This window comes from Cryptomeria japonica, chromosome 11, assembly GCF_030272615.1.
Source record: "Cryptomeria japonica chromosome 11, Sugi_1.0, whole genome shotgun sequence".
Taxonomy (NCBI): domain Eukaryota; kingdom Viridiplantae; phylum Streptophyta; class Pinopsida; order Cupressales; family Cupressaceae; genus Cryptomeria; species Cryptomeria japonica.
In genome coordinates, this window is record NC_081415.1 from 251,126,893 (window position 1) to 251,415,250 (window position 288,358).

At 35.4% G+C, this 288,358-nt stretch overlaps 2 protein-coding genes and 1 long non-coding RNA gene across 4 annotated transcripts; 1 reads left to right on the top strand and 2 right to left on the bottom strand.

Moving 5' to 3' along the window:
* Positions 1-7,330: 7,330 nt before the first annotated feature.
* On the bottom strand, positions 7,331-131,991 carry LOC131069670 (uncharacterized). Its single transcript, XM_058005176.2, has 6 exons — positions 129,533-131,991; positions 82,550-82,784; positions 80,353-80,359; positions 32,130-33,247; positions 24,556-24,568; positions 7,331-9,711 (listed from the first exon to the last, which is right to left on the bottom strand). Exons 1-6 carry the CDS (start codon positions 131,683-131,685, stop codon positions 8,063-8,065), a joined length of 5,175 nt encoding a protein of 1,724 aa, XP_057861159.2. The 5' UTR covers positions 131,686-131,991; the 3' UTR covers positions 7,331-8,062.
* LOC131069671 (pentatricopeptide repeat-containing protein At2g13600) lies at positions 91,139-116,129 on the top strand. 2 transcript variants are annotated; one of them, XM_058005178.2, is made up of 3 exons: positions 91,139-91,513; positions 91,680-93,741; positions 115,244-116,129. In XM_058005178.2, exon 2 carries the CDS (start codon positions 91,732-91,734, stop codon positions 93,172-93,174), a length of 1,443 nt encoding a protein of 480 aa, XP_057861161.2. In that variant the 5' UTR covers positions 91,139-91,513; positions 91,680-91,731; the 3' UTR covers positions 93,175-93,741; positions 115,244-116,129. The 2 variants fall into 2 exon arrangements, with proteins under 2 accessions (XP_057861161.2, XP_057861160.2); XM_058005177.2 differs by having other exon boundaries at positions 91,139-93,741.
* Positions 131,992-208,400: 76,409 nt separating the features above from the next.
* On the bottom strand, positions 208,401-209,159 carry LOC131859764 (uncharacterized). The gene is made up of 3 exons (XR_009359344.1): positions 209,086-209,159; positions 208,900-208,994; positions 208,401-208,654 (listed from the first exon to the last, which is right to left on the bottom strand). It is a non-coding gene; the product is annotated as an uncharacterized LOC131859764 (long non-coding RNA).
* Between the last annotated feature and the right edge of the window lie 79,199 nt (positions 209,160-288,358).

Here is a 288,358-nt window from a genome sequence, read left to right on the forward strand (position 1 = left end):
CACCTTCTCGTGGTGCACTCTAAACTTCTTCTCTTCAATTCGCAATGTGAGAAATGAAGTGAAATAGTCACCTTATATCCATTGTAGACCTAAATTTCCATTGTAATAAATGCATGTTTCCCTAACTATCCCAGATATCCTCTATCTAATAGGAATTCTTCTCTGAATCTTTAGATCGGCTCAAATATTTTGGAGATTCATCAAAAGTATCTGTAACCAACATATACACCTCTGCAACCTACTAGAAACAGGCATAGATCACCAATTAGGGGGTTTGAAAGATTTGTAATATTACTCCCCCAAGATTCGATGCCTAGGTTTAGTTATTGGATGAAGTTCCAGCACCGGAATCAGGTGCGGACCCACTTCCTCTTCTAAATCAGTCTTCTTAACCCATGTCTTCTTCATCTGATCTCAAATCTCTTCAACTTTAGCTTTACCCTTCTCATCTAACTTCACATTCTTGTTCTTGTCTTCGGGACCTCTTCTATTCATGTTTCTTCTTCTACAATACTTAGCAATGTGATTGGATTTGTTGCATGCATGGAAAACAACATTTCCTTGCATAGGCCTTAAAATCATCTGATTTCTTCTCATTATGAATAGGTTAGCAATATGTCCAAACATACCACATGCATAGCATCTGATATTTCTCTTATTCTGAAAGTTGTTCATTGCACTTCTACATTCATTTGGCTTAAGACTATATTTGTTGCATTTGAAACATTGACCGGTAAAAGTAGGGCCATTATTGATCATCCTATTTCTGCATTGACTAGCCATATGACCAAATTTATTGCAAAGCGGTTATTGAATTTGTGAGAATTAGGTTGCCTTACTGGAGGCCTTCTTGAGTTGTTCTTCTATTGGGCTGATTTGGAACTTTCACTTTTCTCAAATCCAAGACCTTGTGTGTTATTAGGATTCTTCTTACTTGTAAGCATCTCATCTAGCCTGGCTGAACTAATTCGAAACTTCTCCTTATACTCATTTGTAGCATCAAGATCAAATTTAAGAAGTAGGACTTGTTTTCCAAGATCTTCCTTATGTTCTCTAACATCTTGTAAATCATTCTTCAACTATCCAATTTCATCCTCAAGTATACAACATTCATCAAATTTGTCTTTCAAGGACTAAGCAAGCTTTTCTTCATTTTTCTTCCTTTCTTCAATTTCCTTTGTCAATCTCATCACAATATCTTCCATCTCATTCTTCTAGGCTATGTTAGGTATGGTGAGTCTCTTACATTCATCAGTCTTTTGTTTCAAGGCTTCTTCATCAATGCTTTGACTTTCTTTATCTTCTATCTTATCAACAAGTTCTTTCTCTTATCCCCTGATTTGTTCAACTGATCTTTCAACTATTCAATGTATTCCTCTACATCTTTAAGATTTGTTTTCACCTGCTGATTCTCATCTTGTGCATGATCAAGATCCCCAAGAGATACAACTAGTTGTTGTCTCATAGTAAGTCCATTGATTCGCCTTCCCGGATCAACCTCAAGTTGTTAGACTTGTTTCAAGGAACTAGGCTCTAATACTAATTGTTGGAATCAATGAACATTGAGAGGGGGGTGAATCAGTATTCTGCAGTTTTTAACCTTAACAACCAGATCTTTGATCCATTTAATGCCTATGAAAGAAAGTAAAGAGCAGAAACACAAAGCAAAGATCAGCAACACCATAACACCAAGATTTTTACATGAAAACCTGGTTAAGGGAAAAACCACGATGGGATTCAAATCCACAATATCATTATACTCTATTAGAAGTATAAAAATATTACATGAGGCTAATGCACATGCATTCAAGCACACTACCTAGAGCTTACTGCTCAAATTACAAATAAGGGTAACAACCCTGAAAGGCTCACTGCCTTACAATGTGATTGTAAGAGATTACAATAGAGTTTAAACTATGAAATAGCATCAGCAAATGCTTGGATATAGTTCAGGTTAGAGTCAAAACACATATCTTACTCAATTTTGTAACTCTACTCTGTTTTAATATTCAACATTGTACTAGAGCACCAATCTTCACCATGTGCACGTGAAACTACACATAATCGCTCATACACACTTCACACATATCCACTAACTATATCAAATGATCAAAACAAATGGCCTTATATATCTACATCACCAAATTAGGTCTCCATCAAGTCAGCTTCAAGAACAATATTCAAAAGATGAAACGTGCTAATAAGTCGGCTCAAATCTATCTCCAATGCATATGTGAACCAAAATAAAATGTCCATACACTTCCCACATGTCGTCTCATCATCCTTGAACACGTAATCAATCCACAAGATTCGCTAAGCAAATCACCACACGTTACAACTAATATACTGTCCTTACCAAAAACATGATTACCGAATCTTCTAACTGACACCAAACTTAATACCGGAGGCCACGATCTAGGAATTAGACATATTACATGACCACAAACCTTCTCTAAAATCCGCATAGAAAAATATACAACCAAAATAATCCATCAACTAAAACTGTACACTACCAAATTTCCTATTCTGCTTACCGAACCTTACCGGATTCAAACAGTCTCAACTCAATCTTCTAGAATGATGAGAACATGAAGTGTGGATACCAAATCTGATATAAGTTGCCATCAATGACAACATCTCATCATAAATGCAGTGTCTCTTTCCAAGAAGCACAAGGAAAAATCTCAATGCTATGAGCAACCAAAGGCTTCTAACAATCACCCACCTAGCGATGGAGGTCTAGGAGGAAAGGCCAAAACCCCCCAAATCTGCACACCAGCACACAACGTTGGTAGAAACCAATATATCCACAACATCTTGTCTACAAACCACCACAGGGGAGGACTTGACACAGGGAAGAGGATGAATCCCTCCAACTACCAAAGGGAGGGGGTCTGTAAGGGACCTTAGAACCCACAACAGGGACACCATCCACAGCAATGAAGGAAAGAGTACCATCACCAACCATAGTATCCACAGAATCACCCATATGTGGGGCATTCACAGGAAGAGAACCTAGCCCATCAACTATAACAACAATAGCCCCAAAGGTGACACCACCCACAATGACACCCATGGGAGGGAAAGGGGGGTTTGAACCAGCAGATGCAAAAGGAAGCAAGTCATTAGGGGCAAGCACCCTGTTGGAAGCGGCAATTAAATTTCTTCGGGCAAGAACCATCCTAACACCAATTTTCAATTTTTTTCCCATATTGATTACTCCCACAATATTTACATTTACAACCTCTATAAATGATTCTGTCTTCAAGATAATCTCTAAAGTGGTACAAAAACAAATACCCTTAATACATATAGAAATCCGATTTGAATATTTTTTCCAAAAAGGAACCCAAAAGGACCTAAGATTCTTGATGAAGATTCTACATAAAAGGACCAAAGATCTGTGTATAGAATTGAACCAACTTTCTGATGTCATAAGAATCATATAAGAATGGAGTCCAAATGTGAAAGTTAGGTCCTCCAAGCATTAATAGCTAGATCTAACTTTTGATCCTTATAGAATTCACCATAAGAAAAATTTATAGAAAATTCTAGTACCATTGGATTGGGCTCAGTACCATCTTTTCGATGGTATAATATGTTTGAGAATTAGACACTGTATGCAAAAGTTATGGCAAAAAGGAAAACAAGCTAAATTTAGTGAGCTAAAAACCTACAAACACAACCCTTATGATTTGATCTCTACAAAATTTGCTAATTAGATATGAAATTTAACAAATACCAAAATGGTTTTGGCTATGAACAAAACCTAGAAATATTTTTCTCAAAATAACTTGAGAAAAAGTTGTGGCCAAAACTTGGTTTTTTTTCTTTTTTGTGTTAGTTTTAGCTTTGTTTTTGTTTTTTTTATTTTCTTGTAAAATTTGATGAATTTTTAAAAAATTAAGAGCAAAACAAGAATTATTTTTCTCTAGCATGAGCTCGATTTTTTCTTCTCAAGGCTAGATATCTTGAAAAGGATAAGAATTTAGCAGATGTGGAGCTTAGATACTAGGTTAGTTTATTTTTTCAACCCCACAAGCCCATGAATCACCTACAAGAAAAACATTTATAACATCCGGAGAGAAGAAGTCATGATTAATGCTATGCAACCTTGAGAGAGATTGATCCAAATAGGAATCTTATAAGTAGATTAACCAAATTAGAGTTCCGCAAATTAGAAAGACACATAATGATCATTAATTTTTTCAATATGTGGAGAACAAAAATTGATTACACATCTATTTCAACCCCCTTTTCCATGTAACAAACCAAATCGTTTTTGTTTTTTTATTTTCTTGTAAAATTTGATGAATTTGCAAAACAAGAATTATTTTTCTCCAGCAAGAGCTCGATTTTTTCTTCTCAAGGCTAGATATCTTGAAAAGGATAAGAATTTAGCAAATGTGGAGCTCAGATACTAGGTTGGGTTACTTTTTCAACCCCACAAGCCCATGAATCACCTACAAGAAATACATTTATAACATCCGAAGAGAAGTAATGATTAATGTTATGCAACCTTGAGAGAGATTGATCCAAATAGGAATCTTATATGTAGATTAACCAAAATAGAGTTACGCAAATTAGAAAGACACATAATGATCATTAATTTTTTCAATATGTGGAGAACAAAAATTGATTACACATCTATTTCAACCCCCTTTTCCATGTAACAAATCAAATCGGCACATTCCTTGGTTGTTGTTCTTCTTTGTGTTTCTTCTCCTACTCAACACCTTCCTATAGTCACTTTTGATCTCTTTTCCCTCTATAGTTGGTTCCTGAATGAATCGCTTTTGTCTTACCTTCGATAGGAAACCCAAACTCACATTTTAGAGGACCCAAAAACTCATATAATTGGTCCCTCAATCTCCCGCCAGTCAATCTTTGATTGGTTTCTTTTTCTCCTATTTTCAACCACAATGCACCTTTTCTTCTGTAGACTATTTCCCCAACGTACATAACTACCCCCTAAAACTGAAAAATTGACTCCAAACAACCTAGCCAAGCCAAAATGAAACAAAAATGACAAAAACAAAATGGGTAACTAAGAAAACTGAAAAAGGTCTAATGTTGTTGCATCAAGCTACCCCATAGACAAATAAAAATCATGTGCTCTAACACATGAAGTTATCAATGAAATGATTACCACAATATTTTTTCAATCAAGAGATTCTCTCTCATTGACCCCCTAGGTATGCACAATCCATTGCTAAGATGCTCCCTTATCAATTATGTCCCAAGCAATTCTTCAACCTCTAACTCTAGAATCTCAACTTCTCTATTTGTTGCAACCTCTTCGACCATTATAATCTCATTCTTTACTTCTTCTTTTTCAAACACTATTGCAGATATCTCCTCATCATTATTTTGTGCCTTCCATGAGACATGTCCCTGTTGCAAATTTCTTATCTTCAACTTCTTGTTGAGTTCATGCAATCACAACATCATTAGGAAAATACTTCCTTTACAAAGCATCCATTCTACTTGTAATCATTTTCAATTTCTCACAAAGTTTTCTTTTCTCCACTTCGTCCCTATACATTTCCAAAATGGGATTACAATGGGCCTTCACATGACCCATCTCATCATTCCTTTCAAATTCATCTTCTTCTCTCACAATCACAAGCAATCTTTGATGCCTCCTTCTCAACCCTCTACAGTTATAGGCCTTCTCTAACCTTCTCTAACCTGCAACAAATTCTTCTAGGGTTCAAACCCTTTGTAGTTACAAACACTTCTTCTATAACAAATTCCTTCCAGGGTATATACTTGAGACACTTCCAAGATTCTCCACTCCTTATAGGTCATAGTGGATCCTTTCCACTCTCAGGATCTTGTGGCTCTAATATCAAATGATGATGGACGACTTCCAAACAAAAACAAATGCAGACTAATTATACTTTCAAAGGTGACAAGAACTCATAATGACACCATTAACCTTATACACGACAAGAACTAAAAGAAATTCAGAGAGTAATGTAGCGCGGAAGTTCTTACTCAAACTGGAAACAAATTCATAAACCAGATAATTACAATAAAAAAAAACCTCCATTAAATGACAAAATGATTACAAATCATCGACACAATCTTTATCCAAACAAACCAAATAAAAGTTCCAAAATTAGACAGACGCGGAATAATCATTAATTTTTGCAATATGTGAACAAAAACTTATTATACCATATCTATTTCAACACCCTTTTTCACATAACAAAGAAGGTCAACATATTTTCTGGTTGTTCTACTTCGTGTTTCTTCTATTACTCAACACCTTCCTTCAATCACTTCTGATCTCTTTTCCCTCTATGGTTGGTTCCTCAATGAATCAGTTATATCTCACCTTCAATACGAAACCTAGACTCACGCATTTCAGAGAACCGGAAAACTCACATAACCAATCCCTCGGTCTCTCCCCTCCCTCCCAATCGATCTCTGATTGTTTCTTTTTATCCTGTATCCAACCACAATGCACTGTTTCTTCTATAGACTATTTCCCCAATGCACATAACTGACCCTCAAAATTGAAAAGTTGACTCCAAATAACCCAGCCAAGTCAAAATGAAACAAAAATGACAAAAACAAAATTGGTAACCAAGAAAACCGAAAAAGGTCTGATGCTCCTACATCAAAGGATCCCCTTGACAGAAACCCCTAGAAACCCCAAATAGCTCAGATAGCTTGCTATTGATAATGACTAAGAAAGAGGAAAAAATTAACACAGCTCATAGTCCAATTCACCCATTCAGTGCTAAATTCAAAGGCTATAAGAATTTTATGCAAGAAATGTAACTTAACCCTATCATAGGCCTTAAGTATATGAACATGACCTTTTCCTTAGACACTGCCACAAAGTGAATAGCCTCAACAACAATCACCACCACATCTAGAATTTGTCTTCCAACAAATCTCCCCTACTCTTCTAAGATCAAAGAATTAAGCCGAGGCTTGAGCCGCTCTACAATTAATTTACTAAAAATGTGAAGCAATATGAAGACTCATATCTAAAATAATTCACCAAATAATCAAGTACATTATCATATCTCTTCCACATCCTGCCAAAAAATGGATTGTGGTTCCTCAAAATTTGTGGGCCTACTGAAATGAAGATTAAGGTTTAGATTTTTTTGAATAGATCCTCTGCAATTTGAGTTGAAATGTTTGGAAATTAATTATGCTAAAACTGGACCTGCAGAACCATAAACAGGCATTAGTATGACTTGGATGCAAAGAAATGTTCAAGCAACACTAAATCATAACCATATTTAGATAAAAATCGAGAATTAAAACATCATCAGGAACTTTACATTCCAATATTTTGAAGACTAAATCAAAATTAAATTTAATTTTTTTGTATTTAGCTCGAAGGATGGAGGATGGTTAACACTGATGAGATTCAAAAAGTCGGGGAGAGTTTTTGAACCCAGACTTTTTGAATAGAATGAGTAGGACAGACTTCTTAGATAAAAATCAAAGATAGAAGCAAATTTTGGTGCAGAAAGACAAACTTGAATTTTACAGAAAACCACAGAAATCATATAAACCTGACCAGGAAATTTTCTTAAGTTTGGATAATCGCCCTGTATGAGAATCCGGGACCACGTCCACCATTCTCTCAACATTGTCACAATAAATAAGATACACATAAACTTCCATCGTTCTGTTACATGAATTCAAGGAATCATATGGCTTAACATGTACCGCATGCAGGCCATGCTTTGATTCATATAACCACCTAGAGTGTAGTATAAGGATATGCCATGGTGATTACGTGCAAGTGCAGGATAACTCGAATAGAAATGGAAAATCGTATTGAGAAAATCTCTTAACAGCTCCATACTCTATCCAGATTCAAGCATTGCCTTGGATAAGAATCAGAGTCCAAGTTCATCATTCTCCCAACACTATCATTCATGGAAGCAAATTCTTGGTTAAATAGTAATCTATTGCAATAAATTGTTTCTCGGTATGCTCGGCAATTATGTTTTTTCAAAATCTCGTGGTTTTGTCAGAATAAATCACCATTTTCGATTAAAAAAATCAATTTCTCATATAGTTAGCATCACCAGTAATCTCCACAAGAACATAATCCATCCTTAAAATGATGAAAACGATTTATATCCCTTACGATGATCTCTCTTCTAACTATCTTGGAGATGAATTTGGTGGCAGTGTGGCAGTCTCCACAAACACGGAGATTTTTGGTTATCTGGATAGCTGTCCCAGGAGCTGTGTTCAAAATCCCAAAAGCAATTGCCAATCTTTCACTATGAGTAGAAAGGGCAAATTCTTTCTCTTCCTCTGCTACATCATGGAGTGCAATACTGGTATCAGGTACATACCCAGCCTTCTTCATTTCCTTGCTCAAGTTCCCCAACAACTTATAGATTTCCTCTGATTGCGCATGTGACCTGTCTCCTCCGATGAAAGCATGGACCTTTTTACTTAATTCAATCCAGCTACATCCAGGACTCTTTTTCAAACCCCTTTCTTTTAGCATTATTCTCATCTTTGTAACATCATCCCATCTTCCAGCTTCAGCATAAATGTTTGAAAGCAATACATAATTTCCTATATTATTAGGTTCTATTTCTAAAAGGCGTTCTGCAACATGTTCTCCTAACCTAATGTTGCCATGAATTCTACAGCCACCAAGAAAAGCTCCTAATACACTAGGTGAAGGTTCAAAAGGCATGCTCTCAATAAGATCCCGGGCTTCATTTAGATGCCCTGCACGACTAAGAAGGTCAACCATGCAAGCATAGTGCTCCAGTTTAGGTTCTAAGCAATACTCTTGACTCATACAATTAAAGTATTTCGAGCCCTTTTCCACCAGGCCCGCATGACTACATGCAGACAAAACACCAATAAATGTAACATCATCTGGTTTTACTCTAGCTTGTTGCATTTGGACAAATAGAACATCAGCTTCCTCTCCAAGTCCATGCATTCCATACCCTGCAATCATTGCATTCCATGCAATTGCATCTTTTCTTGGCATTTTGTCAAACAACCCACGAGCAACATTTATTCTTCCACACTTGGCATACATATTAATCAGAGCAGTAACCACAGAAGCATCAGCCTGTAGTCCGCTCCTAGTTGCATAATCATGGATTTCTTTTCCTTTCTGCAGAGCTGCTAAATGAGCACATGCAGGTAGTACGCTCACCAGGGTAACCCTGTTAGGTTTCATATCTGTCTCTTGCATTTGATCAAAGAGTATTAATGCCTCATGAAAGAGTCCATTTTGCACATATCCCGCAATCATTGTAGTCCATGAAATCACGTTCCTTTCAGGAATTTTGTCAAACAAGTGGCGTGCTACCTGTATTCTTCCAGATTTCAAATAACCAGAAATTAACACATTCCATGAGACAACATCTCTTGTAGGCATTTTGTCAAACACCTGGCGTGCATCATCTAAACTCCCACATTTTGCATACATATCTATCAGAGCTGCCGCAACATAAATATCAGATTCAAGTCCAATTCTCCTAATTTGATGGTGAATTTCCTTACCTTCTTCCAGAGCTAACAGGCTAGCACATGCTTTGAGTACGACAGGAAACGTATAATTGTCTGGAGTTACTCCTTCCTGTTGCATTTGATAATAGAGCTGAATGGCTTCATTATACGGTCCATCCCGGGCATACCCTCTAATCATAGCATTCCATGTGAGGTTATTTCGCTGAGGCATTTTGTCAAATACTTGGCGTGCATTAACCATACATCCATTTGCAGCGTACATACCAATAAGGTGAGTTCCCAAAAATGAGTATTTATAAAATCCATTTCTGATAAGCTGGGCATGTAGCTGCTTGCCCTGTGAAACTGCTTTGAAGATTTGACAGCCATTCAAAAGATATGAAAAGGTTTGAGGATTATGTGCAATACCTTGTTGGGCTTTATTATTACTATTATCGCGCAATAAGCTTTGCAATGCTTCTTTGAATTGGGTTTCCTTGCATACTATGCTGCGATGGAGTGATGTCCCAGTAGCAAAACAGCGGATGAATCTTCGATCAATATGAAGATAAATCATGTTAAAATTCCATCCACACGCAATAACTCTGGTCTGAATGCATTTATTGGACTCTATGCTTACGAATATCTTCTTTAGTTAGCATGTAGCTTAGCACTAATTTGATGCACACTATCATTTGTGCTCTAGACGGTTACTGAGCTTATTACTGGTGAGAACCCCAGTTTTGCTGAGCTATGGCTCAGAGGATCTAACTTACAACAGGACTACTGACACATTTCTCAATATACATGTTACACTTTTCTTTTTCATTTTTTGGTGTTAACCTCTTCAAATTGTAGGAAAATATTTTTTTGGTTGGAAAGGTTTTTATTATGTCGTTATGTCAAGAGGCATCTACAATGACATACAAATATCCCTAAACAAAAAATTGATTTTGAATAAATTTGAATAAAATAGAATCATTGCCACTTGTCTCTAAGTAAATGAAATTGTTACATCTTTAATGAGAGTGAAAAAGTGCAACATTATTCAACGCCATGTCCTTCTTGACAACTAATAAACGTACAAGACAATTATGTGATATCTCTCGGCATTATTTTACATATATTTTTTTTAGAATATAAGTATATTAGTTATATAATTTAAACATATTTTTTCTTCTATATTTAGAAGGTTTACAATAGAAAGCGGGTTTGTAGACATATGTAGTCCATCAAAATATGAGTAACTAAATATTAGTTTTGTGTGTATATTATAATATTAAAGAAAATAGGCAATAGTTTTCAAGAAAGTGTGAAAAGATAAGCACGTCTTAGAATCATTTGATCTATTCATCTTGTGGAACTCTATTGTGCTTCAAATTGTTCCTTTTGATTCTAAAGGGTCCACATTGAAAGCTTAATCTTGAGGAAATGTCAAGTTAAATGATTTAGTGAGCTTTGGACCGAACAATAGAAATAGGTACAATCTTCTCTACATTTCAATCTCTACAAGGATGGAGGGTAGTCTTTTAAGATCTTTCAAGATAATTTGTTAAAATGATAAAAGAAAATAGGAAACAAAGCTCAACCTAAATGATATAGATTTCTTGTTTGTTACTAACTTCCTTTTATGTTGGTTAATGTGATTTTGTTGCTGAAGATTTAAAAACTAATTTTAATTTATAATATGCAAGTGATTCAATAAAGTTTTTAAAAATGTGTCTCTTATCAAGTTCTCTTTACCCTTATGACCATTATGTAGGATAGGAAACTATAATTGCAATGGAGAAGATATTCATTAAAATGGTCTTTAGTTAGTATGTTAACCTTAAAAGGATATCCCTTGACAAGGTAAAATTTGAGGTCTCAAAGGTCCACTTGCAAGAACAAATGTAATAAAGAGGAAACATTAGCATAACAATTATCTATTACATTGTTTAATAATTAACCATCAGTAGTTATATAGTTATGATGTGGTATCTCAATTGTTTTTCATCTGTATACGTTGTTCAAGCTCATCAATAATACCAACAAGCATATTTCCCTCTTCAACTTCAACTATGATTAGTGGCCAAGATGAATTTAACCTCTTCAATAGATTTATAGATCAACAAAGTATTAGTCATGTTTTGTTGTGTTTCTCAACTTTCTTAGGGAATCCATAGTTCATATTAATTGTCATTCAATCTACTGTTGCACAAAAATTAATCAAATAACATGATGTAGCATTAGGCTCTACTACTAAAAAATATCACTTAACTCCACCACATGAACTTCCTAAAGAAAACTCGCTACACCATTGGCTCAACAAGAAACACATCATCATCCCTTGCCAAAAAAAAAAATGATGGATGTACCATGTGCTAATGTCACAGACTTTGTGGTAGATCTAAGGATATATACTTTACTAGTTATTCTTGGTCTAACAGTCTACATGTAATAACCCACCATAATTGTTACAACAAAAATTGAGTATTCTTTTTTTTTGTTTAACGCAATCATTATGCTTTATTCAATTGCATACTCTGGGCATCCATCCATTTAGGAATAGGCATTCATCCATCCAGGATGAGCATCTAACCATACGGGTTAGGCAATTGTCCATACGGGACATAAGATTCCATCTATCCAATACGGGATAGGCATCTATCCAAACGGGATAGGAGATGCTCTAGCCAGAGACTTAGACTCATCGGGACCATTCGGGTCCTGAGCCATTCACTAAGTACTACACTCTTCTAACAAAAGTGCACCGAGGTCGTCGTCCTTAGGAGTAATTAAAATAATACAAGCTTGAATTCCGCCTCAGAATTTGGCTTAAAGCCTCGGGAAGTCAAGCGAATCCATACGGGATTCCTTCCGAGTATGCATTGAATTTCTTTTTCAATTTAATTATCTTATCTTTCAATTAGGATTCTTACTCAACCAAGCCTAGACCCCACCCACGAACGCTTGAGTACGAGGGACAACTTCGTCTCAAGACTGCCTACATATCTGCTTCGGCACGAGATCAAGGCATAAAGTATGTAGTTCTATTTTCTATTCTATGGTTTGATGTAAACTGATTTTCAATCTAAAACTTACAGAGATATACTTATATGTTGTTTCCCCATAGAGATTTATTCACAGAAATAGAAAGAATAATCATACTTTTTTAAATATTACAGGGAGAATAATCGTAGTAAAATCTCAAACCAGACACAGAGGAAATAATCACAGCGAAATCTCTTTAAAGGATGAGATTCAGATAAACAATAACCAGAGAGATGATTCTAGAGAAAGGAAATAAAGATAGTTCTGATTTAGTTCTTCAGCAAGAATCAATCTAAAACTTAATAAGAGATTTTAAACAAATTCCTATCAAGAATTTGAAATATATGGATCTAAGTTAAAAAAAAATTGAAACTAATGGATCTAAATGAACAAATGAAACTAATTCTTATCGACAAAATTTGAAACAAATGATTTCTAATTTCTTAACAAATTAATCTACTTCTTATCAAAAATTTGAAACTAATGGATCTAATTAATCTAATCTGATTTGCAACAAAGATGAGATGCATGAAAAATTATATGGGAAGAACCTGGATGCTTGAAAATGGTGTAGAATCCCCTATGAATCTCCCTTGATCCTTCAACTTGATAGAAGTCCTCCAAAGCAAAAATCTTAGCTGAAAAATGAAATATAACTACAAAAGAAGAATTTACTTGAAGAAAATCTTTATGGAATTACCAACTCCTTTTTTGAAAACTTGTACATCTTTTATAAGAAAATTCTCCAAATTCCACTACCTATTTTTTTAATTGAAAAATAGAGATTCTCTCCCAATTTGGCCTTCATGCAAATTGATTAGACTTAGTGGGAGGAGTTACATGCAAGGTGGTGGAGAATCCTCCAGAAGCTTCTTATTCTTCCTACAACATGTGCCATTATTTGGGTGAGGAAATTTAAATAAACAATTAAGAAGAAAAAAAAAAAAAAGTATATTTTCCATGTGTGTGTGTGGTTTATTATTTTTATTCCTTTATAATATTCATTCAATAGTTTAGCCAAAAGAAATATAATAGAGTTTGTATTTTAATCCAAAGGTGATAAAGGAGGGTTGTGACATCCTCCCCCCCTTAATTTGTGCATCATCCCGATGCACTTATTAAATGCATTCAAAAGAGTTTATAGTTCTGTAGCGTCCTAAAATTGCGACACTTGCAATTTCGACCGCATTTGGGTCTTCACGATGGCGACGCAACACTGAACTTGAATGGAGACCCCGAAACTTGTTCATGACATCAAAAACTGCATTTTTCAGCACCCTGGCCTGATCCTCCTTGCACGCTGTTGTCCCTGGAGGTGGGACCATGGCGCCCAGCGCCCTGGTCCCTGGCCCTATTTTGGGCCCGGTCTCTTATGGGGCTTCGGGTCTTTTTGTTTGCAAATTGGAAAATAATGTTTCCTGGTTGGCCCAAGGTCGGAAAAATCAGTCTATCAACCCTAATTGGCAAGTATATAAACTACATTTCCTCTCCCATTTTGGTAAGATGAAAAAAAAGGCGGAAGCGATATTCAAACATTCAAGCATTCAAGCATTCAAGCATTCCTTCAAGCAATTGATCATTCTAAGTCTCCATTCAAGGCTAAGTGTTGCATTCAAGACAAGGATTCAACCATTGAAGAGGAGATCACATACCACATACAACATACAACATACAACAACAATTACACCTTCGCATGTAAGAATACAAACATTCTTACAACAAGGTTGCAGGTACGCGGTTGTAATTGAAGATCTGGAATCCTTGTGCAGAGACGAACAGATCCCCCTTCGTTTCGCAGATTTTTTGGAGGACCGTGTGCACGCCGAGCGCCATCGTCCCGTCAACTTTCGCTCAAATTTGCAGGACAGCGTCATCTTGACATTTTACTGCTAATTCCAGGTCTGCAGCTTCATCCTATATTCCTATCTCTGTTTATAAGTGAATCTTTCTCACTTTTCATGCATTCCTAGCTCAATCCTTCTATCTACATTCTTTACAAAAGAGGGTAGCCTTGCTGTCTTAACCCTTGAAACTCATTTAGAATCCAATCTTCCATTGTGTGGGATTGGATCTTGTGGGTTTCAACCCCTCTTTTGAATGTAAAGTCTCTCCTAAGTGAAAACCGTCAACCCTAGTGACCTCCTTTCTTTCTCCTCGAAGTGGGGGAGAACACTTAGGGTTCGATCGTGATTTTCCGCTTTACATTTTGGTGAACCTGACGTGAACATCCTTTCTGATTATTCATGGTTAGATCTGAAAAATTTGGACGCCTTGATTACATTTCCATGTTTGATCTTTTGCAAATTTTAGAGGTGAATGCATAAAAACCCTAAATTTTCTTTTTAGTAATTAAGCTTGTGAAATGTTTAATGGTTAATGCTTGTTTCAGATCTACCCTTCTATTACAAATTGTCAATTCATATTTGTGCTTTAATTTTGAAAATTAAGTGGTTAAGTGTTAAAACCCTAATTTTTAAAACCTTCTTGATTCAACTTTTGACCGACAATTTCACTGATCAAAACATCTCCAAATCGGCTGTAACTTTGGATTCCGCAACAAAATCATAATAACTTTCATCCCTGAAAATTTGGAAAAAAGTTGCGAGGACCGTGTGCACCCCGAGCGCCATCGTCCCCGACATTTTTTCCGAAATTTCGAGAGGTAGATCTTGCTGTATTTTTCTGCTAAAATCCAAAATTTTGGCTGATTTTATCAATTCTAACACTTTCAAAATTAAAGTCAAAGTTGGTCTAGTGATTGCTTGGATTAAGGCTTCTAATCATTCAAAAATTGTTGAAATTGAAATTTTGTGTCAAAATTGTGCTTCTTACTGTCCTAAATCTGAAAAGTGTGTTGGCATTCATTCAAAATTTCAGTGCTTTATTCAAATTTTTTGCAATTTGTGACTTTTGAAATTAAGTGTTTAATTACAACAACTTTGATTTCCGCTTTCAAAATTGAATTTTGCATGAAATTGAGTCAACTTTTAAAATTCAAAACTTGCATTGCTTTTGGTATCCCCTCTAAAATCATAAAATTCAAAATTTCAGTTTCCCTCTCTTTTTCAAAATTCAAATTTTGCATTTTTCAACAATCTTGGTAGGGTTCAATTTTGAGATTGCAACTTTAACTTGGCCTATCTACAGATCGTGAAATCACTCAATTTTTTCAGATTAGCTTTAAAATCATCATAACTTTCATCCCTGAAAATTTCGAAAAAAGTTGCGAGGACCGTGTGCACCCCGAGCGCCACGGTCCCTGACATTTTTTCCGAAATTTCGGGAGATTGTCGTGATTGCATTTAACAACTTAAATCTAGGAGATTGGCTGATTTTATTGAAATTTGCTACCTCTAAATTTGAAAATAAATTCAAAATCTTCTCTCTCTCTCTAGTGCATGAGTTTTACAACAATAAGCCCTACTTACACTATTCCCGTTAGACGAAGCCTTAGAATTAAGTCTTTCCGAGGTTTAATTACCGAGGAGATGGAACCTAATTTGAATGGCCTTTTTAACGAGGACATGGGTAATTCCTCTAATCCTCCTAATGATGAAGAAGCTCTCCATGAGGTTTCTATAGAACAACTTTTGAAATTGGATAACCAATTTGATGATTTTCAGCAATGGATGTCTCAAGAGTATCCCGATAGTCAAGCTCTTTCATTAATTGAGGGTCTAAAACGTATGGTTCAAAGTGATAAGAATGGAATTGATATTTTGCATGGTATTGCACACATTGTGGATTCGAATGTGATGCCTATGAAGAGTTGTGCTGAAACTTTAGGTTATACACAACCTCCTACTCAAGTCAATCATTCTATTCCTTTGACAACTTCTATTGCTAGCATACCTACCTTTACATCAAACATAATGACTACTTCTATACAAGACATTCCCCCTATGATCACTAGTCATGGGGGCAATCCTTCTTCTTCAATTAACCCTCTTCCTTCATTCAATCCAACTTCTTCATTCATTCCTTCAATGAGTGTCCCTATTACATCTCCACAAATGAACATGACGCAAGGGGGCAATTCATTTAACCATTCCATTCCTCCTTGTAGTGCTCCTCTTTTCCAATCATCTCCTATGACTAACTATCATAGTGTCCCGCCACCTTACTCTCAATCAATACCTTCTTTCAATAACATAATACCTCCATCGCAATCTAACACGTCTAATATGAACTCTTCGACTGAAGCGACCATTAACAATCTTGCACAAACTATCTCTTCTTTACAGCAACAAATTGCCTCTATGAATCAATCTAAGTTTAGTGTGCCCACATTTGATGTTGCGAGCCCACTTTCTCTTGACATTGTTCGAGCTATCCCTCCTAAACATGTTGAAATCCTGCATTTGGAGCTTTATAATGGTAAAGGTGATCCTCTAACACATGTTAAGACTTTTCAAACAATATGTACCGATTTTGCTTATGACCAAAGGTTGCTTGCAAAACTGTTTACTAGGACATTAAGAGATAAAGCCCTACAATGGTATTGCTCGTTGCCTTCTTATTCTATTACTTCTTTCGAACAACTTGCAAATGCTTTTATTCAACAATTTCAAAATAATATAAGTCCTAAGGTTACTTTGATTGATTTAATGCATTGTAAACAAGGTGTTAAAGAAAAAGTGACTGATTTCATTGGTAGATATAAGCATTTGTATGCTCAAATCTCTTTTCCAGTGCCTGACAATGATATTCAAAGAATCTTTATTTCTAATTTACAAAAAGATATTCGAGACAAACTTTTGTTTTCTGAGTTTACTTCTTTCCAACAGTTGTGTGCAACTCTTCACAATTATCAACTGACTGTGAGTCAAATGGAACAAGCAAATCCTATGGCTCCGAGTGATAAGGCTCCGAGTGATAAGGGTGATAGTAGTCAACAACCATTTGGAAAGTTTAAACCGAACAGAGAGTCCATTAAGTTCAATGAAAACATCATCAACAACAATGTGAATGCAGCATCAGGTGTGCCTCCTATTTCTAAGTTTTTCAAGAAAGAAAGAAAGTTTACTCCTTTGAATGAATCATTGCATAGTATTATGAATAAGTTATTGGAACAAAATGTGCTTACTCTCCCTCCTATAAAGCAAATCGATCCTACAAAGATTAATTCACCCTATTTTGATAACAAATCTTTTTGTCAATTTCATCGTCAATCTGGGCATGATACTGAAAAATGTTTTGCTTTAAAGGGTAAAATTCAAGATTTGATTGATAATAATACTATCTCTGTTTCAGGAGTGAATGATAAAGGCAACACATCTGTAGCTCCTCCTAACCAAAATCTTAAGATTTTTACTGATCCATTACCTTCTCATACCTCTAATGTGATTGAGACTAATGATTCCTCTTTCTCATCTGATGGTCTTGTGTCTATGGCTCCGAATGTGATTAACTTTGTAGAGCAGCAAGAAAACCCTAAAGAACCTTCCATCACATTTGATTCTAGTGAAACTATCAAGGCACCTGATGGTCCTTTATACATAGTTGCAAAAGTCAAGAATACACCTTGCCGTGGAGTGCTTATTGATTCTTCTTGCATGGTTAATGTTATTACTGAAGAATTTCTCTTTACTTTACAATTGAATCAAGTGATCTATGACAAAACAGATGTGATTGTGAAATTATTTGATGCATTTTCTTCTCCTGCAATTGGTTCTATTACATTACCTATTGAGGTCCATAACAAATCCCTTGATGTGAGCTTTGCTATTATTCCATCTTTCGAACAATTTCGTGTGAAGCTAGGCTATCCTTGGCTATCTTCCATGAAAGCTATTGCTTCTCCTATTCACAAGTGTTTGAAATTTCCCCATAATGGTGAAGTTGTTACTGTCAATCATAGTCTCTTTAAACCAGCTGAAAGAACTTCTAGCATTCCTATTGATTATTTTTGGCCTAAACAATTCCAATCTCTTCCTCCACGAAGTGATCATCTTTTCAAATCTTATCAAAAGTGGAAAACAGATATGATCCTATCTCTAAGTGAACCTAGAACACCCAAACTTGATATTCCTATCGTTCTTGAGAATGAAGTTCTTCCTTTAAAAGATAAAACTAATGTCTTTCCTCAAGAAGATTCCCAACCCATTCCTATGGATGTGACTATGTCTATGCCTAATAAACTTTCTAAAAGCAGACCTATACCTCCTCGTCATGATGGACTTGGTCTCCTTCCTAAACCAAATATTCCTCCTTCATATGGAGCAGTTCCTCCTCCTTCCTTTTATAAAGAGAAGAGACCTTCCTCTTCTCCTATTATCCAACCTAAGAGACCACAACCTAAACACCCAAGTGATAAGGATGAGAACATTCCTCCTCCTCAATCTCCTCAACTTCCTACTAAGACTAGACGAAATCATTCTGCACATGAACGTCGACGAAAGCGTCGTCTTAGAGCTCAGACAGTCGCTTCTCAAACTTTGCAATCCCCAAAAACACCTTCAACAAACATTATTCCATTTTCTCCTCAGCTGGAAATTGAGCCAAAATCTCCTAAACATAAGATGCATGATGGTTTTGATCCTGTGCGAGTTAAAGATCCTATTTTTATAAATCTTGATGATGATATAGATGAAAATGTTATTCATGATGAAAATGTTACTTCTCTTCATTCTGATAGTGAATATGAATATGTTGATGTTGATAACCATTTATCTAACGAATTTTCTAAAGCACTTATCCTAGCTCCTAGACAAGAACAACGTGGCTTGGAACATGAACATAGCCCTTGTTTGGATCTTGTGATAGCTCCATCTGTTGTGTTGGATGTTCCTCCTCTAGCGTGTTTCCTGCCTTCCCGAAATATTGATCAGCAAGATCGGGGGGTAGATGACGTGCTAGACTAGTTTCATTAGCATAGCAGACTCTCTCCTCCTCTCTTTTGTTACTTCTTCTATGTGTTACTCTCATTCTTCTATTTGTTGTCCTTAGTGTTGTCTACTTGAGGATGATGCAAAGCATTGAGATCTCTTTTGGTCTCTCTCATGTTGACTCAAAAGACACATGTGTTCCCTTCTTCTAGGTGACCTTCCTTGATTGGGGAATGAAGAACAATTATGCATACATACATATGATATACATAAATTATCATACAGCATACTGACCCCGAGGAAAGCGAAGTCACCTTTGTGCTTTGTGTTTTGTGTCTATTATCCTTGGGTTTATCTCACACTTGGGGGCTAAATCTTTGTGATAACGTGCTCCTTTTCCTTCTCATTTCCTATGTGTATCACTACCTTAAAGCAATCACCCCCGTTGAGGCGTGTGCGATCGCTTTAACGTAGGGGGGCATACACCCCGTCTATCCCTTCAGGATACTTGAAAATTTCTTGGCGAACTTAGCTTTGCCTTGAAAATTTTTGGTATTTCTCTTGCATGACTCATAGTGAGGGAACCTTACTACTGACAGTCATGGTTCTCCCTCGTGATCTTCCCTTTTACTTTGTCAATCGAAGTCATAAGATCCTTAGTCCACTGGGGGCTTGGTGTGTCTTGCCTCCTTGACGTGGTGAAAGTCTTTCAATGTTGTTTCCTTGTACTTTACCGGAAGTATGAGTGTACGCTTATACTCCCGCTAAAGTGGGGGCTAAATGTAGTGTCCTAAAATTGTGACACTTGCAATTTCGACCGCATTTGGGTCTTCACGATGGCAACGCAACACTGAACCTGAATGGAGACCCCGAAACTTGTTCATGACATCAAAAACTGCATTTTTTAGCACCTTGGCCTGATCCTCCTTGCACCCTGTTGTCCCTGGAGGTGGGACCATGGCGCCCAGTGCCCTGGTCCTTCAGGACTAGGGCGCCCAGCGCCCTGGTCCTTGGCCCTATTTTGGGCCCGGTCTCTTATGGGGCTTCGGGTCTTTTTGTTTGCAAATTGGAAAATAATGTTTCCTGGTCGACCCAAGGTCGGAAAAATCAGTCTATCAACCCTAATTGGCAAGTATATAAACTACATTTCCTCTCCCATTTTGGTAAGATGAAAAAAAAGGCAGAAGCGATATTCAAACATTCAAGCATTCAAGCATTCAAGCATTCCTTCAAGCAATTGATCATTCTAAGTCTCCATTCAAGGCTAAGTGTTGCATTCAAGACAAGGATTCAACCATTGAAGAGGAGATCACATACCACATACAACATACAACATACAACATACAACAACAATTACACCTTCGCATGTAAGAATACAAACATTCTTACAACAAGGTTGCAGGTACGCGGCTGTAATTGAAGATCTGGAATCCTTGTGCAGGGACGAACAGATCCCCCTTCGTTTCACGGATTTTTCGGAGGACCGTGTGCACGCCGGGCGCCATCGTCCCATCAACTTTCGCTCAAATTTGCAGGATAGCGTCGTCTCGACATTTTACTACTAATTCCAGGTCCGCAGCTTCATCCTATATTCCTATCTCTGTTTATAAGTGAATCTTTCTCACTTTTCATGCATTCCTAGCTCAATCCTTCTATCTACGTTCTTTACAAAAGAGGGTAGCCTTGCTGTCTTAACCCTTGAAACTCATTTAGAATCCAATCTTGCATTGTGTGGGATTGGATCTTGTGGGTTTCAACCCCTCTTTTGAATGTAAAGTCTCTCCTAAGTGAAAACCGTCAACCCTAGGGACCTCCTTTCTTTCTCCTCGGAGTGGGGGAGAACACTTAGGGTTCGATCGCGATTTTCCGCTTTACAAGTTCATGTTTAAAACAAAAAAGGAAACAACTGCTGCATCTCCTTAGTGTCTTCCCACGTGGCATTCTTTTCATCATACTGGTCCCATTGCACTTTGCACTGATCAACCTCTCTGTTGCGCAACTGGCACTGGCGCCTCTCCAAGATTCTGAATGGCTTTATCATTATTCCTCCCATTTCTTGGACCTGTAAAGCATCCCAATTCAAAATGTGTTTCTCATCAGGTACATACTTTTTAAGAAGAGATACATGGAAGACATCATAGATTTGGCTCAATTGGGGAGGTAAGGCCAACCGGTATGCAACTGGATTAATCCTTCCCAATATTTCAAAAGGTCCAACATAACGAGGTGCAAGCTTAGTCTTTTTCCCAAATCTTATGGAACTCTTGTGTGGCCTAACCCTTAGGAAGACTTTCTCTCCTACCTCAAACTCCCTTGGTGTCCTGCTTTTGTCTGCATAACTTTTCTGCCTATCTGAGGCTTCCTTCAATCTTTGCCTAATTTCCTTAGTTTTCCTTTCCATTTCTTTCAACATATTTGGCCCAATAATCACTCTATCTTCAAGACTATCCCAACTCAAAGGTGTTCGACATGGTCTACCATACAAAGCTTCAAAAGGTGCCATTCCCAAAGATGTTTGATATGTATTATTGTAAGCAAACTCTACCAAAGGTAGGTACTCTTCCCATTTCCTCTGTTGGTCCATGCAGTACATGCGAAGCAGGTCTTTCATAATCTGACTTGTCCTTTTTGTCTGACCGTTAGTTTTAGGATGGTATGCGGTGCTAAAATTTAGTTGAGTTCCTAGAGCTGATTGAAGAGTGGTCCAAAACCTTGAAATGAATCTAGCATCTCTATCTGATATGATTTTCTCTGGTATTCCATGCAACCTAAATATTTCCTTAACAAAGCGCCTAGCCAAGGTAGGTGCATCATCCGTTAGATTCCCTGGTATAAAGTGTGCCACCTTAGTGAGTTTGTCAATTACCACCATTATTGCATCATGCCTAGAAGGTGACATGGGTAGCCCTTGCACAAAATCCATGCTAATAACTTGCCACTTGTGTTGAGGTACATCGTGCAATTGCAACAATCCGGCTGGGTGTCTATGTTCTGCCTTTACTCTTTGGCACTCCAAACATTTAGCTACATACTTGACAATATCATTCTTCAACCCTTGCCAAAAGTATAACTTCTTTAGATCTGCATAAAGTTTGTTAACTCCTGGGTGCCCTGAATAAGGGGCATTGTGAGCCTTCGACAAGACTACTTCCCTAAGTTCCCTGAATTAGGAATATAGATTCTATTATTGTATCTGAGCAACCCATCTTCATCTAATGTATACCCTTCGACTTTACGATCGGTTGGGTTGTGTTCTAAAGTCAATTTGACTTGCTCATACCATGGGTCATGTCCTTTCTCATCCATTACTTGCCTTTTGAAAGAGGTTTTGAATGTTGCTATAGTCATCAAGTGTCTCCTCCTACTTAAGGCATCTGCCACCTTATTTTCTTTCCCCTTAATATATTCAATTTCAAAATCATATTCACTTAGAAACTCTAACCACCTTCTTTGTCTGGCATTTAAGTGAGGTTGGGTAAAGATGTATTTTAGTCCTTGGTTATCCGACTTTAGCTCAAAGGGCTTCCCTAGTAAGAAGTGTCTCCATTTTTGTAGGGCATGCACAATTGCTACCAATTCTAAGTCGTGGGGTGCATAATTGACTTCATGAGTCTTTAGCTTTCTGGATTCGTAAGCTACTACCCCTTCATCTTGGACAAGTACTCCTCCTAACCCTTCAATAGAAGCATCAGTTACGACTGTGAAGTGTCCATTCGAATCTGGTACCCTTAGAATGGGTGTTGAAGTTAGTTTTCCCTTCAAGATTTGGAATGCCTTATCACTTTGCTCGGTCCACACAAACCTTTTGCCCTTCCTTTGCAACGAGGTGATGGGATTTGCTATCTTAGAGAATCCTTCCACAAACCTCCTATAGTAACCTGCTAGCCCCATAAAGCTTCTTAGCTCTGAAACATTCTTAGGGATTGGCCATTCTACTATTGCCTTTATTTTATCTGGGTTGACTGCTATTCCTTCCTTTGATATTATATGCCCAAGGTAGTGAATCTTTTCCTCAAAGAAGGCACATTTGGACAATTTCCCATATAACTTATGTTCTCTCAACCTTTGCAAAACAACTTGGAGGTGCACTAAATGTTCCTCTTCATTTCTAGAGTAAATCAATATGTCATCTAGAAATACCAAGACAAATTTATCCAAGTAGTCATGGAGTACACTATTCATTAGGTTCATAAATGTAGCTGGGGCGTTAATTACACCAAAAGGAACTACTGTGAATTCATATTGTCCATATCTAGTCCTAAAGGCTATTTTCGGAATGTCTTCCTCCTTAATTCTGAATTGATGGTAACCTGACCGGAGGTCTATCTTTGAGAAAACTGCCGCTCCTTTCATTTGGTTAAAAATATCCTCTATGCGAGGTAAGGGATACCTATTCTTTTATTGTGAATTTATTCAACATCCTATAGTCGATGCATAGCCTTAAGGTTCCATCCTTCTTCTTAACAAATAAAACTGGCGCTCCCCATGGTGATACACTTGGCCTTATTAATCCCTTAGCTAAGAGTTCCTCTAATTGCATTTTGAGCTCTTGTAATTCAGTTGTGTTCATCCGGTAAGGTGCCCTTGATACTGGTTCAGCTCCTGGGAGTACTTCGATAGAAAAGTCAAACTTCCTCGTAGGGGGTAAACCGGGTAATTCTTCTGGAAAAACATCCTTAAATTCCTTCAAGAAAGGGGTATTTTCAAATGTTGGTGTAATTTCCTCCTTTCCTTCATCAATTTCAACCATATAGATTTGACCTCCTCTTCTCCTTTCCTTCTTTAATTGCATTACTGAGATGGTTTCTATATTAATGGGTTTAAACTTTCCTTGGATTTTGACCCTTTTCCCCCCATCATCCAAACATTCAACAACTTTGTTATAGCAATCTACATTAGCCTGATGGTCTGTTAACCAACTCATTCCCATAATTACATCATATAATCCTAGGGGTGCCACATAGAGATCTACCCTTGTTTCGAACTCAGGGAATTGTACCCTTGCCCTCGGTAAACACCTAGTTACTTCCCTAGTTGCCTTATCCCCATATTGAACCGTCCATGATGACTCCATTTGATTAACTTTTAATGCATATTTGTTTACTAATTTAGGTGAGATGAAACATTCAGATGATCCAGTGTCAATTAGAATTGATATTGGTTGTTCAAATAGTGTACCTGTAGTTTCCACGGGAACATTCTGGTATCTTCCTCTTTGGTTCCTAACCGCTGCATGAATCCTTTGTTGGGGCCCTTGTTGGGGTTGATTGGCCCTAATTTGTCCTTGCATCCTGGGGCACTCTCTAGAAAAATGGTTTTCCCTGCACATAAAGCATCCGCCTGGAGGACCCCTCCTACCTTGATTTCTAGGGGGATCATTCCTTGTTTCATTGGCCCTGGGTGGATAAGTTATCCTATTTTGCTGGTCATTCCTGTTATAGTTGCCCCTGTTATTATTACCCATGTTATTATCATTTCCATTCCTCTGATATTGATTAGGCGGTGGCCTTCTTTTGGAAGAATGATTCCTCTGACCCTTGTTGAAATTAGTGTTTCCATTGAATTCTTGCTTCCTTTTAAATGAGTGGTTCCCATTATAGTTCCGCCCTGCTAGTGTTTGAATCTTCCTCTCTTGCCTTAGGGACTTTTCGAGCACTTCATTCATATTTCTGGGTCCATGCATGTCAACCTCTGCCCCTATGTTGGTATTTAACCCCAAAATGAACTTCCTTGCTTGGCCTTCTTCATCCTTTTGGTACATAGGCACATATTTAAGCAACTTGGCGAACTTATCCCAATATTGTTGAACGGATAGGGACCCTTGACGTAGATTATGGAATTCTGTCACTTTCTCATCAAAGAACAATTGAGGGAGCCACCTGTCTTGGAAGTGGTGAACAAATTGATCCCATGTGACCGTATCCCTGTTATACACATTTTGTTCCTTGGTGTTGGTCCACCAACTGGCTACCTCCCCTGTGAGTTGATAAGAACCCCATAAAGCCTTGGTTGTTTCGCTAAAATCTCTTAGCTCAAAATATTTTTCCATTTCATTTAGCCAATTCTCAGCCCCTTCACCAATCTGCCTCCCATTGAACTTAGGAGGGGTGATTTTCTTTAAGTCCTTGGAGAGTTCCAATATGTTATTTTCCTTTCTATTACCCATCACATTCCCTTGATCGCTACCAGGGTTTCCATTTTCGGTACCACTTCTATTTTCATAGTCATTCTGCCTTTCCCTAAGGTCCTGCAGTGATTGTTCCAAGAAATTGATTTTATCTCTTTGTTTGGTTAGAAGGTCGATTATAGCTTAGACCCCATCTCCGTTATTCCCTGGGTTGTGTCGATCCTCTTCATGGTCTTCCTCATGGTTTTCTTCATGGTTTTCCTCATGGTTTTCCTCATGGTTTTCTTCTCTTTGACTCCTAGTACGTCTTCCATTACCCCTTCCTCTTCCTCTTCCTCTCTTCCTCTTCCTCTTGCCATTCTAGGTTTTACTTGAAAGTTAAATTATGTAGTTAGTTTTTGATTTAGGATTTTAAAAAAAAAAATTAATTTCTACTATTGTAAAACATTCCCTTAGTTGAATAAATTGAAGTGAGCACAAGGCCTAGATTTGAACCTTTGCTCTGATACCACATGTAATAACCCACCATAATTGTTACAACAAAAATTGAGTATTCTTTTTTTTTTTGTTTAATGTAATCATTATGTTTTATTCAATTTTATACTCTGGGCATCCATCCATTTAGGATTAGGCATTCATCCATCCGGGATGAGCATCTAACCATACGGGTTAGGCAATTGTCAATACGGGACATAACATTCCATCTATCCAATACGGGATAGGCATCTATCCAAACGGGGTAGGCATCTACCCATACGGGGTAGGCATCTATCCAAACGGGATAGGAGATGCTCTGGCCAGAGACTTAGACTCATCGGGACCATTCGGGTCCTGAGCCACTCACTAAGTACTACACTCTTCTAACAAAAGTGCACCAAGGTCACCGTCCTCAGGAGTAATTAAAATAATACAAGCTTGAATTCCGCCTCGGAATTTGGCTTAAAGCCTCGGGAAGTCAAGCGAATCCATACAGGATTCCTTCCGAGTATGCATTGAATTTCTTTTTCAATTTAATTATCTTATCTTTCAATTAGGATTCTTACTCAACCAAGCCTAGACCCTACCCACGAATGCCTGAGTACGAGGGACAACTTCGTCCCAAGACTGCCTACATACCCGCTTCGACACGGGATCAAGGCGTAAAGTATGTAGTTCTATTTTCTATTCTATGGTTTGATGTAAACTGATTTTCAATCTAAAACTTACAGAGATATACTTATATGTTGTTTCCCCACAAAGATTTATTCACAGAAACAGAAAGAATAATCATACAGATTTAAATATTACAGGGAGAATAATCGTAGTAAAATCTCAAACCAGACATAGAGGAAATAATCACAACGAAATCTCTTTAAAGGATGAGATTCGGATAAACAATAACCAGAGAGATGATTCTAGAGAAAGGAAATAAAGATGGTTCTGATTTAGTTCTTCAGCAAGAATCAATCTAAAACTTAATAAGAGATTTTAAACAAATTCCTTTCAAGAATTTGAAATATATGGATCTAAGTTAAAAAAAAATTGAAACTAATGGATCTAAATGAACAAATGAAACTAATTCTTATCAACAAAATTTGAAACAAATGATTTCTAATTTCTTAACAAATTAATCTACTTCTTCTGAAAAATTTGAAACTAATGGATCTAATTAATCTAATCTGATTTGCAGCAAAGATGAGATGCATGAAAAATTAAATGGGAAGAACCCGGATGCTTGAAAATGGTGTAGAATCCCCTATGAATCTCCCTTGATCCTTCAACTTGAAAGAAGTCCTCCAAAGCAAAAATCTTAGCTGAAAAATGAAATATGACTACAAAAGAAGAATTTACTTGAAGAAAATCTTTATGGAATTACCAACTCCTTTTTTGAAAACTTGTACATCTTTTATAAAAAAAATCTCCAAATTCCACTACCTAATTTTTTAATTGAAAAATAGAGATTCTCTCCCAATTTGGCCTTCATGCAAATTGATTAGACTTAGTGGGAGGAGTTACATGCAAGGTGGTGGAGAAGCCTCTAGAAGCTTCTTATTCTTCCTACAACATGTGCCATTATTTGGGTGAGGAAATTTAAATAAACAATTAAGAAGAAAAAAAAAAAAAAGTATATTTTCCATGTGTGTGTGTGGTTTATTATTTTTATTCCTTTATAATATTCATTCAATAGTTTAGCCAAAAGAAATATAATAGAGTTTGCATTTTAATCCAAAGGTGATAAAGGAGGGTTGTGACACTACAAATGCTATGGACCAAACAATCAATAAAAAGAAATAAAACACTTAAGAAAAAAGTGATAACTAATAATACGTCAATGGAAAAACATAACATAAATGCATGGACAAAGGGGGATTTTCTTAACCATACCTAGACTTTGACAAACTTGGCCCAACCATGAGTGCACAACAAAGAACTTGACCATTATGAAAAAAATACAAAGACTCACACAAGGCAAAGAAAAAAATAATGAACCAAGACATAAATGTCATCACAAACATATCACAAAGCCATAATAAATGTATCTCATATTAGTTGTCGATAACAACTCTAATTGAGACACATGACCTTGGTGGGCATGGTGAATGTAGAGAGTACCCTAGGAGTACAAACCAAAGAAGGAGAAATATCATAGACAAGAGTGCACAAAGAATAAAAACATAAAAGTAAGGGAAACATAAAAATATTTCTATGAATATACATACAGCCATAATTGCAAAATTAAAATAAGATTTAGAATGTATGCTTGATCAAGAGAAACAATATTTTCGATGTTGCACATGAATTAGTAACTCTAAGAATTCACCATTTAAAGTTAACAAGTACAAATTTTCCTATACATAACAATTTTTGATGATGTAAGGACCTAGCTAGAGGACATCAAACTTCCATTATGTCATTTATCTTTTGATTTGACATTCCATAGTAGCAATATGTCACCAAACAAAAAATTTCTTGGTTTTTCCCTTCTCTTGGATCCTCTTTACTCTTTTCATTGAGTTTTCTTCTTGTTTCAAGATCTACTAATTGGTTGATACTTTAAACGATTGAACTATATTGAACCTCATCAATTTGTTACAAGAGTTTAAAAAGAGGTAGTTTCAAATTTATGGATAAGATAGAAATTACCCCACATACTGGATGAAAAGGTTTTTCTTAGTAATTATCTTAGGAGTAATCATGTCTAGGCATAATATAATTTCAGGCTTTCTCTCACATTTTTTATTGTTTCTAGTAGATAGAATATTTTTTGTGATTCTCATTTAGTTTTTGTTAATAGACACAATTTATCCATTGTCTTGACGATGGTATGAAAAAGAGTTTGTAACATTAATTCCATATCTATTAGACAACTTTGTAAATTCATATGCTCTAAAGCATAGAGAATTATCTATAGTAATTCTCTATGACACCTCAAATCCACTAGTATGTTAGTTAATAAGAAATGCATGGTGATGGCATTATTTATTGTGATTATAGTCTCAACCTGCTTACCAAAATATCTATATGGTTACTAGGATCCACTTTAAACCATTATTATATTTCTCTATTATATCCCCTATAAACTCAATTTCCTATTTTTGAAATGGAACTTCTAGTACCATTTTTCTAATTGGTAAAAGATCCAATGGATTTTAGTCATTCAAAAAGACTTTGGCATTCATCACATTTTACAGTCATTTTGGCCACATCCTAACCAAGGATGGCCACCAACATCCCACTCTAAAACTCTTGTGAGTAATAGTCTTTGCTATAGAGTGGACTACCATGTCCCCCCTAATGACATTCACATACAATCCTTTCAAATGCTATTAGGTTGACACTTGACAAAAACTCCTTTAGGATTCTTCCACGGTGATTCTCCTTTTACCAAAATGTACTTTTTGGGTAGCAAGCTTTAGAGTTCTTTGTTTTTATATCTAAATGGTAGGCAAGTCATATTCATCAAGTAAAATATGACTTTAGAGTACCAAGTGTCCACTTTGAAAGAACTTGGAAACGATGCACATTCATAACTCGCAATGCTAACATGTATGCCTCTAGTTTTGTTTATGTAGTCAATTTTATCAAGTCCTTGGCATTTGACGAGCTTTATAATTTTGATTTTAAAATCAAATTATTAGATCTCATTGATACATTGACACGTCCTAAAAAAGCATCTTGTTGAGTGAAAATGTCCTTAACTATTGAGTGGCAAACATAAGCCACTATCCTAGTTCTAACATGACATGATCTAAAATTATTTATAGCTTAGACTAGGGCACAAGCTTTCTTCTCCATGATGGAATACTTAACCTTTATATTTTGAAGAGAGTTGTGGAAGAAAGATGTGATTTGTTTAAAACCATATTATTTTATTTTAGGGGAATTATTTTCATTCTATGAAAAAGATATTAAAAAACAACTAAAAAGACCTAAAATGATTAGGACCAACCAACACAAGTGCTTACTTCAATACTTCTTGAATTCTTGAGAAAGATTTTTTTGCTTCTCCTCATTATATAACTTGCCTCTTCTTAAGCATTTAATAAATGATCTTTTCTTTTTGAGTAAAGTTGGATATAAGCCTTTTTATAAAATTGATTTTCTCAAAGAAGGATTTGACCACTTCACAATTTTAGGCTAAAAAATTTAAACAATTACTTTTACCTTTTGTAAATCAATTCTAACTCCTTTTAGTACATTGTTCCCTAGTAATCTCCCTCCTACCCTAGATATGTATTTTGGGATTAAGTGACATTTCATGCTCAAAAAATCCTCCTTCACAATTTTAAGCTAAAGAATTTAAACAATTACTTTTACCTTTTGTAGATCAATTCTAACTCCCTTTAGTACATTGTTCCCTAGTAATCTCCCTCCTACCCTAGATATGTATTTTGGGATTAAGTGGCATTCCATGCTCAAAGACATTTTTTGAAAATAATTTCTAGGTGTTTATTGTAATTATTCTTGTCCTTTAAAAATATAGTGAGATTATATACAGTCATGATTTTTATTAATTAGCTTTACAAATTTACATCCATTGCTACATAAAAAGTTAATCCAACATTTGTTAGTCCAAATGACATTTTTACATACACGTTTCCTAAGAAGTAGTCAAGATCCTTTTGTGTTGTTTTAATTCTAGATGTTTATAGAAATTATTCTTGTACTTTATAAATGTAGTCGAATTATCTTTATATACAGCCATGATTTTACTAATTAGCATTATAAATCTACATCCATTGCTACATGAAAAATTAACCCAACATGTGTTAGTCCAAATGATATTCTTACAAATACATAGGCTCTCCAAAAGAAATAACAAAAGTTATTTTATGTTGTTTTAATTCTTTGACTACTACTCAATTATACCTTAAAAAACCATCCATCATAAATATGAACTCAAACAAAATCATCTTGTGCACAAAAGTTTCCTATTTTGAACAATCTTTAAATGAGGGTATGTTCACTTTCGAGGATCTCTCACTACTAGAATTATTTCTTCAACATCAGCATCAATTTTTTTTAATTATTCATCTTGTGCACAAAAGTTTCCTATTTTGAACAATCTTTGAACAATCTTTAAATGAGGGTATGTTCACTTTTGAGGATCACTACTAGAATTATTTCTTCAACATCAGCATCAATTTTTTTTAATTATTTCGTCAAATCTAGTTCTAATGCAACCAAACCAAGTTCATCATTCTCCCAACACAGTCATTCATGGAAACAAAAACCTTTATTGAATTGTGATCTATTGCAATAAATTGTTCCACTCTGCTCTGCAAAAAAAAAAATTCAAAAAACCTGTGTTTTTTCAGACAATCGTTGAAACCAATGTTTTGACCAAAAATTTCAGTTAAATTGCAATTTTGGGTTAATATAATCAATTTCTCAAATAATTAGCATCTCCAGTAATCTCCACCAGAATAGTCCACCCTTAAAACGATGAAAACAATTTACATACCCTAAAATAATCTCTCTTCTATCTATCTTGGAGATGAATTTGGTGGCAATGTGGCAGTCACCACAAACATGAAGATTTTTAATTATTTGGATAGCTGTCCCAGGAGCTGTGTTCCTTTCAAAATCCTAAAAGCAATTGTCAATCTTTCACGCTGAGTCGAAATGCCAAATTCTTTCTCTTCTTCTGCTACATCATGAAGTGCAATACTAGTATCAGGTACATACCCAGCCTAAGACCACCTTCATTTCCTTGCTAAAGTTCCCCAACAATCTACAGATTTCCTCTGATCGCGCATGTGAACTTAATAAGGTTCAATTTCCAGAAGGGGTTCTGCAACATCTTCTAACTTAATGTTACCATGAAAAGCTGCTAATACAATAGGTGGAGGTTCAAAAGGCATGCTCTCAATAAGATCCCGGGCTTCATTTAGATGCCCAGCACGACTAAGAAGGTCAACCATGCAAGCATAGTGCTCCGGTTTAGGTTCTAAGCAATACTCTTGACTCATACTATTGAAGTATTTCCGGCCCTTTTCCACCAGACCCGCACGACTACATACAGACAAAACACAAATAAATGTAACATCATTTGGTTTTATTCCAGCTTCTTGCATTTGAACAAAAAGAGCATCAGCTTCCTCTCTATGTCCCTGCACTCCATACCCTGCAATCATTACATTCCATGTAATTGCATCTTTTCTTGGCATTTTGTCAAACAACTCACGAGCAACATTTATTCTTCCACACTTGGCATACATATTAATCAGAGCAGTAACCACAGAAGCATCAGCCTCTAGTCCGCTCTTAGTTGCATAATCATGGATTTCTTTTCCTTTCTGCAGAGCTGCTAAATGAGCACATGCAGTTATTACCCTCAGTACCGTAACCCTGTTAGGTTTCATATCTGTCTCTTGCATTTGATCAAAGAGGGTTAATACCTCATGATAGAGTCCATTATGCACATATCCCGCAATCATTGTAGTCCATGAAATCACATTCTTTTCAGGAATTTTGTCAAACAAGTCGCGTGCTACCTGTACTCTTCCACATTTCAAATAACCAAAAATCAAAACATTCCATGAAACCACATCTCTTGTAGGCATTTTGTCAAACACCTGGCGTGCATCATCTAAACTCTCACATTTTGCATACATATCTATCAGAGCCGCCGCAACAAAAATATCAGATTCAAGTCTAAGTCTCCTAATTTGCTGGTGGATTTTCTTACCTTCTTCCAGAGCTAACAGGCTAGCACATGCTTTGAGTACGATAGGAAACGTATAATTGTCTGGAGTTACTCCTTCCTGTTGCATTTCATAATAGAGCTGAATGGCTTCAGTATACGGTCCAGCCCAGGCATACCCTCTAATCATAGCATTCCATGAGAGCTTATTTCGTTGAGGCATTTTGTCAAACAGTTGGCGTGCATCAACCATGCGTCCATTTGCAGCATACATGGCAATAAGGCGAGTTCCCAAAAATGAGTCTTTGTAAAATCCATTTCTGATAAGTTGGGTATGTAGCTGCTTTCCCTGTGAAAGTGCTTTGAAGATTTGACAGCCATTCAACAGAAATGAAAAGGTTCGAGGATCATGTGCAATACCTTGTTCGGCTTTATTATTACTATTATCGCGCCATAAGCTTTGCAATGCTTCTTTGAATTGGGTTTCCTTGCATACTAGGTTGCGATGCAGTGGTGTCCCAGTAGAAAAACTGCGGATAAACCTTAGATCAATATGAAGATAGACCATGTTGAAATTCTCTCCACACGCGATAACTCTGGTTTGAAAGCATTTAATGGAATTTATGCTTTCGAATTTCATTTCTTTGGTTACTATGTAGCTTTGCACTTATAATTTTTGCTTTAGACGGTTTGCCTGAGCTTATTACAGCTGGGAACCCCAGTTTTGCTGAGCTACGGCTCAGAGGTTCTGACTTACAGGACTACATATTTCTTCATACACTTGTTGAACATTTTTAAATGGTCAGCCTAATTGCAGTAAACTATCTAATTTTTTATTGGAAATGTTTTTTTTTATATTCATGAGGGATAGAATATCCACTCTTAGTCCAAGAGCATGAATCAAAGAAACGGGACTCGGACTCGGACTCGGCTCGGACTCGGCAAGGCCAACTCGGACTCGGACTCGGGACTCGGCGTCAGACTCGGCTCCAGACTCGGCTGGACTCGGGATAGTGAAAAACTCAAGAAATTTAGAGATTTTTAAATATTTAAAACTTGTTTCAGACACCCTTTATCGAATACACCTTAAAGACACAATAACATCATCAAACTCGGCTCATTTGATTACATACACAAGTATACATCAATCACATAAGCATAAACGCAAATTGTAGCTGAAGAAAATAACAAACATAGATATATAAATATTGTCAAATGTATACAATATTACAAAACTCATGGAATAAAAAATCCATGTCATCATATGATCATCATCAAATGTTTCATACAAATACCAAAGGTAAATACAACTACAAGTCTATGGCTCAGAGGAGCCTGCACTCTCCGGCCCCAGCCCCCTGCGAAGGCGTCTAAGGTAGGTCCTGGATGATTCGACTGCCATAGCCGCTCCCCGTGACACCATGCCATGCTCACCAACATCAGGAACATCCGTGTCACTATCTGCCTCTGAATCTCCTGTCTGTGCTCGTGCTCTCCGCTCCTCCTCTGCCATGGCTACAGTCTCAACCTCTATATCTACCTGGTCGATCCAATCAATGTCAGACTCGGAGGTTAAATTTTCTCTACTTCTATCGACGCAGTTTCCCCCATATTTTTCGACGGGGGTTTGGGGGCAGCGCCCCCAAGGTGGGGTCAAGGGGCAGCGCCCCTTGCGCACTCCCTGTCGCGATACAGGGCGAGGTCGAGGGGCAGCGCCCCACGAGGCCAAAAATGCTTATTACAAGTCTGAATTAGGGTTTCTTTGAGAGTCTTCCTTAGGGCCTGGTTTTGCTCTTGTTGCTAATTGGGTCTTGCTTGGTGAGTGAGTATCATTCTTGAAGGTCCAAGCTAGGTCAAGTTGGTGAGTGATAAAGTCTGGAATGTCATCCTGATCTTCAAATGCCCTGAAATTTGGCTAAGTCTGGAATGTCCTGATCCTGAAATTTGACTAAGTCTGGAAAACTGAAGAATCCTCCAAAAACTAGATTTTGCAATATAACTCCTGGAGGCCCGAAACCACTCTCAAACATCCTGACAGTATATATGGAATATAACTTAAAGTATAAGAAACATACTTAAATGTTATATTCCATAAAATAATCCTGACGGAGAGACCAAAATGTCAAATTTCGCCCTTCCAAAAAAACTTTTTAAAATGTTTTTTTTTTTGTCATTTTATTAACCTAGCCAGTAGCCGAGTCTGGGGCTCAGGACTAGCCGAGTTTGGCGATTTTGAGCCAAAATCGCCAACTTGGCGAGTCTGGCGAGTTTACTCTCCAGACTCGGTCGAGTCCGAGTCCGAGCCCCTGGGACTCGTTTGGCCTGACTCGGACTCGGACTCGCCGAGTTTGGGCGATTTCGGGCGAGTCTCGTTTCTCTGGCATGAATAATCCTTCATCCAAAAAATCATGTAATTTAAGTATATAAAGGTGTATAATTAAATGAAGGTTTCCTGACATATACAGTCCATCAAAATATGAATAATTAAAATATTTGGGTAAATGTGTATATCATAAATAAGATGATTAAGTATACATTGGGAAAAGATTATCATACTTTATAACCATTAAATGAGAGGGCTCATTAGGCGGACGATCAAGGATTGTCTATCTATTTTGTGGATTTCTATTGGTGTTTTAAATTGTTTCTTTTGATTTTAAAGGATGGACATTGAAAGCTTAATGCTACGAAAATATAAATTAAATGAGCAAGTGGTTTTTATAATCAATTCATAAGTAATTTGGACCAAATGATAGGTGTAGGTACAATCATACCTACACTTCAATCTCTACAAGACTTGGAGGGTGTTCCTTTAAGATCTTTCAAGATAATTTTTTTAAATGATAAAAATACAAAGAAAACAAAGCTAAACTTAAATGGCATAGAACAATATCCCTTATTTGAGAGTTACTTCCTTTTATGTTGGTTAGTGTGATTTTATTGTTAAAGATTTATAAAACTAGATTTAAATTATAATATACAAGTGTATTCAATAAAGTTTTTTAAAATGTCTCTTATATCAGTTTTCTATATGTAGGATAAGAAACTATAATTGTAGTGGAGAAGATATTCATTGAGAATATCTTTAATTGGTTACACTTGAACACCTTTGTGTTCATCCTTAGATGATAGAATCATTCTAGAGTTATGCAAAACAAAAATATAAACTCTAATAACTGAAACGCCTTGACGTAAATCATTATTTTACATAAGAGCTTATTATTTTGAAATGAAACAACTAGTACTTTGCATATAGATTCTTTAGCAATCTATTGTTGATCAACATCTCATATATTGTGCTAAAAGATTTACATCTATTACAACATGAACTCAAAGATGCGCCAAATTTCTAATCTTTACTATGTCAATAATGGAGAATAATATGTAAAATAAATTATTTTTAGATTGAATCAAAGAAAAGAATTATTGCAAGGAGAAAGAAGCAAACAAGCTACCAAGAGGTAAATCAAAAAACATTGAAATAGTCCAAGACACAATAGTTTGATCATGCATTTACCTCAAATAGTCATCATGCATTCTTAGTTCTCCTAGCTTGTTCTTGTTGGCACCCAAAAGGAGCAAAACAAAATCAGATTCAAGAAATTTATAACTTTTAATGAACTTTCAAAATGATTTTTTATGTATTAAATTTCAAAGAAATTTATATATTTTATTGAACAAAGCTCAAGAACAAGACATGCAAAAATGACACCCTAGTGTTGGTGTTTCAAGTTGTTTCCCCAAAATTTCTTAATGATTAACTACTTTCTTATACTTAAGAATTATGGGAAGTTGGCCAAGGAACACAGAATTAAATCCTTCTACACTTTAGGCTCTTCAAACCTAGGTGGATATCCTTTCTATCAATGTCATAGATAATGGCAATTTCAACACAATATTAATTTAGTAGATATGTTCTCATTCAATTAGACAAGGATTAATAAGATAAACGTTAGACCAAATTTCTTTTGAATTCTTATGTACAAGCATGAGAACACCAAATAATTAATAAAAAAATTAAGTATTTATTGAGATTTATCATTTTTAAGGAATGTTTTGGATACTAGACAATGCTATTCACTTAGATTAGTTCCTTAAACATGAGCTACCTTGTCATACGAATTCATAAACATTTCCTAATAATGCAATTGAAAATAATTTCGAAAGATAATATATTTTATTGACTTACAATAATATACCCTACGAATGGCATTAATTGCAATTCTACTTAACAATCCTTGAGTAATACAACAATCTCAACATCCCATTAAAAGCAAATTAAATAGTCTATCAAAATATGAGTAGTTAAAAAATTAGGTAAATGTGTCTATCATAAGTAAGAAAATTAAGTATACGTTGGGAAAGGATCAAGGCTTAGAACCATTAAATGAGAGAGCTCATTAGGTGGAGGATCAAGGATCATCTACCCATATTGTGGATTTCTATTAGTGATTTAAATTATTATATTTTTTTACTCTAAAGGATGGATATTGAAAGCTTAACCTTGAGGAAAATCAAGTGGAATTTGTATTCAATTCATAAGTAATTTGAACCAAATGATAGGAGTAGGTACAATCTTATCTACACTTCAATCTCTACAAGACTTGGAGGGTGTTCCTTTAAGTTCTTTCAAGATAATTTATTAAAATGGTAAAAGAACATAGAAAACAAAGCTAAGCCTAAATGGTATAGAGAAAATATCTTATTTGTCACTAACATCCTTTTATGTTGGTTAATCTGATTTTGTTGCTAAAGATTTTTAAAACTAGTTTTAAATTACAATATGCAAGTGCATTCAATAAATTAAAAAATGTCTCTCTTAAATCAATTCTCTATACCCTTAAGAACATTATGTAGGATAAGAAACTATAATTGTAGTGGAGAAGATATTCATTGAAATGATCTATAGTTAGTTACTCCTTAAGGCCTGTCATAGATTCATTCTAAGTTATGCAAAACAAAAAGGGTATGTGTAGGATCACGAGGGGCCAAAAAGTGGCGATATGGAAAAAAATGCCTTTTTCCATTTGCCCAAAAATGCAAAAAATCCATGTTTGACTTTTTGCTTGGTTTGGATGTCAGTACATGTAGTATGACAAAAGCCAAAGCATAACGAATATCCGAAAATATTGGATATCGGACTTAATTTTATATATATATATATATATATATATATATATATATATATATATATATATATATATATATATATATATATATATATATATATATATATATATATATATATGTATGTATGTATGTATATGTGTGTATGTATGTTTATATATCTTATTAATACACAATGGAAAACATGAAAAATGTATTGGATGTTCAATACCTATGGGTATTTTAAATACTCAGATTGTGGCCACTTGTGGGTCATTTTTACCCATGGTTTTGGCATTTTAGAGAGATCTGATATCCGATTCCTCAAGAAAATTTTCATCAAATCCAAGCATCAGGTATGATTTTTTTTCAATTTCCTTGTCTTTTTATCATTCATTTGCATTTTTTGATTTTTTAGTTATAAATTAGGTTTTTACTTCAAATACACTATATTGTTTGAAATATGTTAATTAAATCTAAATTGTCAACTTCAAACAAGTAAAATGGTTGATAACAATGAGAATCCACAATCACCACAACCACCCAATGGCTAATAACAATGAGAATACACAACCAGACAACTATTACAACCACCAAACCCTCTGCTACCAAACCCCCCCTCAATTCATGAGTTAATTGGTCAAATTTTGGACCAATTGAGGGGCATTGTTTATATTTATAGTACAATCCTTCGTCTATTCCCCATGTTAGCTACATTAAAGGTAATAATCTCCAATGTAGAAACTATCACAATTGAGCACAATGTCGTTCTTTTGTGGCGAGAGGCCATGAGGAAACAATATGTGAATGAATTGTCCTATGAGGAGATGAAGAACCTCGAGATATCTCTAGTTGAAAATTTCTCCCTATTTGTTGATCCTCGCATTGGACAACCCGTAGATGTAAAAAAACTAAAACAACTAATATTTTGTATATAGATTATTTAGCAATCTATTACTGACCAACGTATTATATATTATGCTAAAATATTTACATCTACTACAACATGTACTCAAAGATGTGCCAAATTTCTTAAAATTACTATGCCAATAATGAAAAAACATATGTAAAATAAAAAAAAAAAAATTATATTGAATCTATGCAAATAATTATTATAAAGAAAAAGTAGCCAACAAGTTGCCAAGAGATAAATAAAAAATATTACAATAGTCTAACAAAACATAACAAAAAAAAGGACCAACAACCCAAAGGAGAAAAAAAATTAAATTTTTTATAAATTTTAGTGAACTTTCAAAATAAATTATTATGTTTTAACTTTAAAAAAATCTTTAATAAACAAAACTCAAGAACAATACATGCAAAAAATGACACACTAGAATATGTGCTAGACATAACATCAAGAAACTTAAGTTAGCAATAAGTACAAATCTATAAGAGAGACAATCTCCTTAAATAACAAGAGAGTGAAACTTGTCAAATGGTTTTTTTTCAGCATAATAAGAGTTTAAAACATATATTTTGGGACTACCTCATAGCAAGTGTAAAATGGAATATCATGCTTAGATGCTTTCCTATCATTTTTAATCATTCATTGAGCTGGAAAGATGCTTTCCTATCATTTTTAATCATTCATTGAGCTGGAAAAAGGCATTGATGGGTGTTGGTCTTAGTAATAATGTGATAGCTAATTCCTTGAGATAGTTTGTTCCTCTTGATATTTGGAAATGCAGGTGTTTGTCAATATTTTCAAATCAGCCATTTCAACAGGGACTCAAATTTTAATGTTTTACTCTAACACACAGTTTCAAATTGTCTCACTTTGTTGTCAACTTTAGGGTATCTCCAAGAACTACAACACACTTCGTTATCATTTGGACTACATCAAGCTTCGGATTCTTTACTATCAAGTGTTTACTTGCTCCAGACATCTTAAAAAAAATTTAAAATTTATTATATAGCTACAAATTTATGCTTATGTGAGGCTTGTAATTTTGTTGGCCTTAGTATGGTTGTTGTACTGTTCTTTGTGTGGTGGCTATAATTGATCTTTAAACTTGGTAGTCTTTGTACCGCCCATCTTCTTTGTAATTCTTTTTCAACATTATTTCAATATAAGAAAAGAGAGTGAAACTCTTTTCAATAACATGATTAACATTGCCCAACTTATAGTACATATCGATCTTCTTGTTAAAAAATTTGTTGCAACAAACTATTAAAAAAAAAAAAAAAACCTCAAATCCTTTCTTCGAAGTGAACTTTCAATGAAAACAATCTCTTATTCAAATAATAAATTATGTTGGGATGACACTTGCTTTGACTCAGCGTCCCAACAATCGATTTAAATATTCCTTGTTTTAGTGAATTTCTTATACATCTAAGAGACTTTTGAAAGTTGATAATTATAGGTGTGCACTATTTTTTGTAAGAGTTGTTTTTAAATCAAGAGTCAAGGAAAATTTTAAGAAATTCCATTTGAAAATGATCTAAATCTTGACATATCTTTTATTATTCATAGAAAAAATATTAATTGTTTTAGTACGTTTTTATTTATATTTTAATATTAATTTTATTGAGGATTTTTTTAAAATTGCTTGAAATTTGTAGAGAATCTTGGCAAATATTCCTCTTCCTTAAACAAATAAAATAATATTGTTGGTGAATTATTTTTGTATTGAAAATGAAAGAATTGTTTTTGTTAGCAAATTATGCTTGTATTAAAACAAAAAAAAATGTTTATTGGTGAATTATATCAATATCTAAAACCATAAATTTTATTAGTTGTCTAATGTATTTTTAAGTGTTTAAATTTTTTTAATGTGAGTGATGAATTATCAAATGCTAAATGATAATAATTAAGTTACCTGTAAAATTTATAGCTTTAAATAGATTACATATACATCATTTGATGATCACATAATGATGACATGGGTTCTATTCCAGGCCAAAGTTCTCACAAAGACCAATTTGTACATAAAGTCTCTAGAACTGAAACAAGTATCAATAGCTTTATTGGCCATGTCAAGTAAATTCTAAGTCATAGGGATGACTTGTAATGCCTCACGTGTTTGTATTTTGACTTTTATATTTTGATATCTAATCCATATAGTGATACTTATATATGATTATTTAGGATTTTGGGTACCGCCATTATTTTTGCAATGGCATCTATATGGTGCACTTTACAAGACACATAGTATTATTATAGCGTGCTTATTACTATGACACCTCGTTTTAGGACATTGTAAATATTTTTAACTTTCATATTAATTTCTAAGTAAATATGCACGTGAGAATGAATTTGCATCAGATAGATGTTTTGAAATGAGCATAATGTGATTTGAATTATTTTCATTAATTCTTATAGAAATATGATTATCACATTTTGTTAAAATGTTCTTATTATTATGAAAGTGATGGCTAACTACCATCGCAATGAACTTGCCATACATGGAGGAGAGAAAAAGCTCGAAACAAAATAAGTCAAAGTTTTGAAACCCTAGATAGAGCCATGAGGGAGAATGATGTTTTTGGTTGCAGTGCATAGCATCTTGTAGCAGCTAGACCAAAAAATTGGAGTTGGAAACTAGTGGCATTAGGGTTTTGCTCCAACACATGGATCCCCTTTCTTGTGTCTACCCTCGCACAAGAGACAGAGAAGATAGTGGATTCTAAGAACATGTCGGTGGAAGGAAAGGGTTTTCAACCCACAATGTCGCTTAAATATGAGGCCAGGATAAAAAAAAAACTGATGGAGGAATCATCTCAAGACGTGGCAAAAATGGATGATTACTTTAATCCAGAAGGAGTGAATAAAAAGACAACAACAAAGGAGAGTAGGTACCCACATCCCCAATGATGAGATTGTAGAATGCATTGCTGAAAACCAATCCAAAATTGTTATTCTATTTTTCTTGAGAGGAATTCCTACTAAAGCTGATTTTTATAAATGGGCTAAAATGAATTTAGCTAAAATGAATTGGAAAAATAGAGGGTAGGAAATTGAAACAATAAGGGGATTGGGTAAAGGTTATGTACCTTGCATGTTTAGATTTGCACAACATGCCCAAGCAGTATTATAGTATGGTACATGGGTTATAAGTGGCCAGGTTTATTATTTGCAAGTTTGGACTTTTGACTTCCATCTTGAAGCGCCTTCTCAAACCCATTACCCTATGTGGTTGGAATTGCCCTTTTTGAATCTAGAATTTAAACCTTATCTTAAAAATAGTGTAGCTCAACTTGGTAAAGTCATATGGTGTAAACAGAGTTCTGATAAATTTTCTAGCCTAAGATTCCATCCAAGAGTGTGTGTGAAAGCTGATTTGAACAAACCCCTGCCAAAGAATATTAAACTATCTGGCCATAGATTTGAACTAGACCAACCAATAGAATATTTGAATAAGTTGAATGCTTGCTTCTTTTACTGATAAGAAGGCCACTTGATTCAAGATTGTCCTACTAAAAACAAAAAGTCCCTGTCTTCTCACTTGCCCTCTATGCCAGTTAACCATACAACTAAATATATTCGTAACCTCCTTCTAACTATTCAAGTTCATCTTTGTTTCACACTCAATCTAACACTCCATATTCTTCTACTAAAGCCTTGTCTTCTAAGAATTCTTTTTTGGGATAACCATCTTTTAAAGATGTCATTATGAATGATGGATGGAGAATTGTTAGGAAGAGGAAGGAACCCTCTTCCTCTTCTTTTATTCACACCACCATTAGAGAGCATGTCAAGCCCATCAACACTCACTCTTTAGTTGTGGAGAAATCTACTGGCAAGTCCATTTCTCCTCCTCCTAAACTTAGACAAAGATCAAGGTCTCCACCAACAATTTCAACTGTTAGAGACAATAACGAATATCTCAAGCTACCAATCCGAGACCTAGATAAGGGTATTTGCTTGCAGCTAATAATGATAGACAAAATGATGAACATGTTTGTGCCCCTTGTTAATAGATTCAGAGTCTTGCCACAAGAGGATGAGGTTACCTTGGTTGGTTCCTCATGAATTGCAAAATTTTATCATGGAATGTCAGAGGGTTATCCCACCCTCATGGAAAGTTTAAAGTCAAAGATACTTTGAAACCAGATGTGTTATTCCCACAAGAGGTTAAAATCAGTAGGGAACGTCTAGATGCAAGTCTATTCAATCTTTGGAAAGAGGTTTTTTTGTGCATACATCTCATGATGCTAGAAGTGGTGGATTTGTTCTTGCTCTATCCCCTTGGATCTCTAAGCATGCCATTGATAAATGAGAGGATCCTACTCACAAATCTGTCTAGATTCTCTCTTTTATTAATGGACAAACCTATTGGTAAATTTGTTCTATTTATGCTCCTAACAACTCAAAAAAGATCAACTCCTTGGGTCTGGATGTCTATGAGCCTCCCTAATGTTGATTGGATGTTGGGAGGGGATTTCAATATGGTTGAATGTCATGGCAACTGCAACTGGTTTAATTATTTCAAACTCAACCATGATGAATTTAAAAGAAGGATATATTGTTGGAACTTAATGGGAGTTTGATCCAATTCATAACTAATTTTCCAGCCATGCTGATAATTTTTGTTTGAGCTTGGATCAACTATAGAGAAGGAAATGATAGGAAATTGAGTAGGTTGGATCGATTTTATATTTCTCATAACATATAGGTGGCAAAGTCTCCATCTGGTTGTTACTCTACTACAGTATCTGATCACTTTCCTATTAGTTGTTCTTTTCTTTTGTCTCAACCAATAATTTCTCCTAATCGACTCTCTTTCAAGCTAAATATCTTTCATCTTAAGAATAATGATTGTGTTGTTGCTCTAGTGGGAATTTGAAATTCTTCCCTAAACCTCAAGAAGGTGAATTGTGGATAGCATGGAGGGGTTCAACCTTATCTCTATGTGTTGAATTCCTTCAGTCTTTTGGTAAGAGAATGGCTTGGAGGTGTAAATGCAAAGAAAATCACTTCAAGGACAACTAGAATATGCAATAAAACAACTCGCTATGGATCCTTATAATGTTAAGGTTCAAAGTTATATTGTTGTTATTGAAACTCAATTGAGAAAATTAGATCACTACAAAGAACAAGGGGCCAAAATTAGATCCAGACTTCATTGGATTAAAGAAGGAAATAAAGGATCTAAGTTCTTTAATTATATCTCAATTACAAAAACAAAAAAGAGAGAATCAACTCTATAGTAGATGATAATGGTTATCATACAGATCCTATTGAAATTATTATCCTATTTCGAGATTTTTATGAAAAGTTGTTCAAAGAAGAAGGTAGCTTGCCAAATATTCCACAAATTCTGGAAGAAGGCACTAAAGATTGCATTCCTAATAGAATTCATCAAGGTTACAACAGATATTTAGATCATATTCTCTCTTTGGAAGAACTTGAATGTGCTCTTTTCTCTATGAAATCTTATAAAAGTCTTGGCTTTGATGGTCTTCTAGCTAGATTCTATCAAATTATGTGGAATCATATTAAATATGACTTCTATATGATGTATTTAGAAGTCTTTCAAAGTGGCCCCTTAGGTTCAAACATCAATAGAGGCATAATAAAGATTATCCCTAAGGGGAAAAATGAGGATACGATTGCTGGTTGGTGGACAATTACTTTGTTAAACACTTCCTCTAAAATTATTTCTAAGGCTTTAGCAATCAGAATCAAAAAAATTGTTCAGAACATAGTAAGGGTTGAAAAACAAGATTTATTAAAGGAAGATGCATACTTGTAACAATATAATGTTGGCTTGGGAAACTATTGAATGTGCCTAACAATCAAGCCAAAATACATTGGTGATTAAGTTAGATTTTGACAAAGCATATGACATAATTCACTCGAGTTTCATTTTTAAAATGGTACAATAGATGGGGTTCGGAAAAAAACAAAACTCAAAATCACATTTGCATGTTGTTCAAAGATAATGCCCACATCATTGCTAATAAGACTATGTCTGACTCCTTTGAGCTTCAATGTTCTATAAGGAAAGGATGCCCTTTGTCTCCATTCCTATATGTGCTTACAACCGATGCATTAGGATACCTTTTCTAAAGAGATAATAAGATGAATCTTATCAAAGGCATTTCTATTCCTCTAAAAAAAGTGGTTATAAATTCCCACTTTGTTGATGACAACATGTCCTTTTTGCAAAATTATAAAGAAGAATTGAATAACACCTTAGAATTTTGAATCTATTCTGATATTCCCAAGTTTCGTATAACAAGACTAAATTTTTAATGTCTCAACATGGCCTTATCCCTCAGTGGATTCCCAAAGAATGGAAGATAATCAAACATGGGGAGATAACCATATCTATCTTGGTATCCCTTTTCGAATTGGAGTCTCAATTTATGATATGTGGGATTGGTTCTTGGACAGATTAAAAAAGGAATTATTCAATTTTTGTAATAAATTTCTATCTTTAGCTAGCAAAATTTAGGTGGCTAACAAAATCCTCATTGCTAGCATGTATACTATTCTTTGTGTTGGATCAATCCAATCATGGATATGGAGTTAAACAAAATAATTCATAGATTTTTGTGGTCTAAATGGGATGGTAGTGTCGTTTCATAGCTTCCTCATGGACTCATTGCATTCAGCCAAGAGCCAAAGGTGGTCTTGGGATTATAGACCCCAAAACACAAGGAACATGTCTAGTTGCTAAATAGATTACTAGAGTTGCTAATGAAGATGAACCTTGGAAAATTTTAATTTGACACCGCATTATTGAGGCTTTAGTAAAGAACAAGTGGAAATATGTCAATTGGTTAGATGAATTAATTTTATTTTCCTTCTTTAAAATCAGGGCCTCATTTCCTTTATAGTCAACATGGCTAGCTTGGCAAAAAGTTTGTAAGTTTTTAGATTGGAATGGTTCTTCTTTATAGAATGGGTTTAGTTTCATGGAAACTTTTATATGGTAGAGCAAACTCATCACTTGTCATAATCAACCCCTTTATATTAGTTTTCCAAAATATGCTTTTTATTTGTACAAGAAAGGAGTTCAAAAATTTAAAGATACAACGGATTTTAATTCTTTCAACTGGGCGGCTTCATGGGAGGTTATCAAAGTAAATTTTGAGTTGAACAAAAATTATAAACATTTTGTAATTTTTATCCAGTCTTTAGTCCCTATTGAATTGTCTATGAAGCTATGCACTCCAAAGGATTGTAATTTTTGTAAGGATTGGCAATGGTTGTCTTATAGCCATTTCAATCACATTCCTTTGAAGAAGGTGTATACTCTTATGTTTCCAAGTTGGTCTCCCACTCCTCGACTGAATTGCAAATGGAAATACAAATTTAATTCCAAGTTCTGGAATAAGTTGAGTGCTCAAGTTTGGAAAACTACAATTGATTTCAATACTCAAGTGCTAGCCTATAAGATAATACATTGCAAGCTACCTATGGGGGATAGGTTGAAATGCATTATGGTTTAACCAGCCAAGGTACTAAAAGTATGAAACACATATTTTGGGTTGTTTATATGCTAAAAAACAATAGTTTACTATGTTTAAGAAATTTTTTGCAATTTTTTATCATGATCTAAATTGGAAAGAAGCCATGTTGTGTTTTGGAATGCATAATATCTTGATTGCTAATTCTATTAGACAAATAGTTCTTAAGTGTATTTTGCACAATAGATGTAATGCTATGTTTTCTATCAATTATCACCAAGAAATTGATAGTCTAAGACTTTAATGTACTCTTTCAGGTGGTTTTTCTTTTTTCGTAGTGCCATATGCTTTATAAGAAGAATCTTAAGATCTTGGAGCAGCTTCAACAAATCAAGTGGCATGTTTAGCAAGTTTCAACATGAGCATAATTCTATTCCTTGTAAATTTTTATTTTCTTGTACTGGTGATTATGATCTCGTGAGTAAAAGATTAAGCATTACCTTTCTTCAAACCGTTTTCATTTGATATACAATGTTAAGGTGATTATGATTGGATGCAGAGAGATAGTAAGTGGCAACAAGATCTTATATATGCAAACTATATTTCATCTTTTGGCACGATGGAAAGAGGTTCTTATTATCTTTTCGTGCGAGTGGAATCTTCATTTTTTTATCTTAAAATCATAAGAAACCGTTTTTGCTTATCTTAGAAGATATAAATCAATTTGAAAATCTGGTCAAACCAAGGACATAGGAGAAGATGTTTTGCTAGAACATTAAGCCTTCTATCTTGGCGAGTCGTTATGATACTCATTAAGTCACAAGTATATTGGTAAAGATTCATTGCTTAAAAAAACATTAAAATAGGTCATCAAAGAAATTTGGGTTCACTAATAATGTGATGAAAATATAGGTTTCTAATATAGTTTACTTAGAACAATTGGTTAAAAAATATAGACCTAGGGTTTAGGAGTAGATGTTGGCAATTAAAATAAATACTACAATCAACATGAAATTAAATATATCCAAATATTACAATACTTAGCTAGATTTTAAAGGTAAGAAATGTGGAGTTGAAAATATTTGAACAATTCATCTTAACAATAGATATGTAGGGTTATCTAAGTTGATCACCTCATAATCTATAAACTTATTATGACCTAATTTCATTCATATTTGTACATTTGGACTTGATCTTTGTACATATGCATCTAAATTAGCATACAAACCTATGTCTATAATTATGCGTTGCGAAAGAAAATAGACTATTAAAAATTTGCTTACCTTGTTCTTCCAATATTTGAATATGTGTAAAGACTTCAGTGTTTAGGAACACATTTGAGTGTTTTTTTTAATTAAAGGGGTCATTTTCTCTTGAATTATGCCCTTAACAAATCAACTTTTAAAATTTTAAATAAAATATTCAATGATAACAAGAAAACATGCAACAAACATGTGATGATGTACACTAATTTAATGCTTTGATAAATGCTACTACGATGTTCTTATAATGTTCTATGGTAATTTGTCGATAACCCTTGATATCTCTTAGATAGTCTTTTAACATTTCAAAATTAATAAATGACATAACCAAGCACACAAATCAAGACAAATATGTTCTAGAGTTGCTCACAATGACTAGTAGAAGGAAGTCAATGAGATTTATTTTAAATTTTAATTATAAGAGTTTATGATTCGATCTACATTTGTAAAATGGTCTAGGTCAAGTGTACATCTAATTCAAGATTACAAATGAGATATATAGAGATCAAAACTAAATCTCTAAAAGGAAGTAATAATAAAATCATAATATAATAATACTATGAATCCAATTCTTAATAAGCATACTCCACTTATTGTTACATTTGAAACACCGAAATAAAAATAAGTTCAAAACATAAAAATAAATTAAATAAATAATTTTAAATATATACATATATGACTTGATAACTAATAGTAACTAGTTAGAATGGGACTAACTTATTAACCTTGCATATTTCAAAAACATTACAACAATTTGAGAAACAAAACCTAAAATAAAAAAATAAAATAATTACGTGGAGAGGTATATTACACTCGCATAATGGATTGAAGAATGTTTGTTAATAAAAACTCCCTATGATTAAAATTGACACCCATCCATGTAATTTTTTTATTCCATTGATTTTTGGAATGTTTATTGTAGTTTCCATTTTCCATCATGCTTAACACATGTAAGCTAACTGAAAAATTTTCGTATATTTTTATAATATTAGTAAAAATTATAATATTACATTAATTATTATAATAGTTCATTAATTATCATTATTATGTTGAAAAATAAAAAAGATTAAGACTATTGCTTTCTTTAGATAACAATTTTAATTTTATTTTATTTTTTAAAATAGAAGCTACTTAAACAAAAACACCTTCTGTTTTAAAAATCAATTTCTTGTACTTATGAATAACCTATGGAAACCAATGCGGAGAGGATGCGGAGAGGAATTTTGAATTTTGATCTAGGCGAGAAACCTTGTGCAGGCCTTGCAATCCAGGATGCAAGCGGTAAGGAAGGTTCACGAGATGCTCCTAAGACTGCAGATCCTCAAGCAGATGGCAAGGATCCAATCATCGGGGACCCACAGGGGGGCGACAAACCTTTGGATTCGGGTGGAGGGGGAACAACACATGCTAGAGAAATCTCAAGACAGGGACCTAATCGGGTGGACACGTCTCACTCCTAGTCCTCTTTGTTTGGCGTTAAACCATGCGAGAAGTCTTCTCTCCCTGGGGTACATAATATTTCTGACCTTGAGAAAGGGAGATTTACAATTGAAGTCCCGGATCCGGTGATTGAGCACAATACCACTTTGATGGCCTTGACTCTGGTTGGTAAATTCCTGGGTCCTAGACCTAATATTGATGTTGTTAGGGAGTATGCTAGAAAAAAGTGGGTTCTTAAGGGACAAGTTGAAATTACTGCTATGTCGAAAGGGGCTCTTTCCCTCAACTTTTATTGTGAAAAAGATATGACTAAGATTCTTTGTGGTGGTCCTTGGGTGATTGGGAAGACTGTGTTGGCACTTTAGAAGTAGTCACCATTGTTGGATCTTAAGGCTCCCTTCTTTTCTCAGGCCCCTATTTGGGTAAGACTCCTGGGGTTTACCCCTGGAATTATGGGTTGAAGATGTCTTTAATAGTCTGGCCAGTTCCTTTGGTGAACTCCTTTATATTGATCCAACAGCTGCAACTAGAAGATGACTCACCTTTGCAAGAATTTTTTGTGGGTGTTTCACAAGGAACAGATATGCCTCTCTCAATTGAGATTAAATCTAGGCTTAGAAAATGGATCCAACCACTAGAATATGAGAGTGTTCCTTTTGTGTGTTACCATTGTAAAAGAGTTGGACATATGTGTTAGACAGTTCAAATAACCTAAAGACAATTGAGAGGGGGGGGGGTGTGAATTAGTTGTCACAGATTACCAGAACACAAAACAATAATACCAGAATAGCAGTTAATCCAATTAAGTATAAATAATAATCACATAATAAAAGCCATTCACACAGCACAAAGATTTGTACATGGAAAACCCGATAAAGGGAAAAACCACAGTGGGAAGCCTACCCACAGTCAGATAATACTTTTGTAGTAAGTATGCAAATTATAATGAAGGGGCCTACACTTGAAGGAAGGCCAACAACCTAGAGCACACTTCTCTTCAGAAAAAGAGCCTCACTGACTACATATAAATCTAGACTACAATCTAGAGAAGTGTTGAACTATAAAAGATAGCATCTCCTATGCCTGAGTATAGTTCCGGTTAAGCTCAATACTGGAGGATTAAATCCTCAAACCCAATTCGATCTCCAATGATCGACCAACTCCTCTACTTGAATGATATTACATTATTCGCACATTACATTCCTTGACCATGACCTCTTACAATAACCATGATGACTACAATGATATCTTACATCTATTTATACAAACCCTCGACCATAAACAGTTAGGTCGACCACCAAGCAATAAACCAATTACATAATTACAAACCATGTTGGTCTTAGACCAAATAAGTAATTAACAACACATAAGACATCCTAGAAATACATCAATAGGTCATATCCACACGTTACATTAATGTCAGTCCATAACCTAGATCAATTGGGACCAAGTATAGGTCCACATGCTTCAGCAATGATCTCCAAACGCCAAGTCTCGAACATGATCACCAACAACATCCTGAAACTCCATCAGAAGCTGCACCAACACCACTTATACAATTTATCAAATATCTCCAGCAAAAGCTCTGTCGGTGAAACCCTCACCAGAACTAGAAACCAACCTTTTAAGCAAGCAGGATAGCACCCAATCACTAGACCAAAACCAATTGACCAAATATGAGTATTAGTATCATGAATAAGCCAATTCCATCACCAGATTGTACTGGAGCCTACCGGATCATGTCGAATCCAAGTTAACCAGAAACCACTCATCCTACCGGGACCAGAAGGGTGGCGGTAAAGCATCCAAGCATATAGTGTTGACATCAATGCAACACATAATCAGTTACACCAAATGGCCAACAATCTCCCCCTTTGGCATTGATGGCAACACTAGATGTGAAAAACATCTAAGTACCAAGAAATGCCAAACAAGTCTCCCCCTATGGAAGACAACCAACAATCTCCTGCATATAGCTCTGAATATCAATAGCTCTCCCCCTTTGAATAATATCTCTCCCTTTGACATTTTTACTTTTTCACATCACTATCTCTCCCCCTTTGACATCAATGCCAGAAATCTGACAGAAATATCAAAGCAAAAACATAAGCCTTTGAATCTCAAAGCTGACTAGTCCCCCTGAGCAGTAGCATCCCACATTAGTGTCAGAATGAATAGTATCTCTGATAATGCATGTTGGACTGATTCCAAACTGCATCAATCAAGTCTCTACCAGAGGGGCAAAAACCCCCAATCTGTCTCTTAGGTACTCAAATGATTCCTTGGATAAAGGTTTAGTGAAAATATCAACAATCTATTCTTTAGTATTCACATAAACCAATCTAACTTCATTTTCTTCCACCTTCTCCTTCAAAAAGTTATACTTGATAGATATGTGCTTTGTCTTAGAATGAATTATTGGATTCTTTGATATATTAATAGCAACAGAGTTATCACAGTGAATAACTACCGGTGCATCACAATCCACCTTTATATCCTTCAACATTTGCTTCATCCATAAAACTTGTTACAGTTAGTAGCAACAACAACATACTCAGCTTCAGTAGTAGATAGAGAAGTACATGACTGTTTCTTGTTGATCCATGAAACCAACTTCTTTCCAAGAAAGAAAGCTCCAGCGGAAGTACTTTTTCGATCACCAACATCTCTAGTCCAATCAGCATCTATATATGCACATAAAGTAAAGTTATCATCCTTAGGGTACCATAAGCCATATTCTAATGTACCTTGCAAGTACCTAAAAATCCTTTTCACTGCCATCTCATGATTTTCTCTAGGATCACTTTGAAATCTTAAAAAAATACAAACAACATTCATAATGCCAGGCCTAGTCAGAGTCAAATACAGTAGACCTCCAATCATAGATTTATATCTTGTAGGATTTACAGGTGCAAAAACATCTTTTCTTGACAAATTTTCACTTGTAACCATAGGTTTACTTACTGGTTTAGAATCTCCCATACCAAATTTCTTCAACAATTCCCCAGCATATTTAATTTGACAGATAAAAATACCTTTGTCAGTCTGAGTAATCTGCAAACCTAAGAAAAATTTCGTCTCATCAATCATAGACATCTCAAATTCTTTCTCCATATTCTTAGAAAATTCTATGCATAAATGATCTTCACCTCCAAAAATAATGTCATCAACAAATACTTCAACAATTAGTATATCATCTTCAGTGATTCTATAATATAAATTATTGTCAGCACTGCCCTTAGTAAAACCAAGCTTCAAAAGATATTTATTCAACCTTGCATACCAAGCTCTAGGTGCTTGTTTCAATCCATATATAAAGCTTCCCTTAACCTGCAAACCATATCAATATCATCTGATAGTGAAAAACCATCAAGTTGCTCAATATAAACTTCCTCATCAAGATACCCATTCAAGAATGCACATTTAACATTCATCTGATAAACCTTGTAGCTTTTATAAGAAGCATAGGCAAGAAATAATCTTATAGCTTCAATCCTAGCTACAGGTGTAAAAGTCTCTCCATAATCAATTCCTTCCTTCTGAGAATATCCTGTACAAACCAATCTAGCTTTATTCCTTATAACTTGACCATCCTCATTCAATTTATTCCTAAAAACCCATTTAGTTCCAATGACATTTTTTATTTTTAGGCCAGGGAACCAAAGTCCATGTGTTATTTTTCTCAATCTGATCTAATTCTTCTTCCATAGCTTTTAACCAAAATTCATCTTTACATGCCTCAATTAGTGATACCGGTTCAACTTGTGAAATTAAACATACCTCACTAGTTGTCAATCTTCTTCTTGTCATCACTCCATTGTTCTTATCCCCAATGATTTGATCTTCAAAATGATTCAATCTCACATACCTAGAAGTCTTCTAACTCTCTGTTCCTCTTCCTTGTTCTTCAGTTACTGTAGAATTCTCTGATGTTGTCGGAGTAACTAGTCCAACTCTCTGTTTCGATAAAGGTGCTACCAGTTCAGATATAATCATTTCCACTGTCGGTTCCTTTTCATAAACTATGATTTGACTTTTGCTCATCTCATCTACTTTGACAATAACACTCTCCATAATTCTCTGCAATCTCTTGTTATAAAATTTATATGTTTTTCTTTCATTAGAATAACCAAGAAATATGCCTTCATCACATCGAGGATCAAATTTACCAATAGTATCATCTCTCCTAATATAACATTTACTACCAAAAATTCTGAAATACTTAATTGTAGGTGTATTGCCAAACCATAATTCATAAGGTGTCTTACCGTTTTCTCCTTTGATATGTACTCTGTTGAATTTATATAAATCATTGTACTCACTACTTCTCTCCAGTAGATATGAGGTAGATTTGCTTCCATCATCATTGTTCTAGCAACATCCAAGATAGTTTTGTTTTTCCTTTCCACAACTCTATTCTGCTAAGGTGTCTAGGGAGCAAAAAATTATCTTCTAATACCATGCTTGTCACAAAAGTTATTAAACTCACCGGATGTGAATTCTCCACCATGATCTGATCTCAAACATTTAATCTTCAATCTTGTCTCAGTTTCCACCTTAGCCTTAAAGATTTCAAACTTTTCAAATGCTTCAATTTTTTCTCTCCAAAAAGTAACCCAAATCATTCTAGAATAATCATCAATGATTAGCATGAAATATCTATCACCATGAAAACTTTTAATTCTAGCAGGTCCACACAAATCAGTATGAATAAGATCAAAAATATCATTTGATTTATCTTTTATACTCCTAAAAGAGGTTCTAATCTGTTTACCCATTTGACATTCTTTACATACCGGATTATAGGGCTTCATAATCTTAGGTATATCTCTAACAGCCTCAATTGAACTGATCTTCACAATGCAATCAAAATTCACATGACACGGCCTTTTATGTCATAGCCAACTCTCATCAATCTGTGTCATCAAACATGTCTTCTCATTGGAGTTCAAATGAAATATATTACCTTTTGTCTGTGTACCAGTTGCAATCTCCAAGCCAGATCTGTTATGATTTTGCATTTTCCATCCTTGAACTGTAATTGAAATCCCTTATCTACCAATTTTCCTACACTCAAAAGATTATGCTTCAATCCTTCAACATAATAAACATTGTCAATATTGTTCTTACCATCCAATTATATAGTTCCTTTTCCCTTGATCATACATGCCTTGTCATCTACAAATCTAACTAGTCCACCATCAAATTCTTGCAAAGACAGAAACTTCCCTTTATCTCCAGTCATATGATGTGAACAACCACTATCAATTACCCATTCATCCTTGTCCTCAATTTTAGCAGCAAGTGCCTTCTCCTTAGGTACATTCTCTTCCAATGTCGGATCATCTTCCTTGATATCCAGGAACACCAACACCCATTCCTTCCCATTGCCGAATCCACTAGCAGAGTCTTCTGCCGATTCATCATCTGAATCAGTAATGCCTTCCTCATCTGCTATGTAGCATGGTTTCTCTATGTTCTTCTTGAATCTATACTTGTTTTGATATCTAGGGTTAGGCTTAAATAATCTTTTAACTCTTTCTTCAAATCTTGAATTCTTTTCAGGACATCTAGATGCAAAAATGACCAATCTTATTGCATGCAAAACAATTAAAAGGTGTTTTTCCTTCATACTTACTTCCTACCGGTCCTTTCGGTACTCTTCTAGCAAATATTGCTTCAAGTTGCTCAAACTCATCATCTTCTCTCTTCATATCTTCTAATTCTTTTGTATTGGTGTAAATAAATATTCATTATGGATATTATTACACTTTACTTAAGTTAACTTAGGATAATGCATTTCTTCATAGTTTGGATTTGAGACACTTAGGGAAGTGTGCACATAGGGATAGAGCTTGTAGGAGAAATTCTACCTTTTGTGGTCTTGTTTTGTTGTTACACTCCACATTCGATGGGTCATCCACCTCTTGTGGAATATTATATTATTTCTCCTACCTACCCCTAGTATTTCTTACCTACCCTTATTTCTCATTGAGCCACATGTCATGATTGTGTGCTCGTACATCCATATGGCCTTGCCTATATAAGCAAGCCTATATTCATTGTATTGGTGAATCCAGTTGATCATTTTCATATTGATGAGAATACAGTTTGTTCTTGTCATTCTTTTGTCTCTATTTTAATACTTTTCATTGTGCACTTGATCTTGGCAAAATCTCACATGGTATCAGAGCCATTGGGGCTTCATTGATTTGTTTTTGGAGACATCGTGGAAGGCTTCTATTTTCGGATCTGAGGAACTGCACTTTTTGGAGGCATCTTGGAGCGTTTTCGACCTCACCATTGCATCCGAGAGGTCGTTTCCATAAAAATCGAGTATAAATTCGACCTATTTTGGCGAAAATTGATTTCTGGGTGTGGAGGAAATTTTCTGCCCAATTCGGGCGGTACAGTATAGAATTTTCGGATTTTTTTTTTAAAAAAAAAATTATTTCCCAATTTGAAAATTTTTTTTTGAAAAAAATAAAAATAAAAAAAAATTTGAAAATTATTTTTGGGATCCGTACCTTCTGCCCAGTCAGCAGCGCACAGTCAGTGCCCAGTCAGCATTTTTTTTGGAAATTTTTAGACCCCTCTCCGTTGAGCAATTTGGATTTTTGGGTCAACTTTGGAGGCCCATAACTTGCTCAATTTTGCTCCTTTTTGGGTCCAATTTTTTTTGATTTGGGCTAATTTTTTGTGCTCTTCATAGTGGTGTGGTTATTTTCTAGTTTTTATGCACATATTTTTCAGAATTTTCAGATTCTCTCAATTGTACCTATCCAATCCTCAATTCTACAACTTCAAAGGCCTCGTTTGAGCTCATATGACCTCCTTTTCAGGTGCCATTTTTTTGAAAGTGCATGGTTTTTCATCTAATTTCATAATCTATGACTAGATTTCAGAGATTTTAAATAAAAATTGTACTTTTAGATATCGGTCTTATTTGACCTATTTGGTACTTGTAAATTGCTTGGATCTTAGTTTAGATCTCTTGCATTATTAGTTTGAGTCTCTTTTGGCCTTATTGAGGTAGTTGTAAAATTGAAATCAAAAGTCCACTTTGCCATTTTTTGCAAGTGGCCCATTGTACATGCACTAAGTATAAAGTGTCAAATCATCACTTTTGGGGGGGTTCTTTGATTGAGTGAATTTGGGGGGGTGTCTTGTGTGATTGTGCCTATCTTTCCTTGTGCTCTTTCATTTTTGTTGCAATGAGTCCTCATAAATTTCCACCTTTAACTCCACATAATTATGTATCATGGAAAATTAAAGTATGGAGCAAATTAATGGAAAAAGGTCTCATGCATTGCATAGATGGAACAATAGCAGTACCACCTGATCCTAAGGCTAATCCTAATGCTCAATTAGAATGGCTCACTAAGAATTACATGGCTCTTGGAACTTTGGGCAAGTATGTATCAGATGACCTCATCTTTCATATTGAAAAGTGTACTACAATCAAAGATGCTTGGGATATGTTTCAGAAATTGTATGGTCAAGTTGATGAAATCAGAGGTTATAAGATTGACAATGAGCTCGCCAACTTGGATCCCAAGAGTTTTGATACAATCCAAGATTATGTCACCAAAGCAAATGAGCTAAGAGCAAAGCTTAAGGATTGTGGAATTGATAAAAAGGATGCTCAGTTGATATTCAACTTGTTGGACAAGCTTGCACCAGAATATGCAGCATTTGTGTCTAGCTTCCAAACTCATCGTTTGACAATGGGGAGTTCCTATGTTATGCCTTCATTTGATGCTTTCACAGAAATGTTGATATTGGAACAATCTAAGTTGTTGAACATGGGGTTTCTCAAGTCTTCAAAGTCCAAGGCTTTGGTGGCTAATCAAGGGAATCAAGGAAGTCAAGGCAAAGATTCCAACAAGAAGAAGAAGCAATCTAATTCACAACCACAATAGGAAAAAGGACAATCATCCTCTCCATCACAAAGCGATTTTACATCCTCTTCCAAGAAGGGGACACCACCTAAGAAGGATAAGCCAACTTGTGCATATTGCAAGAAGTATGGTCATGATGAGCATCGATGCCACACAAAGCAAGTTGATGAGTTAACTAATCTTCTTAAGAAAAACAACATCAACTTGCCATCTGCCTACACAAAGAAGGATTCATCTCCTTCCTCTTCCTCACAGTCTAAGGGAAAAGGGCAAGCATTTGTGGCTACAACAAGTTCTTCACAGTAGTGGATACTTGACTCAGGTGCCTCATATCACATGGGTTCTACAAAGGAGCAGTTTTCTTCATTGGAGCCATCTAAGGTACCTCACATTTACATAGGTGATGATACACAAGTAGAGGTTGAAGGGAAAGGTTCATTTGACATGGATGATGGAACATTTGAGAATGTTCTCTATGTCCCTAACTTGTCTACCAACCTTCTCTCTATCTACCAAATCACTCACTATGGGAATGGGAAAAAGGTTGAGTTTACACTAGATTCAGTTGTGGTAAAGGAACTTGATGATGATGCCTTGGTAGTAGTGGGCCAAGTCAATGACAACTCAAGGCTTTATTCCTTCTCCCACTTTGTGCCAAGTTCACCTTCTAGGGCCTTGCTTACTCATTCAAATTCTGAAAGTAAGCTATGGCATGAGTGGTTTGGTCACCTCAACTACCGCTATCTTCAGCAGCTCAGCACTAAAGACATGGTCACAGGTCTACCTCAAATTAGTTTTTCAGAGGGTGTATGTTCAGGTTGTTCCATGGGCAAGCATCCCAAGGAAAAGTTTGATAAGGGGAAAGCTTGGAGAGCTTTGGAAGTTCTTCAACTTGTTCACAATGATGTAGCAGGTCCATTTCCAACACCTTCATTTAGTAAGGCCAGCCATGTCCTCACCTTCATTGATGACTACTCCCACTTCACTTGGGTCTACTTTCTTATTCATAAGAGTGAAGTATTTGACATATTTCAGGACTTCAAGACTCGTGGAGAAGCAATCCAGGAAAGTGGTGAAGATTCTTCGCACGGATAATGGAAGGGAATATGTGAACAAAAGACTTGAGGATTTTTGTACATTTGAGGGGATTGATCTTCAGCATTCTGTCGCATACACTCCACAGCAGAACGGAGTTGCAGAACGCAAGAATAGAACTCTCAAAGAAATGGCTAGCTGTATGATGCATGCACGTTCTATTGATCCCACCTTTTGGGCCAAGGCTATCAGTTGTGCCACACACATCCAGAATCAGGTTCCTCACAAAGCTTTGCAAGGTATTACTCCTTTTGAGGCTTGGGCTGGTAGGAAACCGATTGTGAGACATTTCATAGTCTTTGGGTGCCCAGCATGGGCTCACATACCTCTGCAGAAATGCAAGGCATTGGAACCACAAAGTCGACCTTGCATATTTGTTGGATATCCTGAGGGTGTTAAGGCATATAGATTGATGGATCCTGAGACACATGAGGTGTTCATTGAAAGGAGTGTTCACTTTGAGGAAAGCTCTCCTAGCTTAGCCTCTCTACCTCCTCCACCTTACTCCATTTTGGATAGTGATGTTAGTGATTCAGATGATGAGACTCCTTCAACTCCAACTCGCAGGGTTACACCTCCGCAGGGACCACTTGCAGTTGAGGAGCCTTGTTCTCCACCTCCACCTAGACCTCATTGGGCTCGACAGACACTTGAGTCCATAGGTTCTCTTGTTGGGGATCCTTCAGATACATGGAGGACTCGATCATAGCATCAAGATCTTCCACATGCATTCATTGCTATAGCTTCCGATCCACAGACATTTAGGGAATCATCAGGGGTTCCTGAGTGGGACCAAGCTATGGAGGAAGAGTATAGCTCCTTGATGAGGAACAACACATGGGATTCAGTCCATCTCCCTAAGGGGAGAAAGATGGTTCGATGTAAGTGGATCTATCGGACCAAGTTTGCAGCAGATGGTAGTGTGGATAAGTACAAGGCTCGACTTGTTGCGAAAGGTTTCTCCCAAGTAGCAGGTGTTGACTATACTGAGACCTTTGTGCCCGTAGCCAAGATGAACTCCATTCGCTTGACACTTGCTATTGCTGTAGCTCATGGTTGGGTTGTACATCAGATGGATGTGAAGAGTGCTTTTCTTCATGGTGATCTTGATGAGGAGATTTATATGGAGCAGCCACAAGGTTTCATCCAGGATACTTCCTTGGTTTTTAGACTAAGGAAATCTCTCTATGGCCTTAAGCAAGCCCCTAGGGCTTGGTACGCCAAGATGGATTCCTTTCTTCTATCGGCAAGGTTCACCAGGTGTCATTCTGATCTGAATGTCTACATTTTGCAATAGGATGACTCTCACTTGATACTTGTGCTCTATGTAGATGACTTGATCATTACAGGGAGTACCACATCCATCATTAGCAGGGTCAAATCTGCTTTGCATGACAGATTTGCTATGATTGACTTGGGTCTTTTGCACTACTTTCTTGGGATAGAGATTTCACAGTCACCTTCTAGGATTACACTATCGCAGCCCAAGTATGCTCTTGATCTACTTACATGCTTTCATATGGCTGATTGTAAGCCTGCACCGACTCCCTTTCTTTCAGGAGTCAAGCTTGAGGCTCAGTGTTCTTCTCCACCAGTTGATGCCACTTTGTATCGTCAGCTTGTGGGTAGTCTCATCTACTTGACCCATACAGCCCTGATATTTCATTTGTAGTTGGCATGGTTTCCCGCTTCATGCAGGAACCACATGAGCTTCATTAGAAAGCCGCCAAACTCATCCTTCATTACATCCAGGGTACACATCACTATGGGATTCACTATGCAGTAGGCACAGGACTTCGCTTGGTTGGTTACATAGACTCCAATTGGGTTGGTGATCTTGATGATTGCAAGTCTACTTCTAGTTACAGTTTTCACCTTGGTTCAGGCCCCATTTGTTGGCAGAGCAAGAAGCAACATGCTATTTCTCTCTCTTCGACTGAGGCTGAGTATCGAGGTGTTGTTAACATAGCGACTAAGACCATTTGGCTTCAATAGATTCTCACAGAGTTTGGGTTCACCACTCCACGCCGACAGTTCTACATTGAGACAATCAGAGTGCTATTGCAATCTCGAAGAACCTGGTCCAGCACCAGCGGACCAAACACATCGAGATTCATATGCACTATATCCGAGAGCTCATTCAGGAGAAGGTCATTGATTTGCAGTATTGTCCTACAACGGAGTAGGTTGCAGACATATTCACTAAACCTTTCACTGAGAGTAAGTTCCAGCAGTTGCGAGCTCTCTTGGGGGTGCTGGATGTGTCATTAGGGGGGGTCAGCTGACTTCTCCTTCCTCTCTTATGGGGGGGACTTTTTCCTCTTTGAGGTTTTGTCCTTCTTCTTTGAGAGTCTTTTGTACTTTCATCTCTCTTTTGGGGGGGAGTTTTTTCCCACTGGGTTTTCTCCCTTTCTCCGTTTGTGAGAGATTGCATTGCATGGTTTTGCTTGCATTTGCATATTGTACATGGGTACCTATCATGGCCTAGTAGCCGGGACCCATCTTGCATTGTTGACTTAAGTCTTCATTCCCCTAAGTTGCACTTAAGGGGGGGTGTTGGTGTAAATAAATATTCATTATGGATATTATTACACTTTACTTAAGTTAACTTAGGATAATGCATTTCTTCGTAGTTTGGATTTGAGACACTTAGGGAAGTGTGCACATAGAGATAGAGCTTGTAGGAGAAATTCCATCTTTTGTGGTCTTGTTTTGTTGTTACACTCCACATTCAGTGGGTCATCCACCTCTTGTGGAATATTATATTATTTCTCCTACCTACCCCTAGTATTTCTTACCTACCCTTATTTCTCATTGAACCACATGTCATGATTGTGTGCTCGTACATCCATATGGCCTTGCCTATATAAGCAGGCCTATATTCATTATATTGGTGAATCCAGTTGATCATTTTCATATTGATGAGAATATAGTTTGTTCTTCTCATTCTTTTGTCTCTATTTTAATACTTTTCATTGTGCCCTTGATCTTGGCAAAATCTCACATTTTGCATATAAATCTTCCTAGTCTTTCTTACCGGTTGTAGATGTAGATGCATGAAAATCAAGTTCAGTCTTCACAACTCTAGAAGGTCCAAATTCCTCAAGCTCAAAAGCAGATAGTTTCCCAACCAAAGTATCTTTGTTGACAGATGTATTAGCCATTATTCTCAAGTCATTGATAGCAGTAGCCTTCATTTTGTAAGCTGGTGGTAGGGCTCTCAGGACTTTAGAAACAATTTCATCTTCACTCAGAGTTCCACCATAACATTGAATTCACATAACAATCTCATTTACTCTTTCCATGAATGCAACAATCCTTTCATCTTCTTCCATCTTCAAGTTTTCATATCTCACCCGGTAACCATCAATTTTAGCAATCTTCACTGTAGGGTCACCTTCATTAAGAGTTTGTAACTTATCCCATATAGCCTTTCCAGATGATTTGTCTGTTAACCCCATTATTTACTGATTAGAAAGTGCACACAAGAGGGCTTCTCTTGCTCTACAATCATTCTCAAGCTCCTTGTTGAGGTTTGCCGGAGGAGGATTTCCAGATCCCGGATTATAGGGTGTGACACCATTCTGTGTGATCTCCCAAATCTCCTTTCCAAGACATCTCAGATGAGTCTCCATCTGAATCTTCCATAATGTGTAATTTGTTCCTTCGAGCCTTGGTATATCCCTTCAAAAGATAGCTCCAAAAGAACTGGATGAACTTGAACTGTTAGTCGCCATAGGATCTTCCTCAAGCCATTAAGATTTCTACAGAGAGGACCAAAGCTCTGATACCAATTGTTAAACAATTCAGATAACCAGAAGACAACTAAGAGGGGGTGGGGGTGAATCAATTGTCATAGATTACTGGAAGCATTAAAAATTTAAACTTTAATACCAAAACCCAAAACAATAATACCAGAATAGCAGTTAATCCAATTAAGCATAAACAATAATCACAGAATAAAAGCCATTCACACGACATCAAGATTTGTACGTGGAAAAATTGGTAAAGAGAAAAACCACGGTGGGAAGCCTACCCACAATCAGATAATACTTCTGCAGTAAGTATGTGAATTACAATGAAGGGGCCTACACTTGCAGGAAGGCCAATAGCCTAGAGCACACTTCTCATCACAAAAGGAGCCTCACTGACTACATATAAATTCAAACTACAATCTACAGAAGTGTTGAACTATAAAAGATAGCATCTTCTATGCCTGAGTACAGTTCCAATTAAGCTCAATACCGGAGGACTAAATCCTCAAACCCAATTTGATCTCCAATGATCAACCAACTCCTCTTCCTGAATGATATTACATTATTCACATATCACATTCCTTGACCATGACCTCTTACAATAACCATGATGATCTACAATGGGATCTTACATCTATTTATACAAACCCTCGACAATAAATAATCAGGTCAGCCACCAGACAATAAACTAATTACATAATTACAAACCATGTCGGGCTTGGACCAAACAAGTAATTAGCAACACATAAGACATCCCAGAAATACATCAATAGGTCCTATCCACACATTACATTAATGTCGGTCCATAACCTAGATCAACTAGGACCAAGTATAGGTCCACATGCTTCAACGATGATCTCCAAATGCCAAGTCTCGAACATGATCACCAACAACATCCTGAAACTCCATCAGAAGCTGCACCAACACCACTTATGCAATTTATCAAAGATCTCCACCAAAAGCTCTGTTGGTGAAACCCTCACCAGAACCAGAAACCAAGCTTCTAAGCAAGCCGGATAGCATCTAATCACCAGACTAAAACCAATTGACCAAATATAAGTATTAGTATCATGAATAAGCCAATTTCATCACCAGATTATATCGGATCATGTCGAATCCAAGTTAACCATAAACCACTCATCCTACCGGGACCAAAAGGGTGCTAGTAAATCATCCAAGTAGATAGTGTTGACATCAATGACAAAACATCAATTTAACACATAATCAATTCCACCAAATAGACAACAATATCACTAAAAAATGCCCTCTGCAAGATGAAAAGGATAAAGCCAAAAAAGAAAGGAGGTTGCAGTTGAAAGCAAAAAACACCAATAAGAAGGCAGAAGAAGAGATTCAGAATGTTATCATTCTTGATACCTTTGAACAAAAGGAAAATGATAATATGGTATGTACTAAGGAATCAAAGAAGGAAGATAAAGAAGGAGACCAGACTAGATCTGATGAAGGAGAAAATCCCAGCCCCAATTGTGATGAGCAAAAGGAAGAAGATCTAGAGGAAGGGGAGATCCATGTTGTTCTGCAAGCAAATAATGTGGAGGGGGATTTGAACTCTGTTACTAAAGATTCAAATAGTGGGGATTCTTATCCCAGCTTTGAAGATGCCCAACAATGCAATATCCTTGGAGTAACATCCTCTTCTGAGTCCCAGAAGTCCATTGAGTACATAAAATCCATCTTTTCATCATCACCAACAACTTTTGTTCTCAATATAAGCTCTGAATGGGCAGTTGAAGAAGGAAAAATTGATGTTTTGCAAAAATCTATTGTCCAGAACCCTATGGATAATGATATTCAGATCAATGATGTCACAGAGAGAAAGCAGGGAGGGAAAAAGGGTCCTAAATATACACCCCAAACTACTCATGTGAAAACCAGTGGGAGGGCCAAAGTTGATGTGGGTTCAAACCCAACAATACTAGGAAGGAGATAAGCTACTCAAATGAGGGAGCTAAAAGCCAACAAGAATATAGAGGATGGTACCCAGTTGACCATCTTTGAAATATTCTCTTTTAAATGAATGTGAAGATTATTTCATGGAACATTCGCAGACAGAATGGTTTGCATAAATAGGAGATTCTCAGGAACCTAGTTAGGGATCACAAACCTGATATTGTTTTGATTCAAGAGACTAAAATGCCTAAGGATAAAGTAGAAAAAATCAAAGTGTTTAAGAATTGTGGGGCTTTAGGGGGTAGCTCGGATGGTGCCTCTAGAGGCATTGCCCTCTTTTGGAACCTTCAGCATGTCCAGGAGAATCTTCTTTGGCTTGACAATAATATGATGTTTGTTAGATTTCATCATATTAAAGACGGGACTACTTGTCTTTTATCTAATATCTATGCCCTGAATTCAAAACTAGGGAGAAGTAGATTCTAGAATAAGTTAGATCCTATCAGAGATCAATTCAAGATTGATGGATGGTTGGTGATGGGAGACTTTAACATGCCTCTCAAGGAGAATGAAAAATTTGGGGGGATTCCTTCTCAACTTGAGAGTAGAATGGATTTGATGAACTTCATTGATAATCAGGTGCTCCATGATGTGGATCTTCAGGGTTCTAATTATACTTGGACTAATAGAAGAATTGGCTCCGATCTTATATAGGTGAGACTTGATGGGGCCCTCATCTCTAATGATTGGTTCAATCATTACATTTGTTCCTTGAATGCTTCTACCTCGAATTGGTTCGGATCACTATTCGATCTCTTTTGTGGCAGACCCTATCTCCAGGATGAGAGATTTCCCCTTTAGATTTGAGAAAATATGGATGATCCACCCCAAGCTCAAGGAGGCTATTAAAGATTGGTGGAATATCTCAATGGAGGGTTTTGCCATGTTCCATGTGGCTAAAAAGTTAAGGCATGTGAAGGACAAGGTGAAGAAATGGAATAAGGAAGTCTTTGGTGATATTTTTGCCTCTAAATTTGCGATCTAGCTTGATCTCAAGGATATTCAAGCCAAAATCCAAGTTAATGGGTACGATGAGGTCTCTATTACCTCTGAGAATGATATTTCATCTAAATAACATTATATCATTAAAAAATAAAATATATTCTAGAAGCAACGCTCTCGTTCTCTATGGCTTAAGGAGGGAGATAAGAATACTAGATTCTTTCATTTGACTGCAATGAAACACAAGGTGGCCAATAGAATCTCAAAAATGTCTATAGGGGGACCTTGTCCTTTGAGGAAGAGGAAATAAGAAAGGAAGCTAGATCTTATTTCTCATCTCTATTGTCGGCTAACTGTAATCTAGATAAAAGCGCTCAAGATTTATTCCTTGCTGCTATCCCAAATATGATCGGGAGAGACTAGAATCAATTTTTCTTTGCTATTTCTTTTGAAGCTGAGATGAAGATGGTAGTCTTTTACTTTGAAGGTAATAAAGCCCCTGTTTCGGATGGATTCTTAATGTTCTTCTTTTAGTCGTATTGACACATTATTAGTCAGGGCATTGTCAAGGGTCTTAAAAAAATTTTTGGATCAAAGTTTATTTTTAAAGAGATCAATGCCACTTTTATGGTCCTTATCCGTAAGATTCTAGGTGTCGATGCTATGGAGCTTTTCAGACCAATTAGTCTTTGTAACTCCTTTTATAAGATTATATCTAAGGTTCTCACCTTAAGATTGCTTTCTATTCTTCCTGATATGATTTCTCCCCAACAAACCGAGTTCATTCTTGGAAGGTAGATTCTGGACTCCATCATCACAATCCATGAGAATATTCACTCTCTAGATGTCTCCAAAAATCAAGGCTTCTTGATGAAACTTGATTTCTCGAAGGCTTATGATCGAGTGGATAGGTATTTTCTTTTTAGAATCCTTAAATCTTTTGGATTTGGTGAGAGGGTGGTTCAACTAATTTCCCAATTGATTTCTACTCCCTCACTGTCGATCATTGTCAATGGTTCCCCTACCCCCTTCTTCAAGTCTTCTAGGGGCCTCAGACAAGGGGATCCAATATCTCCTATTTTGTTCATTATCTTGGCTAAAAGTTTGGGCAGATATATCAACAAACTTGTTTTTGAAGGTCATCTAAAAGTTGTCAGACCTTCGTCGGCTGAGAGGGTTTTCTCTCATCAACAATTTTTTGATGACATGGTGTTGTTGGGTGCTTCTACTATCAAGGAAGCCATGACCCTAAAATCAGCTCTAAATAACAATTGCCAAGCCTCAAGACAACTGATTAACTAGATGAAAATCTCCCTCTTTTTCCTCAACACACCTGAAGATGGGCAAGGGAGAATTGCTAGAATATTGGAATGTCAAATCAATTTGCTCCCCTCTATCTACCTAGGTCTCCCTCTGTGTAAAAATCCTCCTGAGACATTTTGGAGTAGCTTGGTGGATAGATTCCACAAAAAAATAGCAGGCTAGAAAGGTACCCTTTTGATTCAAGTGGGGAAGATCCAATTATTAAAATCCTCCCTCCAAATCTTACCTGTGTATGCTTTAAGTCTGTTTAGAATCCCGACCAAGTTTGTTGATGCTAATGAAAAGATTCAAAAGTCCTTCCTTTGGGCAAGGGCTGAGGAGGGGAAAAGGATTCCTCTGATCGCTTGGGATAAAGTTTGTAGACCTAAAAAATGGGTGGCCTTGCTCTAAGAAACATTAAAACCATTAATAAAGCCCTTCTTTCCAAACAAATCTGGAGATCGTTTGGGAAAACTAGTGAATGGAATTCAATTTGGAAAGTGAAATACATGCAGCCTCAAACATCTCTCATAGAGTTCTTTAACTCCTTTGAAGCCCCTTTTGCATCTGCAATTTGGAATAATGTTTCTCAATCTAAAATTGTTGCTGGAGTAGGTAAAAGATGGACTATTGGTAATGGCAGAAAATTCAATTTCCAAGAAGATGTTTGGTTGTTGGTGTAGACACCCAAAATTGTCCAGTCTAATTAAATAAATATTTTATTTATTTAATTATCTAAGCCTAATTCTTCTATTAATTAAATAAATCTTTATTTATTTAATTAATTCATTTATCCTCTTCTAGCCTTATTTCTCATTTAAATAAATACATTTATTTATTTAAATTATCCCTTTCCTAAATTAAATAAATATTTGATTTATTTAATTATCCTACTTCTTCTATTAATTAAATAAATCTTTATTTATTTAATTAATTCATTAGCTTTTTCTACACATGACACATGTCATTCATCTCTTAATTCCTAAACTACCTACCTCTTTCATTATTTTATTATTTCTTCTACCTAGCCTCTAATCCTAGCTGACCTCCTTTTTACACCTCTCAATCTTATCCCTCCATTTCTTATTGTGTCTTCTATTTAAGAAGATGCCTTCTTCATTATCAAAGCCTAATGACTAATCTTGAAGACTTGGCTACATTACGATCCTACTTGCAACCACATTCCGTTCTTTGTTGAGCTCTTGTGCACCTAAAAATCTGAGAGCAAATATATCAAGCAAGATCAATGGAGATAGGAAGAATGGAGATCAAAACCCTATTGGACATGTGATGGTATAATCTTTGTGATTTTGTTTTATTTGCATTGTCTTAGGTAATCTTCATATGTTATGGTGGATCTTTGTTGTTGTTAGGCTAGGGTTTTTGTGGTTGAATTCATTTAGCCTTTCAATCTTGTTATTATTGTATCCATTTTCACCATAAACATTTTGGCACACCCAGTGGGACTCTTGTCCCTTTGCATTTAACCTCCTTGTTGCAGATTTTGCATTTTTGAAGTTGCATATCGGATATTTTTCGACAGCATTTTAGGTTTTTCCGCGTCTGTGAACTTTCGGATCGTGTCATTGATTTTCTAGCGCGTCTGCGGAATCTGGAATCGCGTCTGTGTTTTCGACAAATTTTATTTTTGCAGGTTTCAGACAGGAGTGTCTGTGTTCCAAAGGCGCGTCTGTGTTATTTCTGCCAGCGTCTGTGTCGGAAAGGAGCGTCTGTGATTTTTAGGCACGTCTATGCATCACAGAACCGCGTCTGTGTTATCCAGACGTGTTTGTGTCAAGGGTAACAGCGTTTGTTTATGTACTGCTTCGGAATTTTGAAATTTTCATTGATTCAATTTTCGGATTTCGCACTTAGGGTTTCAGATCTGGTTTATTTTTGGACTAACACTTTCAGATCTAGCTAACTAAGTTGGTGCAACTTGTCTTGGAAGCAAAAACGTTTTTGTTGAAGGCCCCTATGTCACAAAGTCTTTTGGGTTTTTAAAAATGTACCTAACTTGTGTGTTTGCAAGAAGGGGTAATTATGTCAAACAACCCAAACTACTAACAATGTTTTTGCAGGTCCTTGGCTAGGGTTTTGAATTTTTGTTGTGTGCCTTGTTTTCATAGATTAGCAAACACTTCCATTGGTGCACTAAAATTGAATCATTGTCTTTTGTGTCTTGAGCAATAGGCTCTTTTTGTTTAATCTTTAGAGGGCCTATCTTCCCGTGTGGTCATTAGGACTACTAGTGAGAAGAGAACGACCCAAGTGGTAGTGAGGAAAACCCACCTCTTCCGAACCACTATAATCAAATGTATTCATGGTGAAAAATATGAATAACATGTGCTGATTAGTTCATACCGACACTATGTCTCCCCATAAACCCGTTTGATCAAATTTATTTGACCATTTGTAGGGCGTAACCCCTATCGGCTGGGAGCCTTCTGTATTTACAGAGCTGAAAGTGCCACATGTATGGCCACACGAGCGGATGCCCTTACTAGCACCTTTTTGTTTTAGAAGCCCAAATCCTTCTAGTTGTTGGGGCAGGAGGTCGGACCTCTGGTAGCGGCCCACACACATACGGTTCTTAGTAGAGATACAAAGTTCGCCATGGGGAGTTTTCATGGGAACTGATGCTTGGCTGACCCGAGAAGTGAGTGTCGAGGGTGGAGCCAGTGAGGTCAAGCATCTAAGTATCCGCTCTGAATAGCGTAGCCTCGGGGGTAAAACCCTATGTGGGATCAACAAGTATTGTCTTGGCCAGCCATAAGAATTGTGCTTGTCTTATGTTAAACATTCAAACAATCAAGACCCAAACAACAAAACATTGTGTCTTTTGTGTCTTCAAGTGTATGCAAAACATTTTACATCAAACAACACACTTTTGGAGTCTAAACACTTGCAAACATTGAGTCCTCATCAACATTGTGTCCTCTTGTCACGAAAAATAGTCAAACAGTCAGATTTGGTCACAACAAAACGACTTCACATATTGGAAAAAATCGCACAAAATTTATAGAAACGCGTCTGTGTCTATTTTAACCGCGTTTGGGTCATCTAAACGCGTCTGTGAAGGGCATAATAGCGTCTGTGTGTATAGAAGTGTCTGTGTCGAACAGAGACACGTATGTGTATGGGAATCGCGTCTATGAAGTATACAGAAGCGTCTGTGTCCAAAATTGAATAAATTTCACAGTCCAGCAAACAAAAGAAATCAGTTTCGGAATACTTGAGCTTCCTAGGTTGTTTCTTTAGGTTTCATCTAGCATTCAACCTGTCTTTGGGTCTCACATAGTCCATCATTGCTTCACATCTTGCTTTACATTCACACTTGTCTAAACTTGAGTCAAAAGGTCACTTGCTTGTCCTCATCATACTTTGTCAAACACACTACATACAACAACACTTTGCTAAGTGGTCCCTCATCAAGGTTTCTTACCTTTGGGTCTCATTTGGTCTTACTTAGAGTCAAGGTCAACTTACCTCATCAAGAGAAACTATCCTCTCTTTGGAAGTCACACCTACTCTACTACATACATACTTGGTCTTACACTTTGGACATTGCAAGTACACCTCAGATTCATTTACACTCCATACAACTCTTGGTCTTCCATACTCTTTCCATTTTTCATCTAGTCTCTCACATCTTGGTCAATACCTAGTTCATGGTTGAAACCTGTCTTCAAAAATCTAGGAGAAAAGCTAAAGAGGCTCAAGAGTCCGCAAACATGAGTTCTTATGAGTATGACAATGATTTATTTTTCAATCCTGAGCACACTACATTGCCTGACATGGATGTTTATAGAAACATTCCAAATGTGGAAAACGCAGACACTACAAACAACAATGCTACACACAATGACAATGTGGACAACTTTTCAATACATTCAACAGATGTAGAAGAATCCATTATGAATCCCCATTTCAATAGATTGGTTGAAGAAATAATGAGGAGGGATAGACAATACTTTTTACACATGATGGCACAAAGTGGAGCCAAGATACCTCATGATTTTGACATGTCTCAACTTATGGAAAACCGACCTTTGCAACAAACTCATTCCAACATGGATCAAAGGAGACCTAATAGTGGAGGAAATAGAGGACCACATATGGTACCTGAATCACCATCAGCTTTGCTTCAAAAACCAGAAGTCCCGCATACACATGCTCAAACGTATGATACTTACCTTCGTAGACCATTGTGGAAGCCTTATGCAGATAGATATGCTCAAGCTATGGATCAACCAAAACAATTGGATATTCAGAGGCATGCTCAAAATTTGGACACAAGGAAACCCCGTGTCAAATTTGGGGGCAACACAATAGAACATGACATGCCTGTAGAATATGGTATATATGCACAAAATAGATATGGGGTTCCTCAACATGAAGCTGTACCAAGTGCTCCCTATATGCCGCATCAATATAGACCTCCTCCATATGAACATGTGTATGATCAATATCATCCATACATGCAATATGCTCCTCCTACAATTGGTGCTTCAAACATGGGGTATGCTTCAAGAAGTCGATCTCCACCTAAGAACAATTTGGAACAACAAATCAGAGATTTACCAAAGAAAATGGAGGACATAAATACGCCAAAACCAACATACACAATGAGAGACATATGTCCTTATCCATTTGACAAGAGCATTCCAATGCCTCCATTTCCTGCACACTTTGTGACGCCTAAATTTGACAAGTATAGAGGAAAAGGGGACCCCAAGGCACACATAAGACAATTTTTCACAGCTTGCATTGAGGTAGCGGCAGAAGAAACATATTTGATGAGATTGTTCCCACAAAGCTTAGGTGATCAAGCTATGGAATGGTTCTCTCAACTACCACCTGGTATTAAGTCATGGGGTGACTTAGCAGAGGCATTTATTCAACATTTCTCCTACAATATAGAGACAGATATCTCAATCACTACTTTGTGCAATACTAAGCAAAAAGAAGGAGAATCTTTTGCATCATTTTTGCAAAGATGGAGAAATCTAGCTAGCAGATGCTCTTGTGAAATTCCATAGAAACAAATGGTAGAAATGTTCACTCAAAATGTTAACAAGGACATTGGCTATGATCTAAGGAAAGCTTGTTTGTCCACCTTCAAGGATGTCATTGAAAAAGGCTTAGCAACAGAAAAGGTCCTAATTGAGCAAGGAGTCATTAAGATATTCAAGGAAAACAAAGACGACTTTAAAGGAAAAGACAAGCCAAGATTTTGGAATAAAAACAAGAACACAGTCAATGATGGTGTTGTTGATGCCAATACAGTGCGACCCAAATTCATCTTTTCGGGATCAAGTTCTACAAACAATCAAGTAAATACTCAAACAACTTCTAGACCATGAAGGAAGTACACCCCATTGGGAGAACCACTTGAATCAGTCTTCAAAAAGCTTGTGGCAAACAAGGTAATTACAGTTCCAGATTTTCCTCCATATGAACCAAAGGTCAAACCAAATTGGTGGAATGATGATGAGTATTGTGAATTTCATAAAAGCAAGGGTCATAAGATAGGAAATTGCCATCGACTGAAGAACATTGTGCAAGATCTCATTGATAGAGGTGATATTGAGATTGAAGGACACTCATCCAATCAAGAACATGAGATGTTTAAGGAACCATTCCCAAAGCATGACAAGGGAAAAGCCAAAGTCACAGATGATCAGGCCAACTATACTAGAGCACCCTACAACTATGATTCAACTATCAATCATATCTCGATGGACAATCATATCTCTACTATTACCATCAAGAACAAAAACCCTGAGAATCCTCCTCAGAGACCCAAGATTGTCCTAAGAGGTGTTGGATCTTCTTTCGAACCTACCTCTGAATGTCATGTTACAACTCGTCGAGGTAAAATTACGTTGCCAGGTGCCTCCACTAAAAATACCACTTCTTCATCAACCAAGCCTGAGTATGACCTTGTAGAATAGTTAGGGAAGACACCCACGCTCATTTCCATCCTTGAGCTCTTACGTATATCCCCCGCTCATAAAGCTATTCTTGACAAAATCTTGAGAGACACTGTTGTTCCTACTGATCTGAACGTGGACCAGTTTCAAGCCATGGTGGGATACCTTTCCATTCCACACTCCCTTACATTCACAGAAGCCGATGACGCCTCCGTAAGTCAGCCACATAATGCACCACTACATGTTGAAGCCTTCATACACAAACATCGAATAAAGCGAGTCCTGATAGATGGAGGAGCAGGTCTAAACATTTGTACATTGAGCACCATTAAACAATTGGGATATTCTGATAAAGCTGTGAATTCAACAAATCAAATCACCATCAAGGCATATGACGATGAAGAACGCTCATCCAAGGGCACAATCACCTTACCTTTAAGAATTGGGCCAGTCACAAAGGATGTGGTTTGTCAGGTCCTAGATCTAGATCTCACTTATAATATATTGCTAGGACGTCCTTGGATTCATGAAATGAGGGCAGTCCCATCGACATATCATCAATGCATTAAGTTTCCTCATAACGGAGTCGAGGTAACAGTTAACGGTGATCCTAATCCGTTCATATATTGCAACAACCTGAGATCACATACTGAGACCATCATTCCTAGTAATCGTGAAGCTATTCCTTCTTCGGCATACATTGACCCTGAGTCATTGAAACCTTCGACATCAAAACAAGGTGAACTTAAAGGCAAATTTCAGGACAAAGGCATGGGAGAATACACTTTAAATCAGACCATGTATTTACGACAAGTCATGAGCTCTCCAAAAGAATATGGAAGGCCACATCCTAACAAGCAAATATCCATCATGGTATTCAAATGGGATCCTACTACCTTTCAAATATGGGGCGAGCTAGAAGAGGAAGGTTTATACAAAATGCTCTACAAAGACATTGAAGATGACACACAAAATCAGATCAATATACCCTGTGAGAAATATGGCAAAGGCTTCAAGATTCTACAAAAATTCGGGTATGATGGAAAAAGCCCTCTTGGGTTACGCAAAGAAGGCGTTATGGAGCCCTTACAACCTGAATTGATTGCAAAAAGGGAACACTCGAAGGGACTTGGTTTTCTGACTTCCAAGATCCATACTAAAAGGACAGAAAAGACATCACAAATCAAAATTGCCAAAGTTCAACAATAGGATCGCTATTCCACTGATTCCAACGAATGGGAATGGGGTTCAGACAAATCCTCCAGTGACTATGAGCTCACCAAGACATTCAGAGAGCTAGATGAACCCACAGAAGAAGAGGAATTTTATAAAAAGTTCAGAGTTGGTCAAGAAACAAACCATAAGGATTCCGCACAGTCTTCCTCTCAAGGTTCTAGGTCGAAATCACATAGGATGAGAACACCTGTCCCAGAATGTGCTACTAGTGACGACAATTTGGATTCGCTCATGATCGAAACTGATGAGGAGAGTGCCATCGATGACCTCGACGATTGCCTTGATATACCTGAATATAACCACATCTTCACTCTTAGCCCTGCAAACTCTGAAAACATCAAAGGCCTTCCCCTTGTTCACCACCAACTCATTGACTGGGATTATGAAGGACCAGCATAATTTGACACATTTCAAAATGACGAAGCTATTATTGACTACCTTGGCATACGAGATGATCTTCCCCCTGGGGACCACAAAGCAGGATACACCATAGAACTCAACAACATGGCATATTTTGGTGAGGGTGTCGGACCTTCTAGTCGCAAAAATGTGAAAATAAGAACAAATCAAGGGTCTTACGGCGAAAACCACACTGTGGCGCTATCTGATCCCAAAAAAGTAAAAAGAAAGGACGTATCTGAGGGCGAAAACCTCTCTGAGGCACTCAAAGATGGAAGGCTCAACATTCTCCCAGCCTCGTATGAGGAAAAGTCATCCATGTTGGTAGAGGATACTATCAAAACAAACATTGGTACAGAAGAGGTTCCACACAACATATTCCTGGCTCAATCATTGACAGAGTCCGAAAGGTCAAAATTCATAAGCTTCTTCAAGGAACGACAAATCAACTTTGCATGGTCATACGCTGATATGCCTGGACTAGATCCGGATTTGGTAATGCATCATTTGACAGTCAAACCGGGGGCAAAGCCAGTGAAACAGAAATTAAGAAAAATGCACCCACAAGTGGCATTACTAGTCAAAGCAGAGCTGGAGAAGTTATTGGATGTCGGATTCATACACCCAATTGATTATCCTGAATGGATCTCCAACTTAGTACCTGTTAGTAAACCAGATCGCAACATCAGAATATGTACAGATTTCAGAGACATCAACAAAGCTTGTCCAAAAGATGACTTCCTATTACCAAATATTGACTTGATCGTTGATCTCACAGCAGGTCATGAAATGTTATCATTAATGGATGGATTTTCTAGTTATAATCAAATAAGGATTGCACCCGAGGATCAACACAAAACATCATTCACTTGTCCATGGGGAACTTTCTGTTGGAATGTCATGCCCTTTGGGCTAAAAAATGCAGGTGCTACATATCAAAGAGCAATGACTACTATCTTTCATGATCTCATGCACATAACTGTGGAAGATTATGTTGACGATCTCTTGGGTAAATCAATAGACAGAGATACACATTTGGACATACTTTCAGTTGTCTTTGATCGGTTGGAAAAATACAAAGTAAGATTAAACCCCAAGAAATGTGTCTTTGGAGTAACCTTCGGGAAGCTCCTAGGATTCATTGTATCCAAAAGAGGAATCGAAGCCGATCCAGCAAAAGTCAAGGCTATCTTGGACATGCCGCCACCCAGAAATATCAGTCAACTTAGATCCTTACAAGGGAGACTCCAGTCTATATGAAGATTCATAGCCCAACTTGCAGATAAGTGTAATCCTTTTCAGCACCTGCTACATAAAAATATCAAGTTCAAATGGGATGATAACTGTCAACAAGCTTTTCAGATGCTCAAAGATTATCTCTTGAATCCGCCAGTTCTAATGCCACCAGTTCCAGATCAGCCTTTGCTACTATACATATCAGCTACTCCAACAGCACTAGGGGCACTCCTAGCACAACAAATTGCTGACGGCAAGGAAAAAGCAGTATACTATATCAGTCGCACATTGGTGGGATATGAGCTAAACTACACACCAATCGAGCGTGCATGTCTCACTGTGGTCTTTGCTTCATAGAAATTACGCCATTACATGCTCACTCATAAGACTAAGTTGATTGCAAGAATTGATCCCTTAAAATATCTTCTTAATAAAGCAACACTTACTGGGCGACTAGCCAAATGGGTAATGATCCTTAGTGAATTCGACATCGAGTATGTGGACAGAAAAGCAATAAAAGGACAAGCCATCGTGGATCAATTAGCAGATGCCCCCATGATTGATGATGTTCCTCTAAATTCAGAATTTCCAGATGAATCCATTTTAACAATATCACATGCAAGGCCATGGCAACTATACTTTGACGGCTCATACACACAGCATGGGGCAGGCGCTGGTATTCTCTTCATAACTCCTCAAGGAGATTCTATACCAAAATCATACCGCTTATCATTTCCTTGCACTAACAATATAGCGGAATATGAGGCATTAACAACTGGATTACGAATTGCAGTTCAGTGGAAGATCCAGGAACTTCATGTTTTTGGGGATTCTCAACTTGTCATCCATCAAGCAACTGATGATTACCAAACAAAAGATAAAAAATTAATGCCTTACAAGCAACTGGTGGATGATTTGAAACAACGCTTCATAAAGATAGATTTTGAGCAGATACCAAGAGAACAGAATCGTGTTGCAGATGCCATGGCTACAATTGCTTCACTGATTGATCTACCTCAAAATGAAACCTGCTATGAGTTCTTAGTGGACAACCTGTTGATTCCTTCATATGAGATCACTCCTATTGAAATGATATGCATTGTTGGTCCCGAATCCCAGTTATATGGTTCCATATTCACATATCTTCGTGACAATACCTTACCTCCTGATCTATCAAACAACCAACGTCGCACTTTCATTCGCCAATCCTCTCGCTATGTCATTTTAGCTGATATCCTATACCGACGAGGTCTAGATGGCACTCTTCTTAGATGTTTAGAAAGCGACAAAGCTCAGATTGCGTTACGTGAAGTGCATGAAGGGATATGTGGTCCACATGCTAGTGGTCCTACCTTGGCCAAGAAACTCATCAGGACTGGATATTACTGGCCCAATATGGAAAAAGACTCATATCAGTTTGTCAAGAAATGTAAGCAATGTCAAATTCATGGAGACCTCATACATGCACTAGCACAAGAACTACAACTCTGTATCAGTTCATCTTATCTTCTTTGAAACAACGCGACAAGCCGCATTGTCTCAAAGAGGGGCAAAATGTAGACATCCAAAATTGTCCAGTCTAATTAAATAAATATTTTATTTATTTAATTATCTAAGCCTAATTCTTCTATTAATTAAATAAATCTTTATTTATTTAAGTAATTCATTTATCCTCTTCTAGCCTTATTTCTCATTTAAATAAATACATTTATTTATTTAAATTATCCCTTTCCTAAATTAAATAAATATTTAATTTATTTAATTATCCTACTTCTTCTATTAATTAAATAAATCTTTATTTATTTAATTAATTCATTAGCTTTTTCTACACATGACACATGTCATTCATCTCTTAATTCCTACACTACCTACCTCTTTCATTATTTTATTATTTCTTCTACCTACCCTCTAATCCTAGCCGACCTCCTTTTTACACCTCTCAATCTTATCCCTCCATTTCTTATTGTGTCTTCTATTTAAGAAGATGCCTTCTTCATTATCAAAGCCTAATGACTAATCTTGAAGACTTGGCTACATTACGATCCTACTTGCAACCACATTCCGTTCTTTGTTGAGCTCTTGTGCACCTAAAAATCTGAGAGCAAATATATCAAGCAAGATCAATGGAGATAGGAAGAATGGAGATCAAAACCCTATTGGACATGTGATGGTATAATCTTTGTGATTTTGTTTTATTTGCATTGTCTTAGGTAATCTTCATATGTTATGGTGGATCTTTGTTGTTGTTAGGCTAGGGTTTTTGTGGTTGAATTCATTTAGCCTTTCAATCTTGTTATTATTGTATCCATTTTCACCATAAACAGTTGGAGACCCCCCTTTCCAGTAAGGATTGTTTTTCTCCCTTTATCTCTATGTGCAAGGCCATATTTGGTACTAAGGTGGCTGATTACTAGAGGGATAATCACTAGGTGAATCTGAATTCCATAGATCCATTTCTTAACCCTGTCATGGTTTTGCTTAATTATGTTTTGGTAGACCCATTGCTTGAGGATAGAATCATTTGGGTTGGTACTTCTTCTAGTGGTTACTCAGTGGCTTCTGCTATTCTTTTGTTGTCCCATTCTCTTGATCCATCCCCTTGCTGGTCTAAAGCTTGGATTCGTGGTCTATTTTTTTTTATCCTTCCACAAAATAAAATCCTTACCACTGATAATCTCTGCAAAAGAGGCTTCCATCTACCCAATAGGTGCTACCTTTTCCTTAATGAGGATGAAAATGTTAACCATATCGCTATCCAATATCCCTTCTCTTATGCTATTTGGTTGTAGATTTTGCAGCTATGGAATTTGAATTGGGTCTTTCCTGCTTCTATTCAAGAGTGTTTCATTGGTTGTACATAAATTTCCTTAAACAACTCCATCAAACATCTATGAGACCTCATTTTGCCTCATGTGGCATGGTGAATTTGGAAAGAAAGGAACAACAAAATATTAAGAGACTCCTTTTCCTCTCCTGAAGTGGTGTTTACTAAAATTAAGCGGGCCATTGTGGAAAATCTGAAAGTTGATGGAAAGCCTCTTCTTTTTAGGAGCAAGGTTGAATTGGATCTATTCAATAATTGGAATGTTTTTGCATCTATAGACAAAGGTGATAAGAAGGATAAGAGAAAAAGTAGTAAGTGGTCTTTTCCTCCGACTGGTTGGATCAAAGCTAATTTTGATGGGGCAGCCAAGGGAAACCTAGGGCCGACTGGGTGTGGGGGAGTGATAAGAAATGAAGCAGGCTATTGTATTGTAGTGGTGGCGCTCTCCATGGGATCCTAGAACAACCCCTTAGCTGAAGCCATGGCAGCTTATCAAGCCCTTTCCCTTTCTAAATCTTTGGGGTTTAATAAAGTTTGGTTTGAGGGAGATTATAATAACATTGTTAAATGCCTAAATTGTCTATCATCCTCGTCATGGACCATTAAAAATATTATATCTCAATCCAAGGAGATTATTAAGTCCTTTGAGCAGTGTGTTATCTCTCATAGTTATAGAGAGACCAATACTATGGTTGATTGGGCCGCCAACATGGTTGTCTATGCTGATCACATGATTTGCTGGAAAGGTGAGCTGGATCTTCCTCACGAGGCCTGCGCCATCCTTATTTATGACATAGTGCATGGAAAAGAGGGAGTGATAAGTGATGATTACAACGTACTTATCAATGAAAGTTGCCATAATGAGTCAGAAAGAGTGGCACTCAAAGATTGAGCTAGCGTTCAATGTAGACAAGACTTTGCACACTTTTTGGGTGCCCATTTCTATTTTGAGGGCTTCCCTACTATGCACTTTGATCTTTGTTTCTTCCCTATTCTACTTTGTGAAGGGAGGGAGAAATTCTATCGTTGACTCTATGGGAGGTAACAGGAAAAGGATAGAGCCACTTTCTTGTGAGGAATGGAAGACGAAGAAGAAGCCAAAAGCGTGGGCTATTTTGAAGACTATTAAAATGACAGGGTATATGGAGCGAATTCTTGGTAAAAACCCTACCGTTACCAGAATATTCCAGAAGAATTGGAAGGAGGGAAAAATTACCATAGGTGAAAGAAAGGTAGAAATTGTTGAAGGGATGATTGCGTAAGTCAATGGGATGCTAGTGGAAGGAATTTTTTTTTACAGAGACAGAAAGCTCATAGAGGTTGTCATTAACTGATTCTCGAAGGAAGAATCTAAGAAAGCCAAGCTGGTGAAATCCAGTAAGACCTACTACTCGCCGAAGATGATTAAAAAGGTATGGAGATGGGTTTTGTTTGTTGAGATGCAATATGTTACTCTAGGTGGTAGATATTCTTGTGTCTATGGTTATCCTTTTGTGCTCTTGAATCACTTCCTTCATAAAGATTTGGTGTCTATTCCCTTCTACTTGTTTATCTCCTTAAACACTAGCATAAAGGATTTTAGGGCTAATCCAGATAGCAACCCTCCCATGCATGAAGGGTTAATGTTGCTCCTATACAACCATGTCAAGACCTCCTCTATGCAACATTATATCACTAATCTTGCAGACTTAGAAGATGAGTCTGAAAACTCAAATGATAGTGAAGATGAGGGGTTTGATATTGAGTTGGAAGATGATTTTGATAGGGTTACCTTTGCTAAAGGTACTGGTAAGGAGAAGGATAAAGATATGGCTTCTAGGTCAGGAAAAAAGATAGTTGGAAAAGAGGTTAAAAGAAATAGGATTAAGGTACAAGAGGAGGATAGTTGGTTTGAAGAAGATGATGAGGATGATGAGGGGATGGAGACTGAAAGTGATTATGTTACCCCACCGCCTAAGAAGAAAAATAAGTGGAGTTCTCTCATTACTGATATCAGCCCGGAGAAGGAGGAAGGTACCTATAAAGTCCAATCTACTCCTCTGGACCCTAATAAACAAATTTGTGATGAAGAGAAAGAAGGGAAGATGGTGATGGAAGGTGAGACTCTGCCTCCCAATGATAAAGCTATTGTTGCTGATGTTGAGACCCTGGATAATACTATTGCCTTTCCAGAGTTCAACAAAGGCAGCAACAATTCTCCTATTACCATGTTGCATACCATGAAGAGTGGGATGATGGAGTTTTACAAGGTTATTGAATGGGTCTATTCGGAGATGGATAGTTTGAAGAATAAGCAGGCGAAATATTTCAGTAAAGTGGATACTTTAGAAGCTGTTGGGACAAGTAATCTCAGTACCCTACCTAATTACCTGAATGAATTGACAAAAGCCATCAGCGATACGAAGGCTATCATTGGAGCGTATGGCTCTCAATTAAAGGTTGTGGAGGGTAGGTTCAATGAATTGGAGAAGAGGGTTCTTAGTCATGAGAATACCCTAAAGAAAATTGGAGAACAAAGCCAAAAAATTCTGAAAGCCTCTTTCAATAGCTTCGGTGTGATAACTAGCAAATTGGAACAGATCCACCAAGATAAGAACACAATATATATTGTTGAGGATAAGGTTTCGACCCTTGAGGGTGGGGCTACTAGACATGGTGAAAGAACCCGGGCACGTACGAGGAAGATGACACATTAAGCCAAGGAGCTGGAGGATCTAAAGAGTGTTGCTGCCTCAATGGTCCAACTAGAGCAAGAAGTTGTGGAGCTTCTCAACAATAATTCTTAGGTCTGTTCATCGTGGTTGTCCCTTAGGTGCTTCTGTGTTGTCCTTCTATTTCTTTTGGTGCTCTTACTGACTTTTTGTCTCTGCCTGCTGTCTCTTTTTCATGTTTTGTTCTATCTAGGTGGACTTTAAATGTTTTATGTATTTTATAACTTGTTGTAAAGGGTTTCAGGGACCCTTCAAAACCTGCTTTTCACTTAATCAAAAACAAAAAGTACCTACTTATATCCTGCATCAATAAGAAAAATGGAAGTTATTTAAACAAAAACACCACCTTATATCCTACATCAATCTTCTATATTTTATGAAGTCATTCATGAATTTTCATCACAAATTCATCTTTCACAGACATGGAAAGTCTTCATGTGTGACTAGCACCAATTTATGCTCACATAATATTTGTTTTTTTTGGTTCTCACAGCTCTAGGCATCTATGAGTTGGAGAGATGAAACTCTATATGGTTTTGTTGAGTCTTTGGTAGCATAGCTTTATTTATGGTAGATGACTTCCAAATCTCTTATTTAGCCTAGATAGGAATGGTTGTATCATTAGTCACAATTTTGATATTGGCATTTGCCAATTGCATTTGCTTAAAATTTTCTAAGGCCTTTACAATTAATATAGTTTATGATGCAACTTGTAACACTACAATATTCTTTTGTAAGCATTCATTTGACATATTTGATTGTAATGGTGTAGTCCAATAGAGTTTTGACAAGTGAGGGAGGATCCAAAGCATAAAGAGGAATTTGCGGATCAACAAACACGATGTGTGTAAGATTCTTTCATGATGGTCAAGGTTTCATGTCCATGCAAATCACACCAACATTATTACATGTTAAATTCTATGATATTGATGGGAATGCCATTCATCATTTGAAGTTACTAAAAGACCAATACATTTCTTATTGGCATTTTAGTTCAATTATTTCAACCCAAATTGAATAGGTAATACTATTGGACTTGGTATGAAAACTATCAATTGATGATTTTTTATCAGGATCACATATTAATTCAATTATAATCATTTCTACCAAAGTAATTTCAAATTTGCATCATGATGATAAATAAAGGTTAGTATAAATATTCCCTCCACATTATATTTGAGATTTCTAGAGACATGTTTGATAAAGATCAAACAATAAAAATATTTTTTTAGACACTAATGTTATATTATTAAAATCAATGCTACAATCTCAAAACACTAATGTTATATAATTAAAATCAATGTTACAATCTCAAAGCCTCTTGCACTAGAAGCGAAAGGCTTTAAAAATTGCATAAAGTGGTAAATACGAATTTAAAAAATATATTTTTTAGAGAATGACATCGAAAAAACACCAAAAAAATAAAGATAAAAAGGATAGAAATATCTAATTTCCATTTAATGTAAAAATAAAGGATCCAAATATATCTAGAAAGAAAATGGGGCATTTTGTTTTTAGAAATTATTTACATAATTTCCTCTTAAAACGTTGAGAACCTGCGTTTTAAAATGAGACTTTTGAAGGCATAAAAAAGAAAGCAAAAAGAGATATAAATATATGATTTCTTTTTAATCTAAAAAATAAAATGGGATGTTTGTGTTTTAAAAAATTATTTACATGACCTTTTAAAATACATTTTAAAGTGTAAGAACTTGTATTTTAAAAGAGATTTTTTTAGTGAAGAAATGTACACCAAAAATTTTTCTTGATTTTTTTTTTCTTTCTAAATTAAAAACTGTTTAGATTTTAAGAATGATTTCTTTTGGATATTATTTTCCTTTTTTAAGTGGTGGAAGGATAGGGTGATCACATAGATTTAATAAGAAAAAATATGTAATATATTATTATAATATAATAATAATATTATTATAATATAATAATAATATTATTATAATATAATAATAATATTATTATAATTATATATAATAATATAATAATAATTTTATTTTTTTTGTTTGATAATAATCAAATTTATATTGATATCTAAAAGAAAAATTTCATATATAAAGTCCATCCTTCAACCCAATTATTTGATCCTACAAAAAAGGCAATTCTGCCAATAGCACATCATACTACAAAAAACCTACTCGACTTTCCTTTTGTAAATGCCCAAAAAGAAACCATCTGCTTGCATCACAAGCCCCCAAATTAACATAGTCTATATAGATAAATCAAAAGGAGACATGACATCACAATGAAACAGAAAAAACTACCACTCACTAGACTTTCCTCCGACACCTACACCTCAACACCCCTATATCTTGGTTTTCCACCACCTTTGGCTTTCGAGGGCGCAATACTCGTCTCGATTTTCCCTTGGCTTCTGCCTTGGCATGTGCAATGAGCTCATCCAACTCCTTTATTTCCACCACCATCTTTAGTGTGTCCCAACCATGCCTAGCTTCCTCTTTGCGATTAAATTTGCACATACCTCTCGCCCACCTAAAAAATGGAAACCAACATTTCCACCGTTTGCATCTGTCTCCAATCCCTCCCGTGCATCAAAACCCACACCCAACTCTGCCCATTGTAAAAGGGAGTCCATCCCTACCAAAAAGTCATCATGCCCTATTGTCTGCATTACTCTTCTCACCGTTGCAGTGGTTTCTTCCAACTCCAAACCCCACGCCATGATGAGCGAGAAAACATCCATCTTCATTTTATACCTGGACTTGAGCATATTAAAAGCTGTTGGTGTAAATAATTATTCATCATGGATATTATTACACCTTACTTAAGTTTACTTAGGAAATGCATTTTATAGTAGTTTGGGTATGAGACACTTGGGTGTTTGTGCCACATTGGGATAGTGTGTGTAGGAGAATTTCCATATTTTATGGTGTGATCTTGTTACTACTTTATCATATCCACTTATTGTGGAGTGATAATTCCACCTTCAGTGGGTGATCCACCTCATGTGGAGTATTTTATTGTTTCTCCTACCTACCACACCTATTTCCTACCTACCCTTGTTTCTTATTGAGCCACATGTCATGTTTGTGTTCTCACATATCCATATAGCCTTGCCTATATATGCAAGCTCATATTCATTGTATGTAACAACGACTATTGAACTATTGATCATTTATCTATTGATGAGAATACAGTTTATTCTTGTCCTATATTTTGTCTCTCTATTTTGTACTTTTCATTGAGCTCTTGATCTTGGCAAAATCTCAGATGGTATCAGAGCAATTAGAGCATCATTGATTCATCCTTGAGAGGCATTATTGCGAAGTCAAGAGGCATATCTGAGGAGTAGCATCTTTTGGAGGCATCCTAGACCAGATCCGACCTTGCCATTGCATCTGGGTAGTCATTTCCATGAATTTTGAGTATAAATTTGGCCTATTTTGGTGAAAGTCAAATTTTGCTCAATTTGAATGGTATGGTATAGATTTTTCGGAAATTTAAAAAAAAAAAAAATTCTACAAAAATCCCATTTTATTATTCGCAGAAAAAAAATCTTTTTTTGCAGGGGGGGTATGTTGACCCCACTCTCGCATTGGTCGTACCTTGTAGATTTTTCATCGTGTTGTCCCGCCTATTCCATGCCGACCGTTCCCTACGCCGTCATTTGTAGAATATCCCGGTGATCATGATAACTCCTGCTCTGGTGGCCACGATCACTCCTGCTCCGACAACATCTCCCGACTTTCCGGCATCGCTTCCCGATGACCTCCCGACTGTTTTTTGCCTTCTCGTCGGGTGCCTCCCGACAACGGCTCCCTCTGGCAACTGGCTTGCTTCAGCAACTGGCCCCGTCAACTAGCCTCGACAACTGCCGCCCCGCTGCCACACATCTCTACAGTGCCATGCATCCACCATCAATCGCTGATTGGACACCTCTGCTAGCTCGATAGCCACATGGGCCACCCTGCCACACAGTCTCCTGTCATATCTCAAACACCACATAAACCAATTTGTACAATTAGCAGCCTAGTTGGTTGCCACATCAGCATGCCACGTTAGCACCACTTCACCAGTTTCGTACCCCACGCCACTCGACCATACTGCCACGTCAACCTTTTTCAATGAATCATATTTCGACACGTGTCAGTCCGTACGGTACAGACGCCCGGTCAACAGGGAGGTGAAGTTTTCACGACGACTAGATGACCATCAAATTTAACCTCGTGTTTTGCTGATGTCGTCATTTTTTGAAAATTTTGTAGACCCCCTCCATTGAGCTTTTTGATTTTGTAGTTCAACTTCAAATGGCCATAGCTTGCTCATTTTTGCTCCTTTTTGGGTGCAATGTTTTTTGAAATGGGCTATAATTTTGTGTACTTTCTCTTGGTGGCATTATTTTCTGATTTTGATGGACAAATTTTTTCATAAATCTCAACTTTTGGTGACTGTACCTGTCCAATCCCCATCTTTGCAACTTCCAGGACTCTGTTTGGGCTCATACAAACTCCTTTTCAGGTGCCATTTTTTTTTGAAAGTGCATAATTTTTTGTCTACTCTCATAATATTCTATTAGTTTGCAGCAATTTTGGGTAGAAAATGTACTTTCAACATATGGTCTTTTTTGGCCAGTTTGGCACTTGTATTGCATATATCTATCTTGCTGGTCTTTTGCATTGTAGTTCTCAACCTATTGGGGTAGTTGTAAAACAAAATCAGAAGTCCACCTTGCCATTGTTTGCAAGTGGCCTATTGTACACGCACTACATATAAAGTGCCAAAATCATCATTTTGGGGGGGTACTTTGATTGATTGCATTTGGGGGGGTGTCTCTTGTGCTTTTGTGCTCTTGTTTTCCTTCCTTTTTCTGTTGTGGGTTCTCCTAAATTTCCTCTCTTAACTCCTCATAATTATGCTACTTGGAAAATTGATGCATGGAGTAAACTTATGGAAAAAGGACTAACTCATTATATTGATGGAACTATTGTTGCTCCCACTGATCCTAAGGCCGATCCCATTGGTCACTTGGATTGGACCACTAAAAATATCATGGCAATTGGTACCTTAAGAAAGTATGTATCAAAGGATCTCATTTCTCATATTGAGAAATGTACTCTAATCAAGGATGCTTGACAAAAGTTTCAAGGCTTATATGGTCAATTTGATGAGATTAGGGGATATCAAATTGATAGTGATCTCACCATGTTAGATCCCAAGAACTTTGATACTATATAAGATTATGTCACTAAGGCAAAAGAGTTGAGGGAACAACTCAAGGAATGTGGCATTGATAAGAAGGATACTCAATTGATCTTCAATTTGATGGACAAACTTCCACAAGAATATGCAACATTTGTTTCTAGTTTCCAAACCCATAGGGTGACAATGGGTTCAAGCTACACAATGCCTACATTTGATGCTTTCGCCAAAATTTTGATGATGGAGCAAACTAAGTTGATAAGCATGGGAATTCTTAAGACTTCTAAGTCTCAAGCATTAGTGGCAAATCAAGGGAATAAATGAAATCAAGGAAAGGACAACTCCAACAAGAAGAAATGGCAATCAAAGCCTAAGGACAAAGCACCACCTTCTCCACAACAAGGAGATTCATCCTCTTCCAAGAGGGACAATTCACCAAAGAGGGAGAGACCTACTTGTGCTTATTGTAAAAAGGTTGGTCATGAGGAGTGTCGTTTCCATTCTAAGAAGATTGATGAGCTCACACATATCCTCAAAAAGCACAACATTGAATTGCCTAATGTCTACAAGAAAGATGATTCATCAACTTCTACTTCCTCTCATTTAAAAGGGAAAAGGAAAGCCTCCATGGCTTCTACAAGTGGGAAGACTCACTCTTTTGGGACAAGAAAAGGAAAAGCCCTTTATGCTACTACAAGTCATGATTCAGGGCTTCTAGATCCAGGGGCTTCTCATCATATGACATCTTTGCAGTCTATGTTCTCTACATTTGAGCCTTGCACCATGCCACAGGTTTTGATGGGGAATCGTACATATATGGATGTGATTGGGAAAGGATCTATTGCCATTGGGGATAACTCCTTCAATGATGTGTTGTGTGTACCACATTTGACAAACAATCTCCTTTCTATCTATCAAATCACACATGGCGCAACTAAGAGAATTGTGGAGTTCACACCTGAGTCAGTTTTCATTAGAGAATTGGACACTAGAGCTATCATTGCGACTGGGGTGGTTGATCATGCATCTTGGTTATACTCCTTTTCAGATTTTGTTGATGAGGATGATTTCACATATGATGATTCTTCACATGATGATCACACTTCTTATGATGATTCAAATTTTGAGGAGAACTTTGGGTACTTGAACTTGGGGATTCTCACATGTGACCCTGTTCTTGAGACTTGTGTTTCATCTCCTCCTATTGATATCAGATCACCTAGTGCACCTAATGATACAAATAGTGCGACATTTTTGCCTTCATGTGATTCAGTGCAACATGATATACCTTTTCTTCCAGCTTCAGTTTCTTGGGATGAGTACTTGACAGATATTATAGGTTTGTTTGTGGAATACTGCATTGCATATTTGAGAGACATCATTGATGATATTCATCTTCTCTTTGATGAAGATGATCCTTCTTCTATTGTTGCAAGGGCGCACTCTAACCCTCTTGTTCATTCTTTACATGATCATTCTTTTGAGGTTGACATGATTGTGGATACTTATGTACAACAGTTGGAGGAGGTCTCTTTATCCTTAGAGGAGACATGTGAGTCTTTGGATATTGTTCTTCATTCATCTCCACTAGATCTTGGAGTGCCTTTTTCAGCAGTGTGGAGCAGTTCACCACCTTTGGAGGGGGTATCTTTCAACATCGACATGGGGACACTTGAGTAGTTTTCAGAGACTTCATTCATCCTGAGTTTTTTTCATACATCTTCCCTTCATGATTGGGGAGACTTCATGGATACACCTTTGGTTTTGTTTCTTCCTAAGGGGAGGAATGTTGTTCGACATTCATGGAGCAATTTCTTCATTCATTCTTGAGCTTCTACCATTGGTGCAGATTCTACATTGAGGGGGGGCTTCCTAGCTTCTCTTCTTCTCTCATATGGGGGGACTTTTTCCTCACATGGGGTTTTGTTCCTCACACTCTTCTATGCAAGTTCTCTTGTATTCTTTTCATCTCTCTTTTGGGGGAGGGTTTTTTCCCATTGGGTTTTTCTCTCTTTCCCCGCTTTATGAGAGATTTCATTGCATTGGTTTGCATGCATTTGCATTTGTACATGGGTACCTAACATGGCCTCGTATTCGGGACCCATCTTGCATTGCTTAGTTACATTGTAGACTTAAGTGCATTCCCCTAAGTTGCACTTAAGGGGGCGTGTTGGTGTAAATAATTATTCATCATGAATATTATTACACCTTACTTAATTTTACTTAGGAAATGTATTTCATAGTAGTTTGGGTATGAGACACTTGGGTGTTTGTGCTACATTGTGATAGTGTGTGTAGGAGAATTTCCACCTTTTATGGTGTGATATTGTTACTACTTTATCATATCCACTTATTGTGGAGTGATAATTCCACCTTCGATGGGTGATCCACCTCATGTGGAATATTGTATTGTTTCTCCTACCTACCACACCTATTTCCTACCTACCCTTGTTTCTTATTGAGCCACATGTCATGTTTGTGTGCTCACATATCCATATAGCCTTGCCTATATATGCAGACTCATATTCATTGTATGTAACAATAACTATTGCACTATTGATCATTTATCTATTGATGAGAATACAATTTATTCTTGTTCTATATTTTGTCTCTCTATTTTGTACTTTTCATTGAGCTCTTGATCTTGGTAAAATCTCACAAAAGCACCTCCCACCACAATTGTAGCACTTTGAGCCAATATTTTATCTGAGAATTTAAACATCCTCTGTAGTTGCCCAATGGTGATTTCCCCATAGAAAGCATAAATCTTCTTCCTACTTCGGAACAAAAAATTGGCTTCCATAATCCTCGCTCATGCCTCTGCACAACTTCTCAACTCCGATTTGGTATTCTTCCAAGAAACCTTGCAATGATTTTGGCTTCCTTCTCAAGGAAGCCTCAAGATAAATAAGGACAATGTTAAATGCAAACTTGAGTTATTTGAAAGCTATCATTAATGTCCTTCATTGCATAACACAATCCCCGCCCTTTGCTAACACTCCTCTTTCAGTTGTACTGAAAACAACTGGAATGACATTAATGCCCACTTCCCATGTTGCCCTCAAAAAACACATTCTGAAAGTCCTCCATTATAAATTTGCTAACTGCTTCAAAAGTAAGAGCCCATTTGGAAAGTATATTAGCTTCTACATTCTCTGAACGCCTCACATGACTTAATTGAAAATCCTCAAAAAAATTTAGTTCTTCAATTATATTGTAAATCCAACCTTGTAGATGCCATGCCTCAATCCCCTCCTTCATTAATGCCTGAATAATAATTAAAGAATCACCCTTTAAATGCAGTTTCTGAGCACCTAATCGTTTACACATCCTAAATGCTAACAAAGTCGTTGAAGCTTCAACCAAGTTATTTGTGCCTTCTTCCAATTTCTGAGCTCCTAACGCTAGGAACTCACCCTTCCAATCCCTCACTATGACTCCTACCCCTGATGGTCCTAGATTGCCTTTCAAGGCTCCATCAAAGTTCACTTTCCACCATCTCTCCATGGGTCTCTCCCACTCAACATTTGAACATCCTTTGTTGGTTTGAACCCAACTCAGCCCCTTAACGGGCCATTATACAATATTATTATTATTAAATATTAATTATAATATGGTCTATATGAGGAAGGGGACATTCAAGTAGACAATGTACTAGTGGATGAGATAGAGGCAACAACAACAATGCTGAAGGAAAATGTAGTAGCGACATTGCAAATGGTAATCAAAATCATAATAAATTACAAGTATAGTAATATTGTAAACTATTTGGTCACTATGAACATTATTACTAGTCAAAATATAAGTAATGCACATTTATTCTAAATAAATAATATGCATTTTTTTTTTAATGTAATAGTGCAAAAGAAATACTTAAAGTATATGAATTTTGGATAGTCGTGCAATATTCAAATGATAGGTAGTAAAAAATATCTTTATATAGATGGATGAATCTATCAAAATACAAGTATGATTGGGATATAATAAAGAAATTGAGGTTATCTTAAAATATAGCATTGCAATCAAAACAAAACAAGGTGAGACAAATTTTATTTTCTATATTTTATATGTCTCTAGATTAGCTCATAATTTGCTAACCATAGGATAACTTATTAATAGTTGATATTTTTTAATTTTTGAAATCAATTAATTTTAATAAAATGATATCAATTAGATTGTAGCAAAAATTAGTATGCCACAAAACATAATGTTCCCTTTAGACTTGCATATGAAGAAAAGTTCTAAATGTTATCCTTAATGTTGAATCTTGGTTGTGGCACATAAGATACAAAAACTTAAACTTTTGAGGGTTAAAACCACATTAGGTGAAAGGATTAAAATCTATCAAATAAGATGATCAAAGATTGTGAAGTTGTATTATTGGTAACAAATATCAAAATTTTATTCCAATAGAAAAAACTTGGAGAGAAAAAGTGTCACTTGAACTAATACACGTTAATGTCTATGGTCTAATGCAAAACCTTTCACTCAACAAGAATGAGTATTTTCTTATTTTGTTGATGACAATAGTAGAATTTGGGTATATTTTATTGACTTCGAAAATTAAAAAAAATTAGGACAGTTTTACAATCTAAAGCTAATGTAAAAAAGAATGTATTGTCCCTTGAAGACATTGCATACACATAATGAAGAAAAAATCACTTCAGAAAATTTTTAAATTATTTTTTTCAAAAAAGTGATATGCAAAGGCATACGATTGCATGTTATACTACTCAACAAAATGAAGTAACTAAATATAGGTACTATACAATCATATAAATGGCTATAATCATCCTCAAGTCCAAAGGATATTCCAAATAATTTTGAGTTAAAGTAGTTGCCATGCATCTTTGGTGATGCCTTGGCTATATTTTGTTATGAATGATCACAATTATGGGTGATTTTGGACACTTATGATTGGGTGATTTCATTGATAGTATGAGGTATATGATCTAAAGCCTATTGTTAGGCATATTACCATATCTAGGTTGGCCGAGTAAGTATGTACCGAGGACGTGAATGTGGGGTTGCTACATGGGCTTAGGCATTCATTTTCGTGATATGGTGTTTTTTGGGGATGCAAAAAGATATTAAGTCTATTTTAGTAAAACACTTAATTTGGTGTGAGTATAGCAACCTTGTGTGAAGGCAAATATGTTTTGGGAAGTGATTTCCACTTCATTTTGAATGGCTAAAAGAGTAGTGTGGCAGTTGCAATATTGTTAGGCCAATATGTGCCTATGGGATAGATGCCAATCACTAAATAGGATTAACAATCAAGTGAAGAAGTTAACAAAATTTAAATTCATTTGGGAGTATTATAGAGCTATCTAGGTAGCTTCGAAATATGTGTTTGCTACTCACTAAATTAGATTGGAATTGATAATTTTTTGCCTTTGTAAATTGTTTAGAACATTAATAGATAATTTAACGGAATATCTTAATCATTAGATATTTTATTGTGTAGTTGTTTGTTGTGAATGTTAGTTAAATCTATTCATGCAAAATCATTATAAATGTGAAAATTACTCATTATAAACAAAAATAAAATAAAGCAAGTTTAACATAAATGTTGGTTTTGGTGTATGATTTTTTTTTATAAATGACATCTAAATGAATTATTGAATTATGAAGGATAAAATAATATATCAAATAATTTTAGTAGCAATAAAATACATTATTTTTGGTAGCAATTTGTTTAACTTCCGCAGAACTTGATACTCTTTAACAAAACTAATTTTTAATAGCAACATGAATTTATTTTAACAATATTATATCTTTAGCAACAATTGAGATGGCTGACAAAGAACAATATAGCTTAAGAATTTAAATTGAAAAATGAAATATTTTCAATATGGATATCTTAGAAGTATTTTACATAAGTTTTTTAAAAATATAGTTATGTTACTTATTTTATGTGTCATATAAGAAGGAAAATCATTTGTGGCTTCTTCCTGAGGTAGTCTTCAACCATTATTACCTGCGCAAACTTAACATCTGTACAGTATGATTTTTCCAGCTACCAGGCATTGAGAATTTGTAAACTCATTTTAGGCAGCATAGACCAGCGATAGCATGATCAGCTCTATAATCCACTTTCGCAGATTAACAGTATACCAAATTCTCATGCCAAAATGCTATTCACCATTCAACAAACATATTATCACCGTCTCTAAAGACATCAACACTTCCACGGAGGTTCTGCACGATTTAACCCAAAAGTGCATTCCTCTTGACTCTGATACACATGCGCTGCGTCTACAGGACACAAAGACTCTCTCACAAGGTAAGAAACTCCACGCCCAAATACTCATTTCTGGATATTATCAAGACACCTTCTTAGCAACCAAACTAGTAAACATGTATGCCATGTTCGGTGTTTGTTATAATGCCCGCCTTGTATTTGATAATATAAAGAAACGCAATGTTTTTTTGTGGAATGCCATGATCAGAGGTTATGCCAGCAATGGGGAATCTGAACAAGCTCTTGTACTTTTTTATAAAATGCGGAATTCAGGGGTATACCCAGATAATTTTACCTATACATTTGCACTAAAGGCATGTGCTGGGCTATTGGATATACAAGGGGGAAAGGAGATTCATTATTGGATTGATAGAAATGGAATTGAGTTGGATGTTTTTGTGGGTTCCGCTCTTGTAGACATGTATGCTAAATGTGGATGTATGGATGAAGCACAGCATGTATTTGACAAAATGTCTCATAGAAATGTGGTCTCATGGACTGCAATGATTTCAGGTTACTGGCAGAATGGACTTGCTAGTGAAGCTATCAGGCTTTTTAATGAGATGAGAATAGCAGGCGTTATCCTTGATTCAGTCACGCTGATGAATGTCCTTCCAGCGTGTGCCCATTTGGCAGCTCTGCAACAAGGCAAGGTGGTGCATGGTTGTATAATTAAAAATAATTTTAGTGGGAATGTTTCTGTGGGAACTTCCCTTCTAGATATGTATGCTAAATGCAGAAGTTTTGAAGATGCACAGCAATTGTTTGACAAAATGTCCGAGAGAGATGTCATTTTGTGGAATGCTATGATTGTAGGATGTGCTCAAAATGGTGACACGGACAAGGCCTTGAGGCTTTTTCATCAGATGCAGTTGGAAAATGTAACACCGAACTTAGTTACGATTGTGAGTGTGCTGCCAGCATGTGCTCATTTGGCAGCTCTGCAGCAGGGAAAGTGGATGCATGCCTACATAATTAGAAGTGGATTTGAGTCAGATGTTTCTGTGGGTAATTGCCTTATAGATATGTATATTAAGTGTGGGAGTGTAGAGGTTGCCGGGCAATTGTTTGAGAGAATGTCTCAAAGAAGTGTTGTGTCGTGGACTGTTATGATTTTGGGGTATGGAATGCATGGCCAAGTAGAGGATGCTCTCAATTTATTTTCACAAATGCAACAGACAGGCATGAAACCAGATCATGTCACATTTACAGCAGTTTTATCTGCTTGTAGACATGCAGGATTGCTGGACAAGGGTAGGCAGTATTTTGATAGCATGAATCAAGATTATTGTGTTCCACCAAGGATGGAACACTATGCTTGCATGGTTGATCTTTTGGGCCGAGCCGGGCATTTTGATGAGGCACAAGACCTTATGAAAAAAATGCCATTACAGCCTGATAATAATGTTTTGGGAGCCTTGCTTGGTGGCTGCAGAATTCACCACAATGTTGAACTGGCGGAGCATGTTTCAAGACAGCTTTTTGAGATAGACCCTAAAAATGCAGGAAACTATGTGTTACTTTCAAATATTTATGCTGCAGCTGGACAATGGCACGGTGTAGCTAAAATTAGAACGTTGCTAAAAGAAAGGGGTCTGAAAAAGATCCCAGGTAGCAGTTGGATTGAGATCAGGAACAGTGTTCATGCATTTCTTGGAGGAGAGCTGGACTGGGCAGATGAAGCGAGTGGAGTATATGCCTAAGACAAACATTGTTATGCACAATGTCTGGGAGTATAAGAGAGACATGCTTTGCAACCACAGTGAAAAGCTGGCATTATGGACTTATTAACAAAAGTTCTTCAACTCCAATCAAAATAACAAATAATCTTACATTTTTGGTGACTGCCATATTGCGACCTAGCTCATTTCCAGATTGTTAAGGAAGAATGCACTTCAACTTCATTCTGAACAACAATTAATCTTACATTTATTATGACTGCCATATTGCAACCAAGCTCATTTCCAGATTGTTAAGGAAGAATTTCTCGAGATACAAATTGGTTTCATGAACATCATTTTAAGAACGTGCTTTACTGCTAATGTCAGCAGGAAACAAATTAGTTCTATAAACAAAAAATCAAGTTTGTAATTTGAATTAGCAGACATCAAATTTTGTAGCAAGTTTTGATAATTGAAAGAGGCAAATTGGAGGCTATTGTTTGATGATCGGATTTGTGTTCGTTGAGACTACTGGTTATTGAAGAAAGCCCAGACAGGAGAAGCAAAAGGTGTACCAGCAATTTTCCAGGCCTACAAAAACCATCAGAGGTAAATAAGGATTGTCTCAGACTTCAGTCTCTACTTTTTAGTTTTCTGGAGGAGAGTTTGAAAGCATGGCAAAGTAAAGAGATTAATCCTTTTAACTTTTAAGATATCGTTTTCCTGATAAGGTTTTTACCATTTTAGTTCTCCTTTTCCTGATAGGTTAATAGGACTTTGTAAATGTAAGAACACCGCTCCTATTAGTCATTTGAAGACACTTTTTAGGGTTTCTTTTTATTATTTTAAAAAAATATTAGAGATGTGGATACATTCTTCAATAGTATACTAACACTGTTTTCCATTTATGTTTTTTGCTCACTCACAGTCATTTTTTATGAAACTTCAGTATCTTATCTCTTGTTTGAGAGCTTTATCTGGACAAGTTTTAAAACCTAGTTTATTTCATGTATATTGAAGGGTTAGAAGTTGATGCAAGAGCATCATGGTGCCGTGGCAATCTTGCATCACCAAAAAGTTGTTTAATTTTCTTTATTTGTGTCTTAAGTGGAATAAGGTGTCACAGGTGGATTTTTGTATTTAATAAGCCAAATATTTTAGAAAATATTTTGGCATTTGTTTGTAATAAATGTAAATGGTGTCCAAATTGCATTTAGGGAAGTTTAGTGAAAATTTGAGTGAATTTGATGCATTTGGCTATAGGATTCTTTTGGTAGCCCACATACACCTCAAATGGGCACAAGATGCACATTTGGCATGTTTTTAGAGGCAACAAATATGACAGGATTCTCCATGACCAAGGTGGGGGCTCAAGAGGAAGGTTGACTAGTTCTATTGTAGGTGCAAGCCATAGAAAGGAATGGACAAATGGCAAATTCTTTGTGAAATAGTAAGAGCATCTTCATGCATGTTTGAGGAGCTTTAAGGCATGGAAGAGAGGGGGGTATGCTTTTTGGTGTAGCATTTCTGGGAGGCCAAATTCATTGAAATGAAATGTAATTTCATAATTGGTTGGCGCATAGAAAAGTGTAGAATTTCATTTGCATAGTTTAGTTTTCGAAGTTGGAATTTGGAGGAGAGTTTGGTGAAGGCTTCTAGAAGCCATATGCTACTGTAGTTCACCATTCTTGCAGGTCTATATCAGACATCAAATCGGGAAGGCGTATTGTGAAGCCAACAGGCTCACCTAGTTGTATTGCAAAATTTCTTGAAGTTTCAATAAGAAATTCTTAAGTTTTGTTGCTTCAATTTTCTGTTCATTTCCATCTATTTCGCTGACATATATCAGATTTGTATTTGTGTTTAGAGTGTTTTTTTGAGGCAGGTTTGAAGGGATCAACATCTCTTTACATCAGTGATATCAGAGCTAGAAGATTGAGTGTGTGAACAGACCGTTGAAGGAGGCAGTTTACACCAGGATTGTAATTGTGGGTTGTAAGAAAAATGCATGCAAGAGGAGCCCCATGAGGTTGGGGTAGAGGTAGAATTAGAAGAGGAGCTGGAAGTCATCTTGATGTCGTCCATGGTGGCAATTTCAGAGCCTTGAGAAGGCAAGTTGAAGCTTTACAAGAGAAAATTAGAAGAGGTTTTGCTCAAAGGAGAGAACCTAAGAAGAAATGCTAATGATAAAAGTGGTGAAGAAGGTGAAGTGGCAGTAGCAATTGTGAATGATCCTTTGTTGAAGGCAATGTCAAGATTAGGAAAAAGGCCAAAAATTGATGTTCCTATATTTAGTGGGAATTTGAATCCTGAAGAGCTAGTGGATTGGATCAATTACGTGGAAGAATATTTTGAATTTGAAGAGGTTGAAGACCCTGATAGAGTGAGATTTGCAAAAACTAGATTGAAGGGACATACTTCAATTTGGTGGAGATAGGTTCAATTGGAAAGAGGAAGGAGAGGCAAGGATAAAATTACCAAGTGGGATAGAGTGGTGGAGAAGATGAAAAGACAGTTCATCCCAATGGATTATAAAATAAATTTTCTCAAGAAAAAGCAAGGTTTAAAACAAGGAACTAAAATAGTAAAAGAGTATATAGAGGAGTTTCATAGGATTTTGATTAGAAAAGGAATGTTGAAGCTACTAAGGAGAAGGTTGCAAGATACGTCAATGGTTTGCGGCCGAGCATGTAAAAGTTATTGCAATTTCCAATTTAATGAACAAGTTATATTCTAGATGGTATATTTAAGATTTTGGTATTATTATTATTATGACAATAATATTATCGTCTTTCTTTTCTGCAGGTATGAAGGATGAACATGTATTGATTTCAATGTCATTCCTTTTCTTTTGAATGATATATATATAGTAAGGCAATCACGATCAAGTGGCACCTTGATCGGACATGTCTTTTAGACATGTCCGACCAAGATGTCACTTGGTCGTGACTGTCTACCAATTCACTCGGTGTTTATGATAACTTAATCGGTGCCATTTGCAAATGATAACAGATCGATATAAACACACGCGATAATGAATTGGTGTCAAAGCAAACAGTAACAAATCGATATAAACACACCCGATAATGAATCAGTGTCAAAGCAAACAATAACAGATCGATATAAACACACTCGATAATGAATCGGTGTCAAAGCAAACAAGCCCGATAACTAATAGCATTTAGATTGACGCTTAACTATGTTAAGCAGGTCATCGATCTAATCCATCTTTATCCAATATCAATATCATAATCAAGATCAAAGTTACATTCTGATAAACATCGATAAGTTCTGAAAGCATAAATCAAATAATCTAATAGCATAGATGAGTAAACAAAATAGAATAGAGGAGATTAACGAGTTAGGAAAATCTTATCTTGCAGAAGCTACTAATGCATTAACACTCCCTCTTAGCTTTGGAAGATAGATAAAGTAACCTGCATCACATTTCTTTTTCCATAATGCCAGTCTCCAAGAATATATATCATCTATACATATAATATGAAGTATCATCAGGACATAATATACAAATATAAAACATCACTCTAAGCATGTGACATAGAGTATCACCTAACCATGTGATATAAAAGATTCATCATTTTCTTTATGACAAGATATCACCTAAACACGTGATATCAGTATTGCCTAAACACGCAATACTAAGGATAGACATATGAGGATGGTTAGATTCTCATCTTATCCAGGCTGTGATATGTGCACAAACATTTTATACAAATGTTTTATCACAACACCATCATGGCACATCCATGACGTACCAGAGATCCAACATGATAACTGGTTTATAGAATCATAAGATCGTCACCTTATGATGTCTACATACAAGTGTTCATAATCTGAGAGATCGCCACCTCTTAGATATGAACATAGGGGGTGAAACCCAGAATGTCTCAACATGACAAAAGAAGTTTACACATTAAACATCTTATTTACAAAGCAGATTACCTTTCTATCATACCTAAACCTTTTCTGAAGTGATCAACCTTCACTCTGGAAAGTGGTTTGGTCAAAATATCTGCAATCTGATCTCCTGTACTAACATATTCCAATTTGATCACATTTTTGTCTACCGTGTCTTGTACATAATGGTATGGAATCTCAATATGCTTAGATCTGTCATGACATATTGGATTTATAGAAAGCTTTATGCAGCTCTGGTTGTCACAGTGAATGACAGTGGGTTTCATGGTTTCACTAAATAGTCCCACAAGCAACTTCCTAAGCCATACTGCCTCTCAAGCAGCCATGGAAGCTGCAATGTACTCGGCCTCGGTGGAACTCTGTGCTACAGAAGACTGTTTTCTGCCTATCCAAGAAATCATAGCTGATCCTAGACTGAAGCAACACCCTGAAGTGCTTTTCCTGTCAGTCACACTCCCAGCCCAATCTGAGTCTGTAAATCCGTGTAGGTCTAGATCGACTTTCTCATATTTGAGACCAAGGTTTAGAGTACCTTGTAAGTATCTCATAATATGTTTCACTGCAATCAAGTGGATTTCCTTAGGCTCACACATAAACTGACTTAAGGCATTGACTGCATAACAGATATCTGGCCTTGTATTCACCAGATACATGAGAGACCCAATCATCTATCTGTAGAGAGTAGGGGCAGTGGATTGTGACTCTGCTGATGCTTCCTTAAGTTTATGTAAATTTGTTTCCATGGGAGAGGTCATAGGTCTGCAGTTATGCATTCCAAATCTCTTCAAAATGTTCAAGGTATACTTTCCCTGGTTTAGTATAATATTTTCAGAATTTTGCCATATTTCCAAACCTAGGAAGTAATGAAGGAGTCCCAAGTCCTTCATATCAAATTCTTTAGATAAATCTTTCTTACTTTGATTTATGAGGTGATCTTCTCCTGCGATTAGTAAGTCATCAACATATAGAATCAATATTAACATATCACCTTTATTTTGTTTGTAGTAGAGATTCGGATCTGCATCATTTTTAGAGAAGCCTAGTTTAGAGAGATAGGTGTCAATTCTTTCATACCAGGCCCTGGGAGCCTGTTTAAGCCCATAGAGAGCTTTCTTGAGTCTGCACACATGAGACTCTACACCCTGAATTTCAAATCCTTCAGGTTGTTCTAGGTAGACTTCTTCTGAGATCTCACCATTAAGAAATGCTGTTTTAACATCCATCTGGTTCACTTTCCACCCCTTTGTTGCTGCAATGGCTAGTACTGTTCTTACTGAGGTATATTTGGCCATAGGTGCAAAGGTTTCTTCATAGTCTATTCCTTCCCTTTGAGAGAACCCTCTAGCTACAAATCTGGCCTTGTGTTTTTCAATACTGCCATCTGCAGCATGTTTGATTTTAAACAGCCATTTTGATGAAACAACTAATTTCTTAGTAGGCCTAGGAACGATCTCCCAAATATCATTCTTCATAATGGACTGATACTCTTCAGACATGGCATCCTTCCATACTTGCTGTTTAAGTGCATCTGATACATTGTTTGGTTCAGCTTTAGAGAGATCATTCATAAGAGCAACATAGCTAGTGAATTTATTAGGTCTTTTGCTTTCCCTGAAGGTTCCTGAAGGAGCAGCAAACTTCTGAGCTTCTGCTACAGTCTTGGTGGCACATAGAGGTCTTTTCTTGAGGTTTTCTCTAGGTAGGATTGGAGTTTCACCTATAGTTTCCTCAAGATTCTCCCTCTGAAGCTCAGGAGTAGGATCTTCTTCTATGTTAGGAGTGGGGATATAGTTTTCAGGCTCTATTGTACTTAGGGCTCTTTTGAAAGCTAAATCTTCTTCAAAGATTACATCCCTACTAAGTTCAATATTTCTCTGACCATGTATATATATTCTAGAGGCCTTGGATGTTTCACTATATCCTACAAGTATTCCTCTTTTTCCAGAAGGTTCTAGTTTTAGTCTTTTCTCTTTAGGTACATGTATATAGACAGGACACCCAAATATCCTAAGGTGGCTGATATCTGGCTTTAGTTTGGTAAATACTTCTTCAGGAGTTTTATATTCAAGATGTGAGTGAGGACATCTGTTTTGTATATACACAGCAGTGTTAGTTGCTTTTGCCCAAAGATTGATATTTAGATTCTGATCAAGAATCATGGCTTTGGTAGCTTCTACAATTGTCCTATTTTTCCTCTCAGCTACCCCATTTTGTTGAGGATTATAAAGTATTGTTAGCTCCCTCTTAATCCCTGAGTTTTTACTAAAATCTCTAAATAATTCTGATGTGTATTCCCCCCCATTATCAGTCCTTAGGATTTTAATTTTATTTCCTGAGTGGTTCTCCGTCAGTGATTTAAACTCTTTAAACCTACTAAGGATCTCTTCTGATTCTTTACACTTCAGAAAGTAGATCCAAGTTTTCCTAGAGTAGTCATCAACAAATATTACATAATACAAACATCCTCCTAGAGAGGGAACGGACATTGGTCCACATACATCAGAATGAACTAACTCTAAAACTTTGCTTGTCTTCCTAGTACTATTATGGAAGGCACCCTTGATATTTTTACCTAGGGCACATCCCTTGCATGCCTTTGAATGATATTGCTGCAACTTAGGTAAACCCGTGACAAGGTTTCCCATAGATGATAAAGCTCTATAATTCAGGTGGCCTAGTCTTCTATGCCATACCTCATTTGCATTTGTTGCTTCATGAATTAGGGCTAGGTTGGGCTCTGTGCACAACTCATACAAATAGCCTTGTCTTTGACCAATGACTTTAGCTTTCTTGATGGAAGAATTTCTTGGCCAAGCCAACACCTTGTTCTCCATGAAGGTTACTCTGTATCCGTTATCGTCTAGGGCTGATATGGAGATTAGATTTCTCTTGATGCCGATGACATATATTACTCCTTTGAGTTGCAATGATATGCCTGTCTTCAGTTTGATGGTGCAGGAACCAATTCCTCTCACTGGATGTGAGGAATCATCTCCGATGGTTACTTCCTCATCATTATCCTCTGTCATGGAGTCTAGCACTTCTCTAAATCCTGTAATGTGTTTGGATGAGCCACTGTCGATCACCCAGGAGTTATATTTATTTGATGCATGGCTTGTAAGTGCTGAGTAGAGGACATAGTTCTGGGAGTCATTTTCTCTTTTAGATTTTCTTGCTCTGGCAAATGTGGCTTGTTTGGCTCTCTCTGGACATTTTGCAACAAAGTGTCCAAACTTATCGCACCTATAGCATTGAATATGTGATAGGTCTCTCTTTGAAGTGTTCTTGCCTTGATGACCCTTCCTCTTCCTAAATTGCTTCTTCTTGGTTGTCTTATTTGTGTTAGTATTTAGAACTTGAAGGTCTTTGTCTATGTTCTTTTGTTTTATTCCCATCTTGTTCAATCTTGATTCTTCTTGGAGACAGTTGTCCCTTAATCTTTCAAACTTAGGATACTTGGACCTTGCACTGATGCCTTGGACGAATGTACTCCATCCACTAGGCAACCCATCTAGAGCAATGAGTGTTAACTCTTTGCTTTGGATCTCGTAATCCAGAGTTGCTAGTTCGTCTCTTAGAATTGATATCCGCATAAAGTAGGCATTGATTGTCTCCCCCTTGTTCATGCTGATATGATTTATTTCTCTTTTTAATGCCAGAGTTCGACTTGCATTTGATATCTCAAATGTGCTTTCAAGTGCTTTGAACATTTTATAGGCTGTCTGATGTTTTCTTATGATGGGCATTTTGTTGTTTCTCACCCCATCAACTATTATTTTTATGGCTTTTTCATTTCCCTCAATCCATGCAGTTTGTCAGGTTCATTTTCAGGTTGGTCATTTTTAGTTTGAACAAATGAATCTACTTTGTTCTCTTTTAAGATCATCTGGATTCTAAACTTCTAGGCTGAAAAATCATCGCCACCTCCGAGTCTGTCTTCGAATCTGATAGCGCTGGCCATTGGAGAAATGTGATGTAGTATATAACCTTGTTCTTAAATTATTCACAAAATTGAATAGCCTCAAGTTCGATCAACATGGCTCTGATACCATGTAAAAGTTATTGCAATTTCCAATTTAATGAACAAGTTATATTCTAGATGGTATATTTAAGATTTTGGTATTATTATTATGACTATAATATTATCGTCTTTCTTTTCTGTAGGTATGAAGGATGAACATGTATCAATTTCAATGTCATTCCTTTTCTTTTGAATGATATATATATAGTAAGGCAATCACGATCAAGTGGCACCTTGATCGGACATGTCTTTTAGACATGTCTGACCAAGATGTCACTTGGTCGTGACTGTCTACTGATTCACTCGGTGTTTATGATAACTTAATCGGTGCTATTTGCAAATGATAACAGATCGATATAAACACACCCGATAATGAATCGGTGTCAAAGCAAACAGTAACAGATCGATATAAACACACCCGATAATGAATTGGTGTCAAAGCAAACAATAACAGATCGATATAAACACACCCGATAATGAATCGGTGTCAAAGCAAACAAGCCCAATAACTAATAGCATTTAGATCGACGCTTAACTATGTTAAGTAGGTCGTCGATCTAATCCATCTTTATCCAATATCAATATCATAATCAAGATCAAAGTTATAGTCTGATAAACATCGATAAGTTCAAAAAGCATAAATCAGATAATCTAATAGCATAGATGAGTAAACCAAAACAGAATGGAGGAGATTAACGAGTTAGGAAAATCTTATCTTGCAGAAGCTACTAATGCATTAACAGAGCATACAAGAAGAGATGGCTTTGGTGAGAGTTTACACAATGAAAGATGCATATCAATTTGCCTTAAAAGTTGAGGAAAGAATGAACAAAAGTTATGAAAGTAAGCAAAGAGGAAGAGGTCCTAGTGGAAGGATTTGAGGAAGATCTTACAAGAATGATGATAGCAATCAGAAAAATGAAGATCAAGGCAAGAACAAAAATCAGAGATATGATGATTTATATGGTCTTAGAGGTCAAAATCTAAGAGTTAAAGGAAGATTAGGTAGATTTTTGGAAGAGGAACTTTCAAAGTAACCTATTTTAAGTGTGGAGAAGAGGGTCACAAAGCATATGACTGCTCTCACGAGGAGGAAAGAGAAAGGAGATAAAAAAATTAGAATAGAGCAGCAAACATCAATGAAGACGCACACTCATCACATTCTAAAGAGGCGAAAGGAGGTGAAGCCCTGATGACAAGAAGAGTATTATTGAATTAAGACAATGGATGAGCGCAAAGGAAGAGATTTTTCAAGACAAGATGCAAGTGTGAAGGGAAGATTTGCAAACTCATCATAGATAATGAAAGTAGGAACAACCTTGTATTTGAAGAAATGGTGAAAATCTTGAAGTTAGAGAAGAGGAGGCACCCGAATCCATATAGGATAACATGAGTACAAGATGATCGAAAAGTTTTGATCAGTGAACAATGCTTGATAAAATTTAAGATAGGAAGTTATTTGTTGAAATCTTATGTGATATTATTCCTATGGATGTATTGTCATATTTTGTTATGAAGGCCTTGGCAATATGATAGGAAAACAATGCACAATGGTTATGCTAATACATACACATTAACTAAGGGAGTAAGATGTAAATTAAAGTCTTGAAAGAGGATTTGGCTCAAGTTTGTGGTAATGTAAGAGGTTGTTTAGTTGATGCAAGGAAGTTCTTAGAAGGTATGAAGCATGGGAAAGCTTGTTTTGTGTTGATTCTTAAGACTGATTGTGAAAATGTGGAGGATGTCCCTATGGAGATTGCAGATTTGTTGCAAGAGTTTATGGATATTGTTTCAGATAATGTGCCAGAAGGACTCCCACTAGTGAGAAAGATAAGCCATCAAATTGATTTGATACCAGGTGCAGGTTTATCGAACAAGGTAGCCCATAGAATGTCTCTGACAGAGAGCAAAGAGCTCAATAGACAAGTTGCAAAGTTGTTGGAGAAATGTTTGATAAGAGAGTTTGAGTCCTTGTGCAATACCTATAGTGTTATAACCAAAGAAGAATGAAGAATGGAGAATGGAGAATGTGCATAGATTCAAGAACTATAAACAAGATTACCATCAAATACAAATTTTCATTGCCCAGAATGGATGATATCTTGGGTTTCTTGAGTGGAGCTAAGTACTTCACCAAAATTGATTTGAATTGTGGTTACCATCAAATTCAAATCAGAGGAGGAGATGAATGGAAGGTAGCTTTCAAGACTAAGGAAGGTTGGTAGGAGTGGCTGGTCATGCCATTTGGGCTAATCAATGTGCCTAGTACATTTATGAGATTGATGAATGAGGTATTGGAAGAGTTTTTTGGCAGAATTGTAATTGTTTATCTTGATAATATTTTGATCTTTAATAAGACACTAGAAGAACATTTGTTGCATGTTAGGCTTGTATTTTAGAAGCTTAGAGGTGAAAAGTTGTTGATTAACCTCAAGAAGTGCAGCTTTGTGAAGAGGAATTGATATATTTGGGGTTTGTTGTATTAGGTGGCATCAAGATGGACCTAGAGAAGGTGAACGCTATCTTAGAATGGCCAACACCTAGAAGTGTAACAGATGTGAGATTATTTCATGGATTAGCAAGTTTTTATATAAAGTTCATTAAAAGTTTTAGTAGTATATGTACACCACTAATTGAGACTATGAGAGGAGATAGGGAGTTCGAATGGACTACAAGGGCAACAAAGAGTTTTGATTTGTTCAAAGACAAAGTGACATAATAACCTATGTTAGCACTCCTAGATTTTAACAAGGAATTTCAAGTTGATTGTGATGCATGTGGTAATGCTAGCGGGGATATTTTAAGCCAAGAAGGTAAACCCATGGTTTACTTTAGTGAGAAGTTAAATGATGCTAATAAAAAGTATTTAGTTTATGATCAAGATTTTTATGCTATTGTTCAAACACTTAAGAATGGAAAAATGACAGAAGCACAGTTAAGCATTCTAGAATCTACTTCAAAGAAGAAAGCAATAAAGGCAGTTTTGGATAGCAGGGTAAGAGTACAAGAAACAAGTAGTATTTTGAGTACTTGGTAAAATGGTTTGGAAGGCCTATGGAGCACTCATCATGGCTATCAAAAGTTGAGTTAAGAGGCTTGGTTATCCCCTTGAGAAGTGGTCACTTTTTCTTTCTACAAACTCCTTAGGCAAGAAATAGTGTCTCCATTTCTTAAGTGCTTGAACAATAGCATAAAACTCTTGATCATAAACTGAATACTTTTTCTTAGCATTATTTAACATTTCACTAAAATAAGCAAGGAGTTTACCTTCTTGGCGTAAAACAACTCCAATAGCATTACCACTTGCATCACAACCAACAAGAAATACCTTGCTGAAATTTGGGAGTACTAACACAAGTTGTTTTGTCACTTTGGCCTTCAACAAATCAAAACTCTCCATTGCCCTTGTAGTCCACTTGAACTCCATATCTCCTCCCATAGTCTTAGTTAGTGGTGCACATATACTATTGAGACCTTTAATGAATTTTCTATAAAAACTAGCTAATCGATGAAATGATCTCATCTTTGTTACACTTCTAGGTGCTGGCCATTCTAAGATAGCTTTCATGTTTTTTGGGTCCATCTTGATTCCATCTACTAATACAACAAAGCCCAAATGTAACAATTCCCTCTTCACAAAGCTGCACTTTTTGAGGTTAACCAACAACTTTCCATCTTTGAGATTCTCAAAAACAAGTCTAACATGCATTAGATGTTCTTCTAGTGTTTTACTAAAGATCAAAATATCAAGATAAACAATTACAAATCTGCCCAAAAACTCTTTGAATACCTCATTCATCAATCTCATAAATGTACGAGGTGCATTGGTTAGCCTGAATGACATGACCAACCACTCATACAAACCTTCCTTAGTCTTGAAAACTGTCTTCCATTCATCTCCTTCTCGGATTCAAATTTGATGGTAACTGTTGTCATTTTATGACACCCTTGGTCCATCAGTTGATCAAGGAGAAAAGCAATGGAATTATGAAGTGTGAGTGTTGTCTTGTCAGAAGCAAGTTCCTAAGTCTTCCCAACTACGGTGACTCCGGTCTCTGAAGTTACCCCGGAACTCCGGAACCCCCAGGTTCCCAAGTTCCTTGTCCCTCAACCCTGGAACTCTGGAACCCCCAGGTTCCCAAGTTCCTTGTCCCTCAACCCCAGAACTCCGGAACCCCTAGGTTCCCAAGTTCCTTGTCCTTCTACCCCGGAACTCCGGAACCCCCAGGTTCCCAAGTTCCTTGTCCCTCAACCCCGGAACTTCGAAACCCCCAGGTTCCCAAGTTCCTTGTCCCTCAATCTCGAAACTCCAGAATCCCCAGGTTCCCAAGTTCCTTGTCCAACTATGGTGAATCTGGTCTCCGAAGTTCTCCAACCACGGTGACTCCGGTCTCCGAAGTTCCCCAACTATGGTGACCTCGGTCCCCGAAGTTCTCCAACTACGGTGACCCTGGTCCCCGAAGTTCTTCAGCTACGGTGACCCCGGTCCCCGAAGTCTTCTAAACTTGCTTCTGGCTTGCAACACTTCCGGATGGCATGATCGACACTCAAGGCTTTAAATGCTCCGACAGTTTTGGTGACTTATGCACTTTTTTGTGGAGCCACAGGGGTGCATTTAATGTTTTTGGCAGGATTTCCATCAAGGGAGGTACGGGGCCATGCTGGGTGACTTATGTCATGTTTGACTTTGGAAGGTCAGTCAATCTATCTTCCTCAGAATTGCCTTTGGAGGTATGGCTAGGTTGCTTGCATGTACAAGTCAAGTGCATGCACTTCCTTGCACTTCCAGACTGACATGCAGGGGTCATGATCACCATTGTAACCCATTTTCCTATATAATGGCTTTTAAGCCTCATTGTAAAGGGTTCTCTCCCTGCTGCCTAGAGCTTTCTTATGCTCTCCTCTTCTCTTGAAGACTTGTAATCTTTGCATTTCTACAACTGTAAGATTGGCGTTTGGCCTTATGATTAATTGAAGAACACTATTCTTGCCTTCATTCAACCTATGTATGTTGTGTATGCTTTCTTACCTTCATCATAGGTGCATGTTGTGGCTCTTTCTCTTCATATATGTTGTGTTAATTGGTTTTCTGAGTGTGACTTGTGGGAATCCTTCTCCCCTCTTGGCATTAAGTGGATTCTAACCTTCATCTATGCATTGGGGTTACTCATATAACTAAAAGTTGTGCATCTTCAGGGTGTTTTAGTTAATTACTTGTGTCATTTAGGTAGGGAGAGGAACTATCTCTTCTTGGTGCATCACCTCCCTTGTTTCAAGCAATTTCTCTCCTCTTTTCCTCTGCAAGTTGTTAGGGTAGGCTTAGGAGTTAGTTTTAAAGTGTTGAGTTGGTTCAACACCTGCACCTTGGATCGAGAAGGAAGCCGGCCTTCTCCGGAGATTCAACCCCCTTGCGCAAGATCCCACACTTCGGGGTTGTTTCCATGTTTCACAAGGTTGCTGAGTTGATAGCTCAGCAAGGGTGAAAGCTTTTGTGATAACAATCTCCACTCTTAAATCAATTTTGGTGAAGTACTTAGCTCCACTCAAGCAATCCATGATATCATCCATTCTAGGCAATGGAAATCTGTATTTGATTGTAATCTTATTTATAGCTCTTGAATCTGTACACATTCTCCTTTCTTCTTTGGTGATAGTACTGCACAAGGACTCAAAATCTTTGATTAATCCTTTCTCCAACAAATCTACAACTTGTCTATTGAGCTCTTCATTCTTTGTAGGAGACATTCTATGGGCTTCCTTGTTTGGCAAACTTGCTCTTGCTATCAAATCAATTTGATGGCTTATCTTTCTCATTGGTGGGTGTCCTTTTAGCACATTATCTAAAACAATATCATTGAACTCTTGCAACAAATCTGCAATCTCCATATGAACATCTTCCACATTTTCATAGTTAGTCTTAGGAATCAAAGAAAAACAAACTTTCTAATGATTCATAACTTCTCAGAAATTCCTTGCATCAACTAAACAAACTCTTGCATTACCACAGACTTGAATCAAATCCTCTTTCAAAGGCTTTAATTTATGTCTTACTTCATCCTTAGTCAATGTGTATGTATTAGCATAACCATTATGTATTGTTTTCCTTTCATGGTGCCAAGGCCTTCCTAACAAAATATGACATGCATCCATAGGAATAATATAACATAAGATTTCATCAAAATAACCTCCTATCTTAAATTTTGCCAAGCAAAATTTGTTGATCAAAAGTTTTTGATCATCTTGTACCCATACAATCCTATATGGATTCAGGTGTCTCCTCTTCTCTAATTTCAACTTTCTCACCATTTCTTTTGATATAAGGTCATATGTGCTTCCACAATCTATGATGACATTACAAACTTTCCCTTCACATTTGCATCTTGTCTTGAATCATCTCTTCTTTTGAGTTGGTCTATTGCCGTCATTTATCAGTGCTCTTCTTGTCATCAGGACTTCATCTTCTTCTACCTCATTTGAATGTGATGAGTGTGCATCTTTTTCATTGATGTTTGCTGCTTTGTTCTGATTTTCTGATCTCCTTCTTGGTCTTTCTTCCTCATGAGGGCAGTCATATGCTTTGTGACCCTCTTCCCCATGCTTAAAACAGGTTCCTCTTCCAAACCCTCTACTTGAATTTCCTCTACCTCTTCAGTTTTGATCTTTAGGACCATATGAATCATTATATCTCTGATTTTTGCTGCCGCCTTGGTCTTCATTTTTCTGATTTTTTTGATTGCCATCATCAATTAAGATCTTCCTCCAGTCCTTCCACCACATCCTCTTCCTTTTTGCTTACTTTCATATATTTTGTTCATTCTTTCCTCAAATTTTAAGGCAATTTAATATGCATTGTCCATTGTGTAAACTCTCACCAATGCCATCTCTTCATGTATGCTTGGTCGCAAACCATTGATTTATCTTGCAACCTTCTCCTTAGTAGCTTCAACATGTCCTGTTCTAATCAAGATCCTATGAAACTCCTCTGTATACTCCATTGTTTTGGTTCCTTGTTTTAAACCTTGCATTTTCTTGAACAAATCTAATTCATAATCCACTGGGATGAATTGGCTTTTCATCTTCTTGATCATTCTATCCTACTTAGCAATTTTCTCCTTACCTCTCCTTTCCAATTGAACCTGTTTTCACCAAATACAAGCATGTCCCTTCAATCTAGTTTTTGTAAATCTCACTCTATTAGGGTCTTCAACCTCTTCAAATTCAAAATATTCTTCCATGTCATTGATCCAATCAACTAGCTCTTTAGGATTCAAATTCCCACTAAATGTAGGAACATCAATTTTTGGTCTCTTTCCTATTCTTGACAATGCCTTCTGTTGATGTGTTTTTCATGTACATGTGAACACAAAATAAAATACCCAAAAGTATCTTATCCTCTCTTGAACAAAGTTACTCAAATGCTAAAGATTCACTTAAGGATCACTTGAGACAACTCCAAGGTTCTTGTATGTCGGGTCACGAGGTGTGGATAAGCTCAATGGTTTGATGTGATTATGCTGGAATCATGAGGGGACTTACGTTAAATTGTTGAATGCTTGAATCGCTAGAACTTGATCATTTGATGTTTCAATCTTGTGATGTTGTTTATCCTAAACTAGCTTGAGTTGAAAAAAGGGCAAAAGATGAAGGGTTGAGGAAAGCTATTCTAATCCTAAGAATGCAAGAAAATGGGTGAATGATTAGATGGAATCCTACTGGGCAAGGTCATCCTACTGGGCAAGGTCTCACCATCAACTTGAACAATTTGACACAAGATTAGTGCAAAATTTTAGGGGATGATTCAAAGATGTTCAAATCATTATCATCAAACATTGATTACGATCCAAGTTATGCATAAACAATAGACATATAACAACTTGAAGTTAAGTTCATATCATTCCAGTTGACCATGCAAGGCACACTTACAATCAGCAAGAGGCTAGTGGTATGGACTAAACGAATTCCACACAAATGCATTCAACAAATTCTTCCATTCAACCTAATCAACATGAAAGCAAATGAGAAGTAGAAACCATGAGACCTGTTGAAATAATACATTTCACCATAACTTCAATGAAAAGAGTATCTCATCTACAAGTCTTTAACAACAATTTCTTCTCCTCCTAATCTATTCAAAATTCTATTCTATTTTCAATTCTATTCTTCTCCTACTACTATTAACCTTTACAAATGAAGAGCTTGAGCCTTTTATGATGCTCTCAATACAATTCAATGGCTCAGATCAATTTGAGATCAATGGCCAAGATTTTACAATGAAAACCCTAATTAGGGTTTGTTACAACAAACTCAATTCTGGCCAATGAAATAATTGCAATATTTGGACACATGTCCTCTTTGGAATATTCGACCAATGGATAACGGGGGTAGGTGCATCGAAATTTGTGCCATCATGGAGGAGTCAAGTTCATTGCATCTAGATGTGTTGATGTGGAACTTCTTTAATTGGTGGAGGTAGTGACTGGGATGCCACCTCTCTTGTAGACATGATTCATCATCATGAAGGGATGTTGAGAGATATCTCTTGATACTCATCATTTCAAGTTTACTCAAAGTAGTGGTGATGGGAAGCATTGATGTAGTTGAGTCATTCCTCCATCCTCGTCTGCTTGCCTTAGGGCGATTGTATGACTTCACCCTTCACACTCCTTTGATCTCTTCATCATGATATAATGAGAACTTAGAAGGTATCCTACTCCATTTGTTGTTGTGCTTGCTTCATGTTGCAGCTGTTAAAATGTTTGAAGTCCTAGCATTTTGAGTCTTCTTCCATGCCTTTAAAATTCTCTTGATGCTGCTTCCAGTCCGCTTCTCCATCCTTTTCATTAGTTATTCCTGCAAAATAAACAAAAGAAGGTATCAAATACTCATGACATATAGCTTTTACATTCCTTAATATAATCTCTGATTTTTCATGTGTTGCAGGTCTGATAGGTGTATCTAGGGGAGATCACTCCTTTTGATGACTAAATTTACTATCTTTATAATGAAATTCGCTCAATATGCTTCCTTGCTGAGTTAATTCGCCCTCTTCTTGATGAATTTTGTTGCCAATGCTTGATTGAAATCACTGCCCTGCTGATCAGATTCACTGGCAAGGGGAATGAATTGCTTTGAGATGATGTTCAAATGAATGCTTGGAGTATCTTTATATAGGTGTCTCCTTTGAGCAAATAAAATTGAATTTTCTCCCTAATGAAGGCCGACTCACCACTTATTAAAAATATTTTCCCTTTTGAATTTGAACTGGTTTTTGATGCTAAATGTGTTTAATTAGTCTTTGAAAGTGCATTGAAATATAAAGGATTTCACTCTCATGAAGGTTTTCATGAAGTTCGCTCCTAAACCCTTCCACATGAAGCTCGCTCCTCTTGGCTTGCACATGAGGGTCGCTCCCCTTGTCTTGCACATGAAGTTCGCTCCCCTTGGCTTGCACATGAAGTCCGCTCCTCTTGGCTTGCACATGAAGTTTGCTTTCAACTCAAAATCACTCTTTCTAAAGATCAAATCGGCTCAATGTAAATACTCTCACATCATTTCTTGAGCAAATGAAGGAAATTTGCTCTCATTTAGGAGTACATGAAGTAAAATTCGCTCCATTACCTTTGCATATGAAGTTCGCTCTCCATCCTTAGCACATGAAGTTCACTCTCCTTGGTTTGGACATGAAGTTCGCTCTCCTTCCTCAGCACATGAAGTTTGCTCTCCTTGTTTTGGACATAAAGTTTGCTCTCCTTCCTCAGCACATGAAGTTCGCTCTCCTTGGTTTGGACATGAAGTTCGCTCTCCTTGGTTTGGACATGAAGTTCGCTCTCCTTCCTCAGCACATTAAATTCGCTCTCCATCCTTAGCACATGAAATTCACTCTCCATCCTTAGCACATGAAATTCGCTCTCCTTGGTTTGGACATGAAGTTCACTCTCCTTCCTCAGCACATGAAGTTCGCTCTTCAAGGAAAGCACATGAAGTGAATTTCAAACCAAAATTAACTTTCCTTCTATGACCTCATTGTTTCATCAACTCAATCCATAGGTTTTTCAAGTCTTAATCTACAAAAACATGTCAAACTTACCTCATCGAGGCCTAAAATAAAAAAAATTCTCTCCTATTAATGAATACATGAAGTAAAATTTGCTCTAAAGGAGTAATTGAGGTGATGTCAAATCAAAATCATACTCACTATCCTCATTCATACACTATAATTCACACTCAAACAAAGCTCCTGGGGGAAATTCGCTCCAAAAGTGATGGTCATGAAGTTTGCTCCTAAGGCTAAGCACATGAAGTGAATTTCAAATTGGAACTCCGACTTACCTTTGCTCACTTTCCTTGACTCTCTCAACTCTAATGTGTGATGCCATGCTCACTATGAAGTCCTAGAAAGAGTCTCGCTCCACAAGAGGTACATATGAAGTTTGCTCCGAATGCTATTCACATGAAGTTCGCTCCAAGATGGGTGCACATGAAGCGGATTGAAATTCAACACTTAGTGCTTACTTGCTCACCTTGCTTCACTCTATCCATTCAAACTTGCAAGATAAGGCTCATGGAACAACTTTGCTCTCAACTAAGGGCGTTCGAAGTGAATTTCGCTCTTGAAGAGGAGCACTTGAAATTTTCACCCTCAACTTCGAGCACTTGAAGTATCACTAACTAGCAGCCTTTCACACTCTTTGGTTGAACTCATGATAGACTTGACTCTCATGTGATCTAGATGTTACTGGAGGCTAACAAACTCACTCATTTCACACCTCACACAAGGCTATCCACCTAACTCCTGGCCTCTTAAACAACTATACCCCTCTAATGCAAGGTTAATAGCTAAGGACTCTAACACTATCCTAGAAAGCAGAAAAGAGTGGGGGTCCCCATTTGCGATGGGGCGATGTGTGAATACCTCACAACACCTTCAACAAAAGATCATTCACAACTACTACTGTTGCTTCATCTTCTTCACCACTTGTACCATTAGCATTTTCTGTAGCTTTATCCTCTTCACACTTAGGTTCTCTCCTTTGAGCAAAACCTAATCTAATTTCCTCTTGTAAAGCTTCAACTTGCCTTCTCAAGGCTCTAAAATCTCCACTATGGATAGCATCAAGAGGATTTCCACCTCCACTTCTAACTCCACCTCTACCCCAATCTCATACAGCTCCTCTTGCAAACATTTGTCTTACAACCCACACTCACAATCCTGGTGCAAACTGCCTCCTTCAGCGGTTTGTTCACACACGCAAAATCTTCTAGCTCTGATACCATTGATGTAAAGGGATCTTAATCCCTTGAAACCTGCCTCAAACAAACACTCTAAACACACATACAAATCTGATATATGACAGCAAATTAGATGAAAATTAATAGCAAATTGATGCAACAAATCTTAAGAATTTCTTATTGAAATTTCAAGTAGTTTTGCAATACAACTAGGTGAGCCTATTGGCTTCACAATACACCTTCTCAATCTGATATAAGTCTGATATAGACCTACTACAATGATTAATTACAGAAGCATATGGCTTCTACAGACCTTCACCAAACTCTTATCCAAATTCCAACTTCAAAAACTAAACCATGCAAATGAAATTCTACACTTTTCTATGCATCAACCAAATGAAATTACATTTCATTTCAATGAATTTGGCTTCCTAGAAATGCTTCGCCAAAAACCATAACCCCCTCTCTTATATGACTTGATGCTTCTTAAACATGCACGAAGATGCTCTTACCATTTCATAAAGAATTTGCCACTTGTCCATTTCTTTCTATGGCTGGCACCTAGAATAGAACTGGTCAACCTTTGTCGTGGGCGCCCACCTTGGTCATGGAGATTCCTGTCATACCTGTAGCCTCTAAAAACATGCCAAATGTACATCCTGGGCCCATTTGAGGTGTATTGGGGCTGCCAAAAGAATCCTATGTCCAAATGCATCAAATACACTCAAATTTACACTAAACTTCCCTAAATGCAATCTGGACACCATTTGCATTTATTACAAACAAATGCCAAAATATTTTCTAAAATATTTGGCTTATCAAACACAAAAGTCCACCAATGACACCTTATTCCACCTAATACACACAAATAAAGAAAATTAAACAACTTTTTGGTGATGCAAGATTGCCACTACACCAGGATGCTCCTGCATCAGAAGTGTTTTTTATCAAGTGTTTCTTGAGAATGTATCACACATCATCCAAAGAGTATGTAACAAGTTATGGCTGGGGAAAGGTATAAAAGTTTCTTGGAGATGTGTACTCTGAGAATGCATAGAGAGGAATACTCCAATCTAGCAAATCTTGGTCTAACATAAACTTGGAAGAAATTGAAATGAAAGATATCCATTTTTCAAAAACAGAAAAAGCTTCTCTGCAGTGAAAGTTTCAATGTGATACACAAGCAATGGAAAAGTCTAGTATTGACATCAGTAAAATTGTGGATTGCAATTTGGTTTGTCGTCGGCTGTGATGTCAGTTTTTTGATCTAGTATCCCAAATCAGGTCTGAGGTATTTGGTCATGAAAATATTTCAGCATAGTAAGGATTGTTAGAATCTAATTCTGGACATTCCTCAAGATGCCATTGAGAGACAAATCACCGTTTGACATTTCAGGTTGTTGGATATAATTTTATAAAGCAACAGACTTATCTAAAAAAATCTACTGTTTCCTTAAGAGAAAATCCATTTTTATTGAAAGTTTAATGATGACTGTTGTGTGGAATAATATATATCTTTGTAGCCTTGAAAGGCAAATCAATTGGTAACAACAACCGCACAATCTTATTTTTTTGAGAGAATAACAATGAAATTTGTTTAAAAAAAACAAGTGGGTTTTTTTGTTATGAACTTACTGCAGATTCCAGCTTAGTATGGTTATTTTATAGCCTTTGACGTTCAGATTCTCCTGCACCTGCTGTCTGCATTATATCTTCAACTTACTGCCCAGTTAACCTTAAACTTCAAGACTTTATATTCAATGTGATTCTACAAGCTCTCTTTGATAGGATTGTTGTATTTCTGAAGTTGAAATACGCCTTTGCAGATTTGTGTATGGAATTGGTGTATATGCATCTCTGACAGTAAATTTGTCTTATGAATAACTGCTTCTGTTTGTTAGTTGCTCAATATTTATTTGTTTTCCTAACACATTAGTTGTTCACATAACAAGAAGTTTTGCTTTCTTTTTTCTCATGGTACTCCGTCACTTGCTGGCTGACTCCTTTAAATTTTGATGGAAGCCAATATTTATGAGCGTGGAACTCAGCATACCTTTTCTCTATATGACATATTTTGAGGGTTATAGGTTGAAAGTCAAGCTATGGTTTGTACCTCACAAAATACATTGCCATTATTGGAATTAGTTAAAGATTGATCTGCATTGCAAATTTAATTTAATGGGATTTTTGCTTTATAAATTCATAGCTGAGAAGTTTAACTTTACTCATTTAACTAGAGGTGCACCCATTTTTTCTTCAGGAACTTGTTTCTTTGTAGGGGGAGCATTATAGCTGTTGTATTAGAAGGATAGGGTGTCTTACAGGAATGAGGTATATCATTTCCGACATGAGCTTGTTTAAACTATAAAAGGCAAAAGTGTGGGGTCTATTAATTGATGCATGATTGTCTGGCTCGAATGGTACTAGGTAGGAATATTGGCGCACAGTAGCCATAGGTGCAGCTATCAAAAAGACCTCTATGTTATGTAACAGGCAATGTTGGTGTTATAAATCTATAGTTATAGCATTTAGATTCCATAGCAATGCTTGACAGAAAGGGCATACATTTTATAAAGTATCTCTTTGTCCACTAGTGAGTCGTGCTTTTACCTAAAATTCTTAGAAGGGGACAGTGACTTCTGGCTATATTGATTTCCATATTAGGAGAAAATTTTCAAGAATTTTCACTATAGAATTTTCAATGGGTTTTCTCTCTTTCGAGTTCTTTTAGATTGAAAAAATATTATGTATAGTTTTCTATCTTCATTTGGGTATTCTTTGTCTTACATAAAGTTATTAGACTAGAATGTTGTGAAGTCCAAGTCAAATTTTCAAAGGTTTGGTCGTATAATCATTTTTGGAAATGATTGCAGAGTATTTCATGTAATTAGAATTTCTGATTTTGTGAAATTTCTTTCACAGGGCGATGGAGCAAACAAATGTTGCACAGGGAAGAGAGGAAATGAGATGCATTGCTCAAGAGACTTGGAAGCAGGTGAATGAGATTGGAATGGAGTTCAAAGAATGACTTGGCAAATCAAGTGCATCATCTCCCTAGGTTGTTGAACAAGAAGCAAGAAAAAATTGTCTTAAAAAAATTGTAGGGAAGAATGAATAGGAGAATAATAAGAATAAGAAACAATCAATCAAGGAGGTTAGAAATATCATGAGTTGATATGTAAAACAAATTGCCAAAATAACACGTGAGAGAATGGAGGGCCAAAATTAGAGACTTAAAAGACTATGCAATCCATAATGGAAATCGAAAAACAAAAAATGTAAGATTATGTATGGGATGATATATAGACTCAAATAGTTAATGGCATATTCATCATCTTTGTACCATTCATAACTCTGGGTTGTGCGCTTGAGTTTTTTCTTTTAAAACCCCTAATTCCTAAATTCATAGGGACCATGGCCAATTATGGAGAACCTTAACATTGGATAGGAGAAAAATGGTATCTATATGGATCTTTGGAATAAGGTTTCTCCTAAGTTACATTCCAAAAATAGCAGACTACAAAGGTGAATTCTCTATAGGAGAACTTAATATACAAATGCGTTGGGTTGCACATCAATTATTGGTTGCCCTTTTCAATCAGAAAGAAGAGATGATAAAAGAGGTGTTCCTATGGATAAGGCTACACAAAAGTCTACCTGATTTGGGAAAATAGCATATTCTTTCAAACGATGATCCAAATTGGTATATGTATATGCCTATCTAAATCTGCAGATGTAAATAACTATCTTCTTATTTCAAAAAGAGAAATTACTGTGTAATGATTTATTTGTCTAAGCTAATTCCAAGAGTCCCTAACATATGTTCTTCATATAGCTTTTGACCTCAAAATTCGGATGATTAATGCTTAACTTTTAGATATTTCAATTCGCGGCAGTGTTGGCGGTATTCAAAAGAGCTATCCACACGCAAAGGAAATTCAATCAAGGTTGCATATGAATTATCAAATTAAAATTGTAGAGTAGAAGGATTAGAAAAATGTGCAAAGTTTAGATACCAAAGAATACTTAATAGAGACAAAAGGTCTTTCTTAAATGGAGAAATCATAATCAATTTCTATAAAAAAGCTACAGCTATGATATAGGCCCCCATGTGGAAAGAGAAAGCATAGACTATAGAGTGTAGTCTTTAGAAAGGGTTGTGCCAATAGGATATAGAGGAGTTATTAGATCCAAGAATGGGGACATAAATGGAATAGATCTATAAACAAATTGGAAGAGAATGAAGAGTTGGGGAATATCTATTGGGCTTAGAAAATCTCAGATTTGAGTAGGTTGTGGAAGAAGGGAATGAGATCAATAGATTTAAAATGGATATTTTTTCTAACTATTATATATCAAAATGAATAATTAGAAGAATTAGAAGAATTAGAAGTAGCTAAAACCTAAAACAAAACTTGCATGTACACTTCTTAAATAAGGGGATTTCTAGCAATAGATTCTTAATTAACATTAATTTAAACAAGCATAAGGAAAAGGATATTCAAAAGAATTGATCTTATTTCTAGTGAGAATGGAAAATCATTGGTCAAGACAATATAAAACTTCATAGTTGGGATGTTAAGAGCTTGATTGCCTCAAAAGGTGTTGCCTTATAAAGCAATTAGTAGAAAAACAAAACCATGGTATGACAATGACTTACTAAATGTAAGTGAAGAATATTTCTGGAACATGGGAAATGTGATCATTGACTAACATAGGCCATTCCTTATCCCATATAATATTGGAAATGTGAGTGGGCTTGCTTGTTGTCCACAAGGAGGACTCAAGTTGTCTTGGACCCACAACTCTGTTAATTGCATGTGATAGAGATTAGGTGAGTGTGTGCAATGAATTAGGGTAAAGAAGACTCAATTGAACAAGCTTGACAAAATATTGAAAATGCATAAGAGAAGAAAATGTGATGCAGAGAATTCTGTAGGACAAAGGCATTGGGCACTAGTGTCTAAGGACTTGAAATGCATATGTTGAGGTTAAAAATTGGTTCAATGGGTTTTTGGGCAACCACTATTGAAAATTGAGCCACCACTAAAAGGACACTAGAACTGGTTGCTATGGTCCTAGGATTTTGGTGTGAAATTGGAGTGACGATCTCTATCTCATTATACTTTGTCTGTCTATACCTTCTGATTTTCGTCAATTTCCAAATTTGCACATACATACATGAGATAGGGGAAAATATTTTGTATAGGGGTTGCCTTAGTCAAACCTCATGTTGGTGTTCCCACCTCCATAATAACATTGATGATAATAATAATTGTAGGCTCTCAAGGGAGCAGAGCCAAAACAAATAATATAAATATTGAAATGACAATGATACCTTGGATGTGAAGGTGTTCCCACCTCCATAATAACATTGATGATAATAATAATTGTAGGCTCTCAAGGGAGCAAAGCCAAAACAAATAATATAAATATTGAAATGACAATGATACCTTGGATGTGAATCTCTTGTGTGGATCTAAACAAGGTGATAATGAATTCCTACAAGTGTTAGTAAATAACATGATAACAACAATATATAAAAAAATAAAATCACTTGATTGCAGATGATAGTATGCTTGATAATAGCCTCAAACTACTTAGCTTGATTGATCATAAATTCTAGAGAGAGAGAGAGAGATCCTTAGAAAGAGTGTAAATGAAGAAGGGAAATATTTTTATATGCAATTAACATCTTTTCACAATCAATTATCTAGAAGTCAACAACATGGTTACAATTGTCGAGCTAAAGTTGACATTTGAGATTTTAAATTGGAGCTAAATTGGGATGACACTAGCGCTATGCACTAGTGTCTAGCCCTTTTTGGCTACACAAAGGGTTAGGCACAAGTAGGTGTGACCAATATTGCCACTCTAGTCCTGACACAAGTACATTTCCTCATGATCAATAAAATACACTAAAATGTGTGCTAAACATAGCATGAAATTGTGAGGGGTAACAATTTACTATGGTGTAATTTCAACATCTCAAGTAGCATTTGGAAGAATAGCGAGAATGGCTATAAAAGTAGATGGATCACTAAGAAGACTAACAATTCTATGGAATCCATCAAACTTGTTAGGTAATTTGATAACCAAATATGAGTAGTACATAAATATATTTTCAAAGGATTTGAAGGATATGCAACATATAAGATCCAATGTGTATAAACCAAAAGATGTGCAAAGGGAAAAAAATGTTAGATGGATGAAGACTTCAAAAATTAGAAATAAAAAATTGATTAGATTTTAGGTGTTTATTTTAATGCAACTCAAGTATCAAAAAATAAATTGGTTTAGTACAAATCTTACATTCAATTGTATGTTTTTGTGAATCCTGTCAAAAATAATATTAATTGATATTAAGTTCGAGGGGTTACAATCCACTTGAAATAAATGCAACATCAAGGGTGCCACTTGATACTAGAAAGATTACATCATTTTATAATAAACTCTAATAAATTGAGCCAAAGAAAATTAATGATTCATTAAATCTTACATTTTCTATTATAAGTAACCAAAAAGCTAATAAATTCAATTTTAATTCAAGTTTATATAGACAATTGAAAAGAACCTATTAAATCGGCGGATCATAAATTATCAACATTCTAAAACACAAATATTTAGAAATGAATTTAAATACAATGAAAGGTAGTGTGAATGAATATGGTAGAAATAAATTTGACAATATCTTTTAAAGGAAAAAGGCCATCAACATAGAACTTTAATGCTTATAGGAAACTCTTGACCAAGGTGAGTGAGAGTTAGCAAACATAGATAAAGTCTCATGATTGAACTATTGATGATACTAGAATGGTGCGTCAAGGGATTTATTGTAGTAAATAGTGATTGAATACATATTGTAATGGTGTGCTTCATTATCACTAGGAGAGATTTTAGAAAGCTCTACGTCTAACCAACAATAATATATTTTATTATGTTTAAAAATAATAATTTACAATTAACATCCAAATCAAACTATTGTTTTAGATTTTCAATTGAAATAAGAAAACAACATTTAAAACTTTACAATTCCCACATGTACCATATGATACAAAACAAAAATAAAACCCCTTATCTAAAATCAATCCAAACCTTTAATGTGAACATAATAATCTTAAAAGGGTACACAAACTACAAAACATTTTTTTATGAATTCTAAGATGTAGAAGAAGGACAATTGGATAAAACAAATATAGGATAAAGCATAGATGGAGACTAAAAAGGTGGGACAAAAATAGGCAAAGACAGAGAAAAAGTAAATACAACACAACCATATAGATTAGGAGAAAGTTTTTATAAGAAAAAATAAATAATGATCTAAAGTTTCTCGATGATCTCAACACAATAAAGAGGATCATTTTTGTTCACTTGAAGCAAGTTATGGTATTTACAAGAGAATCAAAAGATCTTCTAATAAATTTAATTAATCTATCAAAGAACCTTGTTTTGAATTCCTTATAATTGTTAGTAGGCATAAAGATGCAACGTATAAATGTCTTTCAATAAGCACTCCACTAAACATATCACATAACCATGAAGCATAACACATTAATGAAGCACATATTTAAAATGTCAATATCTTGATTTAAGGTTAATAGCCCCATTTAATCAAGGAAGTAGTGGTTGGTCAAATCATATCGAAACGAATACGATTAACTTCACTTATTACTAAATCTTTAAGGATTCAAGATGCAAATATAAAGTTGCATGAGGAAAAGGAGAAAGTGCTCAATCTAGAGATATCTTAGTTTTAATAGTCTAAATATAAAAAATAAAAAATAAAAAATAAAAAGTTTTTAAAAAAATGAAAAAGATATTGGATGTTGACCTAATTATACATTTAGAATCATGTGAGAATGAATATGACTGGCCTCACTATTCACTAAAATCTCATAGAGAACTAGAATGCAAAGATGAAGTTACATGAACAAAATGCTCAATCTTAAAGATTGAAGTATGAAAATAAGATGAGAAGATGGAGAATTTTTGTTTCAGTGAACCCAAGTACGAAAAGAAAAAGTTTGAAGAAAAGTAAAAGATGTTGTATGCTATGAAGAAGATCCAATTAACCATTTGGAGAGATTCCAATACTATAACCAAGTAGCAATCCATTAGGAAGCGAAAAGAGGGCCAAGAAGCTATGTTCAATGCATCAAGAACAGAATGAGAAGCCGCACAAAATGAATTTGTGTGCTTAAACATGAAGAAACTTAGAGAAGCTGCATGGATTGAAGGATGGGATTCAAGTACCAAAGTTTGAGAAATTATAGGGGACTAACTAAACTAAAGGATCAACTGTATGCATATTTCAATATCATTTATGATACCTTGGAAAAGCTGGGTATGTGTTGGTATAGTTTGTACCCCTGTTAAAGGTTATAGGCTCAATTGGCTTTATTTTCCTGCATCTTTGATTTGTGAGGCACTGCTTAGTCTTGCTAGTGTTATTGCCTTGCATCACCTTCATTATGTTTCCCTGGGTTGGCCCTTTGCTCATGGTTGCAGTCAAGCGAACTGGTCTTATTGCATCCCTATTTCGCCCCAATGTCAAAGTTTGTACTTCAAAATTCCATTTTTTCTGGTTTGCTTTGGGTTTTCTTATGCCTTAATCATTCTCTGATCCATTGCCAACACTATTACGTCTCAGAGTATGGTTGTTGATTTTCATGTGTCTACATCTAGAGGACTTCATTCAATTTCTTTAGTGGTGCATGTATTCCAGTTGTTTTCTTTGCTTGAATTTGAACGCTCCAGTGGGTTGAATTGGATTGGGTCTTTGCATCCTGTTGATTTTCACACCAGTGTTTGTTAGCAATGGAGAAGAACTGGACCCAATTTTATTTGGTACAAAAACTGGGTTGGTTTTACACTTGGTTTTGGGTGCTTTTTGTTGTCCATTGTTCAATTTTATGTATTCAAGATTTAAATTTGACTGTTGCAAGGTTATATTAAGATATTTTTGTCATGAAATATAATCAAAGTATTAAGAATTTTGTATTATAATGACATTTAGATCCTTATAGGAGGGTACTGGAAGTTATAGTCGAAAAGTTAAGAATATCAAACTTCAAAGTCAGGGAGAACTCATAGTTGATGATTGTGATTGAAGCATGAAACTTTGGAGTTGATTGGAAAGTCGTGTCAAATGGGATGTGAACTGGGGTAAGTCTAAACAGGGAACCATGATAACAATATAAAATCATTCAAGGTGCCAAGAACAAGGTATCAGGATGATCTAGAATTGGTACCAAAATAAAGAATGAACAAAAGTTTGACTTCCAAAGAATACAAGAAGCGATCAATGGAGTTTCAAGCTTTTAGTGTGATAATAAATGAGTATCAAGTTAAGGGTTGACCAAAAATTTAATTCCAAAAGGCTTTTAGAATGGAGTAATAGAGTTTTGGGGAAGTATGGAACCTAGTATTAGGGAAATGGAGATAGTTACCCAAAATAAATGAGCTTCAATGTAAGAATAAAATAAAAGATACCCAATATAAGAGAATAACTCTATTCTATCAAATGGTGTAAATATACAATTTATGAATACTTTACTATGAGAAACTCCTACATATATATAAACAAGGATGAAACATAGGACAACATAAAATGATAGCATGTGTCTTAATCTTATGACTTGAGATACAAAAATTGAATTCCCTACATAAACTTAAGTAACAAGGTAGGAAAAAGATCTTAAAAGGAAACCAATCAATTAATATACAATATTTCACACCAACATTTCTTAGTTTTGATTTGAGAAATGATATTGCATCCAAAAGAGTCTTCATCAAACCCAAAATTATTATTGGAAATAAATATCTAAGTTTAAATTATTAAATTACGATATCATAATATTTAGCTTAATCTTAATTTATTGAATAACTTCATAAGTGAATCATCTTCAAAAATATGGTCAAGGAAGTTCTAAAACTCAATCATTGTTGTGAATCAAGTAGATTGTTCCACCAACTTCGGCTTATATAAAATTTATTTAATTTTTTCTCTATTATTGTTTGCCTTTTTACCAAAAATTGATCAAGTACATCACCTTTACCTAAAAATTGTGGCGTATTTGAAAAATTCATGTTGCTTTGGTTCCAATAATTAAGACACAACATTGACATTGTTTCCAAAATTTTATTATACAATATTTTCAACTTTTGAACAAATGGAAATTGACTCACAATTTTAATTTCAAATTCATTTTATGGGTCGTGAAGGGAATACTAGTCATGTATGATGAACATAATGTCCACATGCAATAAGCAATAAGCTCATTATTATGACCTTGCACGATTGAAGTTCTATTTGTATGACCACACACCAACTTCCTTTCAATTGGAGAATTATCCAAGCCTTCAATCTTCTTCGAGTTATTTTTGACAAGTTCTAAAAGAGTATGTGAGGTTATAATTTTTTTTAATTTTATAAACTAGAAGTAGATGAGGTTTAAGGGCATGATTCTCAACTACACAAGCTTACATGCATACCCTTGAATTTGTAGTTTCCACTTCATCTAAAGACTTCTAAGAATGTCTTGTATTTAATTCTCTTGGATATCTTGCTTGTCTACCTAAGTGAGACACTAAACCCATTCCCAATCATAAGAATTTAAAACATTTGGCACTCCAAGAAAAGATTTTAAACTCCTCTATTCCTAACAATCCATTTATGAATAGCTTCTATTTGTTATAAGAAAAATAACTTCAAGTTGTATAGTTTTGGATAACCTACTTCAATTACCTTTCTAAACAAAGAACACATAGAATCTCTAATTTAGAAGAGCACGTTACCTAACATTGCATGCATTTATAATAATCTATTGCATTATGAGCATGAGCATGGAATCGCTAATTTCAACACTTCATTTACATTTATTTTTAATAGACTTCATTTAAAGGTTTGTGATATCTAATTTGAGATGTAAGAACTTGTCTTCTTTTATATTTTTTTAAGCTACAAATCTTGCATCAACATAGTTTTTCTTTTCCCACACCATCTTCATTATCAATAGATTCTATGAATGGATACTTTGAAATCCACTCGAGCAAGAAATTCTATGGCATGCCCCAAAATACAACTTTGATTTCTTTGACATACTTTTGTTGTTGTTGTAAGCATCAACACTAGTAATAGCATGTCAATTATTAGCTTGTGCGAAAGTGGTGTTGATGCATTCACTAAAATTTGCATAATTTAAAGTTTATAAATAGATTATCTCCTTCATAAATCTCATTAGAGTCACATTGATAGTGAATTTTTTTGAACTCGAAGTTGTTAGATACACCTTTCTAATCATTTAGTCTCAATGGACTAGTCCCTTCATCTCCTTGATGTCTATCAAAATGAGACATTCTAGTGGGCTTGCCTTTCTTTGTTGGGTCTATATTTATGTTTGCATCATTTGGAGGCCATTTTATTAACTATTAGACATTCGCATGTATGAGCATAATGGAAATCAATTGTATCTAGTGTTACACAATGACATGCAACACTAAAAACTAAATAGGGTTACATAATGCTTGACCACCTTCTACAATAATACGGCAATGTCATAGAATCTTTATGTGCTCCAACAAAGTATTAAGCAATTTTCTTGTGTTACATAATGCCCAATGACATTAAGCAGTACAACACGATATTGCACAATGCCTCAATTTTTCTATGAAGTGATGTGCAATGCTACAAAGTGGTAAGTAGTTATTGTAATTGCCTTACAACTTGTGTTTGTCACCTTACACAACAAAACATAATGCTAAATATGTTACATGGTGTTAAGAAATGTCACATTGTCTTTCATAGTGTTACATAGTGATATGTGATGTTAAAACTATACAACAATGTTACACAATGACACAACATTACACAATGCTACACAACATTTCATAGCCTTGCACAATGTTACATAGTGTTATGCAATGTTTCAAACTATAAAGTAGTGTTATGTAATGACTCATGGAATTACACAATGTTGCACAATGTTTTTTTATTATAGAAGTAGCAAAAACAAGGGTGTTGACCCTTAATGCAACAACCCAAAGGTAGTAAGAAAACAATACCCAAAACAACAAAGCCTACCAAGAAAATAAGTTCTTGTCAAAGCAGAAACAACCCTAAACCCAACTCAAGAAAGAGGGTTTTGGGGGGTGAAAGGAAACTTGCCTTTACGTCTATGACTGACCATAGTCCAAGCAATGCTATCATTAGGCTCAATAAAAGGAGAGTTCGGCAAGGAGGGATCTATTGGGAGCAGTTCCATAACAGCGGCAGGGGAAGAGACAACAATAAGATGCTGCAGAAGAGAGGCATTGTGAACATAAATGATCAGAGGAGAACAACGTTGCACATCCGAAGGAGTCATAGGGACAAAGGATTCAATGGCCAATGTTACACAACAAAATGTTACATAACACCTAATGTTACACAATGACATACAATGCTACAACCAATGAAGCAATGTTACACAATACCTCATGACATTACACAATGATGCAAAGTTAGAATTTGAATCAATTTTGCCTAAATTTTTACATGATGTCTCGTGACAGAGATTGCACAATGTTACATAGCACCTAATGTTACACAATGATATACAATGCGACAACCAATGAAGCAATGTTACACGATGCCTCATGACATTACACACTGATGCAAAGTTAGAATTTGAATCAATTTTGCCTAAATTTTTATTTGAGTGATAAATAGAGACAATTTAAAGTAAAAAAAACATCAACTATGGTGAATCACTTTAATTGGGTTCCATATATTAATAAAAGAATGGGTAATATAAAATGGACTGTAAATGAACAATTAAGTTGACCAAATGTTCAAGATTAAGTCAATTGGTAATCTTGTACTTTATCTTGAATCTTCATAAGCGTATATGATTATATTCAACAAAGTTCCTACCCATTTGTGTCTCCTCAAGCCAAAAGCTACCATTGCACCGCATGTAGAATGGTATTACCAAATGCCAGATATGGATGAATCAAGTGCAAATTTGTAGATTGAGAAACAAGTGAAACGAATTATTTGTATATTGCTCAAACTAAATAGAAAACTTTGTACCATTGGTCCTAGGGCCTCTACTTGTCCTATTCAAATTCTAAATGCTTATATTTGTGAGAAAATAAATCAACTCTAAGTACATAAGGAATGCCATAATTATAAATATAGCATGATTCCAACTAAATTTTTGATTTTTGACTTTTTGACTTAAAGAGGAAGGTGATTGCACCATGATTTTCATAAATTGCATATAATTGTGGCGACAATAACATTAAATTGCTGAATATTTCATATAAAATGTCATACAATCACAAAAAAAATGATAAATTTTCTTGTCATAATATGAAAAATCAAAACATTAATTTTTACAAACAAAAATCAAACATCAAACATCAAATACCAAACAATTCAAACCCAAATTTACAATTGAAGTGATGGGTTCAAACTAAATTAAGCATCCTAAATATCTATTTTAAGTAATTAAAATATCTAGGCTAGGGAGGATTCATGTAAGTGTGAAATGCGTACATAGCATCAATTATAAGAAGCCAAAATGCTAAAAATCACGAATTGGTTACATATCACCACCAAATTAATGTATGCATGCATGTGATTAGTAGCTAAATTAAGTTTGGAAAAAGATTTCTATTGATGAGAAACCATATATCTTACTTAAATATTGGAAGGACAACGTGAATTGTAAAACCATATTCCTGATATAATTGTGTCCACTAGTGTAAATAGATGGTGGAAGCGTGTAGTTGTTGGCATGAGCGCCACTCAAAAAAAAAATGCTAGCATGTATGCAGTATACAAGGTCATGTAGGAAGGACCAAAATAGGGATAGAGGCGTACAGGGGTGGAAGGTGGTAGGACATGGTTAGGGGAGTGGTTAGGAAGTGACTATAAGTAATGTGAGGGACAAGATCAAGTGAAGTGGGGTATGCTAAAAGAAAATAAGCAATTATCTCACTTAATATAGCTCTTATAATTTTTTTTGGATTTTTGTAAATTTTTGCAGTTTGACAATGCTTAGAGCATGATTAAAAGAGAAAAGAACAATTGCAACACAATGTGACATCAATTGTACTCTAGAAAAATTTGTGGAAGGGAGCGTCCAAATCATTGTATATAATGTATTAATCAACAACAAAGGTTACAATACAATATCAACATCTTTGTACTTCAACGAGGTCTACAATATGAATCGAAAGAAATTCTGACAACATAATCTTACATCAAACATGACATACAATTTTCATTTCAAACCTCATATATATATAGATTAAAACGACCCAAGAAACCAAAAAGGTTTTTCCAAAACCATGCAGCATTAACAAGTAAAGATAGTCCACATTCAACCCATGTGCCTCACCTCCAAGGCCTACTCCTCCCAACATGGAATGTAACTCCTGATTGATCAGTTTTATGACCAAGATGTCCACAAATGTAACTCTCAAATGCTTCAACATAAGATAATAATTGCACATATGCTTCTTACATATGACTATAAATAATTGATCAAATATGATAGTCAAAGCCTACCTAATAACCCTATATTTAATGACATTTTATAAACATCATAAGAATAAGAATAGAAAATATCAACAATAAAATCTCATAATTCAATTTAAATGAGCCACCATTTTTCATATGACTATTATTTACAATATCACAAATATTAAATTATTGCTCTTAGACCTAAGACTTTGCAAGATATGCAACACCCCTCAATTCTCTTGTCCTGGCATATACAACAAACATCATGGAGGAGGGATAGTGTTTGGAAGTCAAAAGTCAGAGTGAGGGATGGGAGGCAAGGGTGAGTAAGTGGAAAAGCTGACAAATGTGGGAATTAGTGGAGGAGGAATAAGGAGAAGGAAGGGTGAAAATAACAAAAGAATAGAAAAAGAAAAATAATAGTAGTAATCCACCAAGCGACTAAGCATTACTACAATGAAAACCCAGGTTACACTCTCCCTGGATCATGTTGCATAAATACAATCAAAAGTGCATACTATATAAGTTCGGGACCAGTCCCATGGGCTAGAGAGCTAATAAACTCTCATTGACCAATCAATAACGTAAGAGTACCGGTAGTAATCTGCTAAATCCTCATTGATCAATCAGAAAACAATTGAGTCTTGACCAATCAAAAAATGTTAGCATGATAAACCCTAGTTGATCAATCAAAACAATAATATAGTTGTAGCATCAGTAGCAGCAGCAACAGTATCAGCATAAGTAAAAGTAGCAGCTGCAGCAGTACTTGACCAATCAAAAAATTAATAGTAGCAGAGCACTGCTAGCAATAGCAACAGGGAAACATCTATGCAGCATACATGATATCTTATTTTTGACTGTTTAAATTAATTAATAAAAAATTAAAATTCTTTTAATTAATTAATAAAAACGTAAAAGGTACATCTTGTATGCTGCATAGACAAAAGTTAGCGACTGTGATAGTGGCAGCATCAATTTACCAATCAAAATATAGTAGTGGTAGCAGCAGTTCCATAAAATCAACAATTGTTAACCAATCAAAAAAGTAGCAGCAGCAGTTACCAATCGAAAAATAATAATAGCAGTAGTAGCTACAGCAATAGCAAGTATCTTCCTATGGTGTGAAGGGCTTGGCATATAAATGTCCACATAATTAAAACTTTCGTAGTTAGTTAGAAAGCGATCATGTCATTGCTTGTTAAAACATATATTTGAGTTATTACGACAAAGATTAAGCCCATCCAAATGAAAACATTTATGAGTTGATTATTTCGTGTGCAAAAACATTTTATACATTATCATTTTCAGATATTTTTGGAAGAAAATATAATAGAATGGTCAATGGGCTCTTGGTCTACTGGTGAAGTTGAATGGTTCTTATTGACCCCACTAGGGATCAAGTCTTGCTGAGTGCAAGACTCTGACATCATAAGGGATAAGGCTGGGATCGTGCCTTAGCGAATTTGGTGGAATGAACACCTCAGTCCTTGTTTCTTAGCCGAAGAGGTTTCAACCTAAGGCTCCTGCGTGCTCCCATATCATATTTAATTAGATCTCAACTCTTGTTTTCCTAAAAATCTTAACTTTATTTTCAACTAGTAAGAGATAACAAAGCTTCAGTATAGCCATTAATGTGGCGTCAATTGATTCAATATTCTTTTAGCCCTTATTGCAGTGTCAACTTCCTCTGATGCTCCCACACATAGCGGCTTAGAACCCCAAGGTCCAACAGCAAAGGAGTATATGTTTTATTTTACCAGATCCATTAGTGCAATGATTTTCTTCTCAGCTGGTGACACTCAAGGCTCCAATTTAACTTTCAAGTCTGCTTCTCAAGCACTTCAAGGCATCTTAATCCAATAAAATGTATGCTGGATGGTTCTAGGCTAAATGATATCTCAGGCACAGCTTCATACAACCTATTGTTCTTTGAAATTTTAGCGTTTCCAGAACCGTGTATAACCATGCAACTACTCCAGTCAAGTAATTTATTCCTATTTCTGACCAGTGGGATCAAGGACACTTCCCACAAAAGCCAGATTGAGAGCTTCGTGCACAACCTGAGAAAAATTTCAGATCATCAGAAGATTGACCAGGAACTTGTAGGAAATTCTCAATTTATTATTAGCTTGTTACAACTTGGGATAGTTACAATGAACAATAGAGATAGAATAGTTACCGGTTGGTTATGACATTCCATATCTTCAAAAATATATGAGGAACACTGAACCTTTTTCTACATGGTCTGCCTTGACAAGAAGCAACATGCGCAGGTTGAAACTTTGCAATTTGAAGTACTTTCTTCTTTCGATTGCTGTTGATAACTATAAAGTTCCGTTTGTTACTTGTTTTATGTAGCGTTACTTTATAAGCAAGGGGTTGTAAAATGCATTCGTCTCAAGCTCAACAAAGATCCATATCAGTAAGATTTGTTGCTTATTTTACGCTTTCTTTTGAACTGGTGAAGCTCAGGGCTTCATCTCGCCAACATGCCTTTTCATTAGTCCGGGTTGGGTTGTCACTAAAGATATAATCATCTAACAGCTATCTCAAGTTCAGCCAATGTCCATTTCCAAGCGAAGCCAATATGGTAGGAAAATGCCAGTATGCAATATCCAATGCAATTTGCACAGCATGCTTTAGGGTTAGTTGAGATATACAGGAAAAATGTCAAGGGGGAATGGAAATTAGATTACCAATAATCTCCACAAGAACAATATCCATCCCTGAAATGATGGAAACGGTTTGGATCCCTCACAATAATTTCTCGACTGACAATTTTAGATACATGCTTTATGGCATTGTGGCAATCACCGCACACTCGGAGGTTCTTAGTGACCTGGATTCTTACTCCAGGGTCTGTATTAATAATACCAAAAGCAACTGCCAGCTTTTCACTGTGACTCCCAACGATGGATTCTTTATCATCGTCCTCCACATCATGCAGCACAAAACTTTTGTCAGCAACATAACCAGCCTTTTTCATCTGCTCAAGCAAGCTTTCCCACATGGCGTAGATTTCTGCTGATTGTGGGTGTGATTGGTCTCCAACAAGGAATGTATGTAGTTTATTGCCAAGCTCAATCCAGCTGCATCCTGGACTTTTTGTCAACCCAGTTTCTTTCATCATAGCTCTTACCTTTGCTACACCATCCCACATTCCAGCTGCAGCATAAATATTTGACAGCAGAATATAATTTACAGCCTTTTTAGGTTCTAAATAAAAGAGGTGTTCAGAAGCCCATTCAGCCAATTCAATATGGCAGTGAACTCTGCAAGCACCAAGCAGTGTTCCCCATATCCCAGCATCGGGCTCTAATGGCATATTACTAATGAAACTTTTTGCCTCATCCAACTTCCCGCAGCGGCCAAGAAGGTTGACCATACAAGCGTAGTGTTCCAATGTGGGCGTGATACCATACATTTGAGACATGCAATGGAAGTATCGCCAGCCTTCCTCAACAAGTCCGGCATGACCGCAGGCATTCAAAATACCAATGAAAGTTATTTCATCTGGTTTCATACCTGTTTCTTGCAGTTGAGAGAAAAGTGCAACAGCATCATTAGCATGTCCATGCATTCCATATCCCCCAATCATTGCATTCCATAAAACCAAGTCTCTTTCGGACGTTCTGTCAAACAACTGCCGTGCAATCTCTATGCTACCGCATTTGACATACATATCTATGAGAGCAGTCACCAAAGATACATCTAACTCAAACCCATTTCTGACGGCATAGTCATGAATCCACTTACCCTGTTGCAGAGCCGCTAAATGACCGCATGCAGGTAACACACCCAACAAAGTAATCAAATTGATTTCCACTTCTGCCACTACTTGCATATGATCAAATAATGCCAAGGCCTCATTGGCATCTCCATTTTGAGCATAGCCTACAATCATAGCATTCCAGGAAGCCACATCTCTTTTAAGCATTCCGTCAAACACATTGCGTGCTTTCTCCATCCTCCCACATTTAGCATACATATCTATAAGCGAAGTCCCCACGTTAACATAAGCATCGAAACCATTTCGAAGTACATAGCCATGGATTTCATTGCCTTGTTTCAGAATTTCTAAGCGTGCACACGCAGGCAACAGACTGACTACTGTGACTGAATCCGGCTTCACACCATCTTTCTGCATTTGCCTAAATATCTCCAACGTCTCAACAGGACGCCCATTTTGAGCAGACCCAGCAACTATGGCATTCCATGAAACCACGTTTTTTTGAGACATTTTGTCAAACACTTGCCGTGCTTCATCTAAACAAACACATTTAGCGTACATATCAACAAGCGCAGTGCCAATAAAAACATCCAATTCAATCCCACTTCTAACAATCTGATAATGAATCTCCCTGCCCTGTTGCAGAGCCGATAAAGCAGCGCAAGCCTTTAATACAAAGGGGTAAGTATAACCATCTGGGTACGTGCCTTGCTCTTGCATTTGGTAATAAAGCTTAATGGCTTCTTCATAGGGACCATTCCAAGCGTATCCTCTGATCATGGCATTCCATAAGAAAATATTCTTTTTTGTTATTGAATCAAACACCATGCGGGCATTTTCTCTGAGGCCACATGACGCGTATAAATGCACCAATTTGGTGGCTAAGAAGACGTCCTGAATGAAGCCTCTGGTGAGCAAGTTGGTATGGAGTTGTTGGGTATGTGGAAGGGATTTAGAGGCCTGCAGGAGAGAGCCCAAGACATCAGAGTCCAGAGGAACGTTTTGGCGGATGATGAGATGAAGCGTAGGCAATGCATCAATCATTCTGCCTTCGCTGCAGAGGGCACAGATGTATGATTTGGTTTGTGATATCCAGTTGGCTTTTTGAACACAGGCCATGGAATTTACACAAGCTTTAATGCCTCTGAACAGTCAATCCGGCATAACAATGATTCCATTCTTTATAGTTCGGTCACCAAATGGTTTCCCTTTCTTTGTTCTGGTTTCAGCCTGTATCGGTTCACTAGTTGAAAGAGCTAGTTTTATCACTATCCACAAAACCCATATTATTGTAAACACACATATATTGCAGAGCAGCCCGTTGAATATGAACCCGATCTCATAGAAGTTAGTAACTCGTTGGCAAAATTTGATATAACCAGTGACTCGAATTACCCATTAAATACATGCAATTCAGAGTTTAACACCATATAGAATCCCATGCCAACCAATGACTCAAATTCATGCATCAAATATGGGAAAGTTATAAGTTGAGAGCCTAACATCTCCATAGAATTTCATGCCATAATTAGTGAGAGAAAAAAATGTATTGCTTTAAAGTTAATTTTTTATTAATGTTGTGGTTTGGAAATGGTAGTGAGGGTTCTTTTGTTTAATGTGACATTGATGCTTTGAGGTTTGGTGTTATTGGCACCACCTCCTCTTTTGAGAGGGCTCCTATCTTCATGGCTTTGAGTTCTTTCTAGGAGGTTATTTCTAATTCTAATAAGTTGTTCTAATTTATATAATAGTAAAATCATTTTAAATATTGTAAAAATTTATAATCACGTTAAAAGATAGGTTGGGGAATAATGTGTAAGGTCAAAATTTCTAATGTCTTTATTTTTTTTTAAAGTTTGAATTTCATGAATTGTCATAACTGAGTAAGTTTAATGATGTCTGATCTTTTGCTAAAGCTCTACATTAATGAGTAGAAAAAGAATGGTGATCTAAGATCCTTGATAGCATTGAGATAGCCATGTGTAGTGAGGGTTTCTTTGTGGCCACCTTCTCAAACAAATTAGACAAAGATCTAATTTTTAGAAGTGGTCCCTTGTTCTTAGGTACATGTGGTCTATAAAAAATCTGGAAAAATAATAAGTTCAAGTCCTAACACCTCCATAGAATATCATGCCAACTATTGACTCACTCAAATTTATCCATTGAAAAATGTAAAATAATTTCAAGGCCTAACATCTCCATGGAATGTCATGCCATAATAATGAATCTTGTTGTAGTAATACTGAAGATTATATTGCCTTAAAATTGTTGTCCTTTTTTAATTTTAATAATTGAACTTTATAAATGGTAGCATGGGTTCCTATGTTTTTCATGACAATTGGAACTTAAAGGTTTGTTGTTGTTGTTTTTCCCATTACGGTATCCTTTTGAAAGGGAACTTGCACTTATATCCCTACATTCCTTGAATAAGGTTGTATGTAGTCCTAACTTCCTAAGTAGATGTTTTAAGATGCAACAATGAAATAAGCATCTCAGACATTGTAGCAAACTAGAAGCATTACAAGGATAGGGTGGACCTTCATATAATGCAAAGGTAGGACAATTTTCTCATGGTTGAAATACCACACTCTCCCATTAAAAATTGGTCATCCTCTTTGTGCTAACATTAGTGGTTAAGTTCATCGATGTCATGTTTTCCACCAAAATGCTAGAATAATAGGTAGACAAAGAATGGACATCTCATATCTTTGGTAGAATTGAAATAGCCATGTGCACTAGGAGTTTCTTTTGTTTCCACCTTCTAAAATAAGAATTATATCATGGTTCTTGGATTGATGTGATCACTAATTACATAACTAGAGTCCAAGCTTTGATCACATTAGAGGAGATACCTTCCTAATTACTTATGTGGTCAAGGCTCCCTTTCCTCACCATGTAAATTTAGCATGAAGAAGCCTTGTAGGCTATTGCAAATATAATGTGAGTATATAAAATGTGGGTTGAACCCTTAGAAGAAAAATTATGTTACACACACACACACAAAGGAGTGGATTCGGTTAAACACATTCCCAACACTAGTAACATAAAACTGAATGACCTCATACATACCTAAAATCTAGATTATGAGCATAATCCTTTTAAATGCAACTTCATATATGAATACAAACATTTCTTCAAAAAATATTAAAGAAAATATAAACTAGAAAAGGATAAAATGTTGGTTTACAAAAAGGTTGACACAATAAATTCACTTGGCTAAGGATCCTTCTCTTCTCACCCTAGAGCATGATAAAAATGGCCTAGAGAATAGTTGGTTAATGATATTAATAGTAAAGTAACACTTAAATAAGGTTTAGAGAAAGATATTTTAGATCAAATCCCTGAAACTCAATTAGAAAAAAAGAAGCTTCCATATTTCAACTAATAGCAAGAATAAGAAAAAACAAAACTCCCATCCTTTCATAAAAAAGATGTTGTCCCATAAAGGTAGGAAGAAAAATGTAGAAGTGTGTTTAAATGAGACAATAGAAAACATTACACCAAGCAAGAAAGTGAATATAGATTTGTCCTTAAAAAATGAAAAAGGGGACATTAAAAAACATTACAAGAAGAAAAGAAAGAAAATATAGATTCATGCTTAAAAATTGAGTGTAGACTAGGTAAGAAGAAGAAAACAAGAAAATTTAGATTCATGGTTAAAAATTGAGTGTAGACTAGGTAAGAAGAAGCAAGCAAGAAAATATAGTTTCATGGTTAAAAATTGAGTGTAGACTAGGTACAAAATGGAAAGCATTTCCTAAAATATAAGAGTTCTATAGGACAATACAAATAAACATGTCTAAATAACCTCTTGCAAAACAAAATAAAATTGATATTTTGTTAATCCAAGAAATAAATTTTGGTAGTGGAGTAGAAAAATATTTAACAAATAAAGTTTGCTACATAGTGAGTGACTAGCTATCTCCTAAAAATGAGATTTGAGGAGCATAAATTCTAAGTGGTATTTTAATTTTTCTGATAAGTAAGTCTTATAATCTTATTAAACACTATCTTGATTACAACATCATTGAAAAGAAAGAACATAAATTGTTTGCCTCCTATATTATATTAAATGTCAATTTCATGTCCCTCTTTTCAAAAGTAGCGCTTACTAAAAATAATAAGTTCACATTGTCCAAAAATAGTAAGTTAGAGTTAATAAGACACATTGATAAATATATAATATATTTAACATTTATATTGTCCCAATAAAATTACATGCTTTGGGAAAACAGATATTAAATTAATTATATTTTAGTGGTGCAACATTATGAGAGATGTTGGAACCTTAGGAGCATCTTTGGATTATATTATATGATAGAAGGCATTAATGACTATGATGAAGTTATGATAGTTGTAATAGACTATTCTAGGCAACCATTTTGGAGAATATCTCATGTACTTGGCATACAATTGAAAAAAATTGAACACCCAAGTGTGGTAAATGAGAGTTATAAATAATTATGATAGCTATAAGGATGATTCCTTCCATACAAGTTGTCATAGAGGAAGTTATAATCTATTTTTAGCCAAGAATCCAAAGATAGCTATTACAGCTCTTTATGGGATCTATTTTGAGACTAAATTATTGAAAAATGTTTTTATCGAATATTTATTAAATAGGAAGCTATTACAATAGTAGTTTATGCTAATTTTCTCTCTCAGAATTGTCATGCTTTGTTTCTTCAATGATTGGTAAACCATTGGAGCCCTAGGATTTTGGACAAGGAGGTAAACCATGATAGGTGTAAGGATGATTCCTTTCATGCAAGTTGTCATAAAGGGACTTATAATCTATTTTTAGCCAAGAATACAAAGATTGCCATGACAACTCTTTATGGGATCTATTTTGAGACTAAAATATTAAAAGTTGTCATGCTTTTTTTCTTCAATGATTGGGAAGTCATTGGAACCCGAGGATTTTGGATAGGATGTTCATAGGTTTCAAGTTATTTGAGGATGGAAAATTTTGGGTTGTAGCATATAATCTCATTCAAAGGTTACCCACATACTCAAAGAATTTGAAACGTGAGCAATTTTTAGTGTTTTGGTTTGTAGGTGATATTTCAAGTAGTTTTTAGTGTTTTTGTCACCTTTTTATTTGTAGAATTTCTTGTTGGATATGTAGACACAAGTTCTTTGTTATTAGCTATCCATATCTCTTTTTAGGTGTTGGGATTGAACCGTGCAAGTTTAATGGGGTTTTAGTGAGTTTCTTTGCAATTTTGAGTGATTAGCACTAAGTGTGCACATCTTGTTTGTGTGTGGCTTGCAGTGGAAGTTTGGGATTTTTTGTATAAGTTTATTTGGCTTATAATATTTTGTGTGGCTTGTCCTTAGATGGTACCATATTTTTTGACAAGGGTGCCTAAGGTGCCATTATCTAAGGACAAGGGAGCCTGGGGTACCATTGTCCAAGTACAAGGGTGCTTGGGGTGTCCTAGTCCAATCTATTAGGGCTAAACTCAAGACCACTGAGCCAAGTGATATAAAGAGATTGAATTTTGAAGTTGGTGCGAGCAGAATCCAACATGGTCAAAACACAAAAGGGTGAAATGCTAAAGTGAGGCCTAAGTGAGGATATCATTGAAAAATTTCATCAAATTGTCTCAGATTTTTTTAGTTTCTCAATAAAGTAAATAATAGCATTGAAAAAATTTCATCAAGCTATTAAAGAGGCAAGACACACCAAGCCCCTAGGTACTTAGGATCTTATTAATCTAATACTATGATAAAAATAACAACACATGAAGAGAAGAGAGAGAATGGTTATGCTGGACTAGTAAGGCTATGCTTACTACAAATCATGTTGAGAAAGAAAAAAATTATTTGAACAACTGATGCAAAAGATTACAAAGCAAAAGGCTTGAAATTTTTTAAGAAATCTGAATAATGAATTGACATGTTATGGTGTGTAATCAAAGTGTACAAACCAAATATCTTGGTGTATGCATAAAGTGTAACAAAGAGTAGAGTGTATACCCCCATATTAAAGTAATTGCACGCGCTTTACCAAGATAAATCGCTTTAAGGTCTATCATACATGCATCCAAAGGACAAGCATGTTGCCACAATCATATGCCCCCAAGAAAGGACAAATCAAGAGAAATAGAGCACAAGATAAAAAGAGAGCACATAAGGGATCCACTAGAACTATATTTGATAAATCATGTACATCAAGTATGATTATATTGAATTGAACTTATCCCCCAAAGGTAGTGGAACTACAAACACAATGGAAGAAGAGCACATAAGATGATTAAAAAGAGTCTTTTTGGGTCAACATGGAAGAAATGAAAACAAGAGATCTCAATGCTTTTCATCATCCCCAAGTAGACAACACAAGGACACATTTACAACAATAGCACATTTATGACATAACATTAATACGACATAGAGAACAATCGAGATACAAATAGAAGAATTTCATAAAAAAATTGTCCTCTTCATTACCTTGCACCAATGGAGCAAAAAGGGTCATCCAAAGAGAGCCTAGCATAACACAAATACATATAAAAAAATACATCATGGGGGAAGCATATTACATGTAAGAAAACACATAAAAGAGAATCCATTGTACAAGTGAGGCTAGTCTAGAAAATCACCTGCCTCCTAATCTTGCTCAACACCATATAGAGATGGTGGACAAGATGCAAGAGGAACCACAACAAGCATGGTATATGGAGCTACAAAAATTTCCAAACAAGGACCATGCTCTAATGATGAGTCACTTTCTTTTTCATTGGGAGCTAGGATTAATGCTTTTAAAAATATTGAAGATAGTTTATGATTAATTTCAATAATCTCATACATATCATCAAAAAAATTAGTATCCATATTGTTAGCATCAACATGTTATTATCATCAATATTATCATCATCATCATCCAAATTAACCATAATAGGACCTTTAATGTACACATGAAATGAAATATCATTTTACATAGACAATTTTAACTTTTTAGTTGGTTGATTAAGATGAACTTCCTCCCTTGGGATACTCAAAGGTTGGGCAAATGGGATCAAGTAAATAATTGGTGCCTTAGGGGAGGAAATGGTTTGGGAAGCAAGCTCATGAGCCTTGACATGACATCTTTGTTGGCATTCTCTCACACTATGATTTCTCTTTGTTTGACTTGAAACTTGCAAAGTGTGGGGATCAATCAACATACGCTTCTTTTCTTCCCTTATAGGGGGAGGAATTAAAAAACCCTCACTAGGTTGAGAGAGGCAGGATGTTGATTTATTTCCTCTATAGGATGTAGGGGTAGGCCCACAACATATATGGGAGGAATAGGAGTAGTAGGAAGAAGTCTAGGTCTAGGATGAGGAGAATAAATATCTATGGGTGAAGGTTTCTTAGGTTTATTGAAGGCCAATATCCTTTCATATTTGAATTTTTATAAGATAAGAAAAGGATATCTTCTTAGGGTTTCAAAGGTTTAGGTTTTTTAGGCCAAAAGAAACCTAGGGTAAAGTTTCCACACCTTGCTAAGGGCTTATAAAGACTATAGTTGATCATGATAATATGCCCATGATGAAGAAAATTCAAACATTTATGGATGGTAGAAGGGATAGATTTTATCGAATGAACCCAAGAATGCCCCAACTTCACATGAATTTGGTCTAAAGTAGGGAAATAGAAAAGGTAACATCCAAGCACTTAGTGCCAACCTCAATGAGAAGGGTGATGGAACCTATAGTGGAAAAAATAAAGCCATCATGCAACTTAATCATAACATCAAGTTTGTCATAAGTATCTTGATAAAGCTATTGAGTATAAGTATGTTCTTCAGTAATAACATTCATATACATACAGGATTGATGAGCACTTCTTGTGAGAGATTTCCTTAATTTTTATAATAATACATAATGGTCTATAAGGTGCATTAATAGTCTCTCTTAAGTCAAAGTTAATGTAAGGTTTAGGTTTAGGCTTGGATTGCTCAATAAGGTTCACAACATTTGTCACCTCTACACACATCTTGGTAGGAACTATATCATTTGAAGGTTTAGGCTCAATGAGATTGGTAGAATGAGAAGGCAAAGGACTAGTAAATATTTACCAGTTTTGATTAGTAGGTGCTATGGATTTATTTTATTTATCATTCATACCTTCTATAAATGTAATGGAAACAATAAGGTCTTGAATCATATGCTTCAACCTATAGCACTTCTCAGTATCGTGGCTAGGTTGACGATGGTATTGACAAAAGACTTTAGATCAAAGGCGGCTAATAAAGGCTTAGAGGTATCTAAGGGTTTGATAGGAGTAAGCTTCATCACATTAGAATTAATTAATCTAAGCATGATACTATGCATTGATCCATTAAAAACTAGTGCTTTAATAGGGACAGTCTGAAAGTTTCATAGGCACATGACTTGATTGTGATCTGTAAAAAAACCTTATGGATTTTAAAAGCCAACTCTTCATTTCTTAGAGGGGGGTGGAAAAGGGAAAGGAGGATAACTTGAAAAACAAATAAAACTAAGGCAAAATACTAATGCAAATATTTTACAACCCTTTAAACTCCCCTTATCAAAATCATAAGGAAATGTTAGTTACTGAAATTGAGCACACCACACCACAAACCATTCATGGTTGAGAAAAGAATAGAATACACAAAGTTATATAGACATGGGGTGTATAACATTCAAATCCTCCTTGGGAAGCACTTGCCAAGTCTCAATAGAAACATATAGATCCTTATGAATTTTCACAATCATTATCTATTGTCCAATTTAATTTATCAAAAGCATAGTCTAATTCCTAACCTAAAAAAAATAGACAAGTTAAATATCTCACATGTTCCATAATTCACATATGTAGTAATTGCTTCCATATTAAAATGACATAGAGCATCTCTACCTACATAAAACAAGAAAAATACAAAACAAAGGCACAATTCCATGCCTTGTCTATGAACAAACATGTTAAGGTTTGATCATGACTGCAAATTACTAAACTCTATAAATATTATTTTCATTTTCTATTAGAAGCAAAATTCAAATTGTTAAACAAAAAATGTTGAACCCCTATTACAAAAATCTCATAGGCTTAAATAAAATTCCTTTTCCTATCTGGGAAGGATTTTTGCAACCGATATCATGCCTGCATATCTGTCACATATCTACTTCATCATGGTGACCATTGTAACTGCCTCTGTGCTGGAGGTCCCAAATCATAGCCTTTTCCCATGCACATGGCATGAATTCCACTTGGACTTCCCACGATTTTCTTTGAGATGATCTGGGTGCCAAGTTTCCTTTTTTAGTGTTCTTTCCTAACCTGAGTTATGTCATGTGTCTACATTTATTGCTCTTTTTCTTGACCAATGATGTGCTTATACTTCTTAATGGGCCCAAGAATCCCTAGAATTCTACCTTGGTGACAAATGGCCTGATTATACAAAATTTATTAGCTTGCAACATAATCCACCCATGCCTTGGATGTGTCATGTATTGGCAGGGATTTTTGATGATTCCCTTTTGTTCATGCCCCAATCTTCTAAGAGGCCCCCACATGGAGCATTACTCCATGAGCCTTGTTTGAGATGAGAATTTTTTTAGAAAGGGTACAAGAATCTTACGTGATGAGCAGGTGGGTCCTTGTGCAAGTGTTAAGGTCATCAATGTGAGGGAAAATGAGAACCTGCCACATGGTGGAATTTGAGAGGGATCCTTTTGCACTTCAAAGATCATAGATTCTGCACTTGGAGTGAAGTGGAGTAAGAAGCCATGAGGATATTACTATTTTAAATTAGAGATCAATCAAATGAAGCTATGGATAGAATCTACAACTTTTGGTGACTCATAGGGGATCTTCGCCTACAGAGGTTGAACCTAGAAACTTTGGTTCTGCAGTTGCACCTTTGGATTGCTGCTACTGACTCATTGCAGATTTCTCAAATTGATTTTCGATTATGACTCAAGGAAAGACTTAAAAATTGGTTTGAACCATTAGCCTATTGGTAGATGACCCATTCTGCCTTTTACTCCCACCTCAAGTAGATCTTACAGGCAAAAGTTTCAAAAATAAGGGTATTTATCATTTAAATTGAGGAGTCCAACAAACTCAATTATTATGTTGTGTCCTAAAGCACAACCAAAACATGAAGACACAAATTGTTGACATAAGTGAAAATACATAAAAGGCGAGGAAGCCAGGGAAAAATTTCCTTGGGGAATATCATCATGTTCTTAAGAACATGTGTAGGATGACAGATGAGAGGCACGTGAAAACAAAGGGAAATAAGCCGTAGAAAAATGGTAAACAGTTCAAGTAGGTAAGAATGCACATGGCAATTTTTTTTATAATTCTTAGTAGGGGATATGATGATGTTCCAATTCTAGCAAAAATGGCATGAAGCTCATTAAGGACCAAAATAAAGGACTATTTCCTTTAAGATAAAAATAAGAAATTAATGTGTTAAGGTCTCTAATATACAACAAAATATTTGTAACAACTTACCAAAGATAAAGATATTCCATACTAAAAATTCATGTACAATAGAGAGTAAGGGTACACATGTGAGAATCCAATCATTCAAGTGTGTGAATTGTGTTTAATTATTTATCCTTTCCACTAGGTGAAATAGAACAAAACACATATTTTTGTTAAGCTACATAGCAGGGTTTATCCTTCATAGCCAACTAGATAGAGCCTTGTTTCCAGATAGGTGTCCATAGCCTCAATTAGGATATTGCTTTGATTTCTAATGAACATAGCTCTACTGCCAACCGAGCGTCCATAGCATCAATAGAGTTATTTGCATCACCTAGGTATAGAATGATATAACCTGTACTTTTATCCTCAAAACCTTTTGTCATTTAGATTTTCACTTTTTAATTCTATTGATATCAAAATCAAGTTGCCAAGTTGGAAACCAAAGTGGTAGCGAGGTTAACCTTTATATTTTTCACTTAAAGAGGACACATGCTTTTATAATACTTCATCTCGAAGAATTATTAAATGTGTCATTATTAATTAATTTTATGGACGTCGTCAAAAACCAATGACATGATAGACTATGGTATGTGAATTTCTAACAAGACAACCAAAATCTTTAGTAAACTTGAGCCAAATCTTATGTTATAAATTGGAGAAAAAAATGCATTAATCTTTTACTTGAAAAGGAAAGTTACTTCTATATGATTTCTGCTATATACAAAAATGCATCAATATTAAATACAAATTGAATATGAAATGCATTGCGTGTGTTGTCCTACTACCTGAAAACTTGTTCTATAGAATGATCACTTACCTCAAATTGCAGGCACATATCTTGCTTGTACGTATGCAAAGGGCCATAATGTCTATAAAAGGAATTACCCTTTTTATCACACTATTCCAAACATAGAGATTAAGCTTAGTGTTATAGAGAGCACTGGCATAGTTGTGCAAGCTTAGTTAGAGATGGACACCCCCATTAGGCTAACTACCAACAAGGCTTAAAGAGCATTCCTAGGTGTAATTACAAATCCTCATTTAGAACACCTAATCAATACTGATAATGACTTAGTGCTTGCTACTATAAAGTGGATTCTAGGAGAATATTTTCTAGTTAATAAGGATTAATATAGTGTCTCTCTTTCTGGGATCCCTACTACTGGTTTGTTTCAAAATGAGTATACTAGTGGGTTGGATGAGGTTTTGGCAATGACCCAGTATGGGGTTGGCATCCCAACTGCAATTGATCTGAAAGCATATGTAGAGAGGGATGCAATGATTCCATGGTTTCCCTTTGCTGCAATTTCAGGACCACCTCCATAGGGGAGCATCAAGATCACTCCACTCTTGTCTATCTATTCCTCAGGAAGGTGACCAAAGAAGAACCTAGTTTTGGCTCAGGTTGGTTGGAGGAATTTTGGGTCTTAGTGTATGACTAGGAGCTAGACACTGATGACAATGTGATAAGTAAAATATCCATGCTTGAGACTAATGAAGGCATCGAGGATGAGAAAGATGAAGGTGACAACCCCTTGATGTGATGAATTCTATTTTCTTTTTTACTTCTACTTGAATTAAGATCTTCCTTTTTGACAAATATTAAGGTGATTTTTCGAAAGACCCATTTTGAAATTTTACAATTGTAATGCTAAGTGTCTGAAGTATATATATGTATACTTGTATAAATTTTGTATATACATGAATATACATATATAAATTACAATATTTCAAATCTTTTGCAATAATTTGACTGTATCTATGCATGAATGTTAATGGTGTTTATTACTTTTCTTTTTACAAAATTTTATTTCTGTATGTTTGAAAAAGGGCTTAAAATTAACCAGAATTTATAATGGCGAACTTTACTTGCTAAGGCCTATACATGAATGAAAAACACTAATATATGTAAGAAAACTACCCTTTAATTTGAAATGTAGAATTTAACATTCATGTTTTACCATGCATTACTTAAGCCAGGGTTTTTTGTAACACCCCGACAAGGAACACCAGAGGACAACAACTAACTAAGCAATTGAACATAGCAATAATTTAAAAAATTAATAAATTACATAACATTAAAAACTCAACATGAAATTAAATATAACATTTTCACATATAGAAGATAGTAATTCTCCTAACTACATCCTCATATGGGCTCCCTAACATTGCTATGTAAGCAACAACATAAATAACTCAAACCATAATAATCATCATGACATGACATTTAAATGAGTACACATATCTAACATTAGATTCATTTTAATCACCAATTTAAGTATTAATGTGATAAACTTTACAAAGATATAATGATACATCCAATCACACAAGAGTCATCGGTACCAACACCGAACCACTTAACACTATTCTAGAATTACATTCTTTTGATTACTACATATTGTATTACATTACATCAAATTGCATCATTCTCACTAAGGGAGTGTCCAAATTACAATGATAAAGAAACAATTAAAATGATACAATGATAATTATAATTAAATACATAGCATCTACTAATACATCACTGAATCATCTGCATCAACCATTGAGAGAAAACTAGAACGAAGATATAAGATCCACCCAATGCACATACATGTCCACCAATCCCTATTGGAGGCAAGCAACAACCACTCGACCATGTGGAACCCTTAGGTTCACCCCATTCTGCTCAAGAGATAAACATGAGGCCTCACATAACACAAGAAAACTAGGTTGATAAAGCAACATCAAAGAAGACATAAGGATATATATGAGAAAACATGACTTATTACCAGGTTTCACTAGAGGCTTCTACAACACCACATAGGATAGGGTATCAAGCTACAACTAGGGAAGAGTGTCATCAAATGACATCAACATGGGTGATCTTGGCTATCTAACCCTCTCTAAACTCTAGACCTCAGTGCCCAATGGACTGCACATGTGGAACCAAACAAACCTTCCATGAAGGCAAGGAAGTTCGATCTGCAATACAGGCCTTCCTAATCTCATCCCAAGTCTAAACGAGCAGTCCAGGCCATGTGTGGAGAACCAACTAATATCTTATTAATGTGTGTTATACCCACCCCTTAATTAATTTAATTTACTGTTATCATTTAGTTAATCCAACTCTCAATGAGAGATCCTAACAACCACTTTAGGGCCCTGACACCCACTTGAGAGACACTCCGCCATAACTTGCACCTAGACACTATTAACCTAGGGTTTCATCTTAAGGTATGATAAAAATAAATAGCATATATATCTCAAATGAATCTTACATGAATTCATAATCAAGAATCAAAATCATAGATCATACACAGAGCCTCTCTAAGCCTTACCATCAAGATACATCAATGAGTTCACTTCCAAATGCCATAACCACAAGATATTTTACATCCAAGAATAGTAACACATAAAAAGACAAGAATTAATATCAAATCAGGTATTAATAACCCCCATACATTGATAAGATAGAGAACAACCTCATGACAAGCCTCTAGAATCCACTTGGACACTCGGACTGATGAACAAAGTCAAACAACAAGTATGAGACTCAAACTGCATTGTCCCCAATAGTGATGAGGATTTATTTTAGATCCTATTATTCCCTCAACAATATATTAATAATTAATTCCAAATCTGAAAATGGACTCACAATCTATCTTGCCAAATCAATCAAAAACAACAAAATTGATCAACTAGATTTGCACAAAGAAACACCAAATTGAATGTAATCTTGTAGGACACCATGAAAATGTATTTTCTGATATTTAACAACAAAATATAAGGTATGAAATCTGATTTAACATAGTAGAAAATTATTTATACTATTTCCAAAATCTCCACCAAACCCACAAAATCGTGATAAAACTACACTACCCAATTTACCCAAAACATCACAAACTGATTATGTTTGAATAACAAATGGAAATAACAACTATAATGGTAAAAAAATAGGGTTTCCACCATAAGAGGAAGAAACTGCTAATTTGTGACTTAGGAACCATTACATTAAAGAGGGAGGTAAACCCAATGGCTTTAGCCACAAACCAACAAAGATAAGGGCTGATAATTCTATTGGATTTACCTTATTTGGATTGGATTGCCCTCTTTTGAGTTGAATTGTAAAAATGTTGAAATTAGGGTAAATGTGTTGGAATGATGTAAAAATGAATGAATAGAAAGCTACAGTCATTGGATCAAGCCACAAACATGGATCTGATAAATGTAAATATATTCAAATCTATTCCCAGAAGGAGTTTCTAATTTGTCGAGACTGAGATGGTGGTTGCTCTGGTCCTTCACACTTTTCACACTCCAATGGGGGGATTGATTCGTCATTGTAAATAAAGCTTATTTTGAAGTTCACAGATCCATACCTACTCTTGCGCATAGTAGAGAAGGGAAATAGGAGTTTGCCTTATGTCAAACCCTAGTTTTGGAATTAACCATGAAATAGAGATGAAATATGATTGAATTGCAGTAATGGAAATGTTCTCCTTTTGAGGGAGATGTTAAATAATGTCTGAAACAAAAATGTTATACCTCCTTCTGATGTTTTGCTTTCTCCACATAAAATTAGGGTTTCATGAAGTCTTCAACTATAACATAGAACATGAATGTCAACTCCAATGCTTGAATCTTAACCTTATCTCTGCTCTAATTCTTGAAAGAGGACTAATTGCTTGCTCACTTGAACTTGAATTCTTGATTGCTTGATGTTAAATTAAATTTCATTTGTGTGGATGATCAAATGAGAGGGGTGGACATCCTTTTATACTTTCTCATCGAAAAAAACTTAATTTTTTGACATGAGCTGACATGGAGCCAGATTTCCTGCTCAAATCACATGACTGTTATGGGTCCTAAAATTGGCTCCTAATTGGGAGGACTAGGGCATTGGGCGCTCTAGTTTTGAGGGGACCAGCGTGCTACACCCTAGTCCTACCTAATCAAAGACCACAATTCAAGGGAAGGATGAGGTGTGAAGTGAAAATGGTGATAAATTTGCATAGTATGAGCAAAATTAGGTCCCATTTAGGCCTTGGGGCACAAATGGCAAGCTGAGGGCCCAAATGTGATCAAAATTATAAGGAAGTACAATTTAGGATTCTACAACAACATATAACTAAGATTAGAAACATAATAATATCAAAATAATTCTAAAGCATATCAACAAAATCCTACACAACAAGAAATCCATACAACTATACATGAACATCCTTGAAAATAATACAAAGATTTCTTAAAAGATCAACCCCTAAAACTCAAGGAAATGAGAATGCATTCAAAGCCCTCTTCTCCCATACTTTCCCAACAAATAAAATAAACTCAAATAATAGAAAAAAATAAATCAAAACAACATTCTTTTCTTTTCAAAACAAGAATGTAATCATTCTCCTACATTTGGGTCTCAAAACCCTACCTCAAGTCTTGCAGAGACAACACAAACTGAAGGAGATTTGATGAGAGAAGAAGCTTGGATGAAGGCCATGCTCAATCAGATCCATTCAACCACCAAAAAGCCACAACACAACATCCAAGAACCAAAAATATCTCCTTCAACAATCTCAAGCAATCTCCCACAAAAACCTCTTTCAATTGCACAAGAAAAAAGGAAAGAAAACTCCAACCAATCTCTCTCTTTTCACACCAAAATCCAAGCCTCTCAATTTCCAGCAAAACCACCATTCATGAACAACCAATATCTCCCAAAAACCTTACATAAAAATACATTAATTTTCCCTCACAAAGATGTTTACAAGAAACTCAACCAACTCTCACAATTAAAAATTAAAATAAAACTAATAAACCAAAGTTAACTTGAATAATAAAACTCATCTCACCACCAATCAAAATGCAATAAAATAATGATTAAAACCATAGAATATAACCATCTCACTCAACATGGATGTGCAATTAAAAAGTATAATTAAATATTATTTTATTTACTATTTATTATGCCTCATTAGATAAAATACACATAAAATAATCTCTTGAATTGCATGTGGGAATAATAATTCAATATTAATATAAGTCAAATGCACACACACACATACATATAATAATTAAATAATACTAATGATTATAAATACTCTCACTTAAATTAAAATGATCAACTCATAAATAACTAGTAGTTGCACCTTTTTTTATTGCGTGCAACGGAAAGCCGATAGGATGGCTATGTGAAACCTATCGAGATAAAATATAGATGAGATTGTAACACATGACAAAAGCAGGAAAGCCAATACCAACACCATGTAACTATTATTTCGAGCTGATAAAAACAAGATATATAAAGTCAAGTGATTTGGAACATACAACAAGACAAATTTGATATAGAAGAAGTTAATATGGTGTTGTTTTTTTTCTGCAATGTGAAGTGTACAATCATACATGGTGAAATTGTAAAAGAGTTTTTATTGTTCATAATAAAAGAGAGATATAGTCAAAATTAAGCCTAATTTTTTTTAGCAATGTAAGAGAAGGAAACTTTGAGGTATGTTAATTGGTGCATCGGACCTTTGGCAACCTGAAAGAAGATAGATAATATGTAATTAGTACAAAATTCAACAAATATGAAAATGCAATAAAAAAGAACATGAAGTGAACACATACATATGGTTTACAAGCAGTATGGCTGCATAGACAAGTATAAAGGAATTCAATCGGTGATATTGTAGATGGTATTCTGGTTGGAGCAAAAGGTAAAATAGCCACCTTGATTGTCAAGGGGGAATTTGGAGTGCACGCAATGGGCAAGTCCGTTGGCATCTTGAGCATGTAATCGTGTTAGTTTGGTTGAACTGTCAAAGAGTATGGACATTAGAAGACACTGTGTAAAATCTAAATTAGGTAAAAACATGGAGCCCTAACAAATATTAAATGCATGGACTAGATGACGGAAAGCCAAAAAAATAGTAAAGTGAAACCTTGGAAAATTTATAGGATGAACTCTAGAAACAATAGTCATTATTGTCACTGCAAAGACTAACTAAGCATACAAACAAGGGCATGGTGCTCAGAAAGGCAGCTAGCAAGCAACTGCATTCCAAAAATAATTTTAAGTTAAACAATAATAATTTTAATTTTAATTTTAATATTTTGGCTCTATCAAATGATAATCTATTTAGTCTGTCTCACGATTCCATTTTTTGTTTTTCCTAACATTGTTTTTTCTGATGAGGTTTTAGTTTGTAATGTTATGTTAACCAATGTGATTTAGGATTATAAACAGGTCACCTATTTTATAGTACATCAGTATTTGGGGAATTATCCATTTTGTATTTGACAATTTTGAGGTCAGGCTTGTAAATCATGTAAATATGACAAGATTTCTTAAACAAGATTAATATGGAATCCAAAAGCATATATTCTTGCAGAAGATAATCTGACGTATTTCAAATACTCTGCTTTATGTGATGGCTGACTATATAGAGAGAGATGGTAAGGAGGATGTTGATTTGAATGTAACACTGTCAAATGGCTATATAAATAAATAAGGAATAAATCTGTCTGGAAATATCAATACATTTCAACTACCACTTAAAGAAGAATAAATTAGGAATAAGTCTATCTGAAAATATCTATGCATTTCAACCACCAATTAAAGAAGAATAGAACAATTTATGAATCTACCCACTTGAAGAAATATGTATATTAGATGGTTTCAATTGAACTTAGCTATGCCATAAATGACATGCTTAGGTATATTAGATGATTTCAATTGAACAAAGTTATGTCATAAATGACATACAAGATGATTAAAAGTACACAAAAGACTAACAAATCCAAATGCCACATGGCATGTTATTGTATGTTATGGCTACAACAAGTACAAATGGATAACATCTAGATGGAATTTATATTCTAATATACATTACATCTATTAGTTTTGACATTCCAGAACTCAATTTTAGGCTCGCTCATTAAATCCCTATATATTATATTCAAAAAATATAAGCATACAGTGAATTGGAATCATAAGCGGAAGACACCCAAGTGATGGTATCAATGGAAGAAGTTGATTCAAAATCCCTTAAATCCCTTAAATCGGGTGGTCTTAACCGGCTTGATTCAAAATCCCTTAAATCGGGTGGTCTTAACTGGCTTGATTCAAATCCCTTAACCGGGTAACTCGAGGCTAATGAGTTTTGAGAAGCTGGAGAGCTTAGGAGATCCTTTCAACTATTGAGTTCTTGAAATCCTCCAACAAGGTGACCCTACCGGGTTTTAACCCTTAACCGGGTGATCCCTAACAGGATCAGTTCCTACCAGAACCTATTGTAATGTCCTTAACCGGACAAGGCTCCTAACAGAGTGGACTTCTAAAGAGTTTAAAAAGCAGCTTGTGGGTATTCATCCCCACCGTGGTTTTTCCCAGTTGGGTTTCCACGTGAAAAATATGTGTGTTATGTGTGATGCTTTTATCTTGTGATGCTTTGTTTTACTTGTTAAGCATATGAAGGTTTTATGTTTTACGCCTGTATATAAAACATATTGAACTCACTATTGTGAAGATCTGATGGTTAAGTTTACCTGTTTATGCATGAGAATATAATGATACATTAGTATTGAATTAAGAGGGTAGCTTATTGAGTGACCGATTCATGACTGAGTGAGCTGTACTGGATGTTACCGGTTGCACTCTATTTTATCGGTATCCCTGTTTGTCAGTCATTTGGGGTATTTGTTGTCAAACCGGTTTTGGACTGTATTTGTGTTTGTACTGATTCACCCCCCCCCCCCCCCCCCCCTCCCCTCTCAGTACCGGTTTGGTACTCATGGTTCATCATTGAGTTATTAGATTAAACCACATACTTCTGTAAAACGTCGCAAAAGAAGGTAAGGTTGAACAAAGTCAATTTGACACATGGTCTTGTAAAATAAAATATTAATCAAAAACCAAAATACACATAAATTTGAGATTAATTTGAAAAAAAAAAATCTAATAAGTAAATATACCACAGTCATGGTGGAGGATGACTATTTCCATTGCCTCAAAAGACAACTATGATGCTGGATCAAACAAAAGACCTTTTTTATCAAAAATTGTATCTTACATGATAGAAGGAAATTTGAGTAGATCCCACTATTAAGACTCCCAAAAGAAAGTGTTTTGCTTGAAAAAATAATATTTTTTGACCAACGACTGAAAAAAACAACATCATTAAGCTTCTATTTCTTTTTCACTAAATCTTGCGCATACCTAGTCTGGGTAAGTGTTGCACGTTCACTTATTTCAAAGGCAAGAGAATTGACCCAAAATTCATTGAATCCTCTTACCATGACTCTAGCATTTACCAAAATGAAACTCAAACTCACCCACAATTGTGGAACAATAAAAAATAAATTTACATTTCTTTTACATAAAGTTGTCAAATCATATGTTCCTATAGAAAGGATCGACATTATCTTTTAAACAATAAAAATTGATATAATAAATTTAGTATGAATTGAGGTTGGCCCATATGGCTTTGTGGACATATAAAAAGATCGACATTGCCTTTTAAACAATAAAAAATGGTGTAATAAATTAAGGTTGGCCCATATGGCTTTCTAGACATATGCATTAACGAGTGAATATTAGATAATTATTGACTGAAGTAATGCTCCAATAATAGAGACATGTGTCAAAAGATAGGTATTTTGAATAAATTGGATAGGATTGCAAAACACATGTCTTCAATACTCACTAGGTTAAGAGACAAGATTATAGCAAAGTGCTCATCTACAAACCACGCTAAATGAACCATTATGTAAATTCCATTTAGATATATCAGAGCCCAAGTAGATGTTTTCTAGTCCACGATCACAAAAACTCAGAAAATAAAGAGCATGATGAAACACTCTCAATGATCTCCGTAGTTGTATTTTACAGTAGCATTAGACTGTGTTTTAAGTGTGAAAGTTTTCTCTTGAAAAGTTTCGGACATATAACCTGTGTTACTTGTTATTTTGTTATTGAATATTTTTTTTTATGTTAATTTGAATGTGCATCTAATCTTATAGCTGTAAAGTTTTAATTTTTTTTGGCACTATCTCTTCTACTTATACTTCGTTTACAACCAAAAATGATAGGCATATGCAAATGTTTTGAAGATTAATACAACCACTTGGTATGATTTGGCACAACCAAATGCAATTTTTTTGAAGAGGTGTGATTTATCTCTATCCAATGTAGGACGGGAAAACTATGTCAGAGACCTAAACTAAACTTGAATTAGTGTAAGTATATCTTGGCCTTCATGGAAAATAGTGAATTTTTCCCAAGATTAATTTTGCCATAAATTTTGTTTTTTAATTTCATCTTAGAACTAAAGACAAATAGCTTACAAAATTAAACCCTAGCTGTGATGCATTTCAAATCTTCAACTCTTCCTTTTGAATGCTATTTTTTTTATTAACAAACTATAAATAGGATTCACCATTTTCAGGCATGAGAGAGATTTCCATATACCATTTATGCTTACTACAAATAAGATAGATGCATATAACACCACAAAGAGATACAAGATTCAAGATACACAACAAAGCCATGGATTTAAAATTTTATTTCATATAATAATTTCTTACACATACCAAACATAATTAAGCATTAACCAATCCACTCATATATTTTTAACTTTTGCATCATAAGTTCCATTTCATTTATGAATACAAGATTATTCAAAGATATTGAAATTATAATAAGAAAAAGTCTATCATGGACTGCTAATCCTTACAACTACTAAATATTGAAATAAGTTAATAAAATGAGCACAGATTAATCCTAAATGCGATTTCCAAGAAATACAAACATTTAAAATAGCATTTAAACCAATGAGGCTAACAATGAATAAGTGTGGATGTTACTGAAATTGAAACAGTTATTCAAAAAACATGTTAATAAATTACATCTGATACACGTGCACACAAATGTGTGTGTGTCTCTCCACTTTGCATAGTTTAGAAGTAATATTATTTACACAAAAATTCTTTCACTTTTATTTTCCCAACACAACCTTGAAAGTGTGTCCTTGATTGATATCTGAATCCCTTGAATATTGTGTTATAGAAAGTTACATTCTTAATATTGTGTTTCTGCCACCTCTGTTATTTATCCCACTTAATTAATGTTGAATTCAGTTCCACTATCCTACTACTAAATTTCTTGTTGCAATTTGACATTTTTAAAACAATGGTTTATATCTAATGTTTTGTAGGGGTGTGCCATGGCTTTATTCTTCATTAGTCAATGTCAACTCACATTTCCTGTTGAGTATATGATTGATTTTTTAATTCAAATAAGTAAAGTGCAACCAACTAAGAGATTAGTATAAGAATACAAAAAAGGTGGGTGTACATCAGCACCACATCCTATCCAGGAACCATTTATTTACAAAAAGCATAAGAAAAGGATTCACAAGTTACATAACAAAATTGATGCATAACTCGTTTGTAAAACTCGGGAAACAATAGTCATTATTGTAAATGTCGCATACAATTTCAATTCTACGAATTCCAAATGTTGAATAAATAAGAAATGAGACAATAAATTGATTGTTTCACATTAAATATTTAAATATTAAATTTTTCTTGTTAGAAAAACATTTATTTGCTAAGGTGAAAATTTATATTCAAAATTGCGCTCAACCTCACTTACTGATCAACAATACATACCAACATACATTGAGATGAGGTATTGTTGTTTTGTCTAGTGATATTACTAACCAACAGAATGAAATAGAATGCTATCCATAGGCAGAACCATCTGAAAATACTTGAGAACCTATAACTACACAAACTTCTGGCAAGCTTCTTGATCTTAGATTCAATAAGTACAAGCAATGACTAAAAGGAAAAGTTAAAAGAGGGATTACTAATTTATTTATTTTTATTGAACAAAATCAGTTCAATCTCCCTTACCTTGTCTAAAATGACATCATTTTGTAGTCAAAATCTGCTAATCCTTCAACTCTTGAATTTCAATCCCATCAAGATCTGGATCCTAATTTTTAAAAGAAACAACTACTAGCTATTCAAATCCCATCAAGATTTGGATCCCTATTTTTAAAAGAAACAACTACTTGCTATTCAAGAAGTATCATGGAAATGATTTAGGGGAAAGAGGAGATATAGCAATTGAGTATGCTATTTTTGCATTTTTTAAATTTATAAGTGATAATCTTGAAACATTTTAATTTTTTATAGTAGTTTATTTGGTAAGGTCCATGCTCATAATTAAGGTTTCAGGTTCATATCATCTAATATGATACCACATCAGCATACTTTTTATTCAGGTGTTCAAAAAGACCCCCCAAAAGGTAGACCAATAATTGTACATTAACTTTCATGCAAAATAGCTGATAGGTGTATTGATCATGAGCTTAACTTTCATATTTATGATTGCATAATGTACCTTAAGAATGGATTTATTCTTCATTAATCAATGTCAATTCACATTTTCCGTTGAGTATATGATTATTTTAATATTTTTCAATCCAAATAAGCAAAAGTGCAATCAAGTAAGAGATTAGCAGAAGAATACAAAAAGGTGGGTGTACATCAATAGGGTATCCTGTCTGAACCATTTATTTACAAAAAGCTTAAGAAAATGATTCACAAGTTACATAACAAAACTAATGCATAACTCATTTGTAAAACTTTGGAAACAATAGTCATTATTGTTGCTGCAAAGACTACCTGGGCATACAAACAAGGACATGGTGCTCAGAAAGGCAGCTCACAAGGAACTACATTTCAAAATAAATTTAATTTAAATGAGTGTACCTCAAATGCATATCCAAGGGTTGAACCAACTACAGGTTTGATATAGGATCCAATCAGACAATATCTTTGGACAGACTCACAAAATTTCAAGAGACATTCTCGGTTTCCCAACCAGACTGCCTGATTCATACACTAAGATTGAGATAAATAACACAAGGATTTGTTGTCAATCTCTTCAGTCCAAAGGGCAAAATTTTGGATCCAATGTGGTACGTGTATGATATCATGTCGAGGCACCTAAGGAAGAGGCCACACTTTATAACCTTATGCTGCCATAACTCCAGCAACAAGAAGACTTCCCTAATGACACCAAAAAGAGATTAATTGCTTGTGCCTATCTAAGTATATTCCCTAATCATCAAATAGATAAAATTGAAATGGGAGAGTTTTTAATAGTTCTCATATTCAGATGCTAGTTGCTAGAATCTACCTTAATTGGCTCCCCAACTATTTGAGAGGATAAAAATAAACCATGGAAGAGCAAGCGCATGATGCCTCTTGGGGTTGCCCCTGAGTCTATACCTATGCATGGAGCTGAAAGATCACTTGTTGCTCTTTTGACCCATTTTTCTTTCCTAGCTACATAGCCTCCACAAGGTGCTATGGTACCTCCAGGATTCTTAATTAGGCTTTCTGCAATGACATTTGCACCCTGCCGCAGACAAGAACAACTTGTTTGTACAACCATCTTATTTCTTACAAACAAAACTCAATCAACAGAGAAAAAAAATCTACCAAAAGCAATTCCTCGAAAAGTACATTTACAACTTAACAAGGTTTTCATGATTTTATAGTAGCATTAGATATGTATTAGAAAAAACATAAATTACCCACCACAACAGTTGGCTCCATGCTCTCGACAAATTCTCCATAGCAGTTGTCCACAAAGACCACACATTCTAGAGTTTGCTTCTCAATAAAATGTGTTGATTAAAGTTGATACAATAGTAAGAGACTTAATTTCATAAATACTCGGGCAAACCATTTCTTGAAGACAAACCTTGATACTCTTTATAGCTTTCCTGATATCAACATCCATTCAATTACCAGTTTTATTGACTGGATCATTGCTTCGAAAATATAATTTCAACATAGTTGTTCATAGTTTTTTTATGATGAAGTTAATACCCACCCTAACACTTAAAGTTTGTTCACAAATTTCCCGTAAAAAATGTCCATTTGAATAATATAAACCACCCAAATGGCATCACGACCATATACAGGGCTCGACATATCAAAATCACAACAAAAAACTAAATATGAGCTACCCAAAAATTCTTGCAATTTATCCGCAACATACAAACTTAAGATCGAATAAAAACTAATCCAATGGACCATAGTCTAGCCATTATGCAAAGCAATTGACATGATTATAATGAGGTTTTAGCATGACTGTTATGTTGATCATCACATATGCATATTGTCATAATATAATCACTTGAAACGTGACTTCTAAGTCAAATGACAAGAATTTGATACTATATAAGCAAGAAGCACATTTACTATGGAAAACAAGTTAAAAAGGGCATGCCAAGTTTTTTTAGTACCATTTAGGCACACAACAATGAATGTCAAACCTGTAATTTAATTATAAAAATTCCATTCAAAATAAAAAAATGAATTCTACACACACGTAGATAAAGAACAAAGAAGGGAAGATATTTGTTTTTGGTTAAACTGTTTTGCGCAGTTTAAAATTGGGGTTTTCAAAAGATAGAAACATAATCATACAAAACAAAATAGCTTGAACACCTTAATGTTGCCCAAAATATACCATCTACACCTTGTTGGAACCCTAAAAGTTTTGAGAAAGAAATGCATTATTTTGATGGAAAATCAATTCAGATGCATCCAACACAGAGGAAGCAAGAACACCACAAAAACCTAAACATGCCTCACAATCTGCAGGAGTGCCCCTGAGGGTTTGTATTCATGGAAATGTTGTCTTCATGGTGGTGCATGAATTCCCCAAAAACAACCACAACACCCAAAATATGGGGGAACATATTTAGGGTTCCAAATTCCTGTGTCTCAATTGCTTATGTATGCTTATCGTTAGAAAAATTTACAAGCCTTTCTCACTACTTATTTATTATCCTATAAGTTCCAGTATATTTTAATAAATTTCGAGAGTCATTCAATAACAGATTTTGAGAAGCAACGTCACCAATCGGCTTTAAGATTTTTGCTGTCAGAAAATGTAATCTGAAAAACTTTTTTTGGATGGCTGACACTTTCCCGACAAACAAAACCTCATACTAAAATCCTATCGACTTAATTAATCTTATAATTAAATAGTGAGAATAAACACTTTAATATAAATACAAATAAATCATATCTTTATTAAATAATAATATTAATAATAATACTAACAATCATCAATAATTATATATTAAATATGTTGGAATCAAGGAACATTGAGAGGGGGGGGGTGAATTAGTGTTTCACAATCTTTTAAATTTATTAAACTGATCACTTAACCACATAGCACATAAGAAGAAAGGAAAGATGCAAAACCATAAAGCAAGTAATCACAACACCAGAACACCAATATTTTTATGTGGAAACCCGGTTAAGGGAAAAAACACGGTGGGATTGAGAACCACAATATTAATATACCTTGTTAGAAGTATAGTAATATTACAAAGGGGAACACACATACATTCGAGCTCACTGCCTAGAGATCACTGCTCAAATACAAAAAGAGCTACAACCCAGAGGAAGACTCATTGCCTTACAAATCTACTACAATAGACAACTGAAGTGGTTGAACTAATAAATAGCATCGACAAATTCCTAGAAATAGTTTCGGTTAAGCTCATATATCAAACTGCACAATTTGCAACACACTTTGCTCTGATTTGTTGTTCTGTTGCAATCCATTGCACCAATATTCCACTCGCACGCATGAAACTGCATATAATAATTTTTCACACAACCACAATCCTTATCCACCACCAAAATTACCATATCAATCGCTCTTATATATCTGCAATACCAAATTAGATCTTCTACATGTCAGCCTAAAAATACAACACAAATGAAATGTGTAATATCAAGTCGACTCAATCCAATCTCTAATACACATGCAGACCAAAACAATGTTAGCTAAGACATAGTTTGGACTCAAATGACCACCAAAAACATGCAACACCTCCAAGAATTATGCCTCGAACATCCGCAACACGCTACAACTCCATAAATGTCGCATAACACGAAGAACACCACCGGATCAAGAAAATGATCAATAACATGCATAATGATCAATGCAGACCAACAAAACCGATAGAACATGATCTAGGAACATTCACAAGCAACTTGAATTTCACCACAACAACCGCAACAACTCGGATTACAAAAATCATCAACATCTCTTTATCGAAGCTCAAGAACACCAACACAATTGATTGTCAACTTGAAATATTCGCTTATGAAATTCTATATCATGAACCAACTGAATTGAGGACACACATGAACATCCAAAATACTTTGCCAAATCCGCAAACCAAGATATTGCAATTCCGAAGTAATGCGGAGCACGAACCGGAACACCAGCTCAATCAAATCATCATACAAACCACTAAAACTTATACTAAAACAACTAGAGATAAGCATCTCTAAACCCATTAAACCACAACTACTTGAATGCAACACACTAATCAAAACAACTCATTTAATTTGACTGCAACATTGGAACACACAAAAGAATATGTTGACATCAATAACAAAACACTGTTCCAACAACCATCTCAATAATATCCAACAATCTCCCCCTTAGCATTGATGATAACATATGAATGTGAAAAACAATCAATGTAAAGAAATAAAAAAACTACCAACAATCTCCCCATAATTCTCAACACACTCCCCCTTAGATCAACACAAGATATGACATTTTTTCACATGCTTCTCTCCCCCTTTGACAACAATGCCAAAGACATATACAACACAAATTGATTCTCTCCCTCTTAGATCACAGATACAACTCAACACTATCCAACATAGCTCTTTTTCTTTCCCTTGACAAACTTTGAAATATGAACATCACAACAACGACTATTCCTCCTTTACATCAATATACCAAAAGTCACACAGAATGACTATGAATAAATTGACTCCACAAACTTACATAAACTTGAATACATTTGTAAAAGAACTCAAATTGTTAACCCATATACTTTAGAAATTTTGAAATAGATTTTCTAACTGCATTCCAATATAGCATAACCTGCTTCTCCTTTGATGATAAACATGCTTTGAAAATGATTCCTCCTTCAGATAGTGTATCTCATAAATATTTATCATTAGCAATCACACTCAACAACTTATTGAATCCATTTGTAGACAACTCCTTTCCTGATCTGAACATCTACAGTTTTCCCAAAGACTCAAAAAGAATACTTACTGAACAAATAAGATCCTTCAACTCAATGATACATGCCAGACCTCCTCCAAGAGATCTCCCACTATCTCTGCAATGCCACTTGCTTCTGAAATAGGTACCATAGCTTCATCTACTCCACCATCTATTCTGCATCTACCTCAGACTCCATAGGAATTCCATCTCTAGACTAATCCAGAGGATCAAACTATCCTCAACAACATCCACTGCTTCAGACTCATCACCACTAGAAATCAACTTCCCTTCTACAACAACAAAACAAACATCCTTAGCAACATGAGCTACCTCAATCTTAACTACCTCAACTTTGCTCTATCTTCTGTTTGACTTCCTTGACATCTTCGACATCTAATATATCTCATTTTCTTGCTTCCCAAACCACATTAGCTGAAATTCAATATTATGCACATAGTGCTCTAATTCCTTTTGTTGGATTCCAAGAACACTGAGAGGGAGGGGGACTGAATCAATGTTCTGTCGGTAATGCTAGTTTTGAATTTATTACTTATTAACTAGTTAACAATAAATAAAATTAAAGTGCATATACCAAATAACACATAGAAAGGCAACACCATAACACCAGTATTTATACATGGAAAACCCTGAAAAGGGAAAAACCGCGGTGGGGCGGATACCCACAATATCTATATACTTGATCAAGGTATACAAATATTACATGAGAGGGTTTGGACATGCAGAAAGGCCAACAACCTAGAGCTCACTGCTCAAACACAAAATAAGAAGTCTCACTGACTTACAAAATATTACAAAGTGTTTACAACTGAAAATGAACTTATAAATTGCATCTGACCATGTTGGATAAGTTCCAGTGAGTCCCCTGATAAAATTCTTTGTATACCAGTTCACTGATGCTCTGTTCTACTGCCGGTTATGCTGTGCACTTGAAACTACACACAAACGCTTCTAATCGCTGACCAAAATGCATACCAATACTCATTGAAATATTCACAACCAAAAATTTGCATTCCATCACACATATGATCTATCACTGAAATGATCTTCTTAAATATCCTTCTATCTTTACCATGTCGGCTTCAATAAGAAATATAAACATGTCGGCTGTTAGAACATAATGAAATCCAAACATAATCCTAATGACCATGTCGACCATCACACGTTACCATAAAATCCACAAAATAAATAATTGGGACCAAAAGAATTCCTAATTGGGTCCTATCCAAAACCGGGTTCCATATACACATTACTGGGATCAGGACATGTTACCGAGATCAGGACTTAGCTGGGTATGAAGTGAATGTCGGTGTAAAGTACTGTGAATACTAGTTAAGTGCAATGAATTTCGTTTAACCAAATAATGAAACCATTGACCTTGAGATGGTGAGTTGCCATCAATGACAACCCAAAATGCCATTAACTCATACCGGATGAGTGTCAATTGCTACCAATCTCCCCCTATGGCATTGATGCATGGCAACACTCATGTGAAAAATGATACCATCTATGAAATTGCCACTGAATCTCCATAACCTTCTGACTTGTACATGAACCTTCTATATATATCCGATACTCCCTCTGAGAAATATATATATTTTTCACCTATTCCTCCCCCTTTGACATCAATGAAAAAGTGGGGTGCTCACAAAGAATTCTGTATAGTTATAAACATGAGTCGATTCTATACAAACTTCAAAATATCTGCATACATATTCTTCAAAAATGAAAAGTAGGTGTCCCAACCATGTTTAAGAGATTCAAGAATGGAGATAAACCTGTAGACACTCAAAATTGTCATGTCTAATTAAATAAATATTTTATTTATTTAATTATCTAAGCCTAATTCTTCTATTAATTAAATAAATCTTTATTTATTTAATTAATTCATTTATCCTCTTCTAGCCTTATTTCTCATTTGAATAAATACATTTATTTATTGAAATTATCCTTTTCCTAAATTAAATAAATCTTTATTTATTTAATTAATTCATTAGCTTTTTCTACACATGAAACATGTCATTCATCTCTTAATTCCTACATTACCTACCTCTTTCATTATTTTATTATTTCTTCTACCTACCATCTAATCCTAGCCGACCTCCTTTTTACACCTCTCAATCTTATCCCTCCATTTCATATTGTGTCTTCTATTTAAGGAGATGCTTTCTTCATTATAAAACCCTAATGATCTTTTATGCAATTGACTACACTACGATCCTACTTGCAACCACATTCCGTTCTTTGTTGAGCTCTTGTGCACATAAAATCTAAGAGCAAATATATCAAGCAAGATCAATGGAGATAGGAAGAATAGAGATCAAAACCCTATTGGACATGTGATGGTATAATCTTTGTGATTTCATTTGATTTGCATTGTCTTAGGTAATCTTCATATGTTATGGTGGATCTTTGTTGTTGTTAGGCTAGGGTTTGGTGGTTGAATTCATTTAGCCTTTCAATTTTGTTATTATTGTTATCCATTTTCACCATAAACATTTTGGCAGCCCGGTGGGACTCTTGTCCCTTTGCATTTAACCTCCTTGTTGCAGATTTTGTGTTTTTGAAGTTGTAGATCTGGCATTTCCGACAACATTTTCGACATTTTCGCGTCTGCATACTTTCGGATCGTGTTTTTGATTTTTTGGCACGTTTGAGACATCTGGAATCGCGTCTGTGTTCTTGACAAAATTTTATTTTGCAGGTTTCAGAAAAGAGCATCTGTGTTACGGAAACGCGTTTGTGTCATTTTTATCCGCGTCTGTGGCTGGAAAGCGCATCTGTGGTTTTTACCCGCGTCTGTGTCTCACAGATCCGCATTTGTGTCTCAGAGTCGCATCTGTGTAGAAGGTAATCACATCTCTGTATCACCTGTTTCAAAATTTTGAAGTTTTCATTGATTCAATTTTTTTCGGATTTTGCACTTAGGGTTTCAGATCTGGTTTATTTTGAGCTAACATTTTCAGATCTAGCTAACAAAAGTGGTGTAGCTTGCCTTGGAAACAAAATCGTTTGGTTGAAGGCCCCTATTTCACAAAGTCTTTTGGGTTTTAAAATTTACCTAACTTGTGTGCTTGCAGGAAGGGGTGATTATTTCAAACAACCCAAACTACTAACAACTTTTTGTTGTAGGTCCTTGGCAAGGGTTTTGAATTTTTATTGTGTGCTTTGTTTTCATAGAATAGCAAACACTTCCATTGGTGCACTAAAATTGAATCATTGTCTTTTGTGTCTTGAGCAATAGGCTCTTTTTGTTTAATCTTTAGAGGGCTTGTCTTCCCGTGTGGTCATTAGGACTACTAGTGAGAAGAGAATGACCCAAGTGGTAGCAAAAGAAAAACCATCTTCTTCCAAACCACTATAAATAAATGTATTCATGGTGAAAACTATGAATAACGTGCGTTGATTAGTTCATACCAACATTATGTCTCCCCATAAACCCGTTTGATCAAATTTATTTGATCATTTGTAGGGCGTAACCCCTACCGGCTGGGAGCCTTCTGTATTTACAGAGCTAAAAGTGCCACATGTATGGCCACACGAGCGGATGCCCTTACTAGCACCTTTTTGTTTTAGAAGCCCAAATCCTTCTAGTTGTTGGGGCAGGAGGTCGGACCTCTGGTAGCGGCCCACACACATACGGTTCTTAGTAGAGATACAAAGTTCGCCATGGGGAGTTTTCATGGGGACTGATGCTTGGTTGACCCGAGAAGTGAGTGCCAAGGGTGGAGCCAGTGAGGTCAAGCATCTAAGTATCCGCTCTGAATAGCGTAGCCTCGGGGGTAAAACCCTATGTGGGATCAACAACTATTGTCTTGGCCAGCCATAAGAATTGTGCTTGAGTTATTTTAAACATTCAAACATTTAAGACCAAACAACAAAACATTGTGTCTTTTGTGTCTTCAAGTGTATGCAAAACAATTTTACATCAAACAACACACTTTTTTTTTGGAGTCATTTTGGAGTCTAGACACTTGCAAACATTGAGTCCTCATCAACATTGTGTCCTCTTGTCACGAAAAATAGTCAAATAGTCAGATTTGGTCACAACAAAAATGACTTCACGGATTGGAAAAAATTGCTCAAATTTTACAGAAATGTGTCTGTGTCTGTTGTAACCGTGTCTGTGTTGTCTAAGCACGTCTGTGAAGGGCAGAATCACGTTTGTGTTGAATAGAGACACGCCTGTGTCGGGGAACTGTGTCTGTGCAGTATACAGGCGCGTCTATGTTCAGAATTGCAAAAATTGTTATAGTCCAGCAAACAAACACAGTCAGTTTCGGAATTCTTGAGCTTCCTAGGTTGTTTCTCCAGGTTTCATCTAGCATTCAACTTGTTTTTGGGTCTCACGCAGTCCATCATTGCTTCACATCTTGCTTTACATTCACACTTGTCTAAACTTAAGTCAAAAGGTCACTTGCTTGTCCTCACTATATTTTGTCAACACACTACATACAACAACACTTTGCTAAGTGGTCCCTCATCAAGGTTTCTTACCTTTGGGTCTCATTTGGTTTTACTTAGAGTCAAGGTCAACTTACCTCATCAAGAGAAACTATCCTCTCTTTGGAAGTCACACCTACTCTACTACATACATACTTGGTCTTACACTTTGGACATTGCAAGTACACTTCAGACTCATTTACATTCCATTCAACTCTTGGTCTTCCATACTCTTTCCATTTTTTATCTAGTCTCTCACATCTTGGTCAATACCTAGTTCATGGTTGAAACTCGTCTTCAAAAATCTAGGAGAGAAACTAAAGACGCTCAAGAGTCCGCAAACATGAGTTCTTATGAGTATGACAATGATATATTTTTCAATACTGATCACACTACATTGCTTGACATGGATGTCTATAGAAACATTCCAAATGTTGAGAACACAGACACTACAAACAACAATGCTACACACAATGACAATATGGACAATTTTTCAATACATTCAGCAGATGTGGAAGAATCCATTATGAATCCCCATTTCAATTAGTTGGTTGAGGAAATAATGAGGAGAGATAGACAATACTTCTTACAAATGATGGCACAAAGTGGAGCCAAGATACCTCATGATTTTGACATGTCTCAAATAACGAAAAATCGATCTTTGCAACAAACTCACTCCAACATGGATCAAAGGAGGCCTAATAGTGGAGGAAATAGAGGACCACATCTTGTGCTTGAATCACCATCATCTTTGTTTCAAAAACCAGAGGTCCCACATACACATGGTCAACCATATGATACTCACCTTCGTAGACCATCATGGAAGTCTTATGCAGATAAATATGCTCAATCACATACCAATGCTAAGGAGCAACCACCAAAGCAATTGGATATTCAAAGGCATGCTCAAAATTTGGACACAAGGAAACCCCGTGCCAAATTTGGGGGCAACACATTAGAACATGACATGCCTGTAGAGTATGGTATACATGCACAAAATAGATATGGTGTTCCTCAACATGAATCTATACCAAGTGGTCCATATATGCAGCATCATTATAGACCTCCTCCATATGAACATGTGTATGATCAATATCATCCATATATGCAACATGCTCCTCCTCAAATTGGTGCCTCAAACATGGGGTATGGTCCAAGAAGTCGATCTCCACCTAAGAGCAATTTGGAGCAACAAATCAGGGACTTCCAAAAGAAAATGGAGGACATAAATACATTGAAGCCAACATACACAATGAGAGACATATGTCCTTATCCATTAGACAAAAGCATTCCAATGCCTCCATTTCCTACACACTTTGTGACGCCTAAATTTGATAAGTATAGAGGAAAAGGGGATCCTAAGGCACACGTAAGACAGTTTTTCACAGCTTGCATTGAAGTAGCTTCAGAAGAGACATATTTGATGAGATTATTCCCACAAAGCTTAGGTGATCAAGCTATGGAATGGTTCTCCCAACTCCCACCTGGTATTAAGTCATGGGGTGACTTAGCAGAGGCATTTATTCAACATTTCTCCTACAATATAGAGATAGACATATCAATCACTACTTTATGCAACACCAAGCAAAAAGAGGGAGAGTCTTTTGCATCATTTTTACAAAGATGGAGAAATCTAGCTAGCAGATGCTCTTGTGAAATTCCACATAAACAAATGGTAGAAATGTTCACCCAGAACGTTAACAAAGACATTGGCTATGATCTAAGAAAAGCTTGTTTGTCCACCTTCAAGGATGTCATTGAAAAAGGCTTAGCAATAGAAAAGGTTCTAATTGAACAAGGAGTCATTAAGATATTCAAGGAAAACAAAGATGACTTTAAAGGAAAAGATAAGCCAAGATTTTGGAATAAAAACAAAAACACAGTCAATGATGGTGTTGTTGATGCCAATACAGTGCAACCCAAATTCATCTTTTCAGGATCAAGTTCTACAAACAATCAAGTGAATACTCAAACAAATTATAGATCACGAAGGAAGTACACCCCATTGGGAGAACCACTTGAATTAGTCTTCAAAAAGCTTGTGGCAAACAAAGTGATCACAGTTCCAGATTTTCCTCCATATGAACCAAAGGTTAAACCAAATTGGTGGAATGATGATGAGTATTGTGAATTTCATAAGAGCAAGGGTCATAAAATAGGAAATTGCCATCGACTGAAGAACATCATGCAAGATCTCATTGATAGAGGTGACATTGAGATTGAGGGACACTCATCCAATCAAAAACATGAGATGTTTAAGGAGCTGTTCCCCAAGCATGACAAGGGAAAAGCTAAAGCCACAGATGATCAAACCAACTATACTAGAGCACCTTACAACTATGATTCAACCATCAATCACATCTCGATGGATAATTATGTCTCTACTATTATCATCAAGGACAAAAACCCTGAGAATCCTACTCAGAGACCCAAGATTGTCCTAAAAGGTGTTGGATCTTCTTCCGAACCTACTTCTAAATGTCATGTTACAACCCGTCGAGGTAAAATCACTTTGCCAGGTGCTTCAACTAAAAACACCGCTTCTTCATCAACCAAACCTGAGTATGACCTTGTAGAACAGTTAGGGAAGACACCCGCACTCATCTCCATTCTTGAGCTCTTACGTATATCCCTCGCTCATAAAGCTATTCTTGACAAAATCTTGAGAGACACTACCGTTCCTAGTGATCTGCACGTGGACCAGTTTCAAGCCATGGTGGGATACCTTTCCATTTCACATTCCCTTACCTTCACAGAAGTCGATGATGCCTCTGTAAGTCAGCCACATAATGCACCACTACACATTGAAGCCTTCACACACAAACATAGAATAAAGCGAGTCCTGATAGATGGAGGAGCTGGTCTAAACATTTGTACATTGAGCACAATTAAACAATTGGGATATTCTGATAAAGCTATGAATTCAACAAATCAAATCACCATCAAGGCATATGATGATGAAGAGCGATCATCCAAAGGCACAATCACCTTACCTCTCAAAGTTGGACCGATTACAAAGGATGTGGTTTGTCAAGTCCTAGACTTGGATCTCACATACAACATATTGCTAGGACGTCCATGGATTCATGAAATGAACGTAGTACCATCAACATATCATCGATGCATCAAGTTTCCACACAATGGAGTTGAAGTGACTATCAAAGCTGACCCAAATCCATTCATATATTGCAACAATCTACGATCGAGATCAGAAATAACAATTTCAGCCAATCGAGAGGCTATTCCTTCATCGGCATATGTGGATCCAGAATCCTTGAAAGCTTCTACATCAAATCAAGCAGAGATCAAAGAAAAGTTCAAGGTTAAAGACCTGGGATGTGGTGAGTATATCTTTCATCTTGATCAACTCCCACTATCTCCTAAGACATTCAGTCGACAAGAACAATCTATAAACAATTTGCAAGGAATTGGGTGTGAACCACCTAGTGTTGTGGCTACTAAGTCTGAATGCAAATCTCCTCTAGTGGTGCAAGCAACTCTTGATATCAATTGTCCTAAGAGTGGTTCCAGCAAAGAATCTATTGAGCGTATCGCCAACCCTCTTGATAACTCACATAGCCTTACCATTTCCACTCCACTTCCAGACTTGGATCAACAAGAATTACAAAAGCCCTTACTCATTAGGGATCAAAAATCAAGCTTTGAAAAGAAAAATCTAAAAGTCAATAATAAAGAAAAGTCCTTTAGTCTAAATCAAAATCAAAAGCTATTGGACTCTACAAAAATCAAAGTCAAGGATAAAAATCCTACGAAAGAAAAAGAACAAGAGTTGATCTCCCCTAATATCAAAATAACTGGGGGCAAAAGTTCTACAATTTCAAGTCAAAAAGCATACTTGTTGATCCTAAGTCTCCATCATGCTATCCTACTCTCACTTCTTTTCGCAATCATAAGCCTTCATCATTCATCCACTTGTTTCACACATTCATCCCCTTTTGGCGATACATCATGGACCTTTAATGGAGCTTCCTCAAGGGACTTTGTTATTAGGGATGCCCAAACTTCTTCAGGTGACACGTATATGGGCCTACGTAGTCCATACATTAGTAATTCTATCTCAGTTCCTTTATCAAGGAAGACAATCACTTAAGCTACACATCATTCAATCAAGGAACATTGCATCTACAATCATAAAGTCAAGCCTCGCACATTTGAGGTAGGTGATTTGGTTTTCAGAGAAAATCCCAAAAATCAGCAAGATAGAGAGAAGAAGGGCAAGTTCGAACCAAATTGGCTTGGTCCTTACATCATTACAACAACATATGGATCTGGGGCATATCAGCTCTCAACTACAGAAGGTGAACCTTTGGAGGATCCTATCAATAGCATGCACCTTTGCAGGTTCTACACATAGCTCTTTGGAATATCCTAATTTCAAAAATACAAAAAAAATTAAAAAAAATCAAAAATACAAAAAAAATTATAAAACAAAAAAAATCGTTACTTGGTGAAAACCTGGCAAACAGGTGCCTTGTGACACAGAAAAAATAAAAAAAATGAAAAAAAGTAAAGAGAAATAATTTCATCCAACGGTGAAAACCACTTCGGTGGCACCCTGGGCAAGTACCATGGTGAAAACTGGGTCACCAACGCCATGCTTAGAGACATTGCTCCTCCCTCCTTTAGGATCCACTTTCATCCTTTCACTTCGCACACACTCACGACCAATTCATCCATAATAAACTTACCCATTCCCATCATGGCTTGTTATTGATCTACCCAAGATTGGTTAGCCATTCATAATAAACCTCCCTTTTCACCTCCCTTTCCATCCATAATAAATCAGATCCTATCTGTGGCTAAGGCAAATCCTATGTCTAGTGATGGGTGTGGAACTAAGAACATCACATGTTTCGAGGAGTATAGTCTCTTCTAGCTTCCTTCAGTCTATCCACGCATAATCCGCAAAAAAACAACATTTGCATCGCCAGTCTGCAATAAGGTCTCGTCTTCTTCAAAATAAAATATCAGTTTCATGAATTCAGTCAGTTTCAGATGAGACAACAGCAACAATGAGCTTCAACAAATCAAATCTTTCAACAGACTCAGACAACATATGGTTCAGTGCTATCTATCCTTTTTGTGAAAGTAAACATTGTGACAACAATCAAATAAGACTTATACAAGTGACAAGAGACACTAAACTTGAAGACTACAGTGGATGTTGGTGTCGAGTCTTGATTTTCTTTTGATTTTATCTTTTGGTGACATGTCTTTTAGCTTTTCCGGGATGTCTCTGACTAGAGATTCTATCTCCAGGATGTCTTTGACTAGAAAGGCGAGGATGGGGTATTGTCACCTATTTGTATTTGCTGTCTGTGGATTGTCTTTTAGTAATGCTATGACTTGTCCAAGGATATGAGGACACTGTGAGTCTAGTGTGAATTGGGGCATTCCTTGTTTGTGACTGTCTTATCTCCATGCAAACAGGTACAATGACTTTCTGAGTCGAACCTATGCCTCGATTGTCATAACCGACTTGCCATAATAAGCTCAATGATGATAACGCACAAGAAGCTCTTTCACTTTCATATCTTCTGTCTTTCATCCCCCTTTCTTGATTGACTTCCATCATCCTTCTTGAGTCTGTGTAGCCTGCTACCACATGACTGAGTATAATGACACACCAAAAACATTGGCATTTCATGTAGTTTGCACCTGCATTACCACATATAAGCATTTCATACATACATATAGAAATCACAACTGCATCACATCCTGCACACAACACCTGTTAGCACAATTTACATTTGCATTATCATATTCATTTGCATTACATACATTCACATTTGCATCATGCATACACATATAAAACATAAAAGAACAAAAATATTGCATTGCATCATATACATATTTGCATCCATATCATAAACATACATCATTAAATATCTCATCACATAGGTACACATGCATCTAGCTGCCGCAAAAATGAATCATCTCATATATATAATCAAAAGTGTCATGATACAATGATGTCAAAATACATATGGCTACAAAATCACCCGTAGGTGTCTACATCATCATACAAAAAAATGGTACAATACTGATACATAGGGAACCCTCTACGACTATGATGAATTCCCTTCCTCAGAGCCAGTTGGCCTCGACGGAGTTTGAGCCCTAGAAGGACCCACCCCAAGATCATCTCTCCTGGCCCCTGTCCTGCAGCCACCCCTCATGTCGCCCTATCCAGATAGAGGAACCCACTGATAACTCCTGCCAACACTATTGGTAGTGCTAATCCTGTCCTTGTCATGGTATCCCATGCCACATGTCCCACCCTCATCTCCAGTCTTGGATCTTAGAACACTCGTCTCAGTGCATCCCTATCTCCGTCTTGATCATAGGGTACTAACTCCCCATCGATCGCTATCTGCAGAATCCTGTATACATCCTCCAAGGTGACTGTCATCTCACCCATCGGCAAATGCAAACTACAAGTCTCTGAGTGCCATCTCTCAGCAAGTGCAGTCAGCAATCCCATGTTCACCCGAAACTCAGGCACATACAGAATGTATCTCAATCCCATAGCCTCAATCGCGGCTTGGTCCCCAAGTGTTAACTCAGGTCACAATCTCTGTGTCGACAAGAATCTCTCCCGTGACTCTAGCATCAGCAAATACTCCTGCAGTCAAGCAAATCAATTGTGTCAGTCATAGTGGCATTCACTGTTTATCACAAAATGCTACTTTTTATCTAAATGCATATGGCTATCTATCCTAGTGACACTCACTGTTCATCACAAAGTGTTGCTTCTATCCTAGTAGTACTCCCTGTTCATCACAAAGTACTACGTGTGTGACACTCCCTGTTCATCACAAAGTGTTACTCACATTTGCACTCCCTGTTCATCACAAAGTGCTGCTCACATTTGCACTCCCTATTCATCACAAAGTGCTGCTCATATTTTGGTACTCCCTGTTCATCACAAAGTACTCTATCTTGGTACTCACTGTTCATCACAAAGTGCCTTGATCTATCCTAGTCTTCCCTAGAGGACCTGCTTGAGTGTATCCTCTCAGCAGCTTATCCAATTGACAACATATGTTCATCACAGAACTACCGATTTGACTTGGAAGATGAAAATTTACATTTTTTGGACATAAACGCGCTTTCCTGACACAAACGTGCTTAAAGACTGCACAGACGTGCCTGAAAAACACAGACATGCCTGAAAGACACAGACGTGCCTATGCTCTGCACAGACGCGCCTGGGCGACACAGATGTGCCTTCTTGGCACAGATGCCCCTGCACTGCACAGATGCGCCCGCATTCAACATAAACGTGGTTCCAGACACAGACGTGCTTGGAACAAACCCAGACGCGCCTGGCGGACACAGACGCGCCTGGCACCAACGCAAACGCGCCTAACCATTTTTTGACATTTTTGAACCCTATTTCTAAGCGCATTTATTGCTCTACCTACCATGCATTAATGACAACAATAAATGCATCAAAGTACAAGGAGGTTTTGTGGTACTTACTGGCTCTCCTGCCTCTGTTGGCCTCTGATATCGGTGAACGCGATTGAATCTGTGAACCAATGCCATCACTGCTGACTACTACTGCTCTATTTTCGCTCTGCACTCTACTCTCGTGGATGTGTGGATGACAATGAGGTTGTTTTCCCCTCGTGGTCTATTTTATAGACTACCCTAGCCCTAGCTCTTGTTTCCCAAGTCAGTCTTCTTTATCCCGTGACTTTGTCACTTTATCCAATCAGTCCATTCTATCCCATCTTTCTTATCGAGAGATTGTCTGCGATCTTTTTAAACATTTTCATCCAATCTCTCGAGGGGGCATATCATTCCCATCTTGGGGCAACTCTGTATCAGTTCATCTTATCTTCTTTGAAACAACGCAACAAGCCGCATTGTCTCAAAGAGGGGCAAAATGTAGACACTCAAAATTGTCATGTCTAATTAAATAAATATTTTATTTATTTAATTATCTAAGCCTAATTCTTCTATTAATTAAATAAATCTTTATTTATTTAATTAATTCATTTATCCTCTTCTAGCCTTATTTCTCATTTGAATAAATACATTTATTTATTTAAATTATCCTTTTCCTAAATTAAATAAATATCTTATTTATCTAATTATCCCACTTCTTCTATAAATTAAATAAATCTTTATTTATTTAATTAATTCATTAGCTTTTTCTACACATGACACATGTCATTCATCTCTTAATTCCTACACTACCTACCTCTTTTATTATTTTATTATTTCTTCTACCTACCCTCTAATCCTAGCCGACCTCCTTTTTACACCTCTCAATCTTATCCCTCCATTTCATATTGTGTCTTCTATTTAAGGAGATGCTTTCTTCATTATAAAACCCTAATGATCTTTTATGCAATTGACTACACTACAATCCTACTTGCAACCACATTCCGTTCTTTGTTGAGCTCTTGTGCACATAAAATCTAAGAGCAAATATATCAAGCAAGATCAATGGAGATAGGAAGAATGGAGATCAAAACCCTATTGGACATGTGATGGTATAATCTTTGTGATTTCATTTGATTTGCATTGTCTTAGGTAATCTTCATATGTTATGGTGGATCTTTGTTGTTGTTAGGCTAGGGTTTGGTGGTTGAATTCATTTAGCCTTTCAATTTTGTTATTATTGTTATCCATTTTCACCATAAACAGAACCCATTCAAGATACTGGCATAATACTCTATTTCTTTCGAAGTAGTGGGATCCTCCTTCTGCAAGTTAGACATACACTCTGTTTATGAAACAACAAATTATCAAGCTGGGGACCAATCAAATTTCAGAGCTCATTTTCTCTCCTTATTATTATGTCCCTATCCTTCTCCACTTTCAAACTTTGATCCATAACCACCAAAATTGGACCATCCAAACAGATTGTTAGATTGACTACCAGGTTGTAGGAGTTAGAAATTTGAATTAAGTTTTTCCTATAGTCAGACAATTGCTTGTCTATGGAGCCAGTGAGCTTATCAAAGTCTAGATAAGTCTTATATACATTACCTCCTTTAGCCAAAGCTGCATCAATGGACTACAAGAAGGTATGGAGTTTCTCCTTATCAATCTCAATCATTTGCAAAAATGTTAACTTCCGGGCCACGACAAAATTTTTGTTAGCCTCTTAAATTGAAATTTTCAATAAAGAATCATAGTGCTTAGGGATAAAATCAATTATTTCTTCTAGTTTACCCAAAGAACTTGCACCTTCTTGAGCTTAAAATTCTAGGACTAACCGGTTCAAAACTTCAATACTATGTTCAATCAATTTTTTGTCCTTTGACTTTGCTTAAGCCAATTCTTGAGTGGCCTGTGCCTGAAGAGCTGCTGCTGCCAAAATCTTCTCTACCGGTGACATTTGGTTGTATGGTTTGTCAAAACTGATGGAATGTTGTGGTAAATTTCCTTTAGCTATGGAAGAAGTGTCAATTGCCAAGCCAGAGGAGAGATCCATCATAGTATCCTTACCCTTATCAATCGGTGAGATAATCTTAGAATCTGTTAGCTCATGTGCACCGGTGGCTTCACCACTTGGTGCCTCATCCAAAATTTGAGTATCCTCTACACCTTTATTCTCTGAATCCTTATTTACATATGCCTCTATATCCTCTGCAATCTATACATTTTCTATCAGGGTGTCATTTGATACAAAATGTGACTCAATAATCGGTACAGTGGTATCCGATGGAGTGCTTGCCAGTTTCTCAGTATCTACACTTTGTTGGTCTACCAGTTGCTTATCCTTAGGCATTTGAATATTCTGGGATTACACAATAGATGGAGCTATCACAAGATCCAAACAAGGACTATGCTCATGTTGTAAGTCACTTTGTTCGATTCTAGGAGTTAGGATTAGGGTTTGTGAAAAGTCATCCGATAAATGTTTGTCCACAACAATATATTCATGCTCACTGTCAGAAACATTAGGAGTTGTATTGCCATTATGAATAACATTTTCACCCATTTCTTCATCAAAGTTTAAAGCAAGTGGAGCAAGAACACGAATAGGAGTAAAACCATCACATTTTTTATGCAACTTATGATTTGGAGATGTTGGTTGAACATCTTGCTTAGGAGAAAAGGGAATCAAGTCAAATGTTGGAGTCTAAGGAGATTGAATATTTTGAGGGATAGCTTCACAAGCTTGAACATGACGTCTTCGTCGGCATTCTCTCGCACAACGATTCTGTCGAGTCTTAGTGGAAGGATAGAAGGAGGAATGGCTTTCTCTTTTATAGTGGAAGGTTTAGGTCGAGGTCTTTTTGGTTGAACAATAGGAGAGGCATGCCTCTTCTCTTGATAAGAGGACGGAGGTGGAACTGCGCCATAGAAAGAAGGAATATTAGGTGTAGGAAGGAGACCAATTCCATCATGAGGAGGAGGTATAGGTCTAACCTTAGGAACAATATTGTTGTTCTCCTTAAGAGAAGGTAAAGTCACATCCATAGGAGTAGGTGGACAATTTTCCTTAGGAGGAAGATTAGTTCTATCCTAGAGATGAAGAATCTCATCTTTAAGAATAATAGGAATGCCAATTGTTGGCGATCTAAGTTGACTTAAGGATAAGATCATATCGTTCTTCCATTTTTGATAAGATTGAAAAAGAGCATCACTCCTTGATGGAAGAGACTGAAATTGTTTAGGCCAAAAGAGATCAATAGGAACACCGGGGCTTCTTTTGGATGGATGAAATAAGCTATGGTTCACTTATGATTTCTCCATTGTGAGGAAATTTAAGACACTTGTGGATTGGAGAAGAAATATCCTTCATGGAAGATAGCCAAGGATAGCTGAACTTCACATGGAATTTCTCAAAGGAAGGTATGATAACAAAGTCAACATCCATGGATTTAGCATGAACCTCAATAGGAAGAGTGATAGAACCAATTTGGTAGGACAAGAGAAGCCATCAAATAAATTCACAACTACATTAGAAGCATCATATAATGGTTTATGCAATCATAAAGTAAAAAGATACTCTTCAGTAATGACATTAACCATGCAAGAGGGGTTAATCAGAGCACCACAGCAAGGGATATCCTTAACCTTTGCAGCTATGTATAAAGGGCCACCAGGTGCTCTAATGGTCTCACTAGGGTCAAATGTTATACAAGGATCCTTAGGAGAATCTTGTGTTTCTACCATATTAACCAAATTTGGAGCCATACAGATGAGTGTTTCAGAAGAGAGAGAATTAGGCACAATCTCAATAACGTTAGAGGTATGAGATGGCAAGGGATCAGTAAAAATGTTAAGATTTTGATTAGGAGGAGCAACTGATTTGTTCCCTTTATCATTCACACCTACCATAGATATAATATTATTATCAATCAAGTCTTGAACCTTATGTTTTAACGCAAAACATTTCTCAGTATCATGACCACGCTGATGATGAAATTGGCAAAAGGAATTGTTATCAAAATGAGGAGATGCAAGTTTGGAAGGATCAACTTGTTTTATAGAAGTAAGTTTGATAACATTTCTATGCAATAACTGAGACATAATACTATGCAAAGATTCATTCAAAGAAGTAAACTATCTTTCTCTTTGGAAAAATTTTGAAATAGGAGGCACACCTGTTGTAGCGTTCACATGGTTGTTGTTGATTGGATCATTGCATTTGATGAAGCTTTTTGTTGGTTTGAACTTCACAAACGGTTTTTGAACATTCTCCCCCTTATCACTCGGAGCCATAGGAGTGGATTGCTCCATTTGATTCACAACCAGTTGATAATTGTGGAGTGTTGCACACAACTGTAGAAAGGAAAAAAACTCAGACAAAAGAAGCCTTTCCTTGATATCTTTTTGTAAATTAGAAATGAAAATTATTTGAATATCATTATCGGACACATGAAAAGAAATTTGTGCACACAAATACTTATATCTATCAATGAAATCAGTCACTTTCTCTTTAACACCTTGTTTACAATGCATTAAATTAGTCACTTTCTCTTTAACACCTTGTTTACAATGCATTAAATCAATCAAAGTGATTTTAGGACCAATGTTGTTTTGAAAATGTTGGATGAAAGCATTTGCCAGCTGTTGAAAGGAAGTGATAGAATAAGAAGGCAGAGAGCAATACCATTGTAAAGCCTTATCTCTTAGTGTTCTTGTAAACAGTTTTGTAAGTAATTGTTGATCATAAGTAAAATCAGTACACAAGGTTTGGAATATTTTGACATGCGTAAGAGGATCACCTTTTCCATTATAAAGTTCCAATCGAGGAATCTCCACATGTTTAGGTGGCACAACTTTAACAATATCAAGAGAAAGTGGGCTCGCAACATCAAAGGTGGGAACACTAAACTTGGATTGACTCATGGAAGCAATTTGTTGTTGTAAGGAAGACACAATTTGGGCAAGATTGTTGATTGTCATTTCAGTGGAAGAATTCATGTTAGACATAGTTGATTGAGAAGGTAGTGTGAAGTTGTCTAAAGAAGGAATGGACTGAGAATAAGGTGGTGGGACATTATGATAAGTAGGCATTGGTGATGATTGGGTAGGAAAAGGGACACTTAAAGGAGGAATAAAGTTGTTGAAGGAATTGCCCCCTTGTGTCACACTGAATGGTTGAGGAATAGTAGGAATACTCATGGAAGACATAGATAACAATGGAGGAGTAAATGAAGAAGAGGGATTGCCCCCATGACCTATGGTTGTAGGAATGACATTTTGAGTTGAAGTAGCCATGATGTTAGATGTGAAAGTAGGAATACTAGTCATAGGATTGGTCAAAGGAATAGAGGAATTGACTTGTGTTGACGGTTGTGAGCAACCTAGGGTTTTGGCACAACTCTTGATAGGCATGACATTAGAATCAACAATATGTGCAATGCCATGCAATATATCAATTCCATTCTTATCACTTTGAAGCATGCGCTTAAGACCTTCAATTAATGGAAGAGCTTCACTATTAGGGTATTCTTGGGATATCCATTGTTGAAAGCTATCAAATTGATTGTCTAATGTAGAAAGTTGATCTAAAGAAACCCTAGTTAAAGCTTCTTCTTCATCATGGGATCCATCAATGGGCATATGATTAGGATGGAAAGAATTAGCATGATCCTCATTAAAGAAGTCACCCAAATTTGGCTCCATCTCATCGGTAATTAAACCTTGGGAAGCCTTATTCTAATGCTTTATCTAATGGGGATAGGATAGGTAGGACTAATAGTGGTAAAACTCATGCACTAGAGGGAAAAGTTGAATTTTGAATTATGAAACAAAGCGTACAAAATTGAGTAATGCAAAATTCAAGAAAAGAATGATTACACAATTGAAAATTTGTTGGGGGGAGAAGATGATAATTTCCAAAAATGAAAGGAAATTGGAATTTTAAAATTAGGGCCAAGGGAATACCACTTAATTTTAAAATTAGAATTTTTAAAGTCAAGGCAGACTATAATTAACCTCTTAATTTTAAAAAATTTCTTGAAAGTTGAAATGTTGAATTTTGAAGGTATTTCCAATTCTAGAGGGTTCAAAAATTGATAAAATCAGCCAATCGTTCGGATTTAAGCTATTAAATATAGCCATAACAGTCTCCCAAAATTTCAGGAAAAAAGTCGAGGACCGTGGCAGGAACGCACATGGTCTGACCAACTTTTTTTGAAATTTTTAGGGATGGACCTATTACGATGATTTTAAAGCTAACCCCCCAAAATTGGGGAATTTTACAATCTCTAGATGGGCGAAATAAAGGCACAAAGGTGAAAATAGGACCCTATTATGGTTTTGAAGAAAAAGGGGAATTGAATTGCAATTTTGAAAAGGGTCAAACCTAATGGATAGAAACACCTTGGAAAATGTTTATAAATTTGAATGTAAATGAAATTGATTTGAAATACAAACAAAATCCAATTATTTTTAAAAATTGGGGTTTGATGACCTAACCACTTAATTTTGAAATTTGAATTTTGCGAAAAAGGGGGAAATTGAAAATTTGAATTGTAGAACTGAAAGGAAATCCAATTTTTGCACAAGTTCAATATGATTTTTGAAAATTAGGGTTTGAACAAGTAACCTCTTAATTTTGTAAATTTTAATTTGCAAATTGAACAAGATAATGAGGAAATTGAATTTGACAACCAAAGCAATTTTCAGATCTAAGACAAACACAAGCAATTTTTACAAATCACAAGTTCAATTTTAAATTTAAATACTAGGGTTTTAAATGAATTAACCACTAAGTTTGTAGAAAGTTGGAACTCGTAAATGAAAAATATGCAATTTTGTTCAAAGGATAGCTTGCTTCACGTTGAGTTCACCAAAATGTAATGGTGGGAAAATGATGAGTGATAGATCAAGAGGAAAACTAACCCTTTCCCTCAAAGAGAGATGAGAGTTTCACTATTGATTATCCCTCAAGAACTTTTCACCATTATATTAGGAAGATAAGAGAGATAATTCACTAGATTCTATCTCCACACAAAGATGATAGATTGAATTATGAATGAATTAAGAATGTTAAGTTGATCCCCTTATTCCTTTGTTTGATTTAGAAAGGAAATTGATTGAATTATGTAGTGCAAAAGTGACAAAGAATCGATCATAACTTGAGATCTGAATATGGGATGAAGTTGTGCACCTGGATATGGCAGTAAAATGTCGAGATGAAGTCGCCCTGCAAATTTGTGACAAAAATTTTCTTGGACCGTGGCAGGAATGTACACGGTCCTTCGAAAAATCTGTGAAATGAAAAGGGTTTTTCCACCTTTGCAAATGAAGCTCGAATCCAAAAGTACAGCTGTGCACTGACAACCTACACACATAAAAGAGAGGGAAATGTGTTGGGATTGGGGTTTGCCTTTACGTCAAACCCCAGTTTTGGAATTAACCAAGTAATGAAAGAAATTACTTGCAAGTAGCTGTAAATGAAAGACTGAATTATAAATCACCTCAAGGGAGGTTGTAGTAGCAATGTTTGATAGAAGTGCTTGTATGGAATTGTATGTTGAAATCAATCTCCTCTTCAATGGTTGAATCCTTGACTTGAATGCAACACCTAGCCTTGAAGGGAGACTTGAGAATGCTCAATGCTAGAAAAGAATGCTTGAATGCTTGATCGCTTGTGTATACTCCAATCTTATCCAACTTCCACTTATGAAAATAATAGGATGAATGCCCCTTAAATACATGTTTAAAGGATTTAAATTTCGTCATGGACCGACATTGGGGAGATTTCTCGCTCACTGCACAACCCACAATGCTTTCTCTAGAAAGGTCTTGCCCCAAAATAGGTCAGGGATAGGGGCGCCATGCCCTTGTCCTGGGAGGACAAGGGCGCCACACCCCTTTCAAAGGGGGGAAAAGGGCGTGATGCCCTGTCCTACCCCTTTCTCTAGGGCAGAGTACAAAGAGAGTGATGTGGAGGCCAAGGAAGAAGCAGTTTTCATAAGTCGAGCACTCTCCTGTCTTCGATCAGGCTAGAGGATTCGAGATTGCATGCACGCGGACCCTAATGCAGTCGTAAATTGCTAGGGTCGCAATTTTATGACACTACAGTTTTGTGATACCATTTGGTGGTTTCTTGTATTGTACCTACTATATATGAGATACTTGAGATATAGGTTGTGTAAAAAGAGTCTTATGGCTATTTAGTTACCTCTGAATCTCTGATTAGTGGTACTCTTGTGAAGAGATTTCTCTACAAGTGTATTGTAATCTATTGCTGAATACTAAATAATATATTAGGCAATTTTTGGAGTGTAGGGTTTTGCTCCCGAAAGGTTTTTTCCCACTTAAATAAATGTGTTGTGGTATGCATGCTATTGTGTCTATTTCTGTTAAGTTTCTATAACTGTTATAATGATCTGTAAATTTTTTTGCATTACCCTCCTCTCAAGGTTAGTGTAGGAAGTTATTTTGCTACTTAACTTCCTTACAAGTATTAGAAAACTACAACTTGAAAGAGTGAGGAAAAACTTCTTCTTGAGGAGAAATTAGAACAATGCCTGCTCCAGATCTGATGGAAGCACAACTATCGTCAAAATCATGTATCCAAACATCATTGTTACTATCTTCATTATTGTTTTCTGAAGAACTTTGAACTTGGTCAATTTTAGAATCTTGAGCTTCTGAATCAACATTTCACAAGATTCATTAGATTCAGAAATTGGACCTCCGCTATCATTATTACTTGATAGAAAAAGATATTCATCTTCATCTACAAACTTTTCACCATTTGAAATAATTGAAGATTCAGAGCCTTCAAATACCTCAGAAACTTCTAACCAGTCAATCAAATTTTGAAACCTCGTCAATATGTAAGTAGTAATTTCCCATTCCAACAGACTGAAAGAGGATTTGAGCATGAGGATCATCAATCTTTACCACCGTATACTTAGTATCTTCTTCAGGAAGAAGTTTTGCCATGATTGCTTTAACAGGAATCTTAGCTTGAGATATATCCATATTAATCTCACCTCTTCCATCCTTATAGAAATTATGTCCTAATAAAATTCTGTAAGAGGTAGGAACATTTGCGCCCAAGACTGTCATCTTGATCCTTTTATCTAGGAATGATGTGAATGCAAACTGAGCACCTTTAATTTTTTCTACAAGAGGCACTTGTTTATTTTCCACAGAATGACAATTACCAAAGGTTTTGGTTAAAGTTAATCCTAAGGCACTGGCCACCTTAGATGACATAACATTATCCGATGCTCTAGAATCAATAACATAGTTACTTAGCTTAAAACCATTTATCAGCAAGGAAATATAGAAAGGATCTACTTTTCCTAGGACAAATGAAGGAATAGTAACTAGGTTATTTGGAAGATTCTTGGTCTCAAAAGAAGAAGGTATATTCTGGGAAGAGTTAGAATAGGACGAGTATCCTTATCTTTAATAAATTTAACCAACCTATCAACCTGGTCTAGGTTGGCTTGTAGGTATTTTACCTTAGACATCTAAATTTTGGTCTTCTTAGCATGGTCAATTATGTCAAAATATTGATATGAGCTTGTCAAAGAAGATGAGGAATTTTTAGCTTGAGGTTTAGAATTTGGGGCACTAGATTTTACTACATTTGAAGAGTCTCAACTTAGATGTACTTACTTGATTATCTCTCATTATGTTCTTAGGTAGATTTGGAAGAGGGACTCCCCTCTTTGCAATAGCGATCAACGATTGACGGGTATCTCTTACCTTTTCTTCGTCATGTCTTTTGAATGATTAGGTTGATTTTGTGAGCGGGTGTTAACTACATAGGCATTAGCATCAACTTCTTGCTCTTGTCTTGTAGATTCTTCATAATGTACGTACCCAATGCTAGAGTTTCCAATCACATCATCTCCTTGCTCTTGAAAGAGAGCCACAACATATTCTTATAAAGTGAGAATATCTCCTTATTCAGCTTCAAAGAACCCAACTACTATGTTGGTGGGTGGGGCTTCAAGAGCAAGCCTCTATGGTGGAGGCGAAAGCTTATTCTGAATCTTGGCTACATATTTGTTAGCATTATTTGGATATTTTCTCCTTGGAATATCTTTATAAAGAGTGGAGAATGAATTTGAGAAATTTACTTCTTAAGAGCAAGGATCTCATTTGCTAGCCTTTCCACCTTAGGATGAGTAGTTCCTGATGGAGTTGACTCAAGCAACAAGGTAGAATTATTTAAATTATTCAAGTATTTCCTGATCTTACCAGAAAGAATAAGATTATCTTCAACTTCAGTTGCTAGAGACTGCGCATGTGCCAAATCTCTTACACATGCTCTTCTCGATAAGAAACTCACTTCTAGCAACTGAGAGTTAACAAAGAAACATTTATGATTTTCACTAATTGGTTGAGCAATGGTAGGAATGCAATTCTCCATCTTATTAAACTTTGTGATGTAATCACACATGGGCTCATGAGGTTCCTTCTTCATTTGTGTAAGTTGAGCCAAGAGACCATGTGCATCTTTAGTCAGCTTGAACCTTGCCTCAAATTGGGTTTTGAGGGTCTCCCAATTTGTGATTGCTTGTGGTGCTAAATGATAAAAACAATTTTCAGCAACACCTTGTAATGTCTCAATGAATAATCTCACTAAAACATCTTCATGTTCCACACCAAGGACACCGAATGCAATGTAAAAGGCAACAATATGCTCATCTGGATGTTGTTTTCCATATCCATAGAACTTAGGAATAATCTTCTTGGAACCTTGTGGAAATGGATGGAGTTGAAGAGGCAAATTAAGAGGGCCAAAATTTTGCCCCCATGGACCTTGAACACCTTGAGCACCTAGAGAAGTCATGATCACTTGTTGGAAAGGTAGGATAACAAACCTTTGAACTTGTGGTAATGCCAAGGTATTTCCAAGGTTCTTGAGGCTCTAGAGGCTTCACTTGGTATAGGAGACATCATATTAGTAGGTGGAAAAATTCTTGTACATTGCAAATGAGTTCTTGCTCTAGTCAGAAGATAATCAAAGTTACTCTTTGACAATATTTCAAAAATAGGATCTACAACACTTTGATTTCATCTGCCACAAGTATAACTCAGATCAGCCATATTAGAAGTTTTTGGGACAAGTATGAACAAAAAGCTTTAAATAGAACCAATAATAAGAAAAATAGTCTCCTACAACCAATATCTTAAAGCACTTGGTTGTATGTTCTCCCTAGTAGAGTCAACGAAAATTTGTTGGTTGAAAATTTTGTAGACTTGTGAGGTTTAGAAAATGGTGGTTTCAGCCACACTATGTGATTTTTTGGTTCTTCACCAAGAAATTCCTTTCTTTTTGTCTTCTTGGCTTATGAACTCTTGGATGTGTTCTTCCCTTTCTTGTGACTTTTATCTTCTTGTCCACTCCTATCTTCCTCGATCTTGATTTCTTGTTGCTCTTCAGTCATTTCATCATTGAAAGATTGTGACTCCAAATCTCCCATCAAATCATAAGTTAAAGGGATATTTTTTTCTTTCAACTTACTAACTTGTTGATTCATTCACTTTCTTTTATTTATCATAACTGGTCTCATTAACACATTAAAATCTACTATTTCAGCTTCAACCCAATTAGGTGAGGGAAGAGGTTTACCCTTTTCTTCTTCAAAGTGACATTGAAAATAACTTCCATCATCTTCAACTTCATCCAACGCAAAGAAAGGCTAACAAAATCTAATCATATCTATTGATAGTCTAGAACACATTATCTTACTAATTTCAAAATCATCCACTCAATTTGCCCAATGATCTTCAAGGTGTACCTTGTGTCTGTATTTTCTTCCACTAATTCTCCTATATTGTGATAAGGATCAAAGTTCATTCTTAATGTGTAGGTCACAAGGGAGTAAAATTGCAACTCATCTAATTTTTCAATTGCTTGAATTGAAGGACACATTTCAATTGAATTTCCAAGAGTATTGGAAAGGTTACCTCGTCCTTGTGCTTGTTCTTTTGAATCTTGTCATACATGGATAACTGCCTTGTAACTTTTAACAATATCATATTGTTTGTTGAATACCTTGGAAACCTTTAAGTATGGGATGAAAATCCTTGCAATCTGATGTAAGTGAACTTAGGAAATTGAATAAACCATGAACCATACTTTCTCACCAACTCCTTGGCTTCTTGTGCCAATCTCATATGGGTGCCTCCTTGTAGGATTCTAACAATGTACATTGAGAAGGCATCATTCACCCTTCTAAAATGAGAAATATTGTGAAGGTGCAATTGAGGATAACACTCATACACTTTGATTTGTCCTTCACCATTCCCAACTGGCCCCTTGCATATTAATCATCTATATCTATAACTCCTTCCTAACATATAAACAATATATGAACTCATATAAAAAGATTGGGAACATTCTAAGTTCCTCAATTGGTAATCTACATTGTCACTAATTATCTTATCCCAATTGATCATATTTACTCCTAATGATATTTCTTCAATATAATAAAACATCCATGGCTCAAAACTAGAAGCTTGAAGGCATCCCATGACTTTATTCAACAATGTGACAAGATCTCGGTATTCCACAAAACTAGCAACATGTACAATCCCATTTTGCATCATCTTCCTAGCTATCTTTGATGGTTTGTGTCTATTGTGCCCATATAGTCGTCCTTTGAACTTCTCCATATCTATGTGTCCAAGGTTCATGTCTCCAACCTTCCTCCATTGTGAAATGATCTTTGACTTTGGAAGCACTCCTTCGAAATCGTTCTTCATTTGAGCCTGCCTTGACATACCTCCAATCTTAGCACCCGACATCTATTCTTGAAAAGAAAGAACTTTGAATAACAATTGTGAATAGATCCCTAGGTCAAATTCAAAAATAGTTTAAGTGAAATACAAGAAAATCGTCATAAGAAAATTAAAGTTCCAAATCTTGCACTCCTAATTCATCTCGAAGAATTTAAAAGAAATTCCATGACAGACATTCTTCAAGGGAAAGTTGTAAAACACATTTTATCCTTAAAAAAAAAAAAAAACTCATTTGGATTTTCAAAATATCATCAATAATTCACAAAAAATGCTTCGCAAACCCTTCTAAAACCTTGATCTTTAACTCTTGGATAAAAATTTCCAGAAAATTAATTTTTAATGAATTCTGATTTTTCCTCCAACAATCTGGAAATAACACCCTTGACTTGGAAATTTCTGTGGCGATGATGTTTCCTATCACCTTGAAATTTGTGAAGGGATTCGCTCAAATTTGTATGCAAATTGCTTGAATTTTCCCTTGCTCCAGATCTGATTCTTGATAAATTTCACCTCTTTCTGTTGTAATTCTCTCTTTATTCTGCTCCTTATTCGCTGACTTCTTCTCTAACTCGCTCTGCTTTAAATTGTTTTGAATGATGTTTGAATGATTCTCCCATCTTGCATATCAATTATATCTTCTTGACAAGGGTTGGCTTAGTAAGGATATTACTTTCTTTTTCAAATTGCAAATCGTTTCCACGCCATTTCAAGTTGGCCTTCTTTAGGCTTTTGCATTTTACTCAGAAAGTCTCAATTCTGCAAGTTTATTCAAAAAGAAATAATAGAGGATACAAACACACGGTTTACCAGACCTTTTCAATTATAAGCTTGTCTTCTACATATACATGTTCTTAGCAATATCACAGATCATGTGCAAATTTACAATCGAATCTTAGCACTCAACGAATTCATCAAACCAATTTCTATTGATTATGCTGATTTTCTGAGACCTTTTTCAACTGGACAATCTCTTTGGCATGCAAATACCTGAATTAGGTTATTCTGGTTGCTGTCGATATTTTCCATGGACTTATGAATTGGTATCAGATGGGCATTAGCAATCCTTTCCGTGAGATGGATGGCATCAATGACACTATTGTTTGAAGTAGGGCATGGAACAGAATACCCCTTCGGGATTTCAAGTTTCCAATCAGATTGGGCGTTGGCGTACACGTATGAATCGGCATTTTTAGAACCCTAAAGGCCATTTCAACAACTTTCAGAGCTTCTAACAATTTTTTTTGGCTTTATTTTTTAAATCTGAAAAAGGGCTTTGATCTAAAATATATATGTGAAGTACCGGCAACTTGCACCGAAAGAGCAAATCTGTGTCGCCTCATACTGATAACAGGTGCAGCATCGCTTAAAACCCCGTTGATGTCTCCGAAATTTGAATCAGTATTCTTAAACCCTAATGATATTCTTCCATTATTTTCAGCGCTTCTACACACGCAAACCAAAAACAAAGCACGAATTATAACGATGGATTTTTGGCTTTTCCGTTTAAATCTGAAAAAAAGGGCTGCTGCTTATCTCTAAAATGTGTATCAGCATTCTTGAAACCCTTAGGCCTTTCTCCGCAATTTTCAGAGCTTATGTACACACATTTCATATACAAAACATGAATTAAAGCGATTTATTTTGTTTTTTCTTTTGATAATCTGAAAAAGAGTTCGGAATTTAAATGTACATATGGGTGATAGCAAAGTGCAAACGCAGCGACACCTGAAACCCTGCTGCTGCCTCTGAAAACAAACTGTTAGAATCCTTTATGCTCCCATCGTTCCGTGGTCTGTGCAATTTATGATCCGCATCTCCGGACATTGCCATTTTTGAAGGGCTTCTGAGCTCGTGCATTCCGATGTTTTCCGACCATGTACAGACGGTAAAAAGACAATAGCCTATCCTCATAATGAGGAAGACTTGCCTTTTTATTAAAAGAAAAAATAAAAACAATGAATGATTTAGTCAGAAGGTCGGCTGATTGATTAATCACGTTTGTTTTAAAAAGACGTCCGCCAGTACTTTTTAAATAAAAAAGAACCGTAAAATACCAGAGTTTTATGCAATGCCCTTTTTTTAAAATAAAATAATATATAAATTGACAAAATAGTTCTTTGAGTTTATTTTTTGTATTGCCAAACTTTCCGATCAAATACCATGATCCATCATCAGAACAACAGAATAAGTGAGAGAGTGAGAGAGCAAACATGAGGATGTTAGCAGAGAGATTAAAAAGGTTGAAGATAAGACACCACGACACAGGCACAAAAATCAAGAGAAACCCTAACTCTAACTTTGCACTTCTCAAAATATTCACTCCCAATTTTTTATAGCAGCTTACTTGGCAAGTTTCTTGTTTATAACTAAGGTTTCAAGGCTACATCATCAAGCATGGTGCCAGTAAAAAGTATCTAAGGTTTCAAGGCTACATCATCAAGCATGGTGCCAGTAAAAAGTATCTCAAACAATTCATACATGCTCAACTACTGATACTCCTTCCCGATAAAACAATAAAAAACAGATGATAGAAACATAAGAACCAAAAGAAACAAAAATAAAATAGTTCTTTATGTAGAGTGATAACTAATATTTTTTAAAAATTTCATTAGAGTGAGGATTTGTACAAAAGCATAAGCATATATTGCGCCTACAGCAGAAGCTACATCTCCTAGATCAACCCAACTCTGAGCATCTGCCCTTACAAGTTATCTATCAGATCCAACACCTTTCTCATTCACCTGATCCTCTGCAACGCTTTGGCTGCGATTCGCATTTTCTTCAATGAGGTCGATGACACACCCAGCCATTTTCTCCAGCTGATCCTCTGGGACGTTTTGGCTGAGATTCGCATTATTTTTTTAATATGATGAATGACGCACCCAGCAATTTCCTCCAGCTTTTCCCCTTGGTCCCTGAAACAGTAAAAGCAAGAGTATTGAAAAACAGTCACTTCCAAGCGAAGTTTCACAAACATTCATATATGTTTATGGATTCAATTGTGTAGAACTTTTTTGTATCAACATTTTTGTAAACATTTTATATGTTAATAACAGACATCAAATTTCCAAAATATATGAGATATAAATCTTAACTGTTTACAGATTAGATTGATCTATATGAGAAATTTCTCTATTCAACAGTGAAAAACTTTTTTCCATCAACATTTCTAAAAACATCAAATTACCCATCATAAATAAAGCCTTTTCTATCTGAAACATTGTGCAGAGCCTCTTCCCATTTCTTAAGCGTCTGAGTGTTGAATTTTCCAGCTTGCTTATGCATTTGGAATGCTCGAACATACGTTCCATCCTCTTCCTTCATGCTAACCTCAGAGGGTTCAACTCCCCAGAACACCGGTACAATTGGAGCCCGGGTTTTGAGCATCCAACTAAGTTCATCCAAACACCACTCAGACTCTGCAAAGCGTGGAGAAAAGATTACCACATGAACCAAAGCTGACCGTATTGCATGCTTTATTGATTCCTTAATGGGTTCCCCCCCTCGTATAGAATATTTGTCCAAAAACACTGAATATCTTCTTCGCTTTAGATTGTGATATAGATGACTAGCAATATTTTGTTTGGTATCCTCACCACGATGACTAATGAAAACCTGATAAGTCCTAGCAGGATAGGCTTGAGAGAGAGGGGATGAGGAATTGAAGGAGCAAGTATTTCCCATGGCAATGGGGATTGATTAGTGGCAGAAATTTTCTTCTCTCTGGTTCAATTTTCTAAAGCGAATGATCAATGTAATGGAGACCAATGTATTTATAGAAAACAATGGTCTGGCATTTTTGTATTTCTGGTGTAGCCCACTGGGTACATGCAGGACATGATTGTAGTTTATCATTTTGTGTTTCTGGTTTAGTACATTAGTTATATACATCCAAGATACGTTTAGGGTTTAAAACATTTTTTTGTCTCTAGTTTGGTATTTTATGCTTATGGTATGGTCCACTAGGTACATATTTAGAAACATCTTTAGAAACATCTCTGTCTTTGGTCTGACATATTTGGTGTGATTCAGTTAGAAGATTCAAGATGGAGAAGGACAAGAAGATTTGTGTGTGTTATTTTGGTTGCTGGTCCAAGTAGGTCCCATAAAATGTTTGACTCATAAACATTATTAAAAACATTCATCCATCCAAGATGTATTTAAAATTATGACATCTTAAAAACATCCATCCATCCAAAATGTATTTAAAATTAAGGCGTATTCTCTTTATGGTGTTGCCGGCTATAGGTACATACATCCAGAATGTGTTTGTGGTTTGACAGCTTCCGGGACGTGACAGCTTCCAGGATGGGTACTCCAGCTGAGACTAGGCTAAACTATTCTTTTATTTGAGGCATCCTGCTGACAATGCTGTCACCTTTATGCGTTTTGCAGACGGGGCCCTTGCAGGCCAATACGGAACAAGTTGGGGTGATGGCCTAATAAGTTTAGTATTATTAATTTAGTATTTTCAGATAATGGATTTGAATTTAGGATATTGTATTTATATGGTATTAAAGTGAGTACTGATAATAAGATTTTTAATTGATTTAGCATATGTAATTTTATTAATTTAGTATTTAGTATTTGCATCATCTGAATTTCAAATATTTTGAATTTAAATTTACAATATTATAAAATATAATCTAATTTTTTGTGACCAAATTTATTTCTTAGATACATCTATTTAAGTATATAACACTTCAATGTTAGTTGATTTGTACAATCCATTAGTATGTATATTTTTTTGTATCAACGTTTCAGATCACACTCCCTATCATCAGGATGATAGTAGAGATGGATAACATAGTGTGATCCGAAATGTTATGCAAAAAAACTTACACAATCAATAACTGTTGCTGGTTCTACTTCAACTGTAAAAAAACTCACACAATCAATAACTGTTGCTGGTTCTACTCCAACTGGCTCTGGGACTGGAAGGGATGTGCGCTCAGTAGATGTCATAAGCATTACACAGATATATAACACTTTTTTTATATAATAAAAAATTATTAAATTGAGATCAACTTTTATTATGTTTGTAATTCTTCTAGATTCGACTATGTAAGTTTTTATGTTGCCAACATTTCGAATCAAACACCATGATCCACTTTGCTCTTTTGCCTTGATGATGGATCATGGTGTTTGATCCCAAACTTTGGCAAGTAAAAACTTACTTAATAGAATCCAAAAGAATTACAAACATATCAATATAGACTCTGAAAACTTCACGCAGTCAATCAACTTATATTATTATGTAATTCTATTTCTATAAGAACGCTAAAATCCACATTTATTAAAAAAAATCCTGTGGATACATTTTAAGAACTCAACTTTCCAAAAGTTTGGGTGATGTTATCTATGGATTTCGTGACGTTTCAAATAATTATTCCTCCAGTGACAATTAGGCATTCCTTCGAAGTCACATCACAAATCCCCAAAGTTACGGTGATTGTCCCACTGCCTTTACCTCCAAAGTCTCATCACAAATCCCCCAAAAGCCATTGTAACTTACCTTTGACACTACTGTTCCCAACTTCCCATTGCCGCCTAATCTGCACAATAGATTTTGTTGTATACCCCCGACAGTTGCTCAAAAAGCTGGATTATTCGCTTTATTTCCTGTAACTTATCGTAGTGCTTTATTTGCTGTAAAACTTGGGTTTACCATGGTATGGTAGACTCGAAACGCTACAAGCCAAACTTGGGAAACATTTAGACGTAAGTAGAATGAGACCGTGTGTCAGTTTTTCTTTATGAAATTTTTTGGTCAAAAATGCGAAGCCGTCGGCGAAGATTTTATATATAAATGGTCAGTGGTCACCTTTAAAATAATCTCATTGAAATAATTAAAAGTCTTTGTTTTTAGTATTTTACACAATTATAGAAATGAATATTTTAAAATTATATTTTTTCAAGGGTTACATGTATATATGTCAATACTTATATGTTTAAAAGAGAATAAATAAATAAACTACCTAAATTAATTAATTAATAAATAATTTAATTAAATAACAAAGTTATGTAAATTAATTTTCAATAAATGAGTATTAAACCAAAAAAAAGGGTATTATATTTAGTAATATACCACAATCAATTAAAAATATATTTAACAATAAATTAAATTGATTAAATAATGTGTTAAAAAAAGTTTAATATTAAATAAACTATAACTTATAAATGATATGTGCACATTAGATATTTTATTTGATAAAGACTTATTTTAAATGAATTAAATAAATGCGTCTCGATGTAACCTACATTGACAACACAAAATGAATCAAAATAACTCTTGAGTAAATAGAGTTAATTAAATAAAACTATTATACAATAAGTGTAGTGTAAACCAAACTAACTCTTAAGTAAATAAAATAATTCTTAGATGTAAACTACATCTATTTGTTGTATATAAGTAAGTAAAGCAATTATTTGTTAACATTTTTTTTTAGATATGTGTATTTAAATAACAAGTTAATCAACACAATAATACAATACAAAGTTGAAATTATTAAAACATTACAAGACAAAATAAATTTTATTGTTAACAATATTTCTAAGGCAAGTATTATGCCACTATGGCACTTTTTTAATTTTATAGGGGTGAAATTTATATTTATTTTTTAAGCAATTTGATGGATGTATATATTGACAAATGATGTTGATTTATGTTAAACCAGACTCATTCCTCTAGGTTTTACATATTTCATTTTCTCATAAAATTTAGCCATTACCTTATCTTTATATGCACATACTATAATATGTTTTCTTATTCAAGCATTTAGTATACTTAGTCATACACCTACCCTTTGTGCATCTACTCGAAGATAGTTGTTAGCCACCTGAATTGGACCAATATCCTACCTAGGATCATTTTTGCAGTTGTGGACTAGACGTTGTCTCTTGCCTTTCCAAAATTTAAGATTCAAAATTAACAAAAGAGATCCCTTCATTTTCTTACCCTAAGTTGATCAAGTACATGTTTATGAAATTTGATGGTATGTGCTAACATTTAAAGAAATTTAATTTCATTAATTTTGCATCTCTCATCTCTTAAGCATCCTCTTTAATCATATAGAATTAAATGAGAAAGCAATAGGAAAGCATTTGGATTTGGTACACTAAAAGAGAGTTATAAATCTACTTACATTCATTATATGGTCATTGCCTCTTATCTTCAAGCATTTGTACATATTTCTACGGATTGACCTATGACAACACATCTCCTTGAACACAACTGCAATCCTTTCTAGGTATTTCTAAATTTACTATCCCTTAGACATAAAAATAAAATTAAAATTAAAATTAAAAAAAGGAAGAAAGATGGGGATCACTTTGGCAAACACCAAGTTAGGATTCAACATAGCATAAGGTTAAGTTTGGACAATCAAAGGATGAATCTATAGCTACAAACTTGACCTAGACCCATTAACTTGACTCAAATAAAGAAAAAATCTAACACAAGTATTGATGAATACACTAACAAATAGATCACATTTCTCAAGAAGATGTGATTTTAAATTCAAAATATTTGACAAAGGCAACAATTCTTTGGTTATAGACTACAAAGTATCACATGTCTTCAAATTTACTTGCTTGAAATAATTATTAGTCTCAATTATCATTATTTAATATAAATTGATTTGTGCTCAATTATTTGCATTTATTTAATTACTCCATGTTAACCCTAAGGAAAAATTATTTTTTCATTATATATTTGGTGAGCCCATCTAATCCTCCATTAACTAAATCTCTTTCTAGGGTTTTCATCATGTTGGGGTTTTTAAATTTGTAATTTTAAAAAAATCATATTTTCATATTTAAAATTCATGTTACATACTTGTACTTCAGTGATTTATCTATCTTTTAAACACTTATTTATATTTCTTATCTATCACCTTAGCTGCTTACCCTTATATTAGATTTAGGGTTTTATTTTTAACTTATTTTTAGATCCATTTTACCTTTATTTTTAATCCAAATTTTTTTTACCCTTATCATATTATTGTTTATACTAAGAGTTACATGTGATCTCCTAATCTTCCACTAAGAAGGCTCACTTAAAACTTGATATGATTACCTAATCTAATAACAATGGAATATTAATCATGATTATATTAGGATGCAAATGTGGTTCAACAAGGTATTCACTTTATGGGGCAAGTTTTAATGATGCATTACAATAAGTGAAATCTCATTATCAATTGGTAAGTATCTTGTATAAGGAATTAGTACTTGATGTCCTCATGGTATAAATATTTTACAGTTTTTTGGATCCTTAATTAATCTTTTGAATGGTGTATCTACTTCCAACCCCAATCTTACCACTTTCATAGCTACTACCACCATCAACAATAGTGTACCCCTATTAATTCTATTAGCCTTAACCTATTTTATTTACCTTTAATCCCCAATATAGGCCTCCTAAAGGTTGCAATCTATCTTTCATTACCCCACTAGCACTTCCATCTATTTTAGCATTCCAGGTCCACATGTACTTCTATCACTTTCATAGCCACCACTATCACAACTTCCATCCATGAATCACATACCATCTCCCAAATGCAAGTTATGACCAATACATTTCATGATATGTCCAACCCATTTGCATCCATGCCCATGTCTCTTACCACACAACCTCATTTTACTTCTTATTCCATTTCCCACACTCCCAACTTAAAAACTTGTTCCTACAAACTCCTTGGATACACTTTTGGAAGATATAGAAAATCTAAATAAAAACTTAAGAATAACTAGAAATATACTATTGCGTGGGTAAAAGCACAGATTTGTTTCACACTTTCGAACAACAAAATAGTATTTAGTAAAATATTTCACCTTACATAGTTTTAGGTAAAACTATTTCACTTGAAACTATGTGGCACATATATGACATGTAGAAATTTACGAGAAACACTTTTGCCTAAATTTGTTAAAATATATTTTTCACATTAAAAAATTTAATTGTGCTTGATCTACATGTAATATTTCATGTGAGATACTTTTAGTTGAAAGGGTTTTGATCTTTGATTAAACCTGTTTGTGTGGTAGTTAACTCTTATTTTGGGGAAAATTCATAAAAACTTAAACTTCAACCCTAAATTTGTTTAATTAGGGGCACTTTCATGAAAATATAAAAATACTTTTTTTATCGAGCTCAAAGTCTAGAATCCAATTTTTAAAATATTTTTATTAGTTTTATTTTGATTTTTTAAAGTCTATTGTAAGTAGGTTCTTATAATCAAATATGAGGCGGGTTACAAATTAAAAATAATAATCAAAACACAGTCAAAATTTTGAATTTAAGTATATGTTGTACTAGAGGAGAGGATCCTCTACGAAATAGTATAATTTGTTTTTTGAATTTAATGATAAAAAAGAAGATAAAAAAAATGTTTTAACAACTAAAACTAAGAGAGAGAGTTACACTACCTTAAGTGGCCCTTACTTGAGAAGATGTATCCTTGAGTCACAAACAATTCTTTAACTTAGCACATTGCTAATCATTCACTTTATTCATATTGATCAATGCATAACAACGGTAACATTACTATTCTTGAATACTCAAAACTAGGTGAAATCTAATTTGGATTACATGTGTGTTGAAGATCTCCTAATCAAGCAGAAATGAACTTTTATAGACAAATTGTTGGAGTGGAACAATTGTTTCTCTAAACCTACTAAAAACATGTGTCAATCCTACCTCGTACTGAGGATGACTTATTCAAAATAAAAATTAGCTTTAGCATGAGTCCCAATCTAGAATGGACTCTTTATTCAAAATAGTAACAACAACACAAGAATGTGCAATAATTCATGCATATGGAATTACGAATCACAACTCCATTATTCCACAAATTGTTGCAATTTCTTCATGCATTTATTTTGCAAGACAAATTCAACACAACTTCATTACAATCATATTCTAGTCGATAACCCTCCAACTTCTTTCACGCGAGCAACATGGTAGGATCTACTTTGGCTACGAGTTGAATGCGAATCCTTAAGATGCATGTTAGTTTCTCAAGAAGAGCATTTATCCACATCAACATCATTTACACATAGCATATGAACATATAATCACATGCCATGTGTGTGTGTGTGTGTGTGTGTGTGTGTGTGTGTGTGTGTGTGTGTGTGTGTGTGTGTGTGTGTGTGTGTGTGTGTGTGTGTGTGTGTGTGTGTGTGTGTGTGTGTGTGTGTGTGTGTGTGTGTGTCTATGTCTATGTATATGTATATATATATGTATATGTATATGTGTGTATGTATGTATGTATGTATGTATGTATATCAACCATAGAAATTCACATAGCATATTCATATAATCACATGTCATGTGTGTATACATACATATACACACATAAACACATATATGTATGCATGTATATATACATATGTGTGTGTGTGTATGTGTGTGTGTATATGTACACACACACACACACACACACACACACACATATATATATATATATATATATATATATATATATATATATATATATGTACATACATATATACATACATACATATATATAGACACACACACACACACACACACACACACACACACACACACACACACACACACACACACACACACACACACACACACACACACACACACATCATTAACTACATAAAAGTATGGTTCAAGAAATAGTTAAAACATATAAAAGTTTGATAAAAGTAGCAATAAAGCAAGTGAAATAGTTGCAATTGTAGGAGTCATCAAAAACATTAAAATCATCCAACAGGTTGAACTTAATTGGTTAAAGCATTGAGTTATCAATGTAGAGAATTATGTTCAAATCTCAAAGAGATATCTATGTATGTATATGTATATGTATATATACATATACATACATACATATGTATATGTATATGTATATATACATATACATACATACATATGTACATATACATATATATGTACATATGTATATGTACATATACATGTATGTTTATATGTATATGTACACACACACACACAACCACACACACACACACACACACACACACACACACACACACACACACACACACACACACACACACACACACACACACACACTCACACACACACACACACACACATATATCATTAACTACATAAAAGTATGGCTCAAGAAATAGTTAAAACATATAAAAGTTTGATAAAAGTAGCAATAAAGCAAGTGAAATAGTTGCAATTGTAGGAGTCATCAAAAACATTAAAATCATCCAATAGGTTGAACTTAATTGGTTAAAGCATTGAGTTATCAATGCAGAGAATTATGTTCAAATCTCAAAGGGACATCTAATGTGGATATCTAAGTTGTGGCTCTTGGCCTTCCACAATTGGCTTCTAAATAAATGGATTTCTAAGTGGAGGTGATTTCTAGAGTGGTTTCCTAAAAGAAAAAAAAAGCTAGTAACAATCTCATGGATGTGCTCACAAGAGTTTCTATTGGTTTCATGTCGATGCTCTATGAACAAATTATTTGTTATACATTGTGTATTATAAGAGCATAACATCATCATGGCATCAAAATCTACATTAGCTAGGTATGTTGCATGATCAATTGACATGTTTTTAATTAGTATTTTGAAAAAAAATCAAAACCATAAGATTGACCAAAGAAGAAAACCCACACCTAGCAAACTCCCAAGGGTATTCTTAAACATTGCTTATTTTCTTCATAGGTATTGACAATGGGATAAAAAAAAAAGAGGCACTAGAAGGTGCACAAATCATTTCCACATATGTAAATTTGAATCCATAGATATAATTTGAATCTATAAATTCAAAAGCATCCAAAACATCAAACAATATATTTTTTACTTTAAAATAATCATTTAACAAATCTCAAAATCAAACACAACAAATTTATTGACTAACTTTCATAATTAGTTTATATCTAAACTTAAATATATTTTTTTTCAACATTTAAAAATTTACTATGACTATTCTTTAGTAATTTGGTTGTCATATTTATTCAACTAAATTTCTTAGATTATTTATTTATTTATTTATATATATAAGAGACTTTTTTTCCTATACATTATTTCATGAAAGCAATTATAATATCAATACTTATAAGACCATATAATTAGGTTGATATTTTCTTCTAATTGGGTGAAGTAAGACCTAACAAATTCTAGTAGAAGGACTAATCATATTCTCTCCTTTGAAAAATGAGGCAATGGGTAGCACTATACTCTATACCTTTACCTACCTTTAATAATAATATAGCCATTATTAGTTGATATTTTGGTGTCTCTCCCACCGTGTTGGAAAATAAGATTACGTGAATGATGGGCCTAACTTTGTTTTGTTGGAATTCACGACTTTTCCCACGCACAATTCGAACTAGTTGTCCTACGTCGTTCTTGTTTTCAATATTTGGCTTCTATTCACATCGTTTTCATCTCATTTGGGATCCTCATCTCTTTACAATACGTCATTCCTTTCTGGCTTCTAGATTTGATGGATGTATTGATGCGTTTTAGGTTTTTAAATTTTTTGGTTTTATAAATAAATTATATGCAAAATGACACATGGAGGTGGAATCTAGTATTATAAATAGAATATAATCTACAAGTAGATTCATTAGATTCACAATACATTCTTAGTCTATATTTTTTTAACTAATCTTTGAGGGTTGCTTATATAAAACCTTTACGACTTTTCAAGTTTAAGTGAAAGGAAAAGCTTTAGAGTTAGTTTTTTTTTGTTTTGATCTTGTGGAAGTTTAAGGGATCATATATAATCTCTAAGTGTTTTGCACACCTATCATGTCGTAGCTCCAATCTTCCTTTTTTGCCTTTCATTTCATATTGGAGGCGTTCAAAGGTGGCACACCAACAAAGGGGCTAAGTCTGCTCCAGGCAGATGTGACGTCCAAAATGATGGAATCATAGTTTTGATCAATAGCACAGTTTCTTAAAAATATGCTTCTTTGTTCCCTTCACAAAAAATATGTTTTACTATATATTCCATTTCCTACAAAATGTCTTGGATCACATTTAGGCACATTGTAGATTTCCAACTCGAGGCTTTTCTAGTGATTATTGCTTGGATCACATTGAGGGAGTCACCTTAAATGCCAACCTATCAAATATGTTTCTCCCTGCATAACTTAAGGCCACCAAGAAGCGCTGCATACTTAGCATCATTATCGGTGCCATCTGGGAGTTTGACTGAATCCCCCAAATAAAATTTCCTTTCTCAGCTCTTATTATGAAACTAGCACCAAACGGTCCAAGATTGCCCCTGAATACCCTATAGAAATTCAATTTCAATTATAACCTTGAGAGAGACATAATAAGCTCAAAATATAGATAATCAAAGAATATTAGGTTACTTAAATCTAGCCTACAAGTAATATGTTGTATAATACAACAAATTTAAAGATTCTTTGCACAAAATTTAAAAAAAAAATGAATTTAGGTGTAGTATTTTATTTAATTTATTTTTCTCTACTGTATTATGTATTTTGAGGACATGAGGATTAGATTGTCATGTCCCTTTCCATAATTTTAAGAGAATAACAATTTTGAACTACAAACACAATATTCACCATATAACATAAACACATTTTTCACCAAATATCCAAACTACAATAATTTCTTATACTCGAACAACACAAATAAACTTGCACAAATGATCAATTTAAACCCCAAAAGTAATTTGTGTTTATTATGATATGATCTCTATAGTAAGGGACTATTATGACAATCATTACATAGTCACATAAAATATTAACCAACGAAGCAAAGACTAATTTATTGAGTTTTATACAGATTCTTGAAGCTCTAATGCACTCCCTTAGTGAGAATGCTCTCAAGAACCAAAGGGTTTTCGTCCTTTGATTCTAGAAATCAATGGTTTTTCATCCACTAGTCACAGTCTCCTATGGGTTTCCACCCACAAAATATTTTTAAAAACAAGTGCCTAGAATATACAATAACAAAGCACGCATGATGTCAATTGGAATATTTTTCTAATCTTATATGCCCCCTAACACACAAATACCTAACTAGTCACCCAAGACACAACATGGTGCCAAGGCCCAAATCTAAATTTCCACATGCTACATCACGAGTAAGCCTTATAGATCTTACAAAATTTTATGTTGGAGGTTTGGAGTTTCTCCTATCTTTTGACTTAGCATGGGTCAATGAATAAATCTGACACCCAATCCCCATACCATTACTAAGTTCATCCTATCCTTCCATTTTGGCACTAGTTAAGAAATATCCCTAAACCTCAATCTCTGCTAACACTTTGACATGCGTCAAGTAGAAGGTCTAATCCCTAATCACCCATGACTTCTTGACATGTGTTAGGCATTCACTCTAATCCCCGACCTCTAACAACTCCCTAGAGTGAATCAAGCAATGGGTCATATTCTCAACCATTGAAAACTCCTTGGCATGTGTTGGGCAGTAGGTTTGATTAATGAGCTCTGATGACTCCTTGGAATGTGTTGGGTAGCAATTTTGATCCCTAACCTCTGGTGACTCCTTGACATGAATTAGGAAACATGTCAAATCCCCTACCTCCAATGACCCTCTGACATGCATCGAGTAGCAAGTCTCATCCTTGATCCTAGACAATTATTTAACATGGGACAAGAAAAAGCCCTAAGTCTCGATCTCCAAAAAGGGACATGACAAGTGTTCCTCTAACATTTATTGTCCTCTAGTAATGTAGATTGGGATACTCAAGTATCTCAAGTCCTATATATGTTAAATGATGCAAATCCCACCAAAGGACAATACGTCAACTCGAATGTTCAAGTGTCTCCATGCCAATGGGATAAATCTAACTATAATTCCCATATGATCTAAATATTGTCTTTCCATCTTCGAATTAGATCAATCATTGAAGGCCTCCAACTCCTAATACACTCTTTGACATGATGACAAATAGAAATATCCAAAAACTTCCACAAGATCAAGAGATGACATGAGTTTGTCTCCACATTTTTGTTGTGATACCCTAATATTGTGATGATGATGACTCCCTTGAGTTTTTGGGGAGCTTCCCATTGTGTTCTAGGTTGTGAACCTCATGTGTTTGGACCAATCAACTTGTATGCATGCCAAAAAGAAGTTTCAATCAACAAATTTTATCTCAAACCTTATCCAGAATATTAGTGTAGTTGTTGAAAGAATTATTTTATGCAAATCCTTTCACTAGAATAGCATTATTCATGACAGTTTTTCAAAAAATTGTAAACAAGTAGTTCAATATGATCGATAACAACAATCCAAAATCAAAAAATATTTGAAGTAAATATGACTCATGTCTATCAACTATGTTGTTCACCTCTTCTAAACTAGTGTTATAAGGTTTTGCTTGGGCTCTAAAGATTCTTACCGTGATGCTCCAAGATTTACCACTTGAAAGATAATTCAAATAAAATTGTATTCCCAAGGGATGATACTTTTTACACACAAAATGAGACAAAAGATATTCCCCAAAATATCCCTATTATACTACATATCTCCACTCTAAATTATAAATGTGATGGTTAGAAACCACCCTATAGTGGTTGTAAATACTTGAATAATAATAGTGGTATGGGAGTTCCACCATGTGACTTTGAGTTTTTCTTTGGATGCTTGGAAAGTGTGAAACTCACTAGAGATGTTGAGGTCAATAGATCTAAATTTGGCAGAATGGCCCTTGGATCATATCTATTGCAACCAGTTGTCATCCTATTTGTGCCAAATTGATGTTCCTCAACCAAAAAACTCATTAAACATTTATCCCTTCTGGTGGCCAACTTAGAAGTGTAATATTGAGCATGAATAAAATAGAGCAAAAACCATTAAGGTCAAGCACATTACCTTTGCAGGAGATTGTGATGTCATCAAATGATCTTTCATACATAGATTCATGCAACTCTAGGATCTTCTTCTTCAGTGTCTAAATGTTCTACCCCTTCCCTCTTGAGTTTTAACTCCATGGTGGATTCTCCCATAGTATGTATCCTTGGCATTCCCCATATTATGTTGAACTATTTTATGTCATAAAAATTATTGTTTTACATGTATCCATCTACTATTTTGGCATGATTTTGTTCCCATTTGTTTTTCTTATGTGATGAAGGATCCCAAACATCTAGGTGAGATTTATGACTATACCCTTGAGTTGAAAATATATCATAATAATTCACTTGAAACCTTGTCCATGTTAGTGCTAGGATGGTCAGAATGATTGATCCCCATAAAATAGCATTTCCACTAACATTACCATGCAAGGAAATCCTTTCAAGTTGTATCTCTCTAATACTAGCTAAAACTTGGAAAATTACAACCAACACTATTAAAATAATGTAACAATTACAAGTTTTATATACCTATGCAAAATCCAATCATGTGATTACTATAGGAGTGGTAAATAGACATACACAAACTATGAACCTTCCATTAAATACTACTAGTTATAAATTTCTCTTCGCCATAGTTGGGAATCCATGCAAAACCACTTGTGTGCATACAAATGAAGTAATGGGTGGTTACTAACAATGATGACAAAATCATTATTATTGGAAATTAAGTCCATTGTCGTCCTAAGAGTGCCTCCACTACATGATATACATATTACATCTTATCAAGATTCAACTGCCTTTGCTTTGCTAGAGATAAGTCATTCCATCCTACTCATGTTGTGTTACCCTATCATATGATTGAATTTCTCTCTATAATATTTCAATGAAAATGCCATGTCTCCTCAACTCATCATGATATTTTTATTCAATGGTAATGTTAAAAAAACAAGTTTCATGCACTTTGATAGTTGACTCAACTTTGAATAAGGTTGTAGATGCTTCAATTGAAACACCACATGAAAGTCCTTACATATCACGTGTTCACCCAAAATGGTGACCTGATGCTCTGCTTCCAAGATTCTCAAATTTTAGGATATCTCATTCTCCACGAATCCTCCAACACCATAATGGTGAGAGTCATATGCATTCCATTTCATCTCATTTTCTATCCTTTTTTTCATATACCTGAATACCCACTTTCATACTCCATTTTCACACCATATCATATCATTTTACCACCTTTATGTTACATGTGATTAATTATAAATAAGTAATATTTAATATAGTTTTACAGGGTAAAATATTAAGTAAAATATTAAAAGTGTATATATATATATATATATATATATATATATATATATATATATATATATATATATATGATTGTATTTACTAAAAAACATTTTCATTTTAATTTTCAAAAATAACTTGGAACATGTTATTGGAGGAGAGGAGAGAACATATTTATTGAAGCACATGATTGCATTTGCCAACAAATAGATTTCAACTAAACAATAATTTCTAATAAATATTTGTTAAATCTTAGTTGTATATATCAAATGTTTACACACTAAAATAATGATTCATACTGTTTTGTTGTACCATAATATTATGGTTTCTATTTTAGTGTATGTCCACGAGTTAACGCCAATAACCATGAGCTAAACAAACTTTTTAACTTGAGTTGATTTGTTAAATAAATCCCTATTAGCTTAGATTATATGTTGTAATATGTGCGTTATAAAATCTACATAAACCATGCCATAAAATAATGTAGAAATCTTATGAGAGAAGGAAGACTAGAAAATAGCGAGAGAAAAGGAACAACACAGATGTAGTAGCACATGAAATAAGGATGTAATAGCAACAAAAATTAGAACAAAAGATAAGAAATGCAATATGTCTTTGAAATAAATTTTTGTAATTCATGACTTGAGTTGGTAGCAAAGCATTTTAGCCACTGCATAGAAGAAGAGGAACCCCCCTGATGAAATGTGGTGATATTATTTTATAATTTTTCTATGTGATTTTATTTTAAAATATTATGGTTTAGATTCATATTAAAATGTGTAAGAAACATGATTAAAATAAATTTTATTTAGCATAAGATGATTATTGATCATCAAATTATTTCTGTTGAAATGTGGCGACTGATCAGCAAAGTACTGTACACTCAACACATATCCTCGCTGGGTTCTGGGGCCGGGCTGGGCCCTGGGCAAGGGTTCGGGGGCGGCAGCCCCCGAGAAATTTTTTTTTGCCATTTTTCGTTGATGAAAACCGACATTGTAATAAAACCCTAAAAAGGTCGACTTTGTTTGTTGCCCTAAAAACGCATGTTATAAGCGGCTGGGATGCTTAAGGCATTAAAAGGTTGATGTATTGTTTTTGCTGGATAATAAGAAAGATTGGACGGCTGTGTATGGTGGACGTAACCCATTCTGGGTGAACCACATTAAATCTTTGTGTTATTTGTGTCCTCTTTTATTTCTTTATCTTTTGTATTTAAATCTGCATATAATTGTTAGTTCATATTTTCTTCGGATCTGCTTGAAACCCTAACAATTTCATCTATATTTTTTCAAATGAGTTTTTAATTTTAATTTTGTAAAATCATATTTTAGCAATTTGTACAATTCCTGAAGTAGCTCGCACAATTTTGGCAACATGCACAGTTCTTGTAGTAGTTTCAATAAATGTTTTGTTTAGTTTCATTTTATCCACACTCAACTCAGTACATGTTGCCCTTGTGAATATAGTCACTATGCCTTTCACAAGTTTATGCCCTTTGATTGACATGTAGACTAAACTGAAATTTAGTTATTAAATATTATATCTCTCATTATTTACCCTAGATTTGGCCTACCATACACCAAGCTTAGTCACAAAATATTGAACATAAAAATAGCACCTATCTTTCTTACCTTCATCTAGCACCAAACTTCTTGGGGTAACTATATATATTTGGTCTTCAGATGTAGTGAATTGATGACTTGGTGAATGCATCCATTGGCCTTTAGTGTCCATGTTGGTCTCTCTTTGATCTTTGTCATGTGTGAACCAAAAGTCTTATTTTAATGATTGCCAACGAATCCATCGGCAAGCTCATTGATGTTGGGGCAAAAGAGTTTGAATGTATCTCAATCAATATCTATGTAGCCAATGTATATCATCATGAAGTTTCCTTCGCTTACTTGAAAAATTCCTAGAAGGGTAAAAGCATTAGTAATCATGTGGCCCATTTTGGGTAACTCTCCAACATGTTGCAAATATTCATAAACCACAAATCTCATGCTTTCTCATGATTAATATTAACCACTATTTTATCAATGTGTAGGGGATGACAAGTCTACAACTGATAGTGGGAGTAGTGTCTTCAAAAACATGATCTCCTGAATCCCACGTCAATGCATGTGAATATCCTTGATCCTAAAGAAAGGGATCCCTACACCCCAAGTTATAGGCTATAGCCTCCATCTCTCCAATATCATGAGTGTTTTCTTGATCAAATTGCAACTACTCTTCATGAGGTTCAATCAAATTTAAATCCTTCTTCACAACAACATAAATAATAACTTGCAAATCAACATCATAGTGCCCAATCATTCACATATATTATAAATCATCCTTACATAGTGCAAATACTTTCATAGCTAAAAGTTGGGGGTATTTTCCTTGAAAATTATTTGCAATTGTTGACACATCTTCAACACACAATATTGACTCTTCATCAAGGATATTGTTAGTCTAACCTTTGACTCACTATCTTCTTTTTCTTCCTCTTTGACATCTTGTGATTTTGATTTTTCTTCTTGCTTTACTATTATAATTTCATTTTTTTACCTCCTCTTGTGATTCTAACTTTTGTGTACTCTTCACTATTTTACATTACATCATCTTGGTATCTCCTTGTTTCAAGAATGATTATTTTGGCTCATTCTCCTTGTTTCAAGAATGATTCTTTTAGCTCATTCTCCTTGATCTCCTCCTTAGAAAATTATGGATTTTTCCTCTTCTTTTCTCCATATTCTAATGTAGTCATAAAGAATTCCTTTATTCAAATTCATCCTTTCATATTTATCCCATCATTCCATTCTAAAACTCTCTTTGTAGGGTTGCTCCTCATTGTTGGACGTATGTGTTGTTGTGGTTGTCATTGATGTCAAACTTGCTATTCCAAATAGTTGTTGGTATAAAAGTTTTGTGGTGCAGAGATATCTTGTTGTGTTGGTGTTGCAATTGTTCTATTGGTTGTTTCGGAAGTGTTCGGGTTCAGAAAGTGTTGTTGATGTTGTTTGTTATTGTTATTTTCTTTGGTTATAGTTTTCTTATCATGGATATGAGTGTTTTGTGGTCTAGAAATATTGTTGTGTTCTCCGGATGTTGTGGCATTGTTCATAGTTGGTTGTGATATTCTATGCTAGATTTATCTTTAGATTCATATATGATTTTTCGAGGATGGTTTGATATATTATGGGTCTCACTATAATGTGTGGAGATCCGGATTTGAGTAATTTGCATTGGAGGATATGTTTTGATCGCTAATTGCTTTTATTGATGCATAGTGTGTTGATATGTTGTTTATTATGTTTCGATGATTGCATATCAATGAATTGATCTTTGAAAGATGTGTTTTGGTCCCCTCTTTCTCTTGGAGTGGATCAACGTGTGTGTTTTTGGTCTGGTAGGTATATTTTATTTTAGGCTGACTTTGTTCAATCTTTGATGGTCTATCTTGTATATAAGTAATGTGTACATGATTGAGTTATGTGTGGAAGGTGAGTAGAACTGTGAGAATGGGAAGAGCAGTGTAGAGAATGCAAGAGGAAGTGTGTGAAATTCAATGAAGAGTAGAGAAGAAGAGTTGTGTTTGAATGATGTGCAAGGTGTGTTGAGACTGTGGCAAAGATATGAGACAGAGTCTTGACAGTTGAGATCTGATTTGTGTGTGTGTGTTGATGTTGGTCGCTTGAAGCAGAGTTCAAAGACAACTTCATGATTAAGAGATCCTTCTTTTCATTTATTTTTGTATCTTTTCTTGTTGTAGTTAGCTTCAGGTTTTGCAAGTCCTCTTTTGTATCTTTCCCCAAGAGTAGTTAGCCTTGGTTTGCAAGTCCATAGTAGTGAGCTCCTTTTTATTGTAATCTAATATACATAGTGGATATATTTTGTGGGCAAGTGATCACCGTGGTTTTTCCTTGTTTGGGTTTTCCATGTAGAATATCTTGGTGTTCATGTATTGGATATGTGTTGTTGATTAATTGTTTATGTGATGCATTAATTTTTGTTTGGACTGGTTCATCCACCCCCTTAGTCCTACCTTGGGTTCAACACTCATATCTTCATATCTCCTATCTATTTATTTGAAACTCAAAATACTCAATAATAGTCCCATCTTGATGAATGGATAGAACTAGGTTCATATATTTGATGTGATATCTTGCTAGTTCGAAGTTATTAAAGTCTTTTGGCTCCTCTCATTTAAAAAAATTGGCTTTTAATGTCATTGAACCCATAACTTCTTTTTCTCTTATTGCTTCACAAGTACCAAATTTCCCTCTCACTTATTTGTATTAACATGTGCACCACCACATAGTTATAGGCTAACAAGTAAGGTTCTTTAATACAATTGTAATGTCCATTTCTAGAATTTTAAGGAAATAAAAAAATTGAATTACAAACTACAATATTCACCAAATACCATAGACTAAATATTTACCAAATTATATTCAAACTGGAATAATTACCTATACTTGGAAACAACACAAATAAAATTGTACAAATTATTCAAATTCTAGCAATAAATTGTATGAATTGTGATTTGATCTCTACAACAAGGGATTATTATGACGTTCATTACACATCAAAACATAAAATGTTAACAAACAAAGCACACATCGACTCACTAAATTTTCTACAAATCCTTGAAGCTCCAATGCACTCCTTAAGAGAGCATGCTCTTAAGAACCAAAGTGCTTTCATTCTATGATTTTGATAATCAATGGATTTTTATCCACTAATCATAGTCTCATATTGATTTTCGTCCACAAAAGATCATTAAACATAAGCACCCAAAAGATACAATAATATAACATGCATAATGATAAATGAAATATTTTCTTAGTCTTATATCCCACCTAACACACAAATACCCATCTGGTCTACTGAGACCCAAAATGGTGTCAAGGCCCAAATTTGAACTTTCATTTGCTAAATCATAGGTCAACCTTATAGGCCTTACAAACTTCTTTGTTGGGCGTTCAAATTTTCTCCTGCCTTTTGACTTGGCATGGGTTAGGTGATGTGTTTGACCATTCATCCTCACTATGTCACTAAGTTCTTGCCATCCTTCCATTTTGGCATTAGTCAGGTGATATCCTCAAGCTTTGATTTTCACAAACACTTTAGCATGCATAAAGTAAGAAGGTATGATCCCCAACCACCCAGGACTTGTTGGCATGATTTGGGTAGCTAGTCTGATCCTCAGACTCTAATGACTCCTTAACATACAAATTGAGCAATAGATTCACTTTGAAACCACCAATGACTTTATGGCATGCATTAGGTAGTCGGTCAAACTTGCCACCTCCCATGGTCCTCTAATGTGCATTGAGTAGCATGTCCATCCTCCACCCTTGATAACTCTTTGTCACGGGACAAGTAGAAGCCCCAACTCTCAATCTTTGAAAAAGGACATGGCATAGATAAAAGTACACAAGCATGATTCATTAGATATATCTATGCTTTAGATCATCCATGATTACATGTTGCACCAAATTCTATCATTCATGAGAACTTTACTTTCTAGATCACTCATGAAGGGTTGAACTTCTCTAGTTTAGAGTAAGTATGGGAAGCTTATTGCTTTGTGGTTGGTAAAATTTACTTAATGATGCTCACTCTTTCTACCAAGTTTGAAGATATTCACTTCAAAATATTCTATTAGGAGATGTAGTATTTATTTTGACACTTGTCTACATGAGCATATACTTGGCCATATTGATTGTAAAAGGACTAAGTCATAATTGTATATCAAGAGCTATGCTATCTATCTCTTTGTAACATTTAATGTTGGATGATCTCTATGAATAAAAATGAAAATATTTTTTATCATCTATTTGATAAAAGTAACAAGTATTCTTGTTCAAAATTTATAAATATATGATTTTTAATTATTTTACTACATTAATTTATTGACTAAAGGAGAGTTCTATTCACATTCATTAGTTAGACATATTTATCGATCTCTTTTACCACATGTTATATATCAAGTGTGGGTGTTGCCACAATAGTGTATCCTACTTATGAGAGATCTTAATTTTTTGTCTAAAATCACATATTTTTTAGAAAAATGAATGATTTAAGCTTTAAGGGGTTCCATCTAAAGGGTTTAATTGAAGGGAGTTAGATTAAACCCCCTCAAATCAAACCCCTTTGGAAAGAAAACCACTATTTTAAAATCAAATCCTTGATGGAGTCTCCTCCAAACCTATTAAAATGTACACAAAAATTCAATTTTTGTTCATCTTTTGATGGTTCAAATGAAGTCATTTAGAAATTATAATTTTGTTTAAGTTTTCACCCTTAGTGTGAGCTTTTGAAAAAATATGTTTTTGAATATATTTAATTTTTTTTATTGGTAAGGAGGTATTATTTGTACTAGCCCGACAATAGTGAAGGTCACAAGAGGGACAACCCCTTCAACATTTATCACTTAGAATCACTTAATCTACTTTATTCATAAGTGATATCAATTTTTCACAATCCATAATATTGCTATGTGTTGTTTCTAGATTTAGACTATGTGTTCACACAGTCTAAATCTAGAAACAACACATAGCAACTTTATTCAACTAATAAGCCATAATAGAAGTCCAAGAGCCACCACTTGGAACTCCAAAGTTTAAGATGACACTTTGGGGATTCAAACATAGATCTCCATTTTGAGAACTTTATAGATTTGTCATTTAAGCACAACCCATGTGTGTGTGTGTGTGTGTGTGTGTGTGTGTGGAGGTTCAGAACCTCTTCGACTAAGAGCCAATGACAGAGAAGTATCCATTCCACCAAATTCACCTGGGGCACAATCCTGACCTTATCCCTTATGATGTTAAAGTCTTGCACTCAACAAGACTTGATCCCTAGTAAGTTCATTTAGAGCCATTCAACTTCACCAACAAATCAAGGACCTATTGACTTGATTATTATATTTATTTTCTATTTTTTAATGAACATAAATTTTCCACTGAACATCGATTTTTCACTCAACATCAAGATAGAAATACACCCACTACCACTGAAAGAGGAAAAGTCTGAAGTTTAGATTCATATGTCATCTCAAAGAATCAAACTATGTTATTTCAAAGGCTATTTCTTGAAAACATTAAACCTCTAATTTCAAGGCAATGGCTACGCAGCAGACAAAATGGTCCGCTGCCATGCCTTCTCCATCGGATACCCCCATGCCATCTCATGCCATCACGCTCGTCAATGGCCGTCCAATCAAAGGCAAACGGTCCCATTCACCCGTACATCACACGGAGCTCCCTGCCATTAATCCTGAATGCCCGGTTTTACGTGCTCTTCCTCCCATCAATCCTCAACGTGCAGTTTACCTGCTTTAAAAAATATTAATAAAAATAAAATGTTTATAATTTTTTTAAAATATTTTTTTCAAAAATTTTGTTTCCATGTTTTTCGATTATTTTATTCAATTGAATTATTTTTTAATAAATTTGGAAAAAATGTATGTTGATTTAAAAAAATAAATATTATCAAAATAAATATATTAATTCAACATGTTTCTTTTTTAATCCAAATAAATGTATAATGATTGTCATTGTGCCTAAAAATATATTTTCATTTTAGTGAATTTATTTAAACGGGTTGTTAATTACTATTTTAACCATTATATATCATTATTTTTTCCATGTTTATATTTTAATTTTTCTAACATATTTTCTCTATCAATCGATGCACTAATAATTTTAAATTATTCAACGACTATATTTTTAATGTACTAATAATTTTAAATTAAATTAATGATTTATACAAAATTAAATAGAAATTTTTTATACAATAAAAGTGGTATTATTCATAAAATTAAATTAATGTTTCATACATGAATAAGTTAACCATTTTTTCTCTCATTTATTGTTGTACCTATGTTTATCATTGATAACTTAGTTATACCAGATCAAGCTCTAGACAACTTGTTTTTGGACTATGATATAAGATAAATAGAAAACTAAGTGAATTATACATCTTGCCCTACTTATAAAGAATAGAACCAAATACTCATGCTTGTTAATTCGATAGAATAAAATAAACAATATTCTCATTTTAATGATGCCTTTTATTTTCTAAAATGGAGATGCTTTGAATATTTCAATATGAAGTTCTATGTTTTCCTTGAAGATGTAAATAGAACCCAGTTCATAGTTAAATCAATTATTAGTTTGAATGAGTTTTAAATTGGGACAAGATTCTATTTGGATAAGATATGTATGGAAAAGTACTAGTCAAATAAATCAAAATCCTACTAGACACCTATATAGTGTTTTAATGACTTGTTTACTATCAAGGGTTCTAGACAAGTTAGTTCATGTCTCTATTAGTTTTGGTGAATGTTTATAGTTTTGCATTCTTAATCAAGTGACAATTTCTTTGGTGTACACCTCAAAATCATTAAAAATTTACACAGCACATGACATGTTAGATGTCAAAACATATTTGAAGTATCATGTAAAAATAACATGACCCAAAGAAAATTGCATGCTAATGGCATAAAATGAATAAAATTCATAATGGATTTAGCCAATTTCTCACATACACAATAGTAGTCCAACTCAAAAATATAGTATGCAAATAATGTCTATATCTTGAAAAAACAAGCCACTCCATCCAAGATCCAATTTCTAAATAGAGTTTACACACTCAATAAATAATCCATTACAATAAAGTATCATACACCATAATGGTTATCCAGGAAAATATTGACCACGATCCTCCATTATAGTATCATCAATACCTGCACATATAATGAGCTAGTTATAAAATTAATTTACAAGTAAAAGAATCATTATTGATTGAAGTTCAATTCATAATGTTTTTACAAGTAAAAGACTCATTATTGATTGAAGTTCAATTCGTCATTTTTTTCCCAATCATTTAAAGCTGCAATAACATGCATATTTAACATGTCAACTTAAATAAAATTAATTTAGAAGTTAAAGATCCAAAATTTGATTGAAATTTAATTTTCAATTTTCTTACCATCTCTAGTTTGCATTGCATCCATTGTGTTGTTTGGGTAAGATCCGTAGGAAAGGGCAACATATGTTCTTCATGTATTTGTTGATCATTTAAAACTGCAAAAACATGCACATCAACTTAGATAAAATGTTCAACCGTAAAGCCACATTATCTAATTAATATGAAGAATATTATATTATTTAATACCTGGATTGGCTTATCGAAATGTCTGAGTGGGGATAACATTGGCCATTGAATACAAGCAATGTATATAACTCATACTGCACTTGAATAAACTATATCAATATGATGCTCTGCAAAAAGGATTAGAAAATCTATTTGATGGCAACACACACAAGAGCACAAGAAACAGACATTAGTGTTAGCAACAAAAGATTATCCTAAACAGGCATATCAAGAGAGATATTAAGCATGAAATAGAAAGCATATAAACATAGAATGAAATAGCTAATCAAGATGCTCATAGTTGCTCCTCCCTTGTTCCTCTCCTCTCCAAGTCCCAAATGAGTGTAGCTCTCAGCTTTTAGCACTAGCCATGGATGCCATATGGAGATTCAAGATGGTTGAATATGATAAGCAAATACTATGCAAGAGTAGATAGTGATGCTATGAAAAAGCTCTATGCTAATGCCAGTATAACAACAATACTCTAATGCTTCTCTCTCTTTGCTTGAGGAGAAGGGTTCTATTTATAGAAGAAATGGAGAAATGAAGGGTTAAGATTGAATGGTTTAATCAAGGGCCAAGTTTGAAAGTTGGAGATCCATGTGCACAATTGGCACCAATAAAATGGTGACAAGTGTCAACATAGGATTGGCTTGAGAGAAGAGGTTGGAGGCATTAAAGGCCTGAGAAGACTTCATGGTTATCTAGAAGGTAAGGGTCAAGCCTAAGTTAGGATTACCCACTAGATTAGGAGTTAATGCAAGGTTAAACCTTTGTGCAAATGATTAAGAGATAATCATGGTCAAAGCATTAATGGCCTGATGAAACCTTTGGGTTGGGTAGAGGTTCAGTCAAAACAAATGTTTTAACCATGTGGGAGGGTTTGAGGTAACCATTAATGGTTATTGGAGACTTTGGGGATTAAGTGGTTGAAGGTTGAAAGCTTTCAATGGTTATCAAAGACTTTGAGGGTTAATTTGTTGAACACACAAAGCATTAATTGCTTTTCAAAGACTTTGGAGTCTTTGAGAAGTGACTCCAATTTGCTTAGGAATGTGACAATATTTAGGGGATGGACTAGGCTAATTAGGAAGGGTTTAGAAGAATCTAGAAGGGGTTTAGGCATACAAGTGGATTTTGTAGGAAAATGCAAGTGGGAGAAATTTTGGTATTTTCAATTAAAATAAAATCATTTATTTCAATTAAATGGTGTAATTTGCATTTGGATAAATATTCAAATAAATATTAATTTATTTAAATGAGAAAAATGAAGATAAAGCATTAAAATGCTTGAAGACTTTGAGGGAAACCATTAAAGGCTTGAAGACTTTAAGGAAAACCATTAAAGTCTTAAGAAGACTATAGAAGGAAGCCATCAAGTTTGAAGACTTTAAAGCCATCAAGTTTGACTACTTTAAGGGAAACCATTAAAGGTTTCAAGTGGGTGAGGATAAATAGGATTTTAAATAAATAATTTATTTAAAATAGTTGTGCAACTTGCTTTTGTAGGAAAATACAAGTGGGTGGAGGATAAAGGTGATTTAAATAAATGTTAATTTATTTAAATGTGAGAGGTGGGATTTTGGGGGATTTAAATAAATATTAATTTATTTAAATGTGAGAGAAGATTTAATTAAATAAATATGATTTATTTATTTAATTAATGGTCTGAATTTGGTTAAGTGAATTAAATCAAATAAATCAAATAATTTATTTAATTAATAGGAGAAGAGGGTTAAGATGAATTAATTAAATATATTAATTTAATTAATTATTAATTGATGGTTAAATAATCAAATAAATATTAAATATTCATTTAATTAAGTGGACAGATTTATGTGACTACATTTGCCCCTCTTTGAGACGGTGCAGTTTATCGCATCGTTTCAAAGAAAGAAAAATAGGTGTGAAGAAATGCCCCATAAAATGTAAATTTAATGGGTGGTATGCCCCCTCGAGAGATGGGCCGAATTTTATTATTTTGAAAAATCAGGCGATCTCTCGAAAAAGAATGAAAAGTGGAGGGGAGGTAGAATAGAAGAAATTAGAACTAATGATGAAAGAATGGGAGAAAATGGAGTGAATATGAAGAAACAACAAGCCAGCGAGTACCCTGAGGTCATGCAAGAGATACATAGCAGATGTAGTGTGGGGTTTTGATTGATGCTATACAATTGATCAAAATTGGTTGGACAATCTGGTGCAATCGGTTGAATTGCCCCGATCAAGTCAAAGCGTGACAGTTGATGTCAGTTGGTCGCTTGGACATGATAAAGTCTGAGTAAGTGAATCAAAGTGACCTGATGGTGACTTAGACAATTGATGTAATTGCCCGATGAAGTCAAGGTATATGAAGCAAAATACTCGTTGAGACGTAGACAATTGATGTAATTGTCTGTTGGATTGTGTTTGATTGGTTGATCAATTGATAGTGTGTGCATCTGATGGATGGTTGTGGGGAATCATGGTAGCCCCGTTGAGACTAGGTCATTATGATAAATGCCTGATGTAGTCTAGGATTACCATGATCGATTACCTGTTGAGACCCGAAGATACTTGATCAGAGTATCTGTTGATAGTCTAGGTGTGTGGGAGTCGATGTATCTGTGTAGAAAGAGTAACTGGCTTAATTTTGTGGATGAGTGAGGATGGGAAGCGATGAAGGGATTAGGATGATGTTGATGATCAAGATAGGGAGGGTGAGGGGGGATTTGATGTTAGATAGAAGATATGGAGGACTAGGACCGAGTCCTATGGAAGAAGATGAGTAAAATAGAGTATGCATTATTATGACTACGTATGCATGATATGCAGCTATTATGAATGTATGGATGGATGGAATGCAACGAAATGCAATATATACAAATGAGATGGAATGATGATCCATGGTGCTTTATTTTTCATCATTGAGCTTTAAAATGTTGTAAGAAAATACAAGCAACTTGACATAAAGATTCAAGATGACCAGAGTATTTCTTACATGGATTTTGATATAGCAAGTTAATACAAGCAACTTGATATAATGGATCAAGTTGACCTGAGTATTGCTTGCGGAACAGACAAGGATTAGCTCCTTTCGTGCATGACTTGGATCGTCCTCCTTGATCTTAGGCTGATCATATCCTGAGACAAGTGCATACTGTACTAAGAAATAAAACCTTTATCCAATGTGGATGAGGAGGAACCAAAGAATGAGCATTGTACCTGTAAACAAACAGTATATACATAAAGAATAAAGAATAAGGATCCTTGGTAATGGTTCATGCTCATATGGTCGAGGTATACGCTATAGTCAACAAGCCGTAGTGATCTATGACTGTATTTTGCATAAGATCACATAGCTTAGTGAACTTCCCACGTAGACACCATTAGTACATGCCCTAGTACTTCATCGGAAGTAATGCGCAAACGATACAAAACAATGCTGCAAGATCCTGATACAGATAAACAAACGATTGTACTCACAAATCAACCAAGTATCTGATAGCTTAACATAATTTTCTTGTCAAAGAAAATGTCACTTTTGTCTTTGTTTTGGTAAGGAATGATGCATCCTTGTTGAAGACAGTTTGATTGTTGATGTTGAGTGTGTGGTTGATTGGTAAATGGTCATTGTGTGAGTAGTTTGTCAATGTTTGTTTTGTATCTGATCGGATGAATATGTACAAGGTGTTGTCATGTTTTTGGGTGATTTTCGATGGTTTTTCGATGTTTTTGGATTTTGTGTAATAGTTTTTGAATGTTTGTGGATTTTGTGAGTCATTTTTGAATGTTTTTGATATTTTCTGGGACATTTTTGAATGTTTTTGATATTTTTGATGATTGCCTGAATGAAGAGCGTAATGACACATAAGACAATGTAGAATCCACTTCCATCAATAGGTTAAGGGTATTGCCCCCAGTTTTTAGACCTGACTATGAAAAGGTGGGATGCTAGACGCATGGAGTACTTTCTTAATGACAGATGAATAACAAGCCATGGCTTTGGATGGATGGATGTATGTATGAAGTAAATGTGATCGCAACAAGTCTGAAAAGATAATGGAGCCATAGCCCTTACGAGTGGCGCCTGTTTGCCAGGTTTTTACCATCGCACTTACCCAAGGTGCCACCGGAGTGGTTGTTCACCGTTTGGATGCATGATTTTTCTTTACTTTTATTGAATATTTTTGTATTTTCTTTAGGACATTTTCTGAATGTTTTTGATATTTTCTGATATGTAGGGGAGCCTGATGCTTTGTATACCTTAGGTATAAAACCGTTTGAGGTGCATGCTATTGATTGGATTTGCGAGCGGTTCTCCGTCTGATGTAGCCAACTGATATGCCCCAGACCCGAATACAACAGTGACAACATATGGGCCCAACCAGTTTGATTCAAACTTTCCTTGATGTTCTCTGTTTGGTTGGTTGCGAGGATTTTCTCGAAGAACAAGATCACCTACCTCAAATGTACGAGATCTAACTCGGTGATTGTAGCTTCTACTCATGCGCTGCTGATAGGCTTTGAGGTGATTGTATGCAGCTTGTCGCTTCTCCTGAAGACGGGACACTCTGTATGCTTCATCATCGATGAGATTATGCAAGGAAACTCGTAATGATGGTATCTCGACCTCAATAGGTAAGATAGCTTCAGCACCATAGACCAATGAATAAGGAGTTGCGCCTGTAGGGGTTCGAATGCTAGTTCGATATGCCCATAATGCTGGATTCAATTGAACATGCCAATCACGACCGACATCATTAACCGTCTTCTTCAGGATTCGCAATATGTTTTTATTGGATGCCTCGGCCTGACCATTGCCTTGTGGGTAATAGGGAGTGGAAAAGCGGTGTTGGATATGAAATTTCTCACAAAGCTCACGGACATCCTGATTTTTGAAAGGAAGACCATTATCTGTGATGATGGACATGGGCACACCATATCGGCAGATGATGTAGTTGAGGATGAATGAGGCGATCTGCTTGCCGGTGACTTGGGTAAGTGGAACAGCTTCGATCCACTTGGTGAAATATTCGGTGGCGGTAATAATGAATTTATGGCCGTTGGATGAAGATGGATGAATCTTACCCACAAGGTCAAGGCCCCATTGACAGAAAGGCCATGGTGTCGTGATTGGTTGCAGTTCCTGGGCCGGTGCATGTATCAGGTCGCCATGAACTTGACATTTCTTGCATTTCCTAACAAAGTAGTAGGAATCCTTTTCCATAGATGGCCAATAATATCCAGCTCGCATGAGTTTCTTGGCTAGTGACGGACCACTTGAGTGAGTCCCGCAAATTCCTTCATGTACCTCTTCCAAAGCCTTTGTTATCTCATCTTGTTCCAGACATCGAAGGAGAGTACCATCAAGACCGTGTTGGTATAGGGTTTCGGCAATAATGGTATATCGAGCAGTTTGGCGAATGAAGGTTTTACGTTGGTTATTTGATTGGTTGGGAGGAAGGGTGTGATCGCGGAGATAGGTGTAGAACTCACCGTACCATGGGGATTCAGAATCGACAAGGCGACATATCATCTCGGATTCAGGGGTATCATTATCGGGGATCCAAAGCTATTCTACCAAGAACTCGTAGCATGTTGAATTTTGTGGAAGATCTAGGAGAGATGCGATGGTAGCCATAGCGTCAGCAGCTCGATTCTGATCTCTTGGTATCTGCTCAAAAGTGATAGTAGTAAATGATGTCTTTAGATTGTCCACCATTTGCTTGTATGGCATGAGTTTATCATCTTTGGTCTGATACTCATCTGTTGCTTGTCGAATGACTAGTTGGGAATCGCCATATACTTGCAGTTCTTTTAATTTCCATTGTATGGCTAATCTGAGTCCTGTGATCAAGGCCTCATACTCTGCTATGTTGTTTGTGCATGGAAATGTGAGCCTGTAAGACTTCGGGATGCTATCACCCTGAGGTGTGATAAACAGAATGCCTGCCCCTGAGCCGTGCCTAGTGTATGAACCATCAAAATATAGTTTCCATGGTTGTGCTGTTGTGATCATGAATATCTCTTCATCTAGAAAATTGGAAATGAGAGGATGATCACCTATGAGAGGTGCATCAGCCAGCTGATCTGCAATAACCTGACCTTTGATAGCTTTACGATCCACATACTCAATATCAAATTCACTTAGAATCATCACCCATTTGGCTAAGCGACCTGTCAATCCTGCTTTGCTGAGTAAGTACTTGAGTGGATCAATCTTTGCGATGAGTTGTACCTTGTGTGTTAACAGGTAGTGCCTTAGTTTAGTGGCTGCCAAGATTACTGCTAGGCAAGCTCGCTCAATAGGTGTGTAATTGAGTTCATAGCCCACTAGTGTGCGAGAGATATAGTAAACAACACACTCTTTTCCTTCTGCATTATGTTGTGCTAGTAGTACACCCAATGCTGTACTTGTTGCTGAGATATAAAGTAACAACGGTCTACTTGGATCTGGTGGCATCAGCAATGGTGGATTCATGAGATAGTCTTTAAGCGCCTGAAATGCTTGCTGGCATCTGTCATCCCACTGAAAGCGGATGTTCTTGTGTAGCAAGTGTGTGAAGGGGTGACACTTATCAGCCAATTGTGCAATGAATCTTCGAATGGATTGAAGTCGTCCTTGTAGTGTTCTTAGCTGACTGATATTCCTTGGAGGTGGCATGTCCATGATTGCCTTAACCTTTGCCGGATCGACCTCAATGCCTTTGTTTGAGATAATGTATCCTAGAAGCTTCCCGGAGGTCACTCCAAATACACATTTCTTTGGGTTGAGTCGAACATGGTATTGTTCCAGTCTATCAAAGATTTTATCTAAGATGTGAAGATGTACTTCTCTAGTAAGTGATTTTGCTAGTAAATCATCCACATAATCTTCCATTATAGTATGCATCATGTCATGGAAGATGGTGGTCATTGCTCTTTGATAGGTCGCTCCTGCATTCTTTAGACCGAAAGGCATTACATTCCAGCAGTATGTGCCCCATGGACATGTGAAGGCTGTCTTATGTTGGTCCTCTGGTGCGATCTTTATTTGATTGTATCCTAAAAAGCCATCCATGAGTGAAAGCATCGCATGTCCTGCTGTCAAATCTACTATGATGTCGATATTTGGTAGAGGGAAGTCATCCTTAGGACATGCCTTATTCAGATCTCTGAAGTCTGTACAAATGCAGATGCCCCCTTTTGGTTTGCCAACTGGCACAATGTTGGAGATCCATTCTGCATAATCAATTGGTCTAATGAAACCAACATCTAGGAGTTTCTTAAGTTCTGTTTTGACTAGTACGGCAATCTGAGGATGCATCTTACGAAGCTTCTGCTTGACAGGTTTGGCTCCTTTTGCTACTGTGAGATGATGCATGACTAAATCAGGATCCAGCCCAGGCATGTCTGCATATGACCATGCAAAGTTGATCTGACGCTGCTAGAAGAACTCTATAAATTGAGGCTGTTCCTCTAGAGTGAGAAGAGATGCCAAATGTATGATATGAGGGTTTTCAGGAGTCCCCACATTGTATTCTTTGGTCTCCTCAATGAGGATCGTTGATCGTTCCTGTTGTGCATTAGCAGGGAGAATGTCAAACCCTTCATCCTCAGGTGCCTCAGAGAGGTTTTCACCGTTGGATACGCTCTTTCTTTTTACTTTTGTTGGATCAAACAGTGCCACCGTGTGGTTTTCACTAGAAGATCCATGTTTTAATGTTATATTTTTGCAGCTGAAGGGTTTGGCATCCGCCCCGAAGTATGCTGCGCTATTAAGTTCAATGGCGAATCCAGCTTTGTGATCCCCGCTTGGTAGATTATCCCTTAATTCCAAAAAGTCAATGATAGCCTCATCGTTTTGGAAGAGGTCAAGACATGGGGGATTCGATTGGTTCCATTCGATGAGTTTAGGGTGGATAATGGGCATTACTTCATCGATTAGGTTAAGTGCAGGAGATGTATCCGTGAGGGTTAAGACAGTGTGGTGAAGGTCGTTGATGGTACTCTCCCTGTCAGAATCGGGCGTAGGATGAGACGTAGGGTCTGTGGAAGATGTTTCCAGCTCAGGTACCCAAGTGGTCTTTATCTGTGCTTCTCCGTAAACAGGGATGTCTTTGCGTGGCGGAGGTGGTGATGTGTCTTCCTCATCTGAAGTGTTAAGCTGTACAGAATCAAATTCCCACTCATGTGAGTCAGTCTCTGAATCACTTTCCAGCATCCGATTGCTATACCATACTGGGATGTCGCTGGAGTTGAATACTGCAGGCGTGATTGGTTTATGTACCTTTGTGGTGATCAGTGCTGTAGGAACCGTGATGGGGATTAAAGGATTTGTCACTGGAAGTATCGGCAGTGTTGATTTAGTGGTTTCTATTGGAATGGCTGGTGCCATAGATGCTGCTGCGGGTTCTGATACAGTTGTGGCTGCGAATGATTTTATTGATGTGATGGCTGCCGCGGATGGGATTACTGGTTCGATTGGTGGGATGTTTGGCATTGGTGATGGTTGTGGTGGAGTTGTGAGCCTTGATGGGGCAGTGGGGATATGGCTTGATGGTGCTTTGATTATGAAAGGTGTCCTCTTTGTCGTAGGTGGGCAAAATGGTTTGCTGGGTTTTCCTTTGAATCTGAGTTTAGGAAGGATCTCTTTTTCAAAGCCTAGGCCTGTATTACCTTTGGGCTTGAACTCTGGCAGCAGTGGTTCATGTTGTCCTTGTTTGCAGTATCCCAAAGCACTCTGACCATCATATCCCATTCTTTGCATAATGAGGAGGCCTTTGCCATATTGTTCTGTAGGAAGTGTAACTCGCGGTATGTCAGTGGTGATGGGATCTTTATAGATCCAGTCTGCTAGGTCCTCATCTTGTGTTTCTTCCTCTTGACTCTTTCCAAGGATAAAAGGCGTCAAAGCACATGCGGACATGACTATGGGTTTTTGGAGTAACTGCTGTGGTTTACCATGTGTTCTAGGAGAAGTGGGCATTTGTCCTACACAAAAGAGCTGACTCAAGTTATATTCCCCGGGACCTTCCTCGGCGACTTTCATCTTAAGCTTTTCTTGCTTGGGTATAGGGGTGTTCGAACTGGCAAGAGAGGCGGGACTTACATATGATGTGGAGGAAATGGCTTCCCTATTATTAGGAACAGTAATTTCTGGTTGATGGCTGATATTATGGCAAAATGCAAAGGGATTTGCATCACCCAGGATTGTGATCTCTGCACCATTATGTGGGAACTTGATACATTGATGGTAGGTAGATGGAACGGCTTTCATGGCATGTATCCAAGGTCTCCCTAATAATAGATTATATGGCAGAGGAAGGTCCAGAACCTGATAGATGATGTGCTTTACCACAAGGCCCACTCGGATTGGTAGCACCACCGCTCCTTTGGATGAACGCTCTGCATCATCATAGGCCTTGATGGTGATCTTCTTGCGAGGATCCACTGATTCTATTGCATATCCCAATGCTGTGACCAACTGTAGTGTACAAATGTTTAGGCCTGCTCCATTATCTATCAAGACTCACTTGATCCTGTGTTGGTTGATAAAGCCTTCAATGTGTAGTGAAGCGTTATGAGGTTGTTGGAAAGAAGAGTTGTCACTTTCGAAAAAAGTGAGACAAGGTGATGACTTTAGATTTCCAACCATGGCTTGAAATTGGTCTGTGTTCAGGTTTGCAGGGACTGACACCTCTTGGAGTGCTTGATCCAAGATAGTTTTATGAGATGGTGATAGGCATAATAGCTCTAAAATGGATATGAGCGCAGGGGTTTTGTCTAATTGTTCCACAAGATTGTATTGCTTTGGGACGGAGGTGGTGCCCTGTGGAGCTGCCTTGATGGTGACCTTGCCATGACGTGTAACAACATTGCAATTTGAGGTGGGATTTTTGAAGGTTATAGTTGCAATTTGTTCACTGGCATCATATAGGTGATTTATAATGTAGTTATACATAGCCTGCGTATAATCAGTGGTATCAGTGCCTCCCCGAGAAGTGGAAGGACCCCTTTGATCTTGTGATGGAAGTGGATTCTTGAACATCAGATGATCATTATTGGTCATTTTTGGGTCATGTCCTTCAATTTCAATTTCTCCTCGATCAATAAGATCCTGAATGAGATCCTTCAATCGGTGACAATTACTTGTCTTGTGTCCTCGTCCTTGATGGAACTCACAGTGTTCAGTATCTCTCCACCATGCTGATTTGACCTGAGGCTCATAGTTGGATAGTTTAGGTAGAGTGACCAAATTCTGAGAAAGGAGTTGTCGCAACACTGTTTCAATGGGTTCCCCTAAGGGAGTGTATGTGCGTTTTTGTTTTTGTGGACGAGGTCTTGGTTCATCATGAGATGTGATGCGACCTTGATTGGAAGGAACATTTGTGTTATTTTAAGGTGGAGGATTTTGTCCTGCAAATCGAACCACAGGTTGTGCATTTTGGATAGTTCGAGCATCCACAACCCCATCGTTGACGATATTTTTATTCTTGTTCCAGAAGTTTGGTTTATCACTATTGAAGCGCGGGCGAGGACCATCTTTTGGTTCATTAAAGATTTTGATGAGTCCTTTCTTGATGAGTGCCCTTTCACATTTTATACCCTTGGTGATCATATCGTTAAAGGAGTCTGTGTCTTTGACATCCAGGTGAAATTCCATTTCTTCATTTAAGTTGGAAATGAAAATTTCCACTAGTTCTCGTTCAGGTAACTGAAGAGAACGTCTGCTAGACATTTGGCGCCATCGTTGCAGGAATACTGAGAATAGTTCACTTGGTTTTTGTTTGGTGTTGCATAGATCAGCCATGGTGATGTCGCGTTCAATGTTATAAGAGTAATGAGATAGGAACTTCTGGATGAGTTCCTCAAATGTTCTAATGCCACCTGGAAGTCGGGAAAACCATGATGTGGTTGTTCCTCCCAAGCTTTGGGGAAAGAGGCGCATTAGGTATGTGTCCTCATAAGCCACTTCAAGACAAGCGGAATGAAATTCTCGAACATGATCACGAGGATCTCCCTTTCCTCTATATTTTTCTAATTTTGGTGTTTCGAATCCTCGTGGAAAGGGTGGCATATAAAGATTCCTATCAAACGGATAGGGACAGATGTCGTTAAGTGAAAATTGATTGGTCTTAACACCACTATGAAGTTGTTGGGCGAGATTCTCGACTTGTTGCCGCAACATCTCCATTTCATTTGGAGGAGGAGGTGGTGGGTTACCTCGAGGAATGTTATATCTGATTTGATTTCTACCCCTTTCCTCCTCATGGCGACTTTGTCTTTCTGATGCTTGTCTTAATTGGGCAAGATCAAAGTCCGAGGGGAGTTTGGCTCCTTCTTGAGCGAGTTTTAAGAAGTGAGCATCCGCATTGCTCCTTAATATTTCATCAAATAATCTGTTGAAGTGAGGGTTATGCTGAGCCCTTTCGATTGTTGAAGGAGTGGGAGTACTTGGGTTTTCATCAGTTACAGTTCCTCCAAGTGCTTCTTGAAATTCATTGAGGTTGTCTTCTTCTTCCTCAATTTCTATTTCTCATTGCCTTGATCGCGATCGGGTTTGAGCCATTTTTGTTTGTAAGTTTGTGTTTGAAGTTGATTGAAGATGATGATGAGTTTTTTTGATGAAAGATGGATGATTAGTGGTTTGTATGGTATGTAAATCTCTAGCACTCTAAAGGCAGATGTAACCAGAATTCCTTCTTTGAATTGCTTGTTTGTTTTGAAGATTTTGGATGTGATAAGGTGTAGAGAAATCTGAGATGTGTTACAGATTTTGACTACCTAGCAGTGAGAGGATTCACTCATGAACTAGTTTTAACCTGCGTCGATGTGTCTCTTAGGATGAGCTTATCCTAGATGTAGAAACAATCTAAAAGGTGATGTGTTGTATTTGATTCAAGCAATATCTAAAAAGGGATCTTGGGACAAGAACCTCTGAATGTTTTGAGAGTTGGAACGGATTTTGATGATGAAGTGATGATGAATGAGTAAGATGATGGATGTTTTGTTTTCAACTTTCAATAAAAACTTTGTGTTACAAATGGAACAAACTCTACCTCCTCCCTTTCAGGCGTTGGTGGCACTTCTCGAGCTGTGTTGTAGGTGATACAGATGTTTGGGAAGAAATTGGGATTAATCTTTTCTCCTTGATTTTTGTGATAACTCAGAGCTCTATACTGCATAAAAGCTCTGTGGTTCAATGATTTGGAATCAAACTCGTTTGTTTTGCCTTGAAGGTATAGATGCATGCGATGTAGAAAGACTCTGTGAGACAAAGATTTGTCTATTGAGATAGAAGAATTTCCTCCTTTTGATTAAAGCCTTTGAGCTTAATGGTCTTCTTTTCAAGGTAATATTCTGATGACGCTTCTTCTTTCGCAAGATGTGAAGAATGGTCATAAATTTTGACTCTTTGTTTGTTTGCACTTTGTTTTTGATGTTTTTGGTTGTTTTTGAGAAATGTTGGATGAATACTTTGTTTTTGGGATTGATTTTCTGACTTTTCTTTGACAAGAAAACAAAGCAAGCACACAAACACAAGAATGTTGCCTCAAAGGCACAAATGAGTATGGGTCTAGATCAACCCAATTCTTGGACTTGTTTTTGACCCTTCCTTTAGATTTATTTTAAGGTGTAGTTCCAAAGCCTGAAGTCGGCTCAATTTGCACTAGGTCTGTAAAACGAACACACTTCAAACACTTTTTATCCCTAAGGTCAAATGGCCAGTTGTGATTAATTTAGCCCACATCTTGATATTTCTTCGACTTTGGTACTACATATCTTATGAATCCCGCCGTGGCAGGTAAGGATGTGATATACTAAGTCTTGCAGGAGCATAACAAATAGATGATCCCTATGATGGGGGAGTCACCACTTTTATCAAGCCACAAGTGACTTTTCAAAAAGCTATGTTTCTACTCAAGGAAATATGTATGGTGAGTATCTTGGGAGAAAAACCATCTATGCTCTTGCACTAAATTATATCGCAAATATCCTCAATCAATAGAATGGGTGGGCTACTACTTAAAGGTGTTTAGTCATGTTCGATGTTTTTGGACATAAGTTCATTCTGCAGTGACTCACTTCAGAGCCTTGTAACTGGTGGTGGGGCCCATTTGTCCTTTCGGCCAGTTACACTGTAGGAACAGCTATACCCAAGGCTACAGCTTTCGCTCACACCTGATTTCTATAGCGGCTCGAAGGATTTACCGCTCAAGGTCGTTCCCAAGAGTGATGTGTCTCTTGGCAGGCCTCTCTTAAAAAGATAAAATTTTGAGTGTTACTAACACTTTTCTCTTGCACCTAGGACCACGAAAGCCAAGGGAGAGGATAGTGTGTGTTAGAAGTAGGACCACTCGACCAACTCTTTGCACAAGTGTGCCAAGCACGAAAAACACTTGTTCTTTTTAATCTGTCATTGCAATGTGATCTAACTATTTGGAGATGTTGCTCCAACAATCATGGTGTTCTTTTTAATTTTCAAAGGCAATTGTTTGAGTAAACTAGAATTTGAAAATCCTGGTCAACTTAATGAAAAACACGTTTGCATGAAGTAAAATTGCTTTGAAAATGAGACAAGTTGATTGTGATTTTATTTGCACCAAAAATGGAAGTGTGGATTGTGAGTTTTATCTTGATGCAAGAAATAAAATTTGCCTTGTTGATTTTAAGCACCAAAACGAAGTTTGTTTCCTAACTTGCAAAAAAAAATAAAGTTGTTTTTGTATAAGTTTGTGGTTCTTTTTACCTTTGAACAATGAAATTCTTTTTAAGAGCCCCAAACAAATGTGTGATTCTTTTTTAAAAGCCCAAATTTGAAATGTGAAGTTAATTTTAAACCAAAATAAAAAGTGAATTCATTTTTAAAACCAACTTCAAAAAACAAGTTAGTAAAAAATATAAATCTACTTTTTAATCTAATTTAAATCTGCACAAAAGAGAAAAATAGTTAGTAAAATCCGCCTATTTGGTGGGCTTCTACAAGCCTAATTTTTTTTTTTTTTTTTGGTTACAAGGTGATTTGTACAACGTTTTGTTACAATAGCACTAGTCTGTGTTTGAATAGAGGCACTATTTAACACAAACGCACTAAAAGAAAGGGAAAGACAGAGAAGGGAAAAGCACTGAAAAAGAGTGAATAGCGCCAAAATAATGTCAAACGCACCAAAACAGTGTCAAAAGCGCAACCTGTGTGACATTTTCAACATTCAAACATGTTATTGGTTAAAAAAAAAAGTTGATCTTTTTGGTGTTTGGATTCACGTCGGGTTCACCAAATGATGCTCTGCAAAAAGGATTAGAAAATCTATTTGATGGCAACACACACAAGAGCACAAGAAACAGACATTAGTGTTAGCAACAAAAGATTATCCTAAACAGGCATATCAAGAGAGATATTAAGCATGAAATAGAAAGCATATAAACATAGAATGAAATAGCTAATCAAGATGCTCATAGTTGCTCCTCCCTTGTTCCTCTCCTTTCCAAGTCCCAAATGAGTGTAGCTCTCAGCTTTTAGCACTAGCCATGGATGCCATATGGAGATTCAAGATGGTTGAATATGATAAGCAAATACTATGCAAGAGTAGATAGTGATGCTATGAAAAAGCTCTATGCTAATGCCAGTATAACAACAATACTCTAATGCTTCTCTCTCTTTGCTTGAGGAGAAGGGTTCTATTTATTGAAGAAATGGAGAAATGAAGGGTTAAGATTGAATGGTTTAATCAAGGGCCAAGTTTGAAAGTTGGGGATCCATGTGCACAATTGGCACCAATAAAATGGTGACAAGTGTCAACATAGGATTGGGTTGAGAGAAGAGGTTGGATGCATTAAAGGCCTGAGAAGACTTCATGGTTATCTAGAAGGTAAGGGTCAAGCCTAAGTTGGGATTACCCACTGGATTAGGAGTTAATGCAAGGTTAAACCTTTGTGCAAATGATTAAGAGATAATCATGGTCAAAGCATTAATGGCCTGATGAGACCTTTGGGTTGGGTAGAGGTTCAGTCAAAACAAATGTTTTAACCATGTGGGAGGGTTTGAGGTAACCATTAATGGTTATTGGAGACTTTGGGGATTAAGTGGTTGAAGGTTGAAAGCTTTCAATGGTTATCAAAGACTTTGAGGGTTAATTTGTTGAACACACAAAGCATTAATTGCTTTTCAAAGACTTTGGAGTCTTTGAGAAGTGACTCCAATTTGCTTAGGAATGTGACAATATTTAGGGGATGGATTAGGCTAATTAGGAAGGGTTTAGAAGAATCTAGAAGGGGTTTAGGCATACAAGTGGATTTTGTAGGAAAATGCAAGTGGGAGAAATTTTGGTATTTTCAATTAAAATAAAATCATTTATTTCAATTAAATGGTGTAATTTGCATTTGGATAAATATTCAAATAAATATTAATTTATTTAAATGAGAAAAATGAAGATAAAGCATTAAAATGCTTGAAGACTTTGAGGGAAACCATTAAAGGCTTGAAGACTTTAAGGAAAACCATTAAAGTCTTAAGAAGACTATAGAAGGAAGCCATCAAGTTTGAAGACTTTAAAGCCATCAAGTTTGACTACTTTAAGGGAAACCATTAAAGGTTTCAAGTGGGTGAGGATAAATAGGATTTTAAATAAATAATTTATTTAAAATAGTTGTGCAACTTGCTTTTGTAGGAAAATACAAGTGGGTGGAGGATAAAGGTGATTTAAATAAATGTTAATTTATTTAAATGTGAGAGGTGGGATTTTGGGGGATTTAAATAAATATTAATTTATTTAAATGTGAGAGAAGATTTAATTAAATAAATATGATTTATTTATTTAATTAATGGTCTGAATTTGGTTAAGTGAATTAAATCAAATAAATCAAATAATTTATTTAATTAATAGGAGAAGAGGGTTAAGATGAATTAATTAAATATATTAATTTAATTAATTATTAATTGATGGTTAAATAATCAAATAAATATTAAATATTCATTTAATTAAGTGGACAGATTTATGTGACTACACAATAAATAAAAGATATCTATGAAGAAATACATTGAATTTGACTCTCTATGCTTCTTGCGTACAAAGTTTGTCTTTGTGCTATCCAACAAACCTTCTCCTTTGACAAAGTGAGGGAGCCTTTCAAGAGGGATTGCAGCACATAAGTCCATTTGACCACCAACTCCAATAGGTGTCCATTCAAGGTCATCACTTGAGAAATGATTTCCTTGGTTTGGAATATCTTGGACACCTAGTTCGATAAGTGATTTCCATTTGTTGTTTTTGTTTTTACCCATTCTGAATAATATTAAGATAGTTAGTGACCCTTTATCTTATTCAAATATGTTGGAACAATTACATTAATTTTTCTTATCTCCATAACACAATTCTCTTTGCCTTAGTGTTCACACTTTCTTTTGAGTTTCAAAATAATATTAGAATGAAATTCAATGACATGTTGCAAAAATCATAGAAATAGAAACCATAAAAAATAATTTACTAATATTGAAATTATAGAAATATCATTAAATCCTCGATAATATAAAATTTCATATATATTTTGGTTCAAAGGTATGTTTGATATTTTGTTACAAGTGGATGTAAGATATTTTGTTTCATAGTTTTCTTTTTGTGTGGTTTAGTAATGAGTGACATGTACGTATGGACCCTACTTTTCTTATTTTCTTTTAGGTTTTACTTTTTTTTTTGTAAAAAAAATTTGAATAAAATTTGACTATCAAAGATGAAGGGTGATGTTTAATGTCTACATGTAAATGGTTTTGATCAAATGTGTTGATATTATGTATATATTATTTTGTGGGATATAATGATGGCAGGATATGAGGTTATGGTGTGGATGTAAATGTAATGTTAGTAGTCTATGTGTGTAATGGGGGATGTTGGATGTATATGATATGATAAGAAGCTATGATATATATATATATATATATATATATATATATATATATAAACGATGCATACTATGATGGGTCTAAACCTAGGAGATAAATGTTTATGGAGGTTTCAACCTAATTTGCACAGAGAATAAGTGTATAAGGATGCAAACATAAGATGTTATGATGTCTATATTCTATGATATGGATGCCAATGAATACATGATGCCCTTTTGATTGGACAAATGGATGGCAACAATATGAATGGTGATCAAACCTACGATATGGATGTCTACAATGATGTGAACAAGTTATGATATGACATTTCAAAAACAAGAGTAAGTTGGATTAAATGAAAAATTAAAAATCATTATTAATGTTGAATATCTTACATCCACTCATAACAAAATATCAAACAAAACTTTGAACCTTTGAACCACAATATATGAAATTCTACATAATTTACTAATATTGAAATTATAGAAATATGATTAAATCCTCGATAATATAGAATTTTATATATTGTGGTTCATAGGTTCAAAGGTTTGTTTGATATTTGGTTACAAGTGGATGTAAGATATTTTGTTTCATGTTTTTCCTTTTGTGTGGTTTAGTAATGAATGGCATGTGCCTATGGACTCTACTTTTCTTATTTTATTTTAGGTTTTTCATTTTTTCATTTTTCTTAGTTATTTTTGGATAAAATTTGACTATCCAAGATGAAGGATAATGTTTGATCATGTCTACATGTAAATGGTTTTGATTAAATGTGGTGATATATATGTGATGGTTTGACCTAGGAGATAAATGTTTATGGAGGTTTCAACCTATTTTGCAAAAAGAATAATAATGGAAGTGTATAAGGATGCAGACATAACATGTTATGATGTCTATATCTCAGATATGGAGGCCAATGAATACGTGATGCCCTTTTGATAGGACAAAAGGATGGCAACAACATGGATGGTGATCAAACCTATGATATAAATGTCTACAATAATGTGATCAAGTTATGATATGACACTTTGAAGACAAGAGTAAGTTGGATTAAATGACAAATTAAAAACATACAATTTATAAGACATCAAACTAAAAAATTAACCAAACCATTGAACTCCTTATAAAAAAATAAACATTTTTTTTTTTAAATTCATAGAAAATGGGGTTATTACATGAAAGATAATGCATTTTAAAGATTGAAGAAGAAAGCTACTATGGACAAACTTATCTGATTTTTGGTGTGCAATATGTAGAGATGGCCTTGCTTCATAACGTCTGATTTGGAAATAGCTTTTAGTTACCTACAAATATTTAAAAATATAATTGATTAGTAATTTAAAATTCATTAACATAAGTTTAAACAATAATTAATCATTAAAAAAATAAGTATAAACAAAAGTCAAATAATAAAAATACAAAAATTATTATATAAGATATATATTTAACAATAATGAAAAATCTATGAAGCCAAGAACTTGTCAATTCTGAATCTCCATTTTCAATAGCTTATTTCATATTTGACGAATTAGCAGTATGAGTTATATAAAACTGGGCGTTCAGGATTAATGGCAGGGAGCTCCTTATGATGTACGGATGAATGGGACCGTTTGCCTTTGATTGGACGGCCATTGACTGGCGTGATGGCATGGGGGCATCAGATGGAGAAGGCATGGCAGCGGGCCATTTTGTCCGCTGCGTAGCCATTGCCTAATTTCAATACATAAAATCACTAATTCAACACAATTATGATTGGAAAAAGACGGCTACAATGCTTTTGGAAATCAGTCGCATTCCCCACACAAAGTGGTAATACAAAAATAGGAAAAGCTAAGCTATATTTGCAATCGTCGCAGCAAAAGTTGACACGTTTCCCGTCAATCACGCTAGTCCTGTCAAATCCCAACTCTGACGAAACAAAGTCCGTCTTCTGCGGGCAACTTTGCAAATAAGCAGTTTAACTGTTAAAAAGCGGCAAAAACCAAGCCGTACGTTAAAATTTCTAAACAATGTTTGTCTTCCGCAGGAATTAAAACACTGCACAGTACAATACGAATTCTTACAGTCGCTTACCAATGCACGTCATATGACAGAAAAGCCGGCCTTTAAGCGTCAAACGGCGTTATTCCGTTCCGTTAGGATGTGATGTCTAGGGTTAATATTAAAGCTAGTACACTGTGGAATTTAGACTACTTGATTACGGCCGCAAAGAAAAAACAGCCTCCAAGAATTCCGAAGCATGGAGTGTAGGTAGAGTAATAGAGTAGGACTGTTCTTCTTTCTGCTCCTTACAGCAATGCTTTAAATAGCGAGGAGGCGGAAGACAAATTTACACCTCTGAACATAAATTGACTGCTGGAAAAGGAAAAATGCGCACTCGAAGCGCAGGAGGTGTGTTTGCAAGATGGATTGCGGTTCTCTGTATTTTGAGCTACTGCGCAGGAATGCTTATCACAAGCAGGTTTGTGATCTGCTTTCTGAACAAATTTTCCGTTTTATTTTTGAAGAGTTTGATATTATCAGAGCTTGGCGTCCTGTCAAATTTAGATTCATTGCATTGATTTAAATATTTGCTCTAAATTCGAAATTGTACTGTATTTTTAAATTTTTGATATGCTTTCAGAAAGAGTTCAATATTATCAGAGCTTGGCGTCCTGTCAAATTTTAGATTTATTGCGATGATTTAAATATTTGCTTTAAATTCGAAATTGTACTGTACTTTTAAATTTTCTTGTTCCTCAGTGAATGCTTTTCTCGAGTCTTGAAAGCTAGGTAGATGGCCTTACATTTACTAGTCGGAAAAACTCTGTTATCTGACAGTAATTTGAAATTTGTGCAGTAGCATTATGTAGCCGGCCTTACATTTCACTAGCCGGTAAAACCGTTTATCTGACAGTAATTTAAAATTTGTGCAGTGTCTTTATATGGTGCTGTCATAATGGCCCTTTTAATAATATAAAATTCGCCCTTTTAAATGGCGAGGAAATGTCAACTTATATTTTATATTATAAATATTTCTTCCTCTTTTTTCTTTATATTTTATATTATAAATTTCTTCCTCTTTTTTCTTTTCACAAAAATTCTACCTAGGAAGAGATGTGAGATCTATGTTTATGATATAGCATTGCTGGCATTTTTGTTGTGTTAACAGGCAGATGTTATTTTTCAAAAAAAAATTACAAAATTACAGTAGCAACATCCAAAATAGCTGTAATAACAGCATTACAAATAATTACAATATTTAGAATGTTGTCTTATTTGTAATGTGGGTGAACATCAAGATTTAGAATATTATCTTATTTTGGATGTTTTCTTATTTGAATGTTGTTATTGTTATGACCAGGTCTGGAATTTGACAGGCAAGATGGCCGTTTTTTCACTTTTGAACTGTATTTGACAGCTTAAAAAATTAGTAGAACGTATGCATTGACATGCTATTTTTTTCTAAAACCATATAAATGACACTTTAAATTATAAATAAACCGTAAAAAATTATAGTATGTAATATTTATATTAGTTTAGAATATTTATTATAAAAATACAAATTTATTTAGAATATTTTGAAATGGAAGGATTTAGAAATGGAAGGATGTAGTTGTTTCTAATTTTGTAATATTTTAATATGATTTTTTAGAATAGTTCTATTTTTTCATATGAATTTAGAAACTTGTCATAATTGAAATGATAGAATATAATTGATAAAATATTTTAATATGAATTTTTACAATATATTCTATTTTTTTATATATGAATTTAGAAACTTAGTCAATTTAATTTTTTAAATATATTTAATAAGATTGTTATAGAAACTTGTCATAATATATATAATTTTCAAATTTAAATGTTTATTATTACTAAATTAGTAATTATTAATTGATTATCATTTAATGTTAATATATAATATATATTAGTGTAAAAATAGAAACTTATTTAGTAGATTTAAGATTTTTGCATATATTACTAATTTATCATTATTTTCTCATTAAGATAATAATTTCATTTCTTCCCAAAAAAGATGTACATTGATTTTCATTACTTCAATCTTCTACTTTTATATTTTTTGACAGTTAATATTTTTCTTAAAACGTCAAGTGAAAGGCATTGAAATGACTAAACCGTCATCAAAAATTCATATGACAGGTAGGAGTGACCGTCAAATTCCAGACCTGATGGTAAGCAATCAAAACCCAACGGAATGCACTTTATGCCTCGCCCTTTTTGACTTCTCCTGATCTTGGAAAGCCGTAACTTTCAGTTCATGTTGTCTTCTCCTGATCTTGGAAAGCCGTAATTTCCAGTTCATGTTCAGATTAAAATTCAAATCATTTGCTCCAAATATTTTTAACCAAATTAATCTCTTTAATTGAAGGTTTTGTTTCCACCAACACAAACCATCAGTGATATAACTTATATTTGTGCACTGCAAGTGCAGGATAAGTTTGTTTTCATGAACTGGTATACAGCTGCTACAAGTTGCTTCAATTTTGTTTGGGGTTGTCTGTGCTCTTGTTGCCCTCCATCATAGCTGATGTCATGTACTGGATATAGCTGGATATAGCAGTGTTGCTGCTACTTTCAAAGACAAAGACTCTTTTGTCATATGTTTGCTAAAGCATTGTTCAAACTAATGCAATGCATTATGGTTAGTTGCCTTCCTTGTGCAGTATTTTTCTTAGTTTGTAGATGCTTAGATCTCCTTTGTAGATGTGGATGCTCCATTTCTAATCGCTTTATATCGTCACTATGATACTTTGTAAAAAATTTATAAGTTTCTTTCTTAAAAAAAAAATTCAATTTCACAAAGTCTGTGTTAAAAAGATTCATATAGTTTCATATAATAAAGAGGCATAGAAGAAAACATATCAAACTTCCAAAGTTTAAAAAAAAATAAAATTATTTTATCCATTTCTATTTATGATTAGAATATTTATATCTAAATAATATAAAAAAGGAAAGATAAAAGAATTTATCATTCAAAAATTGGAAGAAAAATTATATATTGAAAATATTAGATAGATTCTTTCTTTCTTCTTTGTCATCACTGATATTGGTCCAGAAAATACAAAATGCATTTAGGTTGATAAAAGTTGACAAAAAGTTTAGGCTATTCCTTTGAGTGCAATTTTTTACACTCAAACCAATTGAGCACAACCTTGTCCCCTTCAATATAGATCATAAGATCACCAAAGTGGAAGACGAGAAGGTAGTGTCCTTGTGCCTCGACACATGTGAAGAAAGCATTTTGTCGCCATGATATTAGCTTTATGTCTTAGATTAACTATGGAACAATTAAAGGTGGAATACACATAAAAAATCATTAACAGTCATTCTCATTAAATATAGAGATGGTGCCAAATATAGAGATGGTGCTAATTGACAGGCAAGGAACCCCCCAAAAAAATAGAATATTTTAAAATTCAAGACATTATAACATTTAATGGTGTGTGATACCTGATATATAGAGGAATATATCTCTACATCCGAAGAAGTTATATTAGCATTCACTTAAATCATAATCAAAAGAGAAGAGTAAAATTAGAAAAGAGAAATAAAGAATGCACATTTTCAAATAGAAGGAGAACCTTCAACATAATTATCTACAAGCTCATTTTTAATCAGCCATGTTACAACTAAGAGAGTAGCCTTGTTTAACTTGGAACTATACAACATCATCCAATTTGTGTGCTTATATTTTCAAGTAAAAATGTAATTCTAAACTATATATACATTAAATATACAATTAAAATTAGTTGGAGATGTGGTGGGCCAATTATAAAAATTAACCAAGACACTATTCTTTTTTAATTAATCAGAATTAGCTTGAAACTACTTTTCAAATGGGACCAAAACATAAAGATAGAAAAAATAAAATATTTAAAAATATTATTTAAATCTAGAAAAAAAATCATATAAATTAAAAAATAAAATGAATATTTTTTATTAAAAAACTAACATTTAGAGTATGGGTGAACCCACAATAGTAGGTTACACTTTTTTGGATGAAAGAATTTGATTCTTTTGACTTTGAAGTCTGGGAGAAGTTCCAAAAGAGTATTTGAAACTACAATTATAATTTACATTATCACCTATTTCGCATAAACAATATTTGTTGTCAAGTCAGCTTGGAATGCCGATATTATCTTCTGCCAGTGTAAACTGGATGCCGGTGTGAATGAGCCTTGTTGTATCTGTTGGTGCCAATAGGTGAAGTCTATTTCTGGTAGGTGAAGTCTATTGCCAGTAGGTGAAGTCTATTGTCGGTAGGTGAAGTCTATTACTGGTTGAACCTGTGGAACCTTGTTGCCATCAAAGATAAGAAGGTTGTGGAAGGTCTTGTGAGACCCTAAGGGCATAGTGAAGGTGTTTACCAACCCTTGTGAGGGACAAAGTTCAAGTTTTGGTTCTGGTGTGAGTTGAAGCCTTCATAGGCTTGAGATTGTGAGAGTGAAAGGTGAGAGTGTGTGTGGGGTTTGCCACACTACTGCTGAATATCTCCACATCAATTTGTTAGAATATTATTGATAGCCTTGTGAAAATTAGGGATGACATTCAAGGCACTAGTATATTTTGGATTAATATACTAATGAATCAATATTTTGGATGATTTAGATATTAATGAATCAATAAATTAATTATATGTATTTTAGTAAATAAAGATTACAATGCATGTCATAAGTGAAAAAATATATTTATTTAATTTTTTAGTATAAACAAATAAGTCATATACATATTGATGATAAAAAAAAAATTACCATTAATTGAACTAAATTACATTTTATGATTATTGTCACGATATAAAAAAATAAGTTTTAGCTATAATAATTTAAGGATAGTAACCAAATATGAGACTTAAGGTATATCAATTTTGGTATTTTAGGTGGATGTTAATAGGTACTATCTATTGAAAACTTGGAGATTGTTGTTTTAATGATCTATTGTGTTGTCATTAATGTCAAAATTGTATGGTTGCTTGTCACAATTAGTTGTATGTGGAAATGAAGAAGTTGTTGCAGATGTTCAGTAGTGTAAGTCGTATAGTGTTGGAAACTTGGACTTATTGGCAATATATGTTGTCATTGATGTCAACTTGATGTCTGACAATGTCTGTTTCCTATGATTAATGTTATTGATGAGCTTATATCAATTTTGTATTGTCACTATCTATAGTATGAAGTGGTGCAAAATTTGTAGAAAATTATAAAGTAGATATTTATATGAAGTACATATTGTCCAAAATTGTGTGATCAGATGTTGATATCTTGTCTAATGTTTTCTTATTGGTATCTCAATCAAAATTTGTGCTAAAATGTTGAGGTAAAGAAATGGTAGTAGTATTTGTTGTTGTCTAATGGTGTGCAAAAGTGAAGGTGAAGTGAAGACATAGTTGATTAGTTGTAGGGATAAGATACAAAGTCTAGCAATATGTAGTCTTATGTTGTGCATACATGAAGTATTTTTGGAAGGGTGGTAAAATAGAAGTTTCAATGCACAGGAAAGAGTACTCAATATCCCAGTGCAAGAATGTTTTACACTCCTCCAAATTGTGAAGAGTATGGTGTGCGGATTTGGATATAATGTTAATGTTATGTGAGTGGTCCATTATCAATTTTACAGGTATTTTGACTGCTTAGATGATGAGATCAATTGTTGTTGCTTTTTGATAGTAAGAGTGTATGTTAGAATGGTCTATGATATGCTTGGTGGCCTCTGGATGTGTATTCAAGCATTGTGGTTTTGAGGACATGTTTATTTGGTTCATGGAGTATTCTAGTTCAATTCTCTAGTGGTGTTTTTTTTCCACAAGTGAGGTATGTTAGTATGTGCTTTGTATGTTTAGTTGTGTTATTTTTTTAACATGACCAATTAGATTATCTTATTTGGATCATATTTTTTGGTCCATATATGCATTAGAGTTTCTGGAAGATGTTTGGTCCAACTAGTTGTTGAGTTTTAGTATTTATCTATACATTACATTTGATGTCAACTTTGGAAATTGTGTTAGCATGTATGGTTCTTTGGATTTAACTTAGAAGGATCTATTGTGATGGATTTAAATCACTATTGGATTGGACGACCCTAAACTAGATTTTTAATGATCTAACTTGTGTTTACAGAGTGTGGATGTATGAGTTGAGTAACGAAAGGTGTGTGAACTAATGTGAAGTGAATGTGAATAGTGTGTAAGCATATTTGGTGTTTCCAATGTGACATGGTTGATTTTAGATGTGTTTGCCATGATATTGGTCACTTGACATAATGATTCAAGGACACTTTTATGATCATCAGATTCCTTTCATTTTAGTTCCCCTATTCTTTCAGTTGCTAGAAGATTATATGTCTCTTGGCATCTCTTTGTATCTTGCCATGAGGTAGTGAGTTTCAATTGTGCAAGTCATTGTATCTTTACCTATGGTTGTGCATCTTAGCCTTGAAAGTCCATTAGGTGCATTTTGATCCTTGGCATTGAGCCTAAAACACTGTAATTAATTTTATTTATATTGTGAGTGTGATTCTCACTATGGTTTTTCCCTATTGGGTTTTCCATGTATATTTGGTGTTCATGTGTTGATGATTGACGTTTTCTAATATTGCCGGAGAATAGTTAAATTTTGATAGATCAACGGTTTAAAAGATCTAGACTAATGGTAAAAGCACAAAACTATGTCATGTTTCAGGCCAACTTATGAGCATAAGTGAATTTAAGTAATTCTAACTAAAAATTAATTTTAGTCAAACATATAGTCTATAGAAATTCATTATAGATATCTTATATATGGGCCACAACTTTTCCAATTGGAATTGTCTACTAATTGTATATTTTATACCACTTTGGGTCTAATTACCAATTTTTTTAATTTTTTTCAAAAACTCAATGTCTCAACTACTCCTACTCTTATAAATAATTATTCTATTGAAATCTAAAAATACCCTTTTATCGATCTATCAGTGAATTTTACAAAATATATATCTTCTAATATTTTAATTAGTTTTTATATTTTATATTTAATATTGTATTTTTATTGAAAGTAGGTCATCAACACTAAAATCTAATGTTGATTATCTTGTAAAGAAAAAATACTAAAATTTATATTAAAATTTTGAAAAAAATAAACACATTAGAGAAAAGAGTCTATGTCAAGGTGATATAATTCTTTCCAAATTTGGATAAATAATTAAGAAAAAAGGTGACACCAAATGGAAAGAGTTATATTTTAGTACACACAAATTTTCAAATTTATTGATAAATATATATACATAAAAAATACTTTAAAATATATTTTTGCACTAAAGTTTCAAGATATCAATATGCACAAAAAAAACTGATAAAAAAGGTAAAATTTACTATATAAAGTGTGACGCCTCATGTAACTTCAATTTCAACATTTTATCAGCAACTAAATTATAGTGTTTACTTTATAGGAAATTATATCCAAATATTTAAAAAAAAAATACAAACGTAAAATACACAAATTAATAAAATATTTATTAGTTTATATCATTTCAAAATTCAGAACATATATTTCACTTTTTATTGATTCAATTTAAAATTTTGAATCAACATTGTCCATTTCCTTTATAAAAGTGTGACACAGCTTTGTGCCTTTACCCCTAATTCACCCTCCCTCTCAGTCCTATTGTGGGTTCAACAATTGGTATTAGAATGTTCATCTTAGAAAAGCTTAATCATTTGAGGTAGATCTAGAATGGGGTAAGAACTCAATTTCAAGACACCAAAGTTTGATGGGACAAATTTCTCCTATTGGAAGGAGAGTATAGAATATTATTTGAAAACTTTGCCAAGTGGAATCTAGGAAATTGTCAAATCTAGCTATAAGACTAGTAAATTAACCTTATACTCTGGATGAAATTAAGAATCAAGAAACTAATAAAAAGGCTAGAGTTGTGATTATCATTTTTTTAAATGATACAACATTATCCAAAGTTACAGGGTTAAAAGAAGCTAAAGAGATCTAGAATGAGTTAAATTTTGTATATGAAGGAGAGCATAAGACAAAGTAAGCCAGGTCAATGAATCTGAAACATAAATATGAATGTCTAAAAATGGTTGATGATGAGGGTATTGAGAGCTACATACATAGGGTAAATGAGATTGTTCATGCTGCTAGAGGCATTGGTGGAAAGATAGAATAAGTTGATGTTGTGAGAAACATTTGGTAGACTTTTCTTAAACCCTACAAGCCTAAGAGGTGTGTAATTAAAGAAAGTCATGATTTAGATAAGTATATAGTTGACCAACTTCATGGATCACTATCTACCTATAAAATATCTAAGATAGAGAATATCAAAAGGAAAATAAAAGAGGTTGCATTCAAAGTTTCAAGGATTGCTAAAGATGAACCTAAAGCAAGTAAAAATATGGATGAGATTGAAGAAAACTTTGTGAGAAGACTAAAGAAAGGAACTAAAAAATACAAAGGTATTATATCTCAAAAATACTTTAATTATGGAATATTTAGTCATTATGCATCTAGATGTATGTATAAGGAAGACTAAAAAAGATCTGATGATGCTGAGAAGAAGTATGGATAAAAAAGATATGATAAAAAGAAAAAAATGATGATAGAGATAAAGGAAACAGGAGTCTATGTTCAATGGAGATACATTCATCCAAAGATGAATATGGTGATGAATTGAACATGAAGAATCTTTATTATTGGATATAGAGGAAAATAATAAAGAAATGTTTGGAAGACCAAAAGGAATGAAGAATACAAGAAATTCAATAACTGAAAAGACTACATTATAGGCCAAAGTGGAATTGAACGCTTGGATCATTGACTTTAGAAGCTCAAATCATATGACTAGTGATAATGTGAAGTTCATTAATCTTGAGAAGTGTGATGAAAGATCAGTGAAGTTTATATGAGAGCAATTTGCACCTATTTGTGTGATAGGAAGCATTACAATTAATGGTAAGCATAAAATTGATGGTGTTTATTATGTTGAAGGTCTGAGACATAATTTGTTGAGTGTTAGTCAAATGTGCAATAAAGGTTATGAAGTCCTATTCAGTAAGTTTGGATGTGTGATTAGTGTTGAATATCTGGAATACCAAGAGGGAAGGGGTGAATCAGTATTCCCTTGAACTTATTAAAACTTATAACTAACTAATCACATAACATAATTTAAATGCAATAAAGGGAAATTAACACATAACAGTGGATTTATGTGTGGAAAAACCAATATGGGAAAAACCACGAAGAGGATGAACTCTCAAGTACAGTGTAATATGTAACTAGTTACATAGTACAAAGGTGGCTCACTGTTGATGGGGGTTCACTGGCCGAAGGGCTCACTACCCAAATAAAAAAAGGCTCATTGCCAAAGAATGGGCTTATAGTTGGAATACAAAATTGAACTGCTAGAATTGCATTTATCATATGCATGAGGCACGGTTCTATTGAAATACATAAAATTCTTTTACATCCAATGTACATATACTGCCTAAACAAAAAAATCACATCCACAAAACTATTGCATATACAATATGTACATATTAGTTGTTTTTCAACAACTATATCTATATCTTGCAAAACTGTTGTTTATGTATCCACATCAAAAAATCTAATAAGTTGGCTCAATCGGAGAGGACATGAGACCGATATACACACACGCTATTACAAAATAGCTTCATATGATGTCGGTGTTAGGAATTGCATGCAGAAAATATCAATTATATGTAGATAAATATTAAACATGGGAATGAAAAACATAGAAATAATAACAATTGAAGAGACAATATTTAACGTGGTTCACCCAATCTCCCACTTGGAGACTAATCAAACTCCACAACATATCATCTCCCACTTGGAGATTTATCATAAAATCACTGACCTTGTAGCTCCCACTGGAATGAAACACCCTAGACTCTATTGTTCTGTTTTATTGTTTTCAGACTTGAAGACCAACCAAAGCTAAAGAGGAGCTTAGTTTCTCCCTTGTCACTCCCTTTGTAAACATATCCATTGTATTTTCATCTATATATATCTTTTCCAACCTTAATTGTCCATCATCCAACACTGACCGAATGAAGTGATAACTCAATTGTATGTATTTTGTCTTTGAATGCAAGGCAAAATTCTTTACAACATGGATGGCACTCTGGGTATCTGTAAATAAATAACTGCTAGCCTGTCTTTTTCCCAATTCTTCCATGAAAGATGCAGTCATATCATCTCTTTGTTTGCCTCTATTGTATCTACATACTTTGCCTCTATGGTGGATAAAGCAACCACCTTTTGCAACCTAGAGAGCCAACTCACCACTGTCCCACCGATAGTAAAGACATAACCTATAGTACTCTACCTGGTATTAATATCCCCTGCCAAATTTGAGTCTACATAACCTGCTAAATAAGTATTAGAGCCCCCAAAACATAAATGTTTATTGGATGGACCTCTCAAATACCTGAGAACCCATTTTATTGCATTCCAATGCTCCAATCCGGGATTACTTATATACCTTCTTACACCTCCAACAACATGTACAATATCTGGTCTCGTGCATACTGTGGCATATATTAAACTTCCTACAACTAAAGCATATGGTACCTTGGACATTTTTTCTTTCTCCTCTTGTGTATTTGGACACATCTCCTTAGTCAATTTCAAATGACTAGGCAAAGGTGTGCTGACTTCTTTTGCATTCTCCATATTGAATCTCCACAACACCTTTTCAATATAATCAGCTTGGGATAGAGTCAATTTCTTGTTATGCCTAACTCTACAAATTTTCATACCAAGGATTTGTTTTTCTACCCCCAAATCCTTCATAGCAAAAGATTTTGCTAACTATTGTTTTAACTCTCAAATGTGATCCATGTTAGACCCCGCTACAAGCATGTCATCAACATATAAACACAAAATAATGTAGCTGTCATTATCCAACCTCTTAAAATAAACACAATGGTTAGAATTACACCTCTTGTAGCCTTGCTCACCCACAAAACTATCAAATTTCAAGTACCATTGCCGAGGTGCTTGTTTCAAGCCATATAAACTCTTCTGCAATTTGCACACCAATTTCTCCTTATCTTTGACCTCAAATCATTGGGGTTGTTCCATATATATCTCCTCCTCCAAATCACCATGGAGAAAGGCAGTTTTCACATCTAGTTGTTCCAAATGCAAATATTCAGTAGCCACAATACTTAAAACATTATGAATATAAGTCATCTTAACAATCAGAGAAAAAATTTCAGCAAAATCAATGCCCTTTGCCATGCAAATCCTTTAACCACTAACCTAGCTTTAAATCGATGCTTACCTCCATCTTCCTCTTTCAGCCTATAAACCCATTTTTTTTGTAAATCCTTTTTACCTACAGGCAACTTACATAATTTCCAAGTCTGACTTTTGTGTAAGGAGTCTATTTCTTCTTTCATGGCAAGCTCCCACTAAACCTTTGTTTCCACTTGCATAGCTTCATTATATCCTTTTGGTATAGATAATCCTCCATCTGCATCTTCCATAACTGATAGTTCTACCCATTGAATTTTTTTACGTTCAATTTACACTCATCTGCCATTGCTCCCACTTAACCATGAGATCTTCTTGCAGACAATAATCAAACACAACTAGCTCTAATACCACTTGTTAAGGATTGCATGCATAAAATATTAATTACATACAGATAAATATTAAACACAGGAATGAAAAACACATAAATAATAACAGCGAAGAGACAATATTTAATGTGGTTCACCCAATCTCCCACTTGGAGACTGATTAGACTCCATAACATGTCAGTCGACTACACTCTTGAATCCAAAACATAATGTAGAGTATACCTTCCATCATATCTAGATAGGACCAGATTTAAAACTACCTTGTAGAACATGCCTTGAACATCTCCAGATGGGACTGGACCTAAGATGTCTTACTAGATCACGAAACCACATGAAATAAATGCCAAAAAAAATGTACAAACTTTGTACATATAACAAAGAAAATGAACAGACCAAAACATAAACCAGAGAAAACAACTAGACCATAATGTATATGCCAGAATGGACCACATCAATGGCATCAATAACAATAGGCCAACAATCTCCCCCTTTGTCATTGATGGCAACATAAAGTAATCATGTATAGGTTTTCTCAAAAAGAAAACTAAAGTTCAAAAAAAAAAATAACAACTAAAACTATATGAAAGTATTGCATAAATAAAATAACATTGCACTGCTCCCCCTTTGACAATAATGACAAAGGGAAAAACCAAGAAAATAAATGTTCATAAATATAACTACCCCAAAGGGAGATGAACAAAGTTAATTGGAGAACAACTTGATCTTCTGAACATGTGTAGTCGAAGAATCTTTATGTGTGTCCCAATGTGAAATAGCATTTGTCAAGAACTCATTGTTGCAGATGTGATGGTGATGTTGTTGAGTGGTTTTCTTTGATGTCAACATAATGGTTGTCATTGATGTTCTTGGTATTGGTGATCTAGAATATGTGTTCCTAGAATCTTTGGTGCTCTGAAAGATGTGTTAATAGTGATTCGGATAACTCTGGTTATTGGATATGGTGTTGATTAATGGTATCCATGTATATCTTGGTCCCATTCATTTTTTTGTTGTTTTGGGTAATGGCATTTGGGTCTGAATTAAGTCTAGAATTCGAGGATGTGCAACAAATTTGAAATAGTGTGTGAGTCATGATTTGGGTCTGTAATTTGTAATGATTGTAACATGTTGATTTGATCATTGATGTGTGTTGTGGTATGGTCTACTTCGCGTTCCTTCTTAGCATCAGAATGTTTAGTGTTGACCTATTTTAGATCTTTGTCTTGGCCGACTTGGAAGATTATGCTTCCCAAAAGACAATATATATATATATATATATATATATATATATATATATATATATATGAGAATGATTTTGATTGTGTTTCATATTAAAAGTATGACATTGTTTTCAAGATATATGAGATTGGAAAGGAAAGATCTGACTATTGGTGATATGTGAGAGTGTGTTGGTTTTGATGCACCAGAAGCAATCTGGTTTTGCAAATTGTGTTTTAATGGTGGATTCTTTCTTTCTTCGATAGCAAGCCTTTTTTCTGGGCAGCGAGCCCACCTATAGTGAGCATTTTGGTAGTGAGCCACCCTTTGTTAAAATCACGTTAATCGATGTTTCTTATTGAGAACTAACATTCTCCATGGTTTTTCCCTTCTTAGGTTTTCCATGTCATATATGTTGTTCATTGTGTGATTTGTTGTATGTTTATGTTTTTCATGCTTACTTAATTTTGGTTGTTTGGATCTAGATGTGCAAAGAATAAAATAAATTATTTTAAGCTATCAACGGATTCACCCCCTCTCAATTGTCTAGATAGTGAACAAATCTACACCTACAAAGACACATGCATCTACTATGTTTCTTGTATTGAACTAGGGTTTGAATACTTGAACTATAAATCTTTTCAAAGCACATGGTTCATAATAGATATGCTTTTGAACACTGCTCATGTCTCTCAATTGACCCAAAGGAAGAATGATATTATCTCTTTGTTGTTCTAGATCATAATTTTCTTATGTATCTCTTCTTGTCAATCTGCTGAAGCTGAATAGACCTTGAGTTAACTAGTAATTGGCATAGGCCTACCAGATTTTGTCTTCAATAATGTTGATTTCATCTTTAATACTTTTTGTGGCATTTAACCACTAAAAATTGTATCAAAAAAGTATATTCCCATTTGACAAACATGATTGACCATGAGAGATGAGTTTGGAGAGCTATTGAAATGCAATCTCACATTTACCTTTAAGTTCTTGTAACAATTTCTCTTTGTCTTTCTCATATTTTTCTTTCAATTTTTCTGAGTGATTTTTTAGAGAACTTATCAACACTTTGCATTTATCAGCATTGGGGGTAGTCAGATCTAATTCACATTCAAGCATAGCATCATGAAGTGTAGTAAGTAATTCTTCAACAGTTTTATCTTTCTTTTGTGATTCACTTATAAAGTTCTATCTAGTGGAATATAGAAAAGATTCTCCAATATGATATTTATATACTGGATCAACCTTACAAAAGTCAAATGCCAGTTTAGAAGAAGTTATAGGTTGGATGTTCAAAGGTGAGGCGAACAGACTCTTCCAAGAGTCATCAATTGTACCGGAACTGGTACCAATTACAGTCATAGCCTCAAACACTTTTTCACCTAATACAGTGTTCTGCTTCTTTGTATTTTCCTTTGTTGTTTCCTTGGGTTTAGATTCATGAATTTCTTGTTTTGTTGTCACCTATCCTTCTTGACCTTTGTCACTTGATCTTTCAATTTCTTTATCCTTTCCAGAATCAGTTTTTATCAGAGGACCAACAAAAGTTTCAAGTATACTCATTACATCATTCATAATATGCACATTATCTATAGGACCAGTATTCATATCCTCGGAATCACTGGTAAGGGTATCTGAATCAGTAGTTGGTAACATTCCATGATTATTTGCTATGGTCATTATATTTTTAGTGATTTATTCCTTAAGTTTTTTTAGCATTTGGTTCTCCTAACATGAGACTACCCAAACTTTTCTTTGTCCTTAATTTTGTCTTATAGGTTTCTATAAGATTGGCTTTGTTTTCTTTCGAAAGAGCATAACCAATAAAATCAAAAGCATGATCCTTAATGACGTGTTCTTCTTCTCTTGCAACTTGTCTAATTCTAATTAATTATTTTCACAATTCATCTGGTATATCCTTTCTAAATTCTTAATCTCCGCCATTTTCAAAATAGGACCAATAAATCATGTGGTGCCCCTTTTCAAAACCCTTAATTTCCACCATTTTCAAAACAAAATAGTAGATTAGAAAGTAGATTCAGAGCACTTCAAATTTTTTGTGTGTTGCATCTTTATATTTTTAGTGTACCAATCTTCATTTTCTCATCAAAGTTCAAACTTTGTTGATTTCAGTAAAAAACTGGCAACTTAAGACGCCCTTTTGGTCCCTTGTCTTGGTGCACTTACTCACCTCATAATTCCTTAGAGATGGACTAATTTATGCTACAATTTCCCAAATCTTATATTCAAAAACTATTCAATGAGTTGACTGAATTTTAGAATTTCTTGAACTCAAAACCCTTGGCCAAGGAGCCAACCCCTCTTATATGGAATTTGAGAAAGTTTTTTTTTCACTGATGTGCATGACCTATGGAATTTATATGTAGGCTCCTAGCTCATATAGTAGGTAATAATTTCATGTTAGCAACTAGTTGTGCAGAGGTTATCAATAATGTGTCTCTTCAAAACTAAATAGGGATATAGGTGCCAACACCCATATTGTCATCCTCTATTCCTACTTTCATTTATACTATTATCACCATTTCTACATAGTCTAGTGTGTTCACACTAGCTTTGGGTTTACAAGTGGTAATCCTATACATTTGTATAACTTTGTCCCAACCTCCTCTATGCTTCCATTTTCTTCTCATAAACACCCATCCACTAGTTTCATGACACCTTGTTAGACAATCATCACCACCTTTCATATTTTGTGCAACACTAATGATCCTATAGTTAGTTCCAATCCATCACATTTTATTGATTCACCTAGTGATCCCATCATAAACCAACTTTTATAAAATGTCACATCCTTACAAGAACAATTAGCTAACTTAAACCAAATCAATCTCAACCTAACTCAGGCCATTTTTTTATGCATCCTAAAGACTCCCATACTACCCACATTGAGACACCTTATTTTGAGAAGCATAATGCAAAAGGAGACCCTAATAGCCATTTATTGGTCTTTCCCACATTATGCAATGATTTCATCTTTAAAGATACTCTTTCTGCAAAACTTTTTTCTAGGTCATTGAAACAAATAGCCTTAGATTGGTTTTGTTCTCTATATAATAAGATTCATTCTTTCTCAAAACTTGTCCATTAGTTTCTCCAACAATTTCAAGCTAACATTTGAATGTTAGGTCTCCTTGATTAATTTGGTTCATTGCAAGCAAGGTGTGAATGAGAAAGTGACTAAATTCATAGGGCACTATCAAGTCCTTTTCTCTCAAATATCTTATCTCCCTTTGAATGCCTATTTGCAATGAGTTTTTATTGAGAACTTGCAGCCATACATTTGTGAGAAGATATAATTGATTAAATATCCTTCATTTACACGAGTCCATAGGTCAGTGATTACTAATTACTGGTTAGCTAGTACAAGGCTTCATACTCATCAACTCTTGTTAGACAATCAAAATTTGTTGCTTCTAATTTCCAATCATGTAAGAAAAAAAAAATTCATCAAAATCAATTCTTCTTCTAATCATATCCAAACTTAGATTACAACTGCAACACATTCTACAACACATTCTATTGTGGCCCCCTTTCCTCCTAGATTAAGGACTCAATAGATTTTCCATCTTTCCAATTCCCTCCATTCCATCGTGTTGTAGTTGCTTAATAGTAACTTAATCTAGCTTCCCCCTACCCTTCTAGTAAACACTTTGAACCCTTTACCTCCTTCCTTTAAAGCCAACGCCTTTTGTCAATATCATCATACTCATAGACACTATAGTAAGTGATGAAGTTCAAAGAATTGTAAATTGTACACACTTGACAATTTCATGCTACGTTTAGCAACTACCTTTGTGATTGTGACTGAAATTGTCTGATTGTGTCCTTTTAAGACCAAAACTATAATGTGGATCCCTAAAAGCTAGTGCACAGACCTTTAAGCAACCTAATTAGGCTCTAGACACTAGTGCCCAATGCTAGTGTCCTCCCAAGTTGGCTCTAACTTCAAATATTTGAAAGTTGGCATCGAGCCCCCTAATGATTGTATCCCTTTGTCAGCCTCTCTCAAAAGGTTGCAAATGAAAAATGCATAAGTCACATATAATGTGAATCCCTTTCCCATTTTGAAGGCCTAAGTTTTATGGTTCTCTAATGATCAATCCAAAAATAATTCTATTCAACTGAGAAATCTTATGCAAGCAATTTAAGTCATTTATGGCAAGATTATAGACTTATCAAGGTAGAAATATAAAGAACAATATCAAGCATCATCCTTGTATGGACATCATGTTGCATTGAGGACTTGCAAATCTCCATCAACTCACGCAAGACCCAAACTAGGGTTTTGTACATGAGGTAATTATTATTATTTTGCATTCAATTTCCTTTGTTCTTGAGGGAACACATGACACTTTATCAATTATCATTGCAATTATGGAGGTGTGAACACCAACACAAGATTTGGCTTAGGTAAGCCCCTATACATCACAACTGTTTTCCCCCCTTTTTGTGTATGTAAGTTTGGATCCAAGTGTTGATGATGATTAAAAGATATAGACAAACTGTGTAGACTAAGACAATGTTCATCATTCGAAATTTAGGGAAAAAACATAATACATGTGTGCCCAACACCTGTATCTTACCTATTTTGGCTAAAAGTTGCATCGTGGCAGCCCAAAAACATCCTTCGATAATCTCTAATTTAGTGTTTAGCATCAAAGTGTTGGTGAATGTGGACAATTCATACACATTTACTTAAGTTAAACTTAGATATTTCAACATTTAATTAGATAGTTGGTGGTGTTTATAATCTACCTACTCTCGCATAAGATTAAGACACATGTCAAGATCTTGTGTACTCGTACTTGTTGTCTTTACCTTTATAAGAAAGACTTATGTACATTATGTTTTACCTCAATATAATATTTTCTTCATTGATGAAATAGCATTCATTTGTGTTGCATCGCTTGTACGTAAAGGACGGTTTCTAGATTCTCTCCTAATTGATTGGGTGCAAACCCTAACATGGTATTAGAGCCCACAATCATACGTCCCTTTTTAGTTTGAGAGTTTTCACTATTTTTTCTTTTGAGGTCCCGCTGGAAGGTTTCTCTATTATTTGTAGATATGTTATGCATTTATCTGACAGTTTACTGTCTTGATCGGGCAGGTTCTTTAGTTTTAAGATCATATTTCACTATTCTAGGATATTGACTCCCTTGAAAGTTATAGGTGATTATTTTGGCATTTTGAGATGCCATTTCATTTGGCGCTTACCAGGGAGCTCTTTATTTAAATTTGGTCTACGATATCATCTCTATCTGTCTTTATGCTTGGCTGAATTATTGATGGTGCATACTTTCAACTTGCCTACTGATCACTTGTCTACCATCCCACACATATCGCACACTCACCTTGACTCATGTCATTATACAAACCACTTAGCTCGTGGTCTCACTCCAACATCTGTGTTCTAAATCCTTTGTGCCAGATTTCATATTAGTGGTTTGCATGGTCATTGGTTCTACAGATCTTGTGTGGCTTCATTTGTGTTGTCTCTGTAGTTGTTGATCATCCATGTTCATTTGCCTGGATTGAACTTTGCACTCTTAGTGGGTATATTGCAGTGACCTTATCATTTCGCGGGCATTATTTGTTTAGCGACAATATTTACTAGCCCGTGGGAACTTCATTGTTCTTTGTGGGTGGGCATTTTCAACTTAATTGGCATTGATAGATGGTCTAATCTACCTTGTATCTGCAGCTTTCTTTCATGTCTTTTTCGGAGGGTTAAGAATGGCTTAAATTACACATTAAATTTATATGTATAAGTTTAAAGGTGTTGAATATTCTGACATTTTCTAGACTTAATATGTTGTATGTCGCCACATTAAGTATACATTTCTACATTCAAAATTGATTAACATCCTCTACACTTAATATAATACTTAATATGTGATTTAAGACTGATCGTCCTGTGATTTCGCGAGGTCTCTTTTTTCCCCGAATCATATCATATCTCAAGCTCTTAATTTCTGTTGACTGCTTTTTGTTAGATCGATTTTGTCATGCTTAGTCAACGAGCATTATATTTTTCTATGCAGGTCATGTGATATTGGCTTACGAACATGGAACCTGTACTGGTTTGGAACGATCTGTGTGAATTGTATTTGTCGGCGTGTTCAAGCTGTGTTGCAAGATGATTAGTGTTTTTTCAGTTGCAGTTTTTCATTTATTCGTCAGCCTTTATCTAATTCGAACTAAATATACAAACCCTGCGATATTTTATTGGTGGAGATTGACCAATCTCTCATTGTCTTGGAAAAATGGTCCCTCATTGCTTTGTTCTGTTATTGTGGAGGTTCATATCCTTGGTTTGGCTCTTGTTCTCATTGTCAAATGTATACAAAATATGTATTTCTTATTGGAGTGGACATTATAGATTTGTTGTGTTTTTTTTTTCATTCAATATATTAAACAACATATTAAATCTAAATATATAAATAATGTATATGAATTTTGAATATTTAACACTTTTAAATCTATAAATATAATCTTAGTGTGATTTAAGTCGTTTGGTTTCCTTGTAGACCATAACAGGCGCTTTGATCTTGTGGACAGGCTTCATAGATATCGTGTTGTTGTTGGTGAGTGTGGCCTAGTCGAGTTATTTTCGTTGGGGATTAGCTTTATTGTTGTGGGATTGTTTGCGAAGATTGAGCTTTTTCTAATTTTTTTTCTAGCGCATGATACTTCTTTCGTACTAGTTGGCGAGTTAAATCGCCACCAGCCAGAGAAAGTTCATCATCAGCTTGTAATTCTTGATCGAGGGTGTGTTTTTACTGGTCGTGGCTCTTCATTGGCTCGTGGAGTTTACTCATCTCTTTTAGCTATGTGGCTTGGCTGGATCTAATTCTCCAAGTTGGCAATTACATTTTTATGCCCAACATTTTTTTAAGCACCATAAAAAGGTTGGTTGGCAAGCGATCTGAGCTTTTTGGTGCTCAGCCCCTTTTTGTTTGTCAGGCCTACATACGACATTTAGCTGAGCCATTTTCTACTGTAGGCAGATCAATTAGGGGTGATGACTATTTTTTCTCTTGTGTTGAGCTGATGGTCGCACGATGACCACACCCTAGCCCTAGGGTGCTTAAGAGGGGTGAGCTTGCTTAAGAGGGGTGAGCTTTTTTTAATCAGCTTTAGGCTAAAATATACAATTTTTCTTCAAATGGTCATAACTTTGGTGTCCATCCACTTTTGGCAAATGAGGTATCATTTGAAAAATGGTTTCATGCACTTTCCATTGGTGTCTAGGTATTTTCTTCATTTTCTCTTATCTGTATGGATCAAGCAAGCATCATTTGTAAGAACTTTCTTTTGTGGACACATTGAAATATAGTGCCACATCTTATTCATGTATATTGGGGATTTTGCAACAAATGTTGTGCTATATTATTATACTCTCGTTATATTATAAAGTGTCATTAGGATTCATATAGTGCCTTCGTTATTTGCTAATCATAGCTTTGTCAAATGAGCATCCCTCCACAACAACAATGGGATCTTCGAAATTATACCTCATGTGTGTGTTTAATCTTGGTGCACACCCTTATCTCTATTACAGGTATTCTCTTGGTTACTTCATTTGTTGTATCATCTACTTCAGCATTGATTGGTGACACATGGTTTCAGTGAACCTATCATGCTTCTCCCTAGTTAGCTTAATGGGGGGTATCATATTGTTCATGCTAATGCTTCCTTAGTTTTGCTTGAATTAGCAGATGTTATTACAATTATTGTTATCTGATCATTGTTTGATTAGCTTCATTTGGGGCAATCATGCAAACTATTGTCTTCTTGATCCTGATCATTATCTTGTTTTGAGGAGGTCATTTAGTTACAACATAATATCAGCCTTCTTTTGACAATTTTCTACAATCTCTTCATACTTTTGCGATGTTCTTCATGTTCTTTTTTTGGGACATTGTTTTGGAGGATCATTAGTCCTTCATGTTTTCTCTTTTGGAGAAGAGTTTTCTCCTCGCAGGGTTTTTCTTCTTAACTCTACTTGTGAGAGATTTGATTTTATTGCATTATAGTTGTACATGGGTACCTAATATGGCATCATTGTTAGGACCTATAATGCATCCCATATTGCATAGCTTTTCTCCCTATGTTGCATTTAAGGGGGGATGTTGGTGTAGTACCCATCCCTTGATCAAACTTTTAGGTACTTATTTTGACTATGGTTGACTTTTTTAGTGGATATTAGTGGACACATTATATGGTGATGTTTTATTCAGATGATATGCTATATTGTTTTATGCTTTGATTTGAGATTCAATGGATGTTGTTTACATATTATCTCTTTATTGATGGTTAGATGTTAATTTTATTGGATTACTAACCATGGACTACCACATTTACTTTTATTGGATTACTAACCATGGACTACCACATTTACTTTATATGTGAGATATGTTATGTATGTGTGAAAGTGTATGAGATACGAGGAGATGATTTTCTTGTACTCACTTCGGTGAGACAAGGAACATCACAATTCTCCTTCCCTGGTGTGTCTACCATGTTTGAATATATATATGTATGCGTGGTTTGGTGATGTAGGAATTACAGGTACAAGGTACTAACTTCACCTAGTTCCACGGGTCTGAGCGTACCTAAATAATCTGATGGAAGTGGAGGAGATATTCTTAAGGCCCTAAGTTTCACCATTAGCCTTGCTCGTCACTGAGCATTGTTAGTCGTTGGTCAACCTTCTTTTTGTTGGTATGCGGGTCATGTTTATGCTTTGTTTAGTTGATTTGCATGTTATGCGTTCGTGAATTTAAATTATTCTTGCTTATGTTTTTTAATGAGTAATTGATTATTAGTACCCTACGGATATTAATAATTAATAAATATTGCATTTGTAAAATTAAATTTAGAAATAAATGATTAAGTGTATTTGTATGGTTAAATAGATTTAGCAATTATTTTATTTGGTTAGTTAAAGTTGAATTGTTAAATTACTTAGAAAATTGCTATATTATATTTTTTCAATTGTTAAAAAAAAAAGAGAGAATAAAGTTATTTTACCTTTATGTTTATTTAATGTTTAATTGATTTTTCATTTTTGAAAAAAAATGAATTCTTTTCAATTTTGAAAATTTAAATGAAAAGGCATTGTTTTGGAAAAGAAATGTTATTTTCAATTTTTCATTTAAAAATAAATAAAATTGACCTAAAAGGGATATTTTAGGAGAAATTCTTTATAATGTAAGATTATTCTTCAAAATTTTCATTCTGCAATTTGGGGAAAAATTTTGGGAACTCTCTGTGTGTGGTTTCTAGCTAGAAAAATTTGTTGATTAGAGAATCTGGTTGGAGGCTTGCTCTTCTTCAAAATTCCTCTTCCTGGAAAGCTTACCAGGTTGGTATTTTAGATCTTTTATTTTTGTAAAACCTTGGTTTAAAATCAACTCTCTTTTATGGTTTCTGGGTTGTGTTTGAAAGAAATTGAAATTAGTGTTTTTTTCTAGTTTCTCTGTTGTTTGTTAAAATTTAAATTTCTCCATTGTTGAATATGGGGGGGTTATGCTACCAAAATTTTCTATTTTGGGCAAACCTAGGAATTGGTTGTGTTTTGAAATTGTTGGAATGAAAAAGAAAATTGGGAGACCAAAAATATTATATACCTTGTATGTTTTTCAAAACTTCTGTTTTAAAAAAAACAAAATTATAAATAAGTTGGGTTTTACATTTGTAAATTTGTTGGTAAAGTTTACTCGGTTTTTATATTTTAAAATAAGTGGTAAATTTACTTGTGTATGTTTATTTTGTGGGCTTTGGTTATTGTTTTAAAAAAAAATTATTTTTTTTAAAAAAAATATATATTAAAAATTATATTTTGTTGTGTGGGGGGGAGGGGGGGAGCATAGGCACCATGACCCCATGGTCTAGGGATTTGTGGCTTCCCCACCACAGTGGGGCGGGGCCCATGGTTGTGGAGCCACATCGTGGCCACCCACAACCATGGGTTGTGGGGGACCATGTCGTGGCCCCACATGCCCATGCCCTTCCCTTTCAAAAGGGGGTTGCATGGCAGCACATATGCATTCGGTTTTTTTTTTTAATTTTAATGTTTTTTATATTAATACACACACACACACACACACACACACACATCCTTGTATTATATAAAATGTGATTAAGATGTTTTTTTGAAATTTTAAATGAATAGAGTATTATTGATTGAATATTTTTAACTGAATTAGCGAAATGATTATTAAGGAATGGTAAATTTTGAAACTTCGAAACCCAGAAACCTTGGTCAATTGTGTATTGAAGGAAAGAAAAATGAATTGTTTATTTTGTTTGAGCGAAGGTGTTTGTTTCATTTTTTGTTGTCTTCGCATTTAAGTTATACTGCAAATCTTAATGTCAGATGGAATTAGGCTTTTTTTGTGTCGTCTTTCCTGTTGGTCAATCATGTGAGTGGACTGTGTTTTGTCAGTTGATTTAACCTTTATGCAAAGGCTTGTGTGACCAAGCATTTCTCAGTGGTTTTGAACTCCTTTATGTATATTTGTTTTGGTATTTTGCATTGGAGTTCTTTTGGGAGTTTTTATTTAATGTCCTAAGGAAGAATGGCTTTCGAGTGGGGGTCGCGCCCAAAGAGGTTAGCAGGATAACTCCTCAAAATTTGGTTAAGTAAGTGATAACCTAATAATATATTAGAGGTTTGGGTAGCTAAAACATCAATTAAGATAATTGTACCTCACTCATGGTTGAGTGCTAGTAGAGACTCGGGATGCAGTGGGAAGACTTGGAATGGAAAACCAACAACCTTGTCCTCATGAAAGGATTGTTTGGGTCCGCATGAGATTTGGATGGGTCAGGGGTTCAACAGCTTGGTTACCAGGATAACCTAAGTTGGGGGTCAAGACCTATGGAGGCCTGCCAGGATAACCATACCAAGCTATGTAATGACACTTTTCCCTTACGGACACTAGTGTGTAGCCTTGTTGGTATCACCTAAGTTTTGTTGTGGAGTCATGTTCTGCAAGTATATGCTTTATGTGAGTTTCCTGATGTCATGTTTAGACCATGTGTCGACATACCTTGGAGGTTGCTAGTGGTTCTTATTTCTATCTCCTAGCACGGTGGGGTGGTAGTGCCACTTTCCATTGGGTGTGTTTGTTCCTTCTTGTGAGAGTTGGTTTCGCAGGTGTTCCAGATGCTCTTTGGATTCGAGCGTCTTGTTTATCCAGTTGGATCCTATTTGTCATCTTGGATCATTCTTTGTATATATTGGACCTTATATGCTCAATTGTATTATTTGATGTGTATGCCTTCATGGCAAGATGTAATTTTAAATGTAAACATTCTGTATTCATATGAGACTTAGTAATTTAGTGCAATGTACTAATATTATTTCAATCATGTGATGCAAAAGAAATATATTGATCAAAATTAAATGGTTAAATGTATATGTTTTATTAGATTATCAGATGTAATGTAAAGGAAAGAATCATCATGATTGGAACTTAGACATGTTAATCATATCTCATACTATTGAATGAAATAAGCATTGATTATTGCAATTGTGTCTTTATGATTAAATCATCTTAATAGGATTAATTAAGGTTAAGCAATGTTTAGTTTAAATCATGTAGACCATGTTGGGGAACCCTTTAGGAGTTAAGTTAAGTCTTTCATTGTGTAATTTAAATGTAAAGTTAACTTAATGCATCATTCAACTTATTAAAGTTTTAAAATAAAAAAACACTCTTTTCAAGTGTTTTAGTTTAATCCCTTTGGGGTTTCTTTGCGGGGCATTACAATTGGTATCAGAGCCCAAGTTTCAACACTCGGTACTCTAGTTTTAAATTGAGCTCATCTAACTAGACCTAATGTTAAGTCTTAGTGCTTGTGTCTTCCTTGTTAGTATCCTTGTTGTAGATCTAAACTTGTGTTCTTGTGTTGATTGTTAGGATTATGGTCGGGAAAGGTAGAGGTCATGGTAGTGATCATGATCGTGGTAGAGGTAGGGGTCATGGTCATAGTGCAGGTCGTTGAAGTCCTTCACCTTAGCCTATGCATGAGAGTGTTGAGAAGATTCAATCTGTTCACCAAAGTGAGCATAAGGAGGCTAGTCATCATAGCAAGAAACATATTGTTCAACAGGTCCCTGAAAGGGAGGAGTTGTGGTAGATGTTGCAGGAGGTGTTGGCTTGACTAGGTCTTAGACCTGAGACCGAGCAGTGAGGCAATACGCAGTTTGGGGAATCCCACCTTTAAGATCTTGTGGAGAGAGAGAGCTCTCCTAGGAGGAGAGAGTTTGTAGATGACCGGAAGGCAGTAGCCGTTGGTCATATGAGGGATTTGCTGAGATCCCATTCTCCAATTTTTGATGGTTTGGGCAGTGGACTTGAGGCTGAGACCTGGCTCATATATTTGGATAGGTGTTTCACCATGCATCCATATGGTAGTAACACCAAGGCAAGGTGCGCTATTATGCATCTCAAGAATTTTTCTTCTACTTGGTGGAGGTTAGAGGAGAAGAGGATCAATGTCGATATTGGTACAGTATCATGGGAGTTGTTTTTAGAGAGGTTCAGAGCTTGATTTCTTTTAGTGCAATGGAGACAGTGTCACACAGATGAGTTTCATGAGTTACGCTAGTTGGGCATGATTATAGACTAGTATTAGCTCAAACAGTATGTCGGTATTGCTAATGATGAGGCGATATTGGTATAGCATTTCATGAGAGGTTTGAATGACTGCATCAGTGGGGGAGTACTAGTATTTGAGCCTACATCTGTTGAGTTAGCCACAGAAAAAGTCAGGCTAGTAGAGAAGAATCATTTCCATGCACATGGTGATCAACCAGGGTTTCAGATTGGTAATGCACCTTTCAATGGATCTGGGACTAGAGGTAGTTAGTCTTAGGCTGTTGCACCATATAGGAGTTTGTAGACACCTGCCAAGGGTGGTCAGAAGTAGTAGTAGTGGAAATTCCAATCTAGGCCAAAGCAGTTTCAGGGTTAGTGTGGAGGCACTCCTCAGTTCAAGAAGGACAGGAACTGGTAGCAGGATAGACAGAGTTTTTTGGGACAGTCCTCACAGAGTGCTTCTCAGGCCCCTAGTAGGGGTAGTTTCTAGTAGTCCGGTGGGCCAGTTGGAGGTAGAGGAACTGACAAGGGAGCTTGTTTCTCATGTGGTCAGTATGGCCACATAGCTGCACATTGTCCACAGAGTTCACACAAACTGCTAGTCAGAGACTGCCAGCTTAAGAGCCCATAGCTAGGGATGCAAGTCAATCCCACAAAGTTTTCATGGTGGTTGATAACCGCCAGGAAGAGCACCAGGGCACCGTGATTGAGACTGCAGGTATGTTGGGTGGTATATCTATCTCAGTACTATTTGATCTAGGTGCTTCTGATTCCTTTATATCTTCCTCCATTGTGTAGTGGTGTGGGCTCTCGTTTGCTAGACAAGCGGATAGGTGGCAAGTAGAGTTGGCTACTGGTTTTTGTGTGGTCGTAGATTCCTTCATTCCCAGATGTGAGTTGGACCTAGGATCCTTTGCAACCATAGTTGATCTTCGATTCATTCCTTAGGGGTCTTATGGAGTTGTGTTGGGGATAGATTGGTTAGCATCACATAGTGCTAGTGTGGACTGTCATTAGAAGACAATGGAGTGTTTAGATGATCATGGAAGGAAAGTTGAGATAGTTGGGATTCTTAGACCTATATCACTCTGTATGATCTTAGCTATGCATCTTAAGTGATGTATGCGTCATGGGTGCCAGTGTTTTGCAGTTTCTCTTAAGGACATGGATGAGGAGAGAAGTCAGGAAGCTGCTCTTGATAGTCACCCTCTTCTTCGAGAGTATGTCGATGTGGTCCCTAGTGACATTCTTGGTATGCATTCGAAGCGAGATATAGGCTTTTGCATTGACTTAGTTGCTGGAGAAAAACCTATTTTGAGAACACCATATCAGATGACCACTCAGGAGTTGAGTGAGTTGAAGTTGCAAATTGAGGAATTGTTGGCCAAGGGGTTCATTCATCCTAGTGTTTCTCCTTGGGGTGCGCATATTATCTTCATGAAGAAGGATGGTTCTTTTTGGTTATGCATTGACTACCGATAGTTGAATAAGGTGACCATCAGGAATTGATATCCATTGCCTCATATAAATGATCTTTTTTCGATTAGGTTAAGGGAGCCAAGGTGTTCTCTAAGATTGATTTGTAATCTAGGTATCATCAACTACATATTCATGATGTAGACATTCATAGGATGGCCTTTTGTACCCATTATGGTCACTATGAGTTCACAGTGGTGCCATTTGGGTTGATGAATGCACCTTTTATTTTCATTAGCCTTATGAATGGAGTTTTTCGCACCTACCTTGATCATTTCGTCCTTGTGTTCTTGGATGATATTTTGATTTACTCTAGAACTATGGAAGAGAATGAGGGCCACTTGCGACAGGTATTATAGTGCTTGAAGGAGAATCAGCTTTATGCCAAGTTGGCTAAGTGTGATTTCTTCCATTCTAAGGTGAGCTATCTTGGTCATGTGGTTTTAGGAGGTGCATCTATGGATCCTTCTAAGATCCAAGCCATTATAGATTGGCTAGTGCCGACTAATGTTTCTGAGGTTTGGAGTTTTATGGGCTTGGCCGGATATTACCACCGCTTTGTTCAGAGTTTTTCTCGGATAGGTCACCCGATCACTTCTCTTCAGAGGAAAGGGAAGAAGTATGTTTGGTCGGAATAGTGCGAGGAAACTTTTGGTACTCTGAAGGGGGTAAGTGCACCAAGATGGTGAACAAAAAGGGGGGTATAAGTAGCCACTTTTTTTTCTAAAAACAGGTAAACCTAAACTTCAAAGAGATATTTGAGGGTCATGCACTCAAAACTAGGAGTTGAGTGAAGAATAAGAATTGTAGTGCTCTAAATCTAGTTTCTAAACTACTAAAGTTTTTTAAAATTGGATAAGATTAAAAGGGTAAAACCTCTTGCACATGAAAAAAAGTTCTTAATTTTTTCAGAAAAACATAACATAGTTGTTTTCGTGCGCTGCACAAAATATATAGTTAGATTTAGTATTTTGTAAAACCATTTGGTAGGATGATAGGTAAGAGTGAGATCTAGAAGTTGTGTATTTTTTTGTAATTTTTCATTGAGTTTTTTTTTTTATGATTTTTTGAAGTGACTGCATCTTGAAAATTTGGTACATGTTCGAGCGCTGGGCATAACTTGCACCAAAATAATAAAAAATGCAAACTTATTTTTTAAAAATGTATAGAATCTAGTGTAGAATAATAATATGTAATTTATTTTGAATTTGGTCAAGTATATCAAAAGTTATTAAAAAAATGGTAGACATATGTCTGTGAGGACTATCAAGGCACTGGTAAAGAAAATTAAAGTTTACTATGCTAATGTTGTCCAAAAATAGAAAAATTTATATGGTCAGAAAGATGAGAAGACGTGTGAGATTATGGTGGTAATTTTAGAGATTCCCACTTGATCATTTGTAAACCTAATGACGATGAATTAAAGAAATCATGTTGGAAGACATGTAAAGGGACAAAATGGAGGGAAAATGGGTTTGCAAGCCTTAGGGTTGTTTTCCAACCCTCTTACTAAGCCAAAAGCTGCATGAGTTTTGAAAAACCAAAAAGTACCATTCATAATTCTATATAACCCGCATGGGTTATGTAGAACTAAAACCATCATTTTGAGTTTCTCAAAACCCGTATGGGTTATGAAGAGATCAAAATGTATGCTTGTAAACTTAGCATTTACTACACAAATGTATAGACATACATATATAATATGTGTTTATGTATGTATATATGTATATCTATAATTATATATACATATATTTATATAGATATATGTATATATGTTTGTATGCATGCATGTCTCTCTTCTTTTCCTCTCTCTCTCATCTTCCTTCCCCCATCATTGTTTCTATCTATTTTGAGCCCTAATTATCCTCCATGAGTTCTATCTCATCTCTCTCCCCCTCACACTTATCTCTCTGACAAGTCTCTCACCCTCTTCTCCTTCTCATTCTCTCTCTACCTCATGTCTGTCACCCTCTCCTTCTACTCTCTCTCTCTCTCTCTCCCTCTCTCTCTCTCATTATCCTATCCTATTCTCACCCTCTTCCCCTTCTCTCTCTTTCTCTCCCCTGCCTCTCTCTCTCCCCCCTCTCCCTCCCCCTCTCATTATCTTATCCTATTCTCTCTCTCTCTCTCTCTCTCTCTCTCTCTCTCTCTCTCTCTCTCTCTCTCTCTCTCTCTCTCTCTCTCCTTTTCCCAATTTCCCTCTCCTCCTCTCCTTTTCCCAATCTCTCTCTCTCTCTCTCTCTCTCTCTCTCTCTCTCTCTCTCTCTCTCTCTCTCTCTCATTTTCCCAATATCCCCCTCTCTCCCTCTCCCCCTCTCCTTTTCCCAATCTCCCTCTCCCTCCCTCCCCCTCTCCTTATCCTACTCTCTCTCTCTCTGCCTCTCTTAATCTTATTCTCACCCTTTCTCCCTTCTCTTTCTTTCCCTATCTTTCTCCCTCTCTTCCTATCCCCTTCTCTCTCTATCTCTAACTCTCTCTCCCTCCCCAACTCATTATCCTATTCTATCCCTCTCTTCCTACCCCCTACTCTCTCTCTCTCTCTCTCTCTCTCTCTCTCTCTCTCTTAATCCTATTCTCACCCTCTCTCCCTTCTCTTTCTTTCCCTATCCCAAAAAGTTGCTTTCAGCCTAGCATGAACACACCAATGTATAGGAAACCGAGATGTATTTTCTTCTAGGTTATTACTAGTAATAGGATCGATGAAAAGAGCACATATGTCATCTTTAAGTATGCCCTTTTGCTTTCACTTGATCATATGACAACCCATCTACATAAAATGCTCGACATCTATCCCTCCATGAACCCCATTTCGTAACCTCCCTAGATACCTCATTTGCACTTTTGGCCATTATTTCTAGCGTTGTGGCGAGGGTTGAGTGGTGCTCAAGACTAGAGGACCTTAACCTATTCACCAATATAGAAATTTGGGCACTATTTTGTGTAAGGCGATTGATGAGATCCTCTTGTGTGGCATCTACACGATCTAATGGAGGACGTGGAGGGTTTAGGGGTGGTGGTGGTTGTTGAGGAGTAGCATTTTGAGGATTTTGTGGTTGTGGAGCAATGTCTTGAGGGTTTTCTTGTTGCTCATGTGCAATGTTTATAGGGTTTGCTTGTGTTTCTTGTGCACGAGGAGGTCTTTGTTATGTATTTTGTTTTTGGGGATTGCTTGTAGAATCTAACATCAAATTAATAAATTAAAAAACTTAAATCAATTTAAAAACCCTACTTCAATTAAAATGCAAACAAAAAAAATCAAAACAATGAAATATTACCTATTTGACAAGGTGGCAATATTGGAAATTGCTCTAAATGTCAAAAAAAATGCAAAATAATGCAAAACATGCGCAAGTTTTGAGTTTTTTTGGCTTCTTTGGACTGCTATTCCACGAGTTTTGGCATTGAAAATAGCCAAAACCCTGCAGTTTGTGAGGAAATATAATGTTCCTCAAAACTCGTATGGGTTTTGAGGAACTTTTTATTTTTTAATTGTTTTTGGCTACCAAGCCTAGAACATTTTTGAATTTAATAGAACATGCATGGGTTATGAAAAATTTCATGTGGCCACTTTTCTATTCACCATATTGGTGCACTTACCCAAGGAACTCCTTGTGAGTGCACCGATTTGGGCAGTTCTTGATCCATCTAGAGATTTCATGGCTTGTACAGATGTCTCTCTAGAAGGCATAGGAGTAGTGCTAATGCAAGATGGTCATGTGGTGGCCTATGAGTCTTGCAAACTCAAGGACCACAAGCTGAACTATCTAGTTCATGATTTAGAGTTGGCAGTAGTAGTTCATGCTTTAGGAAGGTGGTGACATTTTCTGTTAGGGCATCGGTTTGAGCTGCATAGTGATCTTCATAGCTTGCAGTACAATTTCACGCAGCCGAACTTGAATGCTTGACAGCGAAGATGGATGGAATTCCTCTACGAGTATGATTTTGAGGTTAAATATATTCAGGAGAAAGAGAACGTAGTGGCAGATGCTTTGAGTCATAGACGACATGAGGCTGCAACATTATCCCTTGGGGTGGATTTGAGAGAGAGAATCCTTGGGATTCTTCCTTTGGACACCTGGTATCAAGAGGTTAGAGCCATGACTAAGACTGGAAGACTATTAGCGGACAGATATTCTGGATATAACCTTGAGGCAGATGGTCTTCTTTGACATCTTGGGCAGATCTATGTACCTCCATTGGATGGACTTCATACTTTGATCATGACTGAGGCCCATCATGCACCTTACTCAGCACATTCTGGTATCAAGAAGATGCACATAGATCTGAGATAGATATATCATTAGGCTGGAATGAAATGTGACATTGCTGATTTTGTGTCGAAGTGTTTAGAATGTCAGCGATTGAAGGCAGAGCAATAACACCCTGTAGGGATTTTACAACCTAATTTGGTACCTAATTGGAAATGGGACATCATTTCCATGGATTTCATAGTTGGGTTGCCAATTTATTCACGTCGTCACGACGCCATCATGGTCATTGTTGACAAATTGACCAAAATTGCTCATTTTGTTCCCATTCGATCTTCTTATACAATAGTAGTGGTGGCACGAGTTTATTGGAAGATGTGGTGAGGCTACATGGGATTCCTAGGTGGATCATTTTAGATAGAGATCTTGTCTTTACTTCAACATTGTGACCTCACTTCAGCATGCTTTGGGGACCCAGTTGAACTTTAGTTTAGCTTATCACCCAGAGACCAATGGTCAAACCGAGCATGTGAATCAATTTTTGGAGGACATGCTTCACATGTATGTTATGGACTAGTAGTCATGCTGGGAGGAATATTTTTATCTTATGGAGTTTTCTTATAACAATGGATATCATAGCTCCATAGGTATGTCTCCCTTCTAGCAAGTGTATGGTCATCCTTGCCATACTCCTTTGAGTTGGGATCGATTAGAGGACAGGGTGCATATAGGATCAGATATGCTTCGAGAGATGGAGCAACAGGTTGGACAAATTCATCAACATTTAGTAGTAGCATGGGATAGGCAGAAGAACTATGTCAATGCTCATAGAGTGGATCGTCAGTTTTCTATTGGCAACCAAAAATTCTTGAGAGTGTATCCGCAAAATAATGTTATCCATTATGGAAAGGGCCTCACTTTGTTGACCATTTTGAGATCCTTAAGAGGATAGGACCTATTTCCTATCGTCTTGCCTTGCCACTAAGCCTATCCTGCATCCACGATGTTTTTCATGTTTTTGTTCTTAGAGCTTATCATCCTGATGTGACCCATGTTCTTCATTGGAACGCATTGCAAGTCAAGGACAGGTAGCTTTCCATGGAGCCCATGTGCATTTTGCAGCATCGGGGTTTGACCCACAGGGGTCGTACCATCAACCAGGTAGGGGTCCTATGGAACCCAAATGATGAGACCTTGGCTACATGGGAGGATGCAACGAAGATGAGAGAGCTTTACCCTTATCTGTTTTAGGCTTCCAAGAGTAAGCCTATTTTTAGGGGGGAGGATGTAGTACCCATCACTCGATTAGACTTTTAGATACTTATTATGGTTGAATTTTTCAGTGGATATTAGTGGACACATTATATGGTGATGTTTTATTCAGATATTATGCTATATCATTTTATGCTTTGATTTGAGATTCGGTGGATGTTGTTTATGCATTATTTCCTTATTGATGGTTAGATGTTAATTTTATTGGATTAATGACCATGGACTAACACATTTTCTTTATGCATGAGATGTGTTATGTATATGTTATCATGTATGTGTAAAAGTGTATGGGATGTGAGGAGATGATTTTCCTTCGCTCACTTCGATGAGACAGGGAACGTCATGATTCTCCTTCGGCGGTGTGTCTACCATGTTTTAATATATATGTATGTGTGGTTTGGTGATGGAGGAATTACAATTACAAGGTACTGACTTCACCTAGTTCCACAGGTCTGAGCATACCTAAATAATCCTATGGAAGTGGAGGAGATAGTCTTAAGGCCCCAAGTTTCACCCTTAGCCTTGCGCATCACTGAGCATTGTCATTCATCGGTCAACCTTCTTTTTGTTGGTGTGTGGGTTTGTGTCTGTGCTTTGTTTTGTTGATTTGTGTGTTATGCGTTCATGAATTTAAATTATTCTTGCTTATTTTTTTTAATGAGAAATTAATTATTAGTACCCTATGGATATTAATAATTAATAAATATTGTGTTTATAAAATTAAATTTAGAAATAAATGATTAAGTGCATTTGTATGGTTAAATAGATTTAGCAATTATTTTATTTGGTTAGTTAAAGTTGAATTGTTGGATATCATGTGTGTGAAGTAGCTAGGGTACCTGCAGCTGCAACACAAACACTCAATATATCATTACAAGCATGGTTAGAAAATTGAAAGCAAATGAAAGATAAACCATGACAAAGCACCTATCGCCTCCTAAGAGATGCAAGTATGGATTCGTTCTCAAATCTAGATAAGCAATCCCAATTAATTGATTACACCTAGATGGAGGATTTGAAATAATGATGATATGCAAGATAGATGAGATTTATTATGCTATATTTATCCAAGAGTCTAATTAAGCTAATGCTATGCATGATTAAGCTATGATGATGATGCAATTAAGCTAGAAAAGAGACTGATTAAGCTACATGATTCAACAATTATGCTAGAAAATGATCAAATTAAACTAGATCTAAGATGCAATTGCCTATAATAACAATGCTTAAATGATATGCTAGAATGGATATGCCTATAGTAACAATGCCTAAATTGATATGAGATGGGGATCCTTTGTGCTCCAAAATGGGAGATATTTATAGGATTTCCAAGGCTAGGGGTGAGGTGGCAGGAATCAACGATCAAGATTTAGTCTAAAGATATCAAGGGTGAAATTGGAGGAGGTTGGAGAAGAGGTTGGAGGGAGAGACACTTGTCATCTCTATAGTGACAAGTGTCAAGGAGCCTTTCTCATGAGAGGGCAAGTTTCCAAGAGAGGAGACATGTGGCCAAAGTGACATGTGTCTCAAGGGGAGAACATCCACACCATAGAAAGTTAGGATAAGGAGGTTAGGATGTGCAAGATAGGATAGGGTTAGTTAAACCTAGGCTAGGTGGAATGGGTTAGGTTAAGGGATGGTTAGGTTAGGTGGTTAGAAGTTAGGAGGCATGTGGGTAATTTGAATTTAAAAATTCAAATTATAGGAAAAGGATAATTAATTTTCAACAACTCATAAATTGAATTGTTTTAATTAATTAGGGGATTAGAAGAAATGAATTAAATGGGGAGGAGGATTAATTAATTCAGATTAATTAATCAAATGGGACTATTGAAATGAACCTATTAAATAAATCCTTAGATTTATTAATAAGAAGATGAAAGGGATTTAATCAAATTGCTAATGAATTCAATTAAATTAGGAAGGGGGATTAATTAAATAATTTCTCATTTAATTAATTATCTTCAGACCATTTTTAGGTGTATACATTGGATTATTTAGGAAATTGTTATATTATGTTTTTTCAATTGTTTAAAAAAAAAAGAGAGAATAAAGTTATTTTACCTTTATGTTTATTTAATGTTTAATTGATTTTTCATTTTTGAAAAAAAGATGAATTCTTTTCAAATTTGAAAATTTAAATGAAAAACGATTGTTTTGGAAAAGAAATGTTATTTTCAATTTTTCATTTAAAAATAAATAAAATTGACCTAAAAGGGATATTTTAAGAGAATGTTTTTATAATGTGAGATTATTCTTCAAAATTTTCATTCTGCAATTTGGGGAAAAATTTGAGAACTCTCTATGTGTGGTTTATAGTTGGAAAAATTTGTTGATTAGAGAATCTGGTTGGAGGCTTGCTCTTCTTCAAAATTCCTCTTCCTGGAAAGCTTGCCAGGTTGGTATTTTAGATCTTCCATTTTTGTGAAACCATGGTTTAAAATTAGCTCTTTGTTATGGTTTGTGGGTTGTGTTTGAAAGAAAATGGAATTAGTGTTTTTTTTAGTTTCTCTATTGTTTGTTAAAATTTAAATTTATCCATTTTTGAATATGGGGGGGGGGGGGGTTATGCTGCCAAAATTTTCTATTTTGGGAAAACTTGGGAATTGGTTGTGTTCTGAAATTGTTGGAATGATATTTTCTATCATGGAGTCACTCAAAAATCATGATAGTGAAAATCAAGATAGAAAAGTTGAACAATCATGTTAAAATCATTAGTCAAAAGATATCATCCATTGATATGTGTGTGATGTGCTTAGACGGATATGTGATAGTTTAATGGTGGACAATTTGATCTCGTGTTCAACGTTGGAAGTGTCTTAATTTCACTTGACAAGTATTGTCCAACTGTTGTTCTACCTGTTTGATTAAGCTCAAAATGATTAAAAAAAATTGCCCCCAGCTAGGTGAAGGATTTTCTCCCAAGCCTATAAACAAAGTCATTATGATATACCCAATGATCCAAACCATGGTGAGAAATCAGCTACGATGTCTACGTATGTACAAAGGTTTATTATGGATATGAACAGTGTCAATGGAAAATGAACGCGAGCGGAAGGATGCATGAACTAATAGATGGAAGAGCTAACTAATTGATAGTGCCTGTTTACTAGGTTTTCACCATCTATTTTTATTGCACTTTTTCTCATATTTGATTTTTTGTTTATTTTTCATTGTTTTCGTTGTTTTTGTATTTTCTGCTTTTTCACTATTTTTGTTTTTTTTGTTTTTGGATTTTTCTACTTTTTCAGATATTAAATTTCTTCAGATGCATGTTATTGATGGGTTCCTCGAGCAGATCCCCATCCTGTGTTGATAGATGATATGCTCCTGATCCAAATACTATTGTGACCACAAACAGACCTAACCAGTTTGGTTCAAACTTCCCTTTCTTTTCTTGATTTGACTAGTTTCATGGATTTTCGTTTAGTACTAGCTCTCCAACTTGAAATGATCTTGGGTTGACCTTGTGATTGTAACTACAACACATTCTTTGTTGATATACCTTCAAATGATCAAATGCATTTTGTCTTCATTCATGAATCAATTCTAGTTTTTGTAGTCTGGATACTATGTGTTCTTCATCAGGGATAAGGCCTTTTAATGATACTCATAGAGAAGGTATCTCTACTTCTACTGGCAGTATTGCTTCTGATCCATAGATAAGAGAGGAAAGTGTGGCACCTGTTGGTGTGTGGATACTAGTATGATAGGTCCATAGAGAAGGTTTCAACTGAATATGCCAATCTCTGCCAGCATCATTTAATGTCTTTTTGAGGATTTTCAAAATAGTTTTGTTTGATGCTTCTGCTTGTCCATTCCCCTGTGGATAGTAGGGTGTGGAAAATTTGTGTTGTATCTTGAATTTCTCACATAGCTCTTGTACATCTTAGTTCTTGAACGATCGCCCATTATCATTGATAATGTTCATGGGTATGCCATAGCAACATATGATGTAGTTCAAGATAAATGCATAAATTTGTTTTCCTGTGATATTGATGAGAGGTACTACCTCAATCCATTTTGTGAAATATTTTGTAGCTACCAGGATGAATTTGTGACCATTGGATGAAGAAGGATTTATCTTTCCTACTAGACCAAGACCCCAAAGACCAAGATGTTGCCAAAGCATGAAGTTATTATAACCAAAGCTTCATATTCTTCTATGTTATTGGTGCATGGAAAGCTTAATTTGTACGCTTTTGGAATTGTATGACCTTGTGGTGTGATGAATAGAATGCTTTCTCCTTATCCATGCTATGTTCCATTATTGATGCATGTTCCTAGACTGATATTTGGGTGATGTATTATAAGATCTGGATCTAACCCTAGAATATCTGCATATGACCATCTTTTGATTTGCCTCCTTTTGAAGAGTTCCAAATATGGTGGCCTTTCTTGTTCTAATAGAGAGATTCTTGGATGTAGATCAATTATACCAATGGTAACTTCCTCTGTTGGTTTGATCAAAATTGATGACCTCTCTTGATAAATTTTAGGTAAGGTGTCAAATCTCCCATCTTCTGGTCCCTTGAGGAGGTTTCACCATTAGATGTGTCCATTCTTTTTACTTTTTCTGGGTCTAGTGTTGCCAATGAATGTTTTTCAGCATTAGAATTGATATTGTTTTCTTGATTTTCACTTTTGCGACTAGGAGATTTGGCACCCACTTGACTCGAAGATACGTTAATAGAATCCTTGGTGAAAGGTGTTGTGGGTTTGATTTCATTAAGATATAAGGATATGGCATGGTCATTAGGAAAGGTATCAATGGTAGTATGTCTTTCATTTTCCTCATCCATAGGTTTGGGATGGATTAAGGGTAAAGGATCCTCAGGTTGAATTGTTTCAAAGATATTAGGGGTCATGATAGAGATGCCAGAGCTTTCAATATGTATTTCAATGTCTATAACAATACTCTTGTCAGAATGACCTCCTGCAAGTAGTTCTCTATTGTCCTCGATTAAGTCCAAGTCAATCGAATGTGATTCTGATTCAAGTGGGATAGTTCCTAAAATTTGTCCTGCATACACATGAACTACATTGACTCCTACATCTTCTTCATCCCTTTCAATTTCAAGTTGCTCTTGTTTGTTTTTCCATGATAGCAAATATTCCCCATTCCCTCGATCTCTTAGCTACATTTGTTTTTCCATTCTCGACAAAATTGATGCAAATGATTGTTCCTTGGATTGTGTGCTTGAGTATGTTGCCTCTCTGTTATGTGGAACAATGACCTCTTGAGCTGGTTTTATATTACTACAGCACTGCAATGGATTTGAGTCTGCTAAGATCGTGATTTCCTAGCCATTGTAGGGAAATTTTAGGCACTGATGACATGTTGATGGAATAGCTTGCATGTCATGTATCCATGGTCTTCCCAAGAGTATGTTGTATGCTAAGTCCAAGTCTAGAACTTGGCATGTTGTGTCTTTCCACAAAGGTGCCACTCTGATGGGTAATATCACAATTCCTTGAGAGGAACACTCTTCTTCATCATATTCTTTGATGTTGATCTTTTTTCCGGGGATCAACTGCATCTTCTGAATAACCTAGAGCATGGACAAGACTCAATGAGAAAATGTTTAAGCTATCTCCCCCATCTATTAGGACATGTTTAACAAGCATTCTATGAATGAGGACTTCAATTTGCAAGGGAGCATTATTGGGATGTTGCAAGGAATAGATTCTGGGATACGAAGGAGATGGGCTTTGAATAGGATCCTCTGAAATAGGTTTGATGGCCATTATGGATATCCCTTGGGGAACTTCATCTTTGGGTGTATTGTTTGATGATGATGCTATGGAAGGTTCTAGCAAGCTTTCAAGAGGCATAGGAATAGATGCCTTTGGAGAGTCAATTTTCTTATGGGGGGATGAGCCATTTTTAGACATAGGTGCGCAATTTTGATCTTCCTCAGCAAAATCCCTTAGGGTTCTCTTTAAGAGTTGCATAAAAGAGCCACCTTTCCTTGGAGATGCATTTGAATCCTTGTGAGGTTTTGACATAGTTGGATTTTGATTTTGGACTTGTTTGATTTCTCTGATATGTTGGCTTTTTATGTCTCCTTCTTGTAGTTGGCTTTGTTATTCCATGTTTCTATTTCTATTTTTGTGATCCTCCATCTCTGCGCTCTAGTTAAAATGGTCATATACATGTGTTGAATGTTGTGCAAGTATTCGATTGTCTAAGAGGTGTTTCGATAAATGACCAACTGTTACTGTAGATATGATAGAGTGATATGACATGGAAAGATAATTCAAGTATTTGAAAGTTTTACAAGTTTTTTGATCTTCAGTTTTGGAGTGCAATGATGATGATTTTGATAAAACCAAGTCCAATAGGAACAATATATCCTACGATGTGGGACAAGGATATCCTAACCAAATGTTGTAGTTTCGTGATAGAGGATGGTAGATCCTGGTGAGAAACTATGTTTGAGTGATCATTTTATCAAAGAGGGTGATAATGCACTTTGAGATGTTTAGATCTTGAACTTGTTGAATGTGAATACATGAAAATCTTGAGGTGTCTATTTCTAGAATCCGATTTGACAAAAGATAACTTGACCAAGCAAACCAAGAAGACAACCTAAGCATCGAATGATAGATATCAGGTATTTATGCTCACTATAAATTGACCCAACAAACATGACAGTTCTAAAAAAGACATACAAGAAGACAACTCTATACTAACAGAGACATAAATTCATACAATAGTTTAGGCAATCCCAGATGACAATTTAGACAAAATCATACGATAACTAGAAATCTTGCACGACAAAGACACAAAATTGTACGACATTTACCACAGAACCAGATGACAAAAGATAACAAAAAAGCTTATGCAAAATTGAAGTGTACGACAATTCTCACCGGACCAGACGATAAACTAGATTTCCTATACGACAAACTAGAAAGATCATATGACTAAGGACATAACAGAGACAAAAAAATTATTTGGACAAATTTTTTATCAATGAAGTTTGATGTTTTGATTTTGTTTTCCAGTTTTAAGATGTTTGATTTTTTGTTTCAAGGATGAAGACACAACAAACACGTGATATGATAAATGATCTCAAGCATAGCACACTAAATCCTAAGGAAGTTAGCTGAGAGAGAAAACCTTTACTTGAAAACTTAGGTACACACCCAATAGATAAGCAGAATACGGTCATTGAGTATCACACAATGGATTCTCCACACCGTATTATCCGACTCCAAATGCTAATGGGGGCACAATATGGCAAGTGTCTTGGGAGAGTTACTATCTCTCTTGCACAAATATTATCCCCCTTTCAGAGGTGAATCGGGTAGCTTCTATCTTAGGGTTCTTGGTAAGGGTTTTCATTTGAAAATACCCCTTGCAGTCGTGCAAGCGTGATTGAGGCCTATAGCCCAACAAGGTACCAAATCAAGAAGTAGTCACGCAAGCATGATTGAGACCGCGAGGCCCTACTAAAAATACAATATGAGAGATCTCAAAAGAGAAAACTCAAATAATCCCATCCTCCGAGACTTTAATCCCGAGAAGCCTATTTTTTAGAGTGAGTCGGAAAGCTTTGGTCTAGTTGTACTCACTTAGGTCATTCTCACAAGGTGATTACTTTTTCCCACTGTGATAGGCCCACTAAAGGTAATCAAATCTCAAACATAGAAGTGCTTCAAGGGTCAGGATTTTTGATTGTCCAAATGGACAAAAGCATACTCTCCTACCTTTTAGACAACTTCTCAAGCATAGAAAACAAGATGTTCATTTACCATTAGCAAAATAAGCGTGACTAGAAAACTTAAAGAAGACACAAAGTTTTGTTGATTTTCCTTAGGCAACCTACAAAACATATACGTTAGTAGTTGTGTTGTTTTGATGAAATGAAGCTTTGACAAGCGTAATCTTCGACAATCGTCCTACAAAAACTAGTTACGCTACTAGAAAACTCACAAATAGACAAAGGTTAGCATTAGTAATAGCCAAATTGATGCATATAAACCCTAAAATGCAAATTGTTTTGAAAACACAAAAGCAGAAATTTGTATGAGTATTCTCACCTACTCGTACAAGTATTCTCACATACCCATACAAGTGCACAAAGAAACACGTATGGTACTACAAAGGTACTCGTACGAGATTCTGGAACAGGCCCGACCAAAAACCCGTGAGATTGAAAATTTGGTGATGCAAGAGGCCAAGAAATTAGATTTCCTGCCCCACTATGGGCGCCAAAAATGTCGTGTGTGTAAAGTAGGGTACCTGCAACTGCAACATAAACACTCAATAGATCATTACAAGGTTAGCAAATTGAAATAAAATGAAAGATAAACCATGACAAAGTGACCTATCACCTCCCAAGAGATGCGAGTATGGATTTTCTCTCAGATCTGGATAAGCAATCCCAATGACTTGACTACACCTAGACGGAGGATTTGAAATGATGATGATATGCAAGCTAGATGAGATTGATTATGCTAGATTGATCCAAGAGTTTAATTAAGCTAATGATATACATGATTAAGCTATGATGATGATGCAATTAAGCTAGAAAAGAGACTAATTAAGCTACATGATTCAACAATTATGCAAAGAAAATGATCAAATTAGACTAGATCTAAGATGCAATTGCCTCTAATAATAATGCTTAAATGATATGCTAGAATGGATATGCCTATAGTAACAATGCCTAAATTGATATGAGATGGGGATCCTTTGTGTTCCAAATTGGGGGATATTTATAGGATTTCCAAAGCTAGGGGTGAGGTGGCAGGAATCAATGGTCAAGATTTAGTCTGAAGATATCAAGGGTGAAATTGGAGGAGGTTGGAGAAGAGGTTGGAGGGAAGGACACTTGTCATCTCTGTGGTGACAAGTGTCAAGGAGCCTTGCTCACAAGAGGGCAAGTGTCCAAGAGAGGAGACATGTGGCCAAAGTTCCATGTGTCTCAAGGGGAGAATATCCTTACCATAGGAGGTTAGGATAAGGAGGTTAGGATGTGCAAGATAGGATAGGGTTATTTAAACCCAGGGTTAGGTGGAATGGGTTAGGTTAAGGGATAGTTAGTAAGTGGTTAGAAGTTAGGAGGCATGTGGGTAATTTGAATTTAAAAATTCAAATTATAGGAAAAGGCTAATTAACTTTCAACAACTCATAAATTGATTTGCTTTAATTAATTAGGGGATTAGAAGAAATGAATTAAATGGGGGGAGGATTAATTAATTCAGATTAATTAATCAAAGGGGACTATTGAAATGAACCTATTAAATAAATCCTTAGACTTATTAATAAGAAGATGAAAGGGATTTAATCAAATTGCTAATGAATTCAATTAAATTAGGAAGGGGGATTAATTAAATAATTGCTCATTTAATTAATTATCTTTAGACCATTTTTAGGTGTATACATTGGATTATTTAGGAAATTGTTATATTATGTTTTTTCAATTGTTTAAAAAAAAAAGAGAGAATAAAGTTATTTTACCTTTATGTTTATTTAATGTTTAATTGATTTTTCCTTTTTGAAAAAAAGATGAATTCTTTTCAAATTTGAAAATTTAAATGAAAAGCGATTGTTTTGGAAAAGAAATGTTATTTTCAATTTTTCATTTAAAAATAAATAAAATTGACCTAAAAGGGATATTTTAGGAGAATGTTTTTATAATGTGAGATTATTCTTCAAAATTTTCATTCTGCAATTTGGGGAAAAATTTAAGAACTCTCTATGTGTGGTTTATAGTTGGAAAAATTTGTTGATTGGAGAATCTAGTTGGAGGCTTGCTCTTCTTCAAAATTCCTCTTCCTGGAAAGCTTGCCAGGTTGGTATTTTAGATCTTCCATTTTTGTGAAACCATGGTTTAAAATCAGCACTATGTTATGGTTTGTGGGTTGTGTTTGAAAGAAAATGGAATTAGTGTTTTTTTTAGTTTCTCTGTTGTTTGTTAAAATTTAAATTTCTCCATTGTTGATTATGGGGGGTGGTTATGCTACCAAAATTTTCTATTTTGGGAAAACTTGGGAATCGGTTGTGTTTTGAAATTGTTGGAATGAAAAATAAAATTAGGAGAGACCAAAAATATTATATACCCTATATGTTTTTCAAAACACTTGTTTTGAAAAAAAATAATAATAAATAAGTTGGGTTTTACATTTGTAATTTTGCTAGTAAAGTTTACTAGGTTTTGATATTTTAAATTGGCTAGTAAATTTACCTATGTATGTTTATTTTTGGGGGTTCGGTTATTGTTTAAAAAAAAAAAACAATATATTAAAAATATATTTTGTTGTTGGGTTGGAGGGGGGTAGGCACCACAACCCCATGGTGTGAAGAGTCGTGGCTTCCCCACCACCATGGGGCAAGGCCATGGTTATGGAGCCACATCGTGGCCACCCATAGCCATGGGCAATGGAGGACCACGTCGTGGCCCCACATGCTCATGCCCTTCCCTTTCAAAAGGGGGTTGCATGGAAGCATATGCATTTAGTTTTATATATATATATAGTTTATTTAATATTTTATATATATATACATTTTTATAATTTGGAAAAAAAAAAATTTAGAAAAGGGTATTTTATTTTGAAAAGGAAAATATTAGTTTTTTTTAAATTAAGATTTTTGTTCATATATATAGATAGATAGATATAAATACACACACACACACACACACACACACATGTATATATGTGTGTATATATATATATATATATACATATACATATATATATATATATGTATATGTATACGTATATGTATATGTATATGTATATGTATATATATGTATTTATGTATATGTATATGTATATATATGTATATATGTATATGTATATGTATATGTATATGTATATATATGTATATGTATATGTATATGTATGTATACATATGTATATGTATATATACATATGTATATATGTATATGTATATGTATATGTATGTATACATATACATATATACATATATATATACATATACATATGTATACATACATATACATATGTATATATACATATGTATACATACATATACATATATGTATATGTACATATATGTATGTACATATATACATATATGTATAGATGTGTATATATATGTATATATGTATATATATGTATATATGTATGTATATATATATATACATATATGTGTATATATATGTGTGTGTGTGTGTGTGTGTGTGTGTGTGTGTGTGTGTGTGTGTGTGTACATGTATATATATATATATGTACATGTATATATATATATATGTACATATATATATATACATATCTATACATATATGTACATATATGTATATATATATACACACATATATGTATATATCTATATATATATACACGTATATATACATACATATCTATGTATGTACATATACATATATATATACATATATATATATGTATATACATATACATATATATATATGTATATACATATACATATATATATATATGTACATGTATATACATATATATATGTATATATATATATATATATGTATATATATATGTATATGTACATACATAGATATGTATGTATATATACATGTATATATATAGATATATACATATATATATATATACATATATGTGTGTATATATATATACATATATGTACATATATAAATACATGTATACATGTATATATGTATATATATTAATATAATATATATATGTATAATTATATACTTGTGTTATAGCAAATGTGATTAAGATGTTTTTCTAAAATTTTAAATGGATAGACTATTATTGATTGAATTTTTTTAACTGAATTAGCGAAAATATTATTAAGGAATGGTGAATTTTGAAACTTCGAAACCTAGAAACCTTGGTCAATTGTGTATTGAAGGAAAGAAAAATGAATTGTTTATTCTATTTAAGCGAAGGTGTTTGTTTTATTTTTTACTATCTTTTCATTTAAGTTATACTACAAATCTTTAATGTCAAATGGAATTAGGCTTTTTCGTGTGGTCTTTTCCATTGGTCGGTCATGTGAGTGGACTGTGTTTTGTTAGTTGATTTAAACTTTATGCAAAGGCTTGTGCAACCAAGAGATTCTCGATGGTTTTGAACTCCTTTGTGTATATTGGTTTTGGTATTTTGCATTGGAGTTCTCTTGGGAGTTTTTGTTTAGTGTCATAAGGAAGAGTGGCTTTTGAGTGGGGATCATGCCCAAAGAGGTTAGCAGGATAACCCCTTGAAAGTTGGTTAAGTGATAACCCAATAATATATTAGGGGTTTGGGTAGCTAAAACATTAAATAAGATAATTGTACCTCACTCATGGTTGAGTGCTAGTACAAATTCAGGATGTAGTGGGAAAGCTTGGAATGGAAAACCAACAACCTTGTCATCACAAAAGGATTGTTTGGGTCCGTATGAGACTTGGATGGGGTCAAGGGTTCGAGAGAGGTTACCAGAATAACCCAAGATGGGGGTTGGGACCTATGGAGGCCTGACAAGAAGCCATACTAAGCTATGTGATGACACTCTTCCCTTATAGTCACTAGTGTGTAGCTTTGTTGGTATCACCTGAGTTTTGTTGTGGAGTCATATTCTGCAATTATATTCTTTATGTGAGTTTCTTGATGTAATGTTTATACCATGTGTCGGCATACCTTGTAGGTTTCTAGTGGGTCTTATTTCTATCTCCTAGCATGGTGGGGTGGTTCTTTTTGAGCCACATGGTCAGGTGGTAGTGCCACTTTCAATTGGGTGTGTTTGTTCCTTCTTGTGGGAGTTGGCTTCACAAGTGCTCTAGTTGCTCTTTGGTTTCAAGCGTCTTGTTTATCCAGATGGATCCTATTTGTCATCTTGGATCATTCTTTGTATATCTTAGACCTTATATGGTCAGTTGTATTATTTGATGTGTATGCCTTCATGGCAAGATGTAATTTTAAATGTAAACATTATGTATTCATATGAGACTTAATGATTTAGTGCAATGTAATATTATTTCAATCATGTGATGCAAAAGAAATGTATTGATGGAAATTAAATGGTTAAATGTATATATTTTATTAGATTATTAGAAGTAATGTAAAGGAAAGAATCATCATGAATGGAACTTAGACATGTTAATGATATCTCATACTATTGAATGAAATAATCATTGACTAGTGAAATTGTGTCTTTATTATTAAATCATCTTATTGAGATTAATTAACATTAAGCAATGTTTAGAGTAAATCATGTAAACCATGTTGGGAAACTCTATAGGAGTTAAGTTAATTCTTCCATTGTGTAATTTAAATGTAAAGTTAACTTAATGCATCATTTAACTTATTGAAGTTTTAAAAAAAATTATTTACACTCTTTTCAAGTGTTTTAGTTTAATCCCTTTGGGGTTTCCCGGCGGGGCATTACAGTTGGTGTATGTGGTCAATTCACACACATTTACTTAAGTTCAAGATAGGTAATCAAAATTTAATGTGGCACTTGGGGTGATTATAATCTACCTACTCTCAAATAGGATTAAATACCGTTTCCAAGATGTTGTGTACTCCTACGTATTGCCTTTACCTTTATAATCAGGGCTTATGTACATTCTTTCTCACCTTAATACATTTCCTCTTTGGTGAAATAGTATTTTTTTGTGTTTCTTCTCTTATGTATGAAGGATGGCTTGTATATTGGCTCTTGAGGTTGGGTGCAAACCCTAACACAAAGTACTTTAGGACTACAACGCCTAATGTCCCTATCCTGCCTAGTTTACCTCTTCTTTTTGTCACAATTGCCTCTCTTTATCTCATTACCAAATTTATACTTATATTTAACATTTCTATTTATAGTTTCATTCTTTTTGTCAATTTAGTTCATAATTGCCTTCTTTACCTTAGTTTGTTACATACCTCTAGTCAATCGCTAATCACAATCAACAATCTTTACCATAGATTAGGTGTGGATCCAAATCTATTTGTCTCTCCCTTTTGGATTGAAGACAAACCCTTTCACACTTATTCTAATGATTAAAAGTGAAATTAGAGAGAAAGATTGATTCTAGGTTGAAGCACATGTTAGAATAGGGTCGTGTGTTCATCATTTCACTCTTCTTAGTAGGTCTCATTTTCATGTTCATCACTTGTTGCTTCAATCTTTTAATTTTAAATGTCAAGTCACTTATAGGTTTCCAATAATATTGGTTGGTAGGAATATAGGTGGAAATGTGGGATGTGGGTAGATATGAGAGGCTAGCTTGGTGGGACATATTTGGAGATGAGTAGAAATGCAAAGTTGGCTTGGTGGGAAGTATGTGGAGACAAGTGTTTAACTAGGTGGGATATATGTGGAGATGAGTGGTTGACTTGGTGGATTGTAATTTTGTTATAGAAATAGGCATGGGATGCCATTAGCTAAGTTTTAGGGTGAGTATAGTGAAGGGGTAAGGTTGAAATGAGTTGCAATGTTTTTTTTTGTGGGGTGGATAAGGATTGAAGGAAGGATGCTACATGACTTTCTTGAGACCTGGATTTGGTGTAAGGGACATGTTTGTTACATTAGTGGTAGATGTGGGGATAGAAGAAGGGATAGGAGGAGATGAATCAAGTGTGAATTGATCATGTGTTTTTTGATGTAATATAAGCACCATTGAACCTTGGAGGTGTTATATATACATGGTGCAATCAATATTTTAGTTAGTGAGATGCTTACAATGGACATAATAACAAGAATTATTTGGAGCTAGTAGTTGCAAAGGTCATAAGATATTGATCTTTAATATTGGAGGTATCAAAATCATAAGTTAATTAGGCAACCTTTTGAGCTAACAACACAAAATAATGATCAAGATTTAAAGAAACGACCATCTCTAGTACTTTCATTTTTTTAGGATCATGTTTAAATTCTCATATGTCATCCAATTCAGGGCCTTGATCAAGATCATCCACAACCACCCCTGAAGATAAGGGTGAAATTTTTTAAGATTCCTCTAGCAAGGGTAAATGTGGAGGCATTTCATACCTAAGTTTCTCTTGAATTTCTTCCATGTTTTTCTTGTGTTGTGATGTTGTGGTTATCATGTGTAAATGTGATATCTTGAATAGGATTAGATACTTTGATTTAGATAAAATATGATTGTTTCTTCAAAGTAAAATTGATCAAATTTGAATTAGATCTTGAAAATGATAAAGATAAAGATAAAGGTTTATTTGAACTAGACTTGGAAGTCCAAGAAAATGAATTAAAACTAAAATACACCAACCCAAGAGTAGACAAAGACTTAAAAGTCAATATATTCACCAATGATAAAAGATAACTCATCTTTTCAACTTGGAATAGGCTTGTGAGACCAAGCAAAAATCCAACTAAAAATGAAAGACAAAGGAGAACCATTTTATACTTTAATGAATCTAAGTAATGATATGGTGCAACCTTCTTAGATCATTATTTTGTTCTACAAATTTCTTATTAAGATGCTGAGTTTAAGTTTCAAGATTATTATAGGAGTTGTTTCAAGTTTGTTTTTCCACAATTTTGGTGTTGTAACAATGAAGAGATCTACTTAAATTTTTTATTAGAAATTTTTCTAGAAAGATTGATATATATCCAAAAGTGGCTTGAAATAGGCTAGATGTGTATGAGAATATGCTAGAAGTGCAAATCTGTATACCAAAAGCATAAAGTATAGTTATGTGTACCAAAAGCGACCCAAAACTGACAAAAAGAACCAAAGAATTGACTAAAAGTGTCAATATATTGACCAAAAGTGCCAAAGTAATGACCTAATGCATAGTTTACTAGTCGGGTGTGATTTTATTTAAGTTTTTCAATTTTAGCAATAGTTTTTTTCCAGTTGGGCAAGAGAATTCACTCAAGATATAACACATTTAAACAAGTTTCAATGTATGAACATAAAATCCAGAATGCATACACACTCTTAGATGTAGGAATGTTAAGGAAATTGCTTATTTTGAACTTAATTGTTTTCTATTTATGATTTTCCTCTTTAATAAGAAAAAATACACACAAGAGTGAAAGAGAAAGATAATTTCTTATGGCTCAATTCAAAAATATGTTCTCTTTTGGTTTCAAGAAGGAAATCAGATCTAAACACTCAAACACATAAGACGTATTAACAAGCCTACTCAAGTGGGAGTATCAATCCATGTACTTACAAAAAAAGATGGCTAAGAAGGTTCAACTAGGCTTTGCAATTTCAACTAGGAGTATCCTCCACATACCCCAATAGTACATGAGTTCTAATTTGTATATGAAACGGAATATTGACAAATAATTGGGAGGAAAGGGTAACTCACTCTCCATCTTCACTGAACTTTAAGGTATAAAGTTTCTAAAGTCTAAGCCCAAATTGATAATATTCCACTTTCAAGAGGCACATTTTGATTCACCCCTTCCACTTTATACTATGTTAGAATATGAGAGTTGAGGTCATTCCGTAGAGTGATCACTTCTATAAGTAGGCTTTCAAGAAAAGAAAAGTAAGGTAACTTATTTTTAATCCTCGAGATTGTCATAGGATGCAAGAGGAGAACATACATAAGTAGACCTTAGAAATTAAAAGGCAATATTTTATTTTATATCTCAAATTGAAATATAAAGGTTCATTTAAGCCCAATTTCAATGTGAGAAAAACAAACAAAGATGGATATTCTAAAGAAAACAATGATTCTATAACAAATAGTAAAGGCTATGATCACTTATAAATATAAATGAGAGGGTTTTAAAAAAGTGCACCCAAATTCAATGCTTCCAATCTTCCTTGGTCCATTTCAAAGAGCTCTAAGCTAGCTTTATCCACCTTTAGGTCTTGAAATTTTGCGCACACACAAGAGATAATGAACCACAAAGGAGTAAACCCTAAAAAATGATGCTAAAATGAGGTTAGAAGGTTAGAATTATATTAATACTACTCAAATCAGATTGAAAATGTAGACAATTTAAGACAACAAATAAACAAAGATAACTCTATATAACCCTATCTTGCATAGACTAGATGCACCATAAAAAATAAAAGCACCACACTAATGCCAAAAAAACTAATATATTGGCCAAAAACATTTGACTATTGTGTTGGCATTATGTGAACCGGTATGAGGACATGATGACATTGTATGTTGTCATTGATGTCAATATACTGAAGAAGAGAGAACTGGTATGTTACCAAGAACCAGTATATGTGAGAACTGATATAACACTGTGAATCGGTATATGTGCCAAAGTGAAGCGGTGTGTTTGTTTAAGGTGACTGACATGTGGTTATGGGAACCGGTACATGGAAGCTTTGTATGACTACCGGTTGGTAGTCTCAACTTCAGGGTTTCCGGTTGAAGTGCTTCAAGCCTATGTGATGAGTTAGCATTGTAACAAAGAACAGATCATGTTGCCATGTCAACCTTGTGTGCGTGAAGGATCTTGCATGAAGGAGATATTTCCTATCTACCTCGGGAATGTGTGAAGTTTGTAAATGGTGATAACGCATGATGGGTTATCAACCGCCATGAAATCGGTGGAAAATGAACGATGGAGAACGTCTTGAGATTGGTTCAAGACTATTGCATTTAATGCAATGTGTTCAATAGTCAGGATTGAACCGTTTGAATTGGTTAACCTAATAGGTTTAGGGTTTAGGGTTTATGCTACTGGCCTATCTGTTTCCTATAAGGTTGATGTTGTGTTTCTTTCTAAGGTTGTTGGCAAAAATTGTGTGTGTGTATCCAAGTGAAGGGATAGATTCTTGCCAGACCAAAGGAGAGAAGTGATACCTGTAGAGTGTAAGTGCAGAAGGTGAAGAGGAGCTAAAGCGGATTTGCATTGGCATTGAGTGTTGGTACCAGATCATTGTAATACCTGTTGATCTCTAACCACTTCAATAGTTGGGAAATCCATTAACAGGGTAGCTTTCACTGACTTACTGTAAATCCTTTAACAGGGTGACTCAAAACCATTGAGTTCTTGAAATACTCTAACAAGATAACCTCTAACAGGGTTTAACCCTTAACCGGGTATTCTATTCATCCCTTAACCGGGTGATCCCTAACAAGATCGGTTCCTAATAGAACCTATTGTATCAATCTTTAACCGGAACAGGCTCCTAACAGAGTGGACTTCTAAAGAGTTCAAAAATAGCTTGTGGGTACTCATCCCCACCATGGTTTTTCCCAGTAAGGTTTCCATGTGAAAAATTTATATGTCAAGTGTGGTGTTATTCATGTGATGGTTTGAGTGATTTGTGTCTGAAGGTAAATCATGTTGAGCTAGCTATTTATATATCTTTTGATGATAGATTACCTTTCCATGCACTAGGGTGAAATGGAAATGAAGTATTAGATTGTATGAAAAGTTAAGTGTCAATTGGTTTATGCTTGTCTCAATTATTCTGAGTTTTGCCCAGTTGTACTCTATTTAAGACCGGTGTTACTGTTTGTCTGCCAAAGCACAGTGTCTACTGACAAACCAATTTTAGGTTTGTGTTTTTGCCTGTACTGATTAACCCCCCTCTCAGTACCAATTTGGTACTATTCGTTCATCATTGAGTTATCATTTGGTATCAGAGCATCCTCTAGGTCCTCGGTGTTATAAGCTTAACTGCTTGAGGAAAAGATCCCAGTCTAATGATGAAGAGGGAAGGTCCAAAGTTCAACACAGACAATTTCAGTATATGAAAAGACAGAATGAAGATATACATCAAAAGCATGGGTGCTCAACACTGGAGCTATGTTGAGAATGCTTATGTTTCCCCTACCGGTACTCTCACCGATGACCAAAAGAGAGAGATGCAGAAGAATAGGCAAGTCATGGAAGCCCTAATTAGTAGTTTATCTGACATTGAGTTTATTGATGTCCAAGATAAAGTAAATCCCAAAGAGGTATGGGATACTCTTGAAAATATCTATGGCAGTGATGAGCATGTAAAACAAGCTAAGGAAGAAAGCCTTAGAGGGAAGTTTGAAGACATGCAAATGGTTGAAGGTGAGACCATTCAATAGTATGGAATAAGAATCAAAACTGTTGTTGGAGATATCAAGAGTGCAAGTCGTAAAATAGAAGATTCCACTGTGGTAAGCAAAGTTTTGAGATCCTTATTACCGGTCTATGCAATAAGGGTTGCTGCTATTCAGGAGTTGAGATCAATAGACAAGATTAAGGTATCCGTAGACTCCATCATTGTAAAGTTGATAGCCTATGAGCTAAATAGTTTTGATGGTAGTGTTCAAATGACTGAATCAGCTTTTAAAGCTTCTGTTGTACCATCCAGAAAAGCAAAAGAAGCTAGCACTAGTGGTGAACCAAGACAGAGTAGAGAAATGGATGATGACGAGATTCTGATGGAATTTGAAGCTCTTCTTGCCAAGAAACTTCCTAAAGGAACCGGTAAATACAGAGGTAAACTCCCTTTGAAATTCTTTTCTTGTAACTAGATAGGACATATTGCTATAAACTGTCCTAATGGTGACAGCAAGGACAAATTGAAAAGGTTCAAGAAATTCAAAGGAGGAAACTAGAGAAACTGTTTTGTGGCAGTTGATGAAGGTGTCAAAGATGAGGAGTGAGAAGATGAAGAAAATGAAGATATTGTGTTTGTTGCTGTCAAGGAAGATGTGTCAGACAAGAAGGCTCTTATCTCCTACTTTGATCATTCCAATGAGTGGATTATTGATAGTGGTTGTTCTCACCATATGACTGGTGACTGGAGAAAGTTTCTATCCTTGGAAGAGTATGATGGTGGTGTGGTTCGCTTTGGTAATGATGCACCATGTATGGTCAAAGGCAGAGGGTCCATCTCTCTAAATGGAAAGAGTAGTGCTAACAATGTGTATTGAGTTGATGGTCTCAAACACAACCTTCTAAGTGTTGCCCAGCTGAATCATAGTGGTCTCACTCTGGAATTCAAGAATGGAGTAAGCAGAATCAAAGGAAAGAGTGGTGAATTGGTGGCCACTGGTATGCAAACCAAAGGTAACCTATTTCAGCTGAATGCAAATATAAGTACATGTCTTATGGCTAAATTCGATGACAACTGGATATGGCATAGGAGACTCTGCCATGTAAACTTTGATAACATTGTGAAGGCCAGTAAGATCAAGGCAGTTAGAGGGTTGTCAATGTTGAGCAAACTAGAAAATACCTTGTGCAGAAAGTGTCAACTGGGGAAAATGTCTTCCTCAACCTTTAAAGGTAAACTTTTCACTGTTGACAATTTGCTTGATCTTGTGCATACTAATTTGTGTGGTCCTATGAAAACTAGGAGTGTGCAGGGTGATAGGTACTTCATGATTCACACTGATGACTGCTCAAGAATGATGTGGGTCACATTCTTGAAAGATAAGTTTGAAGCTTTTGTAAATTTCAAAGCTTTCAGAGCATTAGTGGAGAAGGAAAGCGGTAAAAGGATCAAGTGCCTAAGAACTGATCAAGGAGGGGAATTCACTTCCGGTGAATTCAACAAGTACTATGAAGAACATTGCATCAAGAGGCAACTGTTTGCCCCCCGGACTCCACAACAAAATGGCCTAGTAGAGAGGAATAACCAGACTGTGCTTGAAGTAGCTAGAACTATGTTGATTCAAGGAAAGGTCACTCACACCTTTTGGAGAGAAGCGGTGAGCACTACAGTCTACACAATGAACCGGGTACTCATCAAGAAAGGTAAGGATAAAACTCCTTATGAGTATTGGACCAATAAGACGCCTGTGGTTAGCTACTTTAGAGTGTTTGGTAGCAAATGTTACATCAAGAGGAGCAAACACCAGAGAAAATTTGATGTGAAATGTGATGAGGGAATATTCCTAGGGTATTCCACCAAGAGCAAAGCTCTCAAGTGTTTCAATAATAGGACTCAAAGAATTATGGAAAGCATCAATGTAAGAGTTGATGAAACCTTTAAGAAAACTGAGGAAATCGGCAGTGAGAAAGTGGTAAATGAACGGTTGTAACCTTCTGGCAACCGGTTGCCAGTCAACCAAGTACCAGTAACAGTGTTCCTACACCGGTAGATGTAGATGCTGATACTGATGGAGATGAGGATGAAGAAGAAAAGAAAGAGGAATCTATTAAGACCAATCCTTGGTATGTCAAGCTGAATCATGATCCTAAGTAGATCATAGGAGATAAGGATGCAGGAATCCTTACAAGAGGAAAGGTCAGAGAAAAATCATGTATGATCTCTAAATTTGAGCCTAAATCATTCAAAGAGGCATATAAAGATGAAGACTGGTTCAAGGAAATAGAAGAGGAACTTGACCAGATAGAGAGAAATGGTACATGGTCTTTGGTACCCAAACCGGAGCATAAAAATGTCATTGGTACCAAATGGGTTTTCAGAAATAAGCTGAATGAGGATGGCACAGTGATTAGAAACAAAGCCAGACTGGTGTTTAAAGGATATGCCCAAGAAGAAGGAGAAGACTATGGAGAAACCTTTGCTCCTGTAGCTGATTTGGAAGGAGTTTGTATGCTTCTTGCATATGCAATTTTTAAAGGATTCAAAGTATATCAAATGGATGTAAAATTTGCATTCCTAAATGGTGTACTTGAAGAGGAAGTATATATAGAGCAACCAGATGGGTTTGCCCTATCTGAAGATAGTGACATGGTGTGTAGGCTACATAAAGCCTTATATGGTCTAAAGTGGGCACCTAGAGCATGGTATGAACGCCTGCACTCCCATCTTGTGAAGATTGGATTTGAGAGAACAAGTGAAGATAACAATATCTACTTGAAGTTTGAAGGAGATCAGATCCTGATCTGTGAGGTATTTGTTGATGACATTATCTTTGGTGGAGATGACAAGATGAGTCATGAGTTTACAGATGAGATGAAGAAAGAGTTTGAGATGTCACTCATAGGGGAGATTAAGTTCTTCATTGGACTGCAGATTCAGTAGATGAAAGATGGAATCTTTATCACTCAGTCCAAGTATGTCAAAGAGGTGTTGAAGACCTTTGGCATGGAAGATAGCAAATTGGTTGGTACACCGATGGTGACTGGTTGTAAACTATCCAAAGAGGATGACTCAGCATTGGTTGATGAGAAGGAATACGGATCAATGATTGGTAAGTTGCATTGTGTAGTGCATAGCAAACCAAATATTGCACATGCAGTTGGCATTACTGCAAGGTTCCAGAAAAGTCCAAGAGAATCCCACTTTGTAGCAGTCAAATGGATTCTTAGATATCTGAAGGGAACTATTAACTATGGGTTATGGTATCCATACAATAATGATTTTAACCTGAAAGTATTCACAGATGTTGATTGGGCAGGTAATGTGGACGACCGAAAGAGCACAACCGGTGGTGCATTCTTTCTCAGTGGTAGACTGGTCTCATTGATGAGTAAGAAGAAGAGTTGTATCTCTCAGTCTACAGTGGAAGCAAAGTATGTTGCAGCTTTCATGAACTGCACTCAGACAATTTGGATGAAGCATGTATTAAATGACTTCAAAGTTCCTGTATCTGAATCGGTAAGTATATTTTGTGACAATACTAGTGCAATTAACATCTCCAAGAATCCGGTTTTACATTCTAGAACCAAGCACTTTGAGCTTAAGTATCATTTCTTGAGGGAAAAGGTTCAGAACAAAGAGATTGCACTGGAACATGTTTCTAGTAAGGAGTAGTTAGCAGACATATTCACCAAGCCTCTCCCAAAGGCTACATTTATGTACTTAAGAGGTGAATTAAGGGTGGTGCCCCTTCAGGAGGTCAACTAAAGGTATATGCTCCACCTCAGTCAGGTATTGCATAGTCAAATTTTTTTTTGGATTGATGTGTTGAAGGATGCTACTCCTTAGGGGGAGCAGCATAATGGAATAGGGAAGATTGTGCCTCCACTTTGGCATTGTTGTCAAAGGGGGAGAAGAAGAGAAGCGAAGAAGATATCTACAGAAATTGGGGGAGAAGATGTGAAGCGGAAAGATATCTTTGTATATTGCCATCAATGCCAAAGGGGGAGATTGTTGGCATTATGTGAACCGATATGAGGACATGATGACATTGTATGTTGTCATTGATGTCAATATACTGAAGAAGAGAGAACCGGTATGTTACCAAGAATCGGTATATGTGAGAACCAGTATAACACTGTGAATCGGTATATGTGCCAAAGTGAAGCGGTGTGTTTGTTTAAGGTGAAACGGTGCCAAAGTGAAGCAGTGTGTTTGTTTAAGGTGAACCGACATGTGGTTATGGGAATAGGTACATGGAAGCTTTGTATGACTACCAATTGGTAGTCTCAACTTCAGGGTTTCCGGTTGAAGTGTTTCAAGCTTGTGTGACTCAACTGGTGACTTTGTGTGATGAGTTAGCATTGTAACGAAGAACAAATAGTGTTGCCATGTCAGCCTTGTGCACATGAAGGATCTTGCATGAAGGAGATTATTCCTATCTACCTCAAAAATGTGCAAAGTCTATAAACGGTGATAACGTGTGATGGGCTATCGGCCGCCATGAAATCGGTGGAAAATGAACGATGGAGAACGTCTTGAGATTGGTTCAAGACTGTTGCATTTAATGCAATGTGTTCAACGGTCAGGATTGAACCGTTTGAATTGGTTAACCTAACAGGTTTAGGGTTTAGGGTTTATGCTACCGACCTATCTATTTCCTATAAGGTCGATGTTGTGTTTCTTTCTGAGGTTGTTGACAAAAGTTATGTGTGTGTGTATCCAAGTGAAGGGATACGTGATTCTTGCTAGACTAGAGGAGAGAAGTGATACCTGTAGAGTGTAAGTGTAGAAGGTGAAGAGGAGCTAAAGTGGATCTGCATTGGCATTGAGTGTTGTTACTAGATCATTGTAATACCTATTGATTTCTAACCACTTCAATACTTGGGAAATCCCTTAACAGGGTAGCTTTAACCGGCTTACTGTAAATCCTTTGACAGGGTGACTCAAAACCATTGAGTTCTTGAAATCCTCTAAGGTAACCTCTAACAAGGTTTAACCCTTAACCAGGTATTCTAGCCATCCCTTAACCGGGTGATCCCTAATAGGATTAGTTCCTAACAAAACCTATTGTATTAGTCTTTAACTGGACCAGGCTCCTAACAGAGTGGACTTCTAAAGAGTTCAAAAATAGCTTGTGGGTACTCATCCCCACCACGATTTTTCCCAGCTGGGTTTCCACGTGAAAAATTTGTGTGTCATGTGTGGTGTTATTCATGTGATGGTTTGAGTGATTTGTGTCTGAAGGTAAATCATGTTGATCTAGCTGTTTATATATCTTTTGATGATAGATTACCTGTTCATGCACTAGGGTGAAATGGAAATGAAGTATTAGATTGTATGAAAAGTTAAGTGTCAACCAGTTTATGCTTGTCTTAGTTATTCTGGGTTTTGTCAGTTGTACTCTGTTTAAGACCGGTGTTATTGTTTGTCTGCCAAAGCACAGTGTCTGCTAACAAACCAGTTTTAGGTTTGTGTTTTTTCCTGTACTGATTCACCCCCCCCTCTCAGTACTGGTTTGGTACTATCTGTTCATCATTGAGTTATCATATTGACCAAAAGCACCAATCTGTTGACCAAATGTGTCATAGTACAACCACATGTGATACTAAATGTTTTGGAAATCAAGATCACAATAAAAGTTGCCAAATGTGACATAGTTTAAAAAAATGTGTCAAATAATATCCAAATGCAACCCACGATTGACCAAAAGCATAGAGCCTAACTATCGGGTATGTGCAGGATAATGAGGGGCCAAAAAGTGGCAATATGAAAAAAATTGCCTTCTCCACTCGCCGAAAAATGCGAAAAATCCGTGTTGACTTTTTTTCTTGGTTTGGATGTTAGTACATCTAGCCATGGCAAAAACCCAAGCAAATCGGATATTCGATATCATACATTCGATATTAAAATATATATATATTATATTATATTGTATATAATTTAATATAATATAATATATAATATATAATACATAATATATTATATAATTTATATAATATAATATATTATATATTATTTATTTTTATTATATAATATAAAATATATTATATATAATTAATATAATTTATATAATATAATATATTATATATTATTTATTTATTATTATATAATATATTATATATTATATATAATTGATATATAGATTATATATAATTTAATATAATGTAATATATAATATATTATGTATTATATATTATATATTATATATTATTGTAGACGTATAAAAATGACCATATTTCTAAATGAATATTTTATGTTCATTTCTCTATTTAATTAAATCCAATTTAATTAAATTACCCACATTCTTATATTTTATTAAGTAAATTACTCAATTTATTTAAATAAAATTCACTATACCATTTAATGAATAAATCATTTTATTCAATTAAATCCCCCCTATCCACTTTTAATTAAATTCAAATTTAATTAAATAAATCTAATTTATTTAATTTCTCCAAATTGCAACTAAATTGAATTAAATTACTTTATTTTCAATTAAATCCTATTATCCCTCCATCCGCTTGCAAAATCTCAAACCCCTTTCTAAATCCCTTCTAGAATCTTCTAATCGCTTCTAATTAGCCTAACCCATCATTCTAAACTTTGTCACATCCCTAAGCAAAAGGGAGGTCACTTCTCAAAACCTCAAAGTCTTTGATAACCATTAACGGCTTTCAACCTTCAACCACTAAATTCTTCAAAGTCTTTGATAACCATTAAAGGCTTTCAACCTTCAACCACTTAATCTCCCAAAGTCTTCAATAACCATTAATGGTTAACTCAAACCCTCTTACATGGTTAATAAACTTGTTTTAACTCAACCTTCACCCAACCCAAAGGTCTCATCAGGCCTTTAATGCTTTGACCATGATTATCTCTTAATCATTTGCACAAAGGTTTATCCTTGGATTAACTCTTAATCCATTGGGTAAGCCTAACTTAAGCTTAACCCTTATCTCTAGATAACCCTAAGGTCTTCTCAGGCATTTAAAGCCTCCAACCCCTTCTCTCAACCCAACCCTATGTTGACACTTGTCACCATTTCATTGGTGTCAATCACAAATATGGATCCCCAACTTTCAAACTCAACCCTTAATTGAATCTTTCAATCCTGGCCATCCATTGCCTTATTTTTGCTATAAATAGAGCTCCCATTCCTCCATTTTGATCATCCTCCAAATTTGAAGTATCACACTTATGCTCAAATACATTCAAGCTCCCATATATCATTTTATGCTCATCATTTAGCCTCTCTTTGGAATAGAAATATACATGTTTAGAGTACTTTCTTTATCATTTAGCTCAATCATAGACTAAATATATCATGTTAGGATAGTATTTATACTAACCTTGTCATCTTATCATCTAGTTTATTGCATTTCTAGAATCATACATAGCTTAGCATATCTTTCATTCTAAAATCTATCAAAACATCCCTCGTTCTTGCATTTGCCATCCCTAAACCATTTTGCTCAGTGATCTGAGAGCAAAAACATTGGTTTGAGGGACATTGTGAGATAGAGAACCATGGGACCCACCTTGAGAAGCTGAGTAATACTTTGTTACTCCATAGCTTGCACCAAGAAGTCTTGTGTGTGTGTGTGGACTAGTATTTAGCTATATTTTCACATATTGAATTCTATCAGCTCACTTTTCTCGCATACATTTATGGTGCCCACCGTGGGGCCCGACCCCATATATCAAATCGGTTTTTGAAACTAACCACTTTTGCGGACACGCGAGAAAAATGAATTAGCACGTTCAGTTCACTGTTTAGCGCATCTAGTTAACAGCTTAGCGCATCCAATCCACTGTTTAGCGCGTGGAGTCCATCATCCAGCACGTGAAGTCCATCTTTTAGTGCATCAAATCACTAATTTTCCTGTAGGTCTTAGCACGGGAGAAAAACAGAGCAGCGCTTTTGATGCACAGAGTAGCGCATCTAGTAAACAGTGTAGTGCATTGGGACATTATTTTAGCGCATCCAGGTTGTATTGTAGCATGTGCAGTCTCTTTTGTAGCGCATCACAGATAGAAGATAAAATTTAAAATTTTAACCGAAATAAAAATTTAGACTTGTAGAAGTCCTCCAAAACCTAGATTTCTCTGACTATTTTATTGGAATTTTGCAGGGCTCTGACAATTTCTTGCAGGTGGAGTTGGATTTTATTTGTAGAATTACAAATAGTTTTAGATTCTAGCTAACTTAGTTAAGTTAGTTAAGATTTAGAGCTATTTTAATTCTTGTTGGATAAAATTGGACTCACCTTACTTTGGGCTGTAAAACGAACCACAACAACAAATCTTTTCTTTACTTTTCTAGGAGGAAATTTCTTAGTTTGGGTTCTAAAAAGAATAAAATAATCTTTATTTTTACAAGAAAGGGGTAAAAAGAATATCACCATCCTTTGGTGTCTAAAAGGATTCACTTTATTTTTGCAAAGTAAAAGAACCTCATTTTTATTTTGCACAAAACAAAGAGGGAAAGTTTTCCCCTATCGATTTTCATTTTGCTGACCAAAACATCGAATTTACTTTGTTGACCAAATTCCTTTTCATAGATCAGAAAATCATTGCCTTGAAAGGATAAAATAAACACCATGTTTTCGTAGAGCAACATCTCCATATAGATTTTAGCAAATCACTGAATTGAAAGGATAAAAAGAACCAACTTGATTGTTTTGTCTCGAAAGTGGAAGGAATATGCTCTCCCCTTAACTTGGTGATCAAAAATCCAGACCACTCTTACAGCTTTCTGTATTTCAAGTATTTACATCCTTTAGCAGGCCTGCCTTCCCGAGGAGTTGGAATCAACTCTTAAAGTCGTTTATGGCCGGTGTGAAGGGAACGACCTAAGTGGAGAATGACTTTGACGCCAAGAATTCCAACCCACTATAATCAAACGTGGAAAGTGACGAAAGTCCTTTTCAACGGTTGTGTGCAGCGATTAGCCTTCCCCCAGTATCCTTGAGATACGTAAAGCCTTTGTTCTAAAGGTTGGGAAGCCTCCTGAGGGAGTTTATCACTAACGGTTGAACGGGAAGTCTGATTACGAACCATAGAAATAGAAACTTTGAACCGAGTCAATAACCAGACATTTATAACATCATAGTGCAAGGGTGGGGAAGAATCTGCCCCCAAGATTACTCACCATATATCTCCCAAGATAACTATTC

Coding starts and splice junctions, on each gene's coding strand:
- LOC131069671 (XM_058005177.2), top strand. CDS start 91,303: ATGATCAGCTCTATAATCCACTTTCGCAGATTAACAGTATACCAAATT.
- LOC131069670 (XM_058005176.2), bottom strand. CDS start 131,685: ATGGCCTGTGTTCAAAAAGCCAACTGGATATCACAAACCAAATCATAC. Junction 82,785..129,532: donor TGTTCTTGTGGAGATTATTG/GTAATCTAATTT, acceptor GCTCAAGTCCAG/GTATAAAATGAAGATGGATG.